The sequence below is a fragment of the Callospermophilus lateralis genome, chromosome Y (assembly GCF_048772815.1).
Source record: "Callospermophilus lateralis isolate mCalLat2 chromosome Y, mCalLat2.hap1, whole genome shotgun sequence".
Classification (NCBI taxonomy): domain Eukaryota; kingdom Metazoa; phylum Chordata; class Mammalia; order Rodentia; family Sciuridae; genus Callospermophilus; species Callospermophilus lateralis.
In genome coordinates this window covers 6576574-6816657 of record NC_135326.1, presented here as the reverse complement: position 1 = coordinate 6816657, position 240084 = coordinate 6576574, and the positions used below count along the sequence as shown (strand labels likewise).

General features: G+C 39.6%; 3 protein-coding genes and 2 pseudogenes across 7 annotated transcripts in view; 3 read left to right on the top strand and 2 right to left on the bottom strand.

Moving 5' to 3' along the window:
* Positions 1 to 11912: 11912 nt before the first annotated feature.
* Positions 11913 to 141711, top strand: LOC143639759 (protein Shroom2-like). 4 transcript variants are annotated; one of them, XM_077107819.1, is made up of 10 exons: positions 11913 to 12174; positions 73344 to 73495; positions 91131 to 91262; positions 93890 to 96332; positions 97861 to 97961; positions 129053 to 129730; positions 131385 to 131936; positions 133072 to 133243; positions 139192 to 139464; positions 141440 to 141711. In XM_077107819.1, exons 1-10 carry the CDS (start codon positions 12010 to 12012, stop codon positions 141704 to 141706), a joined length of 4935 nt encoding a protein of 1644 aa, XP_076963934.1. In that variant the 5' UTR covers positions 11913 to 12009; the 3' UTR covers positions 141707 to 141711. The 4 variants fall into 4 exon arrangements, with proteins under 4 accessions (XP_076963934.1, XP_076963931.1, XP_076963933.1 ...); XM_077107816.1 differs by having other exon boundaries at positions 12010 to 12174; positions 97861 to 97956; positions 129477 to 129730; XM_077107818.1 differs by having other exon boundaries at positions 12010 to 12174; positions 129509 to 129730.
* A 13800-nt stretch (positions 141712 to 155511) lies between these two features.
* On the top strand, positions 155512 to 156156 carry LOC143639718 (claudin-34 pseudogene; annotated as a pseudogene).
* Positions 156157 to 176324: 20168 nt separating this feature from the next.
* LOC143639717 (TGF-beta-activated kinase 1 and MAP3K7-binding protein 3 pseudogene) lies at positions 176325 to 177597 on the bottom strand (annotated as a pseudogene).
* A 6769-nt stretch (positions 177598 to 184366) lies between these two features.
* The window catches only part of LOC143639791 (lysine-specific demethylase 6A-like), a 207952-nt gene continuing 152234 nt past the window's right edge, over positions 184367 to 240084 (bottom strand). For both annotated transcript variants that reach the window (XM_077107851.1, XM_077107852.1), the window contains 12 exons: positions 237917 to 238046; positions 236498 to 236603; positions 235708 to 235913; positions 226476 to 226540; positions 226328 to 226402; positions 225442 to 225590; positions 222094 to 222208; positions 217777 to 217964; positions 216212 to 216353; positions 190193 to 190319; positions 187624 to 187794; positions 184367 to 185167 (listed from right to left, as the gene is read on the bottom strand). In XM_077107851.1, coding sequence (XP_076963966.1) covers positions 185138 to 185167; positions 187624 to 187794; positions 190193 to 190319; positions 216212 to 216353; positions 217777 to 217964; positions 222094 to 222208; positions 225442 to 225590; positions 226328 to 226402; positions 226476 to 226540; positions 235708 to 235913; positions 236498 to 236603; positions 237917 to 238046 — 1504 coding nt within the window. In that variant the 3' untranslated portion in view covers positions 184367 to 185137. The remainder of the gene's footprint in view (positions 185168 to 187623; positions 187795 to 190192; positions 190320 to 216211; positions 216354 to 217776; positions 217965 to 222093; positions 222209 to 225441; positions 225591 to 226327; positions 226403 to 226475; positions 226541 to 235707; positions 235914 to 236497; positions 236604 to 237916; positions 238047 to 240084) is intronic.
* On the top strand, positions 185564 to 186003 carry LOC143639799 (electron transfer flavoprotein regulatory factor 1-like). The gene is made up of 2 exons (XM_077107860.1): positions 185564 to 185668; positions 185851 to 186003. The coding sequence occupies exons 1-2, from the start codon at positions 185564 to 185566 to the stop codon at positions 186001 to 186003; spliced, it is 258 nt and encodes an 85-aa protein (XP_076963975.1).

The following is a 240084-nucleotide window of genomic DNA, read 5'->3' as shown; positions in this document are numbered from 1 at the left end:
TTGTGCTTTAGAAGATAAGAGAAGCTATGTAAAGAAGCAGCAGCTGCAAGACATGTTAGATGCATAAGTTCAGGAGAAGCATACAGGGATATAGAGGGATGGGAGAACTAAGAAAGTCTTAAATATTTTTCCTAAATTGGCTACCAAAAGTGACAACTGTCCTAGCTACTCTTGTCCTCTACCTGAGAAACGTACCTAACAGCCATGGTTGCTTGGCAGGCTGAGTGGTGAGCTCCAGTGCTGACCAGGTGCACTTGCCCAGATGCCTCCAATTCAGTGATAGTGTTGACTCCAGGCACCTTCCCTCTGGGGATCCCCCTTGCTCATCCTCAACTGGGGTCCTGCCAACTGTATGGTCTGCAGGACAGGATGAGAATTTCTTCTTCCCAGTAGAGAAACCTGAGAATGGCTACCTTCCCCTCACCCTCAAGGTAGCTATCACCAGTGGTAAGTTACATGGATAGCACTGACATGAAGAGATGCAGTAGACCCTCTTTCCTAAATCCCACCATCCCAGACAGTTTATAAGAAAATATCAGGCAAACACAAGTAATGGACATTCTACAAATACCTGACCTAACCATCGATCTTTCAGGGTTAAGAAAAGCAAAGAGGTATTGGGGGTGTGTAACTCAGTAGCTCAGGGGTAGAGTGTTTGCCCAGCATGTGCAAGGCCCTGGGTTCTATCCCCAGTACTGCAAAGAGCAACAGCAATAACAAAAGAGAAACTGTCATGGAATGGAGGCTCAATGGCTAAATCAAATGTGGTCTCCTGGGTAGGAACCTCTGATAGAGGACAGCATGGGCAAACTCAGGAAATCAAATAAAGTCAAGAGTTTTGTTAATAGTAATGAAGTGATGTTCATTTCTAGTTTTGGCAAAAGCACCTTAGAAAGACAGTTATAAAAGTGCTGTCATTAATATTCAGAGAAACTAAGGAAAAAAAGCATGAGATCTCTCTGTACTATCTTTCTAAAATAAAACTTTAATTTTCGTGTTGTGGATTGAAGCCAGGGCCTCACACCCAGGTAAGACCCCAGCCCCTCAGTTCTTTATTTATTTATTGCTACCAGAGATTTAGCCCAGAGGTGCTTAGCCATTGAGCCACATCCCCAGCTCCTTTTATTTTGAGACAGGGTCTCGCTAAGTTGCTTGGAACCTCACTAAGTTGCTAATAGTCTTGCTAAATTGCTGAGGGTAGTCTGAAACTTGTGTTTCTCCTGTCTCAGCCTCCCAAGCTACTGGGAATACAGGCATGGGCAACCACACCCGGCCCAAATTTACTTCTTCTTCTTGTTGTTGTTATTATTATTATTCCACGGGGCTGGGGATGTGGCTCAAGTGGTAGCGCGCTCGCCTGGCATGCGTGCGCCCTGGGTTCGATCCTCAGCACCACATACAGACAAAGATGTTGTGTCTGCCAAGTACTAAAAAAAAAATAAAGATTAAAAAATTCTCTGTCTCCCTCTCTTGCTCACTCTTTCTTAAAAAAAAAAAAAAAAAAAAAAATATTATTATTCCAGCGATTGAACTCAGGGGCACTTGGCCACTAAGCCACACCCCCCAGCCCACTTCAGTCCTCCAAAACTGAAGCAGCAGTGACTTAGTTTCCAGGCCTCTTTCCCTCCTTTTGTATTTTATTTAGAGACAGGGTCTCACTGAGTTGCTTAGCACCTACCTTGCTTTTGCTGAGGCTGGCTTTGAACTTGCGATCCTCCTGCCAAACTGCTGGGATTACAGAGTGCACCACTGTGCCTGGCTCAAATTTACTTTTAATAAGATGAAAATCACAAAATATTTCCTGTGGGGTTTCCATATATGTAATTATGCAAACATGAAGAATTACCACAAATTGGGATGTAACTCAGTGGTAGAGCACTTGCCCAGCATGATCAAGGCCCTGGGTTCAATCCTCAGTATTGCAGGAAAAACAAACAAAAGAAAATTATCATAATCAACTAAATTTTTAGAATCTTCCTACATTGGCTTGGAAGAAATTGTCTGTACAAGGAAAAACCCTACTATCTTTTTGAACAGTTGTCCTCCTTTACTTTCTTCCTGTTGTTTTCGTTGCTGGTCAAATAGTTTAGTGACACATTCAATTGAAGCAAATATTTTGGCCAGCAGCCAGTGAAGGAATTTCCCAAATCCCACTTAAGCAGTCCTCCAAAACTGAAGCAGCAGTAGCTTAGTTTCCAGGCCTCTTTCCCTTCCAGCATAGTATCCGAATTATTTCAGTGCTAAGGACATGAAGACTACCTATATGTTTTGTGGTTGTGGAGTGGGCTGGGAGAGAGGGAGGGAGGGATCTCCACAGTGGTCATGACACACCTGCACATGTCCAATTGCTTGCAGGCCAGAGAGGGGCTTGCATGCCCAGGTGAAGGACAGAAATAAAGTCAGGGTCTCGGTGTCAACAAAGAAAGAGTCTGAGCTCCGGGAAGGCTAACTTCAGTCCCCTTGATGGCTCAGCCACCGTGAACTGGTGCACATGCTTCTAAGCTCTGTGGCGAGACATGCTTGAGTAAATTAACACCAGCCTCTTCAGGGTACCCAAGAAGACAATAGGACTAAATGCAACAGGGTACCCTAAATGGGATCCCAGGACTGAAAGAAGGACATTAGGGGAAAACTAAAGGAATCCCAAAGATACATCTGTTAATAATAAGGCACCCATGTTGGTAATTAACTGCAACAAATGTGCCATGATATGTAATCTGGGGAGGCTAGGGGTGGGGTGCATGAGAGCTCTGTGCTGCTAACTCAATGTCCTTACAAATCCAAAGCTGTTTGAATGCCAGCTGCCAGCAGAAACTGCAAGGGCAAAGAAATAGTCTCTCCCAGTGACTCCAGAGTGGGCACAGCCTGGCCCACACCTGGATTTCAGATTTCTGGCTTCCAGAACTGTGAGAGAGAAATAAAAAATTGTGTTGATCGAAGCCACCAAATTTATAGTAATTTGTTATAGTAGCTCTAATAACTAACAGGGCATCTCAGCTGCAACCTGCCCTAATGAGACTCATTGCTTCCCCTTGCCTGCTCCTTCACTCCCATTTATCCATCAAGCTCCACTAGGTTACTTAGGTGGAGCTCCAGGAGTTGTTTTTGACACCATCCTCACTTCCTTGTGGATGTCTCCGAGTCCTCCCCTCCTGAGCTGTGCCATCGTCTCTCTTCCTGGACAGCATCTGCCTTTTAAAGCATTTTTTCTATATGCCGCGCTGAGGATGGAGTCCAGGGGCTAGTGCATGCTAGGCAAATGCTCCACCACTGAGATACGCCCCAGCCCTTTCCCTCTGCTCATGCCAATCAGCCCAGATGGCCAAATCTCCCAGGTGTTTCACTGGTTCCCTCCATAGTTTCTGCAGATCCTCATCTCCCTCCCCTTCTCCACTCTGAAACCCTCAAGCATCAGCAGAACCACTCAGTCTGCAACCTCCTCTCCAAATGTTTCCTGATGCAGCTGGCTCGCATGGAGGCCTGGCTCTGCCCAGGTCTTTTCCTGTGCCTCAGCCCTGGGTGCAGGCTCATTTCTCCTCCCACTCTGCCAGGCTACCATAGTGGGTAAGGGAAGAAGACCTCCTGGCTCCCACCAACCCTTCCAGACGACCAGCTGTCTCCCACCTTCTAAAAAACTGTACCGTAAAGCTGCTATGTTCTGGGCACATGCCCTCAGTGAAATCATTTGCTGATAGTCAAGTCATGCCCCTTCATTCCCTGTAGCAGTCTGTGCCCCATCTGGTGATATATATATATATATATATATATATATATATATATATATATATATATATATATATATCTGCTACTGGGGATAGAACTTAGGGGTGATCTACCACTAAGCTATACCTCTAGCCCTTCTTATGTTGAGACAGGATGTCACTAAATTTCCCAGGCTAGCCTCAAACTCCCCATCTTCCTGCCTCAGTCTCCCACGCAGCTGGAGGACAGGTATGTACTACCTTGATAAATCTTTACTATTCAAATGTCCATGTAGATGATTCCTCTGTTTCTGTGGCCCTTCAGTTCCTCTACTGGTCCTCTTGTCCTCCTTGACTTTAACTACCACAGTGAATCATACCTTCATCTCTGTCCCTACCAGCAGTGGCTACGATCCCTCCACAACCTCAAGGTCCACCCTTCAGATAATTGGGGGGTAGGACTACAATTAGAGTGCCCCTTCAGACATGAGGACGATCTTTCAGAACCTGACTTCAACATTGTCAGGAACCTTCTATCCTCACGAAGAGTTCTGCTTTCCATTCCTGAGGCTTTTCAACATTCCCATGAAGGACTGTCCTGTCAACGGGCAGTCTTCACTCCTGGGTCTCCACTTGCTGAACCCTCCCTCAACTTCCTCTCCATCTCCAACTTAGTCATTATGGCTTAAATATGCCTTTGAGATATTTTGGGGGGGACAGTGGGTGATGGGTGAAAAAAAAAAAGTTCCACTTTTGTGTCTATTTAAAATTTCCACAATGCAAGATGAAAAAGAAAAGAGCTGGGTGTGGTGGTGCTTGGGAGGCTGAAGCAGGAGGATCACGGATTCAAAGCCAGCCTCAGCAAGGGTGAAGGTGCTAAGCAACTCAGTGAGAACCTGTCTGTAAATAAAATTCAAACAGATGGGGCTGGGGATGTGCTTCAGTGGTCAAGTGCCCCTGAGTTCAATCCTCGGTACCAAAAAGAAAAAGAAAGAAAAAAGGAAGATGTCACTAATGGCTTTTTATTTTTTTATTCTCTTCACTTTCATTTCTCTCCTGCTGGCACTTATAGTTAGAAGCTGTTTAGCACTTAATTGTGCTGTTATTTTTTTCATGGATTTTATTAATTTTTTCTTACAACTAGAGTTAATTTTCATATTTCCTGCATCTTTTATATTCCTTGACACCCCTTCTCCCTTAATTGGGCAAGTAAGAAGTGCTTAGGAAATCTTACTCACTGGCTATGTTACTTTAAAAAATAGTCATTGAAATTTTTTTTCCAAAACCAGGAGTGGTGATGCACGCCTGTAATCCCAGCAGCTCGGGAGGCTGAGGCAGGAGTTTAGTGAGTTCAAAGCCAGCCTTAGCAACAAGGAGGTGCTAAACAACTCAGGGAGATCCTGCTCTAAATAAAATACAAAAGAGGGCTGAGGATGTGGCTCAGTGGGTGAGTGCCCCTGAGTTCAATCTCTGGTAGCCCCCTGTCCCCGCCAAAAAAGGAATTTTTTTTTCCAGAACTAGGAATTGAACCTTGGGTTTTGCACATGTTAAGCATATACTCTACCATGGAGCTACCCAAGTCAATGAATTCTTTCTAAAACTGTATCTTAAAATTTAAAAACTTCGGGCTGGGGATGTGGCTCAAGTGGTAGTGAGCTCGCCTGGCATGCGTGTGGCACTGGGTTCAATCCTCAGTACCACATACAAATAAAGATGTTGTGTCCACCGAAAACTAAAAAAAAAAAATATTAAAAAATTCTCTCTCTCTCTCTCTCTTTAAAAATAAAAATAAAAACTTTTTTTTTTTTTTTAACCATGGCTTCAGGTAAATATCCCCTCTTTCTTTTAGTGATTCCTGACTTAAAAAATTAGGTATTGATATGTATCTATATTTATTGCATAATATAGATCTTGATCTATCTATTCCTATTCACTACTTATTTAATCCTTTTAGTTGCCAGAAAGAAAACTTGACAAGGCCAAATTATTTTAAAATCTTTTTTTTTTTTTTTTTTTTTTTTTTTGCTGGTACTGGGAATTTAACCCAGGAGAGCTTAATCACTAAGCTGTATTCTTAGCCCTCCTCTCACTTTTATTTATCTTTTAATTTTGAGACCAGATCTCGCTAAGTTGCTTAGGGCCTTGCTAAGTTGCTGAGGTTGGCTTCAAACTTGAGGATCCTCCTGCTTCAGCTTCCCAAGTTGCTGGGATTACAAGTATACATTACCACACCCAGGTTTTTCTTCTTCTTTTAAATGGGTTTATTATTGGGTTCATTGGGCATACCTGTAATCCCAGTGATTCAGGAGGCTGGGGCAGGAGGATCACAAGTTCAAGGCCAGCTTACTGAGACCCTCTCTAACAATAAAAAAATATATACATAAAGGGCTTGGGATGTAGTTCAGTGGGTTCAATCCCCGGTGTGAAAACAAACCCAGCATGATGGACATATAATTAATATATCATACATGCCCTCCCTGCCCCAGTGCAAACCACTCTCTGCTACAAGTGCTTTTCCCCATGAGTAGAAATTTCCTTCAATGGACAACTGTGCTCAATGACCTCAGGAAAGTTATCTGACTCCTTTGGGTGTTGGTGTCTTCGTGTGTAAAATGGTATAATATGCACAACAGGCACATTTCCTGAGAGGACCTAAATTCATTCATATTACTCACCTAGTACATAGTAGGCACTCTTTGAATGATAGTTACCATTTTTAGTGAACCTGGAGCCTCATGCTGAACATTCACTCTACCTTTGAGCTACACCCTTTTTAAAATATTTTATTGGTGTTATAATTATGTATAGAAATGGGATTCATTATGCCATATTTGTACATGTACATTATTTGACCAATCTCATTCCCCAGTAGCTTCTCTTCCCCCATCATCTTTCCCCCATCAGCTTGTTACACTCTACTGATCTCATTATTATTTTAGTTAATGCATTATAATCATATATGTAAATGGGACTCATGTTCATATACATAGCATAATTTTGTATTTTCATTTTCCATTTCTTCCCTATGCCCTCTCATCCTTAACCCTTTCTTTACTCTATATTGGTCTCCTGTTTATTTTCATGAGAGCACCCCCCCGCCCCCCCCCCCGCCAAAAAAAAATTCAATCTTTGTCTGAGTCTGGCTTATTTCACTTAGCATGATGATCTCCACTTTCATTTATTGACCAGCAAATGACATAATTTCATTCTTCTTTATGGCTGAGTGGAACTCCATTGTATATGCATACCACGTTTTCTTTATCAATTTGTGCCACAGTCCGGCTGCAGCAAACTAACTGGGGGGTGACGAACAACTTGTGTACGTTGATACAGCAGGAGTAGGAGCCGTTTATTGTAGGACTGGAGCAATATTTATACATTCCACACAGCTTATCTTAATTAGCATAAACTTGATACAGCAGTCAACCAATAAGGAATCTCCACACTTAATGCCTAGCTTTTGTTACTTTACAAACCACTCCCTCTGGCATTTTGCCAGGCGCCATCCAGACTTGTTTACAGACTCTAACAAATTTGTCTGCTGACGGTACCTAGATTGGTTCCATAACTTGGCTATTGTGAATTGTATTGTCATCCCCTTACCTTTTAAAAATTATCACATGGTGCTGGGGTTGTGGCTCAGTGGTAGAGTGCTTGTCTAGCATGTGCGAGGCACTGGGTTCGAGTTGCAGCACCACATATAAATAAATAAAGGCCCATCAATAACTAATAAAAATATTTTTAAAAATTACCTCATGAAAAAGATTTATGGAAAGTCTGACCCTACCAACTGATTTATCCACTAATTAGAAAGGTAAAAGTAAAAATTTAGAACCTCATCCTATAACACATTTTGAGTGTAAGTCTCTTTTCTTCTTAGAACAAAACAAATAATTTGAGCTCTAGTTCATAAAGATTAGCTATTGATTATTTGAAAGTGGGTTAGTTTGACTTTTATTTATTAACTCATTCACTGTTGACAAAGCCAAAGCAGAAGTACCTTCAGTTTCCCCTCTCTCTTCCCTTTCCAAGGATGTGTCAGATTTGTAAAAGTGGAACAAACACCTGTGGGTAGTGCACTTTTCAACATAGGTCCTCTGGAGTTGTATTCTCTGCAGGCCCACAACACTATCTGCTGGATAAAAAAGTTCAAAGAGAAGCAACAGAGACCAAATATGTCTCTAGCTTTCCAAAAGGAGTCAAGACAGATCGTGACAAACATATTCTACCTCTGCAAATTCCATCCAAGTCATGAGTTCTCAGGAGTCCACACTAGTTTAATGTCATACTAAACTCTTCCCAAGAGGATGCAAGGCTGATAAATTATGGGTAATGTCTTGCAGTCACAAGATGTTAGTAATTTCATAAGATGTTTGACAGTAGTTGGTGATGATGTAACAAATAGGATACAGAAATCTAGATGTGTTGACAGCATGGACAGACGTGCTCAACAACATAACCTCAAGAATGCTAAAGAAAGGATTTATGATTTTGAGAGGGTATCTGTCTCATAGCAGGTCACATAAGTCTTGGTCCAGTCCCTTTAGCATATTTATTAATGTCAATATAGACAGCAGCCTTATAAATATTGAAGTAATGCTAAATTGGAGGGATGCCTAATGTGAAATTAAAAAAAAAAAAACCTTCAGCAAAATGATATTTAACAAAGTGACTATAAATTTGCACCTAAATTTTAAGAAATAAATTGAAAAAGTATGAGCCTTTCAAGTGGCAGTTGGGTAACCTGAGGATTACATAGTGAATATAAAATGTTAAAAAGGACTTTGGGGCTTCATATAATAATGATGGATATAAGGCAGCAACAAAATCACTGTTTCTGCTATGTAGTGTATCTATGGTTTGGATTTCAGTGGCAGGTAAGAGTTGAGAATTAAGTCAATACCAGTTTTGGGGGGTAGGGGTGGGGAAAGGAGAGCAACAGGGACAGGGAGCCTTCTGTAAATTCCAATAAGCACACCAGAATTAACATTTGTCTTTTTTTTTTTTTTTTGGAATTGTAGATGGACACAGTACCTTTATATATTTTTATGTGGTGCTGAGGAATGAACTCAGTGACTCACATATGCTAGACTAGCACTCTACTGCTGAGTCACAACCCCAGCCCTAACACTGTCTTTTTATCTTTTCTTTTATCACATCCATCTATCCACTTCTTAAGCTCTTTATTTGTTCATTGTAGCTATGCACATTGGATTTGTTACATATGGATATGATGTAACGATGTAATTTGGCTGATATCCCTGCCTAGCACTCCCTCTCCACCTCCCACTCCTGATCCCCTTCCTCAATTCTGATCTCCCTTTGCTTTTCATGGGATCACCCCCCCCCCCCCCCACGAACACACTTTCTTTTTTTCTTCTTTGGTGCGAAGCGGGTACGGGGGATTGAATTCAGGGGCACTCAACCACTGAGCCACATCTCTAGCCCTTTTTTTTTTTGTATTTTTATTTAGAGACAGGTACGCAGTTGCTTAGTGCCTCACTGTTGCAGAGACTGGCTTTGAACTCTTGATCCTGCTGCCTCAGTTTCCCAAGCTGCTGGGATTATAGGCGTGCGCTACCGTGCCCCGCTCACACTTTCTTTTCCTTATTCCTCTCTGGCTTCCACATTAGACAGAAAATATAGAACCCTTGACCTTCTGACTTTGGTTTATTTCACTTAACGTAATGGTCCCAAATTCCATCTACTTTTCCTACAAATGATAAAATTTCATTTTTTTATAGCTGAATAAAACTCCAATATGTATGTAGACCACATTTTCTTTATCCATTCTTCTGCTGATGGATACCTAGGCTGGTTCCCTAGTTTGGCTATTATGAATTGTGCTGTTATAAACATGGGTATGCACGTATTGCTCTATTATGATGTCTTTAATTCTTTATTTTATTTATTGGTTGGTACCAGGGCTTGAACCCAGGGGTGCTTAACCACTGAGCCATAGCCCCATTCTTTATTTTATTTAGAGACAAGGTCTTGATAAATTGCTGAGGCTGGCTTTGAACTGATGATCCTCCTGCCTTAGCCTCCCAAGCTGCTGGAATTACAGGTATGTGCCACCTGCTGGACTTAATTCTTTAGGCTAGACACCCAGGAGTGATATAGCTGGGTCATGTGGTGGCATGCCTAGTTTTTTGAGGAACCTCCATACTGATTTCCATAGTGGTTATAATAATTTACAGTCCCACCAACAAGTGTAAAACTGTGCCTTTTTGTCCACCTCCTCTCCAGCACTTATTATTGTTTGTATTCTCAATGACTGCCATTCTGACTGGTCGATTCACATGTAATTTGAAGAAATAATACAATATCTATCTTATGTACCCTTCACCTGCCTCTCCCAATGGTAACATTAAAACAATCCACCAAGCTTATTTGGATTTCCCATATTTAGTTTTATGTAAATTCATGTGACCACGGTCACAACCAAGATATACTTGGGAGTCTAGGGGTGTACAATTCAATGGTAGAGAGCTTGCCCAGCATGCTGTGAGGACCTGGGTTCAATTTGCAGCACGTGTATGCACTCACACACAACAAAAATAAAAGAAAACCCCAACAACACTTGGGATTAATTCTGTGAGGCACACCTCTTAAGTTCCATTTAAAAAGAAAAAAAAATCACCTCATTATTCTAACTGGAGGCATTGTAGAGACCATAGTGTAGAATTTATTTATGGGACAGTAATCATGTGGCAAGAGCCATAACAGGCAACAGTAGAGTATGGTCGCTTTAATTCAATTGGCTGAATGAGACATGAAATGATCAGTCACAGAATGCAGACCACACAGTGTAAATCCCTCCTATGACCTTTGAAGAAACTCAGACCAGAGGTAAAATTCCTCAATTCGGTTTCAGTGGCAGAGCCCACAGACCCAGGGATGCCGAACTCTTGGTCCAGTGGTTTCCCAGTTTGTCTTTTCCATTAGCTCCCAGTATCTTCACCTGATGGAGCCACTTTGAGGAAAACAGGTGTTCACCAGCGCCCAGCTACAGATAGCAACGGAGAGAGAGAGAGATAACTTTTGCAAAGCATGCAAATACCTATCAGTACAGATATTTTTAATGTGGGTTGGAATTTCATGGAAACTGAAAAGGGGCAGTGCTATCTACACATTTTCATTAAATCCAGACCACCACTTTCTTTTTATAGAAGATGTAAACGTGGAGACAGACATTAAGAACTCCTGGAACAATTCTATGAAAGATAAAAAGCAAGGTTTGAAAGAAAAACTTCCTGAGCTATGACAATAGGAAAAGCCCACAAGAAGCCATTCATTATGCGGGCTGGCGCCACAGGAGAGAACTTGTGGGAGGCTGGGAAGGCCTTCACCGGAACAGTGAGAATCCTTCTCCAGTCCAGGCTTTAAGGCGAGACCCGCAATACGCCCAGGGTGGGGGGTGTTGCAGCCCGGGGTAGGAGAGCGTCAGTGCACACCGAGGGCTGAAAGTACAGACCGTCCTAATGCACGCATCCTGGGGCCAAGAAGTGGCCGCACAGAAACAGCGCAGGTACGCAGGAGGGCCTCCTGCCATGCTTCCGCCCTCACCTGTGCGGCCTCCGGGGACCAGCCGCAACAAAGGCGGGGGTGCCAGGAGGGAGGCGCGCTCTAAGAAGGAAGGACCCGGACACTGGCCACCGCCGCCGCGCCCCGCCCAGCAGCAAGCGGGCGCTTCCGCCGCCTCACCTGCTGCGGCCCGGCGTCCAGGGCGGCGGGTTGACCCGCCCCGAGCCTTAAAGCGCTGCCAAGCCCTCGCGCGGGAGGAAGGGCGGGACCTCAGGCCGCCTCCCTGGCCGCCAAGGTCCTTGCTGGCCGCGCTGGCCCAGAGCGTGATCGCCTTACTTCTGCCCGGCCAATTCTCTGAGCGCGCCCCTTCCCACAAGAACCTCCGCGGGCGCGAGCTCCTGCCCGGTGCGCCTCGCTCGCGCGGGCCCCGAGCGCGCCCCTGACCCCGCCCCCTCTATCCCCGGGGCCCCGGGCTGGCGCCCCCGAGCGCGCGCGCCCCGCCCCCGGCCCCGGCCGTGCAGCGCGAGCTACAGCGAGCGCCTGCCCCGCCCCTCCCGCCCCCTCCCCGCCTACCCCTCCCCCGCGCGCCGCGCGCCTGCCCTCCCGGCTCCCTCCGGGGCCGGCCGGCACTTTCCTCCCAAGTTGCAGCGCAAGTTCGCGAGTGGCCGTCTGCGGCGAGGGCACCCGGAGCTTCCCTTGTCTCTGGCCGGCTGGGGCTCCTCAGAGTGCATGGGCGCGGGCCGAGCTGGCCCGGGGGGCTGAGCACCCCGCGCTCAGCGCCATGGAGGGCGCCGAGCCCCGTGCGCGGCCCGAGCGCCTGGCGGAGGCCGAGGCGCGGGCTGCCGACGGCGGGCGGCTGGTGGAGGTGCAGCTTAGCGGCGGCGCACCGTGGGGCTTCACCCTGAAGGGCGGCCGCGAGCATGGCGAGCCGCTGGTCATCACCAAGGTAAGGCAGCCGCGGGGCCCGCGCGGTGACAGTCCCGAAGTGGCCGCGACGCTTAGTATTGTCCGGGGTAGGAGTACCGGAGGGAGCAGCCCTCTGTTCCGAGGCGTGCGACTGCTCGAGTCAGCGACCGAGACCTGGGCACCGAGGCTGACAAAGGTGTGTGGATCCGGCTTCACCGCGGCCGCTCTCAGGAGATTTCAGGCGCCGAACTGAGTTTAAATGGCTCCCGTTCCGGATCCCTTTCCCCTCCCCCTCCAGGAAAGGGCCTGGTGGAGTCCCCTCTGACTCCTGGTCTTCCCGAGGGCGACTTCTACCTGCGGGGCTGTCCGGAGGTGAGAGGAGGAACATTCCTAGGAGCCAGGGGGTAGACAGAATCGTCCCCACCTGTTTGCTTCTCTAGGGTCGCTGATTCTGTACCCGTTATCACTATGAAACCCAGACTGGCAGCTGCCGCCTGCCCAGCTTCTCGATTTCCATCAGCGCATCAATATTTACTGACTTTCAGCTTCCAGACCTATATCCATGCGCACTAGATATCTGCAGAAACTTACAGAAACTTTTCATCGTGCTTATGAAAGTAGGACTTGAAGAAAGTACTAATTTGCGTCAACTGGAATATGCATGTATTGGGGAAGGGTTGCTTTAGAACTGGAACTCTCTTATCTCAAAACAAAATTCATCTTGAAACTTACCATCCAAATCTGGATAAACCTGTAAAAACAAACAGCAAACCAGTCTGTTTTCTGCTAGTTGAAAGTGTCTAGTGGTCAGTTTCTTTGAAAAGCGTTGAGCCCAGCCATTGTTAGGGTGTTAGGGACAAAGTTCCCTTTAAAATGTAAATATTCCTGGCTACTAGAAGCTTTTTGAAGGTGACTTACTGTTTTTCTCTGCTTTTCTCCCTCACCACAGCAGGAAGAAATTAAGTGACTCCTAACCCACCCCACCGGTAGTGAATTAGGGAAGTGAGATGGCTTTGTGGTCCAAACAGCAAATGAAATGCCAAATTTCTCTATTCTGTATTTTCTCTCTTCCTGTCTCTCCTCGGACCGGGGGTTGAACCTGTAGGTCTTTGCCCACTCGATGAGTATTCCACCACAGAGCTACAACCCCAGGTCCTCTCTTACATTTATAAAACTGGAGACTTGAAGGGGATACTTGCTTAGCTGTACACTGAATTTATGTTGAATTCAGGAAAGACAGTGTCCTCAGGAAGGAGGTTGTCATTGTTATAAATTTAAGGATGTGATCCTTTATCAAATTGGAATCTTTGAAAAATCAATGGGCAGTCATAGAATGTTTACCCTGCCCATACAGGACATGCTTCTGAATATTTCTTAAAGTACATTAGCTTGTGCCTTTAAAACAAGGTTTTAGAGGCCATTTCTTTCTTTTTTTCTTTCTTCCTTTTTTCAATGGATTGAACCCATGTGAGGCAAGCACTCTACCAACTGATCTATATCCCCAGCCCTTAAAGACCATTTCTGATGGCAGCAATTGAAAAGATGTCAGGTAAATAACACAGATCTTTAGCATTTCATGTACTTCTTTTTCTTAAAACAATGTAGCCAGGCACGGTGGCACAGGCCTGTAATCCCAGCAGCTTGGGAGGCTGAGGCAGGAGAATCATAAGTTCAAAGCCAGCCTCTGCAAATGCACAGAGACTCTAGGCAACTCAGTGAGACCCTGTCTCTAAATAAAAATACAAAATAGGGGTGGGGATGTGGCTCAATGTTCAAGTACCCCTGAGTTCAATCCCCAGTACAAAAAAAAATATTAAATTTTAAAATGTTTTTAAAAATTCTATCTTTATAGCAGATGGAATAATTTATAAAATGTTATTTGACGTGAAGTCTTGTGCTTTTGGTGGAGGTTACTTTAACTCTAAAATACACTAGTTTCATCAGAAGTTGCTCTTTTGTACAGGTACTCCAAGTTCTAAAAACTCTGCATTCTTAGTGGCCCCCTGGTTCTTCCTATTTCTAGAAATTGAAAGATGTTGCTGGTCAAGCCCAGTAATGCTAAGCACTCTACTACTGATCTAAATTTCCAGCCCTACTTAACTTTTACACATGCTCCAATGTGGTTTTGTTGCTTAGAATGGAGGGGATTCAGAAAATCTGAGGGCATTTGTCCCTTATTTCCCTGCATATATATATGTAAATAGATAAGCTGTGCTGTTGCACCCTAACTTGTGCATGCATATATATTAGCCACATGTTCTATTGCATAGTATCAGCAATATTTCACCTATGTGTCTTTTCTCCTATGTTAAGATCACTGGTGATGTTTGCATATAGCCTGAGAGCTGGTAATTAACTGTCACATTATTTAAAAGGGAGAAGGAAAATGTGTCCATTTATGGCCACTTAAACAGTGAAAGCAAACTGTTGTGTTGGAGACTAGGGAAAATTATTCTACCACCAGAATTTGAATTAATCCAGATTTTGAATCTTCCCTTCCCAGTGGCTACTGAAAAAACCATCAGAAATCATTAAACAATAATTCTTGAAATAGTTCTTTTGCACTTAAAAAAATACTTTGTAATTAAATGGTTACTTATTGGAGCCTTGGGATTTGCACAATTTATTTTCTATTTAGCCAGCTTTGAATTGAGAGTAGTTTGATCCAACAGCAAGAGGACACTTTTTTTTTTTTTTAATGATTAAAGTGGTGTCATTCGAAAGTCTCACAGGAGTGTACATTTTAGAACTGGAAGGAGCTGGGGGTGGAGTTCTTGCCAAGTATGTACAAGGTTCTGGGTATATCCCCAGCAGCACAGAGAGCAAGAGACTGGAAGGGATGTTAAGAACAAGGCTGGTTCAGTACTAACCTTCAGATGGAGGAGTTTCATTAGCCTATTTTAATAGTTGAAACAGCTATGGCCAAGAGAGATTAAATGGTGTACACTGAAGTCACAAACCTGGGGAGTCCTGGGAAGGACCCTGAATCTTCATCCCTCCTTCTCCTCCAATCAGTGCTATCTACTTGCATCTGGAATTTCTTGGCAATGTCATGTTGAATAACTTGGTGACATTCATTAGGTGACAAATTTTCAACTTTGGCACTGTTGACATTTTGTGTTGAATGATTCTCTGTTGTGGGGACTGTTCCCCAGATTCCCTGGCCTCTATTTGCTAGATACCATTGGTTATCTGTCCACAGGTGTGACAACCAGATATATCCCCAGATGTTGCTTTACTTAACCCAGTTGTGAATCACTTTGTTGAGTTAATGGTGTGTTACCTTTGCTCTTAAAGTGTCTTTGTGTTTATTTAATTCTTTTTGCCAACCCTGGCCTTGAGGGTGGTGTGTTTGGAGGCCCCTGGCATTTCCACTGTTTGTGTGGAGGGCTGTTTTCTTTCCAAGTATTGGTCCTGAGAAAGGAGTTATTTACATAGTAAAAGGCAAACAGATACTTGCTTCATCTGCATTTTCATAGCCAGAAAAAGGAAATATCAAGTGGGACTCCCCAGTACTGCATTTTATAGTCATGCTGAGTGGCCTGGGTAAGGTCTGACTTTTCTCTGGGTCTAGTATAAAGTTAAAGGACACTAACTTCCAGGGAGCTTAATATTTATGAAATTTGAGGTGCATGCCTGAAAACCATTGAGACCTCTGCTGACCGAGGGCAGCATATGTAGCTTGAAATCTTCCTGTTGTTAGTAAAAAATACTTAAGAACCTATTTTTTTTCCTTGCTCTTTTTACAGAGAAAGCAGGAATAATGTCCCCACTCTAAGACCCTGCAGAGACTTGCTAGTATTTCAGGACCCTGTTTCAGGGCCTGTGTAAGCAGACACAGTGGAGATTTGCAGTCTGCTAGTTTTGCATATTTCTTTCCTCTTCGATTAGCTGAAGAAAACTTCAATGGGGGAGGAGAGGGTGCTGACTTATAAACTTTACCCTAGTGGCTTGAATTCCCAACAGGCAGTTGGGGAATACTATTCATTTGGAAACATTAAGTACACCAGCTGGGTGTCAGGCGGCCCCCTGCTGCCTCAGGAATGTTTGTTAAGGACAAAGGAATGAAGCCTCAGCCCCGCCTATTCATCATTTCTTAGAGTCCCCCCACTAAGAATGCCAGAACCTTCGAAGGAAGAAGACATTCTTTTGGACCTGGCCTAGTCCCTCCCCTGGCAGCGCCCTTGGGTACCCATTAGTTTTCAGGTTGCCTTTGGTAACAGAGCAGTCTTGGAGGGGGACTGGACTGCTCTGGAGCTGGATGCTTGAAGATTTCCATAGGTTCCCCACCTGACTTGCCCTCTCAGAGTGCTTCAGATAGGGCATTTTGCTGGATGTGAGAACATTATGAATGTTTTTTATTGTGAATGCTCAAGGCAGAATCAGGGCACATTTGGTGGGGTGTACACCATATCCTACATAAAGCATTAGACCAAGATGGCAGAGGGCTCAGAAGGACAGATTGTTAGGGATGTGTGGGGATGAGAGACCCCAAGCCTCTCACATTACAGTGATTTGATAAGGGGGGTTCACTTTAGGGGGCCAGCTGAATCAGGGTCATCATTGACTTGGGGACTGGGGAAGTCAGAGCAGCTGCTCTTTATGTCCTTATATTTGTTAGGAGCCAAGTTCTTTGTCAAATATTAGTTAAGTCTTTGAAAAAGAGGGGTCCTTGAATTCAGCAGTAGATCTGGAACTGATGGATCTGAATTTTGTAGATTTGGGTCAGCTTCTGTGTTTACCCACAACTCATGATTTGTAGCTGGCAAAGCTGCTGCTTTTATGGGTGTCTGAGAAATGGTAGGTGGGTGAGAGTTTGCGACCCTCTGCCTTATGGCATACCTGAGTGCTGTGGCCATAGCAGGTCTTTGGAATTGTAAAACCCATTCCCTTTTTGATGGCAGTTACAGTCTGAATTATTAGGATGAGTGTACTTCTAAAGGCTCATTTGTACTGGAGAATTCATAGTATGCTTAAAAAACATGAGGTGAGTTTTCTTTCCTGTGCTGAAAGACCTTTTCAGTTGGGAGACCTTCCTTGCCAACCGGCTTTCAAATAGATCTTTATTACCCTTTCCCAGCCTGCAAATTAACTTGGGCCTGCTGAATTCTAATCCTTGTTCCTCCAGAGATGTTTTGGACAGCGGGGTGGCAAACTGCCTTTTAAAGTTCTTTTCCAAGGTCTGGTACCTGGAGGCTTTGAGGTTCAACGGGTGGAGGATTCTTCCTCTTTGAGACATTAGTGTGCTTGACTCACACCTATAAATCCAGAGGCTTCGAGGATTATGAAAAGCTATAACTTAAGCTATGTATCACACTTCTGAACCATGCTGAATTTGGTCTTCGTGGCTCAGTTATGAGTATTTCTTAACATGTCCTAACATCTATCTGTTAGGGGGGGAAAAACTAGTTCTCCTGAGAGCTAAATGTGGAATAACAAATAGTAGTTTTCACCTTGTCATAATGGGCTAGGGTTTCTTAACCATTTTTATATTTCATGGCCAAAGAAACTGGGCTCCTCACTTGGGGAGGGCTTTTTTTTATTATTATTTTTTATTTAAAGAAAAGCAACCTCTCCCAAGGTTGCTTACTGTCAGCATGCAGATAAATCTGGATTTGTGACCAAGCTCTTAGGGGCAGAGGAGGAAAGCCCTAGGCTCTGTGGATTTTTTTTTTTTTTTTTTTTTTTTTTTGCACCCTGGGCATGTGGAGAGATTCTACAAGATAATTTTAGGGTATGAAGGCTGAATAGTCTTTTTATTCAGGTTGTCTTTTAGTTTCAAAGACCAGGTAGGAGTAGGGCAACACTTTGAGCAGAAATTCTACAGGTTTCTACAAGCCACAGCTTTTCCTACATATGTGAGCTAAAAGTTTTAACCCACAACAAGGATTTTGAGAGAACTCTGAATTCCATGTACTCTTTTAGACCTTAAAAGAAAAAAAAAAAATTGACCGGGACTGGGGGATGTAGCTCAGTGGTAGAGTACTTGCCTAGCATGTGTGGGGCTTCTATCCCCAGCTCCACCCCAAACAAGCAAAACAAACTAACAAAGCACTGCAGGCCTCTGATACAAGGAGGGTATAGTTTGAAAGAATTATTTTCCTGTTCCTTGTTTGAGCAAAAATTTGCGTTGTAGGAGATGGAGCCTGCTCCTTTTATGGATATGAATGAATGTAGACTTCTTGTTGGGGAAACATGTGGAATGAAGATGGTTTATCATTAAAAAATAATTGGGACTGGGGGTTTAGTTAGTGGTAGACACTTGTCTAGCATGTATGAGGCCCTGGATTCCATCCCCACCAGGGCAAGAACAGAACAAAACAAAAAACAACTCAGAAAACTAACCTCACTATAGTTGAACCTTAAGCTAGGTTTTCCGAATTGCAAAGGTAACATTTTTTTTTTTTTTTAATCCCTAAGTATTAAGTTGCAAGTGATGTTGACTGCATCTGTTGTATGAAGATGGCAGACAAACAGTGTTCTGGATTGGCTCGGAAGGGTAGGGGTTACCTTTCTTTTGGCCAAAAGTGAATAAGATTTTCAGATCAAAGGCAAATACTGAGGTCAAGGAGAAACCAGGCTGGGTAGATTGTGTGCCCTTGAAAGGCTTACTTACTGGAGGAAGAAAGGAGACAAAGTGTCAAAAAATGTATCTTTTTGATAGTTTGTTTTTATGTTTATCAAAGTGGCTCTTGCACAGAGTAAAAAAATCAAAAGACTCTTCTGAGTTGTTACATACCAACAGCTCCCCTCCCTAGAGATAGCCATTGAACTTGTGTCTTTTGGCACAGCCATCTCTATCCTTAAATAGTGGGTTTGCATTGTATATAGCTGCCACTTTTGTTGCTGTTTTGTTCTTCCCACTGTAGGAGGTTAGGGTTTAGATTTTCCCCCACACTCTTTTTTAGAGAGAGGGGGGGGGAATTTTAATATTTATTTTTTTAGTTTTCAGCAGACAAAACATCTTTGTGTGTGGTGCTGAGGATCGAACCCAGGCCGCAGGCATGCCACGCTTGAGCCACATCCCCAGCCCTTCCCCGCCACATCCCCAGCCCTTCCCCGACACTCTTTAACTTCCAGCCTGCCTTCTCCCAGCTACATTTTTTTTAACCCCTCGCACTCTCAATGTAATCCCATCATAATTTTGTTTGGAAGAGAATTTTTTCTTTTCAGCCTTGGCGCTGCTGACATTTGGCCCAAAACAGTTGTGATACTGTCTGTTTTGTAGTAGCCTCCCTGGCTTCTTCCCACAAGGTGCTAGTCACACCCCTCCACCTATCTCCAGATATTGCCATTGTCCCTTTGGGCAAAATAGCCCTCTTAGAGGAGCAGTGAGTTAACAGTATTCAGTGTTGACATTGTTTTGTTTTTGTGGGGCTGGGAGGTCTAACCCAGGGCCTGGTGCACACCAGGCAAGCACTCTACCATTGAGTTAAACCAAAGATTTTATAGCTCTCTTGTACTTATTTTTAAATTTTTATTTATTTTTTCTTTTTGTAGTGCTGGGGCTCCAACCCAGAATCTCACCTACACTCTGCCATGGGAACCACATTCCCAATATTATATTGTTTTTATTACAAATGCTATCATTCTTGAGTCTGGGGATACATACTTATTATTATTTTTCCTGCACAATATTTTGCAGTTGCTGGGATTAATGATACTTTTTCTTTGCTTAATTTCCTGTCTACTTACTATTGATTCATCTCCCAAATCTTCCTCAATTATGAAACATCTCTTATATTCAAATACAGAGTGTGTCATCTTTTGAGACCTTCACTATCAGCAAATGTTATAATTTTATCTTGAGAAGTTTCATGATTTGGTAAAGTCTCTGTTGGAGACAGTTGTCTTTTAGCACTCTGAAGGTGGTCTCCTTTTGATGCACAGTATTGCTGGAGGGACATCAGACTTTTCATCCTTTTGACTGGCTCTAAACTTATTTTTCAGTTCTTTGTATTTTTGTTCTAGATTTCTAGAAGATTTTGTTTAACCTCATTTTCCAATCCTTCCTTTGAGTCTTAAATGTATATATTCTCCCCCCCGCAACATTCCAAAATGTTGTTTTTTGGATGTTCCTTTTATGTATGGTACTCAAATTGTTTCATGGTTCTTTCTTTTCTCTGATAATAGTAAGCTGGTTTCTACAAAGTTATCTTTCCATGTAGAGTCCATTTCCAAACTCTACTTTCATTATTTGCTTTGGCTTCTCTCTTTCCCCATAGTAGTTTCCTTCAAATGTCTAGTGCTTCTTGGCCATCTACTGGTATTGAAGAGTATGTTGCCCAAAATAATGGAGGCTCTGTGCATGTGGGCAAGTGATCTGGTGAGGCTCTTCTGTGGAGTCCTCTAAGGCCATGGGCTTCAGATCATTTCCTTCTGGACTGGCCATGTCAGATAGTACCTTTTTCTCTACCTAATAAATTTCTTGTACAGAGCATATTTAGAGGTGATGGGAAGTCTGCCAATGAAGGGGACCCTTGCCTTGCTCACCTGGGTGAGAGTGCCCATCTCTGCCCCCTTCTCTGACCACAGTGGTTCCAGTTTGGAGGGAAGATCACCATTAGTAGTAAGTGGCAGTGCTTGCTTATGTCTGAAGCTGGATCTTGCATTTGGTTTCTAGGCTTATCTAATCTTTTTAAAAAGTTATTATTATTTTTAGATGTAGTTGTAGAAGGACACAATATCTTTATTTATTTTTATGTGGTGCTGAGGATTGAACCCAGTGCTCCACATATGCTAGTCATGGGCTCTACCACTAACTACACCTCCAGCTCCCCTCCGCTTATCTAATCCTTAATCCTTCAGTCCATCAAACTAGAATCACTTCTGTTTTATTGTATTAACATGGGGATTAAGTGAGGCAGTGTGTAAAACTAGCTGTAATAAATTTGAATTCCTTCTTAACTCTCCTCCCTCTGTTTCCCTAATGAATTCATTAAGAATTCATTAAGAATTTGGGAAACTTGGCTGGGTATGATGGTGTACACTGGTAATTTCAGCAATTACAGAGGTGGTGGCAGGAGGATTGGAAGTTTAAGTGCAGCCTGGGTAACTTGGCAAAGCCCTCTCTCAAAGTAAAAAATGAAGAGAGGTTGGGGATGTAGCTCAGTGGTAAAATACCTCTGGGTTCAATCCTTGGTACCACTGGTGGGCATTGGGGGGTATGAGTTAAGGAAGTATTTGGAACACTATTTTAGAAATATAAATTTATTGAATGACCCGTATAGTGTAGACAGATTCATAGCTAGGTTTTGAATGGCATATGATTTTGTGACTGGTTTTAACTGTTTAGTATGGGTTTATAGGAATGCATTTAATTACCAGATGCATCTATTGCCAGCTCCAGAATATCGTCTTGTGTTATATATAGTTCACTAAAAGTGATTATTTCTTCCCCACCTTCCTAACCACTTAAACCCCTCCTTTTAAACCACTTAAAAATAATACTGTTTTTTCTTTTCATTATTTTTTAGATCATATGATATTCAGAATAGTAGGATTTTGTGTGTGTCTGTGTGTGTACTAGAGATTGTAACCAGGGGAGCTCTGCTACTGAGCTTTATCCCCAACCCTTTTTATTACTTATTTTAAGACATAGTCTTGCTGAGGCTGACATTGAACTTGAGATCCTCTTACCTCAATAAGCTGAGTCAGTGGGATTACAGGCATGGGCCACCGTGTCTGGTAAGAAGACATTTTTAAAAGGTGATTTTTAGGAAGTGAAAACAGTGGAAAAGATGAACATTAAATATGCCTGTGACAACAGACTCCATTTCTTCACTCTTTGGCAGTAGAAAATCTTTCAGGGTGTACAACTGTACCCACAGGTATCTTCTCTTCCTAGTGGGCATGTGTTAGACTTTGTATCCCAGCTTCTCTTGCAGGTAGGTGTGGCCATGTGACAGTGTTACCCAGGGGAGTGCTTGAGTAAGCGATGTCTACCATTTTATATCCCAGCTTGCCTTACTAGCACAGGTTCCTGAATGACAGAAGAGGTGACTTGTCATGGCATGTATGATACATGAGCCAGAAATAAACCAGTGTTATGTTTTGGTTCTTGGATAACTTGCTGTGTCAGCCTATTCTAGCAAAAGAAATCTTGAGACAAATCAAAAGTTTTACATTCCACTTTGAGAGAAAAAATATAGACTTTATTTATATCCCATGAGCCAGTGTGACTCTTCAGTTTGTTGAAGGAATCCCTGTGGGTGTCCAATTAGCATGTAGCTTATTGCCTCCACACTTTAAATTGAGACTTTCACACCCAGTCTTTCCACCCCAGTCTTTTCTTTCTCTGAGCTGATAATTTGATTTTCCCTGTCACGTTTTTCCTTCCCTTCCCTGCAGATGATTGCCTGGGAGCTCTGGAGAGGTAGGGCAGGAGGCTGGGAGGATGCCTAGTGTAGAGTCGTCAGGTAGGGCTGGCCAGAGGCAGAGGTGGGTGGGCTGTTGGAATGGTTGCAGGGATTGGACCTCTCTCCTGGCTCTTCTGTCCTTCCTAACCACGTGGGTTTAAGTGCAGAACATTTTGCCTGGGAGGGGCACACTTTAAGTCATCATTAAGGGCTGTTATCAGATTAGTTAATTATAATCCTGTATGGTAGACTTTTTCTTCCCCTGAGGAATAGCACACAAGTACAGGAGTTAGACCAGCAGTGGGAAAGGAGATGAAGATGAGGGCCAAGTACAGCTGGCTTCAGGAGGAAGGTAGAGCTGGCAGTGGGCTGGGGAGGGTGCCTAGGTAGTGGAGAAGGAGGGCCTCATTTGTTCCAGGTACCGTGTCACCTAAGGAGAAGGAGTTAGGAACCTTATGGGGCCCCAGGGCCTGGATGCTTGGAGCTGCAACCCTCCCTGGTTTTGCAGTGCAGGTGAAGGTGATTCTTTGCTGATGGCTGGCAGATTCTGAAGCTGAGGAAATTCTGCCCCTTTGTTAATTGTACATATATGTGTGACTTTGTAAACACAAAGATATTTATCAGTGCTCATTGTAATATGCTTATAAAGTTATAAGGGTAGTGTTCTCTTTTTATTTTTATTCATTGCAAAAACATTATGACAATATTGAAAACAAATTAAAGGAAGAGACTTAACAGTAGTCCACATACTTAGATAAGCATTTTATTTGTGGAAGTACAACTATATTAATTCCCCTTCCCTCTATTGAATGCTTTGCTTTGAATTGTTAGACCCACTTATTCATTGGTTGATGGTAATTCTTAAGAATTACATTGTCAAGGGCTAGGAATGTAGCTGCTCAGTGTTAAAGTGCTTGCCTAGCATGCATGAGACTGTGGGTTCAGTCCCTAGCACTGCAAAAAAGAGGAAAAAATTACATTGTCAAGAGTCTTTGGGATCAGATCATAGATTAAAGGAAGTTTTAAGTTTTTACATGACACTTGAAATGTTAAAAAGTGACATTTAGGGCTGGGGGTGTAGCTCAGTGCTAGTAAAGCACTTGCCTAGTATGCACAAGGTCCTGGATTCCGTCTCTAGCACCACCAAAAGGAAGAAAAAGAAAATAAAAAACAAATGATATTTTGTTATCATGGAACACATTAAGTTTTGTAATTTAACCTTTTCTAGATGGGCATATTACACACACATACACATGAAAAACCCTACTTTGTTTCTGGAAAACAAAGTACTTTAGGTTGATCAAAATGTCAGTTTTTGCAGCAACTGGGTTTCTGTTATGTTTTGGTATGTGCAGCTTTTCTTAACATTTTCATTATGTTTTTGAGGCCCTAAATCTTGAAGTTTGGAAAGAAAACATCTGGACTTAAAAAAGACAGGCTTGCTTCTGCTCCAGTCATATTTATTTTCTGTTGATTTAACAGCAGAAGTTTGTACACAGTGGATCCCACTTAGGGTTTATGAGCTGGGGGTGGTAGACTTATCTTCACTCCCCCTCCCCATTTTCAGAGGCTGGTGTTTTGGAGAAGAGTAATTAAAACCCCATACCATTCTGCATATTTGTGAAATTTCAACCACAAAGATACTTTTGCATTCTTTGCTGCTTTCTGGGAATGGGTGCTCCTTCTTGTGCCCTGAAGAGGAACTCCCTTTGTTTTTATAGAGAGTTTAATTCTCAGATTACCCAGGCTGTAATTGCAGTTCTGAAAAAGATGTTTAATTCACACACACACAACAAAAAAGAAACTCGGTCTCCTTTTCTTTTGAACTATTTTTGCAGTGACCTCTAGGGGCTCATTTCCTTTGCCCTTTGCTGGAATGTTGATTTCTCTGGAAGAGTTGTCTGGGGGTGGGGGGTCTCCTGTGCTTGAACTGAAATGTGCATATAGACACTCATATCTACATGTGCAGTCTCAACTGCTCTTCTGAACTCTGGGAATGCCTGTGCATGTTGCTAAGATTCTTCAAATGCAGCATGATCCAAATGGAAATTGTTCTTTTACCTTCTCTAATCCCTGTCCTCAATTTCTAATTAAAAAAAAATTTTTTTAAGATGTTGATAGACCTTTATTTATCTTATGTGGTGCTGAGAATCGAACCCAGTGCCTCACACATGCCAGGCAAGTGCACTACTGCTGAGCCATAGCCCCAGATCTTACAAACTTTTTTAAAAAAATCGATTTATTTTTAAATTTTGAGACAGGGTCTCTCTAAGCTTCGGGCCTTTGCTGGCCTTGAACTTTAGATCCTCCTGCCTCAGTCTCCAGAGTCTCTGGGATTACAGATGTGCACCACCCTGCCTGATTTCTAATCTCCACCATGGATTCATCACTGAACCCATGTCTCTCTGCCTTCATGTCTCTCTGCCTTTCACTTTCCAGAGCCAACTGATCACAAAATCCCTTTGGTGCCTTAATATCTTGGGACTTTTGCTTCTTTTCCATTTCCAGTGTGATTGCTTCTGTTAATCTTTGCCTGGTTAATCACAATAGTCTCTAATGTAATCCTTGTCTGTGCAGACTATTCCAGACCACCAGCAATGTATGTGCCAGAACACCAAAGTGGTTTTCATGCCCTTGCCAGAAAGGCCTCAGGAACTCCTTCTAAAACACCTCAGCTGGGTGTAGAAAGTTCCTTATATTTTTGCTTCTATTTTTCACCACCATTTGCTACTAACTTGTCACATAATACTTTACCCAGCGTATTAAAAATTTTCCTCCCTGTGTCCCAGTCTCATCTGTTACCTTGGTTCTTTTGTCCAGAATTGTCTGATATGGTGACCACTTGTCATGTGTGATTGCTGACCACTGATATTTTAACTGTAAGTTATACACACTGGATGTTAGAGTTAGTGTGAAACAACACCGATGTATCTTATTTCATTAATAACTACTTTGTATTGTATATGATCATGTGCAAATGATCATATTTTGACAACATTGGGTTAAATAAGTAAAATTATTAAAATTAATATCTTTTTACTTTTTTTTAATTTTTAATATTTATTTTTTAGTATTTGGCGGACACAGCATCTTTGTCTGTATGTGGTGCTGAGGATCGAACCCGGGCCGCACGCACGCCAGGCGAGTGCGCTACCGCTTGTGCCACATCCCCAGCCCCATATCTTTTTACTTTAAAAAATATTTTTTAGTTGTCAGTGGACTTTTATATAATAATATGCAGTGCTGAGAATCGAACCCAGTGCCTCATACATACTAGGCAAGCACTCTACCACTGAGCCACAACCCCAGTCCCTATTTTTACTTTTTTAAGTGTGCTTCCTAAACCACTTAAAGAGTGTGTGTGTGTGTGTGTGTGTGTGTTGTTTGTGTCTGTCTCTCATTTCTGTTGGACAGCTCTGCTTTATACTTTTTCTTTCTTTTTTTTTTAAAGTTTTTTTTTTTTTTTTTTTTTTTAGTTGTAGTTGGGCACAATACCTTTGTTTATTTATTTTTATGTGGTGCTGAGGATCAAACCCAGGGCCTTGCACATGCTAGGTGAGCACTCCCGCTGAGCCACAACCCCAGCCCCATTCCCCACCCCACTTACTGCCTGCCTGCCTGCCTGCCTTTCTTTATTTTTTTTTTGGTACTGGACATTGAACTGAGGGGTGCTCAACCACTGAATCACATTCCCAGTTCTTTTTTTTTTTTTTAATATTTATTTTTTAGTTGTAGTTGGACACAATGCCTTTATTTTATTCATTTATTTTTATGTGGTGCTGAGGATCAAACCCAGGGTCTCCCACGTGCGTAAGCGCTCTCCTGCTGAGCCACAACCCCAGCCCCATACCCGACCCCCCTTAATGCCTGCCTGCTTGCCTGCCTGCCTTCCTTTTTTTCTTTCTTTTTTTTTTTTGGTACTGGACATTGTACTGAGGGGTGCTCAACCACTGAATCACATTCCCAGTTCTTTTTTTTTTTTAAATATTTATTTTTTAATTGTAGTTGGACACAATGCCTTTATTTTATTCATTTATTTTTATGTGGTGCTGAGGATCAAACCCAGGATCTCCCACGTGCGAGGTGAGCTCTCTCCTGCTGAGCCACAACCCCAGCCCATATTTTTTATTTTGAGACAGGGTCTTGCTAAGTTGCTTAGGGCCTCACTAGATTGCTAAGTCTGGCTTTGAACTTTGGATCCTCTTGCCTCAGCTTCCCGGAACCCCTGGGGTTATAGGTGTGCACCACCACTCCCTGCTGCTTTATACTTTTGTCAGGCAGATTTTTGTCCTTGGACCAGCAGCTCCTTAAAAGTACAGAATCTCAGACCCTATGTCAGACCTACAGAAACAGAATTATTACTTGTAACAAGATCCCTAGGTGATTCGTTCAGATGGTGAAATATGGCAAGTGCTGCTTTGGAGAAGGATTTGTTGGTCCCTTAACATCCTACATTATTTGAGGCTTTGCCAGGTTTCTTTCTGAGACATTCATAATTTTGTGGAAGGCTTCTCTCATATTGCACCACTCAGGAGAGTAGCTCCTGATCCTCCCTCCCTGATTATGCACAGTATTCCCATAGTGCCCTTCGTGGACCTCACTAATCATTGTGGACCTCACTAATCATTGATCTCGCAGCCTAGAGAACAGTGGGCTAGGAGGTTCTGTGAGATGCTGATAAATGCAGTTTGGATTTTACTAAACATATGCACATTGTTAATTGTTGCAATTAAACACAGTCAACTCTCAGAGTTGCTGCACAGATCACCTCAGTACACAGAAATCACTTTTTTCTCCTCCATGATGACATGCAGCAGATGGTGCTCAAGCATGCAGTATGTTCCATGGGCATACCTGGGCTTTGGCAGACCATGAAACAATTCTGCACCAAGGGAAAGAAGAGTACTTTTAAATTAATCTACTGCTACTGTTTGGATAGCACAAGCTCATGATAGCTGGTAGTGTACATGATGTGTTGAATAGAGGGACAGCTAAAAATCTTTGATTTGGGGGGTAGGGGGAACTGAGGATGGAACCAAGAGCCTTGCGCATGCTGGGCAAGTATATATCACTGAACTGTGTTGAGGAAGGTGTGCTGGATCCACTAGACATTCCCTTGGTGGGAGGATCCAGAGCATTCTGTGGTATGTGATGGTCTATGGTCAGAGTACCCCTTCTTTTTGTTCCTGTCTTCCCTGTGGTAATTCCCATTGAATGAGGTCTTTAGAAAGGTGGGGGCCCAGGGGGCCATTTCCTTGGGGTGCAAAGAAAGTAGATGTGTGACTTACATTTTTACATCCAGCACTTGGGATCTTGAGTATTGCATAAATACAAGGGACTCTGTCCTTACGGGAAGGTTGCCTCTGTGACCAGCCTGCTGTGGCTGACAGGCCAGGTGACTGAAACAAGAGCTTGGATTCTGTGACCTGAAAGGTTGGCCTCTCAGTCTCAGGCCACCTTGTTTCTGGCCCATTTTTCAACCCTTCACCCAAGACTTCACCCATGTTTCTGGTAGCATCTTAGCAAATTGCCTTTCAACTGATGTGTAAGAGTTGGTTTCTGGTGCTTGAAATGACCTAGTAAAAGGCTTGCAGGTTTTGGCACAGTATCATTTCTCATTTGTTGCCTGTTACATATATGGCACCAAATTGCTGTAGGAAAAGTTAGTAGTCCGAAGGGTCTGAAAAGTGGCGTCTGGAGAATGGCTGTGGTGAGTTGGGGGGGGGGTGGGCAGCTGTCTTTTAAACACTGACCACTGAGAATGAGTTTCCATTCTACTATTGCTGGTGCTGGCTGATCTGGAGCCCCAGTACAGCATTAGAAAATGACACCTGGTCGGTACTGAGCACCTATTGTATGCTAATCATTGTACATTATGCCACAAAGTCTTGGGCACTGGGAATTGTCATATCTTGGTATCACCAAGTCATGCAGTGTTGAAGTTGTGCAGCTAGAATCCAAATAGCATCCATAATGTTTCAATCACTGGTTAATTTTATGTGAATGTCCATAGCATTTCTGAGTAGTTTTGTTATTGTTTTTGTTTGCAGTGCTAGGTATTAAACCCAGGGCCTCATGCATACTGAATACATGGCTCTACCACTGTGTTCCATCTGAAGTAGCCCTTCAGGGTAGGTTTGTATTGGTGCTGTGGTCTGAACATTCCTATCCTTCCTCCACCCAAATTTCTGTATTGAAATCCTTGCCTCCACAATTTTGTATTAGGAGGTGGGGTCTTTAACAGGTGATAAGGTAGAGCCCTCATGAATGGGGGCTTGGTATAACAGTGTCCTTGGTACCCTTTCTATTGTGTGAGGACGTAGTGAGAAAATGCCATCCAGGACCTGAGAAATGGAACCTTAGCCTGCCTTCATCTTGAACCTCCAAAACTGTGAGAAATACATTTCTGGAATATACTGTAAGAAATGCATTTCTCGGGCTGGGGTTGTGGATTAGTGGTAGAGCGCTTGCCTGGCACATGTGAGGCACTGGTTTTGATCCTCAGCACCACATAAAATAAATAAAATAAAGGTATTGTGTCTGTCTACAACTAAAAAGTAGGGAAAAAAATGAAAAAAATATATTTCTTATTTCTGAGCCATGAAGTCTATATATTTTTTCTTTTTCTTTTCTTCTTCTTTTTTTTTTGGTACTGAGGATTGAACCCAGGGGTACTTAACCACTGAGCCACATCCCTAGCCCCCTTCCCTTTTTTAAAAGGAATCCAGTGCTATTTTTTTTTTTTGTAGTTGTAGATAGACAGCATGCCTTTATTTTATTTGTTTATTTTTATGTGGTGCTGAGGATTGAACCTTGTACCTCACACATGCAAGGTGAGTGCTCTGCCACTGAGCTACAGCCCCAGTCCCCAGCCCCTTTTTGTATTTTATTTAGAGGCAGGGTCTCACTGAGTTGTTTATGCCTTGCTAAATTGCTGAGGCTGGCTTTGAACTCATGATCCTCCTACCTTAGCCTCACAAGCCACTGGGATTACAGGTATGCTCCACCATACCTGGCATAAGTCTATGTATTCTTGATATAGCAGCTAGAACAGCCTAAGACACTAGTGAGGAGAGTTAGGCTTAGAGATGTTAGGGATTTTCCTAACCTTGTAGCAGGTAATGTCTTCACTCTGCACAGCAGGCGTACTCTGGGGCTTATTGAAAATGGCTTCATTTTCACAAGGAGAAATGAACTTTTGGTCCTAGAATTTTTTATTTTTACTTATTTTTTTGCTTTGTAGTACTGGGGATAAACCCAGGTCCTCATGCATGCAAAGCAAATGCTCTACCTTAGAGCTCTATCTCCAGCCAAGAAAATGTTTTGAAATACATTGTTTTAATATTAAATGTTATTCTATGTAATATATAATACATAGAATCTAACTTGATGATACATATTTGTTCTATATGTAATAATACATATATGTATTATTATATATGTATATATATGTATATATGTATCTTACATATAGAACAAATATGTATCATCAAGTTAGATTCATTTAAGTAACAAATATATTAATATACATCATATGAAAATTACATATCTATCTTAATGTTATATTAATAACATAATATTAATGCTTAATATTAGCATAAAATGCAATTTTAATTCTTTTTCTATGGAGATAGGGCCCAGGGAAGACTTCTGCACTCAGGGTTACAACTAGCAAATGAAGAAACTGGGTTTTCATTCCTAGCTTTTCAGAGTAGGAGGAATAGTTCAGTGGTAGGACATGTACTTAGGATGCACAAGGCTCTGGATTCCATCCCCAGGCCCCCGAAGAAAGAAAAACAAAATATTCTAGCCTGTTCAAGGTCTCATGAAGGTTTCTGCACTAGGTTCCCCAAGAATGGTCATAGCTAGTCCTGGGGCCATACCTAACATATTGAAGCCCACTCAATAGAGATTTGATAGGGCAGGATGGCCATCTTGTAAAAGGGCACTTGAACTGTTGGTATCCAAGCATTCATTCTGGTAACAGGGCCTGCATTGCTTCAGGTAAGGGAGTTAGGTGGCCAGGGTCAGAGCATTCCCAGGACTGGAATGGAACCTAGGCCCTATGCCCCCTAAGCACATGTCCTACCACTGGGACATGAGCGACACACCCCCTGCTCTGAAAGGCTGAAATGAAAACCCAGCAGGTCACAAAGGGGTACTGTTTTCCATGAGTCTGGGCCACAGGGGCCTGTGGAGAAGCTGTGACTGAAGAGGGACTAAAGGAAAAGGCCTTAGGTATTTCTAAAAGCCAAGGCTGAGGCATATCATGAAGGCATTACAAAATCATACTTCCAGAGGCCTCCCAGCGACATGCCATGTTATGTACAGTGGAAATAAAGTCAGACTAAACCCAGTGTACTGGTCTAAACTGAAAAAAGAAGGAGGAGGGAAAAAAGTACTCCTTTCTCCAGCTCAGAAAGAAGTAAGGCAGACAGATTACAGTGGATACAGCAACCTGACTTTGTTTCCACTTTTCCAAATCACTGGTAAGGTGACAATGAGGTACACTCACATATTTAAAGGAAACCTTGTTGAAGGTTCTCCCTGGGGTCTGGGACCTGGGCATACCCTGGACTGTCTACTTCTTGCCAAGATGACATTTTTCTCTGTTAGCTACTTCTGAGATCCTTTTGTGACTAGGTTTCAGTGTCGCAGGAAGGTCATGGAGGGGAGTGGCCCAGCAAGTGTGGAGGGCAAGATCCTGATTGATGCTGGCTGGTCTTGGGAGGAAGGCACACTTTGGCACAGGTAGCACTGAGTTGTTAGGCTGAGCTCCGCAGGAGGACTGTCCAGCGGTTCAGAGTTTCCCTAGTCCAACTTACTTCAAGACCTTGTAGCCCTGAGAATATTCTGATCTTGGGCTGTTTTAAAGTTTCTTCTAGTAAGTATGGCCATTCTGAACACTCTCTGATTAAAGGTGGACGGACTGCAGTGTTCGAGTTTCTTTACTCAGGGTGGGTGGGTGGGGAGGGAGGCTAACCTGAGTTAATTTCTTTCTTTCTTTTTTTCTTTCTTTCTTTTTTTCTTTCTTTCTTTCTTGGGAGTTGAACCTAGAAGTATTTAATAATTGAGCCACATCTCCAGCCCTTTTTAAAATGTTTTATTTAGAGACAGGGTCTTGCTTAGGTCCTTGCTAAGTCGCTGAGGCTGGCTTTGAACTAGCAATCCTCCTGCCTTAGCCTCCCAAGCCACTGGCATGCTATTGCACCTATACATTTCTTTCATTTGTTTTTTCTACATATATGTATTTTTTTTTCTTTTTTCAGTACTGAGGGCTAAACCCAAGGTTGCTCTAAAACTAAGCTACATCCCCAGTGCTTTTTATTTTATTTTGAGACTGAGACAGGGTGTCACTCAGTTGCCCAGGGTGGCCTTGAATTTAGGATCCTCCTGCCTTGGGTGGAGGATGCTGGGGATAGCTCTGAAGGTAGGAGTGTGTCTGCAGTTTTTACTCACCTCTCCCCTCCCTGCATCCCACCTGCTGTGTGGAGGGCATGGCTGAGCAGGGGTTAGTAACAAGGGTGCTGGTTCTTCCATCTGCGCCATGTGTGGGGCAGTTGGCATCTCCTCTGACTCACGGAAGCAATGGTGAGTCTGCTGTAGACCCATCTCTTCTCTGTGCCCAGATACAGTTGGAGCTGTGGCAGGTGCTGCCTCAACATGCTTGCTCAGGGACATGTGGAGCAGGTGTGCTCAGGTGCCTCCAGGGGGGGCTGGGACTCCCTAGGGCCTCTGTCCCTTCCTTGGGGGCTCCTGCAAACTGAGGCAGTGTGCATTGTCTATGCTCAGCCCTAACTGCTTGCAGAGGGAAGGAAGCAGTTTATTGGAGAAGACTCCTTTTAGGGAGATAATACAACTCAATGTAGAACGCTTACCTAGCATGCACGAAGCCCTGGGCTCCATCCCCAACCCTGCTAAAAAAGGAAAAGAAGAGCTAAGACTTTATTTTTTTGAGAATTAGAATTATTAAAGAATAGTTATCTAGCCAAAACATTTGGGTCACTTTGATTTAAATTTCCTCCTTTTTTATGAAATGAAAGTCATAAGGATGCCACAAATACATGAGAAGTGTGGGTGGGTCTTTCCTGAAAGGGAAGATTAGAGCCTTTCTTTTCTTTCTAAAAATAACATGCAGCCATTCATGCTTGGTAGGGATTGAATGTGATAATCAAAATTTTTGGAGCTCAAGAAATGACAAGACAGCAAATAAGAAATTGTTCCAGTGGTAGCATTTAAAGCCATATATGCCCTTGTAATTCTACTTCAAGTTGTGATCCAGTATAAATAATCAGCATGAAACTGTCACTCATCAAAACCACCTAATTTTGCATAGAGCAATAATCATTCCCTTTTTTGTGTGTATGTGGTGGGGAGTATGTAACTGTGGATAGAATTCAAGGCACTTAACCACTGAGCTACATCCCCAGCCCTTTTTATTTTTTATTTTGAGAAAGGTTCTCACCAAGTTGCTGAGGTTGGCCTTGAACTTGCAATCTTCCTACCTCAGCCTCCCAAGTCACAGGAATCATAGACGTGTGTGCACTGCTGTGCCTGGCAATAATCATTCTAATTTTGTGAACTACTACCAAATTACTTGCACTCTAGAATAAAAGCCTATTGTTATGGGATCAAATAAATCTTTTCAATGTTTTTTTTCTCATAAATTTTCTTCTTCTCCTCTGCCTCCCCCTCCCCCCTCCTCCTCCTTTCTTTTTGCAGTTCTGGAGTTTCTTGTTAATCACTAAAATTTGAATTGGTGCCACAAGAAATGACATCTTAGATTGTGGGTGTGGCTCAGCGCAGCACCTCAAAAAAAGAAAAAGAAAAAAAAAGAAATGGAATCTTATTTTTGTAGTCAAAACTTCAGTTCACATAAAATCATACAGTATGTCATGAAAACATAATCAGTTTCTATTCTGTACCTTTTCCAATAAGAAGCAGAATCCGTACAAAGCTATTTTTTTTTTTTTTTGGCTTATGTTTGGTGGTAATCATGAAATTTTGCTCTATATTTCAATGTGGAAACATTTAAGACTTTGTTTTTCTGTAGTGCTGGGGATGGAACCCAGGGCTTCTCACATGCTAGGCAAGTGTTCTACTACTGAGCTACACCCCCACCCAGCCTCAACATTTAGTGAATGATGTTCACTTACATTCTGTATCCCCATAATCTTTTTGATTTAAAGAACAGTTTAAAAATTTAAAGACTGTCAGTTTCCAGCAAGAAAAGGGAACGTGGGCTGGGGATGTGGCTCAAGCGGTAGCGCGCTCGCCTGGCATGCGTGCGGCCCGGGTTCGATCCTCAGCACCACATACAAACAAAGATGTTGTGTCCGCCAAAAACTAAAAAAATAAATATTAAAAAATTCTCTCTCTCTCTCTGTCTCTCTCCCTCCCTCCCTCCCCCCTCTCTCTCTATATCTTTAAAAAAAAAAAAAAGAAAGAAAGAAAGAAAAGGGAACGTGTAAGTTGGGATACATATACCTAGAAATTTTCCATGGATTTTTCCCTTCCTCCTCCCCTCCCTCCCTTCTTCCCAAGGAATCATTCATTTGGACAAAAGTAATTGCGTGAAATCTTTCTTAGCAAGCTCCTGGTGCCCACTGTGGAGGAAAGCTGGAAAAGCATTTGGGGTATTGGAATACTGCAAGCTGATCAATAGCCCTGCTGAGCTTCTGTGACCCCAGTGTGCAAGAATTCCGTTTCTTTAAACTGTACAAGGTCTTAGCCTGGCTGGGCTGGATGATGTGTCTGATTTCTTCTATCAGGATGTCAATTACCTGTGAGTGTAGGGAGAGATGCTCCAAGGAAAACACTCCCCAGATTCTTCTGTGGGGTGACACTTGAGCAGCCTGCTCCCTGAGATATTCTCAGGATTGGGAAGGGGTGGGATGGGGTTTGCTTTCCTGTGAGGAATGAGCCAGTTTTTTTTTTTTTTTTCCCTTCCTTTCTCTCTCTGTCTCTTGTTGTTCTTTCTTTTTGAAGTACTTATTTTCAGGTGGAGTGGAGCAGAGGCAGGAAAGCTTTCTTCTGAATGAAATTTCACTATTTCTTGGAATGAGAGCTTTCGAAAATATGTGTTTGGAATAGCTTTTAAGGTCTCTATCTAGAACATTCAAGTTGTTAAAAAACATTCTCTTTCAGCTTGATAGTTAAAGAAAAAGTGGGCTACTTTGGAAAAAGAAAAAAAGGAATCGTGAAGAATCATTTAAACCAATGTCCTTCTTGGGAGTTACTACCCTGTAACTCTCCTAGTAGACACCCCTGTTCTTTGTGTTGCTTTGTCTTCACTTCTAGAAAACAGTATGTGAACCAGTAATCCCATGACAGCATGAAATTTTAATTTTGACTTTCAAAGCTTCTTACAACATGGTGAGAATCTTCTGGTATTTTGTTCCCATAAACTCAATGGGGATGAGAACATTAATGAACAGGCGTTTTAGAGAAAGTTATGTTGTAACTTCCCTTCCTCTTCCTCTGTTTATGTCCACACTGATAAACAATGTCCACACTGATAAAAAACGAACTTTGTATAGCTCATTCACCAGGAACTGGAGTGTCAAGGACAGTCTGCTCCGCCTTGGGGAAATGGGCGTTACCTACCATTTATTTTTTTTATTGGAAATTGGGGGCTTAAGCTGTATTTTTGGTGCCATAAGCCGCGCGCGCGTGTGTGTGTGTGTGTGTGTGTGTGTGTGTTTTTCAGGGGCTTTGCTCTCTGTCATTGGTTACTGAACATTTTACCCACCTGGGCACTTTTATTTTTTTAAGGGGTGGCTTCAGAACCTCTGGGTTTTAAGCTGCCCGGGTGATTCTACAGTCAGCCAAGGCTAGAAGCAAGCCTGCTTTGACCTTCAGCCTGCTGCAGGCACACCTGCCTCTACCTAGGGTGGGAGTATGTGCTTTCAACGGTATCAACACTGGGGCTTCACAGTGTGGGCCAGGGCTCTTCCAGGAGCAGTGTCCCCACTATTCTGCTCAGCATCTGCCATACTTGAGGTTCTCATTGAAACTTGTTAAATTCAGGAACTACCTTTCCTTCCTTTGTCTTCTTTGTGCACATTGGATTTTGCAAGCAAGTCTGTGGTCCCTGGAGCCATGCACTTCATGAATAACCTAGCCTTTACAAAGCATCACTGTTGAACTCTGACAACCCAGAATAGAGATATAGAGATTATTCAAAATGCAAAGTTACAAGACATAAGTCTTATTCAGAAATAACCTCTACTTTAATGGCTATCACATTTTAAAAAAGTCTCTAATTTATTTATTTATTGGTGTTACTGACTGAACCTGGGGCCTTGTGCATGCTGAAAAACCCCTAAGATGAACTTTAGTTCTTATTGATCATTTAAAAATAACAGAAAAAGTCACTGCATAACTTTTACCTTTCACAGGATGAACAAGACTTGGGCGAATTCCCCATAAAGGTCAAACACTTTTGAAACATGGGCAGTGGTAAAGAATGCTGAGCCTTGGGACCTCTGTTCAGATTTTAAAAGTGGTGAAAGAACTGCTCCTTAAGAATGTACTGTAGGTCTCAGGTCTGTTTCCTCCAGTGCTGTGATTGAAGTCCTTGCTGCACATTCAAGTCTTCTGGGGCAACTTGGTCATGCTATTGGGGCCAGGCTGAGACTAATTAAGTGAGGATCCTGGAGCTGGGCACAGGTATTGGAGTTCTTGAAGCTCACTGGGTGCTATGATTGGAAGTGTCTTCCAAAAGCCCTTCAGCCCTGCTGTAGGCACACCTGCCCCTACCTAAGTGGGAGTATGTGCTTTCCACGGTATCAACACCAACACTGTTAAAAAAAAAAAAAAGACTTTGTTGCCAGTGTCTGACACTATGGGAGGGAGGTGGAAGCTTTAAGAGGGGCATTGTGGGGGGAAGTGGGGTCACTGAGGGTGTGCCCTTGAAGAGGATATTGGGACCCCCACCTCTTCTTCTCTGCTTGCTTCTGGATTGCCCCTGCCCTGGTGCTGCCAAAGGCAACAGAATCAAGCTGCCGTGGACTGACACCTCTGAAACAGTGAGTCAAAATAAACCTTTCCTTCTTGTAATTTGATTATCTTAGGTGTTTTGTTAATAATAGCACAATGCTGATGTAACACACCAGTTTTACAGATAGCAAAGCAACAGTTATTTCCATTTTGGACAGGCAAAAAAAAACTTAAGCATGGTAAGGTATAAAGATCATTGAGTTTTGTGTGCACTAGAAGCCCAAATTACTAATCCTTTCTGTTGATTGATTTTGAAATCTTTGGGCACAGATTTCCCGTGTCTAAAGATGGGAAAATATAACTTCCCAGGGTTGTTGGAGAAGCTTTGGCAGCAGTATACATACTGGCTCATGGTGCTTTTATCAACAACACTAGCTGGATTCTCCATTTTTCAAATGCCCTTGCAATAGATGTGAGTGACTTGTTTGACTGCGAGCTGCCCCAGAGGTCAGTGATGGCAGTGACCAGGGACATTCTTTCATGATGGAATCCAGGCATGCTCATCATGCTGATAGAAGAGGGACAGGGCTACTATGTATCCAGAGAATGGATGCTGGAGTATGATTCCTTTTCAGCCCTCAGGGCACGTTGAGGTTCCACTGTCGAATTATACACACATGCGCGCGCGCACACACACACACACACACACACACACACATTTTAAACATAAAAACAGGGAGGGAGAATCTCAAGGTTGAGAAATTACTATTAGCTGAGGGTGAATCACAGGTGAAGCAACTTTCTAAAGTTAGCTTGTAAGTCAGATAGAAAGTGTGATTCAGATTTGGAAAAACCACTTAACTGCTTGTCATAGCAGAGCTACCTGAACATGCTTATTAAGACATTCTAGTTAGGGTAGGTACAAGATGATTTATCACGCGTGCTTTCAGGATGAGAAAACAAAGGACACAGACCTAATATGATATTCTAGCTTCAGGCTCAGTTGATGCTTTTAGGAGACTGTTTTGAGGATGATTAGTTGATAGTTGAGATTAGTTTTAGATTCACAGCGTTGAGTCTTTTTTTTTTTTTTTTTGGATAAGGAAGTCAGGTTGTTTATGATAGGAGATTTGGAGAGGACCTCAAAGTCTGATTTGACCATCCATTAATCCCCAGAGGGAAGTGAAAAACAAATGAATACAAATGGTACAAAATGATGTAATTACTTCTGAAGAATTATCAAAACAACTATAGTTGATATTATTTAAAAATCACATGGAAATTCCACTGGCTCAGGATGCTGAGGAAGAAGGGTCACCAGTTCAGAACCAGTCTCAGCAACCTAGTGAAGTCCCAAGCAACTTGGCAATACCCCATCTCAAAATAAAAAATAAAAAGGGCTGGGAAGCTGGCTCTTGGCGCATGCCTGAAACCCCAGTGGCCCCGAAGGCGGAGGCAGGAGGATCCAGAGTTCAAAGCCAGCCTCCGCAAAAGCGAGGTATGCTAACCAACTCAGTGAGACCTTGTCTCTAAATAAAATACAAAATAGGGCTGGGGATGTGGCTCAGTTATCAAGTGCCCCTGAGTTCAATCCCTGGTACCAAAAAAAGAAGGGGGAACGCTGGGGATGTGGCTCAGTGGTAAAGCATACCTGGATTAAAAATCCCTGGTACAAAAATAAAAATTATATTGATAGAAGTCAACCATTATTCTAATCTAAAATCAAGACAGATTTTGGTTCCTTGGTGTCTCTGTGGACATGGTATTTTTTCCTATTAGAAATTTGTGGGCTGGCAATGTGAATTATAGGGTTAAAGTTTGGTTTAGATATTTCCAGCGGAGCAAAAAATTGTTACTTCTTATAAAGTGCTATAATGATTTTTTTTTTTTTTTTGCCCCTCTGGGGATTGAACCCAAGGCCTTGTGCATGTTAGGCAAGTACTCTACCACTGAATTGCATCAGCCCCGACTCTTTTATTTATTTACTGGGCACTGGTGATTGAACCCAGGGCACCTGCTTTATCACTGAGCTACATCCCCAGCCCTTTTTATTTCTTATTTTGAGACAGGTCTTGCAAAGTTGTCTTGGTTAACCTCAACTTGTGGTCCTTCTGTTTCACCTTCCCTGGTAACTGAGTAGCTGGGATTACAAGCTTGTGCCATCAACACAGCCTTTGAGAATTCATCTTTATACAAGTAGGTTTTACCATGTTAACTTTGCAAACTGCTCATTGATGGGAATCTTCCCTTCTAAGACAAAGTTTACTGTAAATATAAAGATCTCATATTTTTATTTCAAAATGGGGAGTCAGGAAATTTGATCTGTGGTGCCAAAGGAGACCTGTTCTCCAATATTGCTTGGAGGACCAGAAATCCACAGGGATAAAGGGCAGGTCAAGTGCATGCATTTTTATGAATCTGTCCATCTGTCTCCCTCTTCCCAGCAGTTTTAATGTTTCAAGCCTTGCTGTTTATTCTAAGAGAATGAAACCAGCAGCACTTCATCTGTGGGGGAGCACATTACAAATGCAGACTGTAAGTGAAAAAACAAAAAGAAACCCCTAGTTATGCTAGGTTTTAGGTAAATATTGCAACAACCCTTCTGTCATCCTATCAGGGTTGCAGAAAGCACAATGAAACGAATTGAAGTGACAGCAGAGCTAGTATAGTCCATGCATACACCCAGAAGTTTCCAGTTTTTATTTGTCTATTTTTATGTGGTGCTGAGGATCGAACCCAGGGCTTCACGCGTGCTAGGCGAGCGCTCTACCACAGGGCCACAACCCCAGCCCCCTAGGTTGCAGCTTTTAGAACAAGCAAATTGTAGAAGAATTTTTATTTTAGAAAACTGACTTTTTTCCAGAGCTTTTGAACAACACCAGCCCTGCCCTAGGGACTGGATGGACAAGCCCGCCTTGCTCCACCCTTCCTTCTGGCTCTGAGCAGAGGTTTTTGCTTGGAGGATAAACACAGGGTTTCACCTAGCAAAGCTGGCTGGGGCTGGAGTTCTGGAACCTGTCAGGAGAACCTCACTGAAGAGCTGTGCCCAACCCAGAGCCACAGGCCACCCACAGAGCTGGAAGAGCTGGGCAGGGGAGCTTGAGGCAGAAGCCCCATGCCAGCTCTTTAAAGCTAAGCCCTTTGAAAGCCTTTCTACTCAGAGAGAAAGGTTCAGGGTTTCTTTTTCCCGTGGAAAGGTGACCTCAGGTGAAACAGGAACCATGGTCAGCCTCTTTTCCTCCTCTGTGAAGGGAGGATGACACCCTTGCAGCATTGTTCCTGGAGTCTGTCAGGCCTGACATATTGCCCAACACATAGATAATGCTCAGCAGATTGGAACTAGAATTGTTAAGATCATTCTGACTCCTGTGCATGCATCTTTGGAATGTCTGTCTCCCCCCCACCCCCACCCCATTGCTGTCCTTAGGCAGCCTCAGGGGCCTTTCTATCTTTCATTCCCTCCGCCCTTTATTTCACAGCTTTATGAAGGTTATAAGTTCCACACTAGAGAATTCACCCATTTTAAGTGTACATTTCAGTGATTTCTTGCGAATTCAGAGTTGTACATCTAATACCACAATTCAATTTTGAAACATTTCCATCACCCTCCACCACCACTACCCATTGTTTGTCTCTTTGCTGTCTGTTCCAGTCTCAGCCTCAGGCAACCATGAATCTACTCTCCCTGTGGATTTGCCTATTCTGGACATGCCCTGAAAATGAACTCATATACTATTGGTCCTTTTGTGTCTGGATTTTTTATTTACCATGATGTTTTCAGGGTTTATTCATACCGTGGAACATATCACACTTCATTCTGCTTGTGGCTGAGTGTTGGTTTGGTGGTATGAATGGACCATGCTTGCCTGACCTGTTTGTCAGCTGATGGGCACTTTCCTTGGAAACAAGATGTGTGAGACTGTGCACACAGAAAGTGATCAATCTCTGGAAATGACTAAGCTGAGTGGCTTTGGGGAGGCAGGTCATTTAAGTCCTTTGAACATAAACTCCATTGCTTATGATTGGGGTGAGTTTTTTTTTTTTTTTTTTTTTTTTTTTTTTTTATAGCTGTATCCTAGGATTGTTTGAAAAAAATCTAATAAGCTAGATATTTGAAAAATGTGTTTCATGTTGCTTCTCTTTGACCTCAGGAAGTAACTCTCAATTCTGGTCATATGGAGAAAAATCTGCAACTTCATTAATCTGACAATGGAATGGGTAAATCTCCTGCATAATCCCCATGCTATTTCTCAGGAGATACGACTGTACCATGCACATGGTTCAGGCTTCCTCCTGATGGTGTGGAATGTGAAACATGCTTAGAAAAAAGGCGTTACAGTAGCAGCAAGTTTTGCCAAAGTGTGACCCTGGGCTGCACTCTGAAACACTCTTTCTATGGTTGTGCTTTGTTTTCTTACTTGGAGATGGCACCAGGTGATCAGACACCTGCAGGCCCTGGTCATGTGTCTGAGCTTTATTAAGAATGCTGCCTGGTGCCTTGTGTGCCTGTCTCTGCCTTCTCAACCTGGAGCCCAGTGTCTATATGACATGTAGATTACTCCCCACGTCAGGCAGGGTGCCTTCTGTAGGGCACTGCAGTCATTTCTCCCAGCCTCAAGACAGTGACACTTGTTCCTTAGGGCATGGAGGTCACAATGCAGCAGCTGGGATTCGGTGTCCTGGACATTCCCTTAGGGAGTAGGAATACTGAGTACTGAGGTTTGGGTGAGATTGGGTTATTGTTGGTACCCAGGACAATGGAAAACTGCTTGGAAATGTTTACTGGAAGCATGTTTTATTTTGTTGTTCACAGGGAACCTAGAATGCACAAACTCACAACATAGATCTTGATCAAATGTTGTAAATGAGGAAGGTGCTATAGTAATTTGAAGGGTAGTGTCTAGACAGGAGGAACCCATTGTCACAGTATAACCTTTGTTTCCTTTAGACATTTTTAAAAAGTTCTCTCTTTTTTTTTTTTTTTTGAGATTGAGTCCCACTTTCTTGCCCAGGCTGGTCTTAACTCCTGGGCTCAAGCAATCCTCCTGCCTCAGCCTCCTGAATAACAGAGGTAGGTGCTTGACTTTCCTCTCAAAAAACTTTTACAGTAAGTGATGCAAACCTAAGCCTCCCAGCAGCCAGAGGTAAGACAAATGAGCAAAGAGGAAACAAAAAATCTTATGTAACAGAATTTTAATACCACCTCTCCTGCCTCCCTTTTGTGCCTCAATTTAGTTTGGAAAACATTTGCTTTTGATAATCCGAGAGGGCCAGCACAGTTGTCTAGAAGTGGTGTCAGACATTTCACTTATACAAGAGAAATGATCCACTGAGATGCAGCTTGTAGTCTAACAGGGAAGGATATTGGAAACCAGAGAAGAGAGGTGGATGTGTGAAAAGACCTGCGTCTTTCTTGACTGAAATTTCACCAGGTGGCTCTTGGCATTGAGATAGACATCACTGAGTGGTATCAGGTTATAACGAATATTAATTATTTCTTTCACTTCATTTTTGGTGTCCCAGATCTGGCAGCTGATGTGTGTGTGTTGAATTCATGAACCATTGTGGGTGTTTCCACAGCATTGATGTGCGTGGCTTGGGGGTGCAGTCTTCTGCAGGGTTCTCTCTGGGGTTTGGGTGCAGTATATTCAAGGGTTGATCACTTTCTTTCTTATCACCTATATTTCCTTACTGGGAATGGAATCTGGCCAGAAAATAAATCTGTTTGTTAATGTCTCTTGTCTGTCCTAAGAGCTTCCTTAGTCCTGTGAAACCATCATCACAGTCCCAAGAATGAACAATAGCCATAGCCCCCTTTTGCCAGTTCCCCCTAGCCCAGCACAGATGTGCTTTCGGCCTCTCTAGGTCAGTGTGCATTTTCTGGAATAAGTGTGAAGGGAGTCCTATTCAGGTATTCTCTTCTGGCTGGCTCCCTTCAATCAGAGTGATGATTTTTGAGGTTCACCCTTGTGGTAAGGATGAACCTCATTCCTTCTTATTACCATACCTCATGTAATTCACAGAGAGGACGTTGGAATTGTCTCCCATTGCAGCACAAGTTCACATTCTTCATCTCCTGTTGCAGTGTCAGATGCAAGTTAGATGCTGGTGGATTTGCTCCCTCCCTCCCTCCCTCTCTTCCTTCCTTCCTTCCTTCCTTCCTTCCTTCCTTCCTTCCTTCCTTCCTTCCTTCCATATGGTGCTAGGAATCAATCCAGGGCCTCACACCTGCTAGGCAAGCACTCTTTCTGAACTACTCCAGCCCAACTTCTGTCTTTTGATGCATAAGTTCATTTGCAGTGCCTCTAAATGCAACTCTTAATGCAACCTTGACTTCACTTCCCAAATTTAGATAAGACCTGTTCTCTACCTATTAGGTCAGTCATTAGAGGCAAGGTCTCCTTTACTTTTTCATCAACAGAAGGGTGGTAGAGTAATTTGGAGAGAGAACCCATTGAAAGAAAGGCCTGCTTTCTTTCGGTGCACCAGTCCCAAGGCTTCTTATATATATATGTGTGTGTGTGTGTGTGTGTGTGTGTGTGTGTGTGTGTGAATATAATCTTTAAAAAATTAAAAGAACATGCATATACTTAGAGGAAGTCTTGGTATACAAGAAACATTATACATTGAGCTCATGAATAAAGTCAGTTCCTGTTTCAAATTCCTTTCAATATATGACAGAAAACAAAAACTTTTAACCTCAGAGTTAAAATCTATTGCTGCTGCTATTTGCACAGTTGCTAAGTGAAAACAGATTCAGAATTCTATGAAATTGTTCAGATGCTGGCCTCTCTCATAGCAATCCGAGCTGCTGTTTATGAGGAGTTTATAGTAGGACAACTGCTTCTAATTTAATGTAAAACTGCATGTGCCACGGGGAAAGGGGAGAATAGAATTGGAGTGCATTGAAATACTGAAGGCTCTTTTGGTTGAGAAGTATGGGTGAGTCCCTCCTCACACGCTTCTTTATTCTTTTGTGTAATTTAAAACTTTGTACTGAATACTTATTTTTGAAAAGCAGATAAATAAACATGATTTGCAAAACAGTTTTTCTCAATAGGGTTTCTTGAAAATTGAAAGTCTTTTGATCTCCTTTTGAAGAATTCTTTGTATCCTTCATGGCAGTGAAGTCCAATAATGTGAATATGAAGTAAAATGCTGTGCATGTGAGGACTTGATAATGCATAAAATCCTGTATAATGTGAAGAACTGTACTTGCTTTTTGATTTGGTTCATTCATCTTTTCCCTTTGGCTTTTGTAATCATGTAATAATGAATGATAAAGTCCCTGTGGAGTTTGTGACTTGGGCCATGTTGGAAGAGACAGGAGAGAGCATGGGTGTAGGGTAATTGAGGGTTTGTGGTTTTTTTTTTTTTTTGGTCTGTTTTGTTACCCTGCTCAGCACCGGTCCCTTTTCTGCATTATTCTCAAGGGTTAGTAGTCCCCTCTACCTGCCCAAGTTCACCCAGTACAGCCTCAGCGTTTGAGTCTCCCTAGAGCTGAGTATCTGGCCTCTCTGGCCATACTTTAGTGAGTACTTTGAAATGAGTTATATGCAAAACTGATTCCAGAGACTTGAGTGCAACAGGCCATTGAATTGAGTCTTTTGATGTTCAATTATCCACATGTTGTGTTGTGACGCCATTGTGTGGTGTCTGCTTATTATAGTAATCTGGCAATTTATTTAATGAACACAGTCATAAACTTGTCATGTATGACTTCCTCGGTTTCTTTTCATTTTGCTACAGCAACATAAATTTAGAGAGTTTGGATGATTTTCCTCTATTGTTCTACTTTTTTTTTCTTTGTTGCACCAGGGCTTGATGCATGCTAGGCACATACAATTGATACATTTTTATTAAACACCCCCCCCCAAAAAAAAAAAAAAAACTTCCTGAAGATCCACATGGAATTGAGAGAGATTTCTCCAAAACGCACTCACATCTTTTCCTTTAACCATGGCAGGTCTGCCTGTGCCTGCCTGTGTCCTTGTGAGCTATTGGCTATGGTAAAGCATACAGTGGGCCACTTCTAATGATCAGTCGTGAACATGGTGTCCCTGGAGAACCAGTCTTGAGCCCCACTCCCTCCTTTAGTCTGAAGCCAATACCTCTTTTGATGAACAAGCAACCAGCTATGGCTCAGGGCTTTCAGAGGAGACCCCCCCCACACACACACACACCACAGCCCACCACCACCAAATGAAAGGCTGGAGGGAGCTAGGGAGGTTTCAGGCCAGTTGTCTGGTCTTTTGATTTCCACACAAACGCTAACCAGAGGAATGCTGCCCGCCCCTGCATTCCACTGGTGGCCAGGAACGGGCCTGGCTGTTTCTGGCTCTCTGCCCCTCCCTTTGCTCCCCTTCACTGCCCTCTGACCTGGGAGGCTGTCTCTGGGAGGACAAAGGAGCCTGGAACTGGCCCCCCAGATCTGTCTGGAGCTTCCCTTGCTCTGACATGGGCTGCCCATCAGAAAGGCTGGGTGCAGTTGGCAGGTGCTGTTTCCTGGAAGTGCCTGTTAGGGACCCTGGGCTCAGAGGGCAGTGCTGGTCACTCTTGGGGTTGAGCATTATATGACCTATGCAATCACTGGTACCTGGGCGTGTTCTCATGTACCCCACATCCAGGTTCCCCCATCGTTAGTACCTTATGTTGCTATGTTCATCTGTCCCAGCCATGACCCCAGGTGGCAACACTATTTATTGTTAACTAAACCCCATCTTGATTCCCATTTCCTTAGCTTCCCCTCATCCATTTCTGTCCCAGAATTCCATCCAGGATACAAGGTTCCATGTAGTCTTCTGTGCCCTTAGGTTTATCTGGACTGAAGTAGCTTCTCATTCTTTCCTTGTTTTTGAGTATCCCAGACCTTCTGAGGTATGGGAGACTGCTTCTCTCTCCTGGAGTTCATCTGATGATTTTCTCATGATAGAGTGAGTTTGGTTTTGGGGGAAGTGGAACACAGAAGTAAAGGCCATTTCATGTCACAAATATGTGAGACATATACATAAACACACACACACATGCAAGCACACTCAATTTTATTTTGATTTTCCAAATTTTCTTCTTTTTTGGTGGCACTGGTAGAACCCAGGACCTTGTGCATACCAGGCTGTTGCTCTACCCCTGAGCTACATCCCCAGAATTTTATTTTTTATTTTGAGAGGAACTTACAAAGTTGTCCAGGCTGACCTCAAACCTGTGATCCTCCTGCCTCAGCCTCCCAAGTTGCAGGGATTAGAGTGCACACCATTATACCTGCCTCCAAGTTTTCTTAAGTGTAAGAATCAAGATTTTTCACGTTACCTTTTCTTGGGAAAATTTCCATTAGTGATGAAATTCTTTTTTATTTGTTCTAATTGGTTATACATGACAGTATGCATTTTGACACATCATACATAAATGGCATACAACTTCTCACTCTTCTAGTGTACATGATGTAGAGTCACACCTTTTGTGTAATCATATATACACATAGGGTAATGGTCTGTCAAAGTACCTGTATTCTTCCCTAGCCCCTAGTGATGAAAATTTTTTATGAAAAAAAACTAATTTTCTTCTGAAAGCACGTTAATGAAGAAATGTTGTTAACTGGAATATTTTTGATATTGAAAATTAAATGCAGTGGAGGTATAGTAGATTCATGGAGCTAATTATCCCAGAGAGGAAGGTCTGCTGAGTGTGTCCTGTGGTTATGTTGTCTTACTCTATATTAGTCTCTATCCTAAAAATTAATGTTTTAGGTTTTAAAAGAACATTTGAAACTCCTAGGTGAATTGATCTGCTGTGGTCATTTATTGTTACTTCTGCAAAGTTACATTGTTACCACCTTAAACCTTATGGGGTTAGGTTTACAAGTTAATATAATTCTCAAGTGCAGGAGTTGGCAAGCATTTTCTTTTAAGAGCTAGACAGTAAATGTTTTAGCTTTGGGCAGTCGCCTGATCTTTACCCTACTCAATGCTGTTGTAGCAGCTCCAGGCAATAAATGGATGAATAAGTGTGACTTTGATTCCATAAATTTTTATTTGCAAACACAGGTGGCAGGCTATAGTGTGCTGACCCTCACTCTAGTGAAAGTGTTTGCTCCTTTTTTCCTTGTTTTTGGTTTTTGCTTTTTGCTTTTCTTGGAGAGTCTGTCTCATTTGGTAAGTATTTACCGAATTTCCTCTGATTTTTAGGCAGTTTACTGCACTGTTGCTAAAGAATGCTTTGGAGAGAGTTAAACCCACCCAGTAAACCAGCCAAAGAGCAAAGCCTGAACAGTTAGAGGGGGGTCTCAGTTCTGCATATCATCTACCCTTGATTCCTGTAGGAGCTGGTTTTTAAATTGCAGGGAGGGGGGTCATTTCAAGCTAATGGACCCACCACAGCAGCATTTCTGTTCTTCCTGAAAAACAATGGCTTTTATTATCTCTAGTGGTTGGGAAGACAGGGTTTGGCTTCAGGAGTCAAAAGACCCAGACCCTGGAGTTGACCCTCACCTCTAGGCACACCAGCCCTCCTGGCTTTCCCCTTATTCTTCTTCCCTTCCTTCCTGACTTGGCTCCTCCCAACTCTTGCTCTCATCTTCTCTGCTTCAGACAGCCCCCATTGTGAACTGAGAAATATTATTCCTAGCAGCTCCAGCATACAGCCCCTTCCTCTGAGTTGTGTGGTATGAACACAGCTGTGTGACCCACTGCTGAGGTTGAGAAATAGAATGTTCAGGGCTGGGGATGTGCCTGCAGGGGGCCCTGGGTCCAATCAGAAGAGGGAGAGGAGGGGGAAGAGGGAGAAGGAAGGATAGGATAGGATAGGATAGGAGAACATTGCTATTGATATTCTAGGAAGGTTTGTGCTCTCTCTGCAAAGATGTGGCTCCCTTGAATGTTCATACCATAGATCTACTCTGTCTAACTTTTTCTTGTAAATATTATTTTTGTGAGATTTATTCCTTTTTGCCAGTGACAGTAGTAATGCATTCATTTTCTTGGCTATGGACACTTTATTTTTTTTAAAGGGTACTTTTGAAAACTTTTACTGGCCTTAGCCTTCTTGTGATCCCTTTTCATCCTTCCCCAGAGATTAGCTGTCTCCAGCACAGATTTGGCATCTGTGTTGCCTTACAGCTCCTGCCTGGCTGCTCTGTGGCTGGCATCTGCCTTCCAGGAAATTCGTTGTTTCCCCACAGCCACTTTGCAACTGTTTCAGAAGAGTGTTGGAATTCACGCTAGCTGCTTCTGGGTTTCATTTCACCCAGGTTTGCATGTTTGATGGTTGTAAAGATTGGCAGGGGTGAGCTTATAGAGGGAACCTAGACTCCAGGATACATTAACTTCCCACTTTTAGAAAGGCAGTCCAACTGCCAGAACACTGTCTTTGATCTGTTGGTTTTTCCTCATTTTGGTTTGTTAAGGCTGTTAAGCATTTTTATTGTTCTGTGCTTGTGTTGGCTTCAACTCAATATCCATGAAACCAGACAAATCTTGTAGAATAAGCCTAGCAAACCAGACTTATAACCTGCAGCCCCCATGGAAAGGAAATAGACCTTGAAATTGTTGTAGGTCAAACTCTATTGGTCCTTTAGTGATTGGTTTGTTTTTATTATGAGTGAGCATATTATATTGTTTGGGCCAGGGGATCAGTTTAAGGACTTTCAGGGTCCAAGGCCTAGTCTGCCTGATAAGAATGTTGTCTCATAAACAGTTTTTTGCTGTGAGTGACCTGTGGTGTGTTGGAATGCAGCATGTGCCAGTGGCAGGTGGCATTTTTTTCTTGTTGTCACAATAGCTATATGAATTTAGAAATGGCCTGAGAGTAACATTCTTCTAAGTTATTCAGCACAGACGAACACAAGAGACACTGGTGTGAGGGTGACAGAATAAGTTGAAATCCAAAGAAAGGGGGAGGTGAGGACTAGGGGAATAACTAGGGAAAGATTTTTATCACGAGAATAACTGGTCAAACAAGCAGTGGCATAGCATGTGCTGGCAGTTCCTGGGAGGTCTTGGGGGAATCCTTGGCCGTCTCCAGCACAGTGCAATGTGCATGATACCTGGGACTAATTTTATGTAGTTCTGTTGTCCTTGCTAGCAGATTTGGAGCTTGCATTCCCATGTATTGCCTAAATGCTTGTGCTGAGGTTCCTTTGTAAACTACTATACGTGACATTCCCTGGTTCCTGGATATTTACAGTGTCTGCTGGTTCTTTTCTAAGAATTTCTTCCATTCAGTTTACTTATGCCCCAATGAAATGGTTGCCCCCCCGCCATCATTGGTTTTTTACTTTAATTTTTGACATCTGTAGCTGCTCTTCTCCTTACCTGCAATTCTCAAGAAAGAGGTGGAAGAAGGGATATATTATAGATTTAACATTCTGGGGACTGTTTGCCAAGTGCCTGAAAAGCTTGTATAATAGCGAGTTAATAGTACCCCTGCGTTATGCCAAATGCTGTGTTTAGTAAAAGAGTTAGTGTTGCTTAAATCTGTAAATCTATATTTACAGATTCCCCAGGGAATGGCTTGGTCACAGAGCAGCTCAAATTTGTGTATTCCCTTGTGGATATTTTTGTGACTGAAATTAAGTTGGTTATGTGTCAAGAAGCTTGTTCTAAAAGTATTTAAGTGCTAAATATCTAGGACAGAAAAATCCCTTTGCCCCAGGTATATCAGGAGAGGAATTAGGAGGAGGAGGAGCCTTTATAGGCTGATTTATGCTCTACCTCTAATTAGCTATGTGACCTTGAGCGAGTTACTTCATATCAGAGCTGAATGAATAATCTGTCTGTCCTTTGACCAGTTTTTTCTTTTCTTCCTGAAACTTTTTATCTAAAATCAGGGACATTCAAGTACATCTGGGTTAAGGGAAGGTTTAAATCGTAATGTATGCTAAGAACCCATATGATACCTCCATGTGAGCATTTGGTGAAAGGTATTCTATGATATTCTTAGAACATGTAGATTCCATTTGTTTACTTTGATCCACCTAAAGGGCCAGAGCAAATGTATTCACTCATATCACTCCCCTGTGCAACGAATGACCCTGTTCCCATCTGCCAGGAGCTAACAGTATGGGGGGACCTGCCCATGTGTCTCCCAGAAGATAGTGCAGAGGAAATGCAGTGTATGGGTGCAGTGTACCCATCCCTCCCTGGCTTCCTGGGCTTCACTGGTCTGGAGTTCTGAACTGGCCAGGGAGGGAGGCTTCCATAAGCAGTGGGAGCAATTGTGCTGTAAGCTGGATGCATCTAAGGGCCCAGTTAGATGGAGCATTTACCTTGGTAGTGAGGCCCAGATGCCAAGAGGAGAGACAGCCGGTGCAGGCTGGCAGGAGTGATCCATATGGCGGCTTCCCCACTCCCCATCTCCACTTCCCCCTCTGTGAATCTTGCATCCCTGTGCAGCAGCTTCCTAACCCTCCTACGGTGACTTGGTCAAGTTAAACACACTTTTCCACAAGATGACTTAACAGTCACCCACCCATGTGGTTCCATTGCTGCAGCTTCCCTAGGAGGCTGCTGGTAGCCATGAGGCACAAGCTGGGCAGGCATGACTGGGAGTTTGGAGCCATAAAACAATGTCTTCTCTGCTGAAGGATCACAGAATCAGTGGCCTAGAGTTGTCTTTATTGGCCCCTGGACCAAGGACCTTCTGCAGTCAATGGAGGGCTGAGGCCTATTCTCTCCTCCCCACTCCTTCCAGGTACCTACAGTAATATATCCTGTTAACTTCTTTTTTTTTCTTTCTTTTTTTTTTTTTTTTTTTGTGTATATGCATGTGTGCGTGTGTGTGCACACACACACACACACACACACACACACTCACACACTCTAAGGATTGGACCACTAAGGATTGAACCTAAGCACATGCTCTACCTTGAACAACATCCCCAGCCCAGACTGGGTGTTTACAGTGGTATTGATTTAAAACTAGCATCCATGTTTGCCAAGACTGGAAGCAGAACCTTTGATATGCTTTATATCACTGTTTCTTCTGGTCACTGTAACTTCCTGTTAATCTTTTTCTATGGACCATGCTGCTAACGGCCTCCTCAGTGTCTATGACAACAGATGACAGGCCACAACACTGGAGCTCTGGTATGCCTGTTTCTGAATCTTTAAAAAAAAAAAGTGAGTTGTGAATTGGTACCTGCTTACTTGTTGCTTCAGGAGAGTTCATCATATCTTCAAAAACAGACCACCAGGACTGGGGGTGTAGCTGGTAGAACTCAGGCCTAACATTAATGAGGCCTCGGTCTTGTCCCTGGCAACACACACAGAGCAGACAGTGGGCCTGTGTTTGCCGTGTGCTTGGCTTCCTGACTCACACTCTCCTTCCCCATTTCCTTATAAAGGGGATCCTCTGCTTATTGTTGGGAGGTCTTGGCAAGGTGATCCCTGCTCCCTCCACAGCCTCTGAGGGTCAGCCCAGGTGGCTGTGGATCCTGTTCCTGCACCATCTATCTTCATGATCCTCTTTTTGCCAACCCCTCACCCACCTTTCTTCTTGCTCTCTCTTCAGTGCTGGGGATGGAACCCAGGACCTTAAGCATGCTGGGGTAGTGTTCTACCACTAGTTACACCCCAACCCCAGTCTTTTCTTTTAAATTAAACTCTTTATTTTGAGAAGATAGATTCAAATGTAGTTGTAAGAATAGGGAGAGATGCCCTGCACCCTTTACCTGGCTTTCCCCTTGCCACACTAGAAACACTGGAAACAACATCACAACTGGGAGATTGATGTGGTTATAGTCAAATGGAGAACATTTCCATCCCTGCATGGATCCCTCCTGTTGTTCTCTTTTCTGGTCTTGAACTCCTGGACTCAAGTGATCCTCCTGCCTCAGCCTCCTGATCGCTACAAGTACACCACTGTGCCTGGCTTAGGATTGTGTTTTTTTAATATCTTACATAAATGGAGCTGTACGGCATGAAACCCTATCACAGTGGGTTCTTTTCGTATGGCAGGATTCTCTGGATTTGTCCAAGTCGTGTGTTCCAGTAGTTGATTTCTTTTTATTGTTGAGTGTCCTTCTATACTTTTCACCTGCTGAAGGACCTTGGGCCATTCTTAGGTCTCTCCAACTCTTTGGACTTTGGTCTTTGTGTGGGAAAGGAAGGAAGGAGGAAGCTGGTAGCATATTACCCAGCTTCCATGGGACCTTGGCATCCGCCCTAGCCAGTCTCTGCCCCAGACATGGTGCGCTGTTTTTTTGCTACTTTACTTTCTGGAAGTAAAGTAGTCCTGTAGACTCCTTGATTATAATGTATTCCACTTTGCTTTTGAAAACTGAACTTTTAGAGGTGCTCTCAATCAGAACTCTCAATATCAAGCCCATCACCCCTGTGTTAACTAGCCATGGGGGCAAAAGAGATTTAGATCATGTGATGCTGGCCACTTAGACATATGGCTTCCTTACCTGTTGTTACAGCATTTTCCTGTGAAGTGTACATGTGCTCACATAGACACACAGGAAGATACAGTGTGTTCTCTGTCAAAATATTGCAGTTTCCCCATATTGTAAGTTTTTAGTTTGTACCTTGTGACACCACTTCTGCCTTGCTTTTGTATAGATAGAACCTTCCAAACCTTATTATGTTGTAAAACTCTGTTAATCAATTATCAGCCATTTGCACTGGCTTAGAGTGGAGGATGTTCCCCAGTCGGTTTTATCACTTCCAGCTTTTGGTTGTGAATTAACAGGAGTTTACTGTATTAGGGGAGATCATTCTGTTCCTTTAAAGAATTATGGTCTGGTGGCAGGGAGTGTAACTGTGGTAGAGTGCGTGCTTAGCATGTGTGAAGCCCTGGGTTCCACCCCCAGTACCACCAAAAAAAAAAAAAAAAAAAAAAAAAAAAAAAAGAAAAAAGAAAAGAGTTATGGTCCAGCAGGAAGGGCATACTCATTAAAAGCAGCCTCTCATGAAGTTGATCAAGATATATTGGAATGCAAGGCATGACTAGTAGTTGGCTGAGCAATTCAAATGCTTTGGAGCAGGTTAGTGCCCATGAAAAGGTTTATGGAATGGTCTGAAAAAAACTCCAAGCTATCTCCCGGCAACACATTCAGCCAAGGCTTTATTGAAACATTTAATGAACTAGATTTTTTTTTTTCTATGCTGCTTGTTTATGAAAGATCCCCTAGGGTTAGGTGTGTAGCTCACCCAGTAGAGCATTTGTATAGCATTCTAGGTTTTATTCTCAGTATTGCATATATGCATAAGTAAATATTTTTTACACACACACCCATACACATGGATCCAAGGATCCACCACTCTTCTATGTGCTTTGGGAGGACAGTTGGTACCAAATGTACTGTCATTTGATTCTAGAACCACCTGCAGGAGTTTTTCAGCGAGGATCTGTTAGGCTTCTTCTTGATTTTTTTGTAACATCTGAGACTTTATTCTTTTTTGTTTGTATTTGTTTTTTTGTGGTGCCGGGGATTGAACCATAGACTCATGCTTGCTAAACAAGCACTGTAACACTGAGCTATACCCCCAGCCCTTTTAACTTTATTATTATTATTATTTTGAAACCAGGGGTGTTCTACCATTGAAGCACCAGCCTTATTTATTTATTTGATACTGAGGATTGAACCTAGGGGTGCTTGACCACTGAGCCACATCTTTTGAGACAGGGCCTTGATAAGTTGCTGAGGCTGGCCTTGAACTAGCCATCCTCCTGTCTTAGCTTCCTGAGTCACAGTGATTACAGGTGTGTGCCACCCTACCTGGCCTGAAGTTTCTCTTTTATTTTCACCACCTTGAAGGCCTGCCCTCAACTGGGTCTGCTAAAGGCTTTCTCCTGTTAGGCCCATTCTTTTCCTTGGTCACAATTTTAAAGACTATTGAGTTTAACCAACAGTAAAATTGATTATAGTCACAAAATTTTAAAGCCCCAAAAGATCTTGAAAATAGCCAAGATTGAGCTGATCATTTTATGGATAAGGAAACTGAGAACATCAAGGTTACTGGTTGGCCCCTAATGTGTTTTGGTCTCCATGGGGAAAGCTGGAGATTTACTCTGATCCTTCAGTCAGTGGGACCCAGCCTGTGTATGTTTTCAGTGATAGATGATAGAGACCTACTATGTGCCTCATGCTGCTGGCATGCAATTTAAAACAAACCAGAAATGTTATTGTCTAAAGCTTTAATTTATTTATTAAAAATAAATAAATAGAATAAAGGTCTTGTGTCCAATTGCTTCTATAAATAAATATTTTTAAAAAAATAAATTGGGATGAAGTAGGAGTGACTCCTAAGAAGTGACTCAGTGGGATTTTAGGTTGTTTTCTTTTTAAGAGGAAAGCCTATTTTTATGTTTCTTGGGTGTAATAAACCTAGCACCACCAGCTCACAGGGAACCCATGGTTCCTGCTATAGGTAGGAGGCAGAAGCATTGCACGGAGGGGCCAAGCACACGAGTCCCCCTGCTAGGATCCAGGAGTGGGACAGTGGGAGGGTGAGAGGAGCCTCCTTGGGGTCCAGCTGTGGATTCTTAGGAAAGCTGGAGCATGGGACAGCCTTGTCCCATTCTGGAGAATTTCACTGGCCACATCAGCAGTTCTTCATATGCCTCTTCATAGCCTTTTTCTTTAGCAAAAAGGGAGGGTGTTTTAGTTACCCAGGGCTTTCATAACAAAGATGTACAGTAAAACTTCTGGAAGTTAGACATCTGAAGTCAAGGTATTAGCAGGGCCAGTCACCTTTTGGAGGTTCTAGGGGAGGATCCTTCCTTCCCTCTTTTAGCTTCTTGTAGCTCCGGGCATTCCTTGCTCTGTGGATGCCATCATTCCAGCCTCTGCCTCCGGCTTCACATACTTCTCTGTCAGGTCTGAATTTCCATCTTCTTAAATGTAGACCAGCCATTGGATTAGGGCCACCCTACTCCAGGATGACCTCATCTCAATTACGTCTGTAATGATCCTGTTTCCTAATAAGGCCACATACACAGGTTCTAGGGTTAGGGTTTCAACATCTTTTTTTGGTTATACAATTTAGCTCATAATAAAGGGTATTATATTTTTCTTGAGATAAAATCTGCATACAGAAAAGTGTTCACGTTGTAAGCATAGACCTTGATGGATTTGCACATAGTGAACCACCCTTGTAATCTCCACCCAGATGAAGGAGTAGAAGAGATGGTCTTAATAAAGACCATCTCATACCCCACTCCTTTTAAGGAAATCCTGTGTTGGAAGGCATTTTTCCAGGGCTCGTTAGTCTTCTTTATGCCTTTTAGGGTTAAATCTGACTCATCCTTGACACTTCAGGCCATATATACTACTATATAATAACCAATAATGTGAGATGTCTGTTATGAAGCATTTCGTCCTAAAACAAATTTCGTCTTCAGTAGGAATTAGATTTAAGTCAGAGGTTCTGCCAAAGGTTCCTTGAATGAATCAATCTCAGATGTGGCCAGTTACATCTTAAGGGCAGAAATACTGCTCTCATCTGTCGTTACCACTGTAGGGGAACATTGGGCTCTCAGTCAGGCCTTCTCTCATGGTTCCATTCTGAGTGCCTTTTCTATAAGATGGCTGGTTTGTGTGGGTGACTGTAGCAGGAAGGGACTGTAGCCAGTGAATGCTAGCACTGTGTCCCACAGTCTGAGAGAGCTGAACTTCCTTGACACCAACATGCTGAGGGCACCCAGACGGGTTGGAAGTCCCTCTCCCTTTATTCTATTCTTGCTCCCATTTCAAACCCATACCATTCTTGCTGTACTGTTCTTGTGAAAATCACACGTGGTAACTGTCACAGCAAGTCACTTTATCTTTGTGATCCTTGGTTTGCTTTCCTGTAGAGTTGAGAAGGAAATACTTGCCTGACCTCTTCATCTCTTAGTTGTTTTAAGAGCCGGGATCAAAGCTGGCAGGCAGGATGTTTAGAACCGTCGCTGTAGTGGATTCTGAGAAACCAAGCAGGGAATGAGTGAGAAATTCAGTATGAGCAATGCAGGGTGACTGTATTGAAATTGGGACCGGACTGTGGAAAGTTAGTTACATCGATATTGAATTGATGAGCAACAGAATACAGGGAACCATGGGAGTCATTCCACAGTATTGCAAAGTTCTCTTCAATGACCCCCTCCCTTATACTGGAGATTGGACTCAGGGGTGCTTTACCACTGAGCTTTTTTAAATTTTATTTTGAGATGGGGTTTGTTAAGTTGCCGAGGCTGACCTCCAACTTGAGATCTTCCTTCCTCCTTCCTTAGACTCCTGAATCACTGGGACAGGTGTGTGCCACTGTGCCCTGCTAATGATTTTGTCTCTGGCTCTTATGTTCCATGTCAGAACCGAAAACCACATTAAAGAATACAGTGGAGATACTGAAATGTTCCAGGGCTTTTTTTTCCTTCTAGTTTTTTATATGGGGCCTTGCTATATTGTTCAGACTAAGCCTTAAACTCTTGGGCTTCAGTGATCCTCCTGCCTCAGTCTCCTGAGTAGCTGGGACCACAGGTATGTTGCCATCACACTCAGCTCAGAAATTCTGTTCTAGTCTGTGGTGAAAAGTAATTATTGTTTCCCTTTTTTCTGAACACAGTGATAAATATCTCTATAGTGATCCTAACAGATAAATGTATTTATTATTTTTCATCAAAGTTTGTCCTTGAAAGAATTGAATGAGAACAGTTTAGGAGATTGGAATGGGACAAAGTTGTTGCTAAAGATGGCTTTGGTGTGTCCTGGAGTTGGAGCTCCTGGGTATATGCTTAGTATGCATAAAACCCTGGGTTTGATCTGCGGCACACTACACACACACACACACACACACACACACACACAGACACACACACACACACAGACTTTAGGAGGAATGATAACTCCATCCTTATTTGTGCAAGCATGGGGTTGGAGTGACAGGTCATCACTTTGCCTTCCTCTGCAAGCTGGACACACACTTTACCCACTGTTTTGTTTTGTTTGCTACCTGGGATTGAACCCAGGGACATGTAACTGCTAAGCCACATCACATTCCCACCTCTTTGTATTGTTTATTTTGAGATAGGGTCTTGCTCAGTTGCTTAGGGCCTTGCCAAGTTCCTGAGGCAGGCCTCAAACTTGCAATTCTCCTGACTCAGCCTTCTGGTTGCTAGGATTACAGGAATGTGCCACTACATCCAACTTCACCCATATTTTAGGCCAGCTGATGAATAATTCAGTATTTAAATTGGGATGAGGGCACTGGGGTTGTGGCTCAGCGATAGAGTGCTCATCTAGCATGTGCAAGGCCCTGAGTTCGATCCTCAGTACCACATAAAAATAAATAAATAAAATAAAGGTATTGTGTCCAATTACTTCTGTAAACAAATATTAAAAAAAAAATAAATTGGGATGAAGTAGAAGTGACTCCTAAGCAAGTCCTGCCCTCCTGGTGGAAGGTGTCAGCCTCTCCCTACCCACTGAGCACATAAAAACCTTGTTCAGCTGCTCCACTTTAGCTGAGGCACAAGAATTAGAAATTTTAATTCAAGCCATTTTTTAAAGAGTTAAGTATTATTTTTTAATTCCAAAACCGTGAATGGGAGAAATAAATATATCTCTGAGGAATTAAGGTTTTTCACATCAGAATTAGTTGCTGATTAAACCAACAAAGGGTTTCTGGTTTTTGTTCAGTCTTGTCCTGTTTAGACTGCTATTTTTAATTGGAGGATTTCAAGTTAGATAATAACTTGGCTATTTTTGTTTGATTCTAGCATTGAATTGGCCTGAATACTAGTACTGATGAGCTGATGAGTGTTCATTAACATACTGAAAAATCTGCCTCCAGGTAGTCCCACTGCATGTAAAACTTGGCTCTCCATATCCCTTTGTTCTGCACCCATAGATTCAACTAGCCTCAGATAACAGAATATCCAGAAAAAAAATTGTCTGTATTGAACATGTACACTTTTTTCTTGTCATTACTTTCTAAGCAATACAGTCTAACAATTATGTACATGGCATTTACACTGCGTTAAATGATATAAATGACCTAGAGATGGTTTAAGGTCTACAGGAGGGTGTGTATAGCTTGCCTGCAAATAGTAAGCCATTTTATTTAAGGGACTTGGGCATCTTCTTACTTGGTCCCCCATGTATAGGAACAACAGTTTTTCTTTGCCAGCAAAGAATGTAGGGATTGAATAAATACAAATGTCATAATCCATTGTAACTGGTAGAATTTTAGGGCAGATACAGTATATCTTGCTCTTTTTCTCTTTTTATGGTGCTTGAGATTGAATCCAGGACCTCACCCACACTAAGCACGCACTCTTATCACTGAACTGCGCCCTCAGCCCAGTATGTCATACTCTTAAAAACACAGAAAACACAATATATCATTGTTTTTCTTAGCTTATTTTTTAGATGCAATAATACATTTTAACTCCTTAACTGGTTCTACTCCTTAACTGGTTCTTTTTAACTACAAAAGCAAGCAAAGTTTTGCTGTCTAGGACTGTTCTGTTTACTGGTGAGTTTTAAAAAGTATAGACATTAGAAGAAAAATAACTTGTATTGATAAAAAATTATGAACCATTCTAAAATATCAGTGTTTTCTGAAAAGAGTTATCAGTTGTCCTAACCAACGTCTCCAGCCTTCCCAAGAGTACACTGGGACTCCTGGATCAGCAAGTTTACTCATGCACCCGCAGCTCCTGGGGCTGCTGTGGTGGGCCAGTGGCTCTGCCCCATGGCCCTTGAGGTTTCCTTCTTTGGTTACAGGTAGCTGCTGCATCCCCAGGCATCCTGTCTTTGTTTAAGCCCAGAGAAAAGGGAAAGGGTGGTCCCAGATGTCTCTCTCTTTGAGTGGAAACAAAAGTTCTCTGCTGCAGCCCCCAGCTGACTTCTGCTTTCCTCTCTTCCTCCTTCTGTGGGCCACCTCACTGCAGGTGGTGGGGGGTTAAGGGGGGTAAAGGGAGGATGAGGTTCCTGCAGGCTCTGTCTCTGTAGTAGAGAGCCAGGCCAGCAGCCACCATAGATTGACATTAGTGATGAGGGAGGGAGGGGGCATCACTTCCAAAAGATGCATGAAGGAATCCCAGAGAACTTGGGAATTGATTGAAGCTCTGAAAGAGGTCAACTTTGGAGAGTCAGGAAGGTCGCAGGTTAGTAAAGTCCAGGACAGAGAAGATAGCACAGGAATGTGGAGATGACTGCCTTGGTGACTCTAACATAAAGGGGGCTGCTGTTCACATCTGAGAGTAGGATGTGAATTACCCAAACCAGAGGATGCCAGTGGTTGGTCACACATATGTGACCTTCAGACATGAGTATTGGTGGCAGAGGGTGGGGTGGTAGGCTGGCGGTCAAGTGGGGTAGGGGAGTGTTTTGTTTTGTTCTCTTTTCTGCTGTTGAACCCAGAGCCTTGTGCACACCAAGTAAGCGCTCTACCCCTGAGCTATAACCCCAGCTCGGGTTTTACCTATTTTAAAAAGTGAAGATTGCTAAAATTTGAGGAAAGAGGGAGTTTACTCCTCCAGCATCCAGATTTTTAGTTGCTTTAAACAAATGGAAAAGCCTGCCTACCCTGGACAGTTAAGCCCCATGGTACTAGATGGTAGCTACACCCTGTGATGGCAGAACTCTGCCACTGCCCACAGGGCCCACTGCTTGGGCTGTGTGTTTTGTATGCCCGGCCCCTGCACTCATGTCAGCCCCTTACTAACCCCAGGAGCATTTGCCCGTGCAACCCAGAACTCCTTGTTTTTCTTCCATTTCCTTAGGCTCTGCTGACTAGGCTTTACAACAGGAATCGCTGAAGAATTTTTCAAAAGGAAAGCTAGCCCTTGTGATGAGTGAGGTCATCCATATTTTACCCACGAGAAAGATGAAGGCTTGTAGGGGATGTCTCCGAGTTCACTCCAAGGAAAGGTGAGGGATTCTCGCTCTGTTCCCCCTTGTTAATGCCTCCTAGGCAGCATTGGCTTGTCTCAAGGCCAGAATTGCCTTTGAATAGTGGTAGGATGTGAATGTCCATGAAAAATAAACAGCCCTCTGTGCAGAGGAGCAGGGAGACTATGTTCTCGCACCCAGCGGCTCCGCTTCCTGTTTCTTGATTGCATATCTCTTTCACATTGTGTTTTCACTTTGAAAACTGTAGATTTAAGTAATTCCAGCCATCTCTATTTAAGCAGGCACTTAAATGACCAGACTCATACATCAAAAGAGAAAGGGGCAGGGAGCAGGGCAAATCTGTGTTCCTAGATTGGCGGGAAGCCTGCTTGAGGGTCTCGATGCCCTAAAACCTACTTGAAAGGGCCATGATGGTGTTTTTCTCTTTCCTCCCATGGTTGTGAGATGAAAGCTGGGCTTTAGACAGGAACTCTGCTTATCTTTGCTGGTTCATTTCCTCTCTCTTCGTTCTTTCCTGAACTGTCGCCTATTACATTGCACTGGACAAGTATATAGCACAGGAGGAACAAAGATAAGATTTGGGCTTTGTCCTTACAGAGATGGCAGTCTTATGGTGGCAAGAAGCATAAGCACGTTAGGAGCAGTGGCTGGTGGTGGTCCACAGAGGAGGGAGCCCTGTCCCATAGTGGAAGCTCAAGGGCCCACCTGGGGTTCTAAGGACTGAATGGGGGCAAGCCAGGAAGAGCATGTGCATGTCAGTGATGGGGATGGATGGCGTGGCCAGAGGAGATCTGGTAAACAAAGCTTTGCAGTCAAGAAAGACCACTTTCTCTTGGGAGGAAGCACAGAGGCTCATTGTTGCAGTGTGTGATGTTTAGGCAGGGTTGATGGTGTCCAGAACAAGGCCTGTTTTGCATGGGAATGACAAACACTGTGGTTTGCCATTGGTTAAACACTGTGGCCCCCACTTGGCCTGGACCAAACTGGTCTTTTGCAGAGGATTTGTGTGAGGCAGTGGCCGCCCGCTTCCTCCATGGTAAAAGGTGCTTTTAGAAGCAACTTGGTTTTGTTTTTCCTGTTCCACATGAGCCTTTCTGACCATCTCTAATATGCCCTCCTTTCTCTAAAGGAGTGGTTCCCCACTGGTGTGATCTTGTGCTCTAAGAGATATCTGGAGGCATTTGTGGTTGTTACTTCTAGGCAGGGTGGGGGTGTTGTGCACTCAATACTAGCTTCTAGTGGAGATAGGCAGGGATACTGCTAAACACCCAAAAGAGCACAGGACAACCCCCACCTCTGGCATTCAGTCATTGGCCTTAAAGTCCCCAGGGCCAAGGTGGAAAAGCTTGATCTAAAGTATTCCACTGTTTGGTTATCCAAATGCTGTTGGTCATTGTAGCCAGTGTTGAGCTATTATAGATGGTACTGATACAAATATTCTTCTATGGGTCTTTTGGTTAATCTTATTTGGCCTTAAATGTGTCCCAAAGGCTCATGTGTTGAAGCTTTGGTATCCCGCCTGTGGTACAATTGGGAGATGTGGGACCTTTAAGAGGTGGAGCCCAGTGGGAGGGAGTTAAGTCAGTATAGGTGTTCCCTTGAAGGAGATATTGGAACCCTGGCCCCTTCCTGACTCTTTCTTTGCTTCTTGGCTGCCATAAGTTAAAAAGATTTCCTCTGCTAGGTGCCACTACTATGAGGTACTGCCATGCCACAGGCCCCAAAGCAACAGGGCCAAAGGACTGAAAGCTCTGAAATTGTGAGCCAACATAAAACTTTTCTTCCTTTAAATTGATTATCTCAGGGATTTTGTTACAGCGACTAGAGGCTGAGTAACACGCACCCATTGGCTTAGTTCAATTTGTTGTGTTAGTTTATGCATCTACCGTGTATGCAAGATTTGTAGAAATAGGAAATAGTCCAAATATCCCTGGGCAGATGGATAGATAAAGAAAATGCAGCCATTACATATAGTGGAATATTATTTGCCTTAAAAAGGAAAGCAGTCTTGTCACATGCTGTAACATGAGTTATGCTGAAATGACCCAGTCAGTCCCAAAAGACAGATGCTCTATGATCCCACTTATATGAGCAATCTAGAATAGCAACTGTACAGAAATGGTAAGTAGAGAGGTGGGTGCCAGAGGCTGGGGTGATGGAGAATGGGGAAATCAATGGATATGGTTTCAGTTTTGTGAGGTAAAAATGTTCTAGAGATCTCTTATACCACAATGCAACTGTAGTTAATGCTACCAAATTTATATGATTTTTTTTTTTTTTAAAGCACAGTTGAAATACAAAGAGATAATAGATGTGCTTTCCCTTTTGGGCATCTTGTACCTAGTTACATTTCTGGAGTTTGGATATGTTACCTACGGCACTTGTTCCATGTTGCCAGCTGCATGATCTGGCTAAGCCCACAGGACAGGCCACCTCTTTCCAGAGGTCAGTCAGGAAGTACTGGCACTTTGAATATTGTGGGGCAAAGAGATTCTAAAAGGAATAAAGTGATTGTGATTGTGGGAGAAGGACCACAGGGCAGTGTTGGAGGGTCCCACACTGTTTAGTTACTAACTGGTGTATTTGAGTAGCTACCCATCAGTTTGGGGAAGGGACACTGTAGGGAGCCCAAGGAAAGCCCAGTCTTCTGTGCATCTGAGCCAGCATCTCCTGGTGGGCCTTTGGTCATGGTTGGTTTGTCATAGGACCCCGAACTGGGAAGAAGAAGGGGTTGTAGAACAGGGGGTATGACAACAGGCTGATGCCTGCCTGGGCACCTCTTGCCCTGTGTGACTGTGATGTGACTTCTGGCATATATTGTCTGCTGTGTCACTTTTGCCTTTCATTCTTGGGCAGCTTCCTCTTTGACCAATTTAAGGAAGAACCCTACAGGGACAGAGATTCTGGAAAACATAGTTCCCATTTTTAGCAGGATGGCTGGACACTATACCTAACAAATAAATGCTTGACCTATGCAGATGTTGTACTTTCAGAGGGCCAGCTGGGGAGATGTGCACACACTTTTAAAATTCATTGTTAGATTGTAAATACATGGCATTTAAATCTTTTTTTTTTTTTTTTGGTACCAAGATTTGAACCCAGGGGTACTCAACCACTGAGCCACATCCCCAGCACCCCCCCCCCTTTTTGAGACAGTGTCTCACTAAGTTGCCCTGGGCATTACTAAGTTGTTGAGGGTGGCTTTGAACTTTTGATCCTCCTACCTCAGCTTTGAGTCACTGGGATTACAGGCATGTGTCACTGTGCTCAGTTTCATTTTGTATTTTAAAAAGGTATTTATATCTCAAAAATTTAACTGCCCTTTAAATCATGTCTTTTCTTTTTTCTTCTTTAAATGGGGAAAATGTGACCTGGTTTCTACCTAATCCACTTAGGCTACACTTCCACAAAATGTTCCATTTATAAATTGCTACTTTCTGTGCTCACTCTTTCCTAAAATGCTGTAGTAGGTTAAAAAAAAAAAAGGAAAATAAAACATTACATTATGTTTAAAGTAAATAGTAAGAATATCTAGGATAACTAAGCTTTGGGGTTTGGTTTTGTTTTGTTTTGTCTTCAGTCTTACATTAAAGAGTTTAGGAACCACTCTACCTAGATATCTGGGAGATTGTAAACGGAGAGCTCTCCCTTTCTAGTAAACTATTTTCCTAGCAAGAACCTGATAATGTGTCACTGAATCTGAGAGTGAAATATCTTCCACAAGTGTCCAGACTCAGTTTGGACATAAATAAATTATAACAATAATAAATAAATAATTTGTAAATAAATACACTTGTACAATGCTTTGGAATTTGCAACATGTTACTTTCATCTCCCTGATTATCCTAGGATATAAGACAACTAACTCTTATCATCACTTTTGGGTGACCAAACCAGTACTAAAGAAAATTAAGTAACTTTCCCCAAGTCATGTAGAGGCAGGTCTTAAGTGTCAGATCACTCCATCTTTTTGAAGCCTTCTAGGATACACAGTCCCTACCCCACCCTGTGATCTATTTCTTCTTCTTTGTCACCAGGGTGCCCTGTGCATGTCTGGTATTGCACTTGTCTCATGGAATCTGTATCAGTCCAGTTCCAGTTAGGAGACAAACCACACAGTAATTGAAACAAGGAGTGTTTAATATAAATCAAGACAAGATGAATTGGCCAAATCTCACCATGCTCACTTGCTAATTGTCTACTAGAGCAAGCTTGAGCAATTGCTGGAGGGGGAGGGACCGTGTGGCTCACAAAGCAAAAAGTATTTATTTATTCTGTGGCCCTTGATGTCAGTTTACTTGCCCCCAGTGTGAAGAATTGTTATCTGGATGCAATGGTGTGTGCCTTAGTCCCAGCTATTTGGGAGGCTGAGGCAGGAGGATCACTTGAGCTCAGGAGTTCAGGGACAGCCTGGGCAACGTAGTAAGAGGCCATCACTAAATAAGATAGTCAAGAACAGTGACAGGTTATTACTTATTATTTACTCATTATTAACTAGTAACAACCACAGGTAATGAGAGCTCTTAATTCCTCATCCTTGATATTTATCTCTTCCTAAATGTATATACCCTTTTTTCCAGGCCCTGGGTTTCATCTGTTTACTCTAACCTTTTAACATGCAATGATTTCTATGAACTTGTGTTCCTGGTGTGTATGGGGTCATCAAGCATTTTCAATGGCCAGCTTCCACAAGTAGATAAAAATTTACACTGCATCTTCAGTGTTCTCTATTTTCATTTATACTGTTTACTCTCTGATGTGATTTTATTTTGCATTTCTCTAATTTCTAAAGATATTAAGCTTCTTTTGATTATTGAAGATGTATCTCCTATTGTAAAGTGACTTGTGTCTCTCACCTTTTCTTTGGCATCCATGTCTTTTTCTTGTTTACAGTATTTTGTTATATATGAGGCAATTAGTTTCTCCCAAGCTGTCACTTCACTTTGTACTCTTTAACTTTGTCATCTGGAGAATATAAGTTTTATTTTATTATATCCCAGTTTATGAATTAAAAAATATTGTTGGTATAACTTTGGACGGGGCCGGGGAAGAACTCTTAAACAGTACAGGCATATAATAAAGGAGAAGGCACTGACTACTTCCAGGACCCAGGCAGAGCACCTGAGGAAGGGACCAATCTGGAACTGTGACCCTGGATCCTTCCAAAGCCCATTTTCACATCTCATTGGCAGGTGTGGGACTGTGGTCCTCTGGAGAAATTCACTGAGGGTTCTAGGCCAGCTGGTGAGCCAGCAGGAAGCAGGCTGGGCGGTGGGTGGGGCCCACTGGAAAGCCACCTGAGGAATTGTTATTAAAATTCCCTGGGGTGCCAGTGGAACTTGGTAGGAAGCTACCTAGCACCACAAGGCCCGTTGACTGCCATGTCCCTCTGAGGCAGGCAGAGAACACTTCGGAAATGGAAGTGGGCAGCCCCTTCTTCCTTCTGTGTCCCTCTACTGCCCCCTGCTGACAACATTAACCCGGTGCCAGTCACAGGCTCAGGAGAAATGTTTCCAAGTCCCAACCCAGTATCACAGCGTGGGCAAGGAAGGCCTCTGGGACCTGAATTTGGGCTTTGGAGGGGCCGGGTACTGTGGGCGGTGGATCTCTTCCTTCCTTAGGTGTTCCCCTTCAGGCCTGGAGGTAGCTCCTGCACCTTCAGCTGTGAGTCCTGGATTTGGAGCTGAGGCAGTGCTCAGCTTATAAAGGAGTTGGAGAAGATTCTCCTTAAGTAGATTCACCTCAGGATTGTGGCTTCCTCTAACACAAAGTGGTGTTCAGAGAAGGCTTCCTCAGTGATACCGTCTGTGAGCTGTCTCTTTGGGGGATCTTGGCTTTGCACTCTGGAGTCTGATGCAGACTTGATATGGGCTTTGCTGAGTCCTGAGACCCTCAAACCAAAGCCACCTGGAGCGGAGGCTCACAGCTCTGGGCTTTATTCTGCTCCCGGTGGAGACTGTGAGTCCTTGGCATTGAATGCATGCTCCTCTTTGGTTTCCTGTCCAGTTGGGCTGGGTGATGAGACTGCCCTTCTGGCCAGGCCAGGTTCCACCCCTACCTAGTTCTCACCATCAGTCCTTGAGCAGTCAGTTCCATTTTGCTGACTCATTGCAGTCTCTACAGCCTCCATCTCTTCTGCTTGTCTTGTGAGGCCCCATGGCCTCCTCCCTTGCTGCTGTTGGTAGCCACATGCCCTCCTTGCACCTGAGCTGATCTTCAAGCCATGGCTTCCCCTGTGGTCATCTCCCTCGCCTCTCTGTGTTTATCAACCATCCTTGTCGTCTTGCAGGTGTGGGTGTGTGTGTGTGAGATATGACCAGCCCTGATTTGGGGGAGGTATGAAAAGATCGTTAGACCTTGTCTTTGTGTGTGTGTACGTGTGTGTGCGTGCGTGCGTGCGTGTGTGTGCACGCACACACACATACACGTTGCGCCAGGGATTGAACTCACATGCTGAGCACATGCTTTAACACTGAGCTACACCCCCAGCCCCTAGACTTTGATGTTCTTAAGCTCTGGACTAAATGCCTATTGGATTATCTAGTTCTAAAACATCTGAGGTGGATGTTTTTTGTGTATTATCATTTTTCTTGCTTTTTTGATGTTGTTTGGTCACCTGTAAAGAATGGAATTATTTTGTTCTTTTCATAATTAAGATTTTGGGGGCTGGGGTTGTAGCTCAGTGGTAGAGCGCTTGCCTAGCATGTATGAGGCACTAGGTTCAATTCTCAGCACCACATAGCACTTTATGTTTTATTTATTTATATCAACAACTAAAATTAAATTAAGTTAAAAGAAAAGAATTTCTAAAAATTAGTAATAATTAAGATTTTGTTGGTTGGGCTGAGGGTGTAGCTCAGTGGTAGTGTACAGGCCATGGGTTTCACCCCCAGCACTGAAAAGCAAAAACAAAAACAGTGACTGGAAATAGTTTATGGGTTGCTTTGAAGATCAATACACAAGACATTCCAGTTTGTACACAGTTCTTAATGTTCTCTTCAAAAATCTAAAGTGCCATGTAGTTGTGATTCTTTCTAACAGGAATAAATTTCCAACTTAAAATCTGAAGCCAAGTTTGCCTAAAGAGGATATCAGGAAGCAGTCTCTTCAGATGTTGATAAACTGTTAGGTCATAAGTTACTTCACAATGTTATCATTAATACTACAAACTCAAATTTTCTTTTTTCCTTTCCTTTTCTTCCCTTCCCTCCCTTCTTCCTTCTTCCTCTCTCCTCCTCTCCCCTTCTCTCTCTTTCCTACCTCTTCTTTCTTCCCTTTGCTTCCCTTCTTTTCAGTAGGAATTGAACCCAGGGCCTCATGCATGTTAAGCACCTGCTTTACCACCAAGCTACACCCCCAACCCCAAACTAAAAAGTTCTATTCTTTGAAGCGTATTAACAAAATGATCAGGAAAATGGGCTGCCCTTTAGGGTACACGTATTTCTGACCAGGAGAGGTAGGGTGAAGGGGCAGGTTCTCTAGGAAACAATTATATTAAAACAACAGTAGCAACAACATGGGATTAGAAACCACTTAAATTGTTCAGGATGTATTAAATGTACATTGCTAGGGACTTTGTACTACAGGGTATAAAAACTGCACCTCCTTATCTGTGATCATTTAACCTGACACCTAGGACAAAGCCTTGCCAAATTCAATATCTCTCTGTTTTCTAGTTGTACCAAAAAATAAACAACCAGATGACTTTAACCTCTTAAAAAAAAAAAAACAGGGAGAGAGAGAAAAAGAAAGCATTTGTACTTTTAAAAAAAGGGGCGGGGGTGAGGCAGGATTCTCTCCTTTAAAATGTTTCTAAGTCGGGTGCAGTGGCAGACACCTGTAGTCCCAGCATCTCAGGAGGATCTTGAGTTTTAGCAAGGTCTGGGCAATTTTGCAATATTCTGTCTCAAAATAAAAAGTTGCTGGGAAAGTAGCTCAGGAAAAAATAAAAAGTTTCTAGAGCCACTAAAGACTCACATTTACAAAACAATTGGTAAATATGTTCCTCTGGCTCAGGAAGGGAGATGGGGAATGCTGATGAATCAGGGTATTGATGTTAAGCACATTACTTCTTTCCTGCTTCATTATGGCTACACTCTCATTGATAGTTGTTTCTCTTTTTTTATAGATAGAGCCTGAGTTGGCCCTTTGTGCCCCTTTCCATGTTGTCTGCACCTTCCTGTCTGAAGATGCATCCTTTCCTCTTGCCTTTTTGGCTTCATTTCCATGTGTGTCGTCAGTTTGGCAGCCTCACCGGCCTCCTCTGGGCTCTCCTTTCTCTGGCCCTCAGGTGGAGTGAGTGGACATCCCTCTTGGACATCTTGACAGTGCTACGTGCCTGCACACCAGAATCTTTGTGAATCAGCGCTGCCTGGCTTCTGCCTCTTCTGCCCCAGCTGCTGGACCTGCAATAGGAAGACAGGAATTGCTATTCTTAGTCTTGACACACTGGGCAGGGGTTTTTATTTTTCCATGGGCTCTCTGTTATCAGAGCACAAGTGGATGAGGACTAGTCAGGTTATTTCGTCATCTGCTGCCTTTCCTGGATGAGTCAGGTTTCCTTTCTAAAGGAACCAGTCTCAAGTAGAATGAGTAAGAGAATTAAATTAAGCATAGTAAGGAGGTGACTTCAGTGATTGTCCTGTCTAACAAAAGGCCTGGTCATAGTGTGAGATTCTTCTCTGGAAACTGGAACCATTCTCACAAGCATCAGAACTGATAAATTGCAGGTGTGATTCGTGGGCTTTGAAGTATGTTAGTCTTAGAAAACAAAGTTGTTCATGCATCTTTCATTTTGATCTCTGGTCACTGTGATCTTGCAAATCCCTCAGGCTCCCAACACTATGGATGAGGTTACTAGGTCTTCCTTCACCTCCTCACAAGCCTTGCTTACCTTAGAGAAGTCCTTTCTCTTCCCTGCCTTGGTTCAGAGCCTTGTTTCCATCCTTCAGGAGTACCAAAGACTTATGCATTGGTACCCATGAGGCTTATCTTCCTTGCTATTTTTTTTTTTTTTTTTTTTTACTGTTGCCAAAGAAATCCATTCTGAGTGTAACGACAGATTAATTGTCTAGAAATGGAGGCTTTCATGAGAAGTTTGCTCTCTCATTGTTTGCCTCCTGTCATCGGCTCCCTCTGCCTGCACAGTAGTTTCCAGATTCTGACTCAAGGTCCAGTTCTCAGTCTTCTCACTTTCTGCCACACACCCCTGCGCACACAGAATTACAGTTACACTGCAGTCTGTCTGGTGACTCATCCCTCAGGCACACCTCAGCTTTCTGCCTTGCTCCTTTCTCAGGTCAAGACCTCTTTGGAATGTCCTCCCCAGTCTACCTCAGCAAGCTCGTCCTTTCCAGTGGCTGTTCGCAGTGCTTTCTGTTCACAGAGCCTTTTCACATCCATCCCAAGGCAGAGGTGGACCTGGCTCCTTACATTCCCAGTGTGCTGGACATGGTTCCTTCCAGTGCATGGAATCACGGTTCCCTATAGGAATCCAGATTCTTTGGCCTGTGTGGGTCTTCTTCCTTGATTGCCTGCATCACATGTTCCATGAAGTATGAAAATGTTTGTTCTGGAAAGGACTTTCATAAACTGTTTTCTTTCTGCTGTTCCCAGGGAAAAGATTTTCAGAAGAGCAGTGAGGCATTCTGTATGTTTCAGGACATTTAACTCTTAATTGGGGCCATAGAAGTGAGCTTTGCATACAGAATACCAATTAATAACTAAGAAAACAGTATTCAGCTCTATCTATGAACTTGGTGCTTTGTGTCCGTGCATGCCCACAGTGAGTACATGGACCGATATGGGTGTGGGTTAATTTTTCTCCTGGCTTTGCAGAGGGACTTTTTGGAATTAGAACAAGTAAAACTAAGGATTTTTCTTAGTGACTCAAGAAGGGGAGTGCGCCATGCTCGACTCTTAACATTCTAGACATTAGACAGACACAGCCTAGAATACAATAAGCATCATTTTGTAATCCTGTAATGCATGTTGTATTTACCATGGGAAAGCTGACAGTTATAGTATTCTCCTGTGAAAACCAGTACCAACTTAGGTTTGTTCTTCATCAAGTTCAAGCCTAATTAACTCAACAGAACTTTAGAGTTAGATGTGTCTAGAGCAAAAGTTTTGCAAACTTTTTCATTTCTGAGTACTTTCCTCCATGAGTACAATAAATATCCTAGAGATACTTGGCAAGGAAGCCATTGATGGTGATGGGTGTTGGGATACTACTTTATCTCCCAAATCCAAACATTTTTGTTGGGAAATGTCGGTGGAGTGTGGTTTGAGAAGGCAGGTGGATATTTTGGAAAGTGATCTTCATTACTAGTGGAGGAACTGTAGGGAGCTTTTCAGATGAGAAATAACAAGATATTATCCTCTCTAGTGTAGGTGAACAGAGTCCTTAGTTGGCAGTACTCTGCAATCGTCTCGCAGGACTTGTTATAACAAGTGTTTGTGAGAATGAGACTGAGAACCCCAGCTGTAAAGGTTGAGTCAGACACAGGTAATGTGCCTGCTTCAAAACGATCCCAAGACCCTGCAAGTCTCTAGCCATCATGGTTTTGCCTAAAGATTTTCTTGTAATACCCAGATTCATATCAGGGAGAAGGACCCACTTGTTTGCCACATATTATTCTTACACTGGGAAATAGTTTTCTTGTTTTTAAATATTGAAGAATGTATTTTTTCATGGTAAAAGACAAATCCTAGCCCCCCTGCCTTTTTTTTGGTAGCAGGGTTTGAACTCAGGGGCACTCAGCATTGACCACATCTCCAGCCCTATTTTGTATTTTATTTAGAGACAGGATCTCACTGAGTTGCTTAGTGCCTTACTGTTGCTGAGGCTAGCTTTGAACTCATGATCCTCCTGCCTCAGCCTCCTGAGCTGCTGGGATTACAGGCATGCACCACCATGCCTGGTGCTATTTTTAAGTATATAATTCAGTGGCATTAATTGCAGCTGTATACCCATCACCAGTGTCTGTTTTGAGAACTTTCCATCCTCCTAAACTGAAACTTGTTGTCCATTAAACACAGACTCCCCATTCCCTCCTCTTCCCTTGGCAACCATCCTTCTACTTTCTGTGTTTGACTCCTGGGTACCTCATGCAGTGGAATATACAGTATTTGTCTTTTTGTGATTGGCTTATTTCATTTAGAATAATGCCCTTAAGGTTCATCCATGTTATACCATGTAACAAATTGTCCTTTTTTAAGAAAGCTGAATAATACTCTATTGTGTATACATTCCAGATTTTACTTATCCATTCATTTGTTGATTGACATTCGGGTTGTTTCCATCTGGAATGTGTAATTGCTTAAAGGCAAAATCAACACGAGGTTGTTTCTCAGCCCACCCATCATGGTCTTGGATATCTACTGGATAAATGGGCTCTTTATCAGGATTCTGCAGGCTGACTTTAGTCAGTGACCCGAGTGACCCAGCTTGAGTGTTGGGGGTCCTCCCTGGAGCCAGTGTCACTCTCCCTTCATTTGCCTCATGTACTTTGGGTTAGGGTGAATTTCCATGACTCATTTATTCACATATATCTTCTGGGATTTGGGGTACTCTGTCTTCCACTAATTTTGGGGGCCTAGGATTGTTTCTGGGTATTCAACTATCCTCCATGGTCTGTTTTCTGATTGGACATTTTCTATTAGTACCCCTCAACCCCAACTCCAGGCTTTAAGTGCTTTTTATCATTGGTTACCCAAGTATAGGCAATCTTTCCCTGGTCCCATCCCCAGCCAGCCAGCTGCCCACTAGCTCTTCTACCTGGATGGCCATTGTATCTCTTGCATGGGACGTTTCAAAACCAGGTGCCAAGTGCATCTTGACTGAGATGGCTGAGAGTGCACTTTTGGGCAGGTGGATATACTTGCAATCTACCTGCTAGGACATTGGGATAAAATTATCTTTATTTTTGAAGCCAGTGTGAGTGGAACTAATTGCTTCATATTTTTGTTAGTTCTTCCAATTTTGTATATGTATGACACTGACTTGCAGCAAATAATTGCCTTTTTTGGGAGTGGGGGTGGGTACCTGGGATTGAACTCAGGGCACTCAGCCACTGAGCCCCATCCCCAGCCCTATTCTGTATTTTATTTAGTGACAATGTCTCACTGTGCATTGCTTGCGCCTCGCTTTTGTTGAGGCTGGCTTTGAACTCATGATCCTCCTGCCTCTGCTCCCTGAGCCACTGGGATTATAGGCATGTGCCAAAGCGTCCGGCAAATAATTGCTTTTTAGCCTCAGAATTTAGTTGTCCTGGGATATAGGATTTCAGGAAAATGTGTAGAGTCATGGCCCTTCCATTGTAGGCTGTTTCATGAGCACTTTGGGCTGAGTTTTGGAGAGGTTATCCTCAGGTTAACTGAGGCCTACAATCATGGAGCCCTGAACTTTCAAACTATACCAATGATCTGGAAGCATCTCTTGCACTCCTATTGGGTTTCTTCACAGTTTGTAAAGCTTTGAGAGGTAAAACAGGAGTTGTCAGACCTTGTTAGAACTATTCAACTAGTAAGTATTTTTGCCTTTTTGGTTCATAGGACTCAGTGCTGCCTGGTAGCAGTGTGTCAATAAGTAGGTGTGGCTCTGTTCCAGTAAAACTTTAATTGTGAACAACAACAGCAGAAGCAGGAAGGCAGCTGGTTGGATTGGGCTCGCTAGCCACAGTTTGCCAACCACTTGTACAGAAAATAGGCTTATCAACTGAGGTGAATTGCTCAGGTAGACTGGGGAGAATTGCTACCGAGTTGTCTGGTTAAGATCAGTCTTTCTCAGGATGAAAATGATCATCAAATGGATGACTATTCAAGCCTGTTTCTTTTTGTATGTGTGCTTATGTGTGTTTGTGTGCACAGTGCTAGGGATCAAACCCAGCATATGTGCACATGGTGCAAGTGCTCTACCATTAACCCATATCCCCAAATCCACATTTCAAGCTTTTGAGGAGCCATTGAAGACATATTCAGAGTACACTGTTTAGTGCAGAGTAGTAAATATCTTAGTATAAACAGCTTAGTATAATAATCTGACTAAGACCTTCTTAAAAAACAGATGGTCATTGCTAGCAAAGGTGGACAACTTGAAACCTTCATGCACTGCCAGTGGGAGGTGTTGCAGTTGCTTTGGAAACTAGTCTCGTAGTTCCTCAAAATGTCAGACATAGTTACTGTAGGACTCAGCATTTCTACTGCAAGGTCCATATATGTCAGAAATGGAAAAAGTATCCACACAAAAATGTGTACACCAGTGTTCATGGCAGCATCGTTCTTAATAGCCCAAAGTAGAAACAAACTTGTTTATTACCTGATGAATGGATAAACAAAATGTAGCTTATTCATACCATGGAATTTAATTCAGCCATAAAAAGAAATGAAGTACTAATACATGCAATAATATGGATCAACCTTGAAGGCATTATGCTAAGTGAAAGAAGCCAAACAGAAAAGGCCACATACTTCACGATTCCACTTATGTCTATTTTCCAACTTGGACACATCTGTAGTAGACACAGAAAGTCCCTTTATAGTGATTGCCAGGGCCTGGGAGGGTTGGAAAGTGGTTGCTAATGAGCTTGAGCTTTCTTATGGGCTTAGGGAAATGTTCAGAAATTGGTAGTGGTGATGGTTGTACAGTTCTGTGAATAATAAAAATGGTCCAAAATTTTTGTTTGGATAAAGGAAATCTAGAAAATGAATCCATAATTTTGGAGTCCCTATTTTTATTATGGTTGTTTCTGAACTTTTCCATTTCCTTCAGTGAAAGCCCTCCACTTCTGTGGGGAGGCAGTCCAGGTAATGGTTTGGTGAAAGAAACAGTGTGTTCATGCATCACTGGTCTGCTCGGTGGGGATTGGTCAGCCTCAGGGGCCCTGGTCATTCCAGACTTCCTTGCCCTAAATGGGTCCTTTTCTTGTGGTAATCCTGAAGCCAGTCTGGAGGACCCATGAGCTGCATGTACCCCAGGGCATGTAGCATTTCTAGCTGCATTCCGGGTTCTTCGCTTTTTCTCAGGAATCACTTGCTCCTTCGTGAGGCTCATGGGATATGTTTCTTTCTCTGTTACAGATTGAAGAAGGAAGTAAAGCGGCAGCTGTGGACAAGTTGCTGGCTGGAGACGAGATTGTGGGCATCAATGACATTGGTCTCTCAGGGTTTAGACAGGAAGCTATTTGTCTGGTGAAAGGATCCCATAAGACCCTTAAGTTGGTGGTCAAAAGGTAAGATCTGTGCCTCCTTGTGTTTACCAAGATAAGCAGAAGTGTCTGTCCCTTCTGTCTCTTCTACATGGTGTGATATTTGCATATAGCTTTCCCACGTCCTCCTTCCTGTATGCTTTAAGTGGTGTCTAGATTATTTATAATACCTAACATAATGTAAATGTTCTGTCAGTAGTTATTATATTGTATTGTTTAGGGAATGATGGGGGAAAGTCTGTAGATCTTTAGTACAGATGCAATTTTTTGTGTGTGTGCAAACACTTTCTTTAAAATAAAAAATCCATCAGAAGTTAGGGATGCAGAAACTTGGAGGTGAAGGGCTGTGACTGTATTCCTTCGCAAAAAATGAACCCAACACCAATTTTTTTTTTTAAATTAAGTCTATTGAGTTCTTGTATCTTTTCTTGGATAATATGTAGATTATTTTCTTTGCAGATAGAAAGCTATGCTTGTGCTCCCAGTGAGATGATATGTTGTTGCCTTCTGTTTACACAAGGTGGCAGGCTGCTGATTTTAGTTTTTATGTTGGGAAGAGAGGGTGCTGCCCAGCAGCCAGAGGCCTAGTACTGTTCTGAGGTCTGGGGGAGCAAGATGCTTATTCCTACCAACTAAATTGTTGGTAGGAGCATGGATGATTCTCAGCACTCAGGGATATGATGCTTTCACACACAGGGACGAACATGATACTCCTGGGCACCACCCAAGAGCTTCTTAGGAATCATTCTCTACATTTTATATTTAGCTGATTCAAAGCAAGTATCTGCATGTCCTTTTTGACAGAATTAATACATTCTTCCAAAGCCGACAGTAAAAATTTTTTTAATATTTAATTTTTAGTTTTAGGTGGACATAATATCTTTGTTTTATTTTTATATGGTGCTAAGAATCGAACCCAGTGCCTCACGCATGCTAGGCAACCACTTGAGCCACATCCCCAATCCCTGAAAGTAAATTTTAATGAGTAAATTGAGTCAAGCATTTATTTCAACATTTTAGCACAGACTTGAAAACATACTCCGAAGAGTGTGTGTGTGTGTGTGTGTGTGTGTGCGCGCTTTGTTTGCCTCAAACAGCATCTAAGGTGGAGGTTCAGAAATGAGGAAGGGAATATGTTCCTTCATTTATCCTCCTCATCTTTAAGAGGTGCTTGTTCTTCCTGAAGACCCTTTCAACCAGTCCTTGTAACTCAAAATGGCAGTTTCTGAGCCTCTGGGGGGGCGGGGGGGAGTGGGCTATGAGAGGCGCTGTCATTCCTTGGGGGCCACCTCATTAATGCTTGGAAGGCAATCTGTTGATTCACTTAGACTCACAAGGGATGATGATGGGAAGAGAAGCTTATTTTTGCAGAGGTCAGATGTGTTTGGAACCATCTCTGTGGATCATCCCTCATCCCCCAGACAGATGGCAGTTTTCCTCTTCTTCTGTCTCCTCTATCCTCTTGGCTCCAGGCTGCCAGAGCCTTTAAAACATAGAAACTCATTCTTTGGTGTCCTCTGACTCTCTTTGGTGGGGAAGACATCAGCTTAGTCAACACAGTGGCCAAGTTTTGTGTCACCGGGGTCTCTCTGTGCATCTGACTTCCTGGCTGGGGAGTTTTGGAGTCAGAAGATAAATACATTGTGAACTTTGATAGACATTCTAGAGACCTCAGATCACTTGTTTTTCTGCATCATATCTTGTACAGAGTCTTCTGTTTGTTTTTTTCTCTATGAATGTGATAGGTGAAAAATTGTTTTTATCACGTATGTTTGAATTTCTGTCACTATGAGTGAAACTGGGCATCATTTCATGTGTTTAGAAGTACAATATGTATAATTCTTTTTTCAATTAGAGGTACTATAATGTGAAGCCTTTTCAAAGGAAAGCATCAGTGCCACCTGAGAGGGAAAGAGGAGGCCACAGGGCACCTGCTGGCTGATTTAGCTGGGTAGGTATTTAAAAGACTCTCAGGAAAGGGTCCTAAACTTTTGCCCTGAAGGACTGATGGGAGCCACTATGTAAAACCCCCACTTTGCATTTCACAACTCAGTTTCCTTTAAAGAAGGGGAGTACAGATTGTGAAGTTTACATAGGATTTAATACTTTAACATGTAGAACAATATGTAAAAACAAAAGTTTATTCAAACAAATTTATTTTCAAACACACTTTAAATAACGTACTCAGATGTTTTAAAATTTATCAAAATAATTTGTATAGGGGCTGGGATTGTGGTTCAGCAGTAGCGCGCTCGCCTAGCATGTGTGAGGCCCTGGGTTTGATCCTCAGCATTACATAAAATAAAGATATTATGTCCAACTACAACTAAAAAATAAATATTAAAAAAATAATAATTTGTGTTACTTTGTAATAATAGATGTAGGGGTTTTTTGTTTTTTGTGGTTTTTTTTTTTGGTTTGTTTTTGGTACCAAGGATTGAACTCGGGGGCACTCAACCCACTGAGCCACAACCTCATCTCTATTTTGTATTTTATTTCAAGACAGGGTCTTACTTAGTTGCTTTGTGCCTTGCTGTTGCTGAGGCTGGCTTTGAACTTGCGATCCTCCTGAGTTGCTGGGATTATAGGCGTTCACTGCCACACCCAGCTGATGTAGGGTTTTTTTGTTTGTTTTCCCCCAGATGGGCAGAAAACAAGTCTGACATGGTGTTTTGTTCAGAGATGTGAAGGAAGTACTAGGGATGTGGCTTGCTGGTAGAGTACTTGCCTAGCCTGTCCAAGGCACTGGGTTCCATCCCCAGCACCACACAAACGTGCGCGCACGCGCGCGCGCACACACACACACACACACACACACACAAGTAATATTTGGTGTTTGGGATTCAGCTCAGTGGCAGAGTACTTGCCTAGCACATCCAAGGCCCTGGGTTTGGTCCTCAGCCCTGAGGGAGGAAAAGTAGGGAGATGTGAAGGAAATTTTTCTAAGCCATTAAATTAGTTAATATTAGGATTTGTTGCTGTCACCTTAGCACATGGCGAATGACTACTCTTAAAGATATACATAATGAGGACTTGTAAAACTCTTTCTTTATTGCAAAAGCACCAGTAAGTACTTTTAATTTTGGGGGGTGAAGGGATAACTGGAGATTGAAACCAGAATCACTTGACCACTGAGCTACATTCCCAGCCCTTTTTATTTTTTATTTGAGACTGGGGCTCACTAAGTCACTGATGCTGGCTTTGAACTGGGGATACTCCTGCCTTAGCCTCCTAAATTTCTGGGATTACATGCATGTGCCACTGCACCTGGCATAAAATTGTTCTTAAAGCTGGGGACATATATATTCTTTATCTGAATTTTAATCTCCCTACCATCTTCTTTCTTTATCCCCAAACAACCACTAATCTATCTTCTATCTCTATGGATCAGTTAGCATTGATTAGCGTTTTATGTAGAGCTCCAAGACTGACTGTGCTAAGGGGGGGTGTAGCTCAGTGGTAGGCTATGTTCAGAGGCCCTGCATTCGATCCCCAGTACTAAGGGTGGGGGTGAGTATCTGTTTAACACATAACTATTGTATATTGCCCTACTTGAAAGCATGACCAAGTGGTAGATTAGGTGGCCCAGTACTTATGTGAATGTACCTGCCCAACTGAGGTGCCTCAGAACTGATACCTCTGTTTAAAGCACATGCGGCCATGGTTTTTGTTTGTTTGTTTTCGTTGTTTGTTTTTGGTGGCACTGGAGATTGAACCCAGAGGCCCTCTACCACTGAGCTACAGCCCCAGTCCTTTTTGTTGGGTTAGGGGGAGACAGAGTCTTGCTAAATTGCTGAGGCTGGCTTTGAATTTTCTCCTGCCACAGTCTCCCAAATTGCTGGAATTACAGGTGTGTGCTACCACACCTGGCCAACCGGCTGTCATAAACATTTGAATAGTAGTTTGGCCACAAACTCCCTTCCCCTTAGGGGACAGCTGCTGGTTGTCTTGTTTTGTATGCTTATTTCATTTTTGGAGACCAAGCTGCTGGGAAAAGATGAGGTGGACCATTTTCACTGGAGTGGTGGGATCTTGTTTCATGCAGCATAGGGAAGATCAGCCTCAAGAAGCCATGCTTGAGGCGAGGGTTATGGCTTGGTGGTAAAGAGCTTGCCTAGTATGTGTGAGGCACTGGTTTGATCCTCGGCACAGCATAAAAATAAGTAAAATGAAGGTTTTTTGTGTCCATTTACAACTAAAAATTTTTTTGAATAGTTTAAAAAATAAAAAAAGTTATGCCTGAGAAGACATAGAGATATCCCCCCACCCCCCAATAAAGATTTGTTCCTTTACAAACAACAACAGTGGTTTGTTCCTTTCTCTTTGCCATTTTTTTTTTTTTTTTTTTTTTGGTACCAGGGATTGAACCCATGGGTGCATAACCACTGATACACATTCCCAGCCCTATTTTGCATTCTATTTGGAGACAAGTTCTCGCTGAGTTGCTTAGGGCCTCACTAAGTTGCTAAGACTGGCTTTGAACTCGAGATCCTCTTCCTCAGCCTCCTGAGCCACTAGTATTACAGGAGTGTGCTACTGCGCCCTGCTCTTTCCCAGATAGTTGAAGGGGAGTGCTTTCTCTCTCCCAGGCAGGGTTAGCAGGAAGCAAAGTGCTTACATCAGTCATTCCCTCTAAGGTCTTGCACGTGTGTTCTTTGCCATGTCCAGGTGAGTCCACGGCCCATGAAATGGGGGTGGGTAGATGAGTGACTGTCTTGGAGGTCATCAGTTGTGGGGTTTGGAGGAGAGCTGAGAGTCAAGCATCTCTGCCTTTCTCTTCTCCCTCCTGAGTGGTTTGTTCCTTTGTCTTTGCCTTGGTCAAGGAAATGTACCTTTGCAGGAAAGTTCAGGGATGTTGTGTTTTTTGCAGTTGTCATTTGCACTGTTTCTGTAGGTGCCTAGGCCCATCCCTAGAGATCCTGATGGTCAGGTGTGGAATGGACCTGAGCTCTGGGATCTTGGAAGGCCACAGGCTGTTTGGGTGCCTCTGGTGGTTGTGTTGCTCACTGGCTTAAGCAAATGTGCTTGGAGAGAAGGTCAAGGACAGAAACTGGGAGGCACTTTGGCATTTTCCTGATTGTCTTCACCCAATAGATAAACCCATTGCTGTGGGAAGGATGTCCCCTAGCTCTATTAGGCTTGTCCTACTTCCTTAGTGCCAAAGGTCATGTCATTGCTGTTGCTGTTTGATGCCCTTAAATGGTCACTAACAGTTTGGGGGACACATCACCCATTTTTCTAAATCCAGAGGCAAATTATTATAATTTCAGTTCCTAAAAGGTACTTATATTTTCAAATGCCTTAGGGACATTTCTATTAAATATCACATCATAACATTTTCTAAAGCTCAAAATTACTCTTTTGATTTTTTTCTAAATTTATATTATAATATCCCCCCCACCCAACAAGGACATATACCTGCTGCCCCATCCTTAATCTCACTCTGTTTTTTCTGGACCCCATCCTGAGTTGCAAGCAGTTTCCTTGGGGTGGAATCGGCCATAGGGTTGATTTGTGCCATTCTCTGCCTCTTTGCTGGTGCCCTTAAACCTTCTGTGGACCTAATTACATCCACTAAGCTTGCATTCAGGAGCGGATTAACACCAAAGGAGATGGTAAGGCTTTTTGCAGGAGGCTGTAAGGGTTCCTGGGATGCTGTCTGGTGGTCACATATTTGAAGAAACAAGACTTCACATAGAATAACAACATTCTTGCTTGTTCAGAGCAAGTTTCTTTCCATAAGCATCCCGTCTCTGATATTACAAATTCACTTTGACTTCTGCTTCAAAATGCCACTGTGCAGTGCTCCCCTCTCTCCCTGCCTCCATGGAGCTGTCCTGAAGCAGGTGGCCCTGTGGCCCCAACATTGATCACACAGATGTTCCTGTGAGCCACAGTGTAAGGAGTAAGGGGCTGGCTGAGACACCAGCAGGTTGCATCTTTCCCTTTCTTTCTAGAGAGCTCTTCATGGGGAAAAATGTGGTGTGTGTGTGTGTGCGCGCGTGCGTGCACGTGCACGTTTGTGTGTGTTCATGTATTCGTGTGTGTGTGTGTGTTCAGACTATTTATTTGGAGGGTATGCTCCTATTGGGGGATGCTGGGGTTTGAAACCCTGCTTTGAAGGGTGCGCTGACGTTGTTTACTTATGGTTGTGGGTATGGGTGTGGATAGGTCTCAATTCTGTGTGTCTCTGGAGGCTTATGTGTTTATTTTCTACTTAACACAGATGAGACACTGAGGTTTACATCCTAAGCAACTCAGCGAGAACTTGTCTCTAAACATCTGACTTGTTTGGGCTATCATCCAGTATTGTTTTGATTAAGTAAAATCAAAGAGAAAAAAGTAAATCACATAGATCAGAATTGTTTTATTTGGGGCTTACTTCTCTTTGGGGTTATACTTAGTATGTGGCTTACATAATTTAATCAGATGGCTTTGTTGATTATAAATCAAGTAGAGAATGGTAAGTTATTGTTTTTCAGTTCTTTCTTCATTCATTGTGATAAAAGTACGGGGCCTTTAATGAGACCTGTCTGTATCTGTTCATTCTGATAACCAGGGCACGCAAATGATGTTTATAAAGTTGAGTTTGAAAATATTGGTGGCATCTAATATGTTAACACGCACACATAGCATTTTATTTATTTTTGTTTATTTGAGATTTCTAGAGGAATGTGAATATTGCATAACTGGATTCACGGAGCACAGATTAAGTTCATTTGGAGTTTTAAGGAATTGAGAAATTAATCAGCATTAATGATGATGTCAGTTTTTCTTTCTTTCCTTCCTTCTGCTAGAAACTGAACCCATGGCCTCATGCATGCTAAGCACCTGCTCTCCATTGCGCTACCACCCCTAGCCTTATTTATTTATTTTTTTTAAGGAGTTGCTCTAATGAGACCCACCCTCCTTGGCTTTAGGAGAAAAAGTTTCTCTGTGCTGGCCAAATTCCGTGTTGGAAAGAGAAGTGTCTTGATGAGGGTGTGGAGAGAAGCCTCTGGGAATGTCCTGAGACTTGGGAGTGCTAGGATCCTGGGGTCTCCCTGGGCTCTGACCTTGTAATGGGCTTTACAGGCAGGAGGCCTGTGTTCAGCTTATGTCCAGCGTTAACGCCCAACCTCGTTGTCACTCCTAAGGAACAGGTGGCTCCCAAGGCTCTGTCCACCCCAACTGCACCCACTGAAGGGTCCCCCTCTCAATCTGCCCCGTCCTCAACTGTGGGCCTCAGCTCCTTTGTGCTGTTTTGTCCAAGTAGAAATCCACTTTTCAGCTTGTTGCCAAGGGGTGAGGAAGAGGTGACATTGGTAGAGCTGGGAGCAGATGCCTGCTGGAGAGGTCACGAAGCTTGTATAGAGGTCACGTCTTAAATTTGCCTGTGAAGGCCAGGCATAGTGGTGGCACATGCCTGTAATCCCAGTGGCTCTGGAGGCTGAGATAGGAGAATCGTGAGTTCAAAGCCAGCCTTAGCAAAAGAGAGGCACTAAGCAACTGAGACCTTGTCTCTAAATAAAATACAAAATAGGGCTGGGGATGTGGCTCAGTAGCTGAGTGCCCCTGAGTTCAGTCCCCAGTACCCCCGCCCCCCCCCCCCCAAAGAGAATTTTTCTGTTAAGCCCAAAGTCCAATCATATACACCCCTTGGGTCCAAGGCAGAGAGTCTTTGGGGGAGAAAAGAAGCTTAACATTTGGCATTGGCATTTTTTAGAAAGCATGGGGCATGCATAACTATTTTTTTTAATGTGTGTGTCTTTCTTTTTATTTTATTTTATATTTTTATTAGTTACACATGACAGTACAATGATCTTGATATTTCATACATTTAAATCAAATGGGGTATAATTTCTCATTTTTCTGATTGTACAGGTTGCAGAATCACATTGGTCATACAGTCACATATATTACAGACAGCAATAATAATGTCTGTTTTATTCTGCTGCCCTTCCTATCCCCCTTTCCCCTCCCCTCCCCTCCCATCACTTCTCTCTACCCAATCTAATGTGACACACTTTTTTTTTTCCTCCTCACAACATCATACATGTATTCTGTATAACAATGAGGGTCTCCTTCCATCTTCCGTGCAATTCCCCTTCTCCCTCCTTTTCCCTCCCACCTCTCTTCCCTATTTAGTGGTAGTCTTCTTCTCATGCTCTTCCTCCCTATCCCATTTTGAGGCCCTCCCCCTTATATAGAGAGGACATTCGGCATTTGTTATTTAGGGATTGGCTAACTTCACTTAGCACAATCTGCTCTAATGCCATCCATTTCCTGCAAATGCCATGATCTTGTTGTTTTTTAGTGTTGAGTAATATTCCATTGTGTATAAATGCCACATTTTTTTTTAAATCCATTCATCTGTTGAAGAGCATCTAGGTTGGTTCCATAGTCTAGCTATTGTGAATTGTGCTGCTATAAACATTGATGTGGTTGTGTCCTGTAGTATGCTCTTTTTAGGTCTTTTGGGTATAGTCCGAGAAGGGGAATAGCTGGGTCAAATGGCGGTTCCATTCCCAGCTTTCCAAGGAATCTCCATACTGTTTTCCAAATTGGCTGCACCAATTTGCAGTCCCACCAGCAATGTATGAGTGTACCTTTTTCCCTGCATCCTCGCCAACACTTATTGTTGTTTGACTTCATAATGGCTGCCATTCTTACTGGAGTGAGATGGTATCTTAGAGTAGTTTTAATTTGCATTTCTCGTATTGCTAGAGATGGTGAGCATTTTTTCGTGTATTTGTTGATTGATTGTATATCCTCTTCTGAGAAGTGTCTGTTCAGGTCCTTGGCCCATTTGTTGATTGGGTTGTTTTTTTATTGTTTAACTTTTTGAGTTCTTTGTATACTCTAGAGATTAGAGCTCTATCTGAAGTGTGAGGGGTAAAAATTTGTTCCCAGGATGTAGGCTCCTTATTTACCTCACATATTATTTCTCTTGCCGAGAAAAAACTTTTTAGTTTGAATTCGTCCCATTTGTTGATTCTTGGTTTTAACTCTTGTGCTATAGGTGTCCTAGTAAGGAAAGACTGAGTGAGTTTGGTTCGATTCTGCATTGCTTGCTTCATTTAGGTGGAGAACATGCTCACCACGAGAACAGCTTCATGCCTCTGCTTGAACATACCACGCCCTTCCCCTAGAGTTTGTCATCCCCACCCAAACCCTCATAAAACCCATCTAGAACAGTGCCTGGGAGCTTGATTTATCATGAAAGAAAGCCAGTTGGTGGAAGTTGAGAGTCTAAAGGCCTCTTTAACCAAAGTGGTGTCATGGACACGTGTTCAGGAGGTATTTGCAGAAGGGTGACCACTGTGGCACGGCTGTTGTTGTGAAATGTGTTCTTCAGATAGCTCAGGTCATTCCTGTGTCCAAACTGTTGGTGGTCAGGTGGGATAGTCAGCGTCTTGGATATCATGGGGCATGGCAGGCAGAGCTGCCTTTCACCTTGGAGGATGGCTGTACTGTCGAGTCTATTGTGGTGGGATTGTTTGCATTTAATAAGATAGAGCAAGGTAAGTAAGAGGAGGTTTCAGATCTTACTTGAACATTCCTTCTTGAATTTTCCAACCATGACTGTAGTTCATTAATTAATTTTAATTTTTGCAGTGCTGAGGCTGGAACTGAAGGCCTCAGGTATGATAGGCAAACACTCTACCACTGAGCTACACCCCCAGTCCCTGTGTTTCATTACATAAAGGATAAAGAGGGCCATTCTGTGACTTGATGCTTATGCAAGGCAAGAGTGCCTTCCATCCTTAGTGATTCTATATGATAAAATAGGTGAATATTTTTATCAGCCAGTTAGCAAGAGGACTGGAGCTTTACCATAGTGACTGTACATATATGGTATTATTGAATAGTTCTCCAGTATATAAAGGATCATAGAGAGTATGGATTAAAATGATAGACTTCTTTTGGAGAAATATTATTTCCACCAGAATAGGGTGTTTTTTTTTTTTTTATTGTTTTGTTTTTACCACTGAACTACATCCCCAGCCTTCTTCTTATTTTTTTTTTTTCTCTTGAGAGGGGTTCTTTCTAAGTTTCTGAGGTCTTGCTGAGTTGCTGAGGCTGGCCTTAGTCTTGTGATCCTCTTGCCTCAGCCTCTTCAGTCACTTGGATTACAAGCATGCATCACTGCACCTGGTGGAACAGCATTTGACTGTTGCCAATTCCGTTAACCTTCAGCAGCAGGACCCATACTTTGTATTCTGATTAATTCTTGGTAAATTTCTTGGACCTTATTTTTTTCTGACTTTAAAGCAGAATGCCATCTCTTTCCATAGTCCTGGCTAACATTTCTTTGCCTCTTTGTGACTGATGTCTTTTTTTTTTTTTTTTAGTTGTAGTTGGACACAATACCTTTATTTTTATTTGTTTTTATTTTTATGTGGTGCTAAGGATTGAACCCAGCACCTTGCACATGCTAGGCGAGTACTCTACCGCTGAACCACAACCTCAGCCCCATGACTGATATCTTTCTTGTGTTATTTTCTCTAAACTTCACAGTTCAGGTGTATATCCCTACTCCGTGTTCCTTTCTCTAGGAGAAATGTCTTCTTAATTTACTGGCTTTTGATCTGGGGATGCTAAAAGTAACCAAAGACTCCACAAAGGGAATTTGTGGACAAATCATGAAGATGCAGTTAATTAGCATGGACTTTGGATAATGGGCAGAATTCCAGGACAGGCTAGGTAGATGAATGTCATGGGGCCTCTTTACTTTTCCTTCACGTTTATGTACATAGGTAGGTCTCTTTACATGTAGCATTTCTTATTTATTATTATTGTTGCAGTGCTGGGGGTTGAAGCCAGTGCATACATGCTAAGTGAGCACTACACCCCCAGCCCTACATATGGCTTTTGAGGGATAGCAATTTACAATCTCTTGTTGCTTTTTTTTGGCATAGCTTTACCTTATTTAAAATTTTTTTTTTGAATTTTTTTTTTGGTGTTTATTCTTATGTATAAGACTCATTGGCTCTGTTGCTAACCCTTAGGGCTATTTATGATACTAATAGCTGCACATTGAATGTCTTTGAGTTTCTTTGCCAACACATCTGTTCTATTGAAATGTAGTGGGGATGTTTTGTTGGTGCCTTTTTAGACTGTTGGATAGTGGGAAAATGTGCTTTTGGACCCAGGTGGCTTGGGTACAGGGAGACATTAGTAGGCTTGTAGAAATGAACAAGTAACAGCTGATAGAAGAAACGAGTCACTTGGGTGTGCTCCAACCTCACGTCCTGGTGGGGTGTTCATTTTGTGCCATTGCTCCACAGTGGATCCTGCCAGAGTTCTGGAAGGAACACCGGAGGTGTGACCAGAAGCGTGGGCTTGCTTATTCTTCCTGGGGGAGAGGCGCAGAAAGCTGCTGGGCAGAGAAGCTCTCCAAGGCTTTCAACCTGTGTGAATGCTGCTGCCTTTGCTGAAAATGAAACTTTGATGTTTTGTATCAGTTTCAGCTACTGAGGTCATTTGGGAATTTTTATCTTTCCTTATTTTCATTTATAAAGGCAGGAACTACTTGATTTTTATCCCATGGGACCATAGATCTTTTTTTTTTTTTTAAGATTTTTTTTAATATTCATTTTTTAGTTGTAATTGGACACAATATCTTTAATTAATTAATTTATTTTTATGTGATGCTGAAGATCAAACTCATGGCCTTACCTGTGCTAGGCAAGTGCTGTACCACTGAGCCACAACCCCAGCCCAGGACCATAGATCTTATCAGACATGATGTCACCATCCACATCATGGCACCTGTCTGTACCACTGCCCAGGAAAAGAATGTACTGCCGTATAAATCTTCTCCCAATGCCATTTGGGGTTAGTCTGCTTTTTTTCTTCCAGTAAACACACACACAGGGAGTTACCCTTTAGAGTATGCTCTAATACACATATTTTGTACATTCATTTAACTCGTGTAGAAGCACTCCAGCTGGGCCTGAAGTCTTTCCAGTAGGTCCTGCCTTCTGGAAGCCCACAGCTGAGTGGGCCAATAAGGCATGAACCAGAAAACTCCGACAAGTGGTGACTCCAAAAGAGAAAAGGGTGGATGTAGACCCCAGGACAGCCTTTCCTGAGGACAGGGTAGTGCAACTGTCCTTCTAAGGCCAGGTTTGAGATGTAGACCACAAATCTATGTGAGCTATATGAGATGCGCTTCAACTGGAAACCAAAGCTGTCAGTTTAAAAGAGTGGCAAAGGGGAGGAAGTGAAAGGGAGGCTTGAGAGGGGGAGGGAAGAGATAGTGTGGAGCTAGAGTAAACACATTTGACCCAAGAAAGCCCTGAGACTGGTCCTAAGAATTTACTTTATCTACAAGTCCCCTAGTGATACTGAAAGCCCAGGCTGTGCTCTCATGAACTGCTGGGCTAGATGTTGGAGGACCTGGGAGCGTGGGCATGAGCAGCTATTGGTTCTGGAGTAAGGGAGGGAGAAGATCTGGCTAGAGCTGTGCTGCTGGGAGTTTAATTTGGCAAGTGGTAGAGACAGACTTGGAGAGGTAAAGATAGAGGTTTGGCGGAAGGGAGGAAGCACAAGGTCAGAGCCAGGGCTCATTTCATGTTTTAGGAAGGTGTATTTTATTTATTTAAATAATTAGATATATGCATTGCCCCAGGGCTAGCTCTTTCCCCCTCTTCCCCACCCCAAGGATTCCAAAGCATCCTACTTGCCTGTGCTTTCTATGAGACTTGCCCCTCCAGGCCTGTGCACCCTGTCTACCCTCTCCAAACCCTGGAACTTGTTCCAGTCACTGAGCCAGCTGCCGCACTGACGAGATGAGCTAGGTTTAAAAGAGCTGGCTTCAACTTTAGGATAAGAAAACGGCAAAGAAACACGCATCACACAAACATGAGTTTCTCAGATTGGGGGTAGGGTGGCTCTGTGAGTCAGCTGGGAAAAAGAGCGTGCATTCAGAATCTATTTTTATAGGGGGGACCCACAAAGAAGATTCGAAGGAATGTTCTTCACCAAATAAGGAAGGGGATAAGATTTCAAAGGTGGAGTCTTGCTTCATGATGTCGTGTAGTCAACAGATTGATTGACATCTTGGCAAGTCACACCCATCTCAGGTGCTGTGTGGGATCACAGGCAGAGCAAGAGGAAAGGCGCACTTGCGTCTCACAGCCCAATCAGTGTGCAATGCCACACCTGCCCCTCATATAGCTCCAATGCGCATAGCTCACACACACAGCCCATGGATGGCCCATGACACTGCTCCACCCTTTATAACAAGGCCTTTCCAACTTCTGATTCCTGGAGATCAAGAAGTCTACCCTTACCTGAGTGCAGGCCAAGACCATCCCCTCCACCCTGAAGCCACCCCCACCTCCCAGCTGATCATCCTAGCCGCCAGCCAGCACTTCCTGTTACTCTCAACTGATTTGGGGAGGGAGAGGGTGTAATGGAACACAATTGTATTTATTTTAGGGGTTGGTATATCTTTTCTTTCTTCTAAAAGTTTATGAAAATAACCCAACACTAATAAGATTTTTTCTTTTCTTTTTGGAGGAAAGGGAAGGAATTCTGTCCTTCTGCATGAATGATAAAGATTTCACTGAAGCAGCCCTTCTAACAGTAAAATGAAACAGAATATTTGACATCTAAATCTGTTATGTTTCATTGTCAGTGACATCTTAGCATTGTTTTTGTATTTTTGATCTGAATGCTGTCTTTAAAAAAAAGTCCCTAAAGATTTCCTACCATATAAAATTGTTTTAAAAAATTACAGTAAGTGTACCGTGAGCCTGAGTTCAGTCCTCAGGACCACGGAGGAAAAAAATTAAATCAATTTTGGTATGGGAAAGGATTTCAGGAAAACCCTGGCAATTGTCTCTCTTCTTCTCTCTTTGTAACAAGGATTGAACTCAGGGGTGCTTAACCACTGAGCCACATTCCCAGCCCTTTCTGGTTTTTTTGAGAAAGGATCTCATTAAGTTACTTAGGGCCTCACTAAGTTGCTGAAGCTGGCTTTGAACTTGCAGCCCTGCTCCCCACCAGGTCACTGGAATTCAGGCATGGCCACTGTGCCCAGCCTCTTTCATTTTTTGTAAGGAATCATTAGAACATCATTGGTGAAATCTTTGTTATTCATTTTGTGGTGTGGGGAAGTGGGTACAAACTTGGTGCATTCAGAGGCCCCAGCATCAGGTGCTTGACAGTCTTACCATGGCACATACTGCAGAATGTCTGTGGCCTGCTCATTGGATCCTGTGCTTCCGTGGATCAGGTAGTTTAAAGCCCCTTCACTTTGTATCTTATTGAGAAGGGAATCTCAAATCTCCTGTTCTTGAAGTTTCACTGCTGCCTGGGAGTGGGTAAACAGAGCCAGCGGGACCATGAGTATGGGTGAGCTCTAGATGGCGCCAGAGCACTCTGTCCCCAACTCCAGGGCCTTTGAATAGGAAGCAGCATGCAGGTGCTTCTCTTCAAAGGCAGCTGTTGCCAGGCATCAGAAGTGCTGACGAAGAGAAACCAGCCTGACCCTGACCCTTGGTTGATTTCCAGTTATGTTTGTGATGCACTAGGAAATTCAGAGCACATAAATGAGAGAAATTTCCCTGTTCCCAACAGCTCTGGCATTTTCAGTGCTAGTACAGAGGAGATTAACCCTTTTTTCCAAGCATCTATGCTCTGTATTAGGTAGCCCTCCTGAGTGTCCTCACTGTGGACTCTGTCTTTGTGAAATAGACGCTTACATTGTGTGTCATCTTTTTGCAGAGGAGCCTCTGGGTGGGTTTGCATTCCTTTTTTGCTTCACTGGGCATTGCTCCTTATCTTTGGACAGCTCCCAAAGACATGAGCCAGGTGAGATGCATTTTATGAAAGTGCTAGAAGTTCACTCTCCTTAGCATCAGCATAGAACAAGAAACATTTTGATCAGATGGCTAGCTGTTCAAGTCCACATTAGTTGGAAGCTGAATATTGTCATTATAGAATAAACTTGAGGGCAAAAGAGTAAATCTGAAATGTTTTCGTTAATTATTATAAGTTTTTAAAAAACAGTCTTTAGGTTTTCACAGAGTAACATTTGGTCAGAGATGGAATTGCTTGGCTGTGTCAGCTGCTAGATTGCTTCTGTGGTCACTGTCTGATTCACTTACAAAATGAATAAGTAAGTTGTCATTATCTCATGAGATCATTGGAAGGGTGAGGGTTTATTTTATTTTTTTGATTATTCTGCTAGTGTAGGTTAATATTATCACCATACTGCTCTCCCCTCTGATAGTAACTAAGCTTAAAGTTGACTCAACTTCATATTCAAATTTGTGTGTTTGGTGCCTGGAGGTGGTGCATTTTCTTCTACAGTTCTGAAGGTGAAGCTCTAGGTACTTGGAAAGGAAGGTGCTTGCTGGATACTTTCAGAAGCAGATTTATAATTGTTATACTCTGTTCTATTCATCTTTGATGCATCAAAAGACAACCTGAAATTAGTGGCATAAAATAAAATTTCCAGGGCTGGGGTTGTGGCTCAGTAGTAGAGCACTTGCCTAGCATGCATGAGGCACTGGGTTCGATCCTCAGCACCACGTAAAAATAAAACAAAGATATTGTATCCACCTAAAACTGAAAAATAAGTATTAAAAAAATAGAACTTCCAGTTATGAAATTGCATGACCACAGAGCAGTTTACCTATAGGTAGGTACATAGAAGTGTACTATATGTTAGAGCTGATTATTTTGAGATTAAAAATTTGCTGAAGATAATCCTCCAGCAGTGGTTATTTACACTTGAAGGTTGGGTGAGGATGCAGGGGAGGATTGGGGGGCATAGAACAGAGACTTGACATTCATTTTTAAGTATTCAATGTATTTTATGAAGACAGATTTTATTGCTAATATTTTTTACATGTGCTTGCTAATGATAGCTTTTTGGGGAAAAGATTTCATTCTCCCCATGGAGCATTGCTGCCCAGCTGATCCCAGATAGGACCTCAGGCATTCCTGTGGCAGGGTGCCAAGAGTGTCACCACAAGTGTTAGGCATTTTCTTTTCTCAGCCTTCTTTTTCTTCCTCTTCACCTCCAGTTTCAGTCAGTCTAGTTTATTTCTGTCATTAATTAATTATAAAGAACAATGAAAGAAGTCATGGATATTCTGGCACAGAAAAAGCCAGCTGAAAATGAAATTCACATGGCCAGAGCCTTTCTTACGAGGATTTTGAGAAATTCTATGAGGTACGGTCTTGGTTTTATAATTACTTATTTCTCTCGTGCAATGAATTCCTGTTTTACATGTTTTTTTTTTTTTTTTTTTAGTTCATGTGGAGTCAACATACTCCACATTTTACCACTCATATAAGTTTTCTCATTAAAGTTATCCAAGTCATCAAAAGGTTTGTTTTAAATGCTTTTCAGTTCTATTTTGGAAGTTATTCTTCATTATATAATATTCTTTAATGTTTTCACCCACTAGGGAAAATGTCTAATCTCTCTCTATAAAAGTACCTAAAGAATGCTTAGTTGAGTTCTTTCTCCATTTTTGATTGGTCTATAAATTGTCCAAGGTGAGGTCATTTCTGTCTCAAATTAGAAAAGTGGAAAGTAAAGCTAGCTTCAAATAGTAACTTTGAAGATGAGAGCTTGGGTGGGTCTGTATATCTGACAACATCTAGTCATCTTTGCTGCATCAAAAGTCAACCTGAAATTAGTGGCATGAAGTAGAATTTCCAGGGCTGGGGTTGTGGCTCAGTGGTAGAGCGCTTGCCTCTACCACTGGAGAGACTCCATTATGTAAGTTACCAGCATCCCTAGAGACTCCAGCTGGACACACCTTGTCTCACCTGACCTGGGTAGGTGTGCCCACATCTGGGAAGGTGCAGATGGTGGCATGGGAACCTGGCAAGGCTCAGACCATGTAGAGAGACCCTGGCTGGAAGGGACTCGAGCCTGTTGGTGCAGGACATCATGGTCATTCAGTGGTTGAGCTGACAGTACATATGGAGAGACTCAGAAGAAGATGACTCTCCTAGTCTTGGTTAATGACAAGACAGCTGAATTTACTTAGCTAGCAAATGGAGATATGCAGTCTAAACTGTGCCCCTGTCAGCAGGCCATGTGGGCATACTGACTACTTCTCCACTTCAGTCCCTTCTCACGAAGGAGGCTCAGAGTTCTGTTTAAAGTTATGCTAAACCACAAAAGACAGGAAAATCTGTTTGCATTCTATATTACAGGGTGAAGGGAGAGGGCAAGTTTTGTTTACTTAGTTTATATGGAATAAATTTTTATTTATTTTTACATTTATAAACGTTTTAATTGACAAATGCATATATACATTTTTAATGTTTTTTTTTTTAGATGTTGATGGACCTTTATTTTTACATTCATTTATTTATATGTGGTGCTGAGAATCGAACCCAGTGCCTCAACATGTGCCAGGAAAATGCTCTACCACTGAGCCATAACCCCAGCCCAAATTGCATGTATTTTTGGAGAACTGCTTCACATTTTGGAGCTTGTGATTGCCACTCTGCTTTTGGGCAAAAGGATCACTCATAAAATCTGAAATGAATAAGCCTGCATGCATGGATATGGTAGGAGGCACGGGGTGCTGCAGATCCCTCCCGAACAGGTGCAACTGATTTCTGTTCCTGGGCTCCTGTCTTGGCACAAATGCATCTAGGGTGTCAGATTCCCTCATGTGTCTGCATTCTTTTCCAGGAGGAGTGAGCTGAGCTGGAGGCCTCACTCCTGGCATGCCACCAAGTTCTCCGATGGACACCCTGAGCCAGTCTCCTCTCAGTTCCCTGCTGCCACTGGCTGCCCTTCCTGGCACAGCCGACACCATGCGAGGTAGATGCCCATTCTCCAGGAGGATGTAAAATCTGTAATAGTCTGCAGATGCTTAGATATTCCAGTGTGCTTCTTGACTTCCGAATGATTTTGACATTTCTCATCAGACAACTAAATGCTTGAGTAGGGTTAGAACTGAATTTTTCACTAAGGAGGCGCATGGGTGAGGGTGGAAAACAACTATAATAATGAAAATAAATGACAGTGCAACAATGAGAAAGCATGCTTTCTCTCATGTGGTGTCAGGGTGTTAGTGGCAGATAGCATAGTGTTGGGATGTGTGTGTTTATACATGTGTATGTATCCCCATGCATGTGTGAGTGTGCCTGTAAGCATATATGTGTGCATATCTGTGTGTGTCTCTACGTATACTTGTATTTGAGTGTGCAAGTGTATCCGTGTGCTTGTTAGTTTGTGTGTGTGTGTGTTTTGAAGGTAACGTAACAATTGCAAAATCCATTTTTGGCTATTAATAAATGTTAGCTGCAAAACTTATTAAAAAGTACTGAAGTAGTGTGAAGGAATTACCTCTCAAATACAGTATTTATTACTTGTTTAAGGTAGTGAGAGGTTGGTATTTTTGAGAAGCCATAGATTCTCAACTGAGTCGTAAAACTTAATGAAAAATGGGCTTTTCATTTTAAAACTAAGTGACTGTAATAGCATCTCCACTTAGTCTATGTGACTAAACACCCCCACCCTCCGAACTGGGGATTTAACCCAGGGAAGCTTAACCACTGAGCGACATCCCTGCTCACTCCTCTTTTTGAGATGGGGGTCTCACTAAGTGGCTTAGGGTCTTGCTAAGTTGCTGAAGCTGCCTTCAAATTTGTGGTCCTCCTGCCTCAGCCTCGTGAGTCACAGCAGTTACAGACATGCACCATCACGCCCAGCTGGCAGTCCCTTAATTAGAAATGAGTACTGCCCACATCTGTGTGGAAACTGTACTTAGTGTTGTTTCTCTCTGCCTGGAGTTAAGAACCTGTGGAAGAATTGTCCCTGGTGGGAGAATTTCAGGAACATGCAGTATTTCTGGTGATGCTGGGTCTGCCCTTAGAGGATGCAGTATAAAAACCTCATGTGACCAGCCAGTCCATTCTCCTCACTACACCCTTGTCGTGGTCATACTGCCTTCTTTCCCATCCTTGTTCTCCCCAAACCTAATTTAACCATGGCCTTTTTTCCTGCTTGAAGCATGAATAGCACACCTTTGTGAAACTTCAAGGGAAGAGTCTAATATCCTGGATAGATACCTATATCATTAAGATATATGAGTCATAGCATACAGTTACTATGTCAGAGAATATTTAATATCTTGATCAACCCTTTATTCCTCCTTCTTAGACATCATCCTGATTAGGAATATGTGGTTTTTGTTGTTCGTGTATAGCACTAGTGAATCACAAGGTTTTAATCATTTACCTGAACACAGCAGCACATGATCTTGCTGGGAAAGCCTGTTGCTTCTTTTAAATATCAAATCAACTGAGCCTTTAGAGAAGAGCTAATCATACTCTGATATTTGGGTTTGGAAAAGAAATGTTATCCCTAAAGTCTCTTTTTTAACTTTAAAATTGTTCTCATTTGTTTACTTCCTTTGGGTGAATAATCCATAATAAGAATCTTTGGAGCTGGGTGCAATGGCACACAGCTGTAATCCCAGCTCCTTGGGAGCCCAAGGCAGGAGGATGACAGTTTGAGACGAGCTTTGGCAACTTAGCAGGATCCCTTCTCAAAAAACAGGGGGTCTGGTGGTGTAGCTCAGTGGTAGACCAAAAAATAAAAAAAGAACTGGGTATGTGGGCTGGGGTTATAGCTCAGTAGCAGAGAACTTGTCTCATACATGTGGGGATGAATAAACAAAATAAAGAACTGGGTGTGTAACTTAGTGGTACAGTACTTGCTTAGCATACACATAGCCCAATCTCTGGTAGTATAAGGGGGAAAAAAGTGGGGAATCAGAAAATCATTGCATACACTGAAACAGGGGTCTGAAAGGTGTTCTTTAAAGGGCTAGATAGTAAATATTTTCAGCTTTGCAGGTCAGACAGTCTCTGCCACTTATTCACTCTGCTATGGTGATGCCAAAGCAGCTACAACCAATATGTCGACAAATGGGTATAGCTGTGCTCCAAAAGACTTCATTTATGAACTGAATTTTGAATTTCATATAATTTTCATAGGTTACATGGGAGAAATATTATGCTTTTGATTTCTTTTCCCTTGACCATTTGATAAGATAAGAACCACTCTTACTTAGCTCATAAATTATCATTTACCAACACCTACAGTTAGCTGTTGATGGGCCATAGGAGTGTTCATCGAGGCATTGCCTCCTAGTGATGTAGGCATGAAGTTGGGAAAATGTGCTGGCATTGCAAGGGGTCTGTTTAAAAGCAGGTAGGACATAGTCTCTTCAGCCTGCTCTCAGAGCATCTCATCAAGCCACAATTGAGATGTGCCAAACTAAAATCTCAGACCCAGGGATCTTACATTAAGAAGTTACCATCCGGCATTTTCAGCCTCCACAGAGTGCCAGCCAGCTCTGTTCATAATTCCGTTGCCCTCTGATCTTGCCCTTTTTTGTACTGGATGATAAAGCAAACCATTCTTCTTGTTTTTTGTAGTTCTTCCTCCCATGACCTGTCTGGCTCCTGGGAGCAGACGAACCTGCAGCGCACTTCTGACCACTTCAGCTCCCTGGGGAGCGTGGATAGCCTGGACCACTCCTCCCAGCCCTCTGGACGCCTCTCAGCTGCCAAGTCCAACAGCAGCATTGACCACCTGAGCAGCCACAGCAAGCGGGACTCAGCTTACGGCTCATTTTCCACCAGCTCCAGCACCCCTGACCACACTTTGCCCAAGGCCGATGCCTCGTCTGCAGAGAACATCCTCTACAAAGTTGGCCTTTGGGAGGCCTCTAGGCATAGCAGCCGGCAAGGCCAGGCCATGAGTGATCCTCAGGTCCCAGATGACAGGTCACTGTGTTTCCCAGCCAGGGTACCTAATGATAGCAGTAAAAGCCCCTGGCCAGAGGACAATTCTGAGCCTAAGTTGGCCACTTCTGGGAGATCCAGTTTTGGGCCAGTTTGGTATGTTCCTGACAAGAAAAAAAACTCTTCTTCCCCCCCTCCTCCCCCACCTCCTCTGCGCAGTGATAGCTTTGCTGCCACCAAGAGCCATGAGAAGGTGCAAGGCCCTCCATCCTCAGAGGCAGCCACCACGCAGCACTTTACAGCCCTGGCTCGGGCTCAACCCCGCAGTGATTGGAGACCAGAGAGGACTGATGGGCGAAGGCTGGTATGCCCGAGTAGTGGGAAGGAAGTGGGAGGCCATGGCTACCTGCTGGAGGGCCACATGGACTGTGGTTGGCTGTGCTTAGATGACAGGGCAGGCAGTTCCCTAGGGGCTCCCGACAGGCTGTTCAGCACAGAGGTGCATTTCCGGCAAACTCACCCTGGGGGTCAGCACCTGCGCCAAAGTAGTGACCAAAGCCACAGGGCCCCTGTGTCACCAAAGGAACTGCAGCGGGTGGCCCTCTCTGGAGGTCGGCAGGAGCCTCCCGCCCCACACCACCAAGATGACAGCCCCTCTGTGGGGAGGTGGCCCAGTGCTGCCAACCAGAAGGTGGATAGTGGTGGGTTGAGCCACTATTACTGCGTGCCTGCCAGGCAGCCCCTGCAGGGAAGCACCCAGGTGACAAAGCTCCGTGGGGAGTATTGGCATTCGGATGCGGCCTCGGGAGCCCTGGAGCATGCTCCCACACACCTGATGGGCCAGAGCCTACGATGCTACCTACCTCAGCATGAGCAGGCTCTGGATGCCCCTGAGAGAGAGCAATGTCCCCTACTGGATTCAGGGGCCGAAGACTGCTTCTCAGGAATCCAAGAGCCTCCCAGAGCCAGCCGTGCTGAGAAAGCCAGTCCACAGAAGACAGCTGAGGGCTTCAAGTGGGCGGAGGGAGAGAGCAGCAGAATCTCTCGCCAGAGGACACCCATGCTGCACTCCCTGACCCAAGAGGGGATGTGCCAGCCCGAGAATGGGCAGGATGGTGGCACTGAGAAGCTACCGCCATTTGATGCCCAGGTGGGTAAGCCAACACGGAGAAGTGACCGATTTGCCACCACTCTGAGGAATGAGATCCAGATGCGTAGAGCCAAGCTGCAGAAAAGCAAGAGCACAGTGACGCTGGCTGGAGCCAGTGAGGCTGAGGACAGTGCCAGCAGCTGGGCAGCTGAGGTGGGTGGCACCCTAGAAGGTTCCTTCTCTAGCACCTATAAAGACCACCTGAAAGAGGCCCAAGCACGGGTCCTGAGAGCCACCTCCTTTAAGCGCCGGGATTTAGACCCCAACCCAGTGGACCAGTATCCCGGGTCACTAGAACACAGGACTGGGGGCAACAGCACCTTATCTTCATTCCCTCAGGAGCCAAACTCTGTCCCCAACTTCTATGAGGCAGGACTGGCCAAGCCACCCTCATCTGGAGGTGGCATGCCCCACGTTCCTCGTATTGGAGGCCGGAAACGGTTCACAGCCGAGCAGAAACTGAAGTCGTACTCTGAACCAGAGAAAATGAATGAGGTGGGGCTCTCGGTGGATCACAGCCCTCACCAGCATCCCACATCACCCGAGGATACTGTGGGCACATTTGCTGACCGGTGGAAGTTTTTTGAGGAAACAAGCAAACCCCTCCTCCAGAGACCAGGCCAGAGACAAGCTCTATGTGGAGTCCCGAGGGAGAAGGTGGAGAGGCCACGGACAGCAGGCCACAGGAGTGAGGGGGCAGACTCTGGGTTCCAGACTAGGTCTCGTGCCACTTCCTTTGGAGAAATCCTCAATGGTCACAGGGAAGCAGAAAAGTTCAGGAAATTGGACCCACCTCAGAGACTTGGAACCTTTGCAGAGTACCAAGCCTCTTGGAAGGAGCAGAGGAAGCCCCTGGAGGCCAAGAGTGCTGGGCGGTATCACTCAGCAGATGACATTCTGGATGTGGGTTTGGACCAGCACCAGAGGCCACAGTACGTCCATGAAAGGTCCCGGTCGTCACCATCCACAGACCACTACACACAGGTAAGCATCCTGCTATGAGCAAGGACCTAGTCTGCCCCAACCTTGACCTTGAGACATCTACAGGACGCACCCAGAATAGGATGGGCTATCTCACTGCAGGTGAGAGGGCCATGGGGACTGAATTGGCACTGGCATGGAAGTTTGAAACACTGTACCTCTGCAAACTCACATCTTTTGTTCTTAGCCTCCTTTTCCAAATCCCTTGCTTCACAGTCTTTCCCCTTAATTAGTTGTCCCACCTTCATGCTAAACAAAGAATTTGGGGAGCTGGACAGGGTGGGAGGGAGTGCTTTAGAAAATGGTAATACACCCCTCTGAAATGAAAATCGTGTTTTAGCTAAGGGCTTAACATATGATAGCCAATTGTCAAACATTGATGCCACTTAATATTTATCTTTAAAAAATTTATAAGCATTCTTAGGATTATTCTGGGGCAAAGTGGATTTAAAAATGCAGTGACTATTGCACTATTTTAAGTGACAGTTTTGATGTTGAGTATTAACTCCTATCTTTCTTGAAAACCACATATTCTTATTAGTACTTCAAAGTCCACAATCTTTCCCTCTCCCTTTCTTCTGTCTCCCTGTCCTTCTGTCTGCTTTTTCTTTTTTGCCTTTATTTTATTTATATTTATGTGGTGCTGAGGATTCAACCTAGCGCCTCTCACATGCTAGATGAGCGCTCTACCACTGAGCCACAATCCCAGACCCCTATCTGCTTTTTCTGCTTATTCCATCTGCATCTGTATATTTCAGAGAAAAACATTGTTGCAGTAATAGATTGTTTCTTTGTGTGTGTGTGTGTTTCTCTATACTGAGCATTGATCCCAGCGGTGCTCTACCTCTGAGCTACATTGCCACCCTTTTATATTTTATTTTGAGGCACACTGTTGTTCAGTTGTCCAGGCTGGCCTCAAACTTGCTGTCCTCCTGCCTTAGCCTCCCAGGTAGTGTGGGTTATAAGCATGCGCCACCATGCCTGGCCAGATGCAGTCGCCTGTAAAAGAACCAGTAATAGCTTTAATGCAGGGTGTCCAGAATGTGCATGGATGCCTCCTGGTGCTGAGAACCCATGCAGACACTGCGAGATTTTGTTTCTGCTCCCTTGCTGCCTGGCTTTGGGCTGTTAGAGTGACCTCTGGGAATTCTGTGCTTGTTCAGTCAAGAGTGAAGAATTCCAGCTTCCAACAAGTCCTAGGACAAGTCCACGGTGACTTGTGACCAGCTGTCTTTTGTTTGATTTCTTTTGACCAGTGTGTCACATGGTTTCGCAGGCTTCATGTAGGAGTTCTATTTCCTGTCCAGAAGTGGATGCTGGGGTCTTAGGTCAGTCATCTCAATGAAATGCTTTGTAGAGCTGAATGGGCATATTCCGTGGCTGGGTCTCAGTCCGAGACAACAGGCAGCGTCACTGGCGTTGTGGGACAGGCGTGCAGGGCGAACCCACAAATGAGGGGTTTCCTAATAACAGATGAGATGTCTTAGGAGAGCAGCCTGGTGACTGGTCGTCTCATGTGCTGCCTTTGCAGGAAGTGGCTGTCAAGCCGCGAAGGCAGTCGGAGGAGCCGAGTGGGCATCAAGAAGCAGTTCCCTCCACAGTCTCTGCCGAGGAGGGACAGTCCGCTGTACGGTAGGTGAAATTTAGATTTGGGGTTGCTAAAAAGATGACTTGGGGACTTTTTTTTTTTTTTTTTTAATGGATGGTGAGTGCTGGGCTGACATGTCCAGCTGTGTGGTTTTTCCCATACCCAAAGTAACTGCTAACCAAGCATGATTTCTGACACCCATGATACCCCGGAGTTCTGAGCAGAGCCCATGTGCCCCCTAGCCCTGCCCAAAGAAGCATTGCCATGGTGGCGTTTTTGTTCTTAAAATACACGCTGTGTTTTCTGTGTAGTGAGATGCTTTATGGGAACAATATGTAATAAGTCCAGTTTAGCATACTTAAAACTAAGTGCTTTGTACAGAAGGCTACGGCTGAAAGGATGCTTTCACCATCCATCCGCACACAGCTGTGTTTGTGGGCCAAGGTCTCAGATGCAATTGCAGTTGCATCTAAGGATTCTCATTCAGAAAGGAGTAAGGCAAGCCTTCCTAAATTGGACTGATTTAATGAGTTAATTTTGAGATTGAAAATAGAAGTCAAGTCAGTTGGTGGCAGTAGGGTGCTAGTGTTGCCTCCATGATTTTAGGCAGTTGAACAGACAGCTGTTTAGTTGTGGGAGGATGGGATTTGGATTAAGTATATACCATAATCCTGACTTTTCTGCATGAAGAGGGCAGGAGAGGAGAGTGTGCATCTTTGCAGAGGATATAGTGTAACCTTGCTTTATAAGGGCTGATGGACACATGGAAATAAATACACGGATGGAGATCTGAGAGGATTTTTCTGTTGTCTTGGGAATCTTGTTTGATTGGTGCAATGTTCAAATTAAATGCTGGCCCCAACGCTCAGGTTCCTTTGCAGAAATAGCCAGTTTAGATGTTTACTTTCAAGAGCCTATGTGATGGGATTTTATTTCATTTGGCTTGAAACTGAATGCTATTAACTTTATACAAAAGGATCCAATACTTATGTGACTCTGAGGCAACAGGATTGATACTGAGTGTGTGCCTGTGTAGGAAGCCCCTGCAATTACAGATCAGTCTGCGTGGCTAAAATGAACCAGGGTAAGAGAAGCTGGTGAATAATCCACCTACAGAACTTAGCAGTGTCTGAGGAGCACAATTACAGCTTTATTACTGTGGCTTCTGAGTAAGTCACGTGCCATATGCCAGCTGTGGTCTGTTTGCAAAGCTGGCTTCCAGGCGCCTCTGCAGTTGTGGGGCCAGCTGTGCAGTGCACGGCTGGCAGGGGCTGGCAGCTACCTCTGCACACATGGTGCTTTCTCTGCTCCTGCACTCTGCTCCATGCCATGAGCATGTAAACTGTGCAGAGGACACGCATGGTGGTTGGGGCATAGCTCCACTCCTGTGCATAGAGACTGTCACTGCTAACAGGGATAATGTGCATCCTATTTGTGTGCAAAAGTAGCACTGCCCATACTGAGAGGGTCAGGATGAAGAAAGGAGGGGCCATGTGCTTTTTTAAAATCATAGCTGTGTCTTCCAGCAGACTACATAAACACTCTGAAGAAATTAGTTCCAGAAGCCGCCTGCTTTTGAGCTACAAACCCAGCAATTTTCAGAATTGTTGTGTGTGTGTGTGTGTGTGCTTTTAAGAGCAGCAAGTCCCAATGAAATTCTAAAATATGACTATTAAAAAATCATTTTCAGCTTTTCCCACGGACTGTTTAATTTTCTGAAGGATCAGCAAGAAAGAATATGCTTGAAAAATTAAATGTGAAGCTGGCGTAGTAATACACACCTATAATCCCAGTGACCTAAGAGGCCAAGACAGGAAGGTGGCAAGTTTGAGGCCAATCTGGGCATTTTAGTGAGACTTGATCTGAAAAATAAAAAAGGGCTGGGGGTATAGCTTGGTAATAGAGCACGCCTAGCTCAATTAAAAAAAAAAGAAAAAGAAAAGAAAAGAAAAGTTAAGTGTGAAAATTATAGAAATAAAAGTTTATAATAATAGAAATAAAGTCTATTATGTGAAGATATAAAGATACCTAATAAAGTGCACAAGTTTAAAGTAAAACATGCTTTTATGATGAATAAATTACTAACTTGATAACTGATGCAAATAAAAAATGGTTTTTGTTGCCTTCTGTTGGGAATAACATGAAGAACGATGTTAGGAATTATTTGTATTTGCTGGCGTTCATCCAAGTCAAATGGAGATAACATCTTTTGTGAAGTTCAGGATCCTATAGAACCTCCCAGTGTAGGAGGGAAAGAATGTCACAAATATTTGTAACTGAAGGGGTGACCTGTAATTATAAATCTTTTAAACTTTCTATGGTGCATCAGAAGTCAGAGGAGAGAGTTCTGTGGTGTTTGGGCAGATTACTGTAGTGATTGGACCCCAGGGAGCAGATCTAGTGGATTTCACTTACCCCAGCTGACCCTAATGACCTGCCTCACAGATCTCATCTGCCTAGTCTTTCCACAGCAGCTTTCTGAGGTTTTGTACCAGGTCCTCAAGCTCAGACCCCAGCAGGGTCTGCTTCTTGCAAAGGGCCGCTCCCGGCCACTGGCCTTCCCTCCAAGACAGGGTGTATGTATTCCCTAGGGCTGTTACACTGATCCTTTCCCAGTTCTGGAGGCTGGCAGGCTGCTATTAAGATGCACTGTGTTCCTCCTGAGACCTCTCCTTGGCTCGTAGACTCTTCTGTGTCCTCATGTGATCTTTCGTCTGTGTGTGCTAATCTCCTCTTCATATAAAAAAAACATGAGACAGATTGGATTAGGACCTACCCTAATGACTTCATTTTATTTTAATCATCTCTTTAAAGATTCTCCCTCCAAAATATTGTAGTTTGAGATTTGTGGGGTTATGGCTTCAACATACTAATTTAGAAAGGAGTCACAATTTGGCCTGTAACACTTAGATGTCCTTGCTTCTCCCTTATGTCTTTTTGTGTGTATGTGTGTGTGGGTGGGGGTGGTTTACTGGGGATTGAACTCAGGGGCACTTGACCACTGAGCCACATCCCCATCCTATATTGTGTTTTATTTAAGGACGAGTTCTCATTGAGAACGTTTAGAACTGATGGGGAAACATTTTAAATGAATGGAAATGGGGATTTGGCAAAACCTGTGTGAAGGGCTTTACAGCAGTGTGTAACTACAACCTTAGAAATGCAGACCCCTTCTGGTTCTATAATTATTCTGTGTTAATTTTCAAAGTGGGTGCCTGTTGCATTGGGAACAATGGCATCCTCTGCAGACTGGGATGGCTTGGGGAGGATGGCAAATATCCTATTTGGATGTATCTGCCACATCCTTCTCCTGTTTTCTGGGAGCTGCCTCTTCACTCTTGCTGGACCAGACTGATAGCTCCTGGAAGACCAGGATTTTACTTTTTCATTTTTTAATACCCTGTATATCACACAGTTCCTACACAGATTGGGTGCTAAATAAATGAATAAATGGTTAGTTGGGTGAGTGGACTGGTTAAGGGACACATGGATGAGTGAACAGATGGATGGAAATTACTCAGGTGGGTGGGTGAATGAATGGATAGTTACATGCATGCATGCATGCATGGATGGATGAATGGATGGATGAGTGGGCTTATAGTTGGAAGGATAGGTGGGTGGATAAATGGATGGGTATATGTATGTATGTATAGATGGGGGAATGGGTGTTGGATGGATAGAAGGGTGGGTGGGTGGATGAACAAGAGTATATGGATAGGTGGATGAATGGGTGGGAAAATGAGTGATTGAATGGATAGAAGGGAGGATGGGAGAACAGATAGGTATGTGGGTGGGTGGATGGATGGGAAATTAGTGGTTGGATAGATGAAAGAGTGAGTGGATGGGTAGATAAGTAGATGGGTACATGGATAGGTGTGGCTGGCTGGCTGGGTAGTTGGAGTGTATAAGTGAATGGGCAGATAGATGATTGGAAGAATGGGTTGGTGGATGTGTGAGTGGTAGATAAATTGACTCTCCTTGAGTTAGTTCTTGATCATTGTGAATAACCACCCCCGGTGGCATATTTTGTTTGCTGAAGCTTTACTAAGATTGTAGTCTACATGCCAGTTAAGTATAACAGGCTTTTACTTATCTTTGTGCTCTTGATTTAGAATCAAGAAGACATAAACATCTCAAAAGATGAACATATTTTCTGCATTGATACCCTGTAAGAGAACAAAGATGCAATACTTTTTTTTGACTATTGCTTCTCAAATTGGAACATCTTTCATGAGCATTGTATTCTGGGAAGCTCTGGAAGATGAAGCTGAGCTGGGGGCGGCTCCTAGGCTGTGGGCTGGCAGAATCCCTCTTCCCTGACTTCTTTCAGCCACTTCCGCCTCCGCCTAAGGAAGCCACTGCCAAGTGCTAACAGGCTGGCATTAACCCCAGGCTTGCATTTTGTTGGTACAGATGGAAGGAGAGGGGAAGAATAAGAGTGTATCTCCTAAATCCCAGTATAGTTAAAAAACTGAGTACATGTGAAATAGAGGTCTTTAGGGGAAAAACTTTGCTTTAACATAAAATTCATAAACTAAACCCTGAGGGTTATCTTCTTGGATGCTTTCCCTGAGAGGTGATTAATGAGAAGACTGATTGTTCATTTATACAATCAGCTCTAAGTAGAATTCAAAATAAGTAACAGCTTTATCATCCAAGCTCTACCCCATGTTTGTTGCTTCAGGACAGACATTTGCTGTTGCTGGCCTTCAGTTAGCTAAGGGGCAATTGAAGCTTTCCATTCTGAACTGCTTTGCTAGGTAATTATGCAGCCTGTCCTGGATGGGTTGGGATAACAAGGCGAAACTCAAGCTCGGCATTTTTTTCAGGGCAGAGCAGCATCCCACAGAGCTTCAGTCCCACGCAATGAAGTCCCCTGAGCAGGTGTGTTCTTTTTGTGCAGAGAGCATTTGCGAGCAGGATGCCGTAATCCCTGAAATGATTGGCAGTATCCATAGGAAGAAGGCGTAGCATGAGACTAGCGGGTTTGTTTCTCTGCCTTAATTTAGAACTACATTTTCCCCTTTTATGTATGCTCATCTGGACTTAAGAGATCTGGATCCAGGACTAGAGGCCACTGTTTTGTTTACTTGTTGATTTGCTCTTGTGACTCCTCATTATTTGGAAGGAAGAGTTTGTAGGACCACAGTCTGAGGGCTGCAGGGTCTGGGGTTAGGGAGGAGAAAGCAAGGCCCACCAAACTCCATGTGGAAGAGGAGGTATGCAAAGGTAGGGAAAGAATCATGAGCTGCATGCAGTGCCAGTGCTGAGGGAAATGGGAAGAAAATACAAATGATGATTAACTCTGATATCTAAATGGGGCAGGGAAGCAGAGTCTTCTACAAGCAGCATTTCTGATTGTGGCCTCGGCTTTCTGATTGGGTTCTGACATAGAAAGCCGTGCTGAGGGTGTAACTCAGTGGTGCAGCACTTGCCTAATATTTGTGAGACCCTGGGTTTAAGCCTCAGTACTGCATGGGGGGGGAAGTCTCATTGACATAGGGAGCCATAATTGTGCAGTTTACTTTAGCTTTCGAGTGACTTCGGGGCTGTGGGCTGACGGTTGCTCTCCCAAGGGAATCCACAGCCCTGGGGACAGATGCCCCTTATTTCCCCAGTGCCCTGCCTCTGGTGACTACACAAGAGCTCCCCTTATAGCCACGTAAGTTGCCTGGAGTCTACTATGGCCTCTTCCTGGATGGAGAAGCTCCTTCTGGTAAATATAGGAAGCTACTCTGGTCTCTTTCCTTTGTTGACTGTTGGCTTTCATTCTCTTCATTGACCATGGTTGAGTTTGCCTGTAATTGAGTTTTTGCCTTTCTCCAGAAACCCACCTATATCCATCACCTCCTATCGGTTCTTCCAGCTCACTCCTATCTTTCCTGTGTTCTGGTTGAGTGCCTCACCCAGTGGGGCCGAGGTAGTACAGGCACCCACTTGTGAGGCTGTAGGAATTTAAATACTATATATCTTAGTGTCTGTTATTCATATTGGCAAAGTCATTGGCAAAGCCATCACTCACTGTTCTTGGGATCATCTTTGCCTTTTAATTCTTGTGGCCTCTCATGGCTCAGTGTTTAATTTAGGTGCTTTTGTTTTAATTCTAGAACAAAATTGTGAAATCGGGTTCCTGTTTCTTGAATGGGACCCTCTGTGGCATCCTATTCCAAAGATTTTTTTAAATTATTATTTTTACTTATTTATTTATTTTTATGGTCCTGGGGATTGAACCTAGGGCCTCATGCATGCCAGGCAGGTGCCCTTCAGTTAAGCTATATCCATTGCCCTCATAGATGTTTTCTTGGCTTTCCTACTATTCAAATAGTAGTGAACTCTTCATTGGACCTGCAGGATTACCCAGTGTTAGCATTATAAGTAACCCTCATCCCTGGATTGTGAATGTTGGCCATATGGTCCCACTCCTGCAGAAGGTGCAGCCTTTAAGAGGGCATGATAGCACCAGGTGTGGTGGTGTACACCTGTCATGCCAGCAACTGGGAGGCTAAGGCAGGAGGATCACAAGTTTAAGGTCAGCCTCATCAACTTAGTGAGCTCCTGTCTTAAAATAAAAAACAAAATCGACTGGGGATGTAGCTCAGTGGTAGAGCATCCCTGTGTTCAGTCCTTAGTACCTAAAACAAGAGGGCATTATAGCAAGAATGGCCAGGATAATAACATGAATGAGCCATGGTATAACGTAGATGTTTTAGAAGCAGAGAAAGACTGAAAGTCTGCCTTGCAGAGATAAGCAAGGCGAAGGGCTATAGAGGCCACACCTGATGACCAGGGAGGATCCTGGCTCAGTTGACCCATTCCTTCTATGCTTCCTGTCACCTAGGCATCCTTCAGCATCATTTGATTTTAGGAGCTCTGGGAAACAGGCTGCAAATCCAGGTAGCCTCTTTCTTTTGAGTGTGGGCACAGGAGCTTAATTACAGTGGATTTTTCCTTGGCTGCTTTCTATGTGTGCTAGATTTTGTATATGAGAAACCAGCCTTATCTGGTGGATATTGTTAGAGAATTGAAGGCTCACTGAGGTTGAATTCTCTCACAAGACTATCACAGGCTTGTACATCCACACTCTCTGGGTCCGGAACATTCTCATCACCCCTGAGCAAAAACCCTGTACTCATGTCACAGTCCCTTCTGAAATATATTTAATTTTAATGTTGAAAGAATCTTACAGACTCAGTGTCTGAAGTGGTTGTTAGATTCTTGCAGTTAATCTCAGAAAGTACCCATTTTGAAGGATTTCACTACTATTTGAATAGTAGGAAAGCCAAGAAAACATTAAACCCAGCGCCCTGCGCATGCCAGGCGAGTGTGCTACCGCTTGAGCCACATCCCCAGCCTCACTAAGTTGCTTAGGGCTTCGCAAAGTTGCCGAGGTTGGCTTCCAACTTGTGATCTTCCTGCCTCAGCCTCCTGAGTCGCTGGTATTATAGGCATACACCACCACACACGACTAGAAGAGAGTTCTTTGAGTCACCTTGTCCTCAACATAAATAGAAACTGCATTCAGATATGTCCAAGTCCCTTTTAAGCCGCCTCAAACCCAAGGGAATCCTGCAGGAGGACTTTAGAGCCACAAGCCTGTGCTAAGTCTGGGTTCCCTGAGGCCATGCTGAGCCTGTTTCCCTCCCACAGAGCTCACTATGACCTCCAGTCCTGTAAGAATCCAGGAGAAAGGAAGGAGAAGGAAAAGGAGTGATTTGTGGATGGTGACAAAATGGTCGCCTGAAAGAACATTGAGCTCAGCTTTTCTCAAATATAACACTTTGAGCAAGTCCTTTGAACACTGGCTTTATTATTTTGTTTGTATATACCTTGCAAATTAGTTTTATGGTTGTAGTCTAATAGCTATTAAAAAAGGAATATAAAACAGATTTTATTTAGACATTTAACAATTTAAAAAAAATATTCAAAGCCATATAGCACATGATTCCATTTATATAAACTGGAATAGGCAAATCCATGAAGAGGATTAGCCAGGGGCTAAGGATGGGGGGGCGGGGGTGTGGAGACTGTTAATGAGATTGAGATTTCTTTTGGATTGGTAGAAATGTTCTGGAATTAGGTAGTAGTGATAGGTGCATCACTCGGTGAATATCCTAAAAACCAATACAGTCTGCGTATTCCAAGGATGAATTTTATCTCAATTAAAAAAATCTTGGGGCTAGGATGGTGGTTTAGTGGCAGAGCTCTTGCCTCACACTTGTGAGGAACTCAGCACCACATAAAAATAAATAAACAAAATAAAGACATTGTGTTCATCTATAACTAAAAAAAAATCTTGGGCTGGGGCTGTAGCTCAGCAGTAGAGCACTTGCCTAGCACATGTGAAGCACTGGGTTCCATCCTCACACCACATAAAAATAAATAAGTAAATAAAGGTATTGTGTCCATCTACAATTAAAAATATTTTTTTAAATGATAAAAAAAACCTCAATGTGGGGAATCCACAAAAAAAAGCTCTTTTTTACCTTAAAGTGAGTCTGTGCATTAAGTGACTCATTCAGAGGGTGACAACCTTTGTAAAGGATACAGATGATGAATGTTTGGGCTCTCAGAAATGCATATTCCTGATGTGATTTCTAGCGCCATCCTTTTGGTGTGGAAGCAGCCATTTCATTGCTTGGTTGTCTTCCTTATCAGCCTGCTAAGAGGAATTTGGCAGGATTTCAGCCTCCATTTGTCCCTTAGCTGGGCACAGTATCCACACTGTCACCTCGTACCCAACAGTCACAAGGTCTTTCTCTTCACTTTCCCAGTTTTCTACCCAGCTTTCCTAATGCAGGAACCAAGATGAGCAAAACATCTAAGCTCTGTGAGTCAGAGACGTGGGTTTGGGCTTGTGGAACTCGCCTGGCCACCTGCCTTCAGGTCCGTCTGGATTTCTGAGTCATCCTGCCTCCTGGTTCTCTTTTACATAAAAATAGTGCTTTATCTCTCACCAGGCCCACATTAGGAACTTGGGACCAGCAGAGTTCTAGGTCTTTAGATAGAACATCTCCAAGCTGCAGTGTATCTTCTCAAGCTGGTTCTCATGTGGGGTCCTCTCCCTCTGCTCTTGCTGTACTCTCCCTCTAGGTTCTCTTCTGTTTCCCCTCTAGTAAGCAAATCCCAGGCTGCATCTCACATCCCACCTTGGACCACCTTCAAAATCAGGAGGAGGTTGCGTCTCATGGTTTATGATGTTAATGATCCTCTCTCTCCTATGGCACACCCAAATCTTTAGGTGGCATCCAGTGGAATGCTGTGGGACCATACAAGGTTCAAGGATCTGGGTGAGATTCACTTAGAAGAAGAAGTGAATGTGGAAGCCAAACGACTTTCTCCTTTGCGTAGAAAATTATGGGAAAACATCTTTCAACACCCTGATTTTGAGTTCTGGGGAAGCAGGTATGCAGGTGATGCAACAGAAGAAAGGCTTGTGCAACCTTTGGTTCAGCCAAGGGTCAGCAGTCTATGGCCCACAGGCCCAACTTGGCCAATTGCTTCTTTTTGTAAATACAGATTTATTGGCATGCAGCCCACTTGCTCACAGACTGCTGTGACTGCTTTCTCACTGTATCAGCAGGGCTGAGTTCTTGCAACAGATAAGGTGCCCAGAACTGAATGTATTTCCTATCTGGCCATGTCCCTCCACGGCAAAGGTTTGTCAGTCATGGGGAATTGAGTCCAGGCGCAGAGGAGATGGTCCTAATGAGTGTGCTTCTAGTGTGTATAGAAGTGTGTATGGATGTTTTCAAAGAGGCTTCACAGCATGATATCCATTTCTCATCATTTTCCTTTTCCTAGCCTCTGGTGTGGTGGTTTAATTTGGGGAAGTTTGCTTCATCCACCCGAGTACAGGAGGTTTTGTGTGTTTGCAGCATGAGAATGCATGGAGCTGTCAGGGCAGGTTCCTTTGGGATGCTCTGACGTGTTTGTGTCAGAATAGATGGGTTAGGGAAGATTGTCCTTGGACCACAAGGGCCAGGCTTGCTGCTCAGTTCATGGGAAATGACTTGAAAAGGTAAGGTACAAGGCTTCACTAAGACTGTTGGAGACGTGAGGAGGGCCAGTGATTTTAGAATGTGGAGGTGCTAGGTGGTAACTTGGTTCCTTTTGGGTGAATTTTTCTTTTTAAAAGCACATTTTTATGTGGTTTATTGCAAAGATTTATGATTTTACAGTCCATTTATTTATTTATTTCTTGGGTACTGGGGATTGAACTCAGGGGAACTTGATCACTGGACCACATCCCTAGCCCTACTTTGTATTTAGAGACAGGGTCTCACTGAGTTGCTTAGCACCTCACTTTTGCTGAGACTAGCTTCGAACTCATGATCCTCCTGCCTCAGTCTCCCAAGCCACTGGGATTACAGGCATGTGCCACTGCACCTGGGCTATCTATTTATTTATAATTTTGTCTTGAACCAGGTTTTGGCTAAGTTGCCCAGGCTAGTCTCAAACTTGGAATCCTCCTACCTCAGCCTCCCAAGTAGCTGAAATTATAAGGGTGTGCCAATATGCCTGGCTGAATGTCTTAATGGTATTAATACTACACAGTCTCTGAAAAGATCTGAGCCCCTTGTAGGCCTAGATTATTAGGTCTCACTCTAAGAAACGTGGATATATGGACACCCTAAATTATAAACATGGATATTGTAAAAGTGCCTTCTCTTTAGAAATGATTCTTAGGGGATCTCTTCTAAGAATGCATTCCTAGTCAGGTGTGGTGGTGCATGCATGTAATCCCAGGTACTCAAGAGGCTACTAAAGAGGGTCACAAGTTCTAGGACAGCTTGAGCAAGTTAACAAGATCCTGTCTCAAAAAAAAAAGGACTGAGGGTATAGCTCAGTGATAGAGTGCTCCTGGGTTCAATCCCCAGTACTACACCCCCTCCCCTGAAACCATTCTTACATAACCGACACCCAGAGTTTGGTGTCCCATAGAAAGGACCAGAGCTGCCTCCAGGGCTGGGGCAGAGAATAGAGAGCATGAGCCCACCCGTCAGCAGTCTGTGGAGCCAGAAAGGAAGGACATGCTCAAACACATGCAAATAAACCCAAGCACCACAACAGGGTATGCCAAAGGGACACACAAGCCAACCGTGACCAAAGCTGGAACAATTTAAGCAACAAAATAAAGTAGTAGTGAGTATAACACAGTGCATAAAGTGAATCCATGAGTCCATAGTACATACAGAATTGATTGAATGAATTAATACATGGAAAATAGACAAATCTGTCATGCAGAGAAATATCACACAATTTCTGTAGAAACTCCACCCTCAAGAAGGTGGAATATAACTCCCGATGCCTTCAGAAAGAGCACCGTCCTTCCAAATACATTATGAAAAGCGGGGTGGAAAGAATAAGTTACAGTGGAGAAGCCTGATGTTTACGAACTCCACCGGGTAATCAAGGTTGATGTCAGCAGAGGTAAGACCTGCTGACAGCATGTACCCTTAACATCATATATGACAACAGGACTTAACCCAAGTCTAATCATAAAAAGAAAAAAAACCAAACAGTTCCCAGTTGGGGAACAGGTTACAGATGCCTGAACAGTCATCCTCTAAATTGTCATCTGTCTTATTCTATTCAGGCTGCTATAAAAAGTAGATTGGTGGCTTATAAACCAAATATTAATTCTTTAGTTTTGGCAACTGAGAAGTCCAAGATCAAGGGACTAGCAGATTTGGTGTCCGGTGAGGGCTCACTTTCTGGTTCACAGATGGACATCTTTCCCCTGTTTCCTCACGTGGTGGAAATGGCAAGGAAGCTCTCCAGGCTCTTTTATAAAAGGTACTAATCCCATTTGTCAGGACTTCATTCTCATAACCTTACAAAGGCCCTACCTCCTAGCTTCATTGCCTTGGAAGTTGGTGTTTTAACCTTGCGTTGTGGGGGAGAGGGTGGGGTGGGATATGGACTTTCAGTTCATAGCAGTGTTACAGTAAAATGATCCTAAGGAGACATGATAACTAAATGCAGTGTGGTGCCTGGATGGGATGCCAGGACAGGAAAAAGAACATTAAGTAGAAAGAAAATTTGAATAATGTGGCCTTTAGTTAATATTAACACACTCATATTGGTTCATTAATTGTGATAAACTGTTAGTCAGCTTTCCATCATTATACCAAAATACCTGAAATAATTAACTTATAACGACAAAAGGCTTATTTTGGATTATAGTTTTGGGGGGTTCTACATCATGATCAAATGATTCCATTGCTTTCAGGCCTGTGGTAAGGCAGCACAGAATGATGTGGTGATGTGTGGTGGAACAAAACTACCTGCCTCAATGGCCAGTAGGCAAGAGAGAGAGAGAGAGGGAGGGAGGGAGAGAGAGAGAGGGAGGGAGAGGGAGAGGAAGAAAGCAAGCCAGGCTTCCATATTCCCTTTAAGGGCATGTCCTCAATGACCTAATTTCCTCCCACTAGGCCCCACTTTTAAAGGTTCCCAGTAGTCTCATCCTGGGGACCAAATCTTCAACATATGAGTCTTTGTAGACATTCAACATCCAGATAATAGCAAACACACCATATTAATGTCAGATTTAGTAATAGGGGAAATTAGATATGAGATATAGAAACTCTCCTATTGTCAGTTTTTCTGTATAAATCTTCAACCATTTGAAAAAGAGCTGTTTGTTTAAAATCATAATTCTCATAAAGCATTTTGACTTACCCCATTTCTAAGTACAGATAATGGTGCAAAAGCAAAGCTCAGTCAGCAGAAACCCTGCTTCCAGTTGTAAATTTCGATCTTTTCCCAGGCTGTGATGTGCCCTGCGATCCTCTCTTGAGGGGGCGGGCAGCCAGCCACAGCTCCATCAGCCCCTCGAGGGGAAGCAGCCAAGTCTACAATGTGTATGTTGCTAAGCTAGGATGCTTGGGAGATGAGGCGTACTCGGTGGCACTTTCAATGTAAGATATTTTCCACTTACGGTGAGTTTATTGGGACATAATCCTATTCAAAGTTGAAAAGCATCTGTATTAGGGACACACCTTTTGAGACGTTAATATAACAAAATCATCAGCTGCCAGGTACTTTCTGGATTTCTATTATGTGTGTTGACTCACAATATACATTGAACATTTGTTTGAGATATGAAGACAACCTGGGGAACCTTAGATGGCACCCTCTCTTGGTGGCAGGAACATGTAGTTGGTAAAATAATAGGTAGAGATGAAAAATATCAGAAAGAATATAAGCTTTGAGGCTGAAACTCCAAATTAAGTTCAAATCCTCATTGTACTCAGGCTGCCCAAGCTTCTCCTGGAAGATGGGGAAGTCCATGGCAGCCTTTCTTGCAGACTGCTTAAATGCTTAATGATGTATCATAAATGCTCAAGATCCAGTAGGTGTTGATTAAAAAAAAAAAAGTTACTTTTATAAAAATAGCAATAAATCATTAGAGACTGCAAACAGCAAGCTGTTTGGTGAACTGAATAGGAGTCTGATTAATTGCTGTGAATGAAGGAATTGGTAGATGGAAACAGATTGGAAGGAGAAAGTCCATCCTGATGGCTGAGCTCAGGACTTGGAAGGTGGAGACTCTCTGAGTGGGAAAGGGCTCTTAGGAGCAGCAGTGGGGCAGCTGCTTCCTGCATGGGGCCTGTGGCACTGAGGTCTTGGGCCATGCTAGGAGTGGAGGTGGGGCACAGGGACTTTAAATACAGATCATTGTGAAGTGATGAATTGGGTGAGCAGGGGTCAGCATGACTGCTTTGTCTTTTTCCTTGAGTGCCTGGCCCACAGTTAAACTTCCGGAACACTTGGTTGATTGGTTGATGGATTACATTCCTAATGAGTGTGTAATCAACTCAAGAATATCCATAGATGTGAAGTAGTCTACTGAGTGTGGTCTTTAACTTCATTATAGTTATGGAGGTGAACCACGTATTATACGTGTTGTATGATTATCAAGACTACTAAAACATTTAAAATTACCTGCATGACATTAGTACTATAGACTTTTCTTTTTAAAAAAATTATTGGTGCATTATAATTATACATAATAATAGGGTTTGTGACATACTTGGACATGCACATAACATAGTTTGGTTAATTTGCAGTAGGCTTTTCTGTATTTCTCCTGTTTTAAATATAAAAAGAGAGACCCTTCAAGTCTTTTGGGGTTTAAAAGGAAAAACCTTTTGGGGCTTAAGCCTTGAAGTGTGGGGAACATTCCCAGAGTTCAGAAGTTGCTCAGTGGTGGAGGTGCGAGTTGCCGGAGCCTGCGTGAACTTGTCCATCATAAAGCAGCGGGCTGACGCTGCAGCTGTTGCCAGCATGGCTTTGAGGCTCTTCGGTGCTGTCAGCAGTGAGATGCAAGGGCTGCGGTGGCAGAGGCGGTGTGCGGGTCCCCGAAGCAGGTTGCTGCCTTCACAGACTGTGTGAGCTCCGATCCGCTGCAGCAAGCACAAGGAGCAGGTGAGGGACTACAGCGTGGGGCATCTCATACCAGAGGGGGCTGGTTTAAAAATGCTCATGCTATTTGTTAGGGGCTTGTAGTTCCCAGTGGCTCTTTTGTTCTGCTGTCTTGAAGGGCAGGCTGTTTGTCAGCTCACAATGGCGTGGGTAAGATCTGGCAAGATCTGTAAACATTCTTATTGTTTATTGTTCCTTCTGAAGATGAAAAATAATGCAAATCAGGGTGCAGATTCTAGCTGGAGTTCTGCAAACGGGCACATGTGTGCGCAGGCACGTTTGCTGTGCTGCATGTAAGCCTGTGGATACATGCAGTTTTTTTTGCAGCTTTGGTTTTCACAGTTGGCTAAACACATATTGGAACTGGAAGCCACAGCACCATTGTCCCTATTGATGGGACCAGAAGCCCTTGGTATGTGGGACCTTTGCTCCGTGTGAGTTCTGCGGATGGGTGACCCAAGGGGGCTGGCTCGAAGGTGGCAGCGTCATATGAAGACCTGTCTGCCTTGCCATTTCTTTTTTAATAGCAGTAAGAACCAAGCATTCTCACTCCTGAGGCATTGAGTGTGGACACTGAAAGAAAATGGTGAGTCAGCCACATCCTAATGAAGGGGGGAAAAGCGGTCAAAGGAGGTGTGCATGTTTGTTCATGAGAAATGCTCTGTGGAGACATCCACAAGGTGCGGGCTGATGGTAGCGAAAAAATTTACGTGGAGTAAATGGGATCACTGTTAATTCTTAGCATTTTCCAGCTCTTGCACTTTGCTCTTTGGTGTGATTGTGACAATGTAGAAGCATGACATTTCTTTAAGGCTGTTTCTGTACAAGGACAGGGTAGTTTTTTGGTTTATTTTGCCTTTTGTGTTGTGACAAAAGAAACACATTGTTATTTGGGGCTGTATTTCTAGTGGTTGAATTGCCTTTACTGCTCTGACAGGAGCTTTTGTGTGTGGAAGGGGATGCCATTTTCACAGGGAAATTGCTGCATAGATATGTATGTACACACACATGCGCACACTCTGCATCTGCATCTGCATCTACTCACGCATGGGAATAGATGTCATTTTGAAATGCATGTTTAGTGATTGTGCGAGTGGAGAGGTAAAAAAGGAAAAGGAGCTTGAAGAGGTTTTCAGAAACCTATGAGGTAGCATTTACAAACAGCCTGCTGCCTATGGACTATCTTAAGATTTATAAAATGAATGAATGAAAAATAATATTTTAACATGTTTATAAGAAAAATCGAAGATTTGTCACAGATTTGATGAATGATTGTATATTTTCCTTGAAAAATAGAACCTTTGAGGCATGTTCTACAAGTATTTTAGATGATTTTGTTGCAGGAACGTATTGCATTGGTCGCAGGAAAAGGGACATATATTTATACTTTGTTTTACATAGTGGAAAAAATTTATACTTTCTCTGTGACATACGTACATTAAGGAAAAACTTTGCAAGGGAATTCTCATTCATACAGGCAAACACAAAAGCATTCTTTTTCTAAGGGTGCTAGGAATAATCCTACAGTGTATTAACCATTAGGTGGCAGGTGGCTTCTGTTGCCCAGCTTAAGTGACGAATGGCCGCCCTAGTAAATGTGTGCTAACTGCTGTTTTGCATGGGCTGGCTACTCCTCCAAAATCTGCTTTGGATTTTGGACTTTGGGAACAGTAGTAATTTATGTTACCTTTGGAAATATGTTTGCATGGCTTTTGACTACATTTAATTCGTATATACGTACACAAATATATACATATATATACATGTATGTATGTGCCAAACATAAACACAAATATAAATAAATATAAGAACCCCAGTTATAAATTAGTAGAAAGAAACTGGAGTTTTGTGTCCACCCTTATTCACCCATCCTTCCCCTGCCCTTGGACATTGATTTTCTCTAACTGGCTCTCCTAGAGCAGCTTAGCAGCCAGGTCATTTCTTGGAGACTTGTAGCCATCCCTGGATATCTGAAGAGATCCAAGAGTTACTTAATGATTACTGCAAATCTTTGCAAAGTCCTTTTTAAATAATGTTCATAGTGCCTTTCACCTGTATATCTTGGGTCTTAGAATGTGGGTACCAAGTTCATTTATGATGAAGCAAACTGGGAGTTGCTTCTGGGGATTGGATTCTCTCAGCCAGCTATGGAGAGCTCTGGGTGCAGGGTGGCTCATTTTCAATCAGGTGGTTCCTGCTAATTCATGAGAAAAGGTCATGGAGTAATCATGGCTTGAATAAAGAATGGATACAAGATACCAAAGCTATTGTTTTATTAGCTTTCTCATTCCTTACCCAGTGTGCTGACATGACAGTGAGAAGGAACTTCACATTGGGGATGTGGGGTAGTACAGAGACCACCAACTCGGCTGACAGACTTGGAGCCTAAGTGTGGCTCAGCTTGCCTTGGCAGAACTTGCAAATTGCTTGAGCTTTCTGACCCTCAGTTTCTTCTTCCACAAAACAAGAAACGTGGATTAAAGTATTTCTAAGGCCCTTTTCAGCCATAGAGTTTTTTATTCTTAGGAAGATAAGTCAGGGATCTAAATTCACCTTAAAGTTATATATATATACAGCCACATGGTTACATTGCTTTTCCTCATTGGCCGTCATCATTCATGTGAATGGAAACCTATAAATACATACAATACATACACATAGGCATAATATCATTGATACCTGTGTGCAAGTAAATTTAGCCCCTGAGAGCCGACTTAATTTTCTGGCAACAGACCCTTGTTGAAGGCAGTTAAACTTCCATGGGTGTTCTCTGGCAAAGACTCATAAGATCGGCTCACAGGTGAGGTTTTCCTGGGCATGACTTGCAAGAAATTTGATATTTAATATTTTGTTAGAAAATCTAGCCAGTGGGCCTTTAAATGTATTTGGAGGCCATTAAAGGTGGGAATAGCTAGATATTCTAGGAAGATGTTTAACATTTATTCACATTCCTGCATATGTGTGTATGTGTATAGATATATACGTGTATGTATACATGCATATAAGTACTGCAAAGAGACATTTCTCTATAGTAATTAAATATATAAATCACATGCAGGAAATAATTGAATGCTATTAAGTAAATAATCTATTTCTAAATATGGTTTAGCTGAATAGTAATCTGAGATGTGAGGTTTTTCAGAATTTGGGGTCACAGGTGATTGGGATAGAAGGAAGACATGAAGCAAGTGATTTTCTCTGAATTGATGCAGATGGTATATAGACTCTAAGTAGATTTTAATATCTTTTACCAATAGACTGCCCAGAATTCAAATTTGCCCCTTGTTTTATAAGCAATGTATGTTTTTGAGAGCCAGGGTTTGTGCTCATCTAAGAATATAGCTTCCTATGCTGTGGTAGAGTTTTTAATAGTATTCCTTTTAAAAAATCTGTTTTACTAATTAAAACCTTTTTATTAAGTATATATATATGGACAACTGGGCATGGTGGTGCACACCTGTAATCCCATTGGCTCAGGAGGCTGAGGCAGGAAGATTGTGAATTCAAAGCCAGCCTAAGCAACTTAGCAAGACCTTGTTTCTAAATAAAATACAAAAAGGGCTGGGAATGTGGCTCAGTGGTTAAGCACCCCTGGATTCAATCACTGGTACCAAAAAAGGAAAAAAAGAAAGAAAAAGAATAACACACACACACACACACACACACACACACACACACACACAACTGTTCTGGAAAGTAAAATGAGAACATTGAAAATCACCCTTGATCCTATCACCCAGAAACTCCACTGTGGAACATAGAAGGATGTCTCCTTTGAAGCCCTTTTTCGGTGCAGTTACACATTTTTACACATACAATCCTGCTACACATATGGTATGTAAACTGCCTTTAGAAAGTTGAAAATTTATGATGTATTATATTCTTTTTTTGAGGGGGTACCAGGGATTGAACCTAGAGGTGCTCTACCACTGGTGGTGGGGGTGGCGGGGGAAGACAGGATCTAAGCTGCTGAGGCTGGCCTTGAACTTGTTATCTTTCTGCCTCAGTCTCCCGAATGGCTGGGATTGCAGGCATGCGCCACCATGCCTGTCCTGATGCATGGCATTTTTAAGATATGACCACCCAATTTTGATATTGTACACATTTAGGGCTACTTCTAGCCTGTCACAATTATAAATAACACTGCTGTGAACATCTTTTAGTGAAATATTTGTGCTCTTCCATGCCAGTTTCCTTAGGATAAAAATCTAGACGTGGAATTGGCAGGCATTTAGGAGGTGGTTGCTGTCTATAAAGTGTGCTTATGGTATAGGCATCATCAATAACAACCTAGGAAGTCCTGTTTCTCCTACAACTTTGTTAATATTAGACATCTAAAAATCCTGTAGCTTATTAGGCAAAAACATTATTTCATTTTTAACAAACAATTCTTCATTGACTAGGAAAGTCAAACTTTTAATGTATTAGTAATTTTTATTTGAATGTGTGTGTGTGTGTGTGTGTGTGTGCGCGCACGCACGTGTGTGACTATTCACACTCATGTTCATTTTCCTATTGAAGGTGGGCCTTTCTTGATCATTGTCATTTAGGTTACAAATACATCTGAGCAAGTGCAGCATGTTGTGTGCTTTTCAAATATTTATGATTGGCTAACACTAGTTTTGTTTTTTAGTAAAGAAGTGCGCTGAATTTTTCTATCATGGCCCTTGCACCTGGTGGCTTTGTGCAGCTAACTCTGTCTTTTGGTGGCCACAGCTTCTGGTGATTATGCGTTACTGTTGCTGGTCTCATTGCAGACAGTGAAGCCGCCCATGCCTGTGCCAGTGTATATTCTCTAGCAGGCGTAGACCTTCCTCTAAAATAATATCCAGTGCTTTGCAAAGAAGAAAGGGGTGCTCAGGGAGAAAAGAAACCAGGGTTTCAGATAAATATGTTGTAGAAGGAAAAGCTAAAGTCAGAAGATGAATGTCTGAATTCTAGCACAGATTATTAGGCAAGTTACTTTAGTTTGGGAAACTTTGAGGGTCCTTGTACATGGGTTAGAGTGCTCATTTGTGACAGGAGAGAGCCACACTTTCTCTTTTATGCTTGCACCATGTAAGAGGAGTTGACAGTGAATTGTCTCTGCTGAAGAGTTTAAAAGTGACTAGCTTTGTCTTCACATGTCCCTGTTTGCTCTGGCAGGAGGCCCGCGGTCTCAACTGAGGCACAACTCTGGTCCCTGCATATAGTCTTATGTTCTTTTTTGGCCATTTTCCCATGTGCCTTTCTGTTTTTTGTTTACATTTAGAATGGTTTTCACTGAATATTTTTTATGTTCATTTTTATGCTCATGTTGTGTGTTTATTTTCCCTGGGTAAGCTAGCTCAAAATATTTGCCCATACAGGGTGTGTAAATACATGAAAACAAAACAGGCAGTGGCTATGTTACTATAGATATAAAAACATTTTAAGGAGAAAGGAGATTCTTAATTCCAGTTAATATTTTTGTTATAGATATCATTTTATGGGAAAATGTAATTATTTGTAATTGCCCTTAATAAGCAAGTAAACCTGAGTCTATCTGTTGGATTTCTGCAGTAATGAGGCAAATGTCATGCTAAATTACAAGAGGGCTGTAGGATGTGTTAATCAGCTGTTTATTGCTATGACCAAAATACCTGACATCAACAACTTACAGGAAGAAAGATTTATTTTACCTCACACTTTCAGAAGTTTCTATCCCTGGTCAGAAGCTCCATTTTTCTGGGCCTGAAATGAGGCACAATATCATGGCAGAAGAGTATTGGGGAGGAAAGTTACTCAGCTTATGGCAGCCAGGAGGCAGAGAAAGAGAGCAAGCTGGCATGCAAGGCAGGAGCCAGGGACAAGATACAGTCTCCAAGGACACTCCCTCCCCGTGACCTACTTCCTCCAACCATGCCCCACCTTCCTACAGTTACTATCACTTCCCTATAGTTCGCTTGTCAATAGTTTAATCCTCTGATGAGGCCAGAGCCATATGATCCAGTCACTTCTCTAAATTTTCACCTCTGGATATTGCTTCATTGTGGACCGAGCCTTCAACACATGAACTTATGGGGTACGTTCCAGACCCAAGCCATAACATAGGGATTCAGCTTGTCGTGACTGCAGCCATTTTGAATCACTGCTGCTGCGATTGCACTGTCAGTTTCCCTGTGTAGTTCCCCAGCATACCATAAATACCCAAAGCATTAGAATAGCATGTGGGGCTTTATGTCTGCCTGGACCCTGACTCTGGGATGTATCTGACTCTTTCATAGTAGCCTAAGATATTAGCAATAAGATAAGGTACATTCCAGTCAAGATGAGGGGCTGGAGATGTGGCTCAAGCGGTAGCGCGCTCGTCTGGCATGCGTGCGGCCCGGGTTCGATCCTCAGCACCACATACAAACAAAGATGTTGTTCGCCGAATACTAAAAAATTTAAAAAATTAAAAGATGAGGTTGCTTTTGCCCTAACCCATAAATATATCCCTCTTTCTGACCCTAATTGCAAGGATCCAACTGGTTTTCCTGTTGCCCATAACTACCATTCTGTTGGTAAGCCTCCCAGTAAATTGCATTCTGTGTAGTCCTAGATCTTTCTGCCTCTCTTTTATCTCACAGAACTTTGGGCCGATTCTCATACACTTGGACTAAGTTCTTCCAGAACAATACATTCCAACAAACCTTATCTATAATATTGAGTAGCAGTGGGGATTTGGCCCTGGGCTCTAAATTTCTAATCCTCTGGTCTAGAAGGCAAGACAGTAATATAGACAATGATATAGACAATGCTAGCCGAGAGTGGACAAAAGAGACTTTATTTATGTGATATGGGGGTTACAATAAGTGGTTTTCTTTTTCTTTATTTTTTTGGGGGGAGATGGTGTTATGGGGATTGAACCCAGGTGCACTTAACCACTGAACCACATCTGCAGCCTTTTTTATATTTTTTATTTTGAGACAGGTTTTCACTAAGTTGCTTAGGGCCTCGCTAAGTTGCTGAGGCTGGCTTTGAACTTGTGATCCTCCTGCCTTAGCCTTCCAAGCTGCTGGGATTATAGGCATTTGCCATTGCACCCGGGTCCAATTAGTGTTTTGTTTTAGTTGTAAATGAACACAATATCTTTTTTTTTTTAATATTTATTTTTTAGTTATCAGCGGACACAACATCTTTGTTTTTATGTGTTTATTTTATGTGGTGCTAAGGATCGAACACAGTGCATCACACATGAGCATTGGTGTTTTAAAGCTATGATTTTATAACTTTCCTGGTCACTTTTTAGTTGCTTCTGGGAGCAGTGGTTGATCCTCATGTGAACCCAAGTAGAACTCCACTAACTGCCTTTTGAAGTCCTTTTGAATTCCTTACAGAGATGGGCTGGCTCACAGCTCAAGAAGCTGTTCTGGGAGGAGGAATGTGAACAGGTCCCTCCCTGGCCTGCTTCCTGGGAGCATTCTCACCATTTTTGCAGATGATGATTTGCAAAAATCTCAACCATTTCTGCAGATGATAATGATTAGATTTGAGAGAGGTATGCCAAGCCTAGGATTAAAACATCAGGAAAATAGCTTTCAAAATCCAAATGTGGTGGGCAGAAAAGTGGGAGAGAAGGAATTTGGGAGAGGAGGTTTTGTAAAGCAGAGATTCTGAATGCTTGCACAACATCCAAATTGCCTAGAAGACTTGCCTCGAAATACAGATTCACAGGAATATCATCTGTCCCTCACTGTTTCTCCCTCCTCCCAGACTTGGCTTTCTGATTGAGTAAATTTGGGGAGACTTGAGTCAAGTCTTGGGATCAAGAATGAGATTTCTCAGCCATAAAAAGGAGAAGCACCTTGGAACGGATTCTCAGAACGTGTATCTAAAAGTATGGTCACAGTGATATATTTGAGCAGTTATTCACAAATCGTAATCTGCAAATCCAAACTGGTACAGTGGCCTACACCTGTAATCCCAGTGATTTGAAAGGCTGAGGCAGAAGGATAGCAAGTTCGAGACCAACCTGGGCAACTTAGTGTCTCAAAATAAAAAAGGGCTGGGGGTGCTAAGGATGAAGCTCAGTTAGTAGAGTGCTTGCCTTGCATGCACAAGGCCCTGGGTTCAATCCCCAGCAGCCCCCCTCTCCCTCCCCTCCAAAAAAGCTGGGGATGCAGCTCAGTGATAGAGTGCCCCTGGGTTCATTTCCAAACCAACCCCTGCTCCAAATAGGGGGGAAAAATAGAAAAACCAAAACCCCACCATCACCACTAGTACGAACAACAACAACAAAAAATCTAAGTTGGACTTTATGGCACATTCCTGTAATCCCAGTTACTTGAGAGACTGAGGCAGGAGGATAACAAGTTCAGGACCTAGGCAACTTAACAAGACCCTGTCTCAAAATAAAAGGGCTGGGATGTGGCTCTGGTAGTGTATTCCTGGGTTTAATCACTAGCACCATGAGGGAAAAAATCCTCCAAGTCTAGGAAATCTTTATTACTGATTGGTAATCCTTCAAGAAGTCAGTACCTGTTAATTTGCTTTTGGATCATCTGCAATTGGAATTTCTCTCTTCATCTGTTGTCCCTGCCCCCATTGCCTCTGCTAAACCACAAATTACTTATCAGTCTGTCTAATTCAACTTCATTACCGTTTGGCATCCCAGTCCCTGCAAGCAAAAATAATACCCCAGGGAAGCTGCAAATCCTTTTATCTATCTGTGAAGACATTGAAGAAATAAAATTCATCTGATTTTCTCAAGTAATTGCTTTTCCCATGTGGCTTTGGGATCTTGGAAAAGAGAACCTTCTTGGGGCCGACATAGAGAGGGAGGCTGTGGCATAGATGTTGTAGTAAAGAACCAAGTGAGTTAATGGTGATTCAGGGCTTATGTTCTCTCAGAAGCTCATTCTACAAGACACATGAGTTTGAGCAGAACCTGGGGAAACAGCTCTTTCCTTTGTCATTATTAGCCCATCTGTTTATTCGGTAAATACAGGTTGATCATCTCTAACCCCCAAGTCTGAAGTCGTCCAAAATCTGAAATGTTTTAGTACTGACAAGACGCCACAAGTGGAAATAGCCTGCATTCGACCTCACGCCACACTGTGACGGTCAGAGTCAAATTCAGGCACATTAAAATGGTTATATAAAATCACCTTTGGGCTCTGTAATGGTTTGGGTCTGGAATGTCTCCCAGATGCTCATATGTTAGGGAATATACCAGTGTTTAAAGGTGAAACTGTTGGATCATGAGGGCTCTGACCTCACGAGTGGGTTAATACATCAAATCCATCATTGGATTAACCCATGAATAGATGAATGGACTACTGGGAGGCAGGACCTAGTTGGAGAAAGTAGGTCACTGGGGCAAGGGTATGCTGGAAGGGTTTATCTTGTCCCTCTCTACTTCCTGCTGCCATGAGCTGAGTAGCTTCCCTCCTGCCACACCCTTCTGTCTTGGAGCCAATTAACCAGGGTCTGAAAGTATGAGCCAGAATAAATCTTTTCTCCTCAGTTGTTTTTGTCAGGTATTTTGTCACAGTTATGAAAAACTGACTAACATAGGCTGTGTATATAAGTTTTATAGAAAACATAAATGAATTTTGTGTTTAGACTTTCGTACCAGCCCTAAGATGTCTCATTATGTGTATGCAAGTATTCCAAAATCCCAAACACTTATGGTACCAAGCATTTCAGATAACAGATACTCAGCCTATATTGTTTCATGCCTGGAAACTGGGCATACCGAGTTCAGACAGCCCCTGCCTCACGGCTGTTTGTGCTCTGGGAAGTCCTGTGGTAAATTGGCATTTCTAAGAAAAGAGTGGCCGATGCTCATTATTCTTGGGTGCTCATGTCATTTAAATGTTTGTCTACTCATTGATTAATAGCTTAGTGGGCTGCCTCTCTTGGGCTCTGGTGCCTTCCCCCACTATCTCCTTTTCCCACTCATTTGGGATTTATGGGGCACTGTGTTGATAGAAGAGCCTTCTACCCATACTTCACCAAGGAGTTGTGTGTCTGTAAGAACAAGTCAGGATGTGGCAAGGACAGTGGAAACACCAGGGGCTCATCTGGGAGACATGTTCATGGAGTGGTGTGGGTGTCCTGCCTTTTCAGCTGCCTGACACACCCATCCAAAGGGCCAGTGGCCTTGTTGCTCTTTAGCACCAGATGACCTGCCTGGCAGTCCCTGACACATCCCACCAGTCTAAAGGGTTGATAAGTTCTCTGTGATTTCTGATCAAGTTTATATTTTACAATGTCACGTTTATCGACACCCACAACCCGTGTTAGTATGCCTCAACAGGCTGCCTTGGCCCGCCTCGGGGATGCCCTTCGCAGGATGGAGGCCTTGGTGGGTTGTGCTATGTTTGGGGAAGAGCAGACCCTGCTTTTAACAGGTAATAGGGTAAAAGCCCAGAAATATGCATACCTCTGTCCTTTTGTGGTGATCCCCAAAGGTCTCATTCTCTGATTTAATTTATCTTAGAGGCTTGGCAAAGGCACCCTGGATTTTATGAGCACCTGGTTTCTGTGGTTGGTAGGATTGTTCAGGAGAGAGGGACAGGGGTAGGAAAGGACATGTACCGTACTTTTATTTAGTAGTAGGTCATGAGTTAAGGTCCTGGGAGTGCATCTGCCTTCTTTACCCTGACTTATTTTCAGAGAGCATGTGGTGAGCAGATGGAGTCTGGAAATAAAAACAGTTACCTCTGCTATATGGAAACCTCACAACTAGACATGGGGCTAGCCGTCTCCATAGCAGGAGCAAAAACCATCCATGTGAATAATAGTGATGTTGATGGGATTTCAAGAGCATTTGAGCTTTTCCCTCTAACGGTAGTCTCTGCCCTATGACAGTGTGTCGGAACTACTAGGCACAGAAAGCAATCTTTCCCGTATGCTCGGTGTCTTCAGATTAGTTTTGTTAGGCTTTGTGGTTCTGTTCTAGAGCATCCAGCACCTGCCTTTTCAACAGTGAGGCCCATGCAGTGAGATCCCAAGTTCCAGTGGCAGGTCCCTGGAATCTCTGCTGCCTGGAGGCTGCCAGCCTTTTCCCCTCTCAGAACTGACAGCAGCTCTCTCCTTGGTAACATGTCATTAGCATGTTTTGCATGAGAATGAACAGCCAGCCTAGCATGAATATCAATTGCCAGGACTCTGGAATTCAACTGCCTTTGAAATGTTCCTTTGTGTGGCTTACCTCTCTGCTCCAGGGTCATTCTTCTATGCTGTGACACAGAGTCCCTAAGTCATCTTATTGTCCTGCTTTTTTTTTATTGACCTGCTATCACTATTTACTTTATTGTAGAAAGTACAAAAAAGGAATAAACATATTTTTAAAATAAACTAAATGATGATAGCAGGTCCAGAGATACACATATATAACACAGACGTGAATGTGTTACACACACCCACGTACACACAACATACAGAACGATATGGCACCTGTATGTGACATACTAACACGGGCACACACACACTCCATACATATGTGACTACACTCATACAACACAGATGCACCACGTGCATACAAATGCTCATTATCTACTAAGTTGTCTCTTGGATCCCTAAATTTCTGGGGGATTTTTTGTCCTTTTTTCATGTTTGTCACCATGACCTGATTGCCTGGTTTCTTAACTAGGACAATTAAAACCAGTTAGTGCTTTTATAGCTTAGAGTTTGCAGGTTTGTCAGAATCAAGAAAAAACGGAGGAAGGTGGGAAACAAATGGCCCTGAGGTTATCGTGCCTACCTAAATAAAAAACGTCAAGGTGGAGTACCACGTGCTAGGCTTCTAGAATTGAAGGGCTGCTGTAGCTCACACCACTCCCCTAGAGAACAGAACACTCATCTCCCACATAGGATGTCCCTTAGTAAGGCAGGGAGGAGGCTGTAGAACGTTTTTAGTGGATCTTTTGCTCTGAGTCATTATTCCCTTCTCAAAGGGACTTTGTCCCCAGCAAGTGAGTTTACCTTTGGCAGGTGAATTCTCTGCCATTTGTGGGTGGATTGCAGAGCACTCCAGCCTGAGATCAGAGGTCAGCAGTAAGAGATGGCTTTGTAAGTAGAGCTCCTTTTTTAAATCAGTATGCTTCCGGGTAGCCAAAGGCATGTAGATTTGGGGCAAAAATTGCAGCTCATTTAATTTTCCTTTTATGTGGTATGGTGGCTATTTATTAAATAACAGATACTAGGTGCTTTTAGATGAGCCTATGGATGCTAGATTTTAGGAGTTTTAATAAGAAAAATTCACATACACCTCAGCTTTTTAAAATGAAGTGAAATATTGAAATGAAACTGGGAGACCTGACCCATGAGTTGCACCTCTTGGAATGCATCTTCAATTTGACAGCATCAAATGTCATCCTATTTTATAACCAGACAAGTGCTAAACTGGTTATTGTTCTCTAAGCCGTTCATTGTGGTATACAATTTTTTTTTTTTTATGAAACTTTAAATTAGAAGTTTCCGTGAGTGTCAAGCTAATACAGTTAAAAATCAAACTTCTGAGTTGGGTTGATACTTTCTTAAGCTCTAAGTCGGTTGCTGTGTTGCATCAGAACATTCATGCCCTCTTTCAAGGTTCAGTGGGATTTAAGCTCTTCTGCCCTTCTCAAGATTTTGAGAACTTTAGCCCTGACTTTGGAGTAGTAGGGTCCAGCTCCTTCTGAGGCTGTGGTGATACAGGGGAGCAGGAGGGCACTGATCTATGGAACGTTTTCTTCTTTAGAGCATCTGTTAACCCTGGTAGGGACCCTTCTCCCCCACCCAGGACATTGCAGGACTGGCACCAACAGGGCTCTAGATTCCAGTACTGCACATGCCATCTGTAGCACCCAGATTACCACATATCATGTCCAGATTGCTCCAAGACATGGTTCAGAAGTAGGTGCATCTCCTGGGCCTTAAGGCCAGCCCTGGAGTGAAGCTCCTTTGCACTGGGTCTGGTGAAGGTTTCCACTGTTCTGTTTATTAGTAAATAGGTTATGTCTCTCTCTCTTTTTTTTTTTTTTGCTTTAACTAGATCTTTTTTAAAATTTGTTTTAATTAGTTATACCTGATAGTAGAATGCATTTATGCACTTTGATATATCATACATAGATGGGATAAAATTTCTCATTTTTTCAGAGTGTACATGTTGCAGAATCATATTGGTCATGTAGTCACACATATGCATACAGTAATAATGTCTGTTTCATTCTACTATCTTTCCTATCCCCACATCCCCTTCCTTCCCCTCCCATCACTTCCTTTTACCTAATCTAAGGTAGCACTGTTTTTCCCTAGTACCCCCTGCCCTATTGTGAATTAGCATCCGTGTATTAGAGAAAACATTCAGCCTTTGGTTTTGTGGGATTGGCTTATTTCATTTAGCATGATATTCTCCAACTCCAACCATTTACTGGCAAATAATTTCACTCTTCTTTAAAGCTGAGTAATGTTCCATTGAGTATATATACCACATTTTCTTTATCCATTCATCTGTTGAGGGACACCTAGGTTGGTTCCATTGTCCAACTATTGTTAATTGAGCTGCTATAAACATTGATGTGACTGTGTCACTATAATATGTTGATTTTAAGACCTCTGGGTATAAACCAAGGAGTGGGATAGCTGGGTCAGATGGTGGTTTCATTCCCAGTTTTCTGAGGAATCTCCATACTGCTTTCCATAGTAGTTGCACTAATTTGCATTCCCATCAGCAATGTTTGAGTGTACCTTTTTCACCACATCCTTACCAACATTTATTGTTGCCTGTATTCTTGATGAGTGCCATTCTGACAGGAATGAGATGAAATCTTAAGAGTAGTTTTGATTTGCATTTCTCTAATTACTAGAGAAATTACCTTTTCATATATATGTTGATAATTGTATTTCTTCTTCTGTGAAGTATCTGTTCAGTTCCTTAGCCCATTTATTGATTGGTTTGTTTTTTTGGGTTTTTTTTTTTTTTTGGTGTTAAATTTTTTTGAGATCTTTATATATCCTAGAGATTAATGCTTTATCGGAGGTGCGTGTGGTAAAGATTTTCTCCCAATCTGTAGGCTCTCTCTTCACATTATTAATGTTTACTTTGCTGAGAAGAAGCTTTTAATTTGAATCCATCCTATTTATTGATTCTTGATTTTACTTCTTGACCTTTGGGAGTCTTTCCTGTTTAGGACGTCAGATCCTAGGTTGACGTGGTGAAGATTTGGGCCTATTTTTTCTTCCATTAGCTTCAGTGTCTCTAGCTATTCTAGTGCCTAGTTGATTTTTGTGCAGGGTGAGAGATAGAGGTTTAATTTAATTTTGCTACATATAGATTTTCAATTTTGCCAGCACCAATTGTTGAATAGGCTATCTTTTCTCCAGTGAATGTTTTTGGCAACTTTGTCTAGTATTAGATTTAGATAACTGTATTTATGTGAGTTAGTCTCTGTGTCCGCTATTCTGTACCATTGGTCTACAAGTCTATTTTGGTGCCAATACCATTGTTGTTTTAGTTACTATAGTCTACAAATTTCTAGAGACATATGACCTACCCAAACTGAATGAAGAGGTCAAACATAATTTAAACAGGTCAATTTCAAGTAATGAAATAGAAAATGCCATCAAAAGCCTACCAACCAAGAAAAATCCAGAACCAGATGGATTCTCAGCTGAGTTCTACAAGACTCAAAAAAGAATTAACACCAATACTCCTCAAAGTATTCCATGAAATAGAAAAGGAGGGAACCCTTCCAAACTCATTCTACGAGGCTAATGTCACCCTGATACCAAAACCAGACAAAGACATATCAAGGAAAGAAAAATTCAGACCAATATCCCTGATGAACATAGATGCAAAAATTCTCAATAAAATTCTGGCAAATCGCACACAAAAACATATTAAAAAGATGGTGCACCATGATCGAGTGGGATTTATCCAAGGGATGCAGGGTTGGTTCAACATATGGGAATCAATAAACATAATTTATCATATTAATAGACCTAAAAGCAAGAATCATATGATCATCTCAATAGATGCAGAAAAAGCACTTGACAAAATTCAGCACACCTTCATGTTCGAAACACTAGAAAATCTAAAGATAGTAGGAACATACCTCAACATGGTAAAAGCTATATATGCTAAACCCAAGGCCAGCATCATTCTAAATGGAGAAAAAATTGAAAGCATTCCTGCTAAAAACTGGAACAAGACAAGGAGGTCCTCTTTCACCACTTCTATTCAACATCATCCTTGAAACTCTAGCCAGAGCAATTAGACAAAAGAAAGAAATTAAGGGGTTACAAATAGATAAAGAAGAACCCAGACTATCACTGTTTGCTGATGACATGATTCTATATTTAGAAGATCCAAAAAATCCACCAGAAAACTTCTAGAACTAATAAATGAATTCAACTAAGTAGCAGGATATAAAATCAACGCCCATAAATCAAATGCATTCCTAAACATCAGTGATGAATCCACTGAAAGAGAAATTAGGAAAACTTATTCCATTGACAATAGCCTCAAAAAACAAACAAAAAAAAAACTATCTAACAAAAGAGGTGAAAGACCTCTGCAATGAAAACTATGGAACACTAAGGAAAGAAATTGAGGAAAACCTCGGAAGATGGAAAGATCTCCCATGCTCCAGGATAGGCAGAATATTGTCAAAATGGTCATACTACCAAAATTGTTAAACAGATTTAATGCAATTCCTATTAAAATCCCAATGACATTCTTTGTCGAAATAGAAACAGCAATCTTGAAATTTATTTGGAAAAATAAGAGACCCAGAAAAATAAGAGACCCAGAATAGCTAAAGCAATCCTTAGCAAGAAAATACCAGAATACAATACCAGAACTTAAGCTGTACTACAGAGCTATGTCTCTTATTGGCACCGAGGCTCTCTACTGGGTGTCTGTTTGCTGCCCTAGTTTGGGTCTCCTTAATTACTGAGAGGTCCTTTTATTGGGTGATGCTGGGGATCAAACCCAGGGCCTGCCTTTCCCATGGGCAAGTGATGGACTGCTGAGCTACATGCCAGCCCTCAAGTCATTTTGTTTTAAATGGAAAAAGCTACTTCCTTAAATCTGAGTTCTGTTTTATTACTCTTTGATGGAAGGAAGGAATGTGTGGGCAAAGGTAGGGCCGGCTCGTTTGTTGCACATTTGACAGTTGTGAGCTTCAGCGACGGCACTGATGAACATGTAAGCATGCATATGAAGTCTGCCTCTGTGTGTGACACGTTTTATGTATGTATATGTGTGTAAATACCTGTGTTCATGTGACACGAAAGATCCATGAGACATGGTTGGTTTCCAAAGAAAATTGCCTTTGTTTTTCTCGTTTATCTTATCATATGACTGGTTTTAAAGGTTTTTTGAGTGAATTGATTGGCAGCCCATCTGAGAAAGGTCTCCCCCTGTGTATATTACAGGTTCCCGTAAAGCCACATAAAAATATAAGTTGAAGTATATAGTTCTGAACAGAGCTGAGAATTTTCATATAGAAAACTTGGTTTTCTAAAACTTTCATGACACTTTTTATTGAAAAAGTGCAGTTGGTGTGTGTGCTCATGCGTCTTGATGCCTTGTGTTCTATGGTATACCACACCAACATACAGCCTCATGTTGTCTTCTGGGGATGAGGTATGAGAAAGCCTATGTGCATTTAAGTCCTTAAAGTGGTTTAAGGGGATTGTCAAGGGTTTCAGGTGCATGCAGGGAGAGTGCTAATTGGAATTCTTGACTTATTCTTTTGCATTCTTCCTCTAGGCAAGCAGATGCCCAGGGTCTGGCAGTGAGCCCAGGAGCACCACAGGACCCACCAGATCAGAACCCACAGACCCCGTTCACATTGTCTGAATCATCCCACACTTGGGAAGCCCCAGAGCTGCCCCAGGAGGGCCGGGGCCGAGCAGGGACTCTACCCCGAGATTATAGGTACTCAGAAGAGAACACACGGGAAGACTCAGGACCTCTGACCCAGGGAACCCCTTCGTCCCCACATGCTCAGGGAGAGGATTCGTGGCCAGTGAGCACAGCAGCACTCCCCAAGAGGCCGGCCCCGCAGAGGCCTCCACCGCCCAAGCGCGAGCCCAGGAAGTACAGTGCACCTGCAGACGCTCAGCCGGCTGCTCCTGGCAGGCCCATCCCAGCGCCGTCCCCTGTGTCCCTGGAGGCGTGTGTGACCCACCAGCCCCTCTCCCAAAGCCCCTCTGTGTTCAGCAGTACCCAGCCTCAAGACACCCCAAAGGCTACCACCCATGAGTGTGACATCCAGCATGTGAAAGAAGACACGTCCCATCCTCAACCAGAAGCACTGCCCCCTTCCAGGTTCCAGCACCTACAGGCAACAGCCATGGAGACCTCTCGCTCCCCCTCGCCTCAGTTCGCCCCCCAGAAGCTGACAGACAAACCCCCCCTGCTCATCCAAGATGAGAATTCAACAAGGTATTGCCCTGTGGCGGTGGCAGCATGTGTTCATCCTGTTTCTCCTATAGGTGCTGGTTTCAGTGACTCCTTCCCAGGTGGTTTGCAACTGGTGCCTTGCAGTAGCTTAAGACATCGGATTTAAAGTTGGTCCTGGGAAATAACTGTTGGAGGGAAATTACTTGGAATTTTAACTCAGGGGGCTGCTCTTTTCCAATGAGAAAAGCCATTCTCTTCACCTGAGCAGAATGCATTTATATCCATGTCACCCACAGGTATTTGCAGTCTAGGGATGTATTTTTCTTGCACATATAGTACTTAGCTGGGGATATAGCTCAGTGGTAGAGCCCTTGTCTCAAGGGCCTATGTATCATCTTCTGTACTCCAGAATAAATAAGCAAATAAACATACTCACTTTTTTCTGCACTTTTTTTAAATGGTAAAAAACTAAGCAACTTGGGCTGGGGCTATAGCTCAGTGGTAGAGCACTTGTCTCACAGGTGTGAGACCCTGGGTTCGATCCTCAGCACCACATAATAAATAGATAGATAGATAGATAGATAAAAGCTAAGCAGTCAGGTATAGTGGTACAGTGGTACAGACCTGTAATTTCAGCAACTCAGGAGGCCAGCCTGGGCAACGTAGCAAAAAATGAATCAGAAGGGCTGGGTAGAACCCTTGTCTCAAGGGCCTGGGTACCATCCTCTGTACTCAAAACAAATAAATAAAATTTTAAAACACATCCAAGATTGAGTTGTGGAAGTCTGGCTAGGTTTTTTCCTCCCGGCACCAGTAGATGGCTCTCTTTCCCCAGAGTATTCTTTCAAAACACTTAGGCTCCAATAGCCTTTTGGGCACAGTCTCCCTGAACATGGCCCAGCTCGGTACCTCTGAGAGCAGCAAGCATTTGTTGTCCTGGGTGAGGCCCTGTGGTGTTGGCCAGGAGTCTTCTTCCCATTCTCTCTCTTTGGGTGCTGTTGGAGCCTCCCTGGCTCCTTTTACCAGGCCCTTCCCACCTCACCACCCCTTTTTTTAAGGAAGCGTGTGCCCCTTGTTGGGTAGCAAGTTCACTATTTATTGCTGAGATGATCATCACAGTCATTTGAAAATCTATGCAAAAGGTAGCCTGAGGTGTTCGGTGGAGGGTGGGATGCACTTGTAGAATCTTTGAAGTGGGACCCATGGGCGGAAGTGCCCAGTGCGGACTCCAAGGGGCCCTGAGGACATTCTCAAGCAGGTGTGTGCCAACCTGCACTGAGAAACCCTGACCTGAAGCACTCATAATGATTCTGTGAAAAATGCCTATTTGCTATATTTAACCAAGCAGGGATTATTAAAGTTTGCACTATCATTGGAATAAAAACAAATGAACATTAAACAGACCTCATATTCCTCCACAAACCCAAGAAGATCCCCTCAAATGCCTATAGGTGTGTGGCTGACAATTTTAATTAGACAGTTCAGGATCTAGAGACCCCATGAGGAATCAGATGGGGAAAACCTCTCAACCACCTCTGTCTTTATCTAGGACATATGATCTGGCAGCTCCTTATAGGTGGGTGGTTGATCAGGGATCTTAATCAGGTTCCCTGTTGGGAAGGGGCCCACCAGTCTGAGTCCTGGGTTGGAGTCCATCTATTGCAAGGATTTCAGAGGACAACTCTTCTCTTTCCAGAATCGAGCGGGTGATGGACAACAACACCACCGTGAAGATGGTGCCCATCAAGATCGTGCACTCAGAGAGCCAGCCTGAGAAGGAGAGCCGCCAGAGCCTGGCGCGCCCAGCTGAGCTGCCTGTGCTGCCCAGTGGTCTGGAGAGAGATCAGATCAAGACTCTGAGCACATCCGAACAGTGCTACTCCCGCTTCTGCGTGTATACCCGCCATGGTGCTGAGACTGAGGCCCCACACAAGGCCCCTTCTCTGGAGCCCCAGCCCTCCAGCACCCCCATACCACCTGCAAAGAATGTCTGTGCCTCCCCTCCTGGGCTCAGCTACATGAAGACTAAAGAGAAGACCATTGAAGACCTGAAGTCGGAGGAGCTGGCCAGGGAGATTGTGGGAAAGGATAAATCCCTGGCTGATATCCTGGATCCCAGCGTGAAAATCAAAACCACCATGGACCTAATGGAGGGAATATTCCCCAAAGATGAACATCTCCTAGAGGAAGCACAGCAGCGGAGGAAGCTGCTCCCCAAGATCCCCTCTCCCAGAACCACGGAGGAGAAGTGAGTGGATGTCACTTTCCAGCGGGTGCATGATTCTGCCCAGAGCTGCTTTGGCTTAAAAAGGGAGGAGGGGCACATCTGCTGTGATTCCAGTCTTTGGGGCACAGATTTTCATAATGGTTTCCATTGCTTAGCACTTTTGAGAGCATCCCAGTAGAAAAGGCAGAAGTTTAAAGCACTCTCCCTGGGCATGGTGACTTTGGGGCCTGGCTTAGGCATGATAATACAAGCTGCAGCAGCTGAGCTCCTTGGCTTGAGGCTGGCATGATATGACAATGAGCACAGGTCTCCTTTCCCCTAAGAGAGATTCTCAGTAGAGGCCATTGTGTGCCCCAGAGGGCACTTGGCAATTTCTGGAGACATGTTTGGCTATCATGCTGGAGAGGGGAGTGCTCCTGTACTCTAGTGAGAAGAGACCAGGCATGCTGCTGTCAACCCACATGCCCTTAGTGCTGAGGCTGAGAAACCCTGCCTTAGTATGAGAGGCCATCTGTCCATCTGTTTGTCTTCTGTCTCTCTCTCTCCCTTTATTCCTGTCTTCTATTGACCTATCAACTATTTTTTCTGTTTAACCTGTATGCTGCCTGTCTGTTCGACTTTCTATCTTTCTGAAGCACATCACAAATCTTGCTTCTTGGCTGAGGATGAGATGGATATTGAACAGCTCTTTCATTCTTTAGAGTTTTTTTTTTTTTTTTAAAGCATTTCAGTTTACTAGGGGCTTAGGGTATAGCTCCATGGTAAAAGCTAGCATGTATAAGATCCTGGGTTTAGTTCCTGGCACCAGGAAGCATGTGCATAAGTACACACGCATGCACGTGTGTTCTCTCTCTCTCTCTCATATATATATATATATATATATATATATATATATATATCTATATATATATCTCACACCACACACACACACAAAAAAAGGGAAAAAAACAAAAACTGTGATCCGTAGACTAAGTATCTATTTGGTGAGGAGTTTTGTTTTCATTTTAACCTCATGACTACCTTTTTTCCTCCTCTTTGGCTACCTCATCTCCCTGGCTGGTGTCTTTCTGGTAGCACCAACTTTTATTTGTCACAACCCAGGGACATGTCTGTACATCTGGTTGCAGTTAATTGAAGTTCTGACCTCCTTACCCAGGAAGGAAGAGCCAAGTGTGCCTGCCTCTGTGTCTCTGGCCACCAATTCCACCTATTACAGCACATCAGCCCCCAAGGCGGAGCTACTGATCAAGATGAAGGACCTGCAGGAGCAGCAGGAGCCTGAGGAGTACTCGGGGAGTGACTTGGACCATGACCTGTCTGTGAAGAAGGTAGGAAAGAGGAATTCCAAAATATAATTATACTTTAAGCTGGGTGTGGTGGCAGGCATCTGGAGCCCAGTTTGCCCTGGAGGCTGAGATAGGAGGATGGCTTGAGCCCAGGAATTCAAGGCCAGCCTGTCTCACAAAAAACGAAATGTGCTGAGGGAAACAGGCAGGCAGGAGGTGTTGGGACCACACTTTTCTACCCTAGCAGAAACTCTACACCACATTTCTGAGGGTATTTGTGTTTAGCTTTCATGCAGGACAAGGAAATGTGGGACAACTTTAGAAAGCCCTTTATGATGAATTCTTTGTTCTCATCTTTCTGTAAGAGTCTTTCTGCCATCTTTTTCTAATAAGAGTCAATGTCAAATTAGGTAAAGTGGATAAATTAATTTTAAGTTAAATAGATAGTTCCTTTCTACCACAATTAAAATCCAGGGGACCTAATTGTCTGACCATCAGTGAGTCACCTGTCTTCCTTGAATATCAATTTCAAATATCTGTAACTCAATGTTTGATCATAAATCAAACAAACAATGGATCAAAAAGTACCTTGTCAGCCAAAAGCCATCAGGTGTTCAACTCCTAAGAATTCACCCAGGCCCTTGAGAGTTGAGTAGACAAAATACTTCTGCTCATCTCATGGGAGAGATGAACAGCCACCACAAAGATAAATATATGATACAGGTATAGTAAACCTGGCCCACCACCTGCTTATGTAAATAAAGTTTTATTCACACAGCCACATCCATTCATTTACAGAGGGTCGATGGTGGCTTTCATAGGATGGCAAAATTGACTGATTACAACAGTAATCTAATAGCCTGCAAAGTCTAAAATAATATTTTCTGTTCCCTGACAGAAAGTTTGTACATCCTTGACTCACTATGTCAAGGCATAGAGACACATGAGTGTGACCTAGAGGAGGTTGTAATGAGGGGGTTACTGTAATGAGAGAACCAGACTGACATCAGGGGCAAACTCTGGGATGTCTAATAGAGGCAGAAGGAGATTTGGTGGGTGCAGAGGTCCTACAGCAGGCAAGCCTGGGAACAAGTTTTTGGAGAAGCAGAAGAGGCCAGGGGCTGGAGCTATGTGGACAAGGGGTCAGCTTGGAGATGAGGTACAAATAGTACTCGATTTGTGGACAATCATGACAGTCACTGTAGGGACAGAGTTGTATCAATGCCAATGTCACTGCTAAAATGTCAGCTTTAAACCTTCACATGTATCACTAGCCAGACATGTGACATTAGAGTAATTGCCTGTTATATTTAGCATAAAGAGACTATGGCATTGTCAAATAAAACTAGGCTCAGAGGGCAGCATGTGGTGTTTATTTTAAGGGCCTTGAGTTTGCTATAATTATCAGTACTGGGGTAAGAAAAGGAGGTAACCAGTATTGGGGTAGGAGGGGATCGGTACTTTTAATGCAAGCTGAGGACCCAGCATAATGGAAGGAATTTGTATAAAAAAATACTGATTTGTTTTTTAAAACAAGACCTTTGTAAACAATTATGTTCAGAATCTATGTCGTTAGTGATTTAAAAAATATTACTGGGCTGGTGATATAGCTCAGTGGTAGAGTGCTCACCTAGCACGTGTGAGGCCCTGGGTTCCATCCTCAGCACCACATAAAATAAATGAGTAAAATAAAGGTATTGTGTCCAACTACAACTAAAAATTAATTTTTAAAAAATTACTGACTGGTTTTAATCATGATAGATATATTATGAAGGGCACTATTTTCACTTTAGGAAACAATAATTTTTTGGTTCGAGGAATTAAATAGGGAAATGGAAAGTGAGAGTTTTGGACTTGGGGCTTTTAGAGATGTTACTCTGGCTCAGGGTAACATTGCTTTATTCTGATCACAAAATCTCCTCTTTTTAAAAAAAAAAAAAAAAAAAAAAAAGAACCGAAAACTTTTTCAGTTGTTTCTCATAAAACAAGAAAAGTCAGCCAGGCTTGGGTGCATGCTGTAATCCTAGCTACTCAGGAGGCTGAGGCAGGGGATCACAAGTTCACAGATAAACCTGGACAATTTAGTAAAACCCTGTTTCCAAAAAATTAAAAGGCCTGGGGACATTACTCATTGGTAGAATGTTACTATATTTAATCCCCATCACCATAAAAACTGCAGGACATACAAGTAAAACCATACAGTCTGAACCATTTCAATTTAGCTCTAGCCTAATATAGAGGACTACCTATATTAGGCTGTCTAAGACCCTGGGTTCAGGGTCTTAGACAGGATGTAATGGATTTTGTAAGTGGATGCCTGGATGCCACCCACCTCCATCTGGGTGCCACTCTGTCCCTCTGCTCTGAGTTGGGATCCTTCTTCACCAGAAATGACTGCTTTGGGACTGAGTGAGTTACTGTGAGGTCGAAGCCAACTTAGATTTTCAGTTGAATAAACATATGTTTGGCCATTGTACATGCTATATAAATCACAGCACTCTGTGCTGTCAGCAATTCTGCAGTCCTATTTTTTTTCCTTGATTTGACAGGCTCCTGCTACACTCTTTTTCCCCCCGTGTCCAGTACTCACACATTCATGATGTCATGCTTGTTCACAGAGCATACACCAGTAGAGGTATGTCTACCAGTTAGCATAGTGTACATCAGGATTTGATTGGCTACCTACTCTATAGCTGCTTAATAAGGGAAAATAGCAAAACCCCAATTGCACGTTGTCCTCTATGTTTGCAGTGCTGGGGATAGAACCCAGGGCTTCAAACATGCTAAGCAAGTGCTTTACCACTAAGCCACACTGCCAGCCTCCTTTTATATGTGAGTGTGTGTGTGTGTGTGTGTGTGTGTGTGTGTGTGTGTGAGAGAGAGAGAGAGAGAGAGGGAGAGATCCATTTTCCATTGCTATAACAGTATGTCACCAACTAAAATTTATGAAGAATAGAGATTTTAGCTCAAGGTTCTGGAGGCTGGAAGTTCAAGAGCATGGTGCTGGCACCTGACAAAGGCCTTCTTGCTGCATTGTAACATGGTGGAGAGCATTGTATGGTAAGAGTGTAGGCCACTAGCTCAGATCTCCCTTCCTCTTAAAAAGCCACTTATGCCATCACAGGAGTCCCACTCTCATGACCCCAACCCTAATTACCTTCCCATACCAGGCCTTCAAATGCTGTCAACATATGAAAGTGTGAGGGAGTGGGGGCTCTTAAGCAGGGATACAATGTATGAGAGATTCTGGTGGCCTATAAGGAAGCATCATGCTAGGTGGGCTAAGTAAGTTTCTACATCTGGGGTAGCTTAGGTGGACTCTGCCTACCTTATAGGCATTCTTCAGGAAGCGGTTTAAATTTCAGGTCTCTGAGGTTTACAACTTCCTTTTTAAACAAGGAAGTGAATGAAAAGCCCAGAAAGAAAAGGCCTTGCTTTGTCCATGGAATGAAACCAAAGAAGGGTGTCTGGGGCTAAGCCAGTTGGAGAAAGAGAGGAGTCCTGGGAGCCAACCCCCAAGCTTTGGCCCATCTCAGTGGAGAGGTAGAGGCAGCATGTGCTTGGCTACCCCATAGTCTTATCCTGGCCTTCTGGAATGCCACGTGCTACAGAAAAGAAATGGGTAGGCTTGTTGGGCAGCACATTCCACAGTGGTGAAACCTCAGCACCCTGCCTGATGTTGAGAGCCATTTATATTTATGTGCAACCCTGAGTCAGGTCTTGTCTCAGAATCCTTGGAAGCCAGTATCTGTACCTTTTAATGGCCCTTTAACAAAAGGAATATATTTTTAAATAAAAATTTGTATAAGACATCAAAGAAGGAATTTAGACTCTTCAGAGTGCCCAGTTTCAGGGCAGTTCAGTCGAGGTGGGTTTTGAAGGACAGTTTTCATGCACTGGTGTGAGATCTTCATCACATTCATTCTTCAGTTGATAGCACTGAATAATTATTAAGGGGCTGGGGGTAGGTAGCTCAATGGTAGAATATTGCGTAGCATGCCACACCCTTGCGTCAAAACAAACATATAACACTGGCTAGGGGTCCTCTTCTGTCTGAGGTATCTCCGTTGACTGAAATTAGTTACTTAAGTCAGTACTGGCATCAGGTAAGAATCTGGAAAGTTCTCTATACTTTCTGTTTTGTGCTTTTCTCTCAAATGATCAGTATCTAAAATATGGCATTTTCTCAGCTATGGGATTTGAAGGTGCATTTTAAATAATTTATTAGTTCATTTTAGTTATACATAATGTTAGGGTTCATCTTGGCATAATTATACAAGCATGGAATACAATTTCCTCCAATTCAGTCACTGGTATTTTCCCTTTCCCTCCCCTTCATTCTCCCCATTTCCTTTTCTCTACTCTTAGTGATCTTTCTTATATTTATATATATTTTTTAATTAATGCATCATAAATATACTTGAAGATGAAATTCACTGTGGTATATTTGTAAATATACATAGGAAAGGTTGTTCAGATTCATTCCACACTTCTTCCCTCTTCGCATTCCTCCTCTCCCCCACCCTACAATCCCCTTTCTCTAATCCACTGATCTCTCTCCTATTTTCATGGAAACCACCACGGCCTTCCATCTCACCCACAACTTTCTTTTTTCCTTATTTTGGTCCAGCTTCTGCGTATCAGATTTTTGGGGGTCTGGCATATTTCACTTGGCATAATGAATATGGTTTAAACAATCTCTGCAGATAGTCTGGTGAACAGACACACAGGAGAATGTGTATGCATATGTACACGTGAGCACAACATAAAAGAAGGGCTGGGGTGTAGAAGAGTTTAGCATGCATGAGGCCCCAGGTTTAATCCCCAGTATGGGAGGGAGCAAAAAGGGAGAAATGAATCTAGACTCATATCTGTTTGGTTTGCGGAGGTGGGTTGTTTTTGTTAATTGTAAGGAGAAAATGTCTTGACATCCTGACCTAGAAAAGCCAAAGAAATTTATAAACTCCATGTGGTCCTTCTTAGGAGAATTGTGCAGATTAATCAGCAGTGAGACTGGCTGGCTGTAAAACAGCTTACCATTTAATCTGTGGCAGAGCCAGACATGCTGATCAACAGAAGGCAGATTGAACCTAGAGGATACAATCCCTGCTCTACCTTTCACATTTTGTGATCTTTTAAAAAAACGCTCGATGTTGTTGTGGGAGCTGGGATCTAGAGTTAGTGTTTACTACTTACATAGTTTCTACTGGGGAAGGTGGAGGGGCTGTGGAGGTGGGTACTGGTGACGGTTACACAGCAGTGTGAATATCCTTAATGTACACTTTAAAACTGCTTAAGATGAGGGCTGGGGCACCTCGTGAAGCCATGGGTTATATTCCAGCACTAAAAAGAAAAGGGAGGGGGCAGGAATAAAAATAGCAAGTCTTATGTATGTTTTGCCATAATTAAAAAAAAAATAGTCATTTGTTTCCATTTCAAGTCAAAGTCAATATGTTATATTAAAAGACAACCCTTTACAGTCGCTGACATCCCTTTGTCTTAATTTTTAATTGCTAATTATATGTAGAGGGCACTTTGAATCCTAGGTTTTAGTACTAGACATGAAACTCAATAATTTGTGTGTAAATCTTTAATTTAGAAAATTCCAAAGGACAAAGCATAAAGTATCACATGGACTATGTGAATTCTTGCAAAGATACAGGTTGGAATGGCTTCTACTGTGAATAACTGGGACAACTCCAGTATTGTCCGATAGGACATTAACAGAATGAGAATAAGCTTTATTTTTCATTTATTTATCTGTGTAATTTTATGTATTCACTGTATTTATCAAATATCAATAATTTAGCCAGGAGTCCTCCTCCTTCCTCTAATCTTATAAAATTCCTCCATTGTTTGGTAATGTGAAAATTGATTTTCACTCAGTTCTGAATTCCACCCAGATGGCATGTGCTGCTGTCAAAGTAACTAGGGGCGCCTGGCTTGGGGCAGTGCTAATGAGTATGTCCATACCACCCTTGCCCCAATAGCAGGAACTCATCGACAGCATCAGTCGCAAACTGCAAGTGCTCCGGGAAGCCCGGGAGAGCCTGCTGGAGGATATCCAGGCCAACAACGCACTTGGTGACGAGGTGGAGGCCATCGCGAAAGATGTGTGTAAACCCAATGAATTTGACAAGTTCCGGATGTTCGTCGGGGACCTGGACAAAGTGGTGAACCTTCTGCTCTCGCTGTCAGGCCGCCTGGCCCGGGTGGAAAATGCCCTCAATAATTTGGATGACAGTCCATCTCCTGGTGACCGGGTATCTATAGACACATCCAGTTGGGAAATGGGAACAGGGCAGTCTTGTGGGAAGGCTGTCCTTGGGGTGTTGGGAAAGTCAGCTCTTTGAAGCCTAGCACTGTTTATATGTGGCCTGTCCACCTCCCAGTGCAAGATGCTATTGAAATGTCCAGTGCTCACCCACCTCTCTTTCCTTTTAATGTAGGGAAAGAGAATGTTAGATGAAGGGAATTGGGGTAGGAGTGCAAAGAATTGAGCCATTGTCACTGGGCTGCAGAGCTGCTGGGAGCCCTCCCAAAGAACATTGTCTCTCTTTGACATCTTTTTATTTATTCCCTCTAATCATTACTCACAATAATCTCTCCTTGGAACCCATGTCCATGGGCGGAGATTTTTCTCCTCCTGACTCAGCTGTTGATGGTGTTTTATGATTGCTGCTGCTGTGATTTAGCACCAGTGTGTCCAGAGGTCTAGAAAGAAGTAAAGGGCTTGTCTAACATTTCTCCCAGTCCTGAAGTGTGCTGCTCTGGGGACATTTCTCACTGGGTCTTTTAATTATATTATATGCAAAATAAGGGGAATAATATCTACCTTGTTGGCTTTACCTCATAGGATGAATATCAGAAAAGCATCTAATTTCATTGTTTGCACACAGTTGGCCTTCAAAATAATCACCCTTATGATTAATAAAATGCCCACCACCCTATCCATCTCAGTAGCTTCCAGGCACTGATGAGGCCTGCTGATTTTTTACAACCTGAACTGCAATCCTTGAACCAGTTAGCATCTGTTTACCTTTTGATTGGAATGAATTGGCCTGACCTGGTCTCTTTCCATGAAAATATACGGTCTCCTTCTTCCGCACACCCGAGGACTTGGGTGTTCCACTGAATCTGGCAGGACACTGTGAGTGCTTGTTGCTGTGGGCATTCCTCAGGAGTAGCATGATGAGGGCAGTTCCTGGTTTGGGACACTGTTTATTGTGATAATTCCTCTTCACTGACTTTTTTGTGTTTGGCACCTTGCAAAGTGCCACCGTGTCCTTGTGTTCTTTCCTTTGGCCGCTGTTCAGCACCCACTGCAACAGCGCAAAGCAACAGAACAGATACGCTGGTGCTTAGGTAAAAGTCAGGAACTCTGGCCGGGGGTGCCACTCAGTGGTACAGCCTGTGCTTGGCTTGCATGAGCTTGGCCCAAAGTCCATCCCCAGCACCAGAAAAGAAAGGAAGAAACTTGCTCCTTGTAAGTGAACGTTGGCGTCTGCCAGCCTGAATATGAAGACAGAGAAAACGTTCGTGTCACCCTTTCTGAGTTTTCCTTCAATTTGGAGTGGGTAGGGAAGCTAGCTGTGTTCTGTGAGCAGAGAGAGTGATTGTGTCATGTATTGGGAACAGGGTCTCCTGGTTCCCAAAAGAGGGCCCTTGTAGGAAGTGAGGGGAACTGATCCCAAGGCCTCTTTTAGTCCTCCCTTCTATCCTACTCTGCTCCTTAGTTTGTCCTTGTCTGGCAGTACACTCACAGGGTCTCTCTGGCACAAGGTTTAGAAATCCCACTCTGGAATTTCTTTAGGCCATTTCCCTTTCCCCAAATTGCCCACAGTGTTGTCAGGAGACGGCTTTGACACCAAATCCCCAACTTGTTTGCCCCTTATGAACATCTCAGAAGTCTGAGTTTCTGGTCACCTGATTACCCTTTTGCTCGTCATGATTTCTGTTGACTATTCAAGGCAGACAGGAAGAATGAGGCAGACAGTGGCAGGAGACCCACAGGGACCCCTAAGCCGCTCCCCAGAGGACTGAGGCAAGAGCCTGCCACAACCTCAGGGCTCATGCTGCCCATTTCCCGAACATTTCTGTGTGGATTCCATTGGATAACCTGATGGACAGCTGTGGGACCAGCCCCCCCAAAGCTGCCTGGTTTTCAAGGGGTTAGCTGGAACCCCTGCCTTAGTCGTGGCCCTCAACAGACTTCTTTCTCTCCCTGTCCCTCAACAGCAGTCGCTGCTCGAGAAGCAGAGGGTCCTCATCCAGCAGCATGAGGATGCCAAGGAACTCAAAGAGAACCTGGACCGCCGCGAGCGCATCGTATTTGACATCCTGGCTGCCTACCTCAGCGAGGACAGCCTGGCAGACTATGCGCACTTTGTGAAGATGAAGTCGGCCCTCATCATTGAGCAGCGGGAGCTGGAAGACAAAATACACCTCGGGGAAGAGCAGCTGAAGTGCCTGTTTGACAGCCTGCAGCCCGAAAGAGGCAAATAAGAGACCTGTCCCCAGCAGAGGTCAGACACAAAGCTCCGTTCAAGCTCCGTTCCCAAGGATGCAAGTGGAAACCCCAGCCTGTATTTATGTCCCGGAGCGAGATTCCTCCGTATAGCACAGTGGCTAGTAGAAAAGCAATAATGTCCGTGTTTGTGTGGGATGTTTATTTAATTTTTTGATTTTGCTTTGGAATGCTGAGCAGAGTTTGTATCATGCATGACTCCACATGAAGCTGGCCTCTGCTGGCTGCGAGGCCCCATGGCTGGGCCTGCGGTACATGCACGTGGTCATTTTCAGTAGTGGGCCTGCCGTTCCTCCTGTCCTCGGATGCCACACCAGCTCCGGGAAGTCACCAAGCATGTCCTGGGGGTGCCTGAGAGGGGAGATCCTGGCGCACTTTTCTTGTGACTCACCCGGACACGGGCTGCTGTGTTTTGTCCTTGCTCATCCAACAGTGTGGTCATCTGTTGTCTCTATCATCTGATGATGTTACCTGACCCAGCAAAACTCATGATGATGATGCTGATAATTAATTAATGTATGGGAAAGGTGGAAGGTTTCCTAATGGTTAAAAACCAGCTGTGAAATGAACAACCTACATATTGGGTGCATTCATTCGAATATTAAAATTGCCACTTAAATCGCATGCATGCTTTAAAACACACCCACACACAGAACAAATACCTGTAGTTCTCACTGACATCAGTATAATGTTTTCCAGCCAAGTAAAATTACGTGGTTAAAAGTATGTCCAGTAATAATGTTCTTGTTAGTTTCCCAAAACCTATGGAATATTTTTAAATGACTTTTCCACCCAGAACATTAACTTTGTGTGCATATGATCATTAATGATAATTGGCTTGTTTTCTCTTTTGTCCTCCAAGTCTGTTGTTGCCTGAGGGCTGCATTCCTTGTACTGGAAGACTTCTTCCTCTGGTTTTTCAGAGGTTCTATGGACTGTCTATTCCCACACTTGATCTTTTTCTGCCATAGTGTTTAAAGATTCTGTGCCCTATGTCTTGGTTGTAAAGAGAGTCTTACTCATTAAAACAATACTCATGCCTCGATTCCCAATTGACAAGTCATAGACTGGGAGAAAACACTTGCAAACCATGTCTCTGACAAAGGATTTGTATCCAGAATGTACAAAGAACTCCCCAAACCCAATGGTAGGGGGGGAAAAAACGGCCCAATTTAAAAAGTGGGCGAAAGACTTGGGCAGGCACTTCACCAAAGAGGATATATGCATGGCAAATAAGCACATTGAAAAGATTCTCAGTCGCTGGTGGTTTGGTTATTACTTATTTTATGTAGTAATTGTAGATCTGGTGTGTTTCCTCAGAACATCTTCATTGGACTAGATGCATGGTTAATGGTAAGCAAGTCCCTTGGATGACTTGATGTTTAGGGCATATTAGAGCATTTATTTTATCAAAGGATCCTTTGAGTCTTAATTTCCCCTTAATCCCTTAAAAGAAATTTCTAGCAGGTGCGGAGAATTCCTCTGTTATCAGTGACCATAACCTTCCCAAAATACGTATTCACACACCCACACATATCTGCTCATGCACACACATGCGCGCATGTCTTAAAGAACGTGAATCCACACTTCCTGAGCCAGAATTGCTGAGCTGGGCTCCAGAGGCACTGTGAGAGTCCAAACTGGCAAGCTTCCATGATGCAGGCAATAAACCTTGCCTTTGTGGCATCCTACACATGCCAAAAGGCTGAAGGCCTCTTCAGAAGGGTTTGTTCCTGTTGAACTCAGCTACTTCTAACTTGAAACGTCCCTGCCCTGCCATTGTTCTGTGGCATCTTGCCCCTTCCCACCTGGTGGCCCCTTGCTGTGGATGTCAGTCAAGGCAGACAAGCCGAAGCTGACTGTCGATAGACCCCCTCAAGTAATTTTAGAATGTTGTATTTTTAATTTAGACAAAGCTTTTTACCTGTGATCCTTTCCCCTCACATACAGTATTGTGATCATTTTAATGATACGTGTGTAAAATGTGAAGAATCAAATGTGTGTGTCTGCACCCAGCCCTTTTTGTGTCTTTTTTAGGACTTTCTTCTACACAGCAATACATAGTGCTCTAGTATCCTTTTGGTAAAGCACACATAATCACAACCTTCTCATCTTGTAACCCTGTTTGCCTCTTAAGTATCTGGTTAGCGGGGACCCAAAGATTCCAGTGAGCGGTGTACATATCTTGTATATAGTGATGTTCTTACATATAAAAACAATCTGGTGCTATTGATTGGCCCTGGGCATTCGCAGGTGGTGGCTGATCCTCACCCTCTGTCATAGCACAGCTGTGGGACGCTCTGTGTAGCAAGCTTTCTTTTGGTCAGAGGTATTGTCTGTGGCTTGTGTCCAGCAGTCCACAGTGGCAAATGTGTGCAGATTTCATGCTTGACACTTTCTATCAACAGATCATCTTGCTTGATTTTAACTAAATAAATAATGTCTCTTTGAGTGAATGGAGCATGTCTTTGATTTACCTATGTTGCAGATTTTTTAAAAACATCAGAATATTGGGGTGTAGCTCATTTGTACAGCACATGGGAGTCATGTCAAGATCAATCCCCACCATCAAAAGAAAAAAAACACACACTCTTATATCTTCACCATGTATCAGATTCTTAAGCCATTTGAGTAAACTTTAGTATTGACTGTATGCTTGTATCTTGCCTGACTGGTTAAGGCTAATCAGTTGTAGTCAGAAAAAGTCTGAAACACAGGTTGTATCAATTAGCTCTTGCATCAGTACTGGTGTGTAACAAGTAACTATGAAATCTCAACGGTGTAGAGTGCACAGTATTGACTTAGCTCACATGTTTGTAGATCAGTGACTGATCCAAGCTGGGCTGTACCCCACAGACCTCTCCTCTTCCTCCTGGTACCAGCAATCAGGCCTGGGCATGGCCTTGGCGGGTACATAACAGAACAAGTCCAGTCATGAAGGTGCTTGTTATGGCTTTGGTCATGTCACACCTGCTGACTTTCCAGTAACCAAAGCACATCCAATGGAGTGGCACCAAAGCATCCAAAGCCACAAAGACAGTTTCTCTGGAGCAAAGCCACCTGTGTCACTACTTAGTTGCATCGACATGAGCAGGTGTCCTAGCATCTTTGAGCCCCTGTTTCCTCTCTGATTGGACATGTCCTGCTTTAACATTAGTGTGTTGATGTCAGAGAAGTGCTGTCCAAGCTGTGATTTGAGTAGTACCCCATTTTCTATAGGGGATACTTTCCAAGTCACCACCCCCAGCCCATTAGTGGCTTCCTGAAATCACAGATAGTGGTTTAGACCCTGGAGGTGAATTCATGAGTCTCGAGTTGTTTCTCAATAGTTGTTACAGAGAAATAAACATTGTAGGACAACAAAGAGCAGGCAGAGTTGCTTACCACCTCAGCCAGAAACTGGCACTGAATTCGTTTCTTGTGACTGCTGTAACAAATTGCTATAAACTTAGTGTTTTAGAACATTAATTTATTACCATTCTCAAGATCAGACGTCTGTCAAGTCTGACATCAGCCTTACTGAGCTAAAGTCAAGGTGTTGGCAGGGCTGTCCTTTGAGACTCTGAAACAATTTGTTTCCAGCTTCCAGAGACTACTCCATTCCTTTCTCATGGCTTCTTCCTACACTTACCAAGTTTGCCGCTTAGCATCTTAATTTTCTCCAACTGTTTCCATTGTCTCATCTCTTCCACCAGGAGACCCTCCTGCTTCCCTCTTACAACAATGCTTATGGTGTCAGGGAGCCCACTCAGAAAATCCAAGATAACCCCCAATCTCAGCATCCTTAAATTAACCATCCTGCTGCGAGAGGTAACATATCCACACAATCTTCCCTTCTTCTCATGCTTCCCCCCACATTTCTCCCTTTTGCTTTTTACTTTTTAAGAAATCAGACATAGGCTGGCCACATGTTTTTGCAATCTGCTTTTTTACATAGCAACAGTTGGAGTGATTTTCTTGATAGTTCAGTATAGTGACTGTGTACTTGCCTATTTTAAGGGCATAATATGGCTTATTGGACTTATATTCTAAGTGTATCTAAAAGGATTTTTTTCCCTTTTTGTCCTAGTTATAATTTGTGTCATATCTTTATACATAGTTCTGATCATTTGCTTGGGATAAATTCCTTATCGTAGAAATACTGTAACAAAGCATTCTCATTGAATTTTGACTTCTGTTTAACATTCAGTCCCGAGTCCTGCCTTGCTGATGTACTTTGCCTACTTCACAGCTGTGTTTCCTACAGAAACTTCACTTGAAGCCATCTCCAATCTTAGAAGTCTATTTCTCACCAATTAGGGCTCTCCTTCCATGTATTCATGTCTTACCCATGTGGACATGTTTCAATCAGGCCTATGATTCAAGACCCAAACCAGAAGGAGATTGTTTCCCATGAGTTGAACAGTATGTTTCCTGATGTGGTGTTGGTGGGCTTTGACATATAGATGCCACTCATCATTGCCTTTTCATATTACTTATTGCAATATGGGGGATTGTACCCAGGGGCACTCTACCACTGAACTTTGCCCCCAGCCCCCTTTGATTTTTTGAGTTGGGGAGTCTCATTAATTGCCAGGGCTGGCCTTGACCTTGCAATCCTCCACCTCAGTCTCCAAGATGTTGGGATTACAGGCATGTGTCACTTCACTCTGCTGCCATTGCCTTTCAAATAGATGGCCTTACTGCTGAGTACTGTGGGCATGCCTGTAATCTCAGTGACTCAGGAGGCTGAGGTGAAGGATCTCAAGTTCCAGGCCAGCCTTGGCAGCCATCGACATCCTTCTTAAAAGTTTTTCAAAGGGCGGGGGTGGGTGGGAACTGGGGATGTAGCTTAATGGTAGAGAGTCTTTGGGTTCAATCCCAATACCACAAAATAATTTAAAAAATAAAAATGACATTACCTTCAAGCCTGTTAGAAACAATTTTGGGCGAGAGGCACAAGAAAGTGATTGGAGACATTTCAGTCTTGGAAGTAGACTCCTGTGATCCATTAATACACATACCCACCCCCATGAAGGCTAACCGATCACAAGGACCCATGATGAAGACCAAAAAAAAAAAAAAAACAAAGACAGCACCCGGATCCATAGAGTGATGGCAGCTACCCTGCCATTCGTGAACTAGCAAGTGAGAACTTGGAAGGTGAGACAATAGGTGGTAGAATGTGACAATAGAAGGTGGAACAGAAGGTCTTGGACCTCCTTATCCCTGGTGTGGATGGGACCCCATTGCTGTCTGGACCAACAAGCCAGCACGAATAGCCAGGAGGGACCTAAGAGGAGCCTCATCCTTGTCCTGCTGGCCCGAGTCACTGATCATCATCCTGGGCTTCCAGTTCACTTGAAGAGTATGCCGCTGGTTAGTACAGATTTGTCCTTCATTGTATATTCTTGTGTGTGTGTGAGAGAGAGAGAGAGAGACAGAGAAATATACACAACATAACATTCACCACTTGGACCATTTTTAAGGGTATGGTTCAGTGTCATGAAGTACATTTACATTGTTGTGCAACTGTTACCACCATTCATCTCTAGAACTTTCTGTCCTTCCCAAACAAAACTGTATTCCCATTAAATGCCATCTCCCCATTCCTTCCTGCCCTGACCCAGGGTAACCACATCCTACTTCCGGTCTCTCTGGATGTGAGTCCTTCAGGCGCCTCATTTAGGTGGAATCATTTGATGATCTTCTGTGACTACTGTTTCACAATGTACAATGTCCTTCCAGTTCGTCCGTGTGTCAGAATATTCTTCCTTTCTTAGGCTGTAAGTAGAAATGATATTCTATTATCCGTACACATGATCTCTGAGTTAGGATTTTGATTTATGATGGTTCAGCTTGTGGTTTGACAACTTTATTAGGATGTGAAAGAGATGTGTTCAGTAGAAACTAGACTTTGCATTTTGAACTTGGATCTCTCTCCTAGGCTAGGGGGACATGGTAGGATCTATACAGTCCTCCCTGTGCTCCTGTTCCACCTGCATGCAGGGGGTGTTGCTTTCATCACTGCCTTGTGAAACACCTTAGCCACCCACTCCCATGACTCTCCTGAGGAAATATCTGAATGCACTCATCCTCCTTTGGCTTTTCTGAAGGAGGATTGGGGCTGGAATGCAGAACAGATCTGTAGCTGCTGCTGATTTGAGTTGAACACAAAGTGACTTTTTTAATGGTGTTCGAACAACACCAGTGGACTCCTTCCTACCTCTCTGCCCTCCTCTCCTGGTCCTGGAACTTCAGAGGGAGCCCACAGCTTTAATTTATGAACTAATTTTCCTTTCCCTCAAACATTCTCCAACTTCTATGCATGTGCCAACTGAGGCAGCATTGAAGTCCCTGGCTTCCACACACTTGAATCTCCCTCTTGAACACCAGTTCAATGACCTTGCACATTTAAATGCTTCCCGGCAGCCCCCACCACTCAAGGCAGCTTCTAGCATCATCACAAAAGAAATGCTAATGCACAGTCTGAAACCCACTCAGCCTCACTCTCGGATCCCCAATGATGTGCCAGTTAAATTGTCCCTTCAAAATAATTTGTTCAGGATTATCTGGCCAAAGAGAATGATGGCTATAAAACATGGTACCTGTCAGGATCATTCTATTAGAAGGGATTTCTGATAACAGAAATATCTTTCTCTCTCTCTCTCTCTCTCTCTCTCTCTCTCTCTCTCTCTCACACACACACACACACACACACACACACACACACACACAAGAATATACAGATGGCTGCAATGTCTGTTCCTGCCTCCCCCTTTTTTCATTCCACACCTGCAACTCACTGCCTTATGGATTAACTGTCAGTTTTGACCTTGCCCTTCAGGGCACGTCCCAAGCATACAGTGGTCTCCCTCCAACCCATTTCTAACACTTGGACTCTTCCTTTTGGTTCCCTCTGAGAACTTCTCCTGTCCCACCTGTGCTTCCTCTCTCCATCTTCTGCTCTCCTGTAGCCTGTGTTAGTACTTGGCTTAATGCCTGTTTGATCTCCATTTTTCACTTAAAAGAATCTCTTTCCAGGACGAATTTTCCTTGAGTGGGACATGTGAGCTGCTCCTCCATGCTTCCCAGTGCCCAGGGAGGTACGTGCACATAACATAATAGATTTCCACAGATGTTTCCCTCTGTACATCTCTTAAGGACACCAGCTGTGTTTTATTGAGTTCCTCCTTAATGACCCCATTTCAACATCATTACTATTGTAAAGACCCCATCTCCAAGAACACTCACATTCTGATTGCCTAGGGACTATGACTTTGACGTATCTTTTTAGGGGACACAGTTCAACCACTAATGCTGACATGTAAGTTCTTGTGAGAAATACAAACAGTATGGAACAGGTGTGAAGCAAAGGGACTCACCCCACTCTGGTGTGTCTGCAGTCTTCAAGGAAAAAGGCAGGGAAAAGGAAGTAACTGGGCATCACCATGAAGGAGGCCAAGTGCCAGCAGGCAGGAAGTCATTCTCTGTGGCCAGTGCCTGCCATGCTGCTCTCACTAGAGGGAATCAGGAGCCACTGCTGCATCTAGGAAGTCCGCCATTCCTACATCCATTCACCCACGCTTTCTCTGCACCAAGCAATGTCTACAGATTGCTGCACAGTGATGAGTAAACAGGTAAGAATGAGGAAGACCAGAAACAAGGAAAGAAGAAAACAAATCCATACATCTGGGGTGGTGACAAAGTGAAGCAGGGAGGGAGTAGGGAGCACTGTCATAGGAAGTGCCATTTCTGAAAGACAGGTGAGGAAAAGCCCAATTAAGAAGAAGCTGTTTGAAAGAGATGAGGCCCAGAGAGAGCCATGGAGTTTGTTAGGGCATATTAAGTGTGCAATACCTATTCGACAATCAAGTGCCATTCAGCTTGATGAGCCATTTTCCTAGTGGATGTTAGTCAAACTAAGGCATTTGGTTTATAAGCCCCTGGAACCCTATGAAACTAACACCAGTCAGCCCTGTTTAGCATGTCGACATAATTCAATTGGGTCCTATTGTTCTCCAGCAAAAGGAACTGGGACTCTTTTTAAAAGAATAATGATTCCTTCCTCTGTCAGGACACAGGAAATTACAAGCATTAACCTGTGATACTGGAAAGTAAAGAAGTGCTCCAGAAAGAATACAGCTATGCTCATCTCATAAAAATAGAAGGGAGACTGGTAAACTAGAGTAAAGGGACTTGAGGAAAGAAAGAGGGAAAGGGAAGGTATAGGGAATCAAAGTGACCAAATTAAAATTGTTCTATTGTGTGCATGTACAAATATGTAACAATTCTACAATTATGTATAATAACTGTAATTGACCAATAAAAAAGTGTATCTAAAATATACATACATACATACACAGGAGCAAACATGGGAAAATCTCCCACTGGCCAAAGCTGACACAAGTCAAGATACAGAATAAACAATGGTAGCATTGAATTTTAACTTGGAGAAGAAAATAAATAGCCTCAAGTTCATACTGACATCAACAACTAAAAGGGAGACAAATGATGATTCTTTCTTACAGAAGGAAATGATAAATGTAAGGCCTAGAAATAGAAAATCAACATTAGAAAATCACAACAATTGGGAGGCTGAGGCAGGAGGGTAGCAAGTTTAAGGCCAGTCTGGGCAACTTAGCAAGACCCTGTCTCAAAATAAAAAGGGCTGGAGAAGTTCAGTGGTAGAGCACTTGCCTAGTATGCATGAGGCCCTGGATCTGATCCCAAGTATTATGAAAAAAAAAAAAAAAGAATACTACAGTAATAATTGTTTTAGGAAAGATTCATCAATGAATGCTAAAGTTAGTTTGTAAAAGAGAAGAAAGGATTTGCTAATGTCAAAATAATTTCCCCAAGAACGTTATTAAATACAAGAGGAAGATAAGATGCAAAGAAAGATAAATTTGCAATGGAGAAATCAGCAGGCACCTCCTTGGCCATGAGACCATCACCAACAATAAGACATAGAATCATGGACCCTGGATATGATGCACTGTGAAGGATACATGTCAGTTCTGGGTTGTCTTAACGAAAATGCTAATGTTCATTTCAGTCATAAACATCTGGCAAATAAAAAACTGGTGGACATTTTACAAAATAACTAGCAGTCTTTAAGAATATTGAGACCAAGCAAACATAAGGTGGGATTCTGTATTGGGTCCTCAACTAGACGAAAGAGGGGAGAGTGACAGAATTCAACCTGTATCACATCAATTTACCATCTAGGTTTTGGTAATGGTATCATGGTTACTTAACATCTTAATGTTAAGATCTCTATTTGGGGAATAGCTGGGTAAAGATTAAACAAGAATTCTCAGGTCTACTTTGCAACCTTTAAATAAGTTTAAACTTTTTCTAAAAAAAAAAATCAAGTTTTAAAAGTCAACATTAGTCCCAGCTTTCCAATGATAAGCCTAGGTTGAGATGGTAAACCTAGTAACCATCTGGCCTACCCAAGTCGTTGCCTAGGTATCAGAGGTGGTAATGGAAGATGTAGCTGGAAATGGAATCATTTGAAATCCTTGATTAATAGTACCTTGAGAATATAGGGTTTGGACTCGAGTCTCCACAACTGCATTAGTCCATAGATGTACATATTGGCCTTGTTTTCTCACTGGCGAGTTGTGGATTTGCCCTGGGATGACAGTACTCAGCAGTGAAGTCTCTCAAAGGTCAAAAGACATGGAGCTACTATTAATGATATCAGAACAAATCCCAAGGGAAGTCACTTGGTTGGGGGAGAAACAGAGATAAGCAATAGCAGAACATTCAAGAGAGACCACCCTAGGGCTGACTCCCCTCTTTGGGAAAGTCCATCTGTTATGGTTTAGATATGAGGTGTCCCCCAAAAGTTCATGGGTGAGACAATGCAAGAATGTTCAGAGGTTAAAGATTAGATTATGAATTTTGAGATCTAATCAGTGGATTGATCCACTGATAGGGATTAACTGGGTGGTAACTATAAACAGGTAGGGGGTGGCTGGAGGTAGAGGATCACTTGGGATGTGCATTTGGGGTTTGTATTTTGTCCTTGATGAGTAGAACACCCTCTCTGCTTCCCAGTCTTTGTGTTCTGAGCTACTTTCTCTGTAATGCCCTTCTGTCATGATGTTCTGCTTCATCTTGGGCCCAGAGATATGGAGTTGGCCGACCACGGACTAAACCTCTGAAACTGTGAGCCAAAATAAACTTTTCCTCCTCTGTATTGTTATTTTCATTTTTTTTCTGTTTGTCACAGCAAAATAAAAACTGACTAACACACCATTCCCATATTTGTTTGAACACAATGAAAGCATGGAAATTGAATGGAAAAATTTTCATCTGTCCAATGTGGTTTTAACTCTTAAAAAATTGAATGCCAGAAGACATACTGTTGGGTTTATTAAATAGTCAGTTCTCTCCTAAATTGGTTCCTGATAAATCCAATGATTTGTCCAACTCAGTAAAAGTCTGATAGAATGATTCCAAGTCAATGATGACCTGCATCCCCTGACCCTGCCTCAGTGGTCCTATAGCCAATCCCCTCACACCCCAGCTATGACATCAACCGTCGGCATGTTTTGTGATCCACATATTTACACATCTTCCCCTCACTGACCAGCAGTTCCTGGAGGGACCATGTTTTTGAGCACATGGCAGCTGTGTGCCCTTGTGCACACAGGCATGCCACCATGTTGCATTTAAATGCTGCCTCTGAAAATGAGGATGTCTTCAGGTCTTTTCTTTTCCCCTGAGAGTTACATTCTTTTCATTTTATAAATAGCTGGCTTCAAGTTAATGACATTTGTGGAGTCCTGGTGCACATTCCTCCACTCCTGGGCACATGAAAAGGGTACCTTTAAATAAAAAGGTAAATAAAATAAAATAATAAAGCCCATAAAATACACACTTTTCCCCAAATAGAGCATTGTTTGTATGTGGCATCTCTTCACTGCTGAAATATTGGAATACAAAAGAAGTTGTAGGAAATAAAGTATTTACAAGAGACAACATTTGGAAGTCCTGCTTTCCAAAGTTTTACATGTGTATGTGTGGAGGCATGTAAGAAACAAAAACACAGGCCATATACAGTCACATATATGAGGATATACAATATACATGTCTGTACATTCTTTTGCATCCTTTTTCTTACTTAGCATATAGTGAGGATTTCCTGTTATTAAAACATTTCTGAGGATTTCCATGTTGAATTATGGAATTTACTTAAGCAGCTCCCATTGCTTCACATGCCTGTGACCTCCCGATTTTCCTTATTCCTATTGTCAGTGACACTACTGGGATCATCAATGCGCAGGCACTCTGACCCCACTTCTTGGATTTGTCCATCCAAATTGGTTCCAAGAAGTTGGAGATTGACATTTCCTTAGTTCTCTCCTGTTTTAACTCTCGGTAAGTATTATAAAGAATGGATTACTGTAATATATCCTAGGTACTAAAGTATCTGTATGTACTAGAATTAATTAATCCTCTATTGCTTGACAACTTTTAAAAAAATATTTGTTGATTGACCTTTATTTATTAATTTATATGTGGTGCTGAGACTTGAACCCAGTGCCTCATGCATGCCAGGCAAGGGCACTACCACTGAGCCATAACCTCAGCTTGACAACTTTTTAATGAAGTATTTTTATTGTATTCTTATTTCAAAATAATCATGCTCATGACAGACATATCTAAAAGTACTGAATATCTACGCACTATTAAAAATCATAATCTTAGACTGTGGATATAGCACAGTTGGTAGAGTGCTAGGCTAGCATGCACTATGCCCCAAGTTCAATTCCCAGCATGACATAAATAAATAAATATTTTAAAAATCATAATCTGAGTGTCATAAACACTATCAAGTGAAAAAACCAGTCCACACCTGAACGCCTACCACATGGTTCCCATTTTGAAAAAGAGGCAAAATTATTAAGATGTTTAGGATGCATACTGAGGTGATACAACTATAAAGAAAAGCAAGGAAATGGTAAATGGATGGAGTTGTAGAACATCATGAAAGTGAAGAAAGCCAATCCCCCAAAACCAAAGGCTGAATGTTTTCACTAATAAGTGGATTCTGATCCATAATGGGGATGGGGGGTGGAGCGTGGGAGTTCCATTGGAGGAACTTTAGATAGGGCAAAGGGGAGGCAGGAGAAGGGAGGGGGCGTGGGGGTAGGAATGAGATGGACAGCATTGCCTTAAGTACATGTATAAAGACATGAATGGTGTGACTCTACTTTGTGCACAACTAGAGATATGAAAAATTGTGCTCTATATGTGTAATATGAATTGAAATATATTCTACTGTCATGTATAACAAATTAGAACAAATTGATTAATTTTAAAAAATAAAAGGAAGGAAGTGGTATATAACTTTATCAGAGTGGTAGCTATATGGCTGTTTTCCAAGTGATAAGCCATTAAGGTATGCATTTAGATTTTGTGTGCTTTTCCATATATTTGGAATGCTTCACAACACCAATAGCTTTAAAAACCCCTCATAATCCTTGAAATCCTTTAAAAACTTCTCTTGGTAACAGCATATAGCCTTCCAGTGGTATAATTCATGTCTATGATTATATTAAAACTACTATTTTGTAACATGCTGTTGGTGTATTGTGAGCATCTTCCTTTTGGTCACATAAAATGATGACTAGAATGGCTATAATCAAAAAGACTATAAATACCAAATGTGGGAGAAGACATGAATAAACTGGAACCTTCATACATTGTTAGTGGGAGCATAATGGTGCAGCCCATACCTTAATCATTTCTAATGAAAAGTTACATACACAATTACATATGATCCGACAATTCTACTCCTCAGCATCTACCCAAAAGAAATGAAAATATGTGCATAGTTTTATATATGCATGTGTATAGTAACATTAAGACAGGCAAAACATGGAACCCATTTGTAGGGAATTTAATCTAAATTCAATTTAATCTAAATTCTAATTTAAATTCTAAAAATGACAAATGAGTGAACAAATCATGCAAAGGAATACTACTGGATACTAAAAAGTGATACACTTACACATGCTATAGCAGGGTGAACCTTGAAACACTGTGCTAAGTGAAAAAAGCCAAGTACAAAATATTATAACTTGTATGACTCCACTGATTTTTAAAAATTTATTTTCAGATACTGATGGACCTTTATTTTATTCATTTATTTATATGCAGTGCTGATTATCAAACCCAGTGCCTCAGACATGCTAGACAAGCACAACACCAGCCCCTCCACTGATAGTTTTTTTTTTTTTTTTCAGTTGAAGATGAACACAATACCTTTACTTTATTTGTTTATTTTTATGTGATGCTGGGAATCGAACTCAGTGCCTCACGCTTGCTAGGCAAGCGTTGTACTACTGAGCCACAACCCCAGCCCTCCGAGAGTTTTAATGTCGGCACATAACTCGATAGAGTGGCTGGAAGCATAAATGATTTAACTAATTGTTAGACGTAAAGTAGTTTCCTGTTTTTCAGTATTACAAAGAGTGCTGTACTGACCATATCTGTGAATAATGTTTTGGCCAGACTTAATTATGACTTTGAACCAATGCTCAGAAGTGGAACTGATTGAGGGTTTGTATATTTTAAAGCTCTGGGCAAATATTGCCACATAGCCCTAAACAAAGTTTGCTCAACCTGCACTCCCAGCAGCTGATTGAGAGGGAAAATGCCTCCTTTCTTGAATATATTCCTTCTGTCTGAGTACTGTTCCCCCATAGGGGGCTATCCTAGCCAGAGGATACCACACTCATGATACCCTGTATTTGTTTGCAGTTGAACTATATATGCTGTTGCCATGGTCTGCCTCGTCAGTAGTGCCAATTGCCAAGTAGTGGGCTTTGCTATTGCCACTGTAGGATGGATCCTGTCTGGCATTTCCATGGGCCTCGTGGAGTGGCGAATGTGGTACATGAACCACCCTCTTCTCGCCTCCTCTGGTGTTACCTGTGTGGGAATGTGGAGAGTATGCATTTACAACCATGAAAGTAACACCAGCAAAGCCAAAATGTGTTACCGATACACCTACCATGATGACTTCCTTCCACCCAGCATTTGTGTTGGTCAGCACCTCTTGCTGGCTGCCAACATCCTGGGGCTCTTGGGGAAGGCCTTTATCATCCTTGCCCTGAGGAATGTGTACATGGGAATCCTTCAGAAGAACGTTACCTGCAATCCATTCGTTGCTTCAGGAATTCTGAACATCACTGCTAGTGGCTGTATCTTAATTGTTGTGCTCTGGAATTACTATTCCATCATAAGCATGGAGGGGATTGAATTCCCTTCGACTTTCTATGTGCCCTTCAAGCCAGATGTTCAGGAAGTTGGAAGTGCCATTATAGTGGCAGCACTAGCTGCCTTCCTGCTGTTGTTAAGTGGGATAATTTTCCTTTCTTACACTTTCCCCCTGGACATCCAAGTGCATCCTGAGTTTGAAAAATGAATTTCCAAGTTGTATGAACTTTGCAAATCCATTATTTCCAGAAGGTTATGGGAAGTATTATCTGAATGTTCTACAAAGCATTCCAAGGACTCAAGACCATGGAAAAGTGATTCGGGACAGATAGAAGCCAACTGACTCCTTTCATTATCTTTTGCATCTGAATTTGGTTCATTGATTGGTTGTTTGGATTAGGAACTTTCATTAAAATAAATCTTGCCTACCTTCCAGTCTTATGGGTCTGGATTTTAGTTATTACAGCCTACTATAAACTTAGTGTATAGAAATAAGAGTGAGTATGTTGAAACTTCTCACATCTCACTCTGAAACGTCTAAAAACAAAAGTGGACCTTATTCATTCTCTATTGTCATGATAAAAACATCTCTCTACCCTATAAAGTTTTCCAAAATGGACAAAAGTAGAGACGTAATTAGTATATAGGGAAGCTCCACACACCCATCACCAGACTGAACAGTTCTAAAGTTCTGCAATATTAGTTCTACTTTATTCCTCCTAAATATTTTAAAGTAAACCCCAGATATCATATCTTTCAATACAATTCTCTTAAAATCTCTGTCATTTCCTTACATTACTTAATGATGGGAAAGCCTGATTTCTCTCGGAAACTTCCTAATCAAAATCCACCCATTCCTAATGATTCAGCTCTGGGCTGTCCCCATTGGAATCAATTATCACATTGAGGATTCCAAGTGGTCACTTGCTAATGTGAACACTCTTGCCAGAGTTATTAGCTTGGAAGCTTTTGTAAAGAGTAAATGGCTCATCAAATACAGCCTTTGGGTTACTCTAAAATTCAGTGCATACAGAAGAAGCAAGGGAGGGCTGGGATGTAGCTCAGTAGTATAGTGCTGTCTAGCATGCCTGAGACCCTGGTTCCATCCCCAGTACTGGGGAAAGGCAGGAAAGACTTTCATAGGAAAAATAATTTTCTTCCTTTGCGATGTACATACAGACCACTTTTCATTTATCTATCAACCAACATTTGAATTGTGATCACTTTTCCATTACTGTGAACAATGCTATGATCATAACTGTGCATATGTCCAAGAAACCTGCCTGGAAATTTTGAAGCACATGCCAGTAAGTTGGCTTGTTGGGTCACATGTTTAATCTAGATTTTTGAGGAATCACTGTCCAATTTTCACGTAGCTGCACCCATTTTGTATTACCACCAGCAATACACAGGAATCAAATTTCTCTACAACTTCACTGTATTTTTTAAATTTTGGTTAGAAGTATGGCACTGTAAAATGTCTCCATGCAAGCTGAGATAAAGAGATAAGGAGGTGAGTTGTATTTTTTTTTTCCAATATGTTTATCACTAGGGAGTACTTTCATTTTCACAGGACATTGAATGGACTGTTTTTATAATTGACATAGGGCTTATCTATTTGTTGATGTGCTTCATGAGAAAAAAAAATTCTATTCCCCATGAAGAGAGCCAAAATGCACTTTGTCTAACTGTGAGGGCTGTAGAGACTGCACTTCCACATAAATCTATGCAACTTATTGAATATACATGAGCATCTTATTCAACGACATTTTGCTCCATTCCCTCAACTCTAAAACAAAGAACATAATATAAGGCTATCATATGAATACATGGGGATATATTAATATTTGCAAGTGTTTGGGGCCTGTCCTATCCAAAGGATAGAGTGATTATGTAATGACTATTGTGTTGTAGCCAGGAATTTGTTAGTGTTCGTTTAGAGTCCCAAATTCTATCTAACAACTCTTCTTTTCCTGTAGGTGGCTCATCTCTTTTGTGTAACTTTTCATTCTGGCTGGATATTCCCCCTTCCCTGATCAACATTTCCTGCTTCTCCAAAGAACATCTGTTATCCAAACGTCTTCCAAATGTGTGAATTCACCTACAAAACACATGGGTAAATTTTAAATAAGTTATACAGGCTTATTGAAATTTGGTCTTTGGTAAAAACATGTCCCACACACTGTTTCAGATATGGAAAGCAGGGCTGGGGATGTGGCTCAAGCGGTAGTGCCCTCGCCTGGCATGCCTGCGGCCCCGAGTTCAATCCTCAGCACCACATACAAACAAAGATGTAGTGTCCACTGAAAACTAAAATAAATAAATAAAGATTTAAAAAAAAGATATGGAAAGCACCAAACCTTCCCCAAGCTAGCACATTTCCCTGGGAGCTATAACACTCTCCTTTCTGATTCCTTCCCTCCATCAAAGTTCACTGATCCTAGGTTTATTCCCTCAGGCCAGCATTCCAGGGATGTGCTCATGGACAGCAAACTAGCCAAACTGGCAATTTGTTCTGCTGTAACTTCCCAAGTAGTTAAACTGCAGCCTTTATGTAATTAGAAGCATATTTCACAGAAGACTGTGGAAATGGGCATGTGTTACAGATGCAAGGCTTTGTAGTAATAAAGTAATTATTTGGAAGCCCCTAAAATCTTCTGCCTGTTCTGTGCCACATGTCCAGTGACTTTGGGTATATCTCCATACTTTATGTTAAACCTCAAAGGGAGTGCTCTCAGGGTATATTTTTATTATCACTAACACACCTGGAATTGATAAGAGATCCACATAAGTTATTCATGGAATAAATGTGACATAAATTTAGCTTCATAGAAGATATTTGCCTCATGTAAAATATACCAGAACAATCCATTCTTTGAAGGTCTTCATGTCCTGAAATCTGCAGGCAAACATCTTCTATTCATACACTGCCAAAAATCAAAGCCAGGAAAATGTACTGGTCTAATGCAAATGTGCATCAAAGAGCACAACCAACTTCAAACTGAAATGGAGTTTGTAAGAACTGGGTTTCTCAGTATTGGCACTATGATTTTTTTTTTTTTTTTTTTTTTAATGACAGGAGTGTGTGATGTGCACTGAAGACATTTGGCAGATCTACTAAAATGCATATAGCATTTTCCTCTTTCCTTGACTATAAAAGCTAAAAATGTCCAGATACTTCCAAACAGCCTCTGAGGGGAAAAGTTGTTCCCTATTTAGAACCAATGACTCAGGCTAATGGAAGTTATGACATGCTGAGAGGATTTTTAGGCAAATTTCCGACCAAAATAAACTGTATAGTCCTGAGCTACCTTTAACTCAGGAGTCTATTTGAGATGATTTTGCTTTCTAGTCTAGGGGAAAACTTAGACAGGGTCAAAGTCAATGAAAAATATAATATTCAAAGTACCAAAGTCTTTATGGTAGAGGTTAAAAACTGGATAGATTCAAATGAGGAGAGAATTGGGAAGCTTAGATTATATATTTGAAGAAATGGCCTGAAATAGAGCATGAAGGATAAATTGAAAACATGATATAAAACATTTAAGAGGAAAGGAAGATAGGGCAAGAATGCCCAATGAATGTGCCAACACATTTTGGTGCAATACAAAAAGATTGTGGAAAAGGAATAAGGTGAGGATGAAATTCTAGCAGAATTGATGAAAGACATGCATTCTCAGACAGAAAATACAGTAAAACTTCAGTATGCTAAATCAAAATAGATTTACACCTAAATATATAACATGAAAATAAAAGAAACTTCTTTGAGGAAAACAGAGAAAAACAAATTAAAGGCACAAGCTCTAAAATTAGATGATAGACTAAGACTCTCAACAAAAGCAAAAAATAGCAAAATAATATCCAAAAATGCTGAAAGAAATTACTGATGAGCCAACAATTCTGCATCTACTAACTGAACATTAAAGGATGAGATGAGAACAAGTAATTGCAGGTGAAACTCAGTGGTACAGCATATGCCTAACATGCAGAAGGTCCTGGGTTGATATTCAGCACCATAAAATAAATAAAGAAAAAAAAAAAAAAAACGAAGAATGAGGACAAAATGGAGACACTTTTTCAGATAAATAACAAAATAGGGACTTTGAAAAAACCAATTGGACCCAGGATGCAGTTGTATCCAGAAAGAATAATGAACAAAGAAATTGGTAAGTTGATGGGCAAATACAATGTACTTATCATAATTTTTTAATGCCTGTATCATGGATTTGCACAACAGTTATGTAGGACAGGACTAAGAAGGGTTAAAGCTTTTTAATTCCTTGCTTACTCTGAGAAATTTGTTAACTTCAGATTTTTAAGTGAGGATTATGTTAACAAAGGGTAATCCTGAGCTGGGCCCAGAGGTACCTGCCTGTATTCCTAGTGACTTTGGAGGCTAAGGCAGGAAGATCACAAATTTGAGGCCAAGCTGAGCAATTTAGTGAGACAAAGTCTCAAAATTTAAGAAAAGGGGAAGCTGCAGGTGTTACTCAATGGAAGAACACTTGCTTACCATGTTGTGAGGCCCTGGGTTCCATCACCAGTACCTCAAGTGTGGAGAGGTAACCACTAAACAAAGAGAATGAAAAGAAATTAAAGGTGGAACAATCAAAAGGATGACATTAAACCAATTTTCAAATTTAATACATAGAATATCTAAGAGAGGATGACATAGTCATACTTTCATTTGTAGGCATTTTCTAGAAAAGGCAAAGCCACAGACACCAAACAGCCTAATGACTGACTAGTGGTAGTAGTGAAAACAGGAAGTGACTATGTAGGGCTGCTGGGGAGTATTTTAGGGAGATGAACATGTTCTATTGCTGAGGCCTAGTCATAGTCCACAACTATATAATTTATTAAAACTCTTGAAAATATATGTCTATGTGTGTTAAATTTTATAATTTAATAATAAAATATATATATTAAAATACAATCCCCTGTACATCACCATTATGTTTGTGTGTGTATGTGTATAATTTTTTTCCAGTGCTAGGGATTGAATTTAGGATCTCATCATGTTAGGCAAGTGCTTTAGCACAAACTACATTTCCAGCTCCTGAAAACTTCTAAAAATATATGACTTTATAAAATGCATTTTCCATGATAAGAAGAAGTATGATGATCCAAAGACTAGATTTTTTAAATGATATGCAAAAAATCAATAGGAAAAATGTAATCTTATTTAAAGTCACAAAAGAAGAATTAATCAATAGAAATGTAGACTGTGTACTTATGTTTTAAATCTGATCACTCACCTCCATCCATTTTATTTTCTACTAGAACCTCATATGAGCTCTGTGGTCACTTAGGGACTATTAGTTACCATGACAAATAGGGAAAAAGCAGCAACTTAACACAATGTAGGTTTGTTTTTTACTTCTGTTATGAGGTCTCTTCCTGTTAAGTCCTTCAACTTGTAGGCTCATGTCCTCAGTAGGAGGATGGTAGGGTCTCTGCACTTACCTGCAATTGTCTGGAAGTAAAAGGGGTTTGGAATGCCATTAATGGGGGATTTTATAGCTGGCCTGGAAGTAGGTGCAGTATAGCTGCTCCGATAACAATGTCTGATACTGGCCATATGACTGGAAATTTAGTTCAACTCTGTGTCCAGGAGAAAAGGAGTAGGATAATAGGAAACACACAGTAGTGTCCAGTGCCATTTTTCTTGAAGCTTGATGAGCTAATCTTAACTCAATTGAAGGCCTGAAGAAAGGCCTGTGTATAAGCCAATTTGAAATAATGAGATACAAATATAATGAGAGGATTTTTATGATCAGATTATTTAAAAAAAAATTTTTAGTTGTAGGCGGACACAATACCTTTATTTCATTTATTTTTATGTGGTGCTGAGGATGGTACCCAATGCCTCACACTTGCCAGGCAAGCACTCTACAATTGAGTTACAGCCCCGGGCCTCAGATTATATTTTCTATGAAACTATCATTATTCAAATAGTTGGCATTATCGTAAGAATATATGAAGAGGTCAATACTGAGGAGGCTAGAAATAGAGCAATAGATATATAACAGCTTGGCATATGACCCTTGTGGCACTGAAACATGGAGAAAAATAGGACTGTAGAATAGTGAGAACAGTTAGTTATCCATAAGGAAGAGATAAAATCAGATCCAGACCTTAAGCTATACAGAAAAATTAAAATGCCTCCCTTATGATAATTTTAAAATGAAATACATGCACTTACCTCTACAATGTCTAGGCAAAGGAGGTTTCCTTAAATAACACACACACACACACACACACAAAGGGAAAATTGCATACTTATGCCTACATTGACTGCTCCCATGGCCACTGTTCAGACTAGTAGCCAGAATATTAAGACATTTTACAAATCAATAAGAAGTGTTGAGAGCCACAGCCGAAGGGGCCCCAGCAAACTTCCAGCTGCCAGCAAGCTTCCAGCTGCCAGCTGATGATTGGCTCACAGCGGCCCCAGCAACTTCTAGCTGCCAACTGATTGGTTCCTCTGTGGTGATGCTCATTGGGCTGTTTCTCCGCCCTTTCAGACCATAGAGCTGCTCATTGGGGGACTTTTTTGGCTCCACCCACACGACCCAGCCAATCGGCCTCAAGAGCAGGAGGATTGTGGGAGGTGGAGAGGCTGGTGGTTGGGGGAGTGGCTTGTGGGTGGTGGCAGTTGGGCTCTGAAGGTTTTTCCTAAGGAGCTGTTTTGTTTGGCGTGTGTGGTTCTAAAAAGTTTATTTCTTTTGACAAGTGGCTCCTGAATTGTGTCCAGCCAGACTGCGGCAAAGAAGAAACAAAGCTCAATTGAAATATGGTCAGAGTATGTGAGCAGAGATAAAATCTGAATGGCTAAGTATGTGAAAAGAAGCTAAACAACTCACATCAGTGGAATCTTCACAAATATACAGTGGCAGCGTGTTTACCTATCATATGTGAGGCACTGGGTTTGATCTTTAGCACCACATAAAAGTAAACAAAGCTGTGCTGTCCATACGTAAATAAATAAATAAATAATAAAAAGAAGTAAAGGACTGTAGAGGTATTGTCCTTTGTGCACTAGAAAGAGGGCTAGAAACATTCTTGTAGCTATTTCACTATAGCAATGATTGGTGGAATTTCTTTTAGCACCCAAGAAGCCCATTGTCTGAAGTTATTGTTAAGCAGGCAGGTTTGGAATTAGCAGTGCTGTGAAACATAGGATTTGTCTTGTAGTGCTCAGAATGCCTCTCTTCCAGGGATCTATGTCCCTGAGATCAAGGTGTGTAGGCTAAGGCATAGAGCCTTTTCAGGTAAGGCATAACTGTAGCAACTAGGCATCCAGTACTTTTACATAGAAACATTCCCAGGCAGTCAGTGCACCATAGCCATGAAACAATCAGGGACCCCCAATCTCAGCCACCTTACTCCACAGTTACTTCCCCCAACATCACACTACCTTTCAGCAATAAGTAGCCAGAATGAGCCAACATCCAAATACTCTAAAAGAATTTAAGACCCCAAAGTCCTTCAGGGGGCACTGAAAGAGAATGGTGAAAATGAGGTTAAGAGAATCATTCTATAAAACAGATCTATTGTGCTGACCTCCACATGTTTTCTTTGCCAAAAAGCAATTTGCCTGCACCCCCATCTGGCCCAAGTGGACTGCACATGTTACATTCCTTAGCCAATTAAGGCAGGGGGCAAAGATCTGATAGTGTATACTTAAAAACAATGTATGGGGGTGGAAAGGATGATGTCTTGATACCAAAGAGAGAATAATGGGTTGCTAAAGGTTAATCTTTGCATCCCTGCTCCTAGTCACATATATGGGTGAAGACAAAGATTAAAGAGGATGCTTTTGGGCTTTTGGCTCCAATGTCCCCTCTCTACCAGAGGAATCTGTCCTCTTTCACTTTTCTTAGAAAAAAACTTTCTTCACACACTTGCCTTGACATCTTTTGGTTGTTTAATCTTCAATATGGGGAATCAAGAACCTATTCCCAAGTTTCAATGCACCAGTTTCATATAGGTCCTTGCAACTCCACTTTCTAATATATATTTTTAAAATTTTTAGTTGTAAATGGACATAATTCCTTTATTTTGTTCACTTAGTTTTATGTGGTGCTAGGGATTGCATCCAGTGCCTCACAGCAAATGCTCTACCACTGAGCCACAACCTTAGGTCTGCAACTCCACTTTGCTTCATTGTTTCTCTAGGTAACCACAGAGGGTGTTAGAATACCTTATCTCAGGTCAGGACTTTAGTCACTTTTAAAATTAATTCTGTAAGCCTTGACTAGTATGTTTTATTTTGAGGGTACATAATTGTTATGTTCTTATTATAATTGTACATAATTGTTTTGTTCTTATTATAAATACAAATAGCAATTTTTCTGTTTTATATAATGTTTGGAACTCATATATAATAGTAAAATTACTATTATGGTACTTTGAAAATCAATAAAACCCCCTTCTACACCAAGCAGCCACTTCTGAGTTATTTTATTTACTTTAAAAATAAACTCTAGAATAGAGTCAAGATGACAGATTGAGGAAGGCTGTATTCCTAGTTGCTTCACGTTTTAGGAGTCAAACTCCAGGAGTACCTCTAATCTTAATGAGGTGAGTGAACAAGGGTTTTTATTAAATTCAAGATTAAACTTTTAGAGTGTCAGAGATTCAGAAATTTCTGTAAACAAAGGAAAAGACTACATTGAAGCCAACTGTGTTGCAAAAGCAGCAGTTGTAGCAAAACTGGTTTATCACATAAGGAAGGAGAAAAGGGAGAGAAGCAGATTTGATATAGAAAAACCTGAACTCAGAAACTTGAAGGTAATAAGCATTTTGATTATAAAGAACTTTTTTAACTTCCTTGCTATATAGTATTTAAATAAAGAGTCAGAAATTTGAATCTACAGGCATGGCTACAGATGTTTTAATAGAGCCCACTTTTCATTAGACAACTAACAGTTAGTTCTAAAGGGGCTTTCTACTACATATCCACACTGTTGGGATATATTAGCAAAGCACTGAGAAAGCCTGATAAACTTGCAGATTTCAAAACTTAAAGTGTTCCACCATGCGGCCAGCGCAATGGTTTCATTAATGAGGTTCTTGGCATAAAAGTTAGCTAGTGAGATCAAAATAAACACACAGACTCAGTTACCTTTTTCTATGACCAGGTCCGAGACGGCTCCCCTCTCTGGTTCCCTCCTCTAACCGCCCGGCAGGGCAGCAAGGATTACTCAGGGCTAGCAGGAGAGAGAGAGAGAGAGCACGCCAGGGAGTAGCCTTTTATTGGGGACAAGAAATTCAGGGGATAATTCCATCCAATGAAGGTTGAAGGGGAGCCGCACTCCAAGGTCAGGGTCAGTGATTGGGCCTCCGGGGTCAGTGGTCAGTCACACCCCCACACGGACAGGTTCTCTCAACAGGAGAGGGCCAGGAAAGCTCCGACACAGCCAGAGCGCCTCAGACCCTAACCGGGAGTCACCCAGTCACATGTGAGAATGGCTCCCGACAAAAGTGGTTATCAGGTGATATTAAAAGAATTTAAAACATATCATGGGCATTTGTATTAAAAATAAATCACTATCAAAGAATGATCTTAACTTCTTAGGATACATAAGAGAAAGCACTCTTTTTGTGTGTACGATCATATTTAAAAAGTTAATTACCTGAACAAGCTATTCTATTACAATGTTTATAAGATTCCTATTTTTTTTAATAGTTTTAGATTAAACTGAATGGAAAAATTTGCCTCTCGAAAGTTACTACCAGTTATTAAAAGTATACTATTTTCATGAAGAGACTTTTAGAATTTATTGTATAGAATTCAGAGTTAGTTAGATGTCTTTTAGAACTAAAAGTACTTAATATCACTAACAAGAAACTAAACAACACTGCAGATTAAATGTCTTATTATTATTTTTTCACACACAAATAAATATAGTTTCAAATACATAGAGATTTGAATATAAACCTCCAAGAGAGAACTTCTTTTATAGCATTTAATGTATTTGATGAATAAGATTTATAGAAAGTATTATTATCACACATTTTTCATGTCTTTAACAAAAGAATATTTTATAACTGCTATATAGTTTGTAACCACAGGTATAGCTGGTCTCAAATGTATATCCCAATTTAATTAGGCAAATGCATTTCTAGTCAATTTTTAAAATAGCATTCATTGAGAATGTAATGTTTAAAAACCTGAATGTGTGATTACAAGTTTAGAAGTAGAAATGTCTATTCTCTAGAGTTAAGGATAATAAGCATTTACTTAGTAAATACTTTATGCCAGGTATATTATATATATTATCACTTTATTTGACAACAATAATAAATTAGTTATAATTACTTTCAAAGATAAAAAATTAAACACAGAAAAGTTCACATAGTCAATGAATATTTTAACACCTCTGTCAATAGTCTTTCCATATATCATACTATTTCAAATGAGTTTCCAAGAATAAAATGAGAATTTTGACTATGTGCTTTATCACTTAGATCACTCCCACATAAATGTACATCTTTGGTATTATGCACATTCCTAAAGGGAAAAGAAAAATAATTATGTTGACTCTTTCAGATTCATGTGGGTAAGATTTTTCTTTTTCTTTTTTGGTGGGGCAAGGCAGATACCAGGGATTCATCTCAGGAGCACTCAACCACTGAGTTACATGCCTTGCCCTATTTTGTATTTTACTAGAGACAGGGTCTCACTGAGTTGCTTAGTGCCTCACTAAATTGTTGAGGACAGCTTTGAACTCACAATCCTCCTGCCTCAGCCTCCTGAGCCACTAAGTAGATTTTAATTATTCAAGGATATTTCAGTACATGTAAGCTGCATGAGATTAAAAATTTTCAGGTAAACACTTACCCCAAGCCATCTATTCCAAATTACCCTTCATTTGACTGGACATGGAATTAGGGGCAGATGGAAATCAAACATTCCAATTTCTTATCTTCCAAATACTACACATGGATTAACAAATTCTAAAGTTGGGTGATTATGTGTTGTACATTAATTCATTAGACTACTTTTTCTATTGTGTGTATCCTTGAAATTCTTTAGCAAAAAAGTTAAAAATGAAATTACATGATTTATTTTGTTACATGAAATTCAGATCAACAAAAAGATTTGCTACCTAATGCAGCAGTTTTCTCAATGCTCTCATTTCTTTTCCCTGTTTAAAGAAATGTCATCTGTGGAAGCATTGATGTAAAATCATGTTTCTTGGGGTTGGGGTTGTGGCTCAGAAGTAGAGTGCTTATGCATGAATGAAGCACTGGGTTTAATCCTCAGCACCACATAAAAAAAGAAAAAAAATGGTATTGTGTCCATCTACAATGACAAAAAGTTAAAAAAATAAAATTATGATTCTATGATTTTGAACTACTAATTCATTGCACAATGGACAATACTATAAACAAAAACTCAATATTATTTAGCAAAAATCCTCATATAGCAAGTAATTGTTAAAAGAAGTTCATATAGTCAATTTAGGAGTAACATTGTAAGTTTTTATAGAGGTACTTAAAGTGGCCAATTCATGCAGATGGACTTCATATAGGTATATCTTTTTATTTTCGCTACTCAGAGAATTAAGATTTCAAATTAGAAAACTAAAACAAGAAAAAGTAATTGATTTATAGTAGTACTTCCTTTCATTTAAAGGTAGTTTTATAGTATTCCAATTGCTAACAACATTTAAAATTTCATTAGTACTATAAATTGATTTTATTAATGTTCAAGATGCTTGTTTCTCCCCTTCCTCTTCCTCCTCAATACCATGGGTTCTGAATCCAGAGCTTCACATATGTTTAAGCAAGTGCTTTTACATTGAGCTATCCCTTCCACACAGTAAAGAGTATTTTAAAAACTAGTTTTTACTAGCTGCTCTGGTTCCTCTTTTTCAAGTTGCACTTGCTTTGCTAATCTCTCCATTCCTTGTGCTGATGTAACAGTAAGGCTGTAGCATTAAATGAAGTCATTACAGAAAAATAACGTAAGACAAGTAAGAAATTCAATATGTAAAAACACTCATAACACTGTCATTTGATCATATTTGACATATACCTCTCTTAACTTTGAAATGCTGTTCTATCTACATGTGGCATAGCTCATACAAATGTGGCCAAAATATAATAACTTTATGGTTTAACTGTGTTTTCTTTAGTTTCTCTATGTTCAAGTTTCTCTGTGTTGAATTAGAATATTCATTACTTTTCTTTTTAAATTATTCAAAGAAATTCTCAGGTATCTTGAAATAATATGAATAGACTTTTCAAAGATGGTCAGGTTTACTTACTATCTAAGAATTATCTCCATTACTACTGTACTTCATTCCAATTCTATTTCTCTTACATCATTATATATTTCAGAAAATTCTTTTTTAAAAAGACCAAATTATTTTACATTTGGTGAATATTAGGCTCCTTCTAAGAACCTTTTTCCCCTCTTTGCTTTCTGTACTGTCAAAAATATACATTTTACTTCACTGCCTCTTTCTACCATTATCTAAAAATATGTTTTGGTGGTCTCATGCTGGCATTTTCATACATAAATGGACATGATTTTGAATGTAGATGAATATATACATGCCACAGTCTGGCTGGGCACAAATCACCAGCCACTGAAGCAGGAACAAACTTTATTTTTGAACTGCAAGAAAAAACCTCACACACGCTCCCAGGGAATTCTCCCGAATCACACGCGGCTTGTCCAGGAACCCCCAGCCGGAAATCTCTCTCCCGGAAAACCCTCCTTCTGCACTTCCCCACCCAATGGGAACTCTTGGGGAATCCCCGGAAATCCCCACGAGAACTCCAAAGTAGTGGGAGAACTCAAAAGTAGCGGCAGAGACAGATAGTAATGCCTTGCCTGTCAATCAATACTGTTGGCAAAATGCCAGGGGCACTACAGACTCAGCCATAGCTCTCAGCATCTCCCCTCTTCTGTTTAATTAAATAACAAGCAATGTGGCTTAGGGACCGTGCCTGTTAGGTAGTTCAATTCACCATATGGTCCTTACCCGTCACCGGATGAGCTGACCTCTAGGCATCAGCCTCCTATCTTAGGTTGGTACCACTGCGAATGGATCATACCCATCACTGACATACAGCATACAGCCATACTTGTGGATAGGCCTTTGCACCAGTTGGGGGGTGAGGTTCTTTGCCACACCTCTGTTGGCCCCCAAATTTGGCCTTGGTGCCAGTGGGGGGATGAGGTTTTTGCACCTCTGTTGGTCCCCAAATTTTAGACCGTCACTAGTAGAAGGGAGGAGGATGCAAAATGCCACGACACTAAGCCAATTGAGGGCTCCTTTGAAAAATTTGTACCACCGGTGACACCATCAGGAAAAATACTCTAGCACTACCACAATTCGCTGCACCAACAGATAGTTCACAATGCATACAAGTGATACATAGTCCAGGCAAGTTCTGCAAGCAGTTCAAAGCAGAGAAATCTGTCAATATGTCCATTTCCTCCCAAAGTAAATTGACTCCTTGATTGAGCATTACTTGTTGAGTTATTATTCATTGATGCATCAGTTTATACAGTTTGTTGTGATAACTATTGAAGAAGCTGTAGTTTGGTTTTATCTTTGTCTTCACCGGCACTGGGATGAAGATAGGAATTCTGGCAATGATGCTAAAAAAAAAATTATGTAACATTCCAACAAGCACTAAGAAAACAATTTTTTGGAACAATTTACATTATCCTGAACAGAATTGTTAAATATAATAAATAGGAAAGGTGAAAGTAAACAAATAGATCTGTTAACCTCCTTATTTGTTCACATATTAAAACAATTTTCAACAGCTGTTTACCCAATCTAAATTAAACCATTAAAATCATGTGAATAAAAAAAAATTCGGATCCATTTATTCATGAGCACTCCTCAGATATGATATATGGATATACACACATACAGACATACAACACAAAACAGAAGTGTGCACACATAACATACAACACATAAGACAATAGTAAAGGCATTGTAGCTTTACCTAGGTGAAATCTCCATTGCAATGTTTAAAAACTCCACAGTCAGAAAGTAAAACTGATCAGAAAAACATTAACCTAGGTCTGTATGAGCTCAAAAATAAAATAGAACTTTATGATGTGGGAAAATGCAATAATAAAATAAATATTGAAAAAAGCATCCTGGTTAATTACTGTCGGCAGACGTAAGAATAGGCAAACTGGAGCTCTGTATATCAGCTGTTATGGATTTGAGTCAAATCACCTTTTTTTTTTTTTTTGGTCTGTAGAATTTGCTTTGGTTAGTTTCTCTGGAATCCAAATCGGCTGCTGTTCTCCCTGTGGAAACACACAAACAGACCCCCTATTCCAGATAATCACTGGGTCAGGACTGTTCCATTGTCCTGTTAGAATATACTTCCAGAGCACCTTAGGCTTATGTACATTTTTTGGACACATATGCCTTTCCGCAGCAGTAAGCCCTGATGAATCCAAATTTAAAAAGTTTAGAGTAAAAAGGGTTATTTTAAGTTTATCTTTGGGGGATATATACCCCTTTCCAATTCCCTCTTTTTGCTTTAATAAGTACATTTTAATAGTTTGATGAGCTCTTTCAACTATGCCTTGTCCCCGAGGATTGTATAGGATTCCTGTTATATGAGTAATGCCAAATGATGAGCAAAATTGTTTAAAAAAGGTAGAAGTATAACCAGGGGCATTATCTGTTTTTAACTGTTTTGGAACGCCCACAGTGGCAAAATTTTGTAAGCAATGAGCTATAACATTTTTAGTTTTTTCTTTGGCATGAAGAGAGCCCATTAAAAATCGGGAAGAAATATCAACTGTAACATGCAAATATTTTAATTATCCAAATTCTGGCAAGTGTGTGACGTCCATCTGCCCAATATGGTTAGGTATCAGTCCTCTAGGATTGACTCCAAGATTAACTTGTGGTAAAAAGGTCACACAATTTTGACATTGTTTTATTATTTGTCTAGCTTGTTCCTTAGTTATTTTAAAATGCTTTTGTAAAGTATTAGCATTGACATGGAACCTTTTATGAAAATTCGTAGCTTCTTCTAGTGTAGAGAAAATATGTATGTCATGTGTAGTTTTATCTGCTAAATCATTGCCCAAACTAAGGGCTCCAGGCAATCCTGTAGGTGCTCTGATATGTCCTATAAAGAATGGATCTTTTCTGTCCCATATTAGACTTTGTATAGTGGAAAACAAAGAGAAAACAGTAGAGGAAGGGGAAATCCTACCAGCATCTTCAAGGGATACTATAGCATTAACTATATACTATCAGAAAATAAATTAAATACAGAATCTTTAAACATCACAAAAGGTTGTAAAACTGAATTAAGCTCTACCTTTCAAGCTGATTGTTTGGGTACTAAAAATGTAAAAGTTTGATCAGGGGTAACTACTGTTGCTGTACCATTATTTGACTCATCAGTGAATACATTTGGAGCATTCATGATAGGGGTTTTTCTTGTCATTTTTGGAAAAACTACAGGATGTGAAGACCAAAAAGACAACAAAGGATTAGACGGTAAGTGATTATCAAATGAAACATTAGATTTACACATGATTATTGCTCAAGTATTTAACTCATTAGCTAACTCATCAATTTGATCCATAGTATATGGAGTAATAATTTTATTGGGAGAAATTCCAAACACTCCCTTTGCTGCTTTTATTTCTTTGAGTACTAATTGTCCTACAGCTCAGGATACCTAGTAAGAATAGTGTTAGGAGAATAAGATAAAGGTCCACAAGAATGGACCTTCTTGCCAAAATACTCCTGTAGGAATATTTTTTGTTGGTATTACAATAAATAATAAAGGCAAAGTTATATCAATTCTATCCAAATGCATATTTTCCATATATGTTTCAATGATTTTTAATGCCTTTCTTGCTTCAGGCGTTAACATGCGGGGTGAATTTGGATCTGATGGAGCTTTTAGGATATCAAATAAAGGTTCCAACTCTCCTGTTGGTATGCCTATATAAGGCCTTATCGAATTTATGTCTCCTAATAACTTTTGAAAGTCGTTAAGTGATTTGAGTTGGTCTACTCGTATTTGAATTTTTGGTGGACGGACCATGGTTGAGGATAATAGAACTCCTAAATATTAATTGGAAAATTTAATTGTACTTTATCTATTGCTATCTCTGGATTATAATTTTTTAATAAATTTGTAAGTGTGGCATAACATTCTAGCAATGTGTTTTTATCTTTGTGCGCTAACAATACATCATCCATATAGTGAAATATTTGTATTTCAGGATTTTGATTTCTAAGTGGCTGGATTGCTTTGTTAACATAAATTTGACACATAGTTGGGCTGTTAGCCATCCCTTGAGGGAGTACTTTCCATTCATATCTCTGATCAGGACCTTCATGATTCAGTGCAGGGATAGTAAATACAAAACATGGACTATCCTCAGGATGAATTGGAATTGAAAAAAAAAAAAAAAACTTTAATATCTATAGCTAAAATGTACCAGGTTTTTGGCAAAGCAGACAATTGAGGAATCCCTGATTGAGCAGGTCCCATAATAACCATCTCATTATTAATGGCTCTTAAATCTTGCAATAATCTCCATTTACCAGATTTCTTTTTAATGACAAAAATGGGAGTATTATAGGGAGATACGGAAGGTTGTATATGTCCCTCAGCTAATTGTTGTTTGACCAGGTCATGGGCTGCTTGTATCTTTTCTTTAGTCAGGGGCCACTGAGGAACCCATACTGGTCTATCTGATATCCAAGTAATTTTTATTGCCTCAGTGACCCCTTCTGAAAACCCAGTCCATGTTTATTTATTCCTTGATCTATTTGAATTGGTGCTGCTATACTTTGTTCTCCTAATCTTTTTTCTTTCCTGAAACCTTGTCTAGCCCTAATGGTGGGCGCATTTGGATTGATGTTATTTGTTAATGTCAAACCTAATTGATCTAGGACATCTCGTCCCCATAAGTTTATAGGAAGATGATCCAATACATATGGCTGTATAGTTCCTTCACATCCTTCAGGATCCTTCCAATCTAATACCATTGCACTTCTATATCCACTCCTAGGCCTCGAAGCGTTTGAGTGGCTTGTTGTAACGGCCAATGTTTTGGCCATTCTTGACGAGATATGATGCTAAGGTCTGCACCTGTATCCAGTAGCCCATTAAATTCATGTCCTTGAATATTTAGTTTTAGCATTGGGCATGAATTTAAATTTAAAGACAGCACAGCCCAATCTACACCTGTGGAGCCTAATCCCCTGGAACCTCCTTCTATACTACTATTGGAAAATTTATCATGTAGGCTGGGTATTATTAATAACTGTGCTCTTCTATCTCCTGGTGAAATTACTGATATACTCTTTGGAGAACTAGCTATAATTTTTATTTCACCTTCATAATCGGGATCAATTACCCTGGGACTTATCATAAGTCCTTTTAGAGTAGAAGAACTGTGTCCTAACAATAAGCCTACTGTTCCTTGGGGAAGAGGTCCTTTTACTACTGTGTGAATGATTTAAACTCCCATCTCTGGAGTTAGTACTGCTCTGGCGGAGGTGCAGATGTCCAACCCTGCGCTCCCTCTGGTTCGTTTGATGAGAGATCTGATGGATAATGTGTCCTGGGCACTACCCTGATGGTGTTGCTGGGTTCCTCAATGGTGTTTCTGGGTTCCTCTAGTGCCCCATATATTTGGGGTTGTGGGCCTCGAGCATTGGTCCCCCCTGTCTTTTTTTTGGCAATGGAGCCCGATGCCTTTCTCCACGATATCGTGGGTAAACACCTGGTCCTTGTCCATTTTTGATAACGGAGTACCCTCTATGGTGGTTTGAGAATGGCATTCATTAGCCCAATGTCTCACTCTACGGCATTGTGGGTAAATACCCGGTATTCTACTCCTTTGATACCTAGCTTTGTTAAACCCTCCTCCTATGGGGCAATTCCTTTAAAATGTCCTGTTTGATCACAATTATAGCATGTTTTTGGCCTAGCATCTAAAGCCTGCTGTACTGCTGCCAAGACTTGTCCTTGTTCATTAATGTCTCTACATAATTTAATATATGTGTTTAAATCTTCATGTCTCCATAGTCTAATGACCTCTCTGCAGCAACGATTTGCTTGGTCATAAGCCAGTTGTTTTATAAATGGCATTGCTTGTTCTGTATCCCCAAAAATTCTGGAAGCTGCTTGAATAAGCCTATCTACAAATTCAGTGTAAGGTTCATTAGTTCCTTGTATTACCTTAGATTATTGTCCTTGTAAATCTCCATGCCCCTGTAGAGTTTTCCATGCCCTAAGTGCATCTGCAGCAATTTGTGTGTATACACCAGGATCATATTCAATTTGTTGTCATTGATTCTCATAAGGTTCTTTTCCTAACAACATATCTAGATTTCTTTGAGGGTAACTGGCTGTGCATTTTGCCTAGCTGTTTCTCTGCAAAATTCCTCATTGATAACCTTCCATAACAAATATTGTCCTCCATTTAGCACAGATTTACACATATTAGCCAATCTGCCGGCATAATGTCCAAGTTGGTAATGGATTCGACCATCTTACAGTGAAGGGTGCTTGCGGACCATAAGTTGTTACAGCCTCCTTTAACTGCTTCACTGTTTTGAAATCTAAAACACGGTGAATTTGCTGCCCTCCTGCCTGCTCAAGTACAGGGCATGCTAATCTTTGAGGTCCTGTCACAGGATCCCATCTATCAGCTACCGGGGTTGAGGGCCACTCAGCTATCTCCATAGGTGGAGCTGTTGGTTGAATTACGCCCTCTGGTGATAGAACGGTGTTAGTAGCAGCCTTCTATTGTAGCTTTTTCCCTAATAGCTGCTTCTCCTCTAAGCTTTCTTCCTTTAAATTTTCTTCCTCTGTCTGCCTAGCTCGAGAGACCTTCCCTTTTGCTTGATCTAAAATGTCTTTCTCCATGGTCTGAATCTCTAACAATTTACTTAACACTCTTTCAGTTTGTTTTTTACTAATTTCTAATCTGTTATAAAGATAATGCAACCCAATAAGATAACACAAAACAAAACCGAAACAGAATGAAACAAAAATGGAACAAAAAATTGTTGTATCAATTTTCCTATTTTCTTGACATGTGCATTTGTGGTGTATTTTTATCTCTTCCTCAGGGGCAAACAACTTCAAACCTTGAGCCAACCATTTTTTCCCAGTTTGCCTGAGAAAGTTCTAGGGATAGGCAACTTGAAACAAAAACAAAACAAATCAAAACAAGAACACATTGTTTTTTAAAATGGTCACCCATTCTCTCGCCTTCCCTTATTGGGGAGCAATTTCACTTATCCTCAAGCTTCAGATGTTCCCTGCACGGCCGCCAATTGCTGCAGTCTGGCTGGGAACAAATCACCAGCCACTGAAGCAGGAACAAACTTTATTTTTGAACTGCAAGAAAAAAACCTCACACATGCTCCTAGGGAACTCTCCCGAATCACACACGGCTGGTCCAGAAACCCCCAGCCGGAAATCTCTCTCCCGGAAAACCCTCCTTCTGCACTTCCCCACCCAATGGGAACTCTCAGGGAATCCCCAGAAATCCCCACAAGAACTCCAAAGTAGTGGGAGAACTCAAAAGTAGCGGCAGAGGCAGATAGTAATGCCTTGCCTGTCAATCAATACTTTTGGCAAAATGCCAGGGGCCCTACAGACTCGGCCATGGCTCTCAGCATATACACATATACATATATGTAATGAACACACACACATATATGTATATATCCTATAAATGTATATGGTAAATCATACAAGTATATTATTTACCTTTTCCTTACTCACAATTCTATTGCCGAATACTGAGAGTCAAATGCTTAATTAAATAGCTTACTGTACTTCATGTACAAGCACAAGAATGAGATCCTATTATATTAAATTATACTCCATGTATGTAATATATGTCAAAATACTCTATTGTCATGTATATGTAAAGAGAATAAATAGCTAATATGTTAATTTGATTAATAGTCACTGAATTTTAATCTACATGAAATTACGCTGAACAATTAAAATTCACCTGTTTGGGTAGCAGTCTGATCTAGAACTAGAAAAACTAGAAATCCTCTGATACTTTCCTTAAGGGCTTATTTTTTTTTTTTTTTTTAAAGTTGCTGCTCCTGGTTAAGTAGGTTCTTTTCTACAAAGTATTCTTTTTATTTATTTATTTTTTTGGAGAGAGAGAGAATTTTTTTTTTATATTTATTTTTTAGTTTTCAGTGGACACAACATCTTTGTTTGTATGTGGTGATGAGGATCGAACCCAGGCTGCACGCATGCCAGGTGAGCGCGCTACCACTTGAGCCACATCCCCAGACCAACAAAGTATTCTTAGTCCACTAAATTTCAGAGACTTTCAATAGTTACTTGCCATACACCAATTTAAAAAACTGTATATAGATTTGGTATTATCCAAGGAGACTGAGCTAGAGCACACAATGGGCCAGTTGACTCCATGTATGTCATATGCACAGGATTAACACTACATGGCTTTAACAGTATCCTCCTCTTAAAGGAAAGTACCATAGTGACTGTGTACAGTGTTGATTCATGGAAAGGCTGATTACCTCTTGGTGAAAAACCACTAATATGAGCTGTTATACATCTTTGTGAAGGTTCAACTACAATTTCCATTTTGTTTATAGATCCATTTGTAAGTTACTTGCTATATATGGCAGATAGGCAACTGAATGATTTCTCTGGTTCTGATACCTAAGAGATCCTTGTGGACACGAATGAGGTGGTTATTTGAAGAACTAGTTGGCAAATCACATAGGAGCTCAAGATGCCCAGTTGAGAAGATTGCACTTGATGCTATGAAGTGCTAAAAGACTGAAGGATACTGAGAAGGTGGTGAATTGTAAGCTGACTCAGGAATCTACTGCTGTTTGGGAAAATACTGAGAATGTTATTGTTCTTTTGTTGTGGGTAAACAGATAAAGGATATTGACCATAATAAGAAACTGGGCTCTGTGATTAAGATTGCCATTGTGTATTTTGTACAGTTGACCTTCCTGATGAACTCTGAGGTGTCTATCTAATATAAATAGAAAGAAAGACATAGAGATCACTTGGAATTTGTGGAAGAATTTGCAAACCTCTTTGTACAGTCAAACCAGAAAAAAGGCTTCTTCCAATATTGTAACAAATAATTGGATTTGTACTATAACCAGGTACATGGATGTATGTAGGAGGTGATGGTAATGAAGATGTTTGTATAGCAGATGGATTCATTCCCATTTTCATGGAAGATGGCTGTTGAAGTGGTGTTGAAGTTAACGTAGCTGTGAGTCTGTTCTGTTCATTCATTAAAAATGGATTGTGTCTGGGGGAGGTGGTACATACCTGTAATCCCAGCAGCTCAGGAGGCTGAGGCAGGAGGATCAAAGCCAGCCTCAGCAAAAGTGGAGGCCCTAAACAACTCAGTGATACCCTGTCTCTAAATAAAACACAAAATTAGGCTGGGGATGTGGCTCAGTAGTCAAGTGCCCCTGAGTTTAATATCCAGGACAAAAAAAAAAAAAAAAAAAAGATTGAATTTGGAGATAGCAGCCCACAACCACTAAAGCTGTGTATGGTTTATGAATCAAACTTATCAGCTGTTTACTTGCTTATCATGTGAATCAGTGTGTCCATCACTTGAGCTATGAACCATGTTTGACCACCATTTATGTTCAGCTCCATTTTCTGGGTGAAATAGGTACTCAGAATAGATACCCATATTAAAATGCAAAATGTAATTTCTATGCATCCTATTATCATCTGGATACTATGATATTCCATATGTAAGTAGTTTTGATTCTCCTGGGAAAGAATTTGGCAACAGGCATCAAGATATTAAATCAACATTTGCTAAATGGAAAAACTCTCATATTTTGCCTGAGAGCTCTGCAAATTCAGTTGTCTTATAGTAGAAAATGATAATTTGGTTGCAGAAATTGTAAAAATGATTTATCTTGGAAAAGACATTAAAGGATTCAGATATTTGACAAACATTTAGCTCACATTACTTCCACTGCCAGATAAATTAATTAGAAACTCTGGGGAAGGAAGATGACAGGGTACAGAAAGGAATCATAGTCCAGCAGTCCCTCAGACAAGACCTAAGACAGGAAGGCTTCTTCTCAGCAAAGTGAGCAAAAAAGGAACTTCACTGAAAAGTAATGCTGAAATATAGTTTTTTAAAAAAATTGTAGAGCTATAGAAAGTTGGTAACTTGAGCATAAGAAATAATACCTTAAGAGATACACCACAAATTCCTGCTACCTTCAGAGCAGAACATGGACAAATAAACACATGACCTATAGATAAAGAAATTTAAAAGTAAAGAAAAATTGTAAACCTTGGGTTTACAGAGGAAGACTGAATTTAATGGACAGGATAAGGTCTCTGAAAAATATGCAAACATATGAAACTCATAGTGAATCACGACATCTCCTGTCATGTTTTGGTCTGCATTTATTTTCAGTTGATAAGAAGGTGAGTTGATGTGTTTTTCCTCTCTTCTTTTTCTGTTGTTCTTCCCTCTTTATCCACTCTGTTCTGGGTTCTGGGTCAAAGAACTATAAGACATTAATTTAAAACAAATATAAATAACAGAAAGATTAGTAAAGGGAACAAGGGGAGGGAGAAAAGAGAAGCAAAGGGAAAAGGGAAGAACAAGGGACTGAATTAGAATAGATTATATTCCATGATTTTATAATTATGTCAGAATGAATCCTAATGCTATGTATACAGAACTAAAATAGAACAAATACAAAAAAAGAAAAAATGAAAAAATAGAATTAAGAACAAAGATCAATTAGTCATTTCAATAAATGCCAAGAAAGGCTTAAAAAAAATTCAATACCTTTTCATTATGAAAACACGGATAATAGGAACATATCATAGTATCTTATAGCCTATATTTAAAAAGCCAACGCAAAAATCTGGTGAAAACTGAAAGCATTTCCTTTAAAACCTAGAATTAAACAAAGATATAGTCTCATCACTTTTATTGAATATAGTAGTAGAATTTCTAGTCAGACAAGAGACAAAAAGAGATAAAAATAGGAAGAGTTATAAATTATCACTGATGATATGATCCAGTGCTTAGAAGATATAAAAAGTTTCATCAGAAGGCTACTAGAGCTAATGAATAAATTCAGGAAACTATCAGATTACACAAATCAACACCAAGAACTTTCCTATATATCAATAATTAATCTGCTGAGAAATAGATCACTCACAACAGCCTCAAAAATGGCTGTATGGAGCATTAGGTAAGGCCAGCACTTTCTAGAGTTGCCACTTTTGGGTCTATTTAACCCCACTCACCTTGTTGTTGGGTGGGTGATTTCAGTAACTTTCAGTTCACATTGATTTCTCTAGAAGTTCCTTCTTTTTTTTTTTAATTCCTATGTTGTACTAGCCATTCATATGCATGCATATATATATATATATATTCTTTTTTTTGGGGGGGGGGTTGGGCACTACTGGGGATTGAACTTGGGCACTTCAACACTTAACCAGCCTTATTTTGTATTTTATTTAGAGGCAGGATCTCACTGAATTGCTTAGTGCCTTACTTTTGCTGAGGCTGGCTTTGAACTCAAGATTCTCCTGTCTCAGCCTCTTGATGAATTAATAAGACATCTCTCTGGTTTTATATGTTGATCTGAAAGAAAGAGACTGGCAAGCTGTGATTTCCACAAAAATGACTGCTATGATTGACATGGTTTTCAGTCCACAGTTAGGATTAAATTACTTGATTTCCACTAACTTTACTGCTCCTGTCATGTTTTGGTCTGTATTTCTTTCTAGTTGATAAGAAGGTGAACTGATGTGCTTTTCCTCTCTTCTTTTACTGATGTCCTTCTCCTCTTTATCCACTCTGTTCAGGGTTCTAGGCCAAAGAACTATTTACTCTGTTACCCACCTCTCTGGTTAAATGTTCCTTCACTGGCTCCTTTCTAAAGCTGTGGAGTTGTCACCTACCTCCAGCCTACCACATTCCTTTTTCTGGAAGTTTCTTTTTATTTTTTTTAATATTTATTTTTTAGTTGTAGTCGGACACAATACCTTTCTTTTTATTTATTTATATGTAATGCTGAGGATCAAACCCAGGGCCTAGTGCTCTACCACTGAGCCACAACTCCAGCCCTCTTTTTTCTATTTTTAGCTACACATGGACACAATATCTTTGTTTATTCATTTTTTAAAATGTGGTGCTGAGAATCAAACCCAGAGCCTCACATGTGTGAGGCAAGCGCTCTGCCACTGAGCCACAAACTTAGCCCCTCCTGGAAGTTTCTTTCTTAACTAAAATAAGCATCTTCTAAATGACTCAGCTATTGTACTCCTCTTAAGTTTTTACCCAGTGAAATTTAAAAAATTAAAACATGATTGCACAAATAAACTCAAAAGCTTTATTCAGAATAGCTCCCAAAATGGAAATAATACTAGTTTCAAAAGCAAACAGCAACATTAAAAACTGTGACACTTTAAAACAAATATTTCTCAATTTAGAAGGCTAGTGAACTAGGTCTGTGTGTGCAGTGAGGACTCATTGTTATGAGAGGGTGATTTGTTGCTGTTCTCTCATGGCTGTAATGGCAAGCTGACTTTCTAGATTCTCATTTTTATAAGGGTATAATCCTATTCAAGGGCATTAATCCCATATGACCTCTAATCAGACTATCTCCTAATGTCACTTGGGGGACAGGATTTCAACACAGGAATTTGGAATGGGAGACACAGTTTACATGTGAAAAGTGGTATATCTAAACAATGGATATGAACCAGATATAAAAACTAAATTAAGGAACTGAAACTACATCTCCAGGGAATTGATGTTAGAATCAGATCAAGTTTGAATCTTTATTGACCTCTCCATTCTTTAGTTCTTTATTGATTAAATAGAAAGAAAAAAACAAACAAAAAACAACAACTGAGATTGCCCTATGGGGATCACTGTTAGGGTTAAACAAAGAAATACATGCAAAGTTCTTAGCATGATGTTTTCCAAGTATACAATAAATGGAAGCATTGTTAAGTCATATAAAACATTCTTTCAAAGCAAAATATCATTTGGGTTGTTTCATATACTGAAACATGAATATCTGTATGGACAGGCTGAGTCAGAATTGCAAGTTCAAAATTAGCCTCAGCAAAAGTAAGGCATTAGGCAACTCAGTAAGACCCTGTCTGTAAATGAAATACAAGATAAGGCTGGGGATGTGGCTCAACGGTTGAGTGCCCATAAAATCAATCCTAGGTACCCCATCCCACTCAAAACGTACACTAGATAAATGCTACAAAATGTTGCTTTAAGTCAGTAATCTTTTAAACCTAATCTCACGTTCCAATATTTCTACAAAGATCCATCAAAATTGAAAATCTTTCCTCAATTATGGTAATCAGGTTTTAGAACATTACCTCACAAAAAGCGTTCAGTGTAATGTCACAGAAACCTTGTGCTAATTCACCTGTTTTCTTCCATCTAAGCAGATTAAAATTTCCTAAATATTCTCCAGGTAATTCTAATCATCTGTTTTGACTCTTTTGGAATTTTTTTTTTTTTTTAAATCAAAAGCACTCCTGTCCACTAGAAAGATAATGAAATCTAGAAAGATGATGAAATCTGTTAACTTTATTCCTTAAAATGTTTTCCAAATTTGTGTCTATACTTTTCCATTCTACAATATAAATATGAAAGCCCAAACCATTTTTAAATTTCTATATTTAGAAAGAAACAATCCCCTAGCATGTAAGTAAAGAACAAATAAGAGTGTGCTACACAGGAAGATTTTGAAATTTTCATAATATACTTCTGTTTAAAAACATTTAACAGCTCCATGACTAGATGTAAGGATAATATAAAAGTCTTAACATAAGAGGGGGTTAAGCCATGAGTTCCCTTTACTAATCTTCTGATAATTCTCTCACTTCTTAGTTATGCCAGCTATTTAGGTGTCTAGAGGTATGAACAACAGATTACTTAACTCATCCTCCAATGCAAAACTCAATTCTTGTTATCTGATGTATTTCTATGAATCTCTGATATTGGATGGCAAAATGTTTGTGATACTGAGGGTGGGAGGAAATCTCACATCATATCTATATTGAAATTTATTAGAAACTAAATAAGAAAATGAATAAATGAAAATACAAATTATAGTAATTTAAAGACTAAACAAAGGGCTCATGTTTCCAAGGAACAAATGTTCATTTAGGCAGAAATCATGTTATTTGATTGTAAACCTCAGTTAACCAAATATCAGTGTTTTCAAGATCTTGTTTTATAATTTTTTCCTTTGGAAAAATGATTAAAAAACACAAGCCAAAATCTTTTAACACTAGCACAAGTAAGTTGAAGGACACAATCATGGCAGAAATTGAAACTAAACTTCAGTATGTTTGTATTTAATAGTTGAGAAAGAAAAAAGAATATTACTGAGTTTCCCACTGTTCCTACTTTAAGAAAAAGTAATTGTTGCTCTAGAAAATTTTTCGATTAGGATCCATTCCTAATACTTATTATGATAACCCTTTGCTTAAATGAAAAAGCATTTTATTCTTCAATTTTTAAAGAACAAAACGAAGTAGGAATGTGTATCTTTTAAAAACTAAACACCCTTAGAAAGGATGATGATAAAGTTTTAATAAAAAGAAAGTAGGTAATTGAGGATTTCAATGATCTTCATCTACTTAAGTGATATTGATTTAAGGCTTCTTATTTCCTGATTCTACCCATTAGACTTATACTAACTTCTGAAAAGTAAAAGTATTATTTTTAATAAATCCAAACATAGTAAAAGAAAAATATCATTTTTCAACTCCAGAATTAGTAAATTCAATTTATATGAATTATAGTAACAAACTCATCTTAAGAAGTTAAGATATAACAACATTGTGAGAGTAATGAAAAGAAAAAAGTGTAAGAAAATTTCATGCATGGCGTTAGTAGTCTATAATCTTTGTTTTCTCCATGTTGGTTTTTAATTTTTGTTGAAAAAAAGTTTGTGCTGACTCAATGATTTCTGAACAAGAGGATTTATAAGAAAAACACAAGACTATTGGCATTTAAAATATGCAGAGGCATTTACTACTTCTCTTCATTTACTGAAAAACTGCAATTATTCTCTTCTAAAGTAATATATAGGTGATTACAGCTCATGGGTTTCAATACTTAAAAATTACCCAACAATAAAATGTCTCCATGTCTTTAGTCTTCAAATTACTTCTAAATATAAAAACATTTCAAAATTGTACTGAGAAGATGCTTCATTAATGCTATCATCTAGACATTTTGCACAAAAGTTTAAAGCTTCTTGCCAGACAGCTCAGGAGGTTGAGGCAGGAGAATTAAGAGTTCAAACCCAACCTCAGCAAAAGTGAGGTGCTCAGCAACTCAGTGAGACCCTATCTCTAAATAAAATACAAAATTGGGCTGGGGATGTGGCTCAGTGACTGAGTGCCCTGAGTTTAATCCAATTCCCAGGAGCATTAAAAAAAAAAAAAAAAAAAGCTTCTCTTTTTAGAAAGTTATATAACTTTATTTATATAATATTGTGACTGTTCACTTAAGTTTCTTAAAAAATATTTAGAACAAGTGATAAAATGACAATACAGCTGGGTGTGGTTGCACATCTGTAATCCCAGCAGCTCAGAGGCTGAGGTAGAAGGGTCATGATTTCAAAGCCGGCCTCAGCAATTTAAAGAGGCCCTCAGGAACTCAGTGAGACCCTGACTCTAAATAAAATACAAAAAAGGGTTGGGGATGTGGCTCAGTGGTTGAGTGCCCCTGGGTCCAGGCCCCAGTACTGCACTGTACTGTATCAAACCAAACAACAACAACAAAAACAGGTTTTTGTAGAACTTGTTAAAAATACCCCCAACCCCTTTTCTTTCCCTTCTATCATTTTGTCATCTAACTTCAAAAAATAAATCAGCTAATATGTTTAATTTCTAAAATAAGTCATCATTCTGAATATCTTTTCAATTTAAAAACCTCTAAATGAAAAATAAGATTTATCCAATTTATAATGTTCCCATTAATATCCTTACTATTTTTACTGTTATTAAAAATACATTTGCCAGCAATTATTTATTGGCTATCATTGCAATAACAGCAACTTAATAAATGAGACTGAAAGACATAACTTTAAAAATAAACAAACTTTTTTTTTTTTTGGTAAGCAATTCTTTTATAATAGGCACCTCAAAAACTATCGTAGATGTAAAAAATTTAAAAATTGTTTTGTTTATACAATTATATATTGATATTTCTGTATACACTATACATATGTGTGTATACTCACACATATAAAATACATGTATTCATTTGATTTGATATGAGCACAAACTGGGTTTTTTACAGAAAGGCTTTTTAAAACTCATAATGGTGGAAAAAACCTTTAAACATTAAACAATTTTAATACAAGTTTCTGTACAATGTAAGCAGTTTTATTTATACATAGAAAATGTAATAGGAGTAGTATTTAAAAGTACAGAACTCCTTGGTATTTCATGGCAAGTAAATCTGGAAAAATAACAACATTCCATCCACAAATATTGTCAAGCAATAAATATGTATTTATATAAATAATTTAAATCTGTATCAAGATTAGAAAAAAAATCACAATCTGAATTTTATTCTTTAGTCTACACCTAATCCATTATCTTTGTATCTTGATGATTAATTTTTTTGTTTTATTTTGAAACCAAAGGATAACCATCATGGTCTCTAAACATTACAGGAAAATTAAAGTGGTAAAAAACTTTCTCATCCAAATTTTTACATTAAAATAAAAAGTTGGTCCAAAATTTTAAAAAAATTTGTTAGTCATATTACAAAGAAATGACCACCTAGGACAATATTTTTTATGCCAGGAAAAACCTGAAAGAGTAAAATACAGATGAAAATTTATCCATAAGCCTAAAATTGCAGACACATTAAAAAAAGGTTATTTTTTAAAGTTAGTTCTTACTGACAGCTCTGTCAGATATGATGATGATAATTTTTCTGAAATACATCTGTGTCAGCTTTCTGAGTCTTGCAATAAAGGCAGTGCTCTTCTTGTCCAGTTGACTGACCCTCTATTCTTGGAACATTGCATAGACATAACTGAATGAGCAGTTTAGGAAGCAGCTATAAAACCAGTGATACAGGTATTTCCTGAAGAGCAGAAAGGTCTCATGTTCATGGAACAATATTAAGATGAGGAAGATGATAATGAAGGAGCCTAAAAAGAAATATAAGGTTGTAAAATCATTTTGTTATATAAATTATTAAGAATGTTTGTAGCTCATATCTATAAACAACATAACATTTTCATAAAGTAAGTTTGAAAAAAATCAGCAAATCTCAATAGTTTGCTAAGTAAGATGTTCTTCTTGTCTATACTAGACTCTGTTTCCCATGACTCTTACACCGTTATCTCCAACATTTTTTATACTTCATCACTTAAGTCAAAAACTTTTGGGCGAAATCGGAGCGGTCAGAAGCTCTTAAGGCTGTAGCATAACCGAACTTACCAGAGTACAGCCGCCAGGGTGCTTTGTTGTTTTACGGATTCTGAGGTTTGAAAATGGTGAAGTATGTTATGAATAAAAGTGGATTAATTTCCATTTAAACGAAAATGGCCAATTTTTTAGGAGGAGAAGTACTGAATCTTTATAAAAATCTGCTGTACCTTGGATGGGACTATTTTAAAAGGCGTTTGAAGGATGTTTTCCTTAAAAACAAAGATGTGGGGCTGGGGATGTAGCTCAAGCGGTAGCGCGCTCGCCTGGCATGCGTGAGGCCCAGGTTCGATCCTCAGCACCACATACAAACAGAGATGTTGTGTCTGCCAAATACTAAAAAATAATATTAAAAAAATTCTCTCTCTCACTCTCTCTCTTAAAAAAAACAAAAACAAAAACAAAAGATGTGAAGGATCCAGAGAAGATCAAAGAACTTACGGAAGGAGGCGAATTTGTCATGAAAGAGCTAGAAGTCTTAGAAGTCTTATACTTCCTTAGGAAATACAGAGCTACGAAACAATGCCATTATTCAGATATCAACAAAACTAAGTGATCATTACTACTACAAATCAGCTGAAAAATCAGTACCAACTGTTTTGTGTATACCAAATATTCTAAGCTAGAATGGCAAAATACACATGTGTAAAAAAATACCTGAACTGTCCTGCTGAACCAAAACTAGTAAGTTTCAACCGGATAACTAAGAGCTATATCCACAATCCTTTATGCTCAATTTTTATTAAAATAATAAATTTATTTATTAAAATAATTTAGCAATACTATCAATTATAAATTAATAAGAACCCAGTAAGAAATTGTTTTCTAACTTAATAGGTTTTAGTCTGTTACTTTTAGCCAACTTCTTCCTTGTACTGACAAGAGAATGCCATTTAATGAGCAAAATAATTTATCTTTTAAATTTTTTTTCCAGTTGTAGATGGACACAATATCTTTATTTTTATTTATTTATTTTTATGTGGTACTGAGGATCAAACTCAGGGCCTCATGCATGCAAGGCAAGCTACGACCCTAGTCAGCAAAATAATTTCTTAACACATTTATTCTCCTTACTTTTGGAGTACTTTTATTTTTGACCCAATTTGGTAACCTAAAGCACATATTAAAGGATGTTTTTTAAAAAAATAACTCCCAGTAATGATCTAAATGCAGTTCTAGAAATAAAGATATGAAGATTACTTCTGACCTTGACTTTGAAATAGCCTCCCAGTGATTGGCTTTATATAACTATTATTTCCATTAATAACTTTGCTGTTGACTCCCTTGGGCCTTAAAATATTTGTTGTGAATCAATTATCTTCTTTCACAAATAAAATAATAACCTTATTCTTAAAACACTTTTGGAATTTTATTAATTTGACAAATTTTTAAAAATACTTAAACTCTAGCCTTTTTACTACTAAAACAAAAGTTGATTTCAAAGTAACTGAAAAATTTCTTTAAATTCTCCTAATAACTGACTTATGATTATTCCTCATAAATTTATATTCCATGTAAGTTCTTTTCTTCCTCAAATAAGGTCATTAAATAAGAACCATTAGGAACTGATTTTAAATTCAGAGCAAAAGGCCATAGGACAGTATTAACAACTCATGAATTATTTTCTGTATTTTTATTTATAAAAAGCCATTGAAAGCCAGAAATAAATGGTATAGCAAAGAAGTAGTCTTCCAAATTCAAAACTCTGCAACTGACTATAAATATTATTACATGGGTATCATATATTGGACTATTTAGTCAATGTTCATCAGATATTCACGTAAGGTCAATACTTACAGGGATGATTACCTTTTAAATAAATAATTAGCTTGGAAAACAAGTGTATTTTATTTTTTAAAAAATTTACATTTTAGTTGAACACAATATCTTTAATTTAATTTTATTTTTTATTTCTGTGTGGTGCTGAGGACCGAACCCAGCGCCCCGCGCATGTCAGGCAAGCGCATTACCACTTGAACCACATCCCCAGCCCGACATTTTATTAAGTAGGGAAAAATGTCAATTTCAAATTCATAAATTACTTTGAAGTATGAAGGAGAAGAATATTTTTCTTTATAACATATCTGTAAGATTAATGTATTATTAATTTCTATTCACTAAGTAACACAAAACAAATACTACTGCTTCACAAACCAGCTGTGTTGAATTCACTTACTAATGTAAATTGGTCATAGACTTGCATTAGATCCTCCATTTTGTACTGTTCTAGCACCACAAAATTTTCCAAATTTCCACTTGTTTTTCGCGCACAATCTTGGCAATGTACTATGTAGGTCCTCTGAGAATTGCTTTCATTAGTGACAAAAAGCAGATTAAAAACTTCCACCTATTTTTGTACAAGAGAAAAAAAGCAATAAATAGAGAAATCTGAATTTTAGCAAAATTTTTTTACTCATTGGTATCACCATGAAATAGTATTTTTACATGAAACTGTAGGCATTGATTTGGGTTAAATTCAAGTGCTTAAAAATCATACTTGTATGTGTGAGATGCTATTTTGTACAACATCCAAAGGTAATGTTACATATTTAGAGCCTAAGAACATTAACTCAAAGTTTGATAAAGAGCAACCTCTTTTTATTTTATCTCAAATGATCAGGTTGCAATTAAATAAAAATGGTCATTATTTACCTTGTAATATTTTTATAACAGTTTACCCTCATGTTTTTCTTCTCTCGTAGCCTGAACTCTAAAGGAGGACTGTATTTTATTCATATTTTGATCTCTAGAGCATTTCACTAACACTGTGATACTGGGAATTGGAAATAGGAGCACTCAATCACTAAACCACATCCCCCCGCCCCAGCCTTTTTTGTATTCTAGAGACATGGTCTTGCTGAGTTGCTGGTGCCTCACTTTTGCTGAGGCTGGATTTGAACTCATGATTCTCCTGCTCAGCATTCTGAGCTGCTAAGATTAAAGGTATGCACCACTGATACAACTGTGTTAATAAGAGCTAAAATAACACAAAACTTGAGTAATTATAATCACTGTCTTTCAAGAATAGGAAAACTAGGTAAGTAACAAACTGTTCAAACTGTGTTCAAGCAAGTACAAAAAATGTGTATTTGTGAGCATATATATAAGAAGATAATAATTCATCTTTTAGATAAAGATTGATGAACTACAAAGGCTCAATCAGGATAACGGATATTTATGGTACATAATAGCTATTTCTATTTTCAATATTGGAAAGAGATCTGTTCAATTTCAGAAGCAAAGCACTAACCAGAATTTATTTGATCTCATAATAAAATTCCGGAATTTAAAAGGTTTTTCATTATTATCTATAAGCTGTAACAATAGTCTAGCGGCCTGAGTTAAAAATTTGGTATCTCCGGTTTGTCACTGTTCTCCACTTCATTAACTGTCTTGTTATTATACTTGTTACATACTTTTCAACCTCTCCTTTTTCTTTTGCATTTTTAGGGCTACCTTATAGTCTAGTCTCTTCATTACAAAACATATCTTAAGAACATTCCAACCATCTCCCAATGGATCATTTTGGTTTCTATCTAAATACTCTCCAATTTTCAATCACTTCTCTCTTTGAAATGTGTATCTTGGTCTTTTGTTCAAAAAGCTTACAGTGAGTTTTAATTTTTCAGAATAAATAATAAATGCTTTTCAATGAATCATGATGATCTGTGAGATACATTCAGCCTACCCTTAAAACACTTTTAAGAATTTATAGTCTATTTTTTAGGTCCAGTGGATTGACTGCTCAACTTTACTAAAAACCCTAGTATTTCTTCCATTCCCAGAGTGTTTTCAAAGCCTAATGGATGTTCTATAAACCTCCAACCTTAGCCATTTTTGACAGTTGGAAGTTAGCAAATCTTCAAAGAGATTTAATTTTTAATAAGTCTGTATGGTCATAACATGCCAAAGTTAGAAGAAAATGACTTTCCTCACTGTTTAATAATTTGTATATATTTCAGTTTCATATTCATTGTATCTGTGTCACAATTATTGTATAAATGTTTATAATCTGTCACCTACAAGTAAAATGTAAGATCCTTAAAAGTACCCACCACACATTTGTTTCTATACATCTTTCAACAGAAAATGAACAAATACAAATTAAATATCCCTTACAGATATTAGAAATTTGAGATTTTGGAATATTTGCATATACCTAAAGATACCTTCGGCCCAAGTCTAAATGCAAAATTCATTTATATCTTAGATACTCACTACACATATAGACAAAAAGCAATTCTACACACTATTTTTACTGTGCCCATGTTTTTACTAAAGCCCTTAATGTTAAGTATGGGATTTTCCACATGTGACATCATGTCAATATTCATAAAATTTAAAATTTGGATCATTTCAGATTTTGGATTAGGGCTATCCACTTAATATATGGACTTAATACTATCTTCCAGGAATAAATATGGCTTGTTGACATCTATACTCTTACTATGCATTCTTTGTACTTTAAAATCTGAGATGATTATTATCTGCTAAGCATCTATTACATGAATGTGTTTGTAGGAGATTTCCAAGTTAATACATGTATCACTGAAATGTTTTACCTTCAGATAAGAATTTATCAGGGTAGCCATAATAGCTGGTTCCAGTAAAAATCATTACAAAAAGGTATAGGCAAATTTGTAAATAAGAAAAAGAGAAGAGTGGGGAGGTGATGAAAGGGGAAAGGAGGAACAGAACTTAGAAAAGCCAAAACAAAACAACAAAAATAAGAACAATTTACTTACCTCACAGATGCTACAGTAATGAGCTGGTTCATTTTTTGTCCGCCCATGCCATAAAATCTCTTTTCCTGCTGCAACAAGAGCTTCTCTCAATGACTGACATTGCTTTAGAATTTTCAGAAGACAATACCTAACATGGAGAAAAGTTGTGAGAGCAATATTATATTAAAAAATAATATGCCAATTAAATTATATAAACTAATATACAAAATAAGTCTATTATCAAACAAATGAGAATAATTCAATTATGGCAGAGAACAATGATTAAAAGAAAAGATTTTGGGTAAAGATTAATTAAACATTATGTTTAAGACTTAATGCTTTGGCTAATTTTATTCACAGGTAAGAATTTTTGACTGTATCAAATAGCTTAAAAAATACTAAAAAAAAAAGGTAGTATTGATGTTTCCTCAAATTTTTAGTTTTGTGTATTTTAGTATAACAAGAATTCAATATAAAAAAACCTAAACCCCCCAATTAAGTACTCAAATGTCAGGATGGAAACAGACACTGGATTGGATACAACCTGGGGTGATTCTTCTTTTTTTTTTTTTTTTTTTTAGTATTTATTTTTTAGTTTTAGATGGACACAATATCTTCATTTTTTATTTTTATGTGATGGTGAGGATCGAACCCAGTGCCCTGCGCATGCCAGGCAAGCGCACTACCGCTTGAGCCACATCCCTAGCCCTTTAGGCTGATTCTTTACTGACTCTTCCTGAGAACAGTGTGTTTATCACCATAATCTTTTTTTTTTTAAGTTGTTGATAGACCTTTTATGTTCTTTATTTATGCATGCAGTGCTGAGAATCAAACCCAGTGCTTCACACATGCTAGGCAAGTGCTCTACCACTGAGCCACAACCCTAGCCCTGTCACCAGAATCTTATTAGATGATAAGCAAATTAAAGAAGCAAGAGATGTCCTGCCTTCTCCATGTGGAAAAAGTAACCCTATACGTAGTAAAAACTATGTGAACAATAAACTTTCCGCCACCTGTTAACCCAGAATTGTGTTCACTTGGAGTAATATAGGGCTGCATTTATGCTTAAGCATATGCTCTGTTCACTAAATTACAGTCCCAGTAAAAAATTTTTATTTTTATTCTTCAAAATAAGTATGAGAGTAATATTTCAAAAGAAATTGAGATAATTACTTCACTGTAGTTTTGATTTGTATTTCTCTGATAGTGATTTTTTCCATATATTTATTTCAGATATTGGTCATCTGTATGTCTTCTTTTGAGAAATATGAATTTAGATATATGGCCCATTCTTCAATGAAGTCATCTAATTTTGCTATAAAATGTTTTTAGGTTCATTGTCCAAAAATATCTTGCCTATTCTAATGTCTTAAAGCATTTCCTTGTTTCTGCTAGTAGTATGATAGCACCCAGTCTCACATTTGAGATTTGAGTCTTTAATCCACTTTGAGTTGTTTTTTTGTAACCGGTTAAGAGACCGGGGTCCAATGTCATTCTTTTCCATGTGGATATCCAATTTTCTCAGCAACATTTATTGAAAAGACAGTCTTTTTACTGATGAATATTCTTATTAGCACCTTTGTTGAAAATCATTTGGCTATAAGTTGGAATTATTTTGGGGCACTCAATTCATGTACTGAGAGAACAATCTTGTCTTGTAGCTATTAAAAAAAAAAAAAAAGATAACAAATTTTGGTGAGAATGTGGAGAAAGAGAACCCTTGGTAGGAAAGTGATCAACTAAAGCCATTATGAAAAACAATATGGAGGTTTTCTAAAAATCAATTGAAAATTTAAAACAGAACTATTGTAGGAACCAACAATCCATCACCCAGATAAATCCAAAGGAAATAAAATCAATCTGTTAAGGAGATATCTGTACTCCAAGGTTTACTATGGCACTACTCACAAAAGCCAAGAAAGGGAAATAACCTATTCATCAACTGATGACTGGATGAGGAAAATGTGGTTGATATACACACAATGGAATATTACTATTCAGCTATAAAAAAGAATGAAATCCTGTCATTGTGGCAACAAGGATAGAACTATACATTCTTTTGTTAAGTGAGATAAGCCAGGTAGATAAAGACAAAGATCACATGATCTCACTTGTGTTGGAATATTAAAAAGTCGATTTCATCATAGTAGAACAGTGGTTATCAGAGGCTGAGCAGAGTAAAAAGGAGGTAGGGAAGGGGAAAAAAAAGTAGATTAATACATAGCAAGTTACAATTAGGAGCAAAAAGTTCTGGTATGTCACAGTTGGTGACTATATTTAACAATACTCACACAAATACTATAAGAAAGGACTTTGAAAGTTTTCACAATAAATAAATAATGTTTGAGAAGACAGTATATTTAACCTGATTTAAACAAGCAATGTACACACTGATTCATCACATAGTGATACATAAAAACAAAAATTGAATATATCAGAAGAATACTGAGTAAATTTAATGTAAAAAATAAATACTAAAAAAAGTCTGGAATAGCTGCTGCTTCTTAATCATTAGAATCAATCATGATTAACATGAACTTAAGAAACTGCATTATCTTGTGGAAGGATATAAGATCCCTGAGAATACAAGGGGATAGAGCTTGATTATTTATGTACCTTATAAATAGATCAGTAAGGATGTACTTCTTGCTTGTCTGCTAAAGTGAAAGTATGGTGAAAAAGCAATGTTTAGTACTGCCTGCACAATAAATACCAAATGATGATTTTTCTCAAGCATCTGGTACTACAACTGCAACTGGAGTCACCATTTAGTCAAGTTTACAACCAACTGTGGCCATCCTCCAAGATACACCTGTCTTTTGCAAAGTGTGCAATCACCAACACCCGGCATCTTCAAATCCTAAATGGTAGCATCTCTGCAAATCCTTCAGGAATGCAATATTGATTTTTTGCTATTTTTTTTTTCATAGGTAGAGGGAGTTCTAGGCAATTGCATTTTACCTTCCTGTACAAAATCATCTTCCCAGTACAGTTGAAGACCAAAAGGAGGAAAGTAGGTCTATTTCACTCATATATTCAGTATAAATTCAGTGTCCCAGTAAGTCCACCTTGATATGGAACTGAACTATACTATATTGGTCTTATGGTCTCCATGATCCTCTCTCTGACTAGTAAACCAAAATATTCTTTTTGTCTCCTAGAATTCAGAGACGGTGCCTAATAATGCCAAGGTATGAATATTTCTTTTTTTCTAATGCTAAGTCTGTAAGCCTCGATGGTAGAGACAGGGAGAAAAAAATTAACAGTATAAATACTTGGCAATACAGTAAGAGTACATCCTTATATTGGTCCAGTATTGGTGCAAGTCAAAAAATTGATTGCACTGATAATGCTATTTTTGAGTTGAGATACAGTTTGTGGGCTGGGGTTGTAGCTCAGCGGTAGATTACTGACCTAGCATGTGTGAGGCCCTGGGTTTGATCCTCAGCACCACATAAAAATAAATAAATAAAATAAAGGCATTGTATCCATAATTTAAGTACAAAAAAAAAAAAAAGTTGTGTTCACTTGAAATAGTGCTCTTCCACTTAAACACACAAACAACAAAAAAAAGAGATTTGGCAGAGGTTCTATATATTTCGTTTTTCGAAACACCATGATCAGCTGGTGAATTACATAGGTCTCTGTAGTTATAATAATCCTATGCTCTTCTTACTTTTGATGATTAAGTGCCTCCACTTGACCCATTTCCCCAGCATCCTATTTACCCCATTCTGTTTAGTTTCACAGTTCAGGATCTAAAGAAAGAAATAATCACTGAATTTTTCCATGATGTTGGGAATCTTCTCTCAATTTTATTACTCATGCTAACATTCTAATCTCCCCCAAGTAGTTAATTTTTTTCCCTCTAAAGTACACTATGGTGAATCTGGAATTTCAGGTTACTTACTGTGGGGCATATTTCAATCAATAAACTAAACAAACTAGGAACTCTGACAAGTCCAAGATTGAGAAGCCAACATATCATGAGAGGATCTTGCAAAATCCCATGGCAAAGTAGGAATAAATGCATGTAAATGTAAGAGAGGGCTAAACTTACTTTGAAAACTGGATCTATTGCTCCACCACACATTCTCTGCCATGATGTTCAGTAATACCTCAGGCCCAAAATTATGGAGTTAAGTCACCATGAACTGAAACTGCTGATATTATGGCCCAAAATAAACTATTCCTCTTGTGAATTGATATATGTCAGGTATTTTGTCATAGTAACAGACAACTGACTTATACAATAACTCCTGAGATAATAAAACCACTCTCACGTTCACCTCTTAAAGGTCCTACTTTGCAATTCTGTTGCATGGGGATTAAGTTCCCAACACATATATTTTGAGACACATTAAAGGAAGAGGAAATTGAGATGTTTCACAGATAATAATCATTTTTTGCTCAATTCTTCTGATTTAAATGTTAATCTCAATTTAAAAAGTGCTTTTACTGAAACGTCTAGTGCTTATCTAGGTTTTGCTGCCTTGACAATGTGACTCAAAATTAACTGTTATATATCATCAATAAGACGTAACAAATAGGATCATATGATATTTCACAACAGAAATACTAAGTATATACAAAGGTTAACAATTAATGGGAGAAAAAGAAATTTCTTAAGTTGAGAGACTTCCAATAGTAGATGTAACTAAATCAAATAAAACAATCAAATGAAGGGCTATAAACACTTCTATTAAGAAACAGTTTACAAAACAATAACCTAATTCTACACCTAGAAAGTAGAGAAATAGCAAATTAAACTAAATCTGTCATAAGGAAAGAAATAAACATTAAATTTAAGACTGAGGGAAATAAAAAACAAAAACATTGACATAGTTTTGGGCAGAATAATTAACAAAGTGGGAGTTTCAAATTATTAAAATTGGAAATGAAAGTAGAAACACTGTTATATAATTTTTGAAATAAAAAGGATTACAACAGAATATTAAGAACAGAACATTAATATACCCATTAATCAGATAATCCAGATGAAGTAAATTCCTAGAAATTGTAGTACAAACTACCAAAACTGACTTAAGTTTCAAATCAAGGCGTATCAAATAAAATACTGCATAACTAATCATGCACTTACCTACAACAAATATCAACATAACATTAGAAGACTTTAACAACGTTATCAAAGACAGTACATGAATGCAAGAGGGGTTAATTAATTTCCCAAGTACCAGAAATAAATGACTTCACTAATGCATCTTACTAAACAAATTGGTTATTTCCAAACTCAATCTATGAAGGTGAAATTATTATATCAAAGCAACTAAAAGTATCACACAGAAATTGCAGACCAATATTCTTTATAAATATGCAAAGAGCCTCAAAAAATCTGACTCCTACAATCTGACTCCTGTAACACATTAGAAGAAATATACATTGTGAATGCTTGTCCTAAGAATTCAAAGGTATTTCAAAATGTAAAAACAAACCAATGTAATTATGTTATGAAGGAAAAATAAACTTGACATCATTTCAATCAATGCTGAGCAAAAATCTGACAAATGCTGTCTAAATTGATGCAAAAGGGAAGTTCCTAAAAAACAAAACAAAAAGACATATATGAAAATCCACACTTCATATCACACTAAAACTTTTAGCTGCAAGATGAGGAGTAAATTGAGGATGGTACTTTGACCACTTTTTTTCTTTATCATTAATGAAGTTAGGACTAACCACAGCATGTAACCAAGAGAAAGAAATTAAAAGCATCCAAATTAGAAAGAGATTAAAAAGTTATCACTTCACAGATGACTAATCTTATTTTTTAAAAATCCCCAAGAACATAGATTCTATATATATTGAAGTTATATATATTGAAGTTGCAAGCTGGGCATGCCTGTAATCCCAACATCTCAGAAGCCTAAGGGAGGAGGATTGGGGGTTCAAAGCCATCCTCAGCAACTCATCGAAATCCTGTCTCAAGTAAAATATTTAAAAAAGGGCTGGGAATGTGGCCTCAGTAGTTAAGCAACTTTGAATTCAATCTCTAGTACCCTCTCCCCCTGCAAAAAAACACAACTGCAGAACACATATCATAATGGAAAATTCAATTGTATTCTACATATTAAAAAAAACAAGTGTGGAGGCTGTGGCTCAGTGGTACAGCACTTGCCTGGCATGTGTGAGGCACTGGGTTCAATTCTCAGCCCAGCATGTAAGTAAATGAATAAAATAAAAAGGTTATCAACATCTAAAAAAATATTTGAAAAACCCGGTGATTCTCAGCACATTGACTATTTTGACTAAAATAATGATTTTTTAAATTCAGTAGTTATAAAACTTGTATTAAAACATGTCCAGAGCCTGGGGAGATAGCTCAGTTGGTAAAGTACTTGCCTTGCATGCATAAAGCCCTGGGTTTAATCTCTAGTATCATCAAACAAACAAAAAAATAACATCCAGGATCTTTATTGTTTATTGTTATTATCTTCCACATGTAATATGAATTGAACAGTACACTTATGAACAAACTGCACTTTGAAGAAATTGAGATAGCAAGAAAAAAATTTAAAAATTCCTAGAATCTAATGAAAATGGAAGCAACATATCAGATTATGTGGGATACAACAAAAGCAGTACTAAAGAAGGCCTTTACAACAATGATTGTCTGTATTACAATAGAGATATCAAATAAATAGCATAAGGCAATTCAAACCCATGGAAAAAGAACAAACAAACCACCAAATTAGTGGAAGGAAACAAATGATAAAGATTGCAGCAAGCAAGGCAGATGGAAGGCCCGGCCCTTGCTTGGCTCAGACGGAAGGCCCGGCCTGTAGCGCTCGGTCTGCAAGATGCAGACGGAAGGCACGCAGAACAGAGGCTTTGCTTGCAGGTCACCAGACCAAGCTCTGGACACAGCACAAGGTAACCCCAACTCCCCCATCTCACCAAACACCCTATGCGGGTAACAGACAGAATCCATCATGGAAAACCTTACTCGCCATCTATCGGTGGGTGTGGCTACCAGCATGGTTCTGCGGCTGATCAGAGACAACAGTCACACAGAGCTGGAAAGAAACGTGAGTAATATGAAAAGACAAGAAAAGAAAGGACCACAAACAATGCTGGACAAGTTAACATTAGAAGAGGAATGTCAGATAAAGATTTCACTATATACATGGTTCAGATGACATGAGTCTTAATGAAGATATTAGACAGCAAATGCAGACAATGAAAATTCACTTTGACAATGAATTACATAAACAAATACAAGAAGCAAAAGATCAACTTTACAGGGAGATAGAGGTTATTAAAACAACAACAACAACAACAGCAACAACAACAACAAAAAAACCCAGAAATCCTGGAAATGAAGGAAATTATAAATCAAATTAAAAACTCAAATGAGAGCATCATCAGTAGAGTAGACCAATTAGAGGTCAGAACATCAGACAACGAAGACAAAATATATCATCTTGAAAAGAGCCTAAACAACTCAGAAAAGCTGATAAGAAACCATGAACAGTACATCCAAGAAATCTGGGATACCATAAAAAGACTAATTTAAGGGTTGTTGGGATAGAGGAAGGTATAGAGGTCCAAATCAAAGGAATGAGCAATCTGTCCAATGAAATAATTTTAGAAAACTTTCCAGACATGAGAATGAAAAAATGAAATAATGAAGACATGAAGAATGAGACGGAAATCCATTTCCTAGAAGCCTACAAGACGCCGAATGTACAAAACCCCAAGAGACCCATGCCAAGATACATTATAATGAAAATGTCCAACATACAGAACAAGGAGAAAATTGTAAAAGCTACAAGAGAAAGGAAGCAGATTACATTTAGGGGTAAACCAATTAGGTTAATGGATGATTTTTCATCATAGACACTGAAAGCTAGAAGATCCAGGAACAACGTATTTCGAATGCTGAAAGATAATGGGTTTCAACCAAGAATCTTGTATCCAGCAAAATTAAGCTTCAGGTTTGACAATGAAATAAAAAACCTCCCACATAAACAAAAGTAAAAAGAATTTGCAGCTAGAAAACTGGCTCTGCAAAGCATCTTGGGCAAAACATTACATGAAGAGGAAATGAAAAACAACAATGAAAACCAACAGTGGAAGATACTACAGTAAGGAGAAAAACTAATCAAAGAGGAAAAACAAAAAAGTTAAATAACAAAAATAAACAAACATGGCTGGAAGTATAAACCATATCTCAATACTAACCCTAAATGTTAATGGCATAAACTCACCAATCAAAAGTCATAGGTAGCAGACTGGATTAAAAAAACAGATCCAACAATATGCTGCCTACAGGAGACTCATCTGATAGGAAAAGAGTTTGTGTATACAGACTGAGGATGAAAGGTTGGGAAAAATCATACCACTCACATGGACCTTGGAAGCAAGCAGGGGTGTCCATACTCATATCAAATAAAATAGACTTCAAGCCAAAGTTAATCATAAGGGATAAAGAAGGACATTACATACTGCTAAAGGGAACCATTCATCAACAAGACTTAACAATCATTAATATATATGCCCCAAACAATGGTGCAGCTATGTTCATCAAGCAAACTCTTCTCAAGTTCAAGAGACAAATGGACCACAACACAATAATCATAAGAGATTTTAACACACCTCTCTCACCACTGGGCAGATCTTCCCAACAAAAATTGAATTAAGAAACTATAGACCTCAATAACACAATAACTTAGATTTAATCAAATGGATATACTTTTTTCTCAGCAGCTCATGGATCCTTCTCGAAAAAAGACCATATATTATGCCATAGGGCAACTCTTAGCAGATATAAAGGAATAGAGATATTACCATTCATTTTATCTAATCATAATGGAATGAGATTGGAAATCAACGATAAAATAAGGAAAAAAATTCCTACATCACTTGGAGAATGAATAATATGCTACTGAATGAATAATGGTTACAGAAGACATCAAAGAGGAAATTAAAAAATTCTTAGAGATAAATGAAAACACAAGCACAAATATCAAAATCTATGGGACACTATGAAAGCAGTATTAAGAGGAAAATTCATTGCATGGACTTCATTCCTCAAAAAAAGAAAAAGCCAACAAATAAATGATCTCACACTACATCTCAAAACCCTAGAAAAAGAAGAGCATATGTGCAGCAAATGCAGTAGAAGGCAAGAAATAACCAAAATCAGAGCTGAAATCAATTAAATCAAAATAAAAGAAACTGAAAAAACTGACAAAACTAAAAGTTGGTTCTTTGAAAAAATAAATAAGATTGACAGACCCTTAGCCAGGATAACAAAGAGAAAAGAGAGAACCCAAATTACTAGCATACGGGATGAAAAAGGCAATATTACAACAGACATCTACAGTAATACAGAAGATAATTATAAATTATTTTGAAACCTTATACTCCAATAAAATAGAAGATAGTGAAGTCATAGATAAATTCCTTAAGTCATATGATCTGCCCAGATTGAGTCAGGAAGATATACACAAACTTAAACAGATCAATATCATGTAAGAATTAGAAGAAGCAATCAAAAGATTATCAACCAAGGAAACCCCAGGACCAGATGGATATACTGCAGAGTTTTACAAGACTTTTAAAGAAAAATTAATACCAATACTCTTCAAACTATTTCAGGAAATAGAAAAAGAGAGAAAACTTCCAAATTCATTCTGTGAGGCCAATATCACCCTGATTCCAAAACCAGTCAAAGACACTTCAAAGAAAGAAAATTTCAGACCAATATCTCTAAGAGAATATAGATGCAAAAATCCTCAATAAAATTCTGGCAAATTGGATACAAAAACATATCAAAAAGATCATACACTATGATCAAGGGGGTTATGTAATTCACCACTTGAGATAAGAACCATACGATCATCTCACTAGACGCAGAAAAAACATTTGACAAAATACAGCATCCCTTTACATTTAAAACATTAGGAAAAACTAGGGATAACAAGAATTTACCTAAACATTGTAAAAGCTATCTATGCTAAGCCTGAGGCCAGCATTATTCTACCAGAAAAAATCTGAAGGCATTCCCTCTAAAATCTGGAACAAGACAGGGATGCCCTACTCTTACCACTTCTATTCAACACAGTTCTTGAAACAGTAGCCAGAGCCATTAGAGAGATGAAAGAAATTAAAGGCATAAATATAAGCAAGAAAAGAAGAACTTAAAACTAGCACTGTTTGCTGATGATATGATCATATACCCTGCAGATCCAAAAAGTTCTACCAAGAAACTTCTATAACTAGTAATTGAATTCAGCAAAGTGGCAGGATATAAAATCAATACCCCTAAATCAAAGGCATTCCTGTGTATCAGTGACAAATTCTCTGAAATGGAAATGAGGAAAACTACCCCATTCAAAATATCCTCAAAAAAAAAAAGAAAAAATACTTGGGAATCAACAAAAGAGGTGAAAGATCTATACAATGAAAACTATAGAACCCTGAAGAGAGAAACAGAAGAAGACCTTAGAAGATGGAAAAATATACCTTGCTCATGGATAGGCAGAATTAATATTATTAAAATGGCCATATAACCAAAAGCACTCTACAAATTCAATGAGATTCCGATCAAAATCCCAAGGGCATTCCTCACAGAAATAGCAAAAGCAATTATGAAATTCATCTGGAAAAATAAGAGACCCAGAATAGCTAAAGCAATTCTAAGCAGGAAGAGTGAAACAGGTGATATTGCTATACCAGATCCTAAACTATATTACAGAGCAGTAGTAACAAAAACAGCATGGTACTGGCACCAAAACAGGCTGGTAGACCAATGATACAGAATAAAGGACAAAGAGACCAACCACAAAATTACAACTACCTTATATTAGACAAAGGTGCTAAAAACATGCAATGGAGAAAGGATAGCATCTTCAACAAATGGTGCTGGGAGAACTAGGAATCCACATGCAACACAATGAATCTGAATCCCCATCCCTCACCATGCACAAAAGTAGTAAATTCAAATTGGATAAAATCTAGGAATCAAACCAGAGACTCTGCGTCTAATAGAAGAAAAAGTAGGCCATCTCCATCACATGTGGTTAGGCCCCAAGTTCCTTAATAAGACACCTATAGCACAAGAATTAAAACCAAGAATCAACAAATGGGATGAATTCAAACTAAAAAGATTTTTCTCAGAAAGAGAAATAATAATATGTGAAGCGAATAGGGAGCCTACATTCTGGGAACAAATTTTTACCCTTCACACATCATAGAGCTCTAATCTCTAGGATATACAAAGAATTCAAAAAATTAAACAAGGAAAAAACAAATAACCAAATCAACAAATGGGCCAAGGACCTGAATAGACACTTCTCAGAAGAGGATATACAATCAAACAACAAATTCATGAAAAAATGCTTACTATTGCTAGCAATCAGAGAAATGCAAATTAAAACTACTCTAAGATATCATCTCACTCCAGTAAGAATGGCAGCCATTATGAAGTCAAACAACAATAAGTGCTGTCGAGGATGAGGGGGGAAAGGTGCACTCATATATTGCTGGTAGAACTGCAAACTGGTGCAGTCAATTTGGAAAGCAGTGTGGAGATTCCTTGGAAAATGGGAATGAAACCAGCAAATGACCCAGCTATTCCTCTTCTTGGAGTATACACTAAAGACCTAAAAATGGTATACTACAGGGACACAGCCACACCAATGTTTATAGCAGCACAATTCACAATAGCTAGACTGTGGAGCCAACCTAGATGTCCTTCAATGGATGAATGGATTAAAAAATGTGGTCTTTATACATAATGGAATATTACTCAACACTAAAAAATAACAGGATCATCGCATTTGCAGGGAAATCCATGGCATTAGAATAGATTATACTAAGTGAAATTAGCCAATCCCAAAAAAACAAATGTCAAATGTTTTCTCTGATATAAGGGAGGTGACTCAAAATGGGGTAGGGAGGAAGAGCATGAGAAGAAAATTACCTTTAGATAGGGAAGAGAGGTTGGAGGGAAAGGGGGGGAGAATGGAAATTGCATGGAAGATGGAAGGAGACCCCCTTCTTTATACAGAATACAGGATGATGATGTGAGAGAAAAAAAAAATAAGAAGGGGTCACATTAGATTGGGAAGAGAGAAAGATGGGAGGGGAGGGGTGGAGAAGGGGGAATGGAAAGACAGCAGAATAAAACAGACATTATTATTGCTGTGGGTATATACATGACTGCATGACCAATGTGATTCTGCAATCTGTACACTCAGAAAAATGAGAAATTATACCCCATCTGATTCAAAAGTATGTCAAGATCATTGTACTGTTATGCGTAACCAATTAAAACAAATAAAAAAATGAAAAAAAAAAAAAGACTGCAGCAAAAGAAAAGAACAATTTAAAGCATCAATGAAACAAAGAGCTGCTTAAAACACACAGGCAGGCATCATAGTACCTGAATTAAAAATATAGTATAAAACCACCATTTTAACAAAAACTGTACTAAACTGGCATGAAAGTAGACCTGTAGATGCATGGAACATAATGAAAATCCAGAAATAAAACCTGCCTTGACAGCCATCTGATTCTAGGCAAAGGGATATCTTGATAGTCTCTTTCATAAATTGTGTTAAGAAAACTGGAGATATAACAACAGAAGATAAATTAGATCCTTATTTCCTAACCTATACAAAAGTTAACTCAAAATGGATCAAAGGCCTTAATGAAAGATTTGAAACTACAAGAAGAAAACAGGAGAAACATTTAGAGGTACAGGCATAGCAAATAATTTCCTGAATAAGAGTCTGACACCCAGTATATAATAGCAACAACTGATGATGGGATTATGTCAAATTAAAAATCATCTTCACAGTGACAGCAACAATTAACAGAGTGAATAGAGAGCTTCTAAACTGGGAGACACTCCTTGCCAGCTACTCCTTTTATAAGATGCTTGTCTAAAATATAAAAAGAACTTAATTATTTTAACACCAGAAGAACATGTAATCCAATAAAAGAATCGACAAATGATTTGAACACACTCAAAGAAAGAGGTGCAAATGACAAAAAACATATAAAAAAAGAAAGAAAGAAAAAAAAAAGAATTTAACATCTTTAAACACCAGAGAAATAAATGCAAATCAAAACTACACTGAGATTCCATCTTACCCCAATAAGAATGGCTATTATAAAGAAAAAAAAAAAAAAAAAAAAAAAGGCTGGTGATGTGGTTCAGTGATAAAGTGCTTGCCTGGCATGTATGAGGCCCTGGGTTCAAATCACCAAGCCCCCCCCCCAAAGAAAATAAATAAATAAATAAATAAATAAATAATACTGGCAAGCATGCAGGGGAAAAAAGTATTATAGGGAATGTAATTAGTATAGCCAATATGGAAAACACTACAGAGGTTTCTCAAAAACTATAGAACTACCTATGATCTACTTAAACCATTCCTTAACTATATATACCCCAAGGAATTAAAGTTGTATATAAGGTGGGAAGCTAATGTCTGCCAGAGCTAATAAATTCAGCAAAGTGCAAGTTACAAAATCAACAGCTTTCTTATATACCAACAATGATCTGCTGAGAAGGAAATCAGGAAAACAATCTCATTCACAATAGCTTGAAAAATCTCATTCACAATAGCTTTAAAAAAAAAAAAGTAGGAATAAATCTAAAATGGAGGAAAAAGACTTCTAAATAAAAACTACAGGACACTGAAGAAAGAAATTGAAGAAGCCCTCATAAGATGGAAACACCTTCAAAGTTCAAATAGGCAGAATTAATATTGTCAAAATGGCTATACCACCAAAAGCAATATATAGCCAATAATCCCCATCAAAATAAATGATATTCTTTATAGACTAGGAAAAATAATCCTAAATTTCATTCAAAAGAATGAAATCCCAGAATAATCAAAGCAATTCTAACCAAACTAAGAAAAAAAAAAAGTTAGGCTTCATGTTACCTGACTTCAAATTATACTAAAGAGTTATAATTATAAAAACTGCAAGGTACTGACATAAAAAGAGACACACAGAAGACACAGAGACAACCCACTTGGATACAATTATATGATCTTTCCTTTGATCTCCACCAAAGTGCCAAAAACCATGCCCTGGAGAAAAGACTGTCTTTTTTAGCAAATGGTGCTAGGACAACTAGTTATCTGTATGTAGAAGGAAAAGACCAGATACTTTTATCCTACCCTGAACAAAAATCAACTCAAAATGAATCAAAGACCTAGGAATTAGACAAGAACAAAGGAATTCCTTTAAGAAAGTGTAAGGCCACCACTCCAACATATAGGTTGAGGCAATGACTCTCAAAACTTAGGAATTTAAAGGAATGATGTCAAATGCTTCTGCAGAGCAAAGGGAACAACTAAGAATGTATAGAGAACTTACAGAATGGGAGAACATCTTTTTTAGCTACTGTTCTGACAGAAGATTAATACCCACCTTATATTAAGAATTCAAAAAAAATTAACAAAAAAAGCAAATGACCCAATTAATAAATGGACAAATGATCTAAACACTTCTCAAAAGTACAAATGGTCAATAGGTACACAAGGAAAAAAAATACCACATCATTAGCAATTAGGGAAATCCAAATCAAAATTACAGTGAGATTTCATCTCATTCCAGTCAGAATGGCAGTCATCAAGAATATAAGTAATAAGTGCTAGACAAAATAATCAAGAAAAAGAAACACTTTTACTCTATTAATGAAATCATAAATCAGTACAATTATAATGGACATCAGTTCCAGGGACTAGGCATGAAACCACCATGTGACCCAGCTATTCCACTCCTGGATATTTATCCTGAAGAATTAAAGTCATCTTACTGCAGTGATACTTGCAAATCTGTGTTTATAACAGCACAATTCATAATAGCCTACGTGTCCATCAATAAATTAATGGATAAAGAAAATGTAGTGTACATATGCAATGAAGTTTTATTTGGAAAATGTAGTGTACATATGCAATGAAGTTTTATTTGGCCATAAAGATAAAAGAAACTTTCAGGAAAATGGATGGACTTAGAGACTACTGTGTTAAATGAAATAAGCCAAACTCAGAAGGTCAAGGGTTCTATGTTTTTTCTCATGTGTGGAATCCAGAGAGAAAAAAGGAAGAGGTGATAAAGAAGGGAGTCTCATGAGTATCCAGGGAGATCAGTAATGCAAAGAAAAGGGAGCAGTGGGAGAGAAGAGATGGGGAAAAAGGGAAATACTGGGGAATGATATTGGCCAAAATATACAGTGTACATATAAAAATCTGCAAGAATGGATCCAACCATTATATAAGATTATAATGCACCAATAAAAATACAGAGAAATAAAAGATCATGTTCACAAATATAAATAATTTTTTGACAATTTAATAAAATAAAATGTAATTTAGAAGTCTCAACACCCAACCTAAAAAAATTTGTGAAAAGTACAAAATGATATAAATTCATATAAAAAAGTAGTTTCAATTTTTAAAAAAGTAATAAAGTGAGTTATAATGTAAACATCATTTTCCACTATTAAATTTGTGCCTTGTGCAAACAGAAATTCAAAATCATAGTTTTACTATTTTCTTCTAACACACTAATTTGTTATTAAACAATTATTATTTGACATATTTAGAGTGTCTAGACTCTGAAAAGGAAATAGTTTGATTCAAAATGTTGCCTTAGATTTGATTTATAGAGTAAAATATATTATTTTTACAAAGACAAATATATGCATGCGTGTGTATACACACACACACACACACACACACACACACATTCCTTCTCCCCCCAAAAGACACATTTGTCCACAGAATTTTGGAAAGGGGATTATGATAATAGCACTTGTGTGAACTCTTTTCTAAATATTTAGTAACCTGATGGAAAACAAAAATAAACTCTCCAGCTTGACTTGGTTTTAGCTGACTTAAAAAAAAAATCACTAATTTTGGAGGTCATGTAGCTTAGCAATATATTATTAGTCATCTACTATCTTTGCTCTAAATAATACCTCTCTGACACACATGCCAAGATGATAATGATTACTTAAGTTACTTTATTGGAACTTGAAGGCTGCTTTTGTTGAAACCACTAACTCTTCACTTGGGCCTGTCTACGTATCTGATGGGTAATCTTTTGAGGGTAGAAGGCCCAAAACTGCTCTCAGGCCATTGTTAATATTGTCATTTTCTGGACATGAACACTAACAAAATACATGCAGATCACTGGTTACTTCCGATTGCCTCATACCCTGCTTCTTCATCCCGTAAGTATCCCCACACCAGATTATCATAGAGTTTGATTTGAGATGTGGATCTTCCACCTCCATGCTTGTATGACTTACTAATGAAATATTTCTCTTTTACAAAGCTTGTTGCATCAGTGATTGGCATACTGTGCAGCTGGCAAATGGCCCTGATTCAGTTTCGTTCTCAGAAGATTGTTCAATCTTCCATGTGGCTTTCTAGTTATTCCTTATCAATCCTTTCATCAAAGTAAAGGTTGGTTTTACACACACACACACACACACACACACACACACGTGTGTGTATATATTGTTTTTCTTCTGATTACTTAATTTTTAAAATTTATTTTTATGTGGTACAAGGATTAAAGACAGTGCCTCACAATGTACTAGGCAAACACTCTACTACTGAACCACAAACCCAATCCCATCAGACTACTTTCTCAACCTCTCGAAGAACTGGTCATATTTCTTAAAAAACCAACTGTAAAAAATCTATTAAAATATATATATATATATATATATATATACACACACACACATAAACACACACACACACACACACATATAATATAATGTAGTTTCAAACATTTAGAGGGTGAAAGGTGACAAACAATAGAAACTTTGTATGTATATATTTTTTCCATTTCCACTCTTTCACACCAGCTGGTTTTTAATTTCTTCTAAATTGTCAAGAATTTGAATGTTGAGGTGGGTGCTGCGGCACACATGCCTGTAATCCCAGCTGCTCAGGAGGGTAAGGCAGGAAGATCACAAGTTCAAAGCCAATCTCAGCAAAAGCAAAATGTTAAACAACTCAGTGAGACCCTGACTCTAAATAAAATTCAAAATAGGGCTGGGGATGGGGCTCAGTGATCAAGTACCTGAGTTTAGTCCCTGGCATACACACACACACACACACACACACACACACACAATATTAATTAATTAATTAAAAATTTAAGTGTTGAAGTAATACATAACTGCTCTACTTAAATTATAAAAATCATGCTTTCATATCAAAGGAGGATTAAAATAGTAGATAAGTAGCAGCGAAATAATAGAAACATTTAAGCATATACCAAAAAAGTAGTAAAGAAATAATTATAGGTGAGATGAGATTTTGAAGCAACTCATATGCTTTACTTAAAAAATGTAAATTAATTCTAAAGAAAGCTTATATTGGAATATTTTATATTTTGAAACAATTGGCCATTCACGAGGTCAACAGAATAATTACCAAAAGTTACCAAAAATAATTACCAAAAGCCAGGTTGCTATGAATGGTATAATGAAGAGAAGATGAAGAAAATACCTGGGTGACATGAAACTTCCCTCAAAGCAGAGAAAAATTTTCAAGCAAAGATTATTTATAAAGATCTATTTTATAGACTTTTAAAAGAAATATATTATTTTTTAGTTGTAGTTGGACACATTATCTTTATTATCTTATGAAATATGTGGTGCTTAGGATCGAACTCAGGGCCTCACATGAGCTAGGTGAGTGCTCGACCACTAAGCCACAATCCCAGCCCCCCAATATTACAGACTTTATCTATACATTAGGTTTGAGGACTAAAGGAATCATGTGGATATAAGCACTTTTTAGCAAAACAAAAATGTTCTACTGTATTTCTGTAACAATATATTATATTCTCCATGGTCTCTTGCCTTTCTTTCCTTCTTTGCATCCTTACCTAGTCTTTCTTTTTCCCACTCTATAATAGAAGTTAATTCTCATTTCTGTTGATGACTTTTTGGTTTTTGTCATTCTCTTCCACTCAAAGCCATCATTAACTACTAAGCAGAACACTTTCCAGTCAATAAATACTAACTTTGACTTCTGTCTGAAGTTCTGCATTTTCAATCTTTTTTTTTAACAACAGTATTTAGCATCTCACAGTTGTTACTATAATAAAATGAAGCCACTGTCACATTTACGAACTTTAATTTTGTTGAACTAAATGGATATGGGGCTTGAATAACAGATAATGCTATAAAGCACTTGGAACTTACTAATTTCCTAACTTTGGACATATATCCAGGCCTAATCTGACTCAAGGAGAGGCTTGTAAGGCCAGCTACTTTTTAGAGGCACTCTTACTGTTTCTTTCTGAATAAAGACAAAACAGAATATTTAGGGAAACCTGGATTCAGATTTTCCTCTATTACTGTAATTGAAAACATTCCAAAACAGACTCCTAGAAAATCTGGATTCTGATACAGTAGAAATGATTAAAGGCTCAGGGGTGGAGGGGGGGAAGCAGCCTACTAAGAATTTGTGGTTAAAAGCTAGTAAGAACCAGGTTATAAGACTATAAAAACTTGAAAGAGGATATCAAAAGCATGACACATCACACAGATAAATTAGAGAACTTGAATTCAGACTACTTGAAAATATACTGTTGGAGAAATTAAGAAGGGAAATGAAAATTGGGAAATTTGGGACAATGTTAAAAAGGTCAAATGTTTAGGTTTGGTGGGCTTCAAGAAGGAAATGAGAATGCCTAAGAGATAACAGCAAATTTATGCCGAACTTAGAAAAAGATACAAATAGTCAGCAATAGGAAGGTTAAAGGTCAGAATTTAACTCATTCAACTCTACCCCAAGACATAAGAAAAGATTCCCAATGTGGCAAGAGAAGAAACAAACAACATACAGGGCTATCCCTACTGATTTGAATGTAGATGCCTCAATAGAAACCTTAGGCCAGAAAAGAGTAGCATCAAATTTTCACAGTACTGAAGGAAAAATCTACCTACCAAGAATATGGTACCCAACAAAGTTAACTATACATTGCTTGTAAGAAAGTTATTTCATCTGAGGATCTGCATAAACTGAAACTAATGGAACAGGGTAAGATACTACATGCAAATGGAATCCAATAGAAAGCAGGAATAATCCATACCACTCTCAGTAACTTTAAGTAAAAGCAGTAAAAAATGAGATAAGCAAAGTCAATGTATAATGATAAAGGGGTCAATACAACAAGAAGAAATAACTTAATTATAAAGATATGTACACCCAATATTGAAATATTCACATATATAAAACAAATGTTAATAGATTTAAATGAAGAGAGGATTCAAGTTATAACTAAGGATTTTAACATTCCTTTTTTTTTTTTTTTGATACTGGGGATTGCACCAAGACTGCTGTACTACTGAATTATATCCCCACTCCTTTTTTATTTTGAGACAGAGTTTCACTAAGTTGTTTTGTGGTTAAGTTGCTGAGACTAACCCTTGAACCTTTGAACTTCTTTCCTCAGCCTTCTAAATTGCTGTAATTAGAGGTATGCACCACTAAGCCTGGCTTTCAGCAATGGACTGCTCATCCAGTTAGAAAATCAACAAAGGAACCTCAAAGTTAACAAGCATGTGGACCAAAAAAGGACTTCTCATACAACCCCAGAATATTCTATCCAACAGTTGTTGAATATAGATTTTTTTCCAACAGCACACGAATCATTAATCAGATAGGTCACAAAACAAATCTCAAGAAATTTTTAAAGACTGGAATCATATAGAGTATCTTTTTTGATTATAATTAAATAAAATACATCACTAAAAAGGAAAACTTTAAAAACTATACAAGTACATGAAAGTAAGCAACTTACTTTTGAACAAATAAAGAAAAAAGATTTTAAAATTTCTTGAAATAAATAAAACTACAGGCAAAACATACCTAAAGTTATGAGATGCAGCATGTGTAATGAAAGATAAGTTATAGTTAATAGTAGTATTATGAGGAAAGCTTATAGCAATCAATTACTACATTAAAAAAAGAACACAGGTCTGAAGTAAACAAGACAAAAATTGATCTCATAAACTAAACCCCAAATTAGTATAAGAAAGGAAATAATAAAGATCAGAGCAGACCTAGCAAAGACAATGTTCTGCTCTTCCACACTTGTTCAAAGCAATTTAACTGAGAGAAATATTCATGGTTCTGGCCATAATCCATTCCAACTCAATTCATGGTGAGCACTGCAAACAAGATATAGTATGGGGAGAAAAGCCTCTGTATATCACCCTACCCTCAGGTATATACAATCCTATGAAGACTCAGAGAAAAACTTCACCTAAAGCTTACTTGCTCTCAGCTAAGAGAAATATTTTCAGTTCTAGTTATTGATCCTTGGAGGGTTGGGGGAGAGGGGACTGCAATAGAAAGAATCTGAGAAAGAAAAGTCACCCAGGCCATCCCTCTGTATCAGCATGCAAAACTGGGATGGGGGATGGGAGACAGAAGTTCTCTTCCTCCTTCTGAATAGATAACACTCATAGTAGCAGCTGGAATAACACCAGGTTTCTTTTTTCTTTGTCCCTATGCAGGTCCAATGCCTTATTTACTCTGCATCTTGTCTGATAATTGACAAAACTGAAACTGAATGCCACAGATGTCATTACTGACACCACATGTAATCAAAGAATAAGTGTTCTAGGTCCCCCCAAACTAGTAGAACAGTCAGTAAGAGACTCTTTCGGCTCACAGAGCCAAACTAACCCAAGGAAACCACTAAAACCCAAAAGAGGCTTACTGCTCCCACCATATAGAATACAACCCACGTACTCTGCTACCAACACACATCTGCATAAAAAGCTTGAGTATCTCCCCTGCCTATGTGACCCATAAATAATATATTAGGTAACTAAATAAATCTTAACAAATTTATATATTCACCTCTGATATAAATTACACTTACTAATAATTACTGAAAATAATTACTAATCACAGCAGAGAAGCTACAGGAAGATTATGATATCCAGGTGAATACATTTGATATTTAATAACAACTGATTCCTTAAATACATGTCTTTAGGAGAAATGTGTTTATTGAGAAGGACTTCCCATAAATGTGGTAGAGAAACTCATTTCACCACATGCTTTCTGAATCTCCATATAGGGTACAAGAAATACAATAAAACAAGTAAGATGATAAGCCTTAAATTCCTAAATCTCTAAGTGGAAAATTCTAAAGATATCAAAGTGGATAAATACCTGATAATTAGAAGCTGTGATTTTTTTTTCCAACAGTCAATGAAACTCAAGAGGATATAGAAATATAGTTAAATGAAATTGGTAAACAATGTGTAATATGAATGCACAACTTGACAAAGAAACAGTTTTTGAAAAAGAACCGGAAAAGAACCATTGATTAATTAATCAATGGCTTTTTTTAAATGTACAAAATTGAATATTCACATACACGAGAATATGTCTCTCATATATTACAAAAATCAACTCAAACTGGATTGGAAGCCTTAAGTGTAAGATCTGAATGTATAAAATTACTAAAAGAATATAAAGGGGAAATGTTCAGATCACCAGAATGAGCAAGGATTTGGGGGGGGGCAACATCACAAGAGTGCAAAAAAAATTACAGATGAAGAATCAAATTAAACTAAAGTTTTTACAGAGCAGAAGAAATGATCAGCAAAATGAATAGACAACCTATAGAAGGAGGGGTTATATTTGCAAATTATATATGTCAAAAGGAATTGATATCCAGAATAAGGAATTCTAGAAACTCAATAGCAAAAAACCAAACTATTCAAAATTTAAAAAGTAGACAAGAGAACTACACAGAAACGTCTCAAAAAAAACCACAAATAGAATATATGTATGTGAAAAAAATGTTCAACATCACAGGAATTGAGCATGGAAACTACAACGAGATAGCATGTCCCCCTAGTAAGAATGGCTACTACCAAAAAAGACTAAAGATAAGTCCTGATAAGGATATTAAGGAAAGAAAACAAACGCACTACAGATGTGAAAATTAGAATAGACAGGATGGAAAACACTATGTAAATTACTTCTAAAATTAAAAATAGATCTGCCAGATGACCCGGCTATCCCGCTACTAGCTATGTAGTCAAAGGAAATGAAATCACAATGGAATTCTTTTCAGCCATGGAATACTTTTCGGCCATGAAAGAATGTCATCTGCGACAACACAGATGAAATTTTTTTTTTTTTTAAAAATATTTATTCTTTAGTTATCGGCGGACACAACATCTTTGTTTGTGCGTGGTGCTGAGAATCCAACCCGGGCCGCACGCATGCCAGGCGAGCGCGCTACCACTTGAGCCACATCCCCAGCCCTACAGATGAAATTTGAGATCATTATGTTAAGTGAAGTGAAGCACAGAAAGACAAGCATAATCTCACAAGTGGACTATAAAACAGGTTGCTCTCATAGAAGTTGAAAGTGGATTGATGATTGTCCAAAGCCAAGGGAAATGGGGGCAGAAATGGGGAATATTGATTAATGGATATTAAGTAACAAATTGGTGCAAGTTCTGTTGCACTCTCCCAAAGTGAAGAATAGGCTTGATAATAATGACATAAGAATGAAAGTAGACACAAAACAATTAGTTCTCATCATTGACTGCCTTAAATTTTTATGTTACATTCATCACATAAAAGGCACAGAGAGCTAAATGGGTTAGAAAACAAGACCCAGGAATGTGCTGGGTCTTAAGTTTAAAGGTAATTAAAGCAAAGGAATGAAAACAACAACAACAAATTCCATGCAAACAACCAAAATAAAACAGAATAGCTATATTTAGGAAAACCACTTCCAAATCCAAAACTTCTCTAGAGAAAGGGAAGGTCATTATGTGCTTATAAAAGGATCTATTCTACTAGGAAGTACAGGAGTTATAAATAAATACATATGCAACATCAGAAAACCTAAACGTAAAAAGCAAATACTGACAGATCTGAAAGGAGAAACTGACAGTATTACCATAATAGTTTGAAACTATAATACCCTACTTATAATAATTATTGAACATTCAAATAGAAATCAATTTAAGAATTGATAACACTACAGACCAAACAGTATATACCCAATAGCAGACTACACATTCTTCTCAAGTACAAGTATAACATTCTCAGGATAGATAATATGTTAAGTAACTAAACAAATCTTAACAAATTTAAGATCAAAATGATCCCAATCTAATCTAGAATCTTTTCTAACCACAGTGAAATCAAAGTCAACAATGTAAAAAAATCTGAAATGTTACAAATACATGGAAATTACATTTAAAAAAAAAATCGACCACTGGGCCAAATGAAAATTAGAGAAAAATTTAGGAAGTATTTGAGACAACCAAAAACAAAACAACAACTTACTTAAACCTCTAAAATGCATCAAAATAGTACTAACAAAAAAGTTTATGAAAACAGACATGTACATTTAAAAAAAGGAGGGTTTCTCAAATAAATAAGTTCATAAAACCATAAGAGATTGAAGAAAATAGACTGCAGCAGAAATAACTCATACATACAATAAAATCCTAAAAATGAGCAAAAAATACATTTTAAAAAATGTCTCAACTTTACTAAGGAAAAAGAAGATTCAAATAACAAAATCACAAGTGATAGAGAAAACATTACAACAGATGCTGGGAAATAAAGAATTAAAATGACTTTTATGAATGAATACTAATATGCTGATAACAGGATATCCAGAAAACCAAGAAACATTCTGCCTATCACATAAGTACCAAGAAAAAGAGGGCTAGGGATATAGCTCAGTTGGTAGAGTGCTTGCCTTGCATGCACAAGATCCTGGTTTCAATCCCAGCACCACAAAAAAGAAAAAGAGAACCTGGACATATTAATAACAAATGAAGAGATTTAATTAGTAATAAAAAATAGAGTGGTATGCCAAAAATATGTAGTGGTGAAAGGAAAGTTGTCAAAAAGGCAGCAGAGGTGGAAGGTCCAGAGGGGGTACACAGGCAGGGGGTGTGGATGCATACTTGCCTGGTTCCTTAGAACAATGGGGGAGGACAATATCCAGTTTAGCAGCCAGGGCAACTTAGCAAGGCATTTAAGTGGTAAATTAACCCAGGTTCATCATCAGTATTATCAAGGAATAATAGAAAAAATAGAAGGGCTAGGAAAACAGGACAGTTGCATGGAGAATTATGAAACTGGACCATTATTTCATATCATACAAAAAAAAAATTAACTCAAAAAGAATTAACAATTGTCAGGCATGGTGGCACATGCCTATAATCCCAGCAGCTCAGGAGGCTGAGGCAGGAGAATTACAAGTTCAAAGCCAGTCTCAGCAATAGAGGCACCAAGCAGCTCAGTGAGACTCTGTCTCTAAATAAAATACAAAGTAGAGCTGGGATGTAACTCAGTTATTGAGTGCCTCTAACCTGAATACCCCCAACCCTCAAAATTAATGGCTCAAACATAAGAAGAACTGAAACTGTAAAAGTACCAAAAGAGGACACAGTAAAAAGCTTCTTGGCATTGGTGTGGGCAATGATTTTGGGGACATAACACCAAAACTCAGACAAGAAAAGTGGAACTAAATAAGTAGAACTCTTATCAAACTAAAAAGCTTCATAGCAAAAGAAACAATCAACCGAGTGAAAATAAAAAATAAAAAATGGGAGAAAATATTTCAAACCATACACTTGATAAGGAATTAATACCACAAATACAGAGGGAATCTTCATAACTCAATGGGAAAAAAATAAGATAATCTGATTTTAAAATGTGCGAAGAACTTAAAACAGACATTTCTCTAAGTCATTGAAATAGGCAATAGGTATATAAAGAATGCACTACATAGGGAAATGTAAAGCAAAGCTACAGTAAGATATCACCTCACGTCTTTTAGGATGGCTATTATATAAGGACAATACAGAGATTGGCTGAGATGGAAAAAAAAAAAAAAAAAACACCTCTTAAAAAACGGTTGGTAAGAATGTGAATTGGTATAGCCAACTCAGATAATGGTACAGAGGTTCCAAAATATTAAACCCTTCAACTACCACATGATCAGCAATTATATATATATTCATGACAAATAGGAATGGAATCAGTTTAAGTGTCTGCTAATGCATATCGTATCTATATACAATGAAACAATAGTCTTAAAAGAAGGAAATTATAATATCGATGATATCATTAATGAATGAATCTTGAAGGTTTTGTGTTAACTGGAATGAGCCAACTTCAAAAAGACACATACTGCATGATTTCACATACACATGGTCTCTAAAAATGTCAAATTAACAGAAGAACAGAGTAAGTTGTTAGGTTACCAGAGCTGAGGTTGAATGTGTTTTGGGAAAATGTTGGTCAAGGGTGCAAAGTTTGTTATCAAGTAAATAGGTTTTAGGGGATGTAATGTACAGTATGAAAACAACAGTCAAAATCTAAAGGGAGTTAGTGTTCTCACTATACACACATAAATTTGTTAATTATATGAGGCAATTTTATAAAGGCCTTAAGTAAATTTCTAAATGCATAAGTGTATCATCTTAATGCAAAAACATAACATCAAGTGTATATCTTTAATATGTACAATTTTAATTGCCAACTAGATCTCAATTGTTGAAAAACAGAAAAAAAAGATAAGATAAACAATAATTTTAAAATAATGAAACAACTTGAGTTGTTTTGGGATATAAATTTTGTTAGAGTACAAGCTGAATTTGTGAATTTACTGAAAATCAGCTGTCTTTATTATTGTACTATACGAATCCTGATTATATGTAAAAAAAAAAAAAAGTATGTTGTTTTTTAAAAAATATTTTTAGTACTCAATGGATTGATTATTTATTTATTTATTTATATGCAGTACTAAGAATTGAACCCAGGGCCTCACACAAGCCAGGCAAATGCTCTATCACTGAGCCACAACTCCAGAACCCAAAGTATATTCTTTTATGATATTTTAATAAGCTTTCTGAACCATTTTATCATTTGAGGTTAGGATTCTTTAGAGGGAAAAAAACTTAATTATTGCTCCCTACTCCCAAAATGGACTACAGCAGTTTTAGAAAGTACTCACTTAATCATTTCAAAAAGCTTTGGATCTGAGACTTTAATGTTTCGTGCCATATTCCAGGAAAGATGAACCATGGGCACAACTGACTTCACATTTTGCAACTTGTTCCATTCATACCGTTCCACTGCCAATTTATACTGGCAGGCTAGGGGGGAAAAAAGCAACTGTCATAAAATAATCCAACTTAACAAATAATGAGAAGATAGCTATTATTATATCTCAGGTATAATTTCCTCACTAATTCTAAAAATCTTAAAACATGAAAGATTTGTTTTATGGTGATTAAGTATTCTATCATGTAAGAAATACAAATACTTGCAGCATTATGCTGGGTTGTTTTTATATCTTATATTATTTCATCTTTGCCTATCTTTCTTGATTTTCCAATCTATATTTGTAGATGGTGAAACTGAGGTCCTGAGGATTTTTTTTGAAAAAAAAAAAAAAAAAACAAAAATCAAAAAACAAAAACTTACTGAAGTAAGGAAGTTAAAGATATAGAGTCCAGGTAAAATTCAGATCTTTCTGGCTCTAAAAGTGAGACTGTTCATCTTAGTAAAAGCTTATATTAAGTGTTTTAATGTTTTTTCAAAGTTGAGGATAATTCCAAAACTTTAAAAAATATATACAATATCTGTATTTATTTCAAAGTGTTGGCTTGCAAACGCCTGCAATAGAAACTGAATTTTTTCAAAACTTCGACACAATAGCATTGTGTTAAACCACATAAAATAAAAATTCTTAATAATTGCTATTGCTGGGGCTGGGGATGTGGCTCAAGCGGTAGCGCGCTCGCCTGGCATGTGTGCGGCCCGGGTTCGATCCTCGGCACCACATACAAACAAAGATGTTGTGTCCACCAAAAACTGAAAAATAAATATTAAAAATATTCTCTCTCTCTCTCTCTTCCCCTCTCTCTCTTTTTTTTAAAAAAAATAATAATTGCTATTGCTTTACTCTTCCATAAAAAGATCCTTTATAAATATAAAACATGACATTCTAAGATATTAAAAGCATATCTCCTATGTCTACAGAAAAATATATTCATTATTCACTGAAATCTGTCATTGAATTGATGTTTTTAACATGAATTTAATCTCGGTACGAGCAATTAAAACTTGTACTGCTTTTCCAGGAAGGGAAAGCAGAAGGGAGATTCTGGGGATTAAGCCCAGAAGCACTTTACCACTGAGTTACATCCCCTGCCTTTACTTTGAGACAAGGTCTTGCTAAATTTCAAGTTGCTGAAGCTAACCCTGAACTTCTGAACTTCCTGCCTCAGCCTGAGTTGCTGAGATTAAAAGTATATGCCACCACACCTGCTGATTTTCTCTTTTTTTTTTTTTTTTACTAGGGATTAACTCAGGAATATTCAACCACTAAACTACAACTCAGTTCTTTTTAAAAATTTTATTTAAACACAGGATCTCACTGAGTTTTTTAGCATCTCACTGTTGCTGAGGCTGGCTTTGAACTTTCTACTTTTAATGAATTACTTTTTAACAAAAAACTACCTAATGGAAACAATCCCTTAAACATTAAATTTGTTAGGGAATAACATACAATACCTGTAAGTGGTCCAACATTCCAGGCAATGTTGTTGCACCACCCAATAGCCTGCACCCAATGCACAGTGCCTGCATTTATCCAGACCAAATCTCCAGGTCGCTGAATAAATCTATACACAGGAACATTTGCTTCATAAAGATCTTCAAGATTTGGCCACCAAGAACTCATTAGAAAGTTCAAATTATTTCTGGGGGAGGGGGAATAAATAATACAAAGAATTATTTTTCATCAAAGATCAGAAGATAATTTTAAAAGTTTAAAAAAAATTACATTTATTTCATTAAAGAGTTGGGCTGCACAAGCACTGTAAAGAGAACTGTATTTTTTTCTTTATTTTTTCTTTTTTTAAGAGTGAGAGAGAGTGAGAAAGAGAGAGAGAGAGAGAGAGAGAGTATTTTAATATTTATTTTTTAGTATTTGGCAGACACAACATCTTTGTCTGTATGTGGTGCTGAGGATCGAACCCGGGCCGCACACATGCCAGGCGAGCGCGCCACCGCTTGAGCCACATCCCCAGCCCCGAGAACTGTATTTTTTAAAAGTGAACACTTCAATGTGATCGAATCCATATTTGGAAAATTTAACTGCATGTGAGTATTGGTTGACTTGGGCAAACATTAATGACTATAATCTTTATTTTACTATTCAAACACCTAAAAGTTAAAGTTACATTTAAAATAGAACAACTTCTAATTTCATTTCAACTGAAGAAACTTTTAATATCTAGTTTCTTTAATACAGAAGATGAAGATTATATCAAGTCATTTAAACTCAGAACCAAAATATTAAAGATAAGAGGACTAGAATTTCCTTTAATTCCTAAGACAACATTGAAGTGAGAGTCGTCTTCTAACTGTTCTAAAATATAAGCAAAAAAGGGGTATCTCTTTCTATGTGGGCTTAGTAATTAGTTGATTAAAATGAAGTTGTTGAGTAAAACTATCAAAAAAAACCACATATGGTCTGGGGATGTGGCTTGAGCGGTAGTGTGCTCGTCTGGCATGCGTGTGGCCCGGGTTCGATCCTCAGCACCACATACCAACAAAGATGTTGTGTCTGCCGATAACTAAAAAAGAATAAATAAATATTTAAAAAAAAAAAAAAAAGAAACACATATATGTACATATAAGGTTTATTTATTTATTTTAAATACACTGTGGATTGAATTCAGGGATGTTTTCTTTTTTAAGTATTTTGGTAACAGTGACTGAACCCAGGGGAACTCTACACTGAATCATATCCTCCCAGCTATTTATTTGTTTATTTATTTATATTGGCTGTTTTTAATTATATGTAATATATGTAATGAATCATATATGTATATGATTCATATTAAATCATCAGAAAAGCATAGAATATAATTTGTTCTAATTCAGACCCAAGTTTTTTCCCTTTCCCTTCCCTCTGCTTCCCTTCTTCCTCCCCATTTCCTTCCCTTTATTCTATTGATCTTCTATATTATAGTTTTTTTTTTGTTTTGTTTTGTTTTGAGACAGGGTCTTGCTAAGTTGATGAGTTTGACCTTCAACTTATGATTCTCCTAAAGGTCACTGAGATTTCAATCATTGTCACATGCATAGATAGTTAAGGCTTAATTTTGAAGTCTAGTTTTTTTAATCACTCTCCTTCATTACAATATAACTGTTGTGATTCTTTTATTTACATTGATGTCTTCACAAAGAATTTGATGATATACTTTACTTCAAACTAAGTTTTCTCAAGAAGAAATGTATACATTAGAAATGTTAAGATATAAGAAATAGCACTTGTTAAAATGATAAAAGATGCTTTTTTAAAAGTTTTTTAGTTATCGGCGGACACATATCTTTGTTTGTATGTGATGCTGAGGATCGAACCCGGGCCGCACGCATGCCAGGCCAGCGCGCTACCGCTTGAGCCACATCCCCAGCCCCAATAAAAGATGCTTTGTTGACATAGATTCTTATTTTCCTCCTTTTTTCCTTCTAAAACTAATGTGCGTCTACAAGACCCTAACAAATGAAGGATAAAAAAAAAAAAATCATGTTTTCTTCATACTTCTAAAGACTTATCACAAAAAGTAAATAAACAAAAAGAAAAAAAAAGCTATAAGTATCAAATAAACCTTACCCCTAATTTACCCATACACTACAAACTGAAACTGAAGAAAACTAGAGAAAAAATATTTTTTAGTTAAGAAGGAAGAGGGGAGAAGGAGAAGAAACAAAACTAAAACAATTAAGACAAATGGACTGAAAATCAAAACACTTGAGTTTTATATGTAGAGCAACAAACTACATAAATTATGTATTTCAGCAGCACTGGCCCACATGAAAAATAAAGTTAGAGTGAAATTGTACAAAAGACATCTACTTTCTGCAACTTAAGGTAAATAAATCATTTTAACTTTGAGACAGTTAAAATAAGTGAATCATTTCACAAAAAATTTGATATTATTATTCCAAGTTCAAAACTTTTTGAATATTGTTTTCAACTATCTTTGAATGAAGGACTCCTTTCTAAACAAAAATAAAAGAAAACAAAACTCTGATAATCCAGTTTCAACTCATAAATAAAGAATAAAATCACAACTTAGGGATAACAAATACAAAAATATGTATAGTAATATCAAGAAATTCTTCATTTAGTACACTAGACCATTCCCATGACACTTTTCTCTTAAATTTCTAGTTTGCTGCTAAAAAACAGTTCAGATTAAAACGTTTGCTGCTAACTTTTAAACTCTGAAAATTTTTTGTTACATCGAGAAAAAGATACAAAAATAAATAAGTAAAGATGAAAATTTTGGGGCTGTGGATATGGCTCAAGTGGTAGGGCCCCGGCCTGGCACATGCGAGGCACTGGGTTCAATCCTCAGCACCACATAAAAATAAATAAAGATATTGTGTCCACCTCAAATAAAACAAAACAAAACAAAAAAAAAAAAGATGGAAATTTTGGTTAAGTTATCTTTTAAAAAAACTAAAATGCACTTATTACCAAATAAAACATGTTTTTTATTTAGATTGTCCAGTAAGTATAAAATACAAGCTATTTTTATAAAACTATAATGATAATATACTACATTTTCTAAAAAAATCTAAAACAAAGAATTTTGAATATTTTCAGCTAAAAGAAATAATGTGTAGAGCTGGGGTAGTGGATGAGCGGTAGAGCCTAGGATGTGTGCCGCCTGGGTTGATCCTCAGCACCATGTAAAAATAAACAAATAAAATAAAAGGTATTGTATCCAACTACAACTAAAAAATAAATTTTTTAAAAAAATGTGGTAGCACATGCCTGTAATCTCAGCAGTTTGGGAGATTGAGACAGGATATTGGGGGTTTAAAGACAGCCTCAGCAAAAGCGAGGCACCAAGCAATTCAATGAGACCCTGTTTCTATACAGAATACAAAAACAGAGCTGTGATTGTAGTCAGTCGTTGAATGGCTGACTGCACCTAAATGTAATCCCCAGTACCCTCCCACCGAAAAAAAAAAAAAAAAAGTTTAAGGAAACAGATATGTTTAATCCCATGTGAACATTATACAATGCACACATATATTAAAGCATCACATGGTAAGTATTTTTTTGGTCAATTAAACATAAAAACACTTAAATTTTAAAAAAATTTCTGAGTTTGGGGTCTATCAACACTAGAGTTGTTGCCTATCACGTGTGAAACTCTGATTTTGATCCCTACCACAGAAATCAAAACAAAACCAAAACAATTGTTGTGTGATATACATCTGAATTAATTTTAAAATAGATCTTACATATGAATGACTATAAGGCTTCTGTCCCATTTTATCATGGTGTTGTATATACAACACAGATTTCCCCCCCCCCTAATTCCACTGTCAACGTTGAAAAACTAATGAGAGTCCCTTGTATGAGGCACTGATAATAATGTTATGAGGCTGACTCACAAAAATACACAAAACTAAGTTATTAACAAGCTATAGAACAATTTATTTTAGAGTTCTTATCATTTAAAAAAAACAATTATAAAAAGCCTATTTTTTTCTTAAAACACATCTATCAAAAACATGTTTACATCAATTTTTTAACTCTAACATAAAATAAGAGTTTACTTTCTATTCTCAATTTTTATCTATTACTAATTTAGAGGCTGTTTTTAAAATATCTTTAAGTATCCCATGTAACAAAATTTTTTTTTTGATTTAAAATCAAGTCACTTAAAATAAAATTTCTGCTGAATAAAAAGTAAAAATCCTGCAGTTCTATGAAGAAACTCAACTTTGTATTTTGTCTGGTACAAAAAACATTTTTTTCACAATCATATATTAAAAGAAACTTTAATTTCTGAAACCTACTTTTCACAGAATTCATTCAGAACACCCCAATAATCTTCAGGTACAACAAACCATTCACAATCACCTGGGCCAATGTTTATGTTAACAGAACAGAAATTGTTATTTTCTTGGTGACCTAAAAAGTAAAAGAAAATTAAAGTCATTATCATAGTAAAAATTTAGTGGAGAAAATGCCTTTAATTTACTGGAGAATTTTGAACACTAAGTGAAAAAGAGACATCTAAAAGTGAGAATAATACATTAAATGCAATATATACCTTCTAATTATGATTTCCTTTCATTTTGATACAAATAGTATCAAAAATTAATAAATTAAAAAAAGAAAGTTTTCAAAATGTAAATGGGGTTTCAGTCATTTTGTAGGTGCTATCACATCCCAACCTGATGTAAGGTAAAAACCTGTTGACTCTTTCATCATGGGTAAGTGGATAATACTGCTCATGGTTTGAGGCTTTAAAAAACTAAAATTAGAGCTGAGCATAATGGAGCAAGTTTGTAGTCCCAGTGCTCAGGAAGCAGAGGCAGGAGGGCCATGAGTTCAATATCAGCCTCAGCAAAAGTAAGGTGTTAAATAAAATACAAAATAGGGCTGGGGATGGAACTCAGTGGTCTAGTGCCCCTGAGTTTAATCCCTAGTACCCCTTCCCCCCAAAAATTAAAATTAGAGAAAGGCATGGTGGTGCACACCTGAAATCCCAGGAACTCTAGAGGATGAGGAGACAAGAGGATCACAAATCTAAAGCCAGTCTGGGCAACTTAGTCAGCAAAAAATAAAAGTTGCTGAGAACATAGTTCAGTGGGCCAATACCTCTGGGTTCAATCCCTAGTACCAAAAAATAAATAAAAATTAAAATGAGAGTAGCTGGAACACTATAGGCAAGGCCATTCACTTACCCATACTGGAAGAGCTACAAGTACCACATAATGATCTGATCTTAAGGTCTATGAATAATCTGAATTTTTTTAAACACACAAGAGCATTCAGATTGTGAACTCTATTACACAGATACCATTTTTTATTTATGTAACAACAACAACAACAACAACAACAAAACAAAATTCACATAGAACAGCAACCCAAAGTAATGTTTCTTTTAATTATAGCTAGCAAACAAAACATATCAGATTTCTGTCAAGAAATTCCTTAAGGTTCCATAGAAACGTAAGTTGAAAAATATACTAATACTCCCTTACTTAACTAAAAATCCCAAACATTTTAGACACTCTGACAAAAGATATCATATTTTACCTCCTCTAAATTTTTAATGAAAAGAATACATTTTCATTACATGCAATTTCACTTAAGGTTTTCAAAATTAACGGTTATAATTTTTGTGCTCAAACTGTATTATTCATTGGCAGATTTGCAAAAATATTCTTACATGATGTTCTCAGAGACCTACTGAATAGCAATATCATGACTTTTGTCAGAAATGAAAGCTGATTCTCACTTCTTCTACCAAACAACAGATTGATAACATTATTATTATGAAGTTACACTGCATTCTTCAGAGCTCAGAGACGAAATTTTTCTGAACTGACTCAAGAAAAAAAACACCATTTGTCACTGTTATTTGAATATTGCTGGCCATGGAAATTTTGTTGCAGCCTTTGAAATTTTTCCTAATTAATTAAACTTCCAAATTAAATAGTTTAAAGAGATCTTACATGTGAAATTTATACTAAAGTAACCTTATTTTGAAGATGAAAAAAAATTCTCAGATCAAAATTAATAAAAATTCTCAATTTTTCATTTCTTTACAAATTTCAGTTTCTATAAAATAATAGAACAAGCTAGATCTTCATTCTATGTATATTTGCAGCATATAACAAGCGAGAATCCCATTCTCACATATATTTGTAACATATCAAGTCTCACATATATTTGGAAAATATCAAGTAAAAACTTTTGATTATCCTAGCTCTTAAAGAAGAATTCTGTTGACTACTACTTTAGATAGTTTTTGTAAATCATTTTTTTTAAAAATGAAGGGGGAAAAAAAAGGAACAAATAAGTAAAACAGCAGTACACTGTATTTTAAGTATTATCAAAATTTTTTTTCACATATGGTTCAAATAAAAAAGGTCATGATAAAATGTGGTTCTTTGTTACAATAACTGTAGTGAAAAAAAATTAGAAACACCTGACAGTTTGCAGTCAATAGAATAATAATTTATGGCCTTTACTCAGTAAGGGACTTAATGCTCCTTTCCCAGTTTAATTTTTTTAATTACTTTATTCTCTACACCTAAGGGAACAAAATAATACTGATATTAGTTATAATTATAAACACTTATTACAAAGAAAAACAACTTCAAAAAAATCATTTCAGTTTTAGTAATTATAAATAGATATAATCTATTCAATAAATGGTAAGGATCTGAACAGACATTTCACAATACAATCGATCAACAAATAAATGAAAAAATGTCCAACATCTCTATTAATTAGAGAAATGCAAACCAAAAACGACACTGAGATTTCATGGCACTTCAGTCAGAATGACAATTATCAGAATATAAGCAACAATAAATGTTGGTGAAAATGTTGGGGGAAAGGTACACTTATACATTGCTGGTAGGACTGCAAATTGGTGCGACCACTGTGAAAAGAATTATGGAGATTTCTCAAAAAACTTGGAATGGAACCTCCATTTGACTCTGTTATTCCTCTCCTGGTTTTATACCTAAATCACTTAAAATCAGCATACTGCAGTGACACAGTCACATAAATATTTATAGCAGCTCAATTCATTATAGCTAACCCATGAAACCAGCCTAGGTGCTCTTCAAATGATTAATGAATAAAGAAGTTAAAGAAATGTGGAATGTATTCACAATGAAATATTACTCAGCCATAAGGAAGAATGAAATTAGGGCACATGCTGGTAAATGGATGGAGCTGGAAAATACTATGCTAAGCATAATAAGCCAATTCCAGAGAACCAAAGGCTGAATGTTTTCTCTGACTGTGGATGCTAATTCACAATAAGAGCATGGGGGCTAGGAAAGAATAGAAGTAATTTGAATTCTGCAGAGGGGAGTAAAAGGAGAAGAAGTGATAAGGGGGTAGGAAGGACAGTAGAATAAATTGGACATTATTACCCTATGTTCATATATGATTACACAACTTGTGTACCTCTGGATCATGTACAACCAGAAGAATGAGAAGTTACAGTCCATTTATGTATGATATGTCAAAAAGACATTCTACTGTCATGTAATTAATTAGAACAAATTAAAAGAAGAAAGTAAATAAATAAATGCAAAGATATTGATTCTGTGTGTTTTTTTTATTTAAACTTTAGTTTTTCAACTATATAAGATATATTAGTTCATAAAAATCACCTGGTGTTCTACTCCCTGGAACTTTCATATATAATTGAACTGTATTCATGCCCAGGATGGTATGACCAACATGGCTTAGAAGATTTCCTGCTGATACAACACGTACAAAAGCAGGAAGTTTAGTCAGCTCATGTAATTGCAGCTTCCACCTGCAATAAAATAACAGATTGAAAGTGAAACTCTTTGCAAATACTAGTGAGAATTAATCAGGTCCTCAAAATTCTTCTTCTTCTTTTTTTTTTTAAATATTTTTATAGCTTTATTTTATTCATTTATTTTATGTGGTACTGAGGTTTGAACCCAGGGCTGCACACATGCTGATCAAGTGCTCTACCACTGAGCCACAACCCAGCCCCATCCAAATTCTTATGATTCAATCAGAAGATGTTACACATAGAAATATTTTAATAGTAATAGTAAAGTGTTTTAACTTTTTTCAAAGAGAAAACTCCTAAAATAGAGATCACCAAAAAAAGTCTCATATAAATTTATAAAAGCCTAATAAGTGAAATAAACAATGTACTTTCTATTTTTTTTTTAAGAGAGAGAGAAAATTTTAATATTTATTTTTTAGATTTTGGCAGACATAACATCTTTGTTTGTATGTGGTGCTGAGGATCGAACCCAGGCCGCACGCATGCCAGGCGAGTGTGCTACCGCTTGAGCCACATCCCCAACCCTGTACTTTCTATTTTTAAGCTTGTAAATTAGTATGTTTTTTCCAGAAGAAAAAATTCTAATTATAAGATCTTATACAATAATATATGAGTCTTAAAGATTTTATCCAAAACTTAGATGTCAACACAATATAATGACTAAATGAAATAATAGGAAGGAAGGCAATTCTCAATTCTGTAATCCCCTTTGCTTTAGTTAATAAACTTACTTTTTGTTATCAGAGAGGTCAATGTTGGTCCCAAATTTTATGGTTTTAAAAGGTCCTTTTCTTCTCCTTCCAGAACTTAAAAAAAGAGAAAGTATTAGATCCATGCCTTTCAGACAGAAATACAGAGTGGATGCTAAAAATTACTTACTTATCTGAAGATGTGGATTCATTATCTGAATAGTCTTTAAGTTGTGTTTTCCTTTCATTTTCTTCCTACAGAGTAAGCAGAAGATTCACACTTAGTATTCTATAAATGTCCATATTTTAAAAACAGCAATACATGCACAGTTTGTAGAAAATACCTACAATTTCTTAATTTTTTAAGTTGAATTAAATTTTAATTTTTTAATTTTTTAATTAAACTTAATTCACATTTAGTATCCTATAAAGATTATTACTGTAATGCAACTGAATAAAGTACTCATATAAATAAAGTACTCATATAATGTCCATATTTTAAAAACAGAAATACATGCACAGTTTGTAGAAAATACCTCCAATTTCTTAATATTTTCAAATTAAATAAAGACCCAAGAAATGTTAAATTGCACTGACTTTGTATTCAACCTCTGTATTGACACAAATTAATATTATGAAATTCTGGTATTGTACTAATTTACAAGAAAAGCAAAAACCTATTCTAATTTTCCTTTGGCCAAAGTTTCTAAGTGACAAAGAAATGTAACTTTTACAGATGTCCTGGGAATTAAAGACAGAACTAAAAATAAACAACATTTATAGGCAAATTGTTAGGGAAAAGTTGTTAAAAAATACCAGAAATGGAGAACTAATATTCTATTTTAACATCACAAAGGCAAGTTTTGGATTGTGGTTGTTGCTCAGTGGCAGAGTGCTTACTTAGCATGTGTAAAGTAGTGGGTTCGATCCTTAACACCACATAAAAATAAACAAATAAAATAAAGGCATGCTGTCCATACAAACTAGGGAAAAGAAAAAAAAAAAAAAAAGGCTTGTTTTGAGGAATAGGTAAGATGATGGAGAGGAACCAGGGAGGGATCTCTAATTTCTGTGCAGCATGGAAAGGAGGGAATGAAGGCACAGCTGATATGGAATGTGGGTGACCAAAAAAATGCTTCAACAATTAACTCTGTCAACATGAAAGAAGAATAAATGTCAGAGGAAGAATTTACAAAGTTCACAGTTAATGTTCATTGTGCTAAACAGTGTAAAGAGTGAATTTAGAAAATACAGAAAGTGAAAGAAAGATCATTTTAGAAAAAAGAGACTCTGTAAAAGGAACCAAACAGAAATCCTGGAAATGAAAGTCAAGAAATCAAATTTAAAATTCAACGGAAAGTAACAGTAATAGATTAGGTGACTCTGAATATAGCTTGTCATAAAAACAAAGTATGTAATCTTAAAAATAATGTTAACCATAAAGAAAAGATGTTAAGAGACCATTCCAGCATATTCAAGAAACCAGATTTAAGAATCACTGGGGTAGATTAAGGCTTCAAAAAACAAACTCAAGAAAAGCATGATATTTCAATAACATAATATTATAAAATCTTTCAAATCTTAGAAATCAAATGAAAATCTAAATACAAAATTATAAAGAACTCTGATAAGCAAGACCAAAAGAAGTCCTCTCTAAAACATATTAAAATGAAAAAATGCCAAATATACAGAATTAGGAGAGAATTTTAAAAGCTGTAAAATAAAAATGGCAGATTATATTTAGAGGTAAACTAATTCAAATTTCAACTTATTTCTGAATCCAACTCCTAAAATAAAATCCAAGAATAATACATACCACCAAGATTACTATATCTGGTTAAATTATTCTTCACAACTTAAGATGAAATAAAACTTTCATGAAACGTAGAAACTAAAATAATTCATAATTACTATGTCTGTACTATAAAACATAATATTTCATGAAGAAGGAGAAAAAACCCTACATTTCAATGATATGCACTAGGAAAAAAATTAAAGGAGAATCAAATCTAAATTAACCATTAGAAAGAAATTAAAATGGCAGAAAATAAAAATCATCTCTCTTGAAGAACTGAATGTAAATAGTTTAAACTCTTCAAACAAAATACACAGATTGGTAGATCCAAAGGCCAGGAAAGTTGGCTATTCTCAAATCAGACAAAGTAGACTACAAGTCACAATTAATAGGAAAAGTCAAAGACATGCAAAATCAAGAGATGGTTAAGAAAATCATCCAACAACAAGATACAATGATTATAAATATTTATGTCCCAAACAACAGTGTTTCTACTTACGTAAAACAAACTCTTCTAAAAATTAACAATTAAAAAAAAAAACAATACAAAAATACTAGGTGATTTCAATACACTTCTCTATTAGCTAGATTATCCAGATAAGTAAAGATTCTTCAGAACTAAAAAATGTTATGAATTAGTATACCTAGTTGACATCTAAACAATATTTCATCCATTTACAACATGACTCACTTTCTTCTCAGTGGCACATGAAACATTTTTTGAAAAAGATCATATTTTAGGTCACAAAGCAAATATTCACATACACAACAACAACAACAAAAACTGTAATTCCTTGCATTCTATCAGATCATAAAACAATGAAACTAGAAATCAACAAGAGAATAAAAACAAAACAGCAACCATTCTAACCTAGCAATGAAATAATAACCTTTGAATGTTGAATGGATAGCAGAAAAAATCAGAGGAGACAAAAAAAATTCTTAGACACAAATAAGAACAATGATAAAACATGTCAAAATCTCTGGAAGAGTGTGAAGGTAGTTATAACGGGAAAGTTTATAGCACTGAGTTCCTATAAAAACAAAACAAAACAAGAAATGTAAAAAATAAATAATCAAATGTCACACCTTACAGCCCTAGAAAAAGGAGAGCATATTAACACTAAAATCAGTAGAAGATAGAAAATAATTAAAATCAGAACAAGGGCTGGGTATGGCAGTACACAAAGATACTCAGAAGGCTAAGGCAGAAGGATCACAAGTCCAAAGCCAGCCTCAGAAATTTAGCAAGGTCCTATCTCAGAAATCAAAAAGAAAAAAAAATTAAAAATGGGTTGGAGATGTGGTTCAGTGATAAGTGGTGCTGAGTTCAATCCCCAGGAAAGGGGGACAAACAAAATCAGAGTCAAAGACAATAAAATTGAGAATGAAGCAAAATAAAACAAAAAGCACAAAGGAAGAATGAAACAGAGTTGATTCTTTGAAAGAAAAAGAAAATTGATAAGCCCTTAACCAAACTAATCAAAGGAATAAGAGAAGACCCAAGTTAATAAAATTAGAGAAGAAAAGGCAAATATCACCACAGACACTACTGAAATCAAGAGATTCATTAGAAACTCATATGAAAACTTTTAAATCCAATAAGCTAAAAAATCTCAAGTAATGAAACTGAAGCAGCTACAAAAAGCTTTACAAAGAAAAGCCCAGGGCTGAACAAGTTCTACTAAACCTTTTAAAGAAATAAATGCCACCAATTCTTCTCAAACTATCCCATAAAATAGCAAAGAGTTTAACACTGACAAATTTATCCTATGAAGCCAGTGTAACCCTGATATCAAAACCAGAAAAGGAACAAAAAAGAAAATTTCAGACCACTGTCAATATATGAAAAATTCTTTCATTAAACACATTAAGAATATGGTGTACTATGCCTAACTGGGTTTCATCCTCAGCATGAAAGTATGGTTCAACATGTCAAATCAATAAATGTAATTCACCACAGAAATAGAGCTAAGGACAAGAATCACGTGTTTATCTCAGTACATGAAGAAAAACCATTTGACAAAGTACACCGCTCATTCGTATTAAATCACTAAAGAAACTAGGCATGAAGAAACTTACCTTACTTAACATTGTAAAGACTATATGAGACAATATCATATTAAATAGAGAAAAACTGAATGTATTTCCTCCAACAACAGGAATAAATCAATGATGTCCACTCTCGTCACTCCTTTCAACATAGTTCTTAAAAATTCTAGCCAGAGCAATCAAGACAATAGAAGGAAATTAAATAGATATAAATACTAAAAGACAAAGTCAAATGATGTGTTTGCTCATGGATCCTATATTTAGAAGATCCAAAAAACTCCACCAAAAGACTTCTAAAACTGATAAACAAATTTAGTAAAGTATCAATACACAATATCAGCCTACTAAAGCAACCATTTTCCTGTACTTCACTAATGAATCTGCTAAAAATAAATTAGGAAAACTATGCAATATAAAATAATTTCTAAAATAAAATAAAATAATTTCTAAACAACAACAAAAATACTTGGATATTAATCTTAATGAAAATTACACAATACTGAAAAAAGAAATTGAAGAATTAGACAAAAAACACTGCAACTGTTAAAAGAAAATGTAGACCCAAACTCCAACATATGCACAGACATCAACCTCCTTAATGAAATTTCTTAAGTGGAAGAAATAAAAAAAAAAATCAATACATGAAATTAAAAAGCTTTTGCACAACAAAGGAAATAAGAATATAAAGAGAGATGGGGCTGGGGTTGTGGCTCAGCAGTAGAATGTTTGCTTAGCACGGGCGAAGCCCTAGGTTCGATCCTGCCCACCACATAAAAATAAATAAATATATTGTGTCCAACTAAAAACTAAATATAAAAAAAAAGAATATAAAGAGAGAGGCTAAAGAATGGGAGATCTTTGCCACCTGCTCTTCAATAGGGAATTAATATCCAAAATACCACAAAAAACTCAACAAAATAAATAGGCCAATCACTAAAAAGGAAAAGAAACAGATACTTATCAAAAAAAAATACAAATAGCCAATAAATATATGAAAATGTTCAACTCTAGCAATAAAAAAATGCAAAAAGAAACAACACAAAAATTTCATCTTGTTCTAGTCAGAATGACAATTTCAAGAATACAAATAATAATGTTGATAAGGATATGGAGAAAAAGGTTTATTTATATTGTTGGTGGAATTGCAAATAAGTTTAACCATCTGGAAAGCAGCATGAAGATTCCTCAAAAAATTAAGAATGGAACCATCATATGACCCAGCTATTTTGCTCCTTGGTATTTATTCAAAAGATCTAAAATAAGCATGCTACTGATGCAGCTTTATCAATGTTTACAGCAGCACAATTAACAGCAGCAATCTAGGTGAATGAATGAACGATATATAATATGTATACAGATTGAGAATTAATCAGCCATAAAAAAATGAAATTACGGCACTTCATCAAATGGATAGAACAGGAGACCATTGTGCTAAGTGAAATAAGCCACACACACAAAAAGTCAAAGGCTGAATGTTTCCTCTGATATGCAGAATCTAGTCCAGAGTAAGGAAAAAAGGAAAGAACAAAACAGAAAAGAAAAGTAGGGGATCCATTAAAATAGAAGAAAGATCAATAGAGTAATTGAAGGAGATTGAGGGGGAGAAGAAGGGACAGGATAAAGGAAGAACAGTAAACTTAATATGACCAAATTTTCCTAAACACATGTGAATTTAGCAAATGAATCTTACCATCTTGTACATTTAATAATAAAACACTGAAACTGCGAATAATAAACTATTAAGTAAATAACAGAAAGATCATTAAAGAAAGGGAACGGGGGGAGGAAAAAAGGGGAGAAAGAAAAAATATTGGGATTGAATAATTATGTAAAAATGAATCCTAATGTTATATAAAACTAAAAGAACTATTGAAGAAATCGAGGTTTGGAGTAGCTCAGTGCTACTGGGGTTAAACGAATTATATATATATATGTGTGTCTATTTTGAAAAGCCTTGTTTAGTCTTTTCATATTGGCCTTACTCTATAAAATGGAAATCTGTATATTCTTCTACCTGTCCCAAATATGAGAAGAAAATGAACAAATTAAAATAAGACCAGGAAGAAACAGAACTATCTACATCAATTAGGAATACCAACTGGCAAAGTAATGGTACACATTTCAAAGTAGGAAGTGTATCTCTGCATACACATACCAATATACATACCTACTGTATATATAGAGATGAAAAAAGTTAAGATGCTCTATTTCTGATTATATTTTTATTTATCACTCTGTCTTTCCTTTATAAATCACACAACAAAGATAAGAACATAGGGAAGATGTTCTTCCTAGAACTTCTGAATATTTTGACACATGAGTTCTGAATAATTAAATAGTTTCATAGCACTAGTAAAAAAATGCTCAATAAAAAATTGTTTTCACAAGGATGACAAAATTATGAATGAAATTATAATAAATGATGGATGAAATTCACACGAAAAGAATGAAATTGGACTTAAACCTAATATCATGTGGTAAATTCAACTCAAAATATATCAATAACCTAAATATAAAAGGATATAACAAGAAAACTCTTAAAAGAAAAACATTGCTAAATCTGCAAAAGCATGTATTATGCATATACTTTTAGTGATGGTAAAAAAAGAACAGCAATCCCAGAAAGCCAAATAAATTAGACACTAACAAAATTAAAACCTATACTTCAATGAACATCATTAAAAAAATGGAAAAGTAACTTGTAACAGAAAAAAAAAATGTACTTTAAATACTTGTCAATGAATTGTAATAAGAGTATACCGAAAGACCATTACCAATCAATAGCAAAAGACAAACAGCCAATTAAACAATGGATTAAAAAAATAGAATATATACTTCAACAAAGATGTTACACGGACAATATAGCCATGAAAAAAAATCTTAATAAACAGCATTTATTTCCTATTTGCAAATACAAATCAAAATTGTAAGAGCTGTTACTTCACAAATACTTCAGTGGCTAAAATCAAAAGGTAATACACAGGTGGCAGAAAGGATGAAAAAATGGACACTTATAAACTAAGACTAGAAATAAAAAATGATGCAGCCATTTTTAAAAGCAAATTAGCAGTTCCTTAAAGTGATCAACACCGGGTTTCCACATCACCTAGCAATTCTACCACATAATTACCTAAGAGCATCAAAAATATGAACAATAAGAACAATATTATTAAGAATAGTTACAAAGCAAATGCAACTGAATCCTGTCAACTGATTGAAGACAACTCTCCAAAAGTGATATATATGGAATATATATTTAGTAATGGAATATTATTTAGTAATAAAAAAGAAACAAATTCTTGATACATGCTATAAATATACATTGAAACTTTTAGGTTAATAATAAAGACACTGTTCATGACACACATTATAGCATACATTTACATTAATATTCAAATTAGGCAAATCTATAAATACAGAAAGAACAAGATACCTTCAGAATGTCTACCTAACAGAATGTCTAACAATAATTATGATGATGGCTGTACAACTATGAATATATTTGATCTGTATATTTTAAATTGATCCATTAGGGTCAGGATGTATGTTTAGCATTTGCCTAGCATTTAAGAGATATTAGGGCTGGGATATAGCTCAGTGGCAAAGTATCTGCCTTGCATTTGCAAATCTCTTGGTTTGACCCTCAGTTCCAAAAACAAACAAAACAACAACAACAACAACAAGAGATCCTAAGTTCCAGTACTATGGAATAAAACAAAACTAAATTGGTGAATTTTATGCTGTGTAAATTATCTCAATAAAGCAATAAAACAGAAACCTGGAACTGGTGACATAAGCGAAAATGGTAATAAGAGAGATTTTAAGGCCATGTTATTTTCTCATGGAAAAAAGTCTTATAACTAGCCTGAAAGAAGTTTAGTATCTGTGGAAAACAGTCCCATATCTACATCAAAAAAAGCAAACAATCAAGACAAAGCCATGTTAAAATCATAAGGAAATCCTATGGTGTCTTTACTTGTTCTTATCCTACTCCTGGTCAGGCATATGAATAACAGTGCTGCTCTGGAGGTTTTGACAACTTAGTTAATTATCTGCCCCACAAACCAGAAATAGAAGAGTCTATATGCACAATTCTAACCCTTCTAGGGATAGTTCGAAAGACTGGGATAGTTTTTACCTGCTATTAAAAATTTTTTAAAAATTAAAGAGGAGGAAACAATTTCCAATTAATCCTATGAGGCAGTTTTACACTAGAGATAAAGACACTAGAAAACTATACTGCAATGTTTATTAAACTTATTAATACAAATATTAGTAAATTGAATTTAGCAACACATCAAAAAAGATTATATGCCATGCTCCAAATTCTTTTTTTCCTGAAAATCAAGGATGATACAATATGAAAATTAATCAATAATCTTATTTAAAAGGAAATATTTTCAACCAATAAAGACAATTTTGGGAAAGCACCAGAGATAATAGCATACTCACAAAAAGTTCAAAGACTCTCTTCTAAGTTTATGGAATAGGGCAAAGGTTAAGTCTTTTCAATAAATGATACTAAGAAAACTGGCTTTTAATATGCAGAAGAATGAAGCACAGCTCTTATTTTAGACCACATAGGAAAATTAACTCAAAATATATCAGATGCCTGATTTATTGTTAGAACATTCTGTTAGGTTCAAATAAATCCCTATACCTATTTTCAGTGTTACAAAACTGTAAGAATAGTGGAAAAGCTCTGTGATATGAATTTGGCAATGATGCTTAGACTTCAAAGCACAGAAAACAAAAGAAAAGATAAATAAATTAAACACCACCAAAAATTTAAAATATGTGCATCAAAAAGCACTACCAAAAAGTGAAATGGCCAACAAAATGGGAGAAAATACTTTCAAAATCATATCTTATACAGAATAATATTCATAATCTATAAAAACTTCTAAACTGAGCTGGGGTTGTGGCTCAGGGGTAGAGCGTTCGCCTAGCACATTCGAAGCCCTGGGTTCAATCCTCAGCACCACATAAAAATAAATAAAATAAAGGTGTTGTGTCCAACTACAACTAAATAATAATTAAAAATAAAACCCAAAAAACTTCTAAACTCAACAATAAAATAACAGATAATCAGGCTGAAAATTAATATGCAAATTTCTCCAAAGAAGATATCCAGTAGCCAATGCAATAAAAGACCTCAATACTACAAATAATGAAGGAAATTTACTTTAAAGCCATGAGATGATGGTGCGAGTGTTCGCGCACGTGTGTGTGTGTGTGTGTGTGTGTGCGTGTGTATACACAAAATGAAACATTTCTTCATTGGTTGAGTGAACATTTGAGCTGCCTCCAAATTTTCTTCACATTATTATTATCATTCTCCCAACTATAATGTAGGATTAGTTTATAATTTTAAATGAAAATATTCAATAATCAAAATAGATACTAGATAATAATTTTTTCTATGTATACATGTATTATTAACCATAACCTCGTTTAAATTTTAGTTTAATAAGGTTTAAGTTATAAGTATTTATAAAACACAATAGTAAACACCAAGTAGTTACAAAAGTAATGTGCTCTATAAAATGGAAGGAGTAAAACCAAACAAACTTACTCTCAATGATTCCTGGAAGGAAGAGGCCTGGTACTGTGCATACTTAGCAATTGTGGTATGTGATCTATTACTTTCATAACGCCAAATTTTCTTTGTACCAGTGGGATCCCAGTTTTCATCTGCTGGTTGCAACAACTGTGTCCTCACTTCTACCATGTGTTCATTATTAGCTTCTACCAAAGTTTTGGTAGAGAAAAGTCCAAGATCTTCATAAAAAATAAGTTTTGTTAGTGAATAAAATAATTTTCAGTACAATAAAAATTCAAAATCCTTTAAAAATTTATCTTTGTGTAGTTCCATTAGTTTTCCTTAAAAAAAAGTCATTTGGTACCAGATTTTCACAGTAGAACCTGGATATAACTATCAGTTTAACAAATGAGTTATGGTGTTTATAAGCAGAATTAAATGCTCTGTATATTTCATATAAAAATTTATATAATAAAATTAATTTTTTGTGTTTCATAACTGGTACTCAATTTAAACTTCACTGTAGAAATTGCCAATAACCAATATCACTAACATTATACATTAAAAATATTTATGCCCAAATTCCACATAGACAGACTTTCTTAAAACAAATGATTGTTTTAAAAACTATCAAAATTTTAATGAGACAGACAGCAGGAAAGATAAAGACAGAGATTGGAAGAGAGAGAAACAGAGATAAATAAAAACAGTGACAGAATTAAAATAAAAATTCAAAATGGTAAAAATAAATCAGCAAGTTTCTACTGGTGCTCTTCTATTTGTGTCTTAATTGAAACGTTTCTTGTTCAACTTAAATGCTTACCTAACTTAAGAGCTCCAGCGAGGCCTCGTATTACTGTTACAGGGTTTTTTGGGTTTGTACAAAATTGATGTAATGGAGGAAAGAAAGCATCGCGCTTATTTTCCAACTATAAAATTAAAATGTATTGTTAGGTCTCAGGAAAATGACTATTATTCTGCAAATTCATGTCATTTTTCAACCAACTCAACAGTTTATAAAGTCTAGACTACATACTAGTCTTTTCAAAAAACTGTGGAAACAACTCTGTAAATTTCTATTTTAAAGAAATATATTTAAATGTTTTAATGTCCTTCACCTCTTTCATCAAAGATTCATAAAATGACATTTAAATATTTTAGCTTTTCAAGTATTCCCCAAGTATACTTTCCAAGTGTACTTCTATTACTTAGAGAAATAGAGAAATAAAAAGAATACAAATCTTTTTGTATTTATTTCTTCAAAATTTGATGAAAACATCATCTCGTCTCTATTTCTATCCTTCTCTAAAAGTTATCTAATTTTAATTGGGTAAGGAATTAAGATAATGTCTGATAGAGAAAAAGCTAAATCTCACAAATCCACTTATAAATTTAAGTTCATTCTAAGGTCTGTATCTTCACTTCTTAGCCTAGGATTTTTTTCTTTTTTGACTAGGAAAGTTAATGAAACAATGAAAGGCTCAAACTCATCAGGAGAAAAACACAAATATTGTCTGAATTTTTATTATCTGAATTTCAATTCAACTTTCTGGATCAAATACTTACATTGATGACATTAAAAAATGGTAGGTAGTTTCAAATTCAAAATTTGAAATACCTACTATATTTTGGTAAACTTTTTAATAACATTCCTTATCATTTTCATTCTCAACTACCCTTTTTGGAAGTAGAAAAATTCTTTGATTAAAAAGGCCTAAACTGAATGAATTTTTAAGGTTCACACAATTATTAAGTCATGCAATGCAGATTTAAAAACATATTTACTAAATGTTTAAACTGAAACAACTATCTTTAGAGGTTCTCAAAATCCCAGTTAATATCTGAAAATAGATTTAAAAATTTTTCTTCACAAAATATTTTTTAATATACCAATGATCAACAAACTTCTTTGCCAGATACAAGAAAGTATTTTTTTTTTAACTTTTTCAGCTACCTTTTTCCTTCAGCAATTAACATTGAAGGCAGAATGTAAAGAAATTGATGAGGCTGTGTTTCAATAAAACTTTATATTTATCAAGAAAAAAAAGGAGTGTACCATATATATGAGAACACTTTTTTTATCATCCGTTGGAAAATAAATATATTTTTAAAATATTCAGACTGTGAAAAAAATTTAATGTTTCCTACAAGGCATCTGAATTGATTTAAAAATTTATCTATCCTCTAAAGGCAGACAAGTTCAGACACTTGATTTATTTATAGTTAATCAGTTGAGACTCACATAAATACTAGGAGTGGGTGGATTCAACTTCTCCTTTGGTAAGGGAGGGTACGGTGAAGCTGGTGGTCGTGGAGGTGGACATTTATCCAACAAAATGTGACTATTAGACAAGCCATTTTTCCCTAGATTCCTTTAAAAAAAGCAAAAGCAATCAGCAATATACTTACTTTGAAAATAGAAAAAACCTGCGTTAAGTTAGATATAAAGCATTTATAAAAAATACAATCATTCTGAGGCAGGTTGAGTCAATAAAAAACTCGAGAATGGCTGTTAATTTCAGTAGATGTTCAGTTAGATTCTTTAACTACACAAAATATTCACTTTGATTCCTTTTATCTTTTATTTAAAATATACTATAAACCTCACAAATATTTTTCAATATAATTTTTTAATTTATTATTTTATCTATTATAATTATTTTTAAAATTTATATCTTAATTTTTCTAACTCATTCTATGGTCAAATTCTCTCCATTAAATATTAAAATACTTGTCCAAAAGGTTTAGATATCAGTAATAATGACAACAGATAATTTTTTAACAACACATTTCACTAATTATTTCCAAAATATCTTTGTGACAACTTCTAAACCCAGCAATTCACTAGTTCTTTCTTTTCAAAACTTATTTTCTATGTATTACCTGGCTAATATGTTCAGCACAATTCCAAAACTTATAAATTACAATGATTTTTAAGAAGATATAAAAATACGCTACTCATCCTCATATTTATATATATATATGTATATATATATATATATATAGTTATTACTTAATGGTATCTGAATAATTTCGTCCTTTACTGAAAAGTATCACACTTACTAAATAACAAATTCATAAAATGTGATAAGAATCACTATCAAACTCAATTCTTCTTAAGGTATAAGCAATGTAAGAATATTTCTAAATACTTAATACTTTTTTAAATTTATTTTTTAGTTGTAGATGGACACAATGTATTTATTTATTTTATTTATTTGTTTTTAATGTGGCGCTGGGGATCAAACCCAGTGCTGTACACAAGCTAGGCAAGCACTCATTACTACAAGCACAACCCCTAAAGCCTTAACATTTTAACAAATTCAGAAAACAAGCCTTTCAAATGATTCAAAATGCCTTAGCTAATTATTAAAATTTTAAAGAATCAACATGTTAAAACATCAAAGGAAAAGAGCTTTAAAATACTAAGATTGCAGACAAGAATCTTTATTTTGAAAAGTGAAAAAAAATCACTAATTGCATTTGCTTCTGAAGAAATTGTGTCTTTCATTTCAATTTATAGAACAATCAAATTTTGAAGAAAATTTATCACTGCTTTGTTGGATTTTCTGCACAGAAAAATTCCTATAAGATCTTTGATATTGGGCTAATAAAAAGTAGGGCTTGAAATGTACTATTATGGACTATTTAATATTATACCTTTTGAGGTATCCTCAAAAGGTATAATATTAAATAGTCCATAAAAGGTACAACATTTCTTAACACAACCTAGCTACAACCCCATCTCCCAAATAACTTTTAAAAAATAGAAAATACTTTATTTACAGGACAATTCAAATATCGTCACTAGGACAGTTTCATGACAATAATAGTCTCTATACAATAAAATATGGCCTTCAATGCTGAACTATACGTCAGCTACTCTTTTTTTAAAAAAATATTTTAAATTTATATTATTATTTTAATATTAGTTGTAATTGGACACAATACCTTTGTTTTATTTATTTATTTTTATATGGTGCTGAGGATTGAACCCAGTGCCTTGCATGTGCTATGGGAGCACTCTACTGCTGAGCCACAACCCCAGCCTCTACTTTTTGTATAACTGCAGTTGCTAGAAGGAATAATAATATATAAAATCATGCATTTCAGTCAATAATAAACTACATACTTCATTATACTTCCTAGTGAAGTCATTGTCATCTTAGTTTCTGTACATTCAACTCTAATGTTCTCACAACAATCACCTAGTAATTGTTTGACATATGATTAATAATATTTTGAGGTGTCTCAGGATATGAATCAAGTATTTAATTGTACTAGAAAAGTTTCTTAACCTAATTTATTTTGAGACCAAGTTAAGCTTATTTAATACCTCAATATGAATACAGAGCTTAGGAAATAATGACTTTAGAACTGTATTTCTACAGTTATATAACAGAATTTTAA

Bases quoted from the DNA above. Each gene is read 5' to 3' on its own strand.
- LOC143639799 (XM_077107860.1), top strand. From the start codon at position 185,564: ATGGCCAATTTTTTAGGAGGAGAAGTACTGAATCTTTATAAAAATCTG. The intron at 185,669-185,850 runs AAAGATGTGGGG...AAAACAAAAACA, and splicing joins AGGATGTTTTCCTTAAAAAC to AAAGATGTGAAGGATCCAGA.
- LOC143639759 (XM_077107819.1), top strand. From the start codon at position 12,010: ATGGAGGGCGCCGAGCCCCGTGCGCGGCCCGAGCGCCTGGCGGAGGCC. The intron at 129,731-131,384 runs GTATTGCCCTGT...TTCTCTTTCCAG, and splicing joins CAAGATGAGAATTCAACAAG to AATCGAGCGGGTGATGGACA. The intron at 139,465-141,439 runs GTATCTATAGAC...GTCCCTCAACAG, and splicing joins GTCCATCTCCTGGTGACCGG to CAGTCGCTGCTCGAGAAGCA.